The 285,366-nt window shown below is 39.4% G+C and overlaps 1 protein-coding gene and 3 pseudogenes across 3 annotated transcripts; 2 read left to right on the plus strand and 2 right to left on the minus strand.

Moving 5' to 3' along the window:
* Positions 1 to 33,786: 33,786 nt before the first annotated feature.
* LOC112636680 lies at positions 33,787 to 33,958 on the plus strand (annotated as a pseudogene).
* Positions 33,959 to 89,149: 55,191 nt separating this feature from the next.
* Positions 89,150 to 232,952, plus strand: EPC2 (enhancer of polycomb homolog 2). 2 transcript variants are annotated; one of them, XM_025405475.1, is made up of 15 exons: positions 89,360 to 89,445; positions 89,617 to 89,780; positions 131,868 to 132,027; positions 187,994 to 188,139; positions 198,789 to 198,995; positions 206,276 to 206,424; positions 207,163 to 207,295; positions 209,450 to 209,641; positions 213,634 to 213,723; positions 215,272 to 215,417; positions 215,545 to 215,888; positions 225,795 to 225,931; positions 227,749 to 227,908; positions 228,826 to 229,159; positions 230,770 to 232,952. In XM_025405475.1, exons 2-15 carry the CDS (start codon positions 89,628 to 89,630, stop codon positions 230,840 to 230,842), a joined length of 2,424 nt encoding a protein of 807 aa, XP_025261260.1. In that variant the 5' UTR covers positions 89,360 to 89,445; positions 89,617 to 89,627; the 3' UTR covers positions 230,843 to 232,952. The 2 variants fall into 2 exon arrangements, with proteins under 2 accessions (XP_025261258.1, XP_025261260.1); XM_025405473.1 differs by having other exon boundaries at positions 89,150 to 89,780.
* On the minus strand, positions 160,660 to 161,625 carry LOC112636666 (annotated as a pseudogene). The gene has a single exon (XR_003122215.1). The product of XR_003122215.1 is annotated as a peptidyl-prolyl cis-trans isomerase-like 1 pseudogene (transcript).
* Positions 232,953 to 270,421: 37,469 nt separating the features above from the next.
* LOC112636855 lies at positions 270,422 to 270,584 on the minus strand (annotated as a pseudogene).
* Positions 270,585 to 285,366: the final 14,782 nt, after the last annotated feature.

Genomic DNA, 285,366 nt, shown 5'->3' on the forward strand with positions numbered 1-285,366 from the left:
ACTTAGAAACCTCACCGGACCTCTCAGGAGTCAAGAGAAAGCGGACCCTAGGACAGGCTCCTAGCAAAATCAGGGCTGGTCAAGAGGTCTCAGTCGGTGAGAGCTTGTGCTTCAGGCCAACAGCCAAGCTGCAAAGCCTTTTTCCCAGGGCATCTGTGAGAATTCAGGAGACAGATAAGCCTTCATAGGCCTGTGTATTCTTAAGAAAACAAGGTAATTTCTTGACTCAGTTGTAGTTCCCTCACAGCTTGATTGGATGGCTACTATATTAATAGTTCCAGCCTCTCTCTCTGGAATAGCCCGGCTGGAGCCCTCCTCCGGCAGGCCGCCTCCACAGCTGCCTCCAATTCCTTCCTCTCTAACGCTGCCCCAGGCCGGCATCTCTCCAGCAATCCCGTCCAGCAGCCTGCTCCCTCCCAGGCAGGAGGCTACTGTCTGGGAGGTTCTTTTCACAGAGCCTGGCTTGAGTGAAGATGGTCGAAGGCCCTTTTTCCCCCAGCTAGGGCTCCTTGAAGCCCCTTAAACTGTGGAAGGACTTCCAGCTTAGGAGAGCAGCTCCTCCTCCGTTCTCCTCGGAGGGAAAACCTGGGAGCGCCAAGAATGTGCTGGGACAGACCAGACTTCCGGCCTCAGGTGCCCTCTGACCTCCGGTAATTACAGCTTCGGAAGTGGTCGGCTCCCCATCTAGACATTGGAGATAATGAGCCCCGACTTCCTGGGGCTGCTGGAGGTTTAATTGGTTCATGGTGGCTAAGCGGTTGGCGATCCTGGCCTGGAATTCCGGGGGACGCTGCTCTGTCCACAAGGTAAGGGGCAGCCCGAAGTGGGGACCTGGCTGGCTGCCAACCGCCTCTCTCAGCCCCAAGTTTCCTCTCCCCCCACATCCTCAAGCTGTTCCTAAGTGTCCTGCTGCTTACTAGAACCTCTGTCTGGCCTGGGTGGTCTATTCCCAGCCCCCTCCTATTGTCCCTTTCCTTACCTGGAACGTCCACTCCATATGTCCTTGTCTCTTGAATTTGAATCATGTCCTGCAGAAATCCCACTGCGCCAGAAGTCTTCACCATTGATACCAGCCCTACTTGATTTCTCTTCTATGAAGTCCTATCAACCGGCACTTCTCAAACTCTTGTGTGTAGGAAATCTTACTGAAAGGCAGATCTTGATTCAGAAAGTCTGGGCAGGGGCCGGGGATTCTGCATTTTTGCCAAGCCCTCCATGCTGCCTTTGCTGCTGGTTTGCATGAACACTTGGAGGGGCGGGTCATGGATCTTCCCGTTCCAGTGCCCAGGCCTATTTGTTAATAGCACAGGCCTTTTCATTTCCCCCAAATGAAAATCAGTATTTCATTCAAATTTATAAGTTTAACATTTACTTGTAAAATCAATTAGACTCTTCAATAGATACAAAAATATGAAATTGAGTGTTGTAGATGACAGTAGTCTTTCATCAGCTTCAGCTTCCAAATTTATTTCTGCATTTTATCTCTTAAACCTGGTACACACAAATAGTTGGAAATAATGTTTTTTTGTTTTGTTTTGTTTTTTGTTTTTTTTTTTTAAATAACAGCTCATCTGGAAATTTGAGGAGATTCTTCAGAGTAGGTAATCTTGTTAGAAACTCTTCTCCTTTACAGTTGCTGTGCCAGCAAGATTTAGTCCAGGTTCTCCACAAAACCATTTAATCTGACAGCAGCGTTTAATCCTTTGGTGAGTACAATGTGTTAAAATTTAGTATGTAATCTACGCAAATCAATAAACATAATCCATCACAGAAACAGAATCAAAGACAAAAACCACATGATTATCTCAATAGATGCAGAAAAGGCCTTCGAAAAAATTCAACAGCGCTTCATGCTAAAAACTCTCAATAAACTGGGTATTGATAGGACGTATCTCAAAATAATAAGAGCTATTTACGACAAACCCACAGCCAGTATCATACTGAATGGGCAAAAACTGGAAGCATTCCCTTTGAAAACTGGCACACGACAGGGATGCCCTCTCTCTCCACTCCTATTCAACATAGTGTTGGAAGTTCTGGCCAGGGCATTCAGGCAGGAGAAAGAAAGAAAGGGTATTCAATTAGGAAAAGAGGAAGTCAAATTGTCCCAGTTTGCAGATAACATGATTGTATGTTTAGAAAACCCCATCATCTCAGCCCAAAATCTCCTTAAGCTGATAAGCAACTTCAGTAAAGTCTCAGGATACAAAATCAATGTGCAAAAGTCACAAGCATTCCTATACACCAGTAACAGACAGAGAGCCAAATCATGAGTGAACTCCCATTCACAACTGCTTCAAAGAGAATAAAATACCTAGGAATCCAACTTGCAAGGGATGTGAGGGACCTCTTCAAAGAGAACTACAAACCACTGCTCAACAAAATAAAAGAGGACACAAACAGATGGAAGAACGTTCCATGTTCATGGATAGGAAGAATCAACATCGTGAAAATGACCATACTGCCCAAGGTAATTTATAGATTCAATGCCATCCCCATCAAGCTACCAATGACTTTCTTCACAGAATTGGAAAAAAATTACTTTAAAGTTCATATGGAACCAAAAAAGAGCCCGCATTGCCAAGACAATCCTAAGTCAAAAGAACAAAGCTGGAGGCATCACGCTACCTGACTTCAAACTATACTACAAGGCTACAGTAACAAAAACAGCATGCTACTGGTACCAAAACAGAGATATAGACCAATGGAAGAGAACAGAGCCCTCAGAAATATTACCACACATCTACAACCATCTGATCTTTGACAAACCTGACAAAAACAAGAAATGGGGAAAGGATTTCCTATTTAATAAATGGTGCTGAGAAAATTGGCTAGCCGTAAGTAGAAAGCTGAAACTGGATCCCTTCCTTACACTTTATACAAAAAGTAATTCAAGATGGATTAAAGACTTTAATGTTAGACCTAAAACCATAAACACCCTAGAAGAAAACCTAGGCAATACCATTCAGGACATAGGCATGGGCAAGGACTTCATGACTAAAACATCAAAAGCAATGGCAACAAAAGCCAAAATTGACAAATGGAATCTACTTAAACTAAAGAGCTTCTGAACAGCAAAAGAAACTACCATCAGAATGAACAGGGAACCTACAGAATGGGAGAAAAGTTTTACAATCTACCCATCTGACGAAGGCTACAAAGAACTTAAACCAATTTACAAGAAAAGATCAACCCCATCAAAAAGTTGGCAAAGGATATGAACAGACACTTCTCAAAAGAAGACATTTATGCAACCAACAGACACATGAAAAAATGCTCATCATCACTGGCCATCAGAGAAATGCAAATCAAGACCACAATGAGATACCATCTCACACCAGTTAGAATGGTGATCATTAAAAAGTCAAGAAACAGGTGTTGGAGAGGATGTGGAGAAAAAGGAACACTTTTACACTGTTGGTGGGAGTGTAAACTAGTTCAATCATTGTGGAAGAGAGTGTGGCGATTCCTCAAGGATCTAGAACTAGAAATACCATTTGACCCAGCCATCCCATTACTGGGTATATACCCAAAGGATTATAAATCATGCTGCTATAAAGACACATGCACACATATGTTTATTGTGGCACTATTCACAATAGCAAAGACTTAGAACCAACCCAAATGTCCATCAATGATAGACTGGATTAAGAAAATGTGTCACATATACACCATGGACTACTATGCATCCATAAAAAAGGATGAATTCATGTCCTTTGTAGGGACATAGATGCAGCTGGAAACCATCATTCTGAGCAAACTATCGCAAGGACAGAAAACCAAACACTTCATGTTCTCACTCATAGGTGGGAATTTAACAATGAGAACACTTGGACACAGGGTGGGGAACATCACACACTGGGGTCTGTGGTGGGGAGGGGGGAGGGATAGCATTAAGAGATATACCTAATGTAAATGATGAGTTAATGGGCGCAGCACACCAACATGGCACATGTATACATATGTAACAAACCTGCACGTTGTGCACATGTACCCTAGAACTTGAAATATAATAAAAAAAATTTTTTAAAGTAGTATGTAAGCATTTTCAGCATATCTGTTGTTTTATTACTATTTTTAAATAAAGTATAGTTTTAAAAATAAAATCAAGTAATTGTATTACCCTAGAGCAGCTTTCTCAACCTCTCAAAAAGACTGTTGCAATTTTGGGCTGGATAATTCTTTGCTGTGGGTTCTGTCCTATGCATTGCAGGACGCTCAGCAGCATCCCTGCCCTGTGCCTAATAGATGTCAGCAGTGCACACCCTCCAAGGTTGTGAGAATGAAAAATGTCTCCAGACATCACTGTCCCCTAGGGGGCAAAATCATTCCACCCTTTGAGAACCATTACTCTGTAGGAACTAGGATCTGGGGTTTCCAGGGAACGCAGTTTTGAAAATAGTTTACAGCCTTCATTTAGCACTTGGAATATGCACCCCATGTTGCTATGTAGCCCCTATAATGACTCTTTTTTAGACAGTAAAATTCTTGTAAGCAGGACCATAAGGAAAACTTCACATGAACAGTGACTTGCTCAGTGTGATGCCCAATTATTTGTTGATTGACTGATAGAGATACTAGCATCTACCCTGGCTGCCTTATACAGATATTTTGAGAGTAATCTGAGATAAGGAAAGCATAAAAATATAATAAATGTAAGGTGTTAATAAAACTGCCAATGTGCACTTGTTCATCCACATGTATCAACCTGTTTTCTCCCAACCAGAAATAGGAACAGTGTAAAATTCTTTTTTGTTTCCTGAAATTCTCTTTTTCTGATAAAGCGGTATCAGCTCTGCCATTTATTAGTTGTAAGACTTTTAGTACATTACTTAATCCTTTTGAATCTCAGTTTGTGCATCTATAAACCGGACACAATATTCATTTCACTACTGTTTTGAGAGTCAAATGCAGTTATATAGGTAAAGACTTTACCCATCCAAAGAAGTCACAAAGGAAGCACGTAGTAAATGTTGGTTCTTTGTTCTGCTTTGGAGTATCTTTATTCTCACTCTAAAGAAGAGAAGAGGTGGCAAAGATAATATAAAATAGCAGAAAAGTTAAACGTCTTTTCCATTTAGCTTTGCAAGGAGCCTTTCACTAACTTCACTCCTTCCACTCATATGTACACATATTTCCCTACACTCAGTCCCTCATCTTCATCCTGCATCAAGTAAGAAAGTTATCGTTCCACTTGCACACCCCTTGTCTCCTGAATCACCATGATCCACTCCAATTACCCAAACCAGAAACCAGGGAGTCATCCCTCTTCCTATCAATAAGTTCTTCAAGCTCCACTGATTTTGCTTCCATACCTGGATTCCTGGATTCCTCTGCTTTAGCTCAGGCTTTCATCTGTCCTGCTTGAACCACTGCAGGAGATCCGTAACATTTTTCCCACTGTCTAAGCATAGTCCCTTCAAAACCATTCTACACTGTGTTTCTAAGTGGCATTCCCCTGCTCAACACCCTCTGGTGATTTCTTACAGCTCGGAAAAATCAAGTTCAAGTGCCCAGACAGGACACCTGGTGTGCTGATGCAACCCTCACCCTCCAGCCTTATCTCCCTCTCCTTGTACTTTAGGCTCAGGTCATGCTCTAGTGCCTGTGTATTCTGGACTTACCATGCTGTGCCTTGTACTTAGACCGCTAGACACATTCTCCCCACTGAGTGTTATGTCTGTCTCTTCCCTGCTTGTCTGCTTGGAACTTCTTCTTCATCACTCAGTGGCACTCACATCAAGGCATGCCAGATTATCAATAGCAGGAATATAGTCTAATGACATGTGTTCCCGCCCTTTACCCTAACGTTCCTGAGAATATATGAAGTACTGGGTAAATTATCTTCATATTTACATTAAGAAATACAATCAGGCTGGGCACGGTGGCTCAAGCCTGTAATCTCAGCACTTTAGGAGGCCGAGATGGGTGGATTATCTGAGGTCGGGAGTTTGAGACCAGCCTGGCCAACATGGGGAAACCCCGTCTCTACTAAAAATACAAAAAGTTAGCCAGATGTGGTGGTGGGTGCCTGTAATCCCAGCTATTTGGGAGGCTGAGGCACAAAAATCACTTGAACCCAGGAGGCGGAGGTTGCAATGAGCTGAGATCGCACTATTATACTCCATCTTGGGCAACAGAGCAAGACTCTTGTCAAAAAAAAAGAAAAAGAAATACAGGCTGGGCGTGGTGGCTCACACCTGTAATCCCAGCATTTTGGGAGGCTAAGGCGGGCAGATCACGAGGTCAGGAAATCGAGACCATCCTGGCTAACATGGTGAAACCCTGTCTCTACTAAAAATACAAAAAAATTAGCCAGGCGTGGTGGCGGGCACCTGTAGTCCCAGCTACTTGGGAGGCTGAGGCAGGAGAATGGCGTGAACCCGGGAGGTGGAGCTTGCAGTGAGCCAAGATCATGCCACTGCACTCCAGACTGGGTGACAGAGTGAGATTCCATATATATATTTTAAAAAAATTAATATTCTGTATAACATAACAACACAGATAGCACCTATAACACTCAATATTATATACACAACTGACTTCCTTGGGTGCCATCCATGTTTCCCCACTGCTGTTAACACTGCATTCACTTCCTGGGCTGGCATGTGAAACTTTGGAGTGTTTATCCTCCAAAGTTATGGCCTTTCTCAGAAATCAAGATACTGCCATTTTGTTTCCCGTGAGCCCCTGGGCAATGCGTCTTTTTGGACTGTGTAACTCAGTTCTTCTGCAAGGAGATTCCAACTTGGCACATGGAGGCATGGAGGTGCCTGGGAGACTCCCCATCCACCCAGGGATTTGCCGCCTGTTTCTCCCCTTCTCTTCACTCTTCTAGCCCCATCTTTTCTCTTCTCCCCATTCTCTATCTTTTGGATTTTGCTTTTTCTTCCACTTTTATCCCTGTTGGGCAAAATGAAAAGATTCTCATCCCAGGAAGGGTAAAAGCGGATGTTCTGAAGTTGTCTACTAGCTAATTCAGCACTTAATATATACCAGAAACTGTGCTAACAGCTTCACACCTGTTAACTCATTCAATCCTCACAATAAGCTTGCCAGACAGGAACTTGTGTTTCCTCCACTTTTATAGATGAGGAAACCATGACCCAGAGAGGTTAAGTCACTTGCTCAGGGCCCCATAGCTAGCAAGAAGCATAGGCCAAATTTGATCTCGGTGTCTGACTGTGGCACCCACACTGAGTCCTGCACCAGTTTTGCAAGCTGTGTCTCAACATCCCACAAAGGTGTCTACTCCATGGGGCTTCTTGACCACCTCTCCTTCAAAGAAAACAATTTTAAGAATAGAGAAAATAAACCAATAGCATTTCTTCCTATATGCTGTTTCTGTCCATGCTTTTATTATTGCATGTGCCACAACTCTGTGGTAGGACTTTAGAACTATGCCTTTTTGGCCATCTTTCTATCCTAAGAGCTTAGTGCACAGAAATTTGTCTGGGTGAAGATATTTTTCTAGAAACAGCCTAGTCGCAGAGCCATAGTCACCAGCTCATGTCACCACTGCAGTGGTCTTGTTTCATCTCTTCTGTAGGTCAGCTGGTCAAAGCCACAGGACTGAAGCAGATGGCTGAGTCTGCAGATGGTGCAAGGCTTCTGATGGAGGACCTAGCAATTGAGGTAAAAGTGCAGCAAAATGTTCAAGAAAAATATCTGAGCCTGTGGCAAACCACAGTCATCATTGCCCTTCTGTTAAACCAGAAGGCTTCCGAGCCTGAGAGCGGGCATGTTTGCCTAACCACAGGCTGTCCTCATTGATTAAACAGTTTCTAAATGAAAATGAAATAAGAGCTCTCTGCACTGTAGTAGAAAACATTCCCTGTGGGGCCAGTACTGCCCAGACCTGGGAGTGAGTGGGAGACAGCAGCGTGGGTGTGTGCGAGTGTGTCACCTTGGCCGCATGCCACCCTGCACCACTCCACAGTGTGCCGTGGGGTTACTCAGTGTCACCATATCCTGGCTCAGTTGGTGCCCGTCGGTGTAATATGGCGCTTCTGTGGGGCTAGCTTGATCAAAGGAGACTCCTGGGCCTTCTTTTCCAAGACCTTCCTTTTCCAAGACTCCCCACACCAGGTCTTGGAAAAGGAGTCAGAGAATATTGTCAGGGAGAAAAATGAGTGGGGGCTGGTGACCCGCCCCCCCCAGCCCAGAGGGAGCAGAGGGGACAGCGGAACAGGGCAGGGCTGTGCTCTGCATGTGCCTGTTCCTGTAACTGAGTTCCAGTCTTGAGATGTGAAGGCATCTGCTGGAGGAAAGTGGGCTAGATGGCTATGCCCGGGGAATGGTCAGGAAAGAGAAAAGGAAAGCGTGGCCATTAGGACGTCAACCATGCTGCCAACAGGCTGCTGCATCAATGTGTCTTGTGGCAAACTGTCCCTTTAGTGACCTGAAGATCCTCAGGTGACACAGCAGCTTCCATCCTCCAGATCAGTCCTGGCCCTGTGTGCCCCAGAGCCGGGGAATGGCTGAAGTAGCCACTCCTTCAACGCCCACTTGGCTCTCACAATGCCCCCAACCTTCTGCCCAGGAGAAGCCAGGCTGAGGGTAGAGGGAGGGGAGAGGAGAGATCATAACCCAAATCAATGCCAAATCAATGGCAGCCTCCTGTCATCGCATCCTTGGCGTAGGGAGTGGGCACCAGAGAAGGCACTGGGTGCAGGGAGGAGGCAGATGATGCAGCATGCAACCCCACATCTCTGAATCCACTGTGAGATGCGGCCTTTCTCCCCACCTCCCTTTGTAGGATGGTACAAGGGTGGGGAAGAAGCAGCTGCAATCCTTCCTCTACCTCTTCTTGTTCGTTCTTCTTGCCCTTTGGGTCCTCCTCCAATTCTGACATTCAAACATGGAGACTTAAACATTTGAGACTGGAGAATCTGGCTAGAATGTGCACAGTCACATTCTGGCTTTGTGCTGGGACCGAGGACCACAAGGGGACACCATCTGATTCATTCATTGCCTCTTTGACTTTGTTTCTGGTCTGCTCTCAATGTCTTTTTGGTGACCGACTCATGGATTTTGGTTAGGACACATTTTAAAAGGTGAACATTGATGTATTAGTCCATTCTCACACTGCTATAAAGAACTGCCCAGAGGGCCTCTGTGGCTCACACCTGTAATCCTAGCACTTTGGGAGGCCAAGGCGGAAAGATCAGGAGGTCAAGAGATCGAGACCATCCTGGCCAACATGGTGAAACCCCGTCTTTACTAAAAATACAAAAATTACCTGGGCATGATGGCGCACGCGTATAGTCCCAGCTACTCAGGAGGCTGAGGCAAGAGAACCGCTTGAACCCGGGAGGCAGAAGTTGCAGTGAGCCAAGATCACACCACTGCACTCCAGGCTGGTGACAGAATGAGACTCCATCTCAAAAAAAACCAAAAAAACTGCCCAAGACTGGGTCATTTATTGTATAAAGAAAAGGTTTAATCTACTCACAGTTCAGCATGGTTAGGGAGGCCTCAGGAAACTTACAATCATGGCACAAGGCGAAGGGGAAAAGAGGACCTTCTTCACAAGGCAGCAGGAAGAAGTGCTGAATGAAGGTGGGGAAAAGCCCCTTATAAAACCATCAGATCTTGTGAGAACTCACTCACTATCACAAGAACAGCATGGGGGAAACTGCCCCCATGATTCAGTTACCTCCACCTTGTCTCTCCCTTGACATGTGGGGATGATGAGGATTTGGGGGATTACAATTCAAGATGAGATTTTGGGTGGGAACACAAAACCTAACTATATCAATTGAAATGCAAAGAAATGGTTTTGGGGTTGGTAATGCTTCCTTTCAGATAAAACTACCTTTTCCGGTAGGCTGCAAAAAATATATTTAAAAAGCCGTGTCCTGCCTGGAAAATATCCCTTAGCTTCTCTTTGAGGAGACATTGACAAGCAGGCTGGAAGGAGCACTTTTATTTTCATGCCTGGCTGTCCTTAGCTCCGTCACTAGTTAACAGGAGGTATCTCGATGCCACTACAGGTAGAATGGAATCTGCCGCGAAAGAGCAATGAGAAGCAGGGTTCTCTGGAGTCCAGCTCTGGGAGAAGCCTTGAGGGAAAAGGAAAATGGCCGAGTCTGTAGAACTCTTGGCTTCTCTCCTGCTGCTGCAGTTGTTCAAAAGAGCCACCCATCAGCCACACATGCAAGGGATGGGGGGATTCCTGGAATTTCTCTGCCACCTTACTGCACTCTCCACCCTCAGTGTCACTTTTGCCTCTTGGGGATTTAGTGGTTGGTATCCACAAAGAAGCAGGTGCAGTCAGCTTCTCAAATGTCTAATCAGCACTATTGTAGTTTGGGTTTCCTGGGAAACAGACTCTGAGATGGATGTTTGCATGCAGAGGGGGTTGTTGGGGAGTACGCTCAGGAACAATACTGTAAGGGAGTGGCGGAAGCAGGGTGGATGAAAGGAGAACTCGAACCACGATGCAGTTACAACAAGGCCTCAGTTCTGAAGCTGAGGTGGCCCTCAGAGGTGTCTCAAATTGAAGCAATGGGGTACAGGCCTTTGGGCCTCCACTTCAACTAGACCCTGGCTTACCTAGCAAAGGGCATAGCCTTGGCTGAGGTAGCTCCCTTCAGCCAAGGACAATTTGTGGGGAAGGCTCGACCAAGAACAAAGCCATCAGCAAGCCCACTCCTGTACGTATCAACTGGAGGAACGAGTGCCTCAGTCCTGGACCGGGATTCTTGTGTCCACTGCCGTCTACCCCTGGTGTCGCACAGCATACCTCCCTAGCTAGAGAGTAAGTCCCTTGATCTTTGTGATAGTTTTCAGGAGTCTATGTTAGTGGATGGAACATTCTGGAAGCCCTTGGATAATGGTGCTGGCTGAGACCCTGTGGGCAGGAAAGGTGAATCAAAACATGTCACATGTATTCTTTCCAGTCAAGAGGAATCAGTGACCCTCATGGGGTGGGAGGAGTCCAATGTTCTCAGCTTGCCAGCAGTTGGTTCATTGGTCTTCATGAGGGTTGGTGCTTTATAGGGGACTCGGTGTTGGTTTCTGTTGCCAGGACTTTGGTCATTCCACAGTGGCAGCTCTAGTGAGTGGGAGCACCGATTATCTGTTGTATTACTTGTAAATAATCAGCTTTTGGATTTATTTAGAGTAATTGTACTGTTTTCAGTTCATTTTTTCTTTTATTTTTATTTACTTCTTCTTGCTTCCTCTAGTTTTTGTTTTGTTTTGTTTTTTCTTTGTTTATTTTGTTTTTTTGTGACAGAGTCTTTCTTTGTTACCCAGGCTGGAGTGCAGTGGTGCAATTTCAGCTCATTGCAACCTCTGCCTCCTGGATTGAAGCGACTCTTCTGCCTCAGCCTCCCAAGTAGCTGGGATTACAGGCACGCACCACCATGCCCAGCTAAGTTTTGTATTTTTAGTAGAGACAGGGTTTCTATGCTGGCCAGACTGATCTTGAACTTCTGACCTCAGGTGATCCGCCCATCTCGGCCTCCCAAAGTGCTGGGGTTATATGTGTGAGCCACCGCTCCCGGCCTAGTTTTTTTTGTTGTTGTTGTCGTTTTGTTTTTTTCGTTTTTTTGTTTTGTTTTGTTTTTCTTTTTCTTACTTCCCCTGCCTACCCTTATTTTTTCCCCAGCTCATCTCTTGAATGTCACAGAAGGATCTTGGGTCGGGAGTCAGCCAAAGCACTGCAGAGTCCACTGTTCCAAAGGCTCCGAAGTTCATCCGTCCTCCCCACCCCTCTGAGGTTAGTACTCTCCCAGGTGACCTGTCTTCATCTTGCTCTAATTTAGGGAGACCAAACACTTTGTTAGGAAGGCATCCAGGTTCCTTGCTAGGGTAAGAAGCCTGTTGTACTTTTTGTGACTTTTTTTTTTTTCTCAAACCTAAGGAGGAATTTTTCCTTTGTATCTTTGATCCTGCCCTTGGCTTGGAAGGAAAGTAATGGAAACCAAAACGCTGGACCTTCGGCTCCAAGGCACAGCCCTTCCTGTGAACACCACCAAATTGACAGGGGCAGCTCCAGGTTGCCCTCAACACACTTTAAGTTTCTGCAGCTTGGCTGGGGAGGGCTTTCTTTTAACCTGCTTCAGCATCAGTTCCCTGCTCTGTAAAATGCCCTCACTGGTTACCGTGTGGATTAAACAAAATGCCTAGCACAGAGCTTAGCACTCAGTCCTTGCTCAGTAAATGTTCATTGTAATGGGTAGTACGGATAAGGTATTCCTTATTTGAAATGCTTGGGACCAGAAGTGTTTCAGATTTTGAATACTTTTGGATTTTAGAATATTTCATATACATAATGAGATATCTTGGGGATGAGATCCAAGTCTAAACAGAAAATTTATTTATGTTTCTTATACACCGTTATACACATAGCCTGGGGGTAATTTCATTTTGCCATTGGAGATGCTAAATAAAGGGTGTGTTGTGCGCCTGCGTTTTGACTGCGACTCGTCACATGAGATCAGGTATGGAATTATCCACCTGTGGTGTCGTGTCAGCACTCAGAATGTTTTGGGTTTTTGTAATGTTTTGGATTTGGGGATTAGGGATGTGCAACCTGTGATGATCTTTGCACTCCTTTCAAGCCTTCCTGAGGGCAGGCAGCTGTCTTAGTCACCTCGTTATCCCCCTGAACTTTGAATATGCTCAATGAATGCTTTGAAGGCTAACAGAAGAGTTTCCATCTGGAAAATGTGGGATCCCTGTAAAAGTGCCCAGGCCTGATTTGTTTTTCCCAATAAGCCTCTTGCATTCCTACTGATTTTTCTACTGCAGCCCATGTCTTGGTGTAGGCATCAGGTCTCTTAATCAAGCACAGCCCCCACACAGCAGCACTTCATAATGATGCTGTTGGTTTGGATTTCCATCACAGTCTCATTTGGCCTGGCCAGGCCAGGTAGATTTGTTTATGATGCAAAAATTCACCCGATGCAGCTTTATTCAATATTGCTCAGCCTTGGAAGGAACTCAGGTGTCCTTCAGTAGGTGAACAGATGAATAAACTGGGGTTGATCCAGATGAAGGAATATTATTCAGTGCTAAAAGGAAATGAGCTATCAAGCCATGAAAAGACATGGCAGTACCTTAAATGCATATTACTAAGTGAAAGAAGCCAATATGAAAAGTCTGCATACTGTATGATTCCAACTGTTTGACGTTCCACAGAAGCTAAAAGTATGGGGACGGTAAAAAGAGCAATGGTTGCCAGGGGTTAGGGGCCGAGTGAGATACATAGAACACGAGGATTTTTAGGGCAGTGAAAATATTCTGTATGATACTACAATTATGGATACATGTTATTATACATTTATCAAAAAACATGGAAAGTACACCACCAAGAGTGAACCCTGATGTAAACTATAGACTTTGGGTAATAATGATGTGTTCAGGCAGGTTTGTTAATGTAAAAAAAGTACCAGTCTGGTGTAATCTGGTATGGGGTGTTGATAGTGGGGGAGGTTGTGCATGTAGGGAAAGGGGGTAAATGGGAATTTTCTGTACTTTCCTCTTAATTTTACTTTTAACCTAAAACTACTCTGGCAAAAAAAAAAAGGAAAAAAAAGAAAAAGTCTATTGAAAAGAAAAAAGCCTGCCAGATGAATGAGTGTGGAATTCTGTGATGGGGACTCTGTGTGGTCTCTGTGATGGGCCATGCATCGTGGGAGTTTGCAGGGAACATGAAAGCCTTTATGACTGGCTATCTTCCCTCATCTTTTCTTGGAAAGGACCAATTCAGGAAAAATAATGGTTACAGCCACATCTCTTTTTAATCATTCAAAATGAAAATAGCTCTTTTTGACTCTGATAAGAAGCATTTTCTTACACAGAAGATTACCTATTTTATTGAAAAAAAATGTCAAAAAGAAAATTAGTGTTAGCCTGCCACAGTGGCTTATGCCTGTGTTCCCAGCACTTCGGGAGGCTGAGGCAGGAGGATCGCTTGAACCCAGGAGTTTAAGTCTGCAGTGAGCTGTGATTGCACCACTGCATTTCAGCCTGGGTGTCAGAGCAAAACCTTGTCGGAAAGAAAGAGACAGAGAGAGAGAGAGAGAGAGAGAGAGAGAGACAGAAGAAAGGAGAGAAAGATAAAGAAGAAAGAAAAGTGAAGCTGATTTTACTTTTTAATTTTTATTATCTGGTCATGTTTAGAAAGTAGCAACATGGAGGTGGGTATCTAATTTTTTATCCTGAAGTCAGAGAACTGGCTGTTGAAGCTCGGAGGATTACAGTTGGCTTTCTCAGCTCTTGATTGTGCTGGTTGCTGGTGCATGTTCCTGGATCTTACGGAAGCCAGAGCACACACAGGGAGCAATCAAAGGGCTGCAAGGAGCCACTGGGAAGCAATGAGCTTCAAGTGGTATTTTGTGAAGATTATTATGTCAGCTGTGATGAGAGTAGATTCAGCCAGGGGAGAAATGGAGGCAGGGAGACCCATTGCATGATGTTATTGCAAAGGTGTGAAGTGAACAAGATGCAAACTTTGGTGAGAACCAGAGGACTATAAGAAAGGACTGTGAGCTGTGAGGATAAATGAAAAGTCAAGACATTCATGGGGAGGAGGTGTTGGTCACTGGATGTAGATGTAAGGCCTTCTCCATTGGGGGGTGTGGCATAATACCTAAAATGAAGGCTCCACCATTTTAGAAGGCTGCCTTGACAACTGGTAAAATTGGGAGAGCTGCAAGTGGCCTAATTCCAACTTCCCATCCCCACTCAACTCCCATAGGTAAGGTCCTCCAACCAAACTCCCTGCATTATCAAAGACCCCAGATACAGTTCCTGCTGGCCCTGAACACCAGGTCTCGGTTCCCTGCCAGCCCATGGAACATGTCAAACATGACAATCACATCTTTGCATGGGAACCAGGGGTCACCTCACCCTCCTGACACTGCCCAGCCCCTGGTGGTTCACTCTGTTCCCAAGTGCAAATCCTGTGTAGCCCTACATGGCATGCAGTGTCTCCTCCCGCAAGCTGTGAGTACATGTGACTAGTGTATACATATATGTCCACTGCCAGCTGTCCTTTCTTTGGCCATCCCCATAACCATAAGGCAGGAATCCCCCTATCCCCCTCACTGACAGGGTGGATGGCAAGTGATTAAAACAGGATGTAACATAGTTGGGGTGAGGCTGAGGCTAGTTCCACATATAGAGGCAAAGAATTTCAAAGCCAGAGAGCTGGTCTCACACTGTAGATAAGAAAACAGACCTAAAGGGCAGGGTTTCTGATTGTCTATGCCTCGTCCGCGTCTCAAGAAGATGATTTGAAAGCTAAGGGCAGGAGAGATGTATATATAAAGGTAAGTGCCACTGAATAATGGCATGAAAATTATAGATGTTCCAGATGATGTTATCTTCCTCCAGAGTAGACTGACTTTTGCTTCTATAGGGCAATTAGAATAGGGCTGTTTGTCTTAATCCAACCTTGAATTGAGCTGATCTGAGGTTAGGTTTCACTCTTCCTGAGACAGAGGTATTTCTGGTTCTTTTTTATTCCTATGGTGTGGCCCTTCAGGGATCCCAACTGAGAACCTGAGGTACTTACCCACACCCCTTCTACTTGGCTCCAACTTTTATTTCTTCAATCCTGTGAGACTACTGGAAACTCCATTCAGTCTCTCTGTCCCTTAGCCAACTCTTTCTGATTGCATTCTCAGCCTCTCAGCCCCATCTCTCCTATGCATCAAATGCCTGGATGGGATGGGGGGTGAGGGGAGTGGGTCCACTCGGGTCTGCCTCAATGCATTTCCTTTCTTTCCTGGACCTTGCCCCTAATTTATGCCTGCCTTGGTTACTCCATCTGTTTGATGACTTCTAAGAGACGGATCTTTTAAAAAAAATTTAGCCATTCTAGTTGTTTTCAATGGAGAGTTGCTCTAATACAAGTTAAACTTTCGGAGCCAGAGTAGAAATCTAGCTCATGTAGCATTTCTTGAACATTTACTATCTGCTCAGCATTGTGGAGCTTCAGTGCATATGAAAGACATAGAAACTCATTCCTGATCTGCATCCATTTGGGGAGATAAGACAATATCCAGAATAATTATAGCATACTACAAAGAGTACATAATTGGGTGAGAAATGCAACACTAGAGTGAGCCATAGTAAGTAAAGAAAGTTTCTTTGTTCTCAACTCCTAATCCAAAACAATAGTAAAGTCTCCCTGTCAATTTGTGAAGTTGTGTATGCAGGTAGATGTGCTCCTGTGCACAGAAATGCACATTTGGAAGGAGGGACTGGGTCTGGACTGGAGAGCGTGAGGCCAGAGTAGCCTCAAATTAAGACCATGCATGTTGTCCTAGCCTTGCTTTGGCCAGTCTGATGCATCTGAGTAAGATCTGCCTTGCGGTGAAGTTCTAGGTGCAGACAGGTGCTCCCACATTAAGCAGCTAGTTTCCTTTTCTTGCTTTGGTTGTCCCTCTTTGCCTGTTCATTCCTTTCTTGCCTTAGAATCAGGACTATATTGAGATATTTCTGTTGAAATAGGCAAGAGAATTTGCCTCCAAATGACCTGTAGAGTCAAAAACATTGTAATTCAGCCTATATTCAGTGACTTAATAGTCACTTTTGAGGTAGGAATCATTTTCCCTGTTTGACAGATTTGAAAAGCAAACATTGAGGTTGAGAGCAGTTAAGTCACATAATTAGTAAGAGACTTCTTTGTTTGTTTGTTTGTTTGTTTGTTTGAGACTGGGTCTTGCTACGTTACCCAGGCTGGACTTGAACTCCTGGGCTCCAGCGATCCATCTCCCTCAGCTTCTCGAGGCCCTCCCACTCCCAGCTGGGGCGATGGTGTGAACCACCAGCCTGGCTGTAAGAGGTGTTTTTACTCCAAAATGGATGCCCCGTCCACCACACCCATTGGGTTATGCTCCTTGCCAGACACTTCTCAAACAAAATGTGCTTCCTCACTTTGATACCTTCTTGGTGTCCGTGGTTCTCCTGGGAAATAACCCGTTTGGAAATGCTAATACCCAGATGTATTGGGAGATGATTTGGGGTAAGCTTTTCCCAATCTCTGGGAAAACAGCTTACAAAAGTTTCCCAGAGGCAAAATTCCCTTTTATTTTTGTTGATGTCAGAGCATTATGAGGACACAGTGATTGTTACTAGTTTGTTTGCTTTAGTTGCGAGCAAACGAACCAAAAAAACAAAGGAGGCAGCTAAACCACCACTCACCTTTGCAGCTCTATTCCCCGTCTGAGACAGGGTAAAGGGTGTGCTCTCTGTAGCGAGGGAGCCAACAAGAAACATCATGGGCAGGTCAGAAGAGTGAACCTGAGGCTTCAAGCCGAGTTTTCTGGAAGGCTATGTTGACTCTTCCGTTTATTTTCTGCTTCATTTCAACTCATTTCCCCACCCCCAGGTGTGGCATTTTCAGCCCATCCCACTGACCTCTTTACTCACAGATGAGCTTATTGCTCATCTGTGGGTCAGTGATTGTCTCCTCAGTCCGGGCTGCTGAGAGAGACAAAGAGTTCACAGCAGGAAGGCTGGCATCTTGCCTGTTTGAGAAAGAGTCCTAGATAGGTGGCTTCTTTGGCTTTCTGGAAAGCAGCAGGTAGTGACTTAAGCCAGAGTGACTTCTGAGAAGGGTCAGAAGGAAATGTCAAAGGGGGTGACAGCTTGGGAGAAGAGGTGGGGAGTGGGCAGTGGGGAGGGATGAGGAGAAATGGGAACAAAGATATGGAGAGTATGAGTGAGTTTTTGTTCTCCCATAGAGATGATGGGCAGGTTCTTTGAAACCAAGTCACTGCTTTCTCACTCTAGCAATAGCTATTTCTTTTGAAGAATGATGATACCAAGTGAGACCAATGTCAAGTGGTCAAAAGACAGAATGAAACTGGGAGGAATGGCCCATTGTCTAAGCAAGCCAGCTATTGAGGAAGGAAGACATTTCTCAGTCCAGTCATATACATACAGCACAGAAAAAGGCATCCCTGTTACAGATGGAACTATGTCTCCCCAAAGCCAAAGTCCTAACCCCTAGTATCTCAGAATATAATCTTATTTGGTGATAGCGTCTTTACAGAAGTAATCAGGTTAAAATGAGGTCGTTAGGGTAGGCTCTAATACAATATGACTAGTAGCTTTAGGAAATGAGGATATTTGTCCACAGACACACCCACAGGGAGAATGCCAAGTGAAGATAAAGGCAGAGATCAGGGCGATGCTTCTTCAAGCCAAGGAACACAAAAGATGACCACTCATCCTCCAGAAACCAGGGGAGAGGCACAAAACGGATTCTTCCATACAGCCCTTGCAAGGAACCAACCCTGCCGACACCTTGATCTTGGGTTTGCAGCCTCCAGAACTGTGAAACAATACATTTCTGGTTGTTTAAGCCACCCAGTGTGTAGTACATTGTCATGCAGCTCTAGCTAACTATTATATCACCTTTGGTATCCAACACTAATTCTCAAACATACTTCCCTACATAATTGTAACTGTTTCCTTTCAGTAAAGAAACGGAGAAATTGAAGAATGTGAAAGGAAAAAAAATACATCAAATTATGAACAATGCAGTCAATCTTTCATAAACAAAACGCCAGGAAAATTTTGTGTCAGGAAAATGAAGGCAATATGGTTAGCACCTCATCTAATTTTCTGCCTAATAATTATTCCCTGTCAGTTAAATATCAATACAGGGAAAGAGATGGCTTGACAAATCAGTGGTTAAAAGCTTTAGAGATGCTGGAACAATAAGAGAAAGACTATTGCAAAATTACAAGAGGAAGGAGTAAAGAAATAGGATGGAAAATAAGTTGATAAAGAGGCAATTTAGCAGCAGGTGAAATGGGCAAGTTATGATAACAAATGTAACAAAAAGAATGAGATGCTTGAATCTATGTATTTTATATGTTGTATCATATAGATATATGTTTATTTCTTACCTTCTCATTCTAGAAATCAGGTGTATTTTTTTAAAGTGATAGGCAGGGCATGGTGGCTCATGCCTGTAATCCTAGCACGTTGGGAGGCCGAGGCAGGTGGATCACCTGAGGTCAGGAGTTTGAGACCAGCCTGGCCAACGTAGCGAAAACTCTATCTCTACTAAAAATACAAAAATTAGCCAGGCGTGGTGATGACACCTGTATTTCCAGATACTTAGGAGGCTGAGGCAGGAGAATCGCTTGAACCCAGAAGATGGAGGTTGCAGTGAGCTGAGATCGTACCATTGCACTCCAGCCTGGGTGACAGAGTGAGACTCCATCTCAAATAAATAAATAAATAAATAAATAAATAAATAAATAAATAAAATCTGATCAAGATCACAAAGTGAAAGTGTGAGTAAGAGCATTCATGAGAGAGAGACCAAGTGAGGAGGAGGGTAATTTTTTTGTAAAATCTTCTTCCTGCAAAGATGCCATTGTACAGAAGTGAACCCTCTCCCTGCCAATGTCCCAATTTCCAAATGATATTGAGGAATGGATCTGCATGCAGCTCAGTCCCCCAGAATTCCGAGTAACTTGTGCTGCCTCATCAGAGCACACAAGGCTCTTTGCATGTCCCAGTAAGAAATAGTGGGTGCTTCCACTTGAGCCAGCATCTACTCAGGTGACACTCTTGGACACTCTAATTACATTTGCAATGGCTAGTGCTGCAGCAGGTGGCATCCTCCTAGAATAACCTGCATAGAGCCTTACACACCAGCTACATAGATTAATGTCAAATAGTGAAGACTTCTTTGTCATGCAAGTATTGGAGGATGAGACTAGTATCTATCAAACAGGTGGACTATGACAGAACATGGCATAGTATAAAAATAGCTTATAATATTATATTAGTATAAGCTTCACAAAATAAGCTGGTCTTTAATATATCCAAATATGTGTAATAAAAGGTCTATTGTCTTGGGAAGCTACCATGATAAGAACACAATGTAATACATCTTGTATAGCATGTACCAAGGCAGCAGGATATGCTACATGGATTTTGGTCTCCCAAATTGTTCAAAGGAATTCTTTCATAGAAGGTGACATTTAAATACAACTTAGACTTACAAAAACACCTACACATGCGTAGTATGCCTTGATCATAGGAATTTTGTTCAATATCTGACAGCCCAGTCAGTTGTATCAAAGAGGGCAGAATTTTTCAAAGGTCAAATGGTTGACTCTAAGAAAATAAAGGAGAGTTACTCTCACAGAATTCGGTCCCTGGCTACCCAAGCCTATGGAACTCTTTCTTCTCCCATGGTGCTAATGTCATGTCTGATTCTCCCACGGAAGGCACTCCTTACCTAATCACACTTTGACCCTGACAATGACAAGCCCCGGATGAAGCAGGGGAGGGTCCAAGGACTTCTACAGCTGCCACAGAGATAGGTTCGTGGAGCTAGTTCACTAGGCCTTCTTTGACTCAGGAAGGCTAACTTCTTTGCCTTCCTTGACTCAAGGAAGTAATGTGGTACTATGGTACCACATCGTCATTCCTTCATTAATTGAAATCTATTTATTTATTTATTTATTTTTTTATGAGATGGAATTTTGCCCTTGTCAACCAGGCTGGAGTGCAATGGCGCAATCTTGCCTCACTGCAACCTCCACCTCCCGGGTTCAAGTGATTCTGCTGCCTCAGCCTCCCAAGTGGCTGGGATTACAGGTGCACGCCACCACGCCCCGTTAATTTTTGTAGTTTTAGTAGAGACAGGGTTTCACCATGTTGGCCAGGCTGGTCTTGAACTCCTGCCCTCAGGTGATCCGCCTACCCCAGCCTCCCAAAGTGTTGGGATTATAAGCATGAGCCACCGTGCCCAGCTTTTTCCATTTATTTTTTATTTCTATTTTTTGTAGAGATGGGGTCTCGCCATGTTGCCCAGGCTGGTCTCAAACTCCTGGCCTCAAGCAATTCTCCTGCCTCAGACTCCCAAAGTGCTGGAATTATAGACATGAGCTACCATAGCTGGCCCCTTTTTTTCTACTTAATAGACATATATTAACCACATGTGATGGGCTAGGTGGTATCGGTATGATGTTGAGAAGCTTCCCAATCATCATCATTAAGATCTTCAATACACATTGAAGATAGGTACTGGAAATATAAGACCTGGCCCATATTCTCAATAAGCACAAAGAAAAATATTCTTTCTATTACACTGAAATCTCAATAAACTTACTACTCTGACTTATATATGCATGATTTTAATACAATATGATAAAAACATATATTTCAAAGTAGTAGTTTTCAACCTTGGCCCACAGGCTGATCAAATAGAGAACTTCTTAAAAACCCTGATGTCCACTGCCCCACTTCAACCAATTGAATAAAAATCTCTGGGAATGGGGTCCAGGCATTAGTATAAATTTTTAAAGATTCCAAGTGATTCTACTATACTGCCAGGGTTAAGAACGACTACATCAGAATTTCTGTTTTAGATCCTTAGAGCTGGAAAGAGTACCAAGCACATAGTGGGCTCATCTGTGATGTATTTTAATCTACTGCTTTACCCGACTCTTAGCAGGTACCCAGCAGAATGCCTGGCACAGAGTAGGGGCACAGTAACTGGCCACTCCTTTCCATTCTTCCTCCTTGCTAGACAGTACTTGGAGAAAACTGAAGAACGTGAATATTTAGGATTTGAAATGTGCTTGTCAAAATGTACACGTTGAGGAACGCTTCCTCTCAGATAAATGATGTTACTCTTATTTGTATGGACTTATCAAAGTCCTTGATTATATATAATTACATGAGATAATGTTCTTCATGTTTGTTTGTTTTGTTTTTGTTTTTTTTTTTTGAGACGGAGTCTCACTCTGTTACCCAGGTTGGAGAGCAGTGGTGCTATCTTGGCTCACTGCAACCTCTGCCTCCTGGGTTCAAGCAATTCTCCTGCCTCAGCCTCCCAGGTAGCTGGGATTACAGGTGTGTACCACCACACCCGGCTAATAGTTGTATTTTTACTAGAGACGGGGTTTCACCTCGTTGGTCAGGCTGGTCTCAAACTCCTGACCTCAAGTGATCTGCCCACCTTGGCCTCCCAAAGTCCTGGGATTACAGGTGTGAGCCACCAGGCCTAGCTGATAATGTTCTAACAATAACCTTTATCACCCCCAACAGCAAATGTTGAGAAGCTAGTTGGGAAAGTTTTTGAATATGCTGAAGAAATATGACACAGAAATGAAATGGTGGCAACACTGGAGCCTAGAATGTTTCGAGTTCAGACTAGAAACCTGGAAACAGGGAATGAATAAGCTAAAAATGGAAGAATTTCCTCTTATATCTAAATATTAGAGTATGGCTCATGCAAGAGGATAGAATCTCCATGGTTAGGAGCAGTGCCCTGGCTTTTGTTTATTTGTTTGTTTGTTTTCTGATTGGCTCATTTCATTTGGCCATCCTAATAACTAATTTCTGCTTAGTCATTAGAAATTTTAAGAAATGGTTTTGATTTTATTTTGTTGTTAGGATGGCAGAAGACTATATCAAATAGCCTTTGGCAAAATTCCAGAGATTCCACAGGGGCTGAGAGGAAAAGGGGGCTTTCTGGGTTATTGCCCATGAGGGGAAATGATTTCACTCATTCATTTCTTTAACAAATATGTGTTGAATGTTGACTAAATGAATGAATTAAGGAAGGAACAGGAGTTCTGAGATCAATAAGAGAACCCTCTGGGCAATGCTTTCCAGATAAGTGTTTCCTCATAAAAACGCCCATGTCTTCTCCATGTAGAGGTAGACATTTCCTTTTTTATGTGAATAAATTAACCCATACGTCTTTTACTTCATTTGGATGTGTGCACTTCAGGTGTTCATTTGGAAGCTTGCATTTTGACAACATGCAACAGGTGTGTTTCAGGCCAGTGAGTGCTGGGGTGTGAGTTGGTGAGATGTGGTGGGAAGAGGAGGAAAATGAGTGCTATTTTTATGTTAACCTCAGTGCCTCAGAAGGACCACAAGTTATGGTTTGGGGTTTTGATTTTAGTTTAAATTGGTGTTTATTTTTTCCCCTAAATGAAATAAACTTTCACTTCCTAAGTCTTCTGTGTAATGTGGTGTTCCTCAAAGACGGCGGGGAGGAAACACTTGAAAATCTCAAGTTTTTAATCCATCAGGATCTACTGCTTTTCTTGCTTACCTGCCCTGGGATATGTCTATGAAGGACTATTTTTAGATAAGCCACGGTTAAGGTAGGCTTAGATGGCTTAGAGCAGTGCTTCTCAAACTTTATTATGCATACAAATCACTTGGGGCCAGGAAAAATGGCCAATTGGGCCAGATTCCAATTCAGCAGGTCTGCCGTTAGTACCCAAGAGCCTACATTTCTAACAAGCTCCAGGCCATGCTCATGTCTACCAATCATACTTTGAGTAGAAACGGCTTAGAGGACCTCTGGCTGGTTGTCATAAAGGAAACAGCTCGAGTAGTTTCTAAAATCTTTTCTTCTCTAAGAGGCTTTCCCAGATTAATCAGAACAAACCTGTTTTCCTTATTTCCTAACAAAATTCAAAAACAAACTTTTTTGAAGCAAAGATCATATGTGTTTCCAAGCGTCAAGAGATTTGAAGCTTTTTGCCAACATAAAGCTAATTAAACTTCAAGCTCCAGTACTTTCAACACAGTTATCCTTACTTTGCCATGTAAATAGTTAATAGGATTTCTTTTTGTGCTTAAAGAATATGTGTCACTGTCCATGTCAGTCTTGACCCTTAGATTTTGAATTTTGGGGCACAGATGGTGTATATCTGGCTTATAACCACAGAAACACCAAACACAGGAGCTAAGAATATTCCTAGGGGCCAGCTAGTTCCATGTCTTCCCAACATGGCATGGCTTCCACTGTGGGTGAGAGAGATGATCTTCGGTGTAACATGAAAAAAATCTTACAAGTTTTTATCATTATGTATGTATCTTAATACGTAAAATATATGTTATATGTTAGGGAAAGTTACAACTAGATTTTTAGGGAAAGCTAGCGCATCTTGCCCAGGATTTCATGGATATGATTATGAGGAAAATGCCACATTAACTTACCTTTTAAAAGGGGGTTGCTGTAGAGAACAAATATGATATGAATGTCATTATTATAGCACATACAAATAGCAAAGGTGGTGAGAGTTATTTGCAAATCACTGAGGTTTGGGAAATAGTATTTGATCCACCACTAAAACTCACAACTGAGGAAACAAGCTCAGAAGAATCACCATGTTTCAGATAATTTAAGATGCCATGGATCATAGGATGTGCCTTAATTTCTGAGATGCTAAAATGTGAGGAAATTTCAGGAATAAATGAAATATGAAAGTAGGTTACTCAAAGTCAGACATCTAAGACTAAGGGTATTTATTTATTTTTATTTATTATCAGTTTTTGAGCCAGCGTCTCACTCTGTCACCCAGGCTGGAGTGCAGTGGCTCACGGCAGCCTCCACCTCCCAGGTTCAAGCGATCCTCCTGCCTCAGCCCCTCAAGCAGCTGGGACTACAGGTGCATGACACCACGCCTGGCTAATTTTTGCCCAGGCTGGTCTCAAACTCCTGGACTCAAACAATCTACCCACCTTGGTCTCTCAAAGTGCTGTGATTATAGGCATGACCCACCACGCCTGGCTGGATTAAGAGTATTTAAAGGATAATTTCTTCTCTAAGAACCTTTCTACTTTAATGTGTGATAAGTGTTCACCCAAAGGAATAACATTCTCAGGATGGAATTTCAGGCATTGCCTGTGGTGAAATAGTTTCCGGCAACAGCCCTTCCAAGGTCCCCTGAAGTCATCCTTGTAGAAGCTGCCTGTTCTCCTGCCAGTGTCCTCCAGCCAAATATCACCGGGAACACAGCTGTAAATGAACAAGTTGGGTTTACTACTCATTGCAGTGAGGGAGAACTGTGAAGCATCTCAGCTAGAAGTGTTTGAAAGGACATATGGTAGGATTTGGGCTTGAATTATATGATTTTGAAAAGGGTTTGAGGAAGCTGGGCCTTGGTCTGGAATAGATGCTGTCAGGTAGCCAAGGCAATTCTGTGATTTGGCGTCCTAATAAATCTTTGCTAGAGGGTGAGAGAAATGCAGGAAAGCTAAAGCTGGGATTAGTAAGGAAACAACATTCACTCCTATTAGCCAGGGCAAAGGGACATTTGGCTATTTTGGTGGTTTGGACAATGTTCATGTTTTTGTCCATATTCAGACATAAGAGAGTGGTCTCGTCTTTGTGTTGAGCCATCAGGATCACAGAGTGGCCTTAGCTGATGTTAATGTTCTATGAAATTGTTTATGTTCAACAGAATGAGACCTGGCTGTGAGTGCCATGTCAACCCCTGGATGTCAGAGCTGCTCTTCCTTCTCACACCCAGGCAGCTCTCTCCTAAACTGGCTTGCTCTATTTAGCAGAAGGATGGTTACCAGAGGCTTGGAAGGGTAGTGCGGGCTTGGGGTGGGGAGGTGGAGATGGTTAATGGGTACAAAAAAAAAAAAAGAAAGAATAAGACCTAATATTTGATAACTTAATTTTAAAATAACTAAACAAATGTAATTTGTTTGTAACACAAAGCATAAATGCTTGAGGGGGTGGATACCCCATTCTCCATGACATGCTTATTTCACATTGCATGCCTGTATCAGAACGTCTCATGTACCCCATAAATATATACAGCTACTATGTACCCACAAAAATTAAACATTTAAATATTTTAAAAAATTTAAATGAAAACAAAATGTCAGATGCAAACTGTCAGCAAGTTAAGAGTTTTGTATAATGCTAATAAATGGAAAACCCAGACTTGGACTTTGTGATGGCAAATGCCTTTGTTTAACTGAAAGTAACGGCCCTGCTATTTTATCTCTTCTAGGGATTGTGATCTTCAGCCATCCATGACAATCAATACTCTACTTCAGTAAAGGCAATAATCTGTGTGCTCATCAGTTCATCCTTCCCCAGCCATCTCATACACACCCTCTCTTTTTACATGACAAGGAGTAATTGCCCTACTGAGACTTCTCTGGGATTTCTTTGCTTGGTCAATAGCATTTAGTGGTGGTGGCAGAGCAAGAAAAGTATCTTAGAAACAGAACTCTCTCAAGGCCTGTGATGCTAACGGCCACCACCTCCCAAGGCTAGAGGCATTATTAACTAGAGGAAAGTAGGAGGAAATGAAGGTAGATTAGTAGCTGCCAGGAGCTAGGGGTAGGGAGTTTCTTTAGGGGTAATGAAAGCATTCTGGAATTAGATAGTGGTGATAGTTGCACAACCTTTTGAATGTACTGAAAACCACTGAATTGTACACTCAAATGGATACATTCTATTGAATCATATATCAATTAAAAATTTTTTTAAAAGAAATTAATAACAAGAGAGATCAAATAACACTTCAGAAAGACTTATCTTATTGGTCATTGTTGGATTTCTTTTTTTTTTTTTTCTCAACTTCTAAGTTTAGGGGTCACATGCACGATGTGCAGGTTTGTTTATAGTAAAAAGTATGCAATGGTGATTTGCTGCACATATCATCCCCTCACCTAGGTATTAAGCCCAGCAGCCTTAACTGTTCTTCCTGATGCTCTCCCTCCACTGACCTTCAACCCCCAGTCAGCTCTACTGTGTGTTGTTCCCTCTATGTGTCCATGTGTTCTCATCATTCAGCCCCTACTTCTGAGTGAGAGCATGCGGTGTTTGCTTTTCTGTTCCTTCGTTAGTTTGCTGAGGATAGTGGCTTCCAACTCCATCCATGTCCCTGCAAAGGACATAATCTCCTTCTTTTTTATGGCTGTATAGTGTTCCATGGTATATATGTACCAAATTTTTTTTTATCCAGTCTATCATTGATGGACATTTAGGTTGATTCCATGTCTTTGCTAGAATTTCATTTTTATTTTTGTCCCCTAAATTGTAGAGTTTTCTAGTTCATCGCTAATGTGGCATTTGATGTGATGGATTCATTTAGTAACAGGGTTACTAATAGCTTTCTTCTCTGGCTAAAGGTAACCAGTAGAATTGGTCATTGCGATTGTGGTTAATTCAGTCTGCTCAGCACAGCAATATCAGAAGTGTAAACTTCCTCTTTGGAATAGTGTAGACTGAACCAGGGTAGGAGATTATATTCTGTTCTTGTAATAGGAAGCTTCATTTTTAAGAAATCAGTCAGTTGTGTTTTCAGAGAGAATCCATACTTGTCTTTTAAAATATTTTGTCATCAATTCTAGCAAAAGTCTAAACCAGTAATTTCCAGAGAATTTCTTTAAAGGCTAAAACTCAACTGAGAGTAATATATTAAGCCATTCTTGCATTGCTATAAAGAAATACCTGAGACTGGGTGATTTATAAAGAAAAAAGGTTTAATTGGCTCATAGTTCTGCAGGCTGTACAAGCATGGCACCAGCGTTGCTCACCTTCTGGAAGACCTCAGGGAGCTTTTACTCATAGCAGAAGGCAAAACGGGAGCAGGCATATCACACTTATAAATGACCAGATCTCATGTGAATTCAGAGCAAGAGCTCATTTATCACCAAGGAGCTGGCCCATGATCCAAACATCTCTCATTAGGCCTCATGTCCAACACTGGGATTACATTTCAGCATGAGATTTGGACAGGGACAAATATCCAAACCATACAAAGAATTAGAAAAGTAATAGAAAGTATGTCATCCTGCACAGATTTATAAGGATACTCTCAGCTCATTCATTCATCTGTGTGCCATGCATTCATTCATTCATCTGTGTGCCATGCATTCATTCATTCATCTGTGTGCCAGGCAGTGGGGAATACAAGGGTGAATTGGACATATCACCTGCTGCCAGACAACTTCAAGAGCAGTAGCACAACTAAGTGTGCTTCTTATGTCATCTGGGTATATGGCCGGGCTGCATTTTGTTAGTTTGTTTAAGGTATTGTCTTATACTGATTCTATAATAATGGAAATTAAGACCCTGGACTTGGAAATAAAAAAGAGAAAAGATATCTTTATTCATTACTTAGGAAAAAACTCCTCTCAAAGAGGAATCTGGTCTTTCCTTGGGGCCTCTATGAATCCCTGGGATGATATTGTGTCAGTTCTGAGGGAAGGGACAGCTGCCTGGGCCGCTCTGTCTGAGGTCCACTCTGCCATTTCCTCTGGGTAGTATGATGTTAGATAGTATTCTCATGCAGAAAAGAGTTCTCAAGTATTGCAAGCTTCCAAACATTTTTTAATATGAGCACCCCATTTTAAAAATAAAATAACAAACTTCTACATGATAGTGGTTTAAGTAGCTATTGATTGAGAAAATACATAATAAGTAGGTCAAATGAATGTAGTAATACTTTGACAAGATTGTATATTTCGACAATCACAACAGCATCTGTATACACTTGAAACATAGAATAGCATTTACTCAGTTTACACACAATTCTTCTCAACCATCAGATTTCCAAAAATTTAAAAGTTCTCTGATACTCTGTGTTAGTGAGAGTGTGGCAAACTTCTGTGCCCTGGGTGGGATAGATTGCTTTTTGGAAAGCAATTAGACAATAGCTATCAAAAATTTAAATTTAAATGTGCATTCTCTTTGACTCAGCTATTTCACTTTCTCTTAAAAAAAACAAAGGTCTGTGACATATTATTAAGAAAGAATTTAAGTTATAGAACAACATAAATGGGATAGTCCCATTAATATAAAATATATTCCTATGTTTAGTCTAAAAGCCTACACAGACACAAGAGACTTTTTTTTTTTTTTAGCTTATTTGCACTAGGATTTCTCAAATTTGGGTAATGTATTGATCCCACAAAGGGAAACAGTTCTTTGGATACTTACTATTGGCTTAAAATTTTCAATCCTAAATTTTACTTAACTAGGTGTAAGTACTAGAAACCAGTGTTCTCTTTATGTTTTAGCACTCATAGAAATGTAAATCCAAAGATAATTTACAAATTAAATGCCTTAGGAATCTGTGTCATAAAAACCCAAATTCACAGATGATGTGCTAAAAATGAGGTTTCTGATGAAGTTACAATTGTAGAAAGATATACAAGTCTATCATAAATCTTTTTTCATTTGGCTATACCAGTATTCTTTGTATTGTTATTATGCTAGAAAAACTATGAAAAAACTTGAAATCTATGTTTAAAATTCAAGATAATCAAACCACACTGAACCAAAACTGTAGAGCAGTTTTAATGATATGACACTTGATAACTTCACATTGGTTTTGGCCTCTTAAAAGTAAGGTTAATGTTGGCCAGGCGCGATGGCTCACGCCTGTAATCCCAGCACTTTGGGAGACCGAGGTGGGCAGATCACCTGAGGTCGCAAGTTGGAGACCAGCCTGGCCAACATGGTGAACCCCATCTCCACCAAAAATACAAAAACTAGCTGGGCGTGGTGGCAGGTGCCTGTAATCCCATCTACTCTCGAGGCTGAGGCAGGAGAATCACTTGAACCCAAGAGGCAGAGGTTGCAGTGAGCCGAGATCGTACCACAGCACTCCAGCCTAGGCAACAAGAGTGAAACTCTGTCTCGAAAAGTAAATAAAATAAAAAGCAAGGTTAATGTTGTGATTTTTTTTTTCAAGCATTAAATATTCTGGGGGAACAGAAAATAATATCTGAATCTGCTCTATTTTTTGTAAATGTTGAAAAAAATGCATAGTTTCAACACAGAGTTAGCTCATAGTCAAAGTGTAGAAAGAAAATGCTAAAAACTGGAAATGAATCATTTATATCATTTAGAAAATAACCAAAATTCAAATATTATTGTTTCTATCTTTTCTATAATTGAAATGTTCAAGCTAGTATCAGCATGATGTCCTGTGGCTTTCAGATAGGCCAAATGTATCCTCTTCATATTAATTCTGCTTCTGGACTTTTCTCATTACTCCTCATTAATTAAACTAGTGCATTACTCATTTTAATTATGTTAATTTTCAGGATGTTAATTTGAATCCTCAACTTATTAAATAATTCTTAAAACTGAAGTCTTTGCATTTGAAAATGTCACTCAACTGTAAATTATCACAGCCAAAGGGAGGCTTTGTCTTGATAACGAGAGAAGAATTCAACGTAAGGGTGACAGTTATCATTTTGATGCTAAGGCGTGCCAACCTTATGGCAGTCAGGCTTGCTTTCTGACTCACAAATGATTAAAAACCAGAGAAGGATGGTCAAAGCGTTTATGGCATGAGTGGTGGCATTATCCTTTCATGTAGTATCTGAAACTTTCTATATGATAGTGATTGTTTACATAAACTTAAAAGTAAATGATAAATCTAATTTCATTGTGGAAAAAATAAAAAGATAAAATGTTATCATTGTAAGTTTTCATTGACTCCCAAAGATTTTAAACACAAATGAAAATGAGGGCGACAGAATTGGGGTCTAGCCTTAAGTTGAATGTGGTCATCTTCTGGTATCCAGATGGTGAACATTTTCATATTTAATCATTGAGGTGGCTACCCAAATGAATAGATAAAATTAAAAATAATTTTGTGGGCAGGGCACTGTGGCTCGCGTCTGTAATCCCAGCACTTTGGGAGACCAAGACTGGCAGATCAACTGAGTTCAGGAATTCGAGACCAGCCTGGCCAACATGATGAAACCCTGTCTCTACTAAAAATACAAAAAGCAGACTGGTGTGGTAGCTGTAATACCAGCTACTCAGGAGGCTAAGGCAGGAGAATCGCTTGAACCTGGGAGGCGGAGGTTGCAGTGAGCCGAGATCACACCATGCACTCCAGCCTGGGCGACAGAGTGAGACGCCGTCTCAAAATAATAATAATAATAATTATTATTTGTGTAAAGAACTTGTGGGCCTCAGGCAATATGTTCAGAATTCCCAGGGATCCTTAGACCTTGCTGAAAAAAATACTTTATATCCTCACGTGTCATTTAAAGTTTTTATGGTAAGCAAGATATAAATAAAGTGTGCTGTCTTCTAGTTCCCCACCTTCTTACCTGCTCTCCCGTTTCCATTACAGGGTTCCCTCCCCTTGCGTGTCTACCTAGAACCTCTCCTGGCTCCTTTCAGTTGCTCTTGTCTCACCAAAAAGTGCTTTGATACATGGACAGGACTGCTACAGAAACAGCCAGCTATGCAGCATGTCCAAGACAGAAAGGAACAGACCAAAGATTGGGTGCCACACAGGAAGCCCAATATGCACAGTCCCAGCTAGGATCAAGAGGTTAGAGGGAGCCCGGGGTTTTAGAGCATAAAACTGCAGTTATTGGCTCCATATTGGAAAGCAAAGTCTCTGAGTGCTGCTGGTTGGCAACCAGTGTCAAGGCTTGAGGTTGGGGAGCACTGAGTCCCCTGGACGGTCTCCAGTGTACCTCTGGTGTCCACCCACAATGCCAGGTCCAGCACCTCTGCTGTGTGAGTGATGTACCTGAATTCTGGAGCCCAACCAGGTTTGCAGTTAGGTGCCCTGATTGGGATTAGTTAGCATTTAGAAGATGGTTTAAAGCACCCACTTTACAAGGAGACTCGGAAAGATAGGGGAAAGCTTAAACATTAGCTACTCTACCTCCTACGAATGGGAGAATACGACTTTAATGGTGCTTATTACTTGCCCAGTGGATCCATTGGAAATAGAATCCAATTATCTTGACTCATCTCAGAACTCTTTGAAATTACAATGCATTGCAAAATCATCTTAAATGAGATAACCACCTTCTCCCTTTCAGAAAAACAAAAACAATGTGGGAAGTGTCCATATTCCGCAAGACATTGTAGGGAGCACCCATTAAGCCAAAGTTTTGTCAGAAAGAGTTGCCTTTTATGAACCTCCCCACTGCTTCCCCTCTCTCAGGCTGGGCTCCCCCAAAGAGGACTCTCACAGAGTCAGATGCATGTGCAACCCCAGTGTCAAAGCAAGTGCTTCAGGAAACCCAAAAGGAATGGGGCAAGTAGGATGGGGAAGGGAGAGAATTCAAGCAAGGGTGTGATTCAGGCAAAGTCTAGAGAAAGGGAACTAGCCTGATCCCATAGTGGACATCTGGATTGAAAGTTACACTTCAGAGTTCTGTCCTCACGACTTGAGCAAGAGGATTATATTTCATACCCCACTGTCTTGACCAAAGGCCTGCCTGCGGTAGCTTAAACTCCTGGGTACCTCCAGCTGCTGCACAGGCAGGCAAAGCTGCTCTGAGAGCCCGAGGGCAGGCCTCTGCAGAAAGCCACAGGTGCAGGCCACAGAAGGCACAGGGGCCAGGGGAGGGGCACACAAAACAGGACAGGGGATGTGGGGAGGAGTGGCAGTGTCTACAACATGCCTAGAATCCCACAGTGCAATCTTGTGTCAGAACCTTTCCCTGTTTCTTCTATAAACCAAATTAAACAGATATATAGACTTGAAAAAAAACGCATCATAACAATGAGGCCTCTAGATCAGAGGTCGGTAAACTTTGCCCATAAAGATAGAAAATATTTTAGGCTTTGTGGACCATAAAGTGTCTGTTGCAACTACTCAACTTTGCTAAAAGCGCCACAGACAATACATAAACAAATGGGTGTGGCTGTGTTCCAATAGTACTTTATGGACACTGAAATTTGAACTTCACATCATTTTCACACATCATGAAATATCTTGCTTTTTGAATTTTTTCAAACATTCCAAAGTGTTAAAGTCTTTCTTATCTTTCAGGCCATACAGACAATAGGCAGTGAGCTGATTTTGGCTTGAAGACAGTATTTTGCCAGCCTTGACTCTGGCAAAAATCAGTGGTTTGTGGACTCCTTTGACCATAACTGTAAGCAAAGAATTTAATTTTATATTAAACCTGGAGCATACATAAACACACATACACATATGTGATTAAAGCTGAAGTTTCATAAAACAGTTCTTATGTTTTCTCTGAACTGTAAACTCTGGTATTATCATTTTCATCCTCCTTGATTTTGTTGTGAAATGCTGTCGTGATCCATTGACTTGTTTCTCCAACGCACCATGGGTCATACCGCTTCTGGCTGGAAAGCGCTGCTGTGGATCCATTGAAGTCTGTGCTCTTGGTAGTGGCAGGATTGCAGTCACAGTGGCTGTTTTGTATTCATCAGCTCTGACGTTACTTGGAATTTGTCAGTAAATAACATAAAGACCAAAAAAAGATGCTATCACAAACCTGTCAAGGGCAGCATGACAGGATTGCCTGCCTCAACCTGCCTGGCACCAGGTGTTTCAGGAAATTTCAGATGGCTCCCTGTCGTTCTTGATGTGTGATGCACGCATTTCATTTGAACTGAGCAGAATTCAGAGCAAAGAGAGAATTTAAAGTAACTGCAAGTCCCAGCCTGAAACCTCACGTTTGGCAATTTTGAAGGGACGCTGGGCCATTTGCATTATAGCCATGTTTGTCACCAGCTGAGGTATTTGAAAAGTGTGACAATTTCAAATAGCAGCCTCCTGGTATAACTCAGCCAAGTATTAAGGTAGACTAGACCATGGTTGGCTTTAAAAAAAAAAAAAAAAAAAAAAAAAGTTCACTGTGGTTAGAGGACAAAAGCTCCATATCCAGGACAGCTTCACACTCCTCCCCTTGCAGTTCAGGGGTCAGGGCTCAGCTCTGGAAAACAGGGACTGGATGGAACTTGCCTTTGTCATTCCTCGTTGTCCATCTCCCTCTTGTCACTCTTCTCTGACCTCTCAGTCTTGTCTTCCTAGCTAGATTCTACAGGTGTGGTGAGGGAGGCAGGGAGGGAACACTTTGAAATCCTATTAAAAGGCCAGGCACCGTGGCACATGCCTGTAATTCCAGCACTTTGGGAGGCCAAGCTGGGGCGATTAGTTGAGGCCAGGATTTTCAGACAAGCCTGGGGAACATAGCAAGACCCCATCTCTACAAAAAATAAAAAATAGTGAAATTCACCTTTTGCCTCTTTGCACTCCTGACAGCAAGATGGGTCACCAGCAGCTATAACTGGAGCCACCCGTGAAAATTCAGCCAGGGTTCTCGCTCTCATTGCGTCTGTTCAAACGAGCACGGTCTGATCCAGAAATATGGCCTCAATATGTGCCGCCAGTGTTTCTGTCAGTAAGTGAAGGATATCGGTTTCATTAAGTTGGACTAAATGATCTTCCTTCAAAGGATTCTCCAAGGCATCTATTCAATGAAAACCCATGATAGTTATTTGTACATAAAATAAAAATTTGAAAAAATAAATAAATAATGAAATTCTATTAAAAGACTTTATGCTTATTCCTATTTTCACTATTCTCCTCCCATCTCCCATTTCCCCCAACCCCTATGCATGATGATGATGGGGATCTTTCTGTTCCTTTCTCTCCACACCTTCAGTTCAGTTTGGCTTAGAAAATATCTTTTGTGCACATGGCCTGTTCTAGACCCTGGGGATGGTAGTTGATGAGATATTGAGCCACTCTAAGAATTTGGGCCTTTATATGAGTGAAATAAGGAAAATGTGCAGGATTTTGAGGAGGACAGTGGCATGATCTAACTAATGTCTTACAAGGATCATGGATGCTCCTTTAAGAATAGACTGAGGTAGGGCAGGAGTGGAAACAAGGAAACCAGTAAGGAAGCTGTTGTGAAAATTCTCATGAGAGATGATGGGCTAGAGTGTGGCAGTGGAGACAATAAGGGATGATCAGATTCTGGATATACTGAAATGTAAAGCCAACATGATTTTCTGATGAATTAAACATGGAATGTGAGAAAAAGACATTAAAGATAAAGCTATATGTAGTAAGTCTCTATTGCTCCATAAAAATTAGCATAAAACTTAGTATCTTAAAACAATATCATAGTCTCTCACAGTTTCAGTGGGTAAAGACTTTGGAAGTGGCTTAGCTGGTGGTTCAGTCATGATATTGCCGTCCAGATGTTGGGCAGGGCTACAGTCATCTGAAAGCTTGACCGGAGTTGTAGGACCCACTTCCAAGATAGCACACTCATATGTGTGGTTAGTTGGTGTTGGCTGTGGGTAAGCACCTCAGTTTCTTGCCATATGAACTTCCCCTTAGGGCTGTGTGTGTGTCTTCATGACATGACAGCTGGCTTTCCCAGAGCAAGTGTTCCAAAAAAGAGCAAAGTGAGTGCAGCTGTTTTTTTTAAGATCTAGTCTCAGCCAAGCGCGATAGCTCACACCTGTAATCCCAGCACTTGGGGAGGCTGAGGCAGGCAGATCACGAGGTCAGGAGTTCAAGACCAGCTTGGTCAACATGGTGAAACCCCGTGTCTACTAAAGATACAAAAATATTAGCTGGGTGCGGTGGCACATGCCTGTAATCCCATCTACTCGGGAGACTGATGCAGGAAAGTCACTTGAACCTGGGAGGCAGAGGTTGTAGTGAGCTGAGATTGCGCTATTGCACTCCAGCCTGGGTGACAGGGTGAGACTCTGTCTCAATTCACAATTCACAATAGCAAAGACTTGGAACCAACCCAAATGCCCATCAGTGATAGACTGGATAAGGAAAATGTGGCACATATATAACATGGAATACTATGCAGCCATAAAAAAGGATGAGTTCGTGCCCTTTGCAGGGACATGGGTGAAACTGGAAACCATCATTCTCCGCAAACTAACACAGGAACAGAAAACCAAACACCGCATGTTCTCACTCATAAGTGAGAGTTGAACAATGAGAACACATGGACACAGGGAGGGGAATATCATACACTAGGGCCTGTCAGGGAATGAGGGACTAGGGGAGGGATGGCATTAGGAGAAATACCTAATGTAGATAACGGGTTGATGGATGCAGCAAACCACGTGGCACGTGTATACCTATGTAACAAACCTGCATGTTCTACACATGTATCCCAGAACCTAAAGTATAATTAAAAAAAAAAAAAAGAAAAGAAGAAATGGTGAGAGGTCTGCTTCTCATTAGCTGCATTGAATGCAGTTTAAGAGAATGCTACTGTGAGGGGATGATCAAGACAATCACAGAGAACAGATAAACAAAATGCAATATATCTATATATTGGAATATTATTCCACAATTAAAAGATGAAACAAAAATGAGTCATGTACAACATGGATGAACCTTGAAAACATTATGCTAAGTGAAAGAAGCCAGACAATAAACCCCACGTATTATTTCATTTATACGAAGTGTCCAGAATAGGCAAATCTAGAGGTAGAGAGTAGATCATTGGTTTTCAAGGGCTAGGAGAGGAGAAGGGGCTTGGGAATGACTGTTAATTGGTATGGGGTTTCTTTGAGGGTTGATGAAAATGTTCTAAAATTAGACTTTGGTAATGGTTGCACCATTCTTTAAATATACTGTAAACTAACCACATACTTGAAAAAAGATTGGCCGGGCACGGTGGCTCACGCCTGTAATCCCAGCACTTTGGGAGGCTGAGGCAGGAGGATCACAAGGTCAGGAGTTTGAGGCCAGCCTGTCCAATATGGTGAAACCCCATCTCTACTAAAAATACAAAAAAAATTAGCTGGGCATGGTGGTGCATTCTTGTAATCCCAGCTACTCAGGAGGCTGAGGCAGGAGAATTGCTTGAACCCGGGAGGCAGAGGTTGCAGTGAGCCGAGATCATGCCACTACACTCCAGACTGGGCAACAGAGTGAGACTCCATCTCAAAAAGAAAAAAAAAAAAAAGATCTAGTCTCAGAAGTCACATACCATAATTTATGCAAGTCCTATTAGTTACATAGGTAGGCATATTCAGTATGAGATGGGACAAAAAAGAGAGGAACAGGGACTACTGGTGGCCACTTTGAAGGCTGGCTATCACAGCATGTCCCCAGAGCCCCATTTGTTCATGTCCCCAACATACATAATATATTTCTTCCTGTCCACACCCTTCCAGAAGTCTCATACCTTTATATCATTGATTCAAAATCCTGCCACCTAAATCATCTAACCATGAATGAATGGAGTGTCATTTACTGAGATGAGGAAAACTAGAGTAGAAACAAGTTTAGTGAGGAATATTAAGTGATGATTTAGTTATGTTAAGTATGAGATGTCTGTTGAACTGCAAGTAGAAATTTCAAGTGTACAACTTAATGTGCAAAACATGGGTTCAGAGAAAACACTTGGACTAGATGTATAAATTTTGGAGTTTTTGGTGTATGGGTAACAAAATTTCAATTGGGATAAATTCACCAGGGCAGTGAGTATACATAAAAATGAAAAGAGGCTCTCCAACATTTGGATGTCAAGAAGATGAGGAGGCACAAGAAAAGAAATACATGATATGATTAAAAAGGAATAAGAATAGTTCCATGGCCGGACGCCGTGGCTCACGCCTGTAATCCTAACACTTTGAGAGGCTGAGGCGGGCGGATCACAAGGTCATGAGATCAAGACCATCCTGGCTAACATGGTGAAACCCTGTCTCTACTAAAATACAAAAAAATTAGCTGGATGTGGTGGCACATGCCTGCAGTCCCAGCTACTCGGGAGGCTGAGGCAGGAGAATTGCTTGAACCCAGGAGGAGGTGGAGGTTACAGTGAGCCGAGATCGTGCCATTGCACTCCAGCCTGGGTGACAGAGTAAGACTCCATCTCAAAAAAAAAAAAAATAGTTCCATGATGCACTCTTGCAAATCAGTCCCCTTATGTTATACTCCACAATGCTTCCTGTAGTTTCTTTCGTCCTTTTTTTTTTTTTTTTTTTTTTTAAGACAGAGTCTCGCTCTGTCGCCCAGGCTGGAGTGCAGTGGCACGATCTCTGCTCATTGCAAGCTCCACCTCCCTGGTTCACGCCAATCTCCTGCCTCAGCCTCCCGAGTAGCTGGGACTACAGGCGCCCGCCACCATGCCTGGCTAATTTTTTGTATTTTTTTTAGTAGAGACGGGGTTTCACCATGTTAGCTAGGATGGTCTCGATCTCCTGACCTCCTCATCCACCCACCTCAGCCTCCCAAAGTGCTGGGATTGCAGGCATGAGCCACGTGCCAGGCTTGCTTCTTGTAGTTTCTAATGTCACACAACCGTTATGACTGCATTAGCTGCAAATTATATAGCCTCAGCTTAGCTTCTAAAAGGTCCCAGTCTTATCCTAGCTGATTAGGAGTCAGAATCCAGAAGATTGTGCAGTCTTCTCCTTGTGTTACCTTCTGGTCAGTGTCTAGTTCTTGCGCAAACAACAGAGGTCCTCTCTTTTTTAGTCTCCCCTCTACTTCCTTTTTCTGTCCCTTTCTCCCCAGGGTCTCTGGCTCATTTTACCTCCACTCTTTTTATTTGCACCAGTCATCCCTGTTTGCTCTTCACACTTTTCTCAGTGGAGCATACTGGGATATTCTTAACTAGAATGACATGTTTTCATTGATGTCACTGCACCTGCCACCATCATGGCAGGCTGTACCTTCAAGGACTTTCCTCTGCATAGCACTCCCTGACAAAATATATCCACCAAAGTCCCTTTGGAACCAGTCATAGGAACTTTCTAACTTTGGAAAAATTCCAACACCACAGAGGCCAGCATGACAGAGGACAGGAAGAGCAGGGCTGGACTCTACAGCAGCTAGCCTTCATAACCAGAGTCATGTCTATGGTCCAACATCCCAGGGCTTGCCTGCTATGTGCCTATGTCACCTATTTGCCTTTCAACCCTTCAGCCTTTCTGGAAGCAGCCAGATCCAGCAAGGGGATGTGTGTAGGCTTGGTTACTCTGACAGCTGCATTGTGTTCCTCCTTTTCCTGTATCTTATCAAAAACAGGATGATGTGAACAAGGCACATGGACACCTTGGCTTCTGTGAGGCTGTGCAATCAACATTCAATGCTGATGGTTTGGGGCATGTACTCAGAGATCTGTGTCGATCCACAGAGCTGCTCTGTCTAGCCTGATGTTTCTCAGTGCGGGCTCTATTAGCAATTTGGGCAAGACAGTTCTTCATTGTGCAAGACTGTCCCAAACACTACAGGATAACTAATATCCCTATCACACTCCCACCAAAACACTAGTTTCACCCATCAATCATTTTGACAACTGGTAGCTACCCTGTACTTCCCTACACTGTCCTGGTCCAAGTAGAGCAGCTCCAGGATGACCTCTCTTTGGCTACTATGGTGCTCCTCTCCTCAGCGTTATTTTTATCTTTGAGAATAAGAAACTCATGCGGTAGGTAGAATTCTAAAGATTCCTATCTCCTGGTTATTAAATCAAATATTTAATCTAGGTTTTGCTTTGGACTTGTGGATGCAATTAAGGCAACTAGCCAGCTGAATTTAAAGTAGGGAGATTATCCTGGATTTTCTGAGTGGGCCCAGTGTAATCATGTGAGTCCTTAAAAGCAGCCGCAGAAGGCAGAAGAGTCAGTCAGAGCGATGAGGCAGACGGGGAAGTCAGGGACACTTGAAGCATGAGAAGGACTCAACCTGCCGTTGCTGAACAGGAGATGCATATGGAAAGCATGAGAAGGAAGGTGGCAGCCTCTAGGAGAAAAGATCAGTCCATACTGGCAGCCAGCAAGGAACCAAGCACTTCAGTCCTACACCCACAAGGAACTGAATCTGGCCAACAGTGTGAATGAGCTTGGAAGCAGATTCATCCCCAGAGCCTCTAGAATGGAATCCAGACCTGCCAACACCTTGATTTCAGCCTCATGAGGGTCTAAGCAGAGGAACCAGCAGAACCATGCTGTACTTGGACTTCCAACCCACAGAACTGTGATTTAATAAATGGCTGTTACCTCCTTGTAAGGAAATGTCTCCTTATTTATTGCGCTAAGATTTTCACTCTGTTCCTTCCACCATCAGACCTAATTTTATTTCTTGTAGCCATGTAGACTGACACTGCTATAGATTGAAGGCTATATCTGAGCCTTCTCCTCTTTGAACCAAAGATTCCCTGTGCATTCTCCACCCTGGTTACTTTTCTATAGATGTATTTTATCTTGTTTAGGTCTCTGGATATATATTCTAGATAATGGGGAATTTACTCTAATGACAAAATAAGTTTTCAGAAAGCCCTTACTACTCTGAGGTGTCTTACTCTTGCATTACAAAGAAGAAATTTTCTATCTTTATCACCAAAGAGAAACATCGTTTTCTGGATCATCGAGCATTCTATTGTCCATAGTAGAAAAGCATCATTTAGAATGACCTGGAATTGAGGAAAATGAAGTAGAAAATTGTTAGGAAGCTTTCACAAGTATGAATCTGTGTGAACGTTATTATAGGTTGTGATACTTAATGAGGATTAAAATTCAGTGCTTAGGAAGTTAAAGAAATTTTGCCGAGTGAAATGAGCTCAGCAAAAAGCAGCAGCATTTGGGAATTAGGATATTGTATTCCATCTGTCCAGCTGGGCTTCTGATTAGAATCAGTTTCCTTGGTTGGTTCTTGGAACATGGGGCAGGACCAAAGGCTTTGCCAAGATATCAGGGAAGGCAGGTGGGGCCGATTATTGCCATGATCCTCAACTGAGAGCTCCTGAAAGCTTCCAGCAGCATGATTCATGACTGACTAGAACAAAAATGGACAAAAAAAAAAGCAACAGCCTTATAATGGGAGGAAAACTAACAGGGTGAAGAACACTTGAGTCTTCATTAAAATTACTGAGTATGCCATAAAAAGTGACTTTAAAGATATGCAGACATAAGGAAATCATGGCTATTGGGAATACTTTGGAAAGTGACCAAACAAACAAACAAACAAACAAAAAACAAAAAACAAAAAAACTAGATTCAATAACTAGGAAATGAGTAATTATATTGTTTGCTTTGTATTGCAGTTGAACCATTTCCAATTTCATACATACAGGGGTATTATCCTCAATTAAATTTTAGCACTTTTGGAAGAATGGTTACATCTTATGATTTCTTTGAATAAGATAAATAGCATGTTCTCAGAAACTCTCAATTAATTGAACTGAATGAAATTGCCTGTTGACTGGCTGAATAACGAATAAAATCATTGTTGTTCTAATTAGAGTACAAGTCCTTTGGGAGAAAGCTAGTTTGAGTTGGAAGAAACCATATGTTCCCGATTCCTCCATCCTTCTGGCTTAAATGACCTAGAGCCCTGGGGTTTTTTTCAAAGTGTGGCTAAAAGACTTCTACATTACAATTGTCTGGAGATGCTTGCTAAAAATAAAGAATTCTATACCCTACTTCCCTAGACCCACTGAATCTGGAAGAGAGGGGTATTTGCCTTTTTCTAAAATTAAAGCATAATTTACATACAACTAAATGCAGAGATTTTAAGTGCACTTTTCAATGGGATTCAACAAATGTATGTACTCCACCACCTCATCCAAAACTTCTATCACTCTAGAAAGTTTCCATAGGCCGCTTTCCAGCCAGTCACTCACCCTCCCAGAAGTGGCCACTGTTCTGATTTCTATCACATGTGTATACTCTTTTGAGCCAGGCCTCTCACTTAACATAATGGTTTTGAGAGTCATCCATGTTGTTATAGATATTAATTGTTCTTTTTCATTGCTAAGTAATACTCCACTGTGCTACATATGGAATATGCTACAATTTGTTCATACAACCACCTGCTGAGGGGCATTTGGGTGTGTGTTAGTTTTTTAGGCTGTATAACCAGTTATCACAAACATAGCAGCTTAAAACAACATACATTTGCAGGTTGAGTCTCCCTTATCTGAAATGTCTGGGACCAGAAGTGTTTTGAATTTTTGATTTTTTTCAGATTTAGGAATATTTGCATTATACTCACTGGTTAAACATCCCAAATCCAAAATACAAAATGCTCCAGTGAGCATTTCCTTTGAGCATCTTGTCAGTGCTCAAAAAAGTTTTGGATTTTGGACATTTCAGATTGGATTTTTAGACTTAGGACGTCCAATCTATATTAGCTCACAATTTCCATGGCTTGGAGCTGAGGCATGGCTTAGTCTGGTCTTCTGCCAGGGTCTCGCAAAGCTGCAACCACAGTGTCAGCAGGCTCCATTACTGTCTGGAGCTGGAAGTCCTCTTCCAAGTTCACATGGTTGTTGGCAGAATTCAGGTCTTTTCAGTTGTAGGACTATGGATCTTGGCTTTGTACTGGCTGTCAGCTGGAGGCTGCCCTCTGCAGTTCCCTGCCACATGGCCTTTTCCAAGGGCAGCTTACAATATAGCTGTTTACTTCTTCAAGGCCAGCAGGAAAGTCTCTCTCTCCAGCCTGCTAAAATGGAGTCTTATACATGTAACATAATCATAGGCATATGACATTTCATCACCTTTGCTATATTGGTTAGGAGCAAGTTACAAGTTCCACCCACACTCGAGGGGATTATACAAGGCTGTGGATTTTTGGGAGGCCACCTTATGGTGTGTCCACCGGAAGATGTTTTGCATTCTCAGCAATTATGAATATTAGCACACAACTCTTTGTGTTAACATATGCTTTTACTTATTTTGGGTAAACACCTAGGAATGGAATTGCTTGATCACAGGGTAGGCGTATGTGTAACTTTGTGAGAAAATGCCAAACCGTTTTTCAAAAAGGTTGTACAGTTTCATACCCGTATCAGCAATGGAATAAACGTCTCAGCTGCTCCACATCTTCACCAATATTTGCTGTTGTCTGTCTTTGTCATTTTAGCCACTTTCTACTGATGTGAAATCTGCATTTTTAATATGCTCTGTGGGTGCTTCTTTCACATCCTCCACCACTGCTTTGTAGAAGTGAGTCATAGAGAAACTGCCTGAGACTACTCAGCTCTTGCTATGGGTCCCTCAGAAGTCAGTCCCCAAACCTAACTGATCAACCTGACTCACAGGGAGCATTTGTTAAGAACGTGGATTCTGGGGCCTATTCCAGACCTCCTGAATGAGCATCCCCAGGAGTATGAATTGGGAATCTATTTTCCAAAAACCCTCAAGGTGATTATTTGAACTGCTGGAGCTCGGAACCATTGCCTTCACTGCTTCAAGACCCAAAAGTGTCTCTAGTGTGCTCCTTACACAAAGAAAATGTCCATAAATTGGGGCTAGGACCCTGCAATGGCACCACAGCTGTCCCTGCTTGCAACATTGAAAAATTGTAAGTTGAACCATTGTACAGAGACCATCTATAAAATTAAATTGTTTCCAGTTTTTTATTCTTGATAACAATGCTGCAGCCAATAGCTTTAAACATTTTCTTTTATGCTGATGTGCATAGGATAATTTCTTAAAAGTCAGATTTCTTATTCAAAGATGTAGGGCTTCCTTAATAACATCCTTTGCATATTAGTGCTTATTTGCTTATTTGTTTCTTCTTTTTTTTTTCCTGATATTAGCATTTTTTTATTATGGCATGCAGAACAAAAACCTCCAAAATTATTTTCTCTAGAACCTTAATCCCAAATATAAGTTCTCTGTACCAAATTTTCCCTCCCTCCCCTGCCAATCTCCCTTTTAGTTCTACTTTATTTCAGTAGTAGAAATAATGCTTTCTCATTTGATGGGCTTCTATTGTAGAACCTTAACAATTTATGGCCCTTTCTTGTTTAGGAGTCTGTTTCCAACCCTTTCCCAAAAGTATGAATTCTTTGAAGGCAGAGACTATGTTGCATTAGTTACAGAGAATATTTGTTTCTTCTTATGTTAATGACACAACTTCGTGGGAGAAAAGAAGTTGGGGGAATTACAGCTCAGGTGTTTCGCTTTGCTAATAAGACTTATATTTCTTATTTTCATCTCCAAATGTAACTCAATCATTGCAAGTCACATTCCCTTTCAATTTTCAGGAAGACATTAAATTTCTTTAAGAAGTAATTCATAGAAAAATACTTGTTGAGTACATATTATGTGCCTATCAGGCCCTGTGACATGATGTGAGCACTAGGTGGAAGCCCAGAAAGAAGACAGACAATAAACCAAGCAATTGCAACCCAGAGTGCTGGGTGCAGAGCCCTCTGGGGGCACACAGCAGGGACACTTAACCTGATGGGGGAGTGATCAAGATTCCCCCTGGATTTTTTTTTTTTTTCTTTTTTTGAGACAGAGTCTCGCTCTGTTACCCAGGCTGGAGTGCAGTGGCGCAATCTCAGCTCACTGTAAGCTCTGCCTCCCGGGTTCACGCCATTATCCTGCCTCAGTCTCCCGAGTAGCTAGGACTATAGGCGCCTGCCACCACGCCCAGCTAGTTTTTTTTGTTTTTGTTTTTGTTTGTTTTTGTTTTTGTTTTTTGTATTTTCAGTAGAGACAGAGTTTCACCATATTAGCCAGGATGGTCTTGATCTCCTGATCTTGTGATCCGCCCGCCTTGGCCTCCCGAAGTGCTGGGATTACAGGCATGAGCCACCATGCCCAGCCCAGGATTCTTATTCTCTAACTTAACCTTCGTTTTGTTAAAAACACATTCATATGAATAGACATTCGTGCATTCCTCTCTGATTAAGTCTTTTCCCCTCAGGCCAGATCCAAGGAACCTACCTGTCTAGGATGAAACATTCAGGAGGACTGCTCAATCCCTTGCTGCCACTGCGGTGAGAAAGATGGAGGATCGGACGAACAGGAGGACAGGGGCATATGGCCAGCTACACATTTGAATGCCTGTGGTGAACAGTTGATGGGATGTAGAGCAAGAATCAGGAGAGCCCTAGCTGTGCTGCTAGTTGATTTCTCTGGGGTTGCATACCTCTGCCTCTTCCACAGGAAAAAATAAAATATCAGTGTCTCAACAACCTGTAGATGGAGGGTGTCCAAAATGTGTAGGGATGTAAACCTATTTACATAGGTTTACATGCTCAATAGTCTCTCTTCCCAATCCCCAGACAGCTTTTCAAGTAAAATTCTTCTGAATTTCACTATATACTACAGAGGATTCACAAAAGTCTGGACACAGAGAAAACAAGAACTTACTGTATTTTTTCAAATGGACAGTTGGACTCATTACTTTAAGTTGAGAAGTTCTTCACCTGAAAAGGTGTCTGGAGAATGAAGAAAAATAGATTGAGCACAGTATTGGAAAATATAACTGACATACTGTTTAAACATAAGTTTGTCCTATGTGGTCCAACTTTTCAAACACCCTGTACATTGTCCATTTAACCCTCAAAGCAAGTATGGTTGCTGAGGTCAGGGAGGTTATACAAGTTGCCCAAGGTCTCCCAAAGACTCAGTAGCAGAACCACGATTGAAACTTCACATATCTGAGGCCCAAGCTCACCTGCTTTCTCCCTGAGGGCATCACCTCTGAGTTCAGACCACCACACAGTGTTATTGTAAGACCACGGTACCTTCCTGACACCTTGATTGCTGCCTGATTCTGTTCAGTAACAGGCTCATCTCTTAACATTGTGAGCTTCCGGAACCTTTTTGAGACACAAATGAAAGTTATGGACCCCTCTCTAGACAACTGGAATTTTGCGTTCCATATTAAGGCATGCACAAGACCCCAAACTCTAAACCTAGACCCCCTTGGGGATCACAGACCCAGGTAAAGAATCATTTCTTTTGGCTGTAGAGTTCCTAAAGACAAAGTCTAGACCTTATGTTCAGGTGCCTTAGAAACTGTTGGAGGGAATGTAAGGAGCCAGTGAAGCAGAGAGGAAGGAAGAGAAAACCCTTCCAATAATAAGGATGCTATGGAACATCATAAGGCTCAAGAAATGATATTAATAGTTTTCTTCCCTCTCAACAGAGCCATGTAATTATAAAGGACACTCATGAGGCAGTAGCTGTCGGTGCTCCCCTTCTTGTCTGTGTTGCTACCACAGCCTGTGAGCACATGAATGTGTACCTATGCATGCACTCCAACCCGAACCTCTCTTGGAGTTAGAGGAACATGTACATTTGGGTCTGTTCCATGGGGTACCCAGGAGGCTTAAAAGCTATTTTCTACCTCCTATATAAATAGAAACTGACCCCTTCTTTGAGCTGCTGGCCATTTTTGATGTCAGAATTTTTTTATATTGTTGAGAATCAGAATGATCTATCATTATGTATAACTTCCTAGGAAAGGCATGCAATATTAAACCAAGCTTCAAAGCACTTTTGAGTATAGAATGTTCACTCCCTTCAAGCTCAAGAAAGATGTTGGGAATGAATTAGTTTCCCTCAATTTTTCCTCCTGGGCACTCCTTTTTCCTCCCTCCCTCCTACCATCATCTGGCATCCCCTGCCATGCCCTACGCACCCCATTCTGATGGCTTTATTGCCCCTCTGGGAAGCATTTCTTACAAACAAAAATAAGCAAAGCACTCAGTTCACACAACATCTTCCATCCTTGCATGAAGTTCTCATTCACTAATGAATGCCTCCCTGGGGCTTCACGGGTTATGAAGGCAAACATAGGCCTGGGGAACAAAAAGTGAATTATTGATCACTTGGGCACAAGCATCTTAGTGAAGTGAGAACAAGCAATGAGCCCAACCCTTGGAAAGTCGTTTCCAAGCTGTATTGTCTACCTCTTTAGTACATGTGTTCTGTCCTGTGCCAGGTAAAGTAGATAGCTGCCCACAGAAAGAGATTTCGTGAGACACAAGGAGTGCATTCATTCATTCATTCATTCATTCCATAACTATGAGGACTTATTATGTAGTAGATACTAAGCAAAATGTGGTGGATGCCATGAGTTTATCATTTAATAGAAGACATTTATAAGTGTCTATACTAAAGGGAAACATAAGGGTCCCGGATACAGGACTGCTTCCAGGTAAGATGCCAACAGCTGGGCCAGGGGTTGAAGACCTGTGTGAATTACCTGGAAGTGTCTGTGGGGAAGTGGAGGGCCTTAGAGAGGTCCTCCTATGCAGAAAGAACAGAATGGGTAAAGACTCCAGAGAAAGAGGTGTGCTGGAGCCTGTTCGCACTGATGGGGAAAGGGGATCGTGGCCTTTCCTCCCACCTCCACATTCATGGATGTCACATTACTAGCTGGAAATCAGTCATGATGAGAGTATTTACACAAAAGAAATTGGCAAATATTGTCAGGGCATTTTTTTGCCCCTGAAAAGCGAGTTGATAAACACTTACGAACATACCACTGCCCCGAGGTGAGGTGACCAAGAGCATGGTAGCCTGGGGCGAACTGCCAGAAGGCCAGCATGTCTGCTGTTAAATACCGAGACTGGTTAGCAGAGACAGGGTGGCTGGGTGTGTCAGCAGGGAGCAGGTCATAGCCACACAAAGGAATTGGGAGTGATGCTGTCTTGCCAAGTTTGTTGTTGTTGTTGTTTTTGTTGTAACGGAGTTTCACTCTTGTTGCCCTGGCTGGACTGCAATGGTGCTATCTCGGCTCACCGCAACCTCTGCCTCCAGGGTTCAAGCAATTCTCCTGCCTCAGCCTTCTGAGAAGCTGGGATTACAGGCATGTGCCACCATACCCGGCTAATTTTGTATTTTTAGTAGAGATGGGGTTTCTCCATGTTGGTCAGGCTGGTTTCGAACTCCCGACCTCAGGTGATGTACCCTCCTTAGCCTCTCAAAGTGCTGGGATTACAGGCATGAGCCACCGCGCCCGGCTATCTTGCCATGTTTTTGTGGTGGACATTTGTTGTTTATTCTTGCCCAGCATCTATACCTCTTTCTTCCAGTAAATGCAGTTCAGTTTTCCTCTAAGGAAGCATCCCCTTCTACTTTTAGGTCTTATGGTTTCAGGGGTAGGTTTATAGCCCAACTGTGGGTAATCTAGAAACTCTTATCTATAGTCAGAGAGATGCAATGCGAGCCAGCCTTGGGATTTGTGCTGGGGCTGCAAGGAAAGGCACATGATTTTTCCACTGGGATGGCTAAGTCTGGAACTGTTGGTGACCATTTTACCACCTTGAGCTGAGAGCCTACCTGGGACTGAAGCCAATGGTAAAGAAAGAACACCTGAGAGACTGAAAAAGACACATTCCTGATGATATTATTTAAGCACCTTGATTTAGTTGTACTCTAACTGGACTTCATCATATGAGACTAATATATTTTCTTTTCTGCTTCTGCTGGTTTGAATTGTATTGCAGTCTTCTGAAAACGAAAAAGTCCTAAGGTAGTATCTGAAGTCCCAATCCTACTCCTCCCAATTCCTGCACTTTTTTGTTAAACATTATCTCTCTAGGAAGTGCCTCTTAAAATACAATTACCTTATGGGCTTGGTGGTGTGCACCTTAGTCCCAGCCACTCACGAGGCTGAGGAGGGAGGATTGCCTGAGCTCAGGAAGTCAAGACTGCAGTGAGCTAAGGCCATGCCACTGCATTCCAGCCTCATGGAGCAAGAAAAGAAAAGAAAAAAGAAAGAAATCAAAAAATGTTTAAAAATTTAAAATACAATTACATTAAAAGAGTAAAATAATAAGAATATTATTTTAGCATAGATTGGCTAATCAGCAGAAAGCATGTGTGATAAACACACACACACACATACACACACACACACACAAGCACACAAATGCATCCAAATCTGAATTAGCAGACTCTAGCATGAACAACCGAATAAATGAGAATGACAAGGAAATTACTGCATTCTTTATTAATCTTTGTTTAGGGTCTATGCACACCTAAGATAATTACCTAGCTTCAGCATAGCTGAAGCACACACAACCTTATAATGGTCCCTTGGGCCTCAAGAGTGACAAACGGCAAGTTTCTGTGACAGCGACTTTAAGGAAAGAGAAAAGGCTTCCAGGAGATGGCTGGCATGGCCAAGAAGCCATTTCTGCCATTCTCCAAAGAGAAGCTGCCTGTCCTCATTAGAAAAAATCTGCTTAGCTTTGGAATCAGGGCCACACAGGTACGGACATCACAGCACATAATACAGTAAAAAATAATGGGGCTCTCTTGACACCCCAAAAATCGGAGGTCTTGGGACTAAAAACTGCACCAAGACCCAAAGTGACTTAAGTTGCATAATATATTTGTAAGATAAATCAACAATCACAGAGCTCTAGGTAGAGGAAAGCTGTGGCTGGAGGATGCGTTCTAATCTGAGCCCTAATGAGCTGTGGGTCACTGCACGGGTCAGGACCTTAATTCCCTACCTATAAAATTCTATTTGTTTTTTACTCAATTGGTTCTTCAGTTTCCTCACTTGTAACCTAAAGGGGTGGATCTCACTCTAAGATTTCTGAGGTTCTTTTGAGTTCTAATATATATGATGCTATCTTTCTCAGCATGGCAGTCAGGGTCCCACAGGAAACTGAAGGCATGCTCAGCTGGGGATTTGAAGAGATGTGGGTATAGTTAAGGCAACTAGCAAAGGATGTTGAGTGTATCAGTTATCTACAGCTACCTAACCAACTACACCAAAACTTAGTGGTATATTACTTCTCATGGTTCAGGAGGTTGAATGGGCTCAGCAGGGTGGTTCTCACCAGGGTGTCTCATGCATTTGTAGTCAGACGTTGGCTAGAACAAGAATCATCTGAAGGTCACCTATTCACATATCTGCACCTAGACAGGGAGGCTCACACGGGTGGGGCTAGAACAACCAGTGTCCTCAGACAGAGTTCTGTCTCTATGTGGTCTCTCCGTATGGTCTCTCCTCAGGGTAACTAGATTTCTTACATGGTGGCTGAAGGCTCTAAATGTGCATGTTTCGAGAAAGCTAGGAGGAAGGTTTACCTAAAGGAGATGACCTAGCCTTGGAAGCTACATTATGTCCCTGCTATTGATTCTATTTGTCAAGGCCAACACAAAATCCATCCCAGGTTCAAGGGGGGGGCAGAGGGGACAGAGATTCCACCTTTTGATGCAGGAATGTCAAGGTTCTTTAGGAGCAAGTAGGAGAGGAAATTCTGTGATTGTCCTTTTGGAAAAACAATCTGCCACATTGAGGCACCCAGGGCCTAGCAAGCGTGGTATGCTGTTATCACACCCAGCTTGGCCTGAAGGCCAAGGAAAGGAAATAGTGACAGCTGAACCAATGAAAGAGAGCAAACTGATAGGAGCTATAATCCTGAAGGTGAAACCACTGGCTGACCACAGTATCAAGGGCAGGGAGAATGTGGGGTAAGAAATACTCCAACTTCTCTATTCTCTGACTCTGATCTCCTGTAGATGCTTTTCATCAAGAAACTATAGGACAAAATGGGCTTCATGAGGCAGTGTATATGGGTGTACCTCCCCCCTATCCAGAGTGCAGAGAAGGGCAGTGAGGGGTGGAGAACAGATGGAGGAAGGGTGGAGATTAACCACCATATTTTCTGATGCCCTGAAATCACCACAAATATTCACCTGAGAATTTTTAAATACAGCTAACTGATAAAAGCAACAACTCTTACTCTGTGGCTGATAATTCAAGTACAATTTGAAAAGTGCTGAAGATTCCATCTAAGACTTGCTCCAGACAATAAAAATAAATTGTTTCCCTAGAACTTTCTCAAGTAAGAAAGAAACTATACCCCAAAGGAAAATCAGAGCATAAGCCACTAGTTTGATTACTGTGTGGAAGGAACAGTAAAGGGTTGGAACTGAGGAAGAGGTGAAAGGTAAGAGGCACACATTTATTTACCTAACATATTTACATGGTGCCAACAATATACTAGATGTTCTGAATATCTTTATTAAAGATGTCAATATGTCACAGAAATAACAATTCAAAGCAAAAAATGGAATCTGGATCTAAACATGAAAAAAAAAAAGTCTTTGAAGTAAGTATTGGTATTAGTATTCTTTTAACTGCCAAGGGCAGAAAACAACCCTCTGGTTTTAACAAAAAGAGTATCATTGGCCTTTGTATCTGGAAAGTTCTAGTTAGGGCTGGCTTTAAGTATTGCTCAAAGGGCATCACCAACCCCCAGATCTCTGTTTTTCACTTGAAGGGATAACTGTGCAGCCCCTAGGATCTGAATATGTGGGAAAACAGCCAAGCTTTATCACTTAGTATCTGTTATCACAATGGGTAGATCAGTTAACTTTTATGTGCCTCAGTTTCTCCTTCTATTAAGTGGGAATTGTAAGAATACCCTACACATGGAGGGTTGTGAGGATTATCTGCCATAAAGGCTTTCCCCCCACTTTTCAATAAGTTATGTTATTTTATAAAGTAGCTCAAAAGAATTACATGAGGATATTCTAGGTAAAGAAGCATTTCAATTATGATAGAAGAAAAAGTATCTCTTAACATAAAGTCTTAAATTAGGTCTGCTAGTGAATATGGCAGGTTCAGAAACTCTACCAATTGCTCTGAGAGAGCGTTCCAAGCAATGTAGCTTGCTGGGACTGGAAGAGGATTTGTTACTTTTGATTTGATCAGTACTTTCCAATCTAATTGGGGGCAACAGACTGGTTGACAGCACCTAGTTCATGAACAGTCCTTGGTGACAAATAGAATAAGCTCTAATTATCCAAGTGTTGGCTTCCCCTGTGATTCTGTGTTTGTGTTTGTATTGATTGGGTGGGGAATTGCAAATTGAAGATCTTACCAGTTCAACCACAACAGTGTTTATCAAAATGTTGGACCAGGCTGGGCACGGTGGCTCACGCCTGTAATCCCAGCACTTTGGGAGGCCAAGGCAGGTGGATCACCTGAGGCCAGGAGTTCAAGACCAGCCTGACCAACATGGAGAAAACCCGTCTCTACTAAAAATACAAAAATAGTGGGGCGTGGTGGCACATGCCTGTAATCCCAGCTACTTGGGAGGCTGAGGTAGGAGAATCGCTTCAACCCGGGAGGCGGAGGTTGTGGTGAGCCGAGATAGCGCCATTGTATTCCAGCCTGGGCAACAAGAGCGAAACTCCGTTTCAAAAAAAAGTTGGAACAATCACATCAGATCACTCAGTGGTTGTTTGCAATGATGAATCCTGGTTTCTATCCTAGAAATGCTTGATGAGAATATTTGCAAGGGATCTGCATTAACAAGTACCAGGTGATTCTTATGTACTTTGGTTTTCTGTTCTTGCGATAGTTTGCTGAGAATGATGGTTTCCAGCTGCATCCATGTCCCTACAAAGGACATGAACTCATCCTTTTATATGGCTGCATAGTATTCCATGGTGTATATGTGACACATTTTCTTAATCCAGTCTATCATTGATGGACATGTGGGTTGGTTCAAAGTCTTTGCTATTGTGAATAGTGCCGCAATAAACTTATGTGTGCATGTGTCTCTATAGCAGCATGATTTATAATCCTTTGGGTATATACCCAGTAATGGAATGGCTGGGTCAAATGGTATTTCTAGTTATAGAGCCTTGAAGAATCACCACACTGTCTTCCACAATGGTTGAACTAGTTTACAGTCCCACCAACAGTGTAAAAGTATTCCTATTTCTCCACATCCTCTCCAGCACCTGTTGTTTCCTGATTTTTTAATGATTGCCATTCTAACTGGTGTGAGATAGTATCTCATTGTGGTTTTGATTTGCATTTCTCTGACGGCTAGAGATGATGAGCATTTTTTCATGTGTCTGTTGGCTGCTTAAATGTCCTCTTTTGAGAAGTGTCTGTTCATATCCTTTGCCCACTTTTTGATGGGGTTGTTTGCTTTTTTCTTATAAATTTGAGTTTTTTGTAGGTTCTGGATATTAGGCTTTTGTCAGATGAGTAGATTGCAAAGATTTTCTCCTATTCTGTAGGTTGCCTGTTCACTGTGATGGTAGTTTCTTTTGCTGTGCAGAAGCTCTTTAGTTTGATTAGATCCCATTTGTCAATTTCGGCTTTTGTTGCCATTGCTTTTGGTGTTTTAGACATGAAGTCCTTGCCCATGCCTATGTCCTACATGGTATTGCCTAGGTTTTCTTCTAGGGTTTTTATGGTTTTTAGGTCTAGCATTTAAGTCTCTAATTCATCTTGAATTAAGTTTTGTATAAGGCGTAAGGAAGGGATCCAGTTTCAGCTGTCTATTTATGGCTAGCCACTTTTCCCAGCACCATTTATTAAATAGGGAATCCTTTCCCCATTTCTTGTTTTTGTCAGGTTTGTCAAAGATCAGATGGTTGTAGATGTGTGGTATTATTTCTGAGGGCTCTGTTCTGTTCCATTGGTCTATATCTCTGTTTTGGTACCAGTGCCATGCTACTTTGGTTACTGTAGCCTTGTAGCATAGTTTGAAGTCAGGTAGCGTAATGCCTCCAGTTTTGTTCTTTTGACTTAGGATTGTCTTGGCAATATGGGCTCTTTTTTGGTTCCATATGAACTTTAAAGTAGTTTTTTCCAATTCTGTGAAGAAAGTCATTGGTAGCTTAATGGGGATGGCATTGAATCTGTAAATTACCTTGGGCAGTATGGCCATTTTCACAATATTGATTCTTCCTATCCATGGACATGGAATGTTCTTCCATTTGTTTGTGTCCTCTTTTATTTCATTGAGCAGTGGTTTGTAGTTCTCCTTGAAGAGGTCCTTCACGTCCCTTGTAAGTTGGATTCCTAGGTATTTTATTCTCTTTGAAGCAACTGTGAATGGGAAGTCACTCATGATTTGGCTGTTTGTCTGTTATTGGTGTATAAGAATGCTTGTGATTTTTGCACATTGATTTTGTATCCTGAGACTTTGCTGAAGTTGCTTATCAGCTTAAGGAGATTTTGGGCTGAGACAATGGGGTTTTCTAAATATACAATCATGTCATCTGCAAACAGGGACATTTTGACTTCCTATTTTCCTAATTGAATATCCTTTATTGCTTTCTCTTGCCTGATTGCCCTAGCCAGAACTTCCAACACTATGTTGAATAGGAGTGGTGAGAGAGGGCATCCTTGTTTTGTGCCAGTTTTCAAGGGGAATGCTTCCAGTTTTTGCCCATTCAGTATGATATTGACTGTGGGTTTGTCATAAATAGCTCTTATTACTTTGAGATACGTTCCATCAATACCAGATTTATTGAGAGTTTTTAGCATAAAGAGCTGTTGAATTTTGTCAAAGGCCTTTTCTGCATCTATCAAGATAATCATGTGGTTTTTGTCTTTGGTTCTGTTTATATGCTGGTTTATGTTTATTGATTTGCATATGTTGAACCAGCCTTGCACCCCAGGGATGAAGCCCACTTGATCATGGTGGATAAGCTTTGTGATGTGCTGCTGGATTCAGTTTGCCAGTATTTTATTGAAGATTTTTGCATCAATATTCATCAGGGATATTGGTCTAAAATTCTCTTTTTTTGTTGTGTCTCTGCCAAGCTTTGGTATCAGGATGATGCTAGCCTCATAAAATGAGTTAGGGAGGATTCCCCCTTTTTCTATTGATTGAAATAATTTCAGAAGGAATGGTACCAGCTCCTCCTTGTACCTCTGGTAGAATTTGGCTGTGAAACCGTCTGATCCTGGACATTTTTTGGTTGGTAGGCTATTAATTATTGCCTCAATTTCAGAGCCTGTTATTGGTCTCTTCAGGGATTCAACTTCTTCCTGGTTTAGTCTTGGGAGAGTGTATGTGTCCAGGAATTTATCCATTTCTTCTAGGTTTTCTAGTTTATTTGCATAGAAGTGTTTATAGTATTCTCTGATGGTAGTTTGTATTTCTGTGGGGTCGGTGGTGATATCCCCTTTATCATTTTTTATTGCGTCTGTTTGATTCTTCTCTCTTTTCTTCTTCATTAGTCTTGCTAGTAGCCTATCAATTTTGTTGATCTTTTCAAAAAACCAGCTCCTGGATTCATTGATTTTTTGAAGGGTTTTTTGTGTCTCTATCTCCTTCAGTTCTGCTCTGATCTTAGTTATTTCTTGCCTTCTGCTAGCTTTCGAATGTGTTTGCTCTTGCTTCTCTAGTTCTTTTAATTGTGATGTTAGGCTGTCAATTTTAGATCTTTCCAGCTTTCCCTTGTGAGTATTTAGTGCTGGGAATTTCCCTCTACATACTGCTTTAAATGTGTTGCAGAGATTCTGGTATGTTGTATCTTTGTTCTCATTGGTTTAAAGAACATCTTTATCTCTGCCTTCATTTCGTTATGTACCCAGTAATCATTCAAGAGCAGGTTGTTCAGTTTCCATGTAGTTGAGGGGTTTTGATTGAGTTTCTTAGTCCTGAGTTCTAGTTTGATTGCACTGTGGTCTGAGAGACAGTTTGTTATAATTTCTGTTCTTTTACAGTTCTGAGGAGTGCTTTAATTCCAACTCTGCGGTCAATTTTGGAATAAGTGTGATGTGGTGCTGAGAAGAATGTATATTCTGTTGATTTGGGGTGGAGAGTTCTGTAGATGTCTATTAGGTCTGCTTGGTGCAGAGTTCAGTTCAATTCCTGGATACCTTGTTAACTTTCTGTCTCATTGATCTGTCTAATGTTGACAGTGGGGTGTTAAAGTCTCCCATTATTATTGTGTGGGAGTCTAAGTCTCTTTGTAGGTCTCTAAGGACTTGCTTTATGAATCTGGGTGTCCTGTATTGGGTGCATATATATTTAGGGTAGTTAGCTCTTCTTGTTGAATTCATCCCTTTACTATTATGTAATGACCTTCTTTGTCTCTTTTGCTCTTTGTTGGTTTAAAGTCTGTTTTATCAGAGACTAGGATTGCAACCCCTGCCTTTTTTTGTTTTCCATTTGCGTGGTAGATCTTCCTCCATCCCTTTATTTTGAGCCTATGTGTGTCTCTGCCTGTGAGATGGGTCTCCTGAATATAGCAATCTGATGTGTCTTGACTCTTTATCCAATTTGCCACAGTCTGTGTCTTTTAATTGGAGCATTTAGCCCATTTACATTTAAGGTTAATATTGTTATGTGTGAATTTGATCCTGTCATTATGATGTTAGTGGTTTATTTTGCCCATTAGTTGATGCAGTTTCTTCCTAGCATCGATGGTCTTTACATTTTTGCATGTTTTTGCAATGGCTTGTACCAGTTGTTCCTTTCCATGTTTAGTGCTTCCTTCAGGAGCTCTTGTAGGGCAGGCCTGGTGGTGACAAAATCTCTCAGTATTTGCTTGTCTGTAAAGGATTTTATTTCTCCTTCACTTATGAAACTTTGTTTGGCTGGATATGAAATTCTGGGCTGAAAGTTCTTTTGTTTAAGAATGTGGAATATTGGCCCCCACTCTGGCTTGTAGAGTTTCTGCCGAGAGATCCGCTCTTAGTCTGATGGGCTTCCCTTTGTAGGTAATCCGACCTTTCTCTCTGGCTGCCCTTAACATTTTTTCCTTCATTTCAACTTTGGTGAATCTGACAATTATGTGTCTTGGAGTTGCTCTTCTCGAGGAGTATCTTTGTGGCATTCTCTGTATTTCCCGAATTTGAATGTTGTCCTGCCTTGCTAGGTTGGGGAAGTTCTCCTGGGTAATATCCTGAAGAATGTTTTCCAACTTGGTTCCATTCTCCCCATCACTTTCAGGTACACCAATCAGACGTAGATTTGATCTTTTCACATAGTCCCATATTTCTTGGAGGCTTTGTTCATTTCTTTTTACTCTTTTTTCTCTAAACTTCTCTTCTTGCTTCATTTCATTTGTTTGATCTTCAGTCACAGATACCCCTTTCTTCCAGTTGATCAAATCAGTTACTGAAGCTTGTGCATTTGTCACATAGTTCTCATGTAATGGTTTTCATCTCTATCAGGTCGTTTAAGGACTTCTCTACATTGGTTATTCTAGTTAGCCATTTGTCAAATCTTTTTTTAAGGTTTTTAGTTTCTTTGCACTTGGTTCGTAGTTCCTCCTTTAGCTTGGAGAAGTTTGATCGTCTGAAGCCTTCTCTGAACTCATCAAAGTCATTCTTCATCCAGCTTTGTTCCATTGCTGGTGAGGAGCTGTGTTTCTTTGGATGGGGAGAGGTGCTCTGATTTTTAGAATTTTCAGCTTTTCTGCACTGCTTTTTCCCCATCTTTGTGGTTTTATCTACCTTTGGTCTTTGATGATGGTGACATACAGATGGGGTTTTGGTGTGGATGTCCTTTCTGTTTGTTAGTTTTCCTTCTAACAGTCAGGACCCTCAGGTGCAGGTCTGTTGGAGTTTGCTCGAGTCTACTCTAGACCCTACTTGCCTGGGTATCAGCAGCGGAGGCTGCAGAAGAGTGAATATTGCTAAGCAGCAAATGTTGCTGTCTGATTATTCCTCTGGAAGCTTCATCTCAGAGGTGTACCCGGCCATGTGAGGTGTGAGGTGTCAGTCTGCTCCTAGTGGGGGATGTCTCCCAATTAGGCTACTCGGGGGTCAGGGACCCACTTGAGCAGGCAGTCTGACCGTTCTCAGATCTCAAACTCCATGCTGGGAGAACCACTAGTCTCTTCAAAGCTGTCAGACAGGGACATTTACATCTGCAGAGGTTTCTGCTGCCTTTTGTTTGTCTATGCCCTGTCCCCAGAGGTGGAGTCTACAGAGGCAGGCAGGCCTCCTTGAGCTGTGATGAGCTCCACCCAGTTCAAGCTTCCCAGCCACTTCGTTTACCTACTTAACCCTCAGCAATGGCAGGCGCCCCTCCCCCAGCCTTGCTGCCACCTTGCAGTTAGATCTCAGACTGCTGTGCTAGCAATGAGCAAGGCTCCGTGGGGATGGGACCCTCTGAGCCAGGTATGGCATATAATCTCCTGGTGTGCCGTTTGCTAAGACCCTTGGTAAAGTGCAGTATTAGGGTGGCAGTGACCTGATTTTCCAGGTGTTGTGTGTCACGGTTTCCCTTGGCTAGGAAAGGGAATTCCCTTCCCCCTTGCACTTCCTGGGTGAGGCGATGCCTCGCACTGCTTCAGCTCTCGCTCATTGGGCTGCACCCACTGTCCTGCACCCACTGTCCAAGACATCCCAGTGAGATGAACCTGGTACCTCAGTTGGAAATGGAGAAGTCACCTATCTTCTGTGTCGCTAACGTTGGGAGCTGGAGGCTGGAGCTGTTCCTATTCGGCCATCTCAGCGCCACCTCAGGAATTTTATTTTTTTTGAGATGGAGTCTTTCTCTGTTGCCCAGCCTGAAGTGCAGTGGTGTGACCTTGGCTTACTACAACCTCCACCTCCCAGATTCAAGCAATTCTCCTACATCAGCCTCCCAAGTACCTTGGATTACAGGCACCTACCACCATGCTCAGCTAGTTTTTGGATTTTTAGAAGAGGTGGGGTTTCACCAAGTTGGCCAGGCGACCAACTCCTGACCTCAGGTGATCTGCCTGCCCTGGCCTCCCAAGGTGCTGGGACTACAGGCGTGAGCCACTGCACCTGGCCAAGAGGATATTTTAACTACATACTCACACGTGTACATTAGACATGTCAACCATGGTGCCTACCATTATTAATAGGAACTGCCCCCTTCATTGACTCTAAGTAGGAGACTGCCCAAGACTGCCATGGGTTGGGCATGGTGGGTCACACCTGCAATCCCAGCACTTTTGGAGGCCAAGGCAAGAGGATATCTTGAGGCCAGGAGTTCAAGACCAACCTGGGCAACATACTGAGACCCTATCTCTACTGAAAAATGTTTTTAAAAATTAGCCATGTGTGGTGGTGTACACCTGTCATTCCAGCTACTAGGGAGGTTTAAGAGAGACTATCACTCGAGCCCAGGAGTTGGAGCTTACAGTGAGCTATGAGCTTGCTACTGCACTCCAGCCTGAGCTACAGAAAGAGACTGGTTGTTAAAAACAAACAAACAAAAACGACTGTCATGCTTTGAACCACATGACCTTATTCCTAGTTTACAACTGGCTGTATCCAAGGGCAATCAATCCTCAGGATGGCCAGCAGTATAGAAAAAGATAAACAGGACCATCAAATTCTCTCCCAAAAAAAAGGATGAGAAGATACTTGGTGCTATGGTTGGAGATTGTTTGTTTGGTTCTGCCAAGTCCCATGGTGAAATTTGATACCCAAAATTAGAGGTGGGTCCTGATGGGAAGTGTTTGGGTCATGGGGGCTGAACCCTTATGAATGGCTTGGTAATGAGTAAATTCTTGCTCTTGATTCCTGCCGGCACTGATTGTTAAAAGGAGCCTGGTACCTTCCGCACCTCTCTCTTGCTCCCTCTCTCTTGCCACATGACACACCGGCTCCCCTTTGCCTTCCACCATGGAACAGTCTGAAGTCCTCACCAGAAGCAGATGCTGGCCCTGTGCTTCTTGTACAGTCTGCAGATCCATGAGCCAAATAAACTTCTGTTTTTTATAAACGACACAGCCTCAGGTATTCCTTTATAGCAATGCAAATGGATTAAGACACTTGGTGAATGAGGCAAGGAGAAGCAAGTTCTGGGGCTGAAAGGGTATATTGAGAGAAATTGTAATGCACAGTGGATCAACACATGGCTAGAGAAGCTAAAGGGAAACAGAAACTCTGAGTAAGATGAGGAAGCAAAAACTATGAGAAAGCAAAGATAATGAGGTGGAAGCTCAGGCCCGCCAAGCGTAGCTGGTTGTCACATGGATGGCAGCCCACCTGTGCGGAGTTGGACAAATTCCTCTTCTCCCTTTTACCTGACTCTACTCCAGTTCCTGTTCTTCCTGTGGCTAGGATATGTGGTTTTCCTGGGTTCCTAAATGTTTTAAATCACCAACAGCAGGAGTAGGAGAAGCACTGCTCTCAGCACACATTTTTTGAGATAACTTGAATGTGTCTCTGTCACTGAAACTATTTATAGTGTTGTTTTGAATGATGTAATTGTAGTGGGATTATTGCTTAAACACACACACACACAGACAGACACTCGTTTTTTTTTTGTGCCTGCTTCCTGCATGTGAGGGAAGTGAAGTGGTGTTATGCTTATTCATTTACACATAACTTCTGGAATTCCACTCATACCCCCCAAATACAGGCCATGCCTCAAAAGTGCCCCTGGCACATTCTTGTTTACTTTTCTCGCTAGCAAGTGAACAGGTGAACAGACTTATTTTGTGGGTCTGCAACAGCTTCAAGGGATTTGGAGTTCATTGATCCCAAATAACAGAATACTTTGCAGTAACTGTCCTCCTAAGTTGATTTTATTCTGATGAACTCTTATCAGTGAGTGGTTTTTCCCTAATAATAGTTTCTGAAAAGGCTCATACAGTGGCTATCTCCCTAGCAAGAAGCAGAATGTATAAATGGAACATGCATCTAATTGTTAGACCCCATCCTCAGTTCTTTTGTGTAATATGAAAAATAAATGTTTTAAAGCAGTCAAGATATTTAGCTCTAAAAATTAGCCAGTAAGAGGCTACTTGGATAATGTTGAGTATTTTTTTTTTTTTTCCTTTTACAAACCTCCCTTTGAAATAAACCAGACAGAGGTTCCTTTCACTTCCATGGGAGTTTTCAGCAAAAGGAGAAAGGAGGACTTCATAAGCTCTAAACAGCCTTGGAGGTCATTCATAGACTTCCTACCATTCTCTGCCATTTCCCAGTGCTAAGGGCCCTGAATGTAGCTTCTCACTATCGTTATTGTCCCTTTTGGGCACTAGCCTGGCAGCTGAGCTCTCTGAAGCTTATAGGCTTTGGGGTATGGGAAGGAGTTACCAACAGACACGATCACAGGCTACACAGAGAAGAGATGAGCCAGGAACTGGGGCAGTGGGAAGATGAAGAACATAGGGCTATTTTCACACCCTCCTGAATCCCATTTCCTGTTTCCTGTGCCTGTTGCTCCTATAGCAAGTCTGCAAAAGCCCCTGGGGTGAGGGCACTCAGAAACCATCCAGACATGCACAGATTTCTCTACATCTGCCTCCAGAAACAAGACCTACCTAGCCTGCTGCTTCTTCAAAATATCCTCCTCATGCTCTGTTGTTGCTAGCATGGCACTGGCTTGGCTTCAAGAATCCTGTCTTTTAGGGGATCAGAGGCAGATTCTGATACCTGGCCAGTATTCCACATGCTAGTTTACTATTTCCTCTGCTAGAAAATCCTCATCCTCTTCAGGTGCCTATTTTCTCACAGGTATGATGGCGTATTCTTTTCAAATTTCGTTTCTCTCTTTGAAAGGGTAATAGGTGTAGCTTTTGCAGTGTCCCACCACCATCTCCACCAAAACTTCTTTTGTTGTTCTGCCAGCTCTGAGTGAATTCCCCAGATAACATTTTTGGCAAGCTTTCAAAATAACTCAGGACAAAATGATCCTAAGAGTAATCCTAAAAAGATCCTAACGATATTATACCTAGAGAAATATCCTAAAAGTGGGATCTCAAGATGTCAGTGCACAAATCTCTTTCAGAACTTCAGTAATGTCCATCCCTGCTTGACTCAATTATAATAGCTGAACAAATCCACACAAATCCAGAGGGAAGTCCCCATTCTTTGCCTGTCTTCTCTTCCCCACAATATGGCCCCCAATCTCAGATCTCTGTGGTCTTTGAGATTAGAGCTAGGATGGGCTTTATAAATAGGTTTATTTGAAAAAGAACCCTAAAAGACGGGGTTTTTTACTATTCTGCTCAGATGTCCTCAGGGAGTTGGGTTTTTTCCTCCCTGCCTGCCTGTTGCCTAATGGTCACATGGCATCATATCCTCAAACCAAAGTGAATAGACAGAAAAGGGCTCAAGAGCTTTCTTCTAGTAGGAATCTGTTTCTTTTATTTGAGAATGAGCCAGAACTCACTCATATGTCCATTGCTAGACCCATCACTGGTGGAGGATACTCACATTCCTGTGACTGACTAGAGCAATCACTATCCATCCCTGGGGCTGGAAATTAGGGTTGGGTCTTACCTTCCCTGAAATCAAGGGATCTAGTTCTTTCATGAGGGAAAAGGGGTAAAGGTGGGTTGGGGGGAATGAGGAATGGTTGTTGAGTAGGCAGCCAAAAATGTCTCCAATAACCACCAAGCTTGCTGATACCTGGAATCCAATCCCATATTTTTTTTCACTGATGCTTTAACTCAACAGAGGCTCTGCCCCAGTGAAAGAACATTCCTTATATTTTTAAAGACATGTATATCCCCAAAATATTTAGTTCATCATATTTTTAGAACAATACCAAATAGGAAATTGAAAACTAAGAGCAAAACATATATTATCATGAGCAGTGGTAGTGTGCTTGTAAATCTTTAGCCGCTAGCTGGGGACGAACCCTGATTTGTGGCTGTTGATTTTTGTGGTGTAAATCTTCCCACCATGGTCAGTTTCAAGCTGCCAATGGTTTAGCAGTTGGCTAGCAGAATTCCTGGAAATATAATAATCAGCTCTTGTGCGCTCATACTAATCAACTCCAGCACAGCATTGAGTGAGTCTACTCGATACTAACATGCCGTGCACTTATTCTGTATACTTTTGTCTGTGTGATGTCTCCTTTATTCTAGCTCTTATAACACTTATGAAGTAGGTACTATCACATTTTACAGATAGGAAACCTGGGCTCAAAGAAGTTGAATCTTTTGCTAGTCATTGCAGATTACAACCCAGTTCTATTGACTCTAGGTATAGAGGAAGCCAGTGGCAGCTCAAGGCTGAGACAGCCCCAGATGCTAGCAATTTTACCCAAGTACCAAACAAATACTTATTACTAGAGTGGTGTGTACTGTCAACTATTAATGACCTTGGAGTAATAAAGACAAAAGCAAACTGAAAGTCACTAGAAGGCTTTTTTCTTGTTTTGAAGAAAAAAGAAAAGAAAAATGTAAAGATCTCATCAGAAATATCCAAAACAGAATACTTTCTGTTCACATGGTGAATGTTCTACATTTGAAGGAAAGGTTAGATCCTTCTTGTTTTTCGTGACATCAAAAAGAAAATTTCCAAAAAAGCATTCATATTGGCGTTCATTGCTATCTTTAGCTTTACACCAAGGAAAAGTCTTGTGGCTTCAATATATGGGCAGCTTTTACAACTTGTATATTTCCTTATTTTAAAACTATTTCCCGGCTGGTCCGGGTGGCTCACGCCTGTAATCCCAGCACTTTGGAAGGCCAAGGCAGGCGGATCACGAGGTCAAGAGATCAAGATCATCCTGGCCAACACGGTGAAACCCCGTCTCTACTAAAAATACAAAAATTAGCTGGGCATGGTGGTGGGCATCTGTAGTCCCAGCTACACGGGAGGCTGAGGCAGGAGAATTGCTTGAACCTGGGAGGCAGAGGTTGCAGTGAGCTGAGATCATGCCATTGCACTCCAGTCTGGCGACAGAGCAAGAGTCTGTCTCAAAAAGAAAAAATATTTCCCAGCATTCCTTCAAGCTGTGAGACTCACTCTTCCCTTTGCCTTCCTCATTTGGTTGTAGTGAGTTGTAACTATGGTAATATAAAATGTGAAAATGCTCCGTAATGGTAAAGTGCTTTGTAAAATACAAGGCACCATTCTTTTTGTTATAATGAACAGCCTTGGCTTAGGTTGAGCTTTCTTCAATGAGCCTCTCCTCATGAGAAGAAAAACATTCTGATTCTCTTTCCCTTTCTCCTGTTTCATAATCTTTTCTCTCTTGGCCATTGACACAGCAGATTAGTCACATTCTGTTGATTCCAACTCACCAGACAGGGCTTCCAGCAGCGTCCATATCATCCATCATAGTGCAGGAACATGAGGTAGCTGCCGACCCATTTCTGAAATTCCATCACCATGTCACCCCCAATGATCTGCCTTCACAGTCTCAGAGTAAGGCCTGCCAGTCAGTGACATTCGTCAGTGTTTCAGGCTCACTGGCCTGGTGCTACTGTGAGTTTTTGGTGGATACCTAAAATTCTCAGGGTGGAGTAAGTTCTGCCCAGCAGAACTCTGCCTGAACCATTTAGAGTCAGAGAAGATGCCAAAGAAACCCAGAAAATGTTGTTTTCCCTGACAACAGCCAAGGTGCATGGATGTGATAATTAATATAGCCTGTTATCCTGTCTCCCATTTCATCCAGATTCTACCTCCATGGCCCCCTCAGCCAGGCTCCCCAAGCCTAGTGCCAGCTGTGAAAACGCAACATCCTGGTTTGTTCAACATTACACATTGAAAGATGGGCTTACTCCTCTATTCACTGCTCTTGACTGTGAACACAATATGCTTATAGAGAACTGTGCTCCACCCTGAGAACAACTCTATGACTGCAACATTCTTTAAAGGTGCCTTTTATTTTAAACATAAAGTCTTGCCCCCCAAATTAATAAAGCTGTCCTCACTCACAAAGTAGTCCTCTCCCAAATGTCATGAGGCATTTATTAATAGCCATGGAATGCTACCATCAGTACTCCAGAGAGAGAGAGATGTAGTGTAATTAGCCAGAAGTAAGAGCTTAAATCGGACTGGTGAGGAGTAGCCAAATTTCTGCCAAAAGGCAAATTCTGGCCTGTAAGACATCTCCTCCCTGAATTCCTCCCTCCTCCTCCTCCTTTTTCCCCTAAAAACCAAACTCATATTTCTGTATATTCTGAGAAACAGGAATTTGTAGAAGGCAGCAAGACATACTGACCATGAAGATTGTTACAGAAGCATATCATAGGCAAACTAAGGCAGAGTTTATCATTCTCATCTGCTAATAAAGACATCATCTGCTAATAAACCTCATCATTCTCATGCTGCTAATAAAGACATACCTGAGACTGGGTAATTTATAAAGAAAAGAGATTTAATTGACTCACAGTTCAGCATGGCTGGGGAGGCCTCAGGAAACTTACAATCATAGTAGAAGGGGAAGCAAACAAGTCCTTCTTCACAAGGTGGCAGGAGAGAGAAGAGTGACAGCTAAAGGAAGGGGGAAGCCACTTATAAAACCATGAGATCTCGTGAAAACTTACTATCATGAGAATAGCATGGGGGAACCACCCCCATGATTCAATTACCTCCCACCGTGTCCCTCCCAGGACACATGGAGATTATGGGAACTACAATTCAAGATGAGATTTGGGTGGGGACACCCAAACCATATAAGTACATTGTAACAAAAATTGCCAAACCATATCAGATACATTGTAACAAAAATTGCTTATATTGTCTATAACTGAGTCTCTCCTCTCCCACATTATTTTTCCTCTCCTAGTTCTGAAACCATTTTCCAGTCTCAGACTTATACTGTTTTACAGGGGTATTGTCTGGTCACATGATACTAGACGATGTGCCTAACTCAGTCAACAGTATTTTCCAAGTGACCAAATACATGACATTACAAAATTACTCCTAAGTCCATTCAAAGTGCAAGATAGAGGAATGAACTTTAATGTAACAGTACAAAAATTTTCTTGATAGGGTTCCCTATTTTATATTGAACTAGTCTTTAAGAACTACCAATTGTTGAATTTTGGTATAGTATCAGAATATCCACAATTATGTAAAAGGGCTATTAAAAAATACTTCTTCTTTTTCCACCCACACATACCAATACTATATGTATATGCTGTATGTGGGTATATATACATACATGTGTGTATATACATGTAGCAAGTATATACACATATGTATGCTATATGTATATATGTATAATATATATACTTCAACCAAAACAATAAATGTTTTAAGATTCTCATTTCTAACTTTCATTATAGTAAATATCAATAGATATAATTCTTATTACAAACTCTTTGAGGGTCGTCAATAATTTTTTTTTTTGGAGACAGACTCTTGCTCTGTTGCCCAGGCTAGAGTGCAGTGGCACAGTCTTGGCTCACTGCAACCTCCGCCTCCCAGGTTCAAGTGATTCTCCTGCCTCATCCTCCCGAGTAGCTGGGACCACAGGCACCCACCACCATGCCCGGCTAATTTTTGTATTTTTAGTAGAGACGGGATTTCAAATGTTGGCCAGGCTGGTCTTGAACTCCTGACCTCAGCCTCCCAAAGTGCTGGGATTACAGGCATGAGTCACTGTGCCCAGCCCTCAATAATTTTTAAAATTATAAAGAGATCCTAAGTTCAAAAGGTTTGGGGACTCTAGGGTAAACAGGCACATGGAAACCCTAATTAGAAAGCAATAAAGTTATTTTAAACAGATGTGCTAGAACTTATGCAACCAATTGAGTTGCACCCTGTAGACTGTACACTGCTTAGGACTGCTGACATTAGGCAGCCATCAGCACCCCTCTTCTGTAGGCCACACACACACGATCTTATCACTTTATAATCAGAAGGCATTTTGAACTGACATTAGGTTATCTGATTGTGACAAACTTGCTCATTGCAAATTGGACCTCAAAAGACTTATATCTATAAATAAGTAAAACCTACCCTCAGAGGAAAAGAGGATACTTACTTCTCAGCAGTAAGCAAACAGTGAAAAGCATTTGCCACAGACTAAATAATTTAGGTAGTATATGGAACTTTGGAAGGTTCTAAGATGAGAATACCAGAAGGGAGTCTATTCATTTATTCCTCTATTTGAAAGGTGTGATGTCTACTATGGGTCAGTTGCTGAGATAAGTGTTGGAATATGGTGCTGAGCAAAACATACCCAGTCCCATCACTTGCAGAGCAAGACAAGACATTAGATAGTAAACATGCAAAGGAATATTTATTAAGATAAATGCAATGAAGGAGAAGAACAGGATGTATACAAACAGGAGAGACAGTCTAGGCCTCTATGAGTAGGACATATGGAAGCAGACTTGAAGGGCGAGAAGGAGCCCACCATGTACAGCATGAGGGAAGGTGCTCCGGACCAGAAGGCATGGCTTATATGAAGGTCCTGGGTCATCTCCTTTCTGGAGGGTGAGACACATTTTGGGCACATATAGCATAGTGGTTGAATTACAGGCTCGGAAGTCTGAATGCCTGGGTTCCAACCCCAGCTCTGCCAGCAGGCTACCTGACCTTATGAAAGTCACTCAACCCTTGTCGTTCTTGGTATTTTCATCTATAAAACAGGAAAGGTAGTTTTCTCTTACATATAGGTATTTCTTTCTGATTGCATGAGATAATTCATGCAAAGTGCTGCGCTTATAGGAAAAAAATCTAATAAATATCAGTTATACAATATTGATTTGCAGCAATTTGAGATAGTTGGCCTTGGCCAGGCTGATGTTCTCTTAACTTGGTTTAGCATCAGACCCCAGTTGCTTCTGGTAATGATATAGGAATAGTATATACGTAGAGCCAAGATAGTGTCAAGAATTTTGAACAAGATTGGAAGAAATATATTGTTGAGAAAAACAGTTATCACAACTTGCAATTCACACCCATGCTAGGGCTAGAGTTTGCAGAAGGGGCTTATCAAAGGCACAAACACGTGGAGGCTGAGGTTATGAATGGGAAAGAGTGCCAAGCAGTGAGCAGGACAGATGGGAGCATGGGCAACAGGCCCAGATCAGGACTCAAGAGATGATGGGACAGGCAGAAGCCAAGGCTTGATCTCAGACAGCAAGTACAGTCATCCCTAGTAGTCTTTGTTATCTTGAAAGGGAGTCTATTTGTAAGTGTGGCTGCCAACCCATTCCTTAAATATTTGAGTCTATTTGTATGTTGAGCTGAGCTGTACTTCTTCACCCATAAACCCTTCATATTGCACTTGATGAAAGTGTTTTCTCTTCCTGGAAAATGGGAATGAGGGTAAAAGAGTTCACCTAGCCCTACGTTGAGGCTGGCATCTCTGAGTTCCCATGCTTTTTGTACTTTCCTCCTAGAAAAGGCTCTCTGTCCAGATGGCCTTCTGTTCTTTGCTTCTGTAGCCTAAATTAAGGCTGGGATAACTTGGGGTCTCTATCCAGTTTCTTCTTCAAATAAAAAACTGGGATGCAATTTAAATCTTTTCTTAGGTGTTTTAGAAAATTCCAAAGGGAAAAGAATGTAATATTGAATGAACACGGTCAAACAACCTAACATTCCTTTTTACTCATCTGCTGCCCCGAGGTCCCTCTCATCCTAACAGCAACTGCTTCTCTTACTCACTCCCTCCCTGCAAAAAAAAGAAAAAAAAAAGCAAAGCTCAAACTTTCACTCATATCTCAGGCCATGGCTTTTCTTTACTTCTGCCTCTTCTACTTCCTTCATAGCAAAATGAAAGAGAAGATTTATGATGGTATTGTGTGATCCTATCATACCCCTAAAGGAGAGAGGTGGTGGTATAGTTAAGTTTTGTTCCTTCAGTCTCTTTCCTGCAGCTATGCTCAAGAGTGTCACAGGGGGCTTGGAGGTGGGTGCTAGCCTAGTGTTTAGTCTGAGCCAATACAATGGCTAAATTATCAACTCTCTGGGACACACATGTAGGATTTCTTTATGTCGTATCTACTTTTAACATACATACCATCTCCCAGTAACAACTCTATGTCCCAAATTCAATGCTATTTTACAAATTGCTGGTGTCAAGCCTGAAATAAGGTTATGGTCCACCGTCTGGAAGTGGTACACAGTGAGACACTGGGCTGCATATTTTCTGCCACCCTCCCCTCTCTGTTTCCATCCTTCTTCTCCTTGCCTTCGGCCCCCAAGGGACTCATCTTTGTGGACTGAATCAGCAGGCAATTTTGCCTGCTTCAGGATTCAATTGCTACCAATGAGGAGAAACAGCAGATATGGGGGCCGGGGACAGTGAAGAAGTTGGGTGTTGATTTATTTTCTGTGCTGTCTGACTGCCTGTTCACTGCATCCCTCTTCTGAAGGCCACAGCTCATTGCAGGCGGCCCCCTTTATCTATATAGTTCTCTCTCTCTCTCTCCCCTCTCCCTCTGTCTCTCCCTCTCTCTCTTTCTCTCCCTCCCTCTCTCCCTCTCTTTCCCTCTCTCTCTCTCCCTCCCTCTCTCCCTCTCTTTCCCTCTCTCTCTCTCTCCCTCCCTCTCTCCCTCTCTTTCCCTCTCTCTCTCTCCCTCCCTCTCTCCCTCTCTTTCTCTCTCTCTCCTCTCTCTCTCTCTTTCTCTTCCTCCCTCTCTCCCTCTCTTTCTCTCTCTCTCCCTCCCTCTCTCCCTCTCTCTCCCTCTCTCTCTCTCTCCCTCCCTCTCTCCCTCTCTTTCCCTCTCTCTCTCTCTCCCTCCCTCTCTCCCTCTCTTTCCCTCTCTCTCTCTCCCTGTCTCTCTCTCTCTCTCTCCCTCTCACTCTCTCCCTCTCCCACCACACCCTGCCAGGCCTAGTGTTGGCCTCACTGTTACCAGACCCTCGATATGGCACAATCCTTGAGGTTTCTCAACACACTCCCTAAACAAAACCATATCAAGCCTATCTTTCTCCTGCCCAGACCCAGCCCTGAAATAAATAAACAAATCAAAACAAACAAACAAAAATATTAGAGCAAGAAAATGTGAACAATTTAAGACCCTTGATTTAGAAGGTCTTGACAGCAGATAGATAAGCGGAAATACTTTAGTTCCTGTCTTGTTTACATCTTCATAAAGGAAAATCATCTGTTATTCATTCATTAAAGGAAAAATAAATTGTTGATTTTGTTTCACATTTAGCCACGGATACAGAATGTATCAAAAGCCAGGAGTAGATCCCACACATGCTCCCCTAGCTTGTGCTGGGTTCCCTTAAGGGCCACAGCTACTGCTGCTGTCATTTTTTCATGCAGGTAGAGTCCTGCCATCTAAACGTGGTATTGGAAAGTCCTTCCTGTAGTCTAGGCATTACATGAGCCTCAGCTCCTTGTGGGTGGTAGCCTCCATGGCACAATTCTTGCAGATGCAAACATCTATCTCTGTCTGTCTCTTCGTTCCCCTATAGTGTCTCTCAGAGACTTTCCTCCCACATTAGGTTCATAGCTGCTCTCCACTCTCTCCCAATTACATAGAAAGAATATTATCAATAGCACCCATCCCTTTCAAATGGTATTGCTTCTTAGATACTTCTGGCCCGTGGCTCACACCTATGTTTTCTCTGAATGTTTTAAAGTTTTGCTACTGAGGGAAGAGATTATACCACTTGTTGATGGGGTACCTAATATAAGCCAGATACTGTGCTAGGGACAAAGCACACAATAGTGAGCAAAACAGAGCCAGTTTCTACTTTCATGGAGCTTACAGCTTAGGAGAAAAACAGTAAACATGTTAATAACTGCATAATTGCAAACCTTGATACATGCTATGAGGAAATGTTATATGATGTTATAAAAACATTCATGAGATCCCAGCACTTTTCGGGGGCTGAGGTTGGTGGATTGCTTGAGCTCAATAGTTCAGGCGGATTGCTTGAGCTCAAGAGTTCAAGACCAGTCTGTGTAATGCGGTGAGAGTCCATTACTACAAAACAAAAAACAAACAAACAAAATAGCCATGGTTGGTGGCATGTACCTGTCATCCCAGCTACCTGGAAGGCTGAGGTGGAAGGATCACTTGAGCCCAGCAGGAGGAGGTTGCAGTGAGTCAAAATCAAACCACTGTACTCCAGCCTGGGTGAGAGAGATTCTGTCTAAAACAAAACAAAACAAAAACAAATAAAAACAAAACACACACACACACACACACACACACATAATGAGACATTAGATTTATTCTGAGGGGTCAAGGAAGGCTACCAGCAGGTGATGACATATTAGTTAAAATATGAAAGATGAGCAAGAATCAGCTAGGTCAGTGATTCTCAGCCAGTTGTGATTTTTGTCCCTCAGGGTACATTTGACAATGTCTGGGGATGTTTATGGTTGTTACAACTTGGGGATGCTATTGGCATCTAGTGGGTAGAGGCAAGGGATTCTGTTAACATTGTAAGAAACACTGGAGATTCCCCCCAATGACAAAGCATTATGTGGCTGCATATTTCAACTGCACCAAGGTTGAGAAACCTCAACCAGGTAAATGATTCCAGCCAAAGAGAAGAACAGAAGAACATGTGCAAAGATCTAGCCTTACACCTAGCCTGGCACAGAAAGGCCATCAAATATTTGACTAAATTTCTGGTTTAAATTGGTTGGGAATCATCTCTATTTTTCTCTTCTGTCATTACTTACGTTGGATAAAATCCTGTTTTAAAAGGCAAGGGTAGGAATGAATATAGCAAACCCATTTCTCTTCAAAATGTATGTATAATTGAAAGCTTGACTCATGCAAGAGAGTGAAATATAGTTGCTGAATGTGAGGATTTTTCATTTACTCTAGATGAATGTTGCTTGAAAACAGAAAATGACCTCTTCCACTCAATTGGTAAAGTGACTCCCTAAAAGTAGACATTTGTGGATGGGGTCCCCATATGAGTTGAGCTGAAATGGAAATCAGGGTTCTTAGGAAATAAATGGAATAGGGGATAGGAGAAAGGGTGAAAGAGAGTTAAAACTTGTGGAGTACTTGCTAAAGTCAGGACCTATAGCTACTCTATTTCTTCATTTAACAAGTATTTATTGGGCTCGACTGTCCTAGACATCAGGGCTTGGCAAAATAAAAGACTCAGGATCTAGTGAGGAGACAGATAAGCAAACAAACAATGATAACATAATATGAATAATGCTCCCACAGAGTTAATTTTGCATGAAGTGCTGAGAGTAGGCCTGAATCAATGATAATCAAGGTTGGGGGAGGATGAGAGGGCATCACTGTCAGGGAGTCTTAGCAAAGAAGCAGTTAATACAGATGAGATCTGATGGTGGAATAGGAGGATACTGATCAGAAATTCCAGGGAATATCATATGGAAAAAGAAGGAAATTGTGAAACAGCATGATCTGCTTGGAGTGCAGTGGGTGTGTGCTATGATATAAAGGATGTGAATGTTGGGGCTTGGGTTGTGATGGGTGGAACAGAGGCGGGGGGTGAGGTTGTAGAGGGCTATATGCCATGCTAAGAAGCAAAGGAAAGGCACAAACAGATTTACATGTTCAGAATGAGTACTCTGGCATCATTGTGGGAACTGGATTGGAGGAAGGCAAGACTGGGAAAGACTATCTAGTTAGGAGACCACTGGCGCTAGACGAGCAGTAGTCCAGGCAAAACCATGTAGACATGGAGAAATGGTGCCACAACCGACAGCAGGCGGTGGGTGGGCCACAGGAATGAAAAGGCTACCACATCACGAGGACTTCATTTTGTCTCACTTTGAATGGTTTTAATTTTGCAAATAATCCATTGTTAGTGGCAACCCAAAAGTTTAGCATAAAATAAAAACCACCAGAAATTTAGAACTAATGAAAGTTAGACTTCTACTGAAGATTCTTTGAGACATTGTCTGGTATAAATGTACTTATCTTTAATCAATTAACTGTTTTCACCTGTGTGAAGAGGAAATTAATTTCAATCTGAAATGACTAGTGGCTTCTGTTTCCTAGATCAGGACTGAGTTTATTCTTTAGGGATCAGTGGAGCTGGGAGGAGTGGCCTAGAGTGGGTCTAAGAGTGGTAGTTATAAGAATAAGAAACCTGAAATAGTGGCCACCATATACAGGCCAGAGGACATATCTGTCAGAGTGTAGGAATGGAAAACAGGGAAATTTGAAGGCGGCACTTAAAACTGAATCTGTAGCAAATTGATTTAATGTGAGTTATGAGTGTGTAATTTACCAAATGTGTACACAGCTGGTATACTAGATTATATTACATTATGTAAAATAAGTAGCTCGATTTCCCCTAGAAGCAATGGGAAGTCTCAGTGCAGGACCTTGCTTGGTCTGATGCAGGTGACTTATTCAAACTCCTTAGCTTGATGTTCAAGCCTTCCATCATTGGGCTCCAACCTACCAATAAGAACTCTATCCTCTTGTGTCTTCATTGGTTTGTGCTGCTATAACACATTGGTTTCGTTGATTTATGCTGCTAACACCCGAGACTTAGTAATTTATAAAAAGTAGAAATTTATTTCTCACAGTTCTGGAGGTTGGGAAGTCCAAGATCAAAGTGCTGGCAGGTTTCATGTCTGGTGAGGGCTGCTTTCTGCTTCTAAGATGCAACTGTGTTGCTGCATACTCTGGAGGGAACAAATTCTGTGTCCTCACATGGCAGAACAAACAGAAGGGAACGAATCCACTCTCTTAGGCCTTTTTGTAAGGTTCTTAATTCCATCCATGAGGGGCCACCCTCCTGACTTAATCATCCCCTAAATGCCACACCCTTTAATACTATCACACTGGCAATGAAGATGTAACATACGAATTTTAAAGGACATTCAGATCATAGCAATATATATAGCTTTTTGTGGTTTATATAGCATTTTCACACACTTTATTGCATATTCACAATAACACTGTGGGATTGTCAGGTATTCTGTTATTGGCAACAATAAAAACTGAGAATGAGAGAAACTAAGTGTTTTGACTAAATAGCCATTAGTAGGCAGAACCAGAACTGGAAGCTTTGTTGATTACATCTTTGCATTCACCATCCTCCATCCTTTGGGTTCCTGATTCTGGAATGCATCGTATCCTTCCTCCCTTTTTGTGTTTGCTCGCACATTTCTTTCTTTTTTTTTTTTTTTTAATTTATTTCAATAGGTTTTGGGGGAACAGGTGGTGTTTGTTACATGGATAAATTCTTTAGTGGTGATTTCTGAGATTCTGGTGCACCCATTACCTGAGCAGTGTACGCTGTACCCAGTGTGTAGTCTTAAACCCTCGTCCCACTCCCACCCTTCCCCCAGAGTCCCCAGAGTCCTCTGTACCACGTTTATGCCTTTGCATCCTCATAGCTTAGCTTCCACTTCTAAGTGAGAATGGATGATGTTTGGTTTTCCATTCCTGAGTTTTCACTTAGAATAATGGTCTCCAGTCCCATCCAGGTTGCCATTATTCATTCCTTTTCGCAGCTGAATAGTATTCATATATATATATATATATATATATATATATCTCACAATTTCTTGATCCACTCATTGATTGATGGGCGTTTGGGGTGGTTCCGTGTTTCTGAAATTGCAAATTGTGCTACTATAAACATACATGTGCAAGTGTCTTTTTCGTATAATGACTTTTCCTCTGGGCAGATATCCAGTAGCAGGATTCCTGGATCAAATGGTAGATCTACTTTTAGTTCTTTAAGGAATCTTGACACTGTTTTCCATAGTGGTTATACTAGTTTACATTCCAACCAGCAGTGTAGAAGTGTTCCTTTTTCACCATATCCATGCCAATATTTTTTTTTCTTTCATTTTTTAATTATGTCCATTCTCGCAGGAGTAAGGTGGTATAGAATTGTAGTTTTAATTTGCATTTCCCTGATAATTAGTGATGTTGAGCCTTTTTTCATATGTTTGTTGGCCATTTGTATAGCTTGTTTTGAGAATTGTCTATTCATGCCCTTAGCCCATTTTTTGATGGGATTGTTTTTCTTTCTGCCAAGAATGAACTTCTTGCCCCATTTCCACCTGTTCACATCTTTTTCAAGGACCAGGTAGTATTTCCTCCCTACAGCTTTCTCTGACACATTCCAAAGCCCATCAACCAGATGTAATCTCTCCATAGTTTCTCTCCCCATAGCATTTTTTTGGTGTGGGTTTCTCTTAAGATAATAATCACTTTCTATGTTGCACCATAGTTAACTGTGTATGTGTTTTGTCTCCTATGCTAGGTAGTATACACTGAGAGTGGATACTTTCTCATCTTTGAACCCTCATAGCACTTAGCTGAAAGCCTACTTACTTAGTAGAAAGTGTGGTAGGCATTACTGAATGTTTGGACGGATGAAGTGAGAAAGGTGAAAGTCCCAGAGGCATGATCTATGGAAAAGAAATGTTTGTAACACTTTCCTCTCTCCCCAATATCGCCTCTTTATTCCAGGGATGACAGCAGACAAGTACTGTAAAAAGTTCAAAGATGCTTAGCCAGTGTTCTTTCTATTTAATTTTTATGGAGGGTCACCCAATTTCTGACATAAATTCAACCAGGCATAGAGTCTCAAACTTGAGTCAAGATATCTGGTAAACCAGCCAGGCACAATGGCTTATGCCTGTAATACCAGCACTTTGAGAGGCCAAGGTGAGAGGATCGCTTGAGCCCAGGAGTTCAAGACCAGCCCTGGCAACATAGAGAGACCCCATCTCTAAAATATAAAAAAAAATTTAGCCAGGCGAAGTGGCATGAGCCTGCAGTCCCACCTGCTTGGTAGGCAAAAGTGGGAGGATCACTGGAGCTTGGGAGGTTGAGGCTACAATGAACTGTGATCATGCCACTGCACTCCAACCTGGGTGACAGAGTGAGACCTCGTCTAAAAGAAATTTAAAATAAAAACATAATAAAAAGGCTGGTAAACCAGTGTTTTGGTTAGTCATAACTTTTATCTTCTCTGATTAAGAACAATAACCCTAGGGCCATGAAGTCTTTGCATTTGCCAGTGTTCCTTTCCACCATTTCCTAGTTTCACCTTCCTCAGCACACGGGTGGAAGTTTCACAGAGAAGGCCTATCCGATACATTACAAAAGAAAGGTCCCCATTGACAATTGTCTCCTGGCTCTGATAGACAGAAAAAGAAAATATGTACAGGCAGTGGGGCATGGAAACTGGGATCAGCTCCACAAAACACCAGAAAATTTATCTCCAATTTACACCTCGGTTTTCTTCTTTATGATTTTTAATGGGTGGTCCCTAAATTCATTTCCTGCTTTTTTATTGGTTACATTAAATATTTAAACAAAAACAATATGGAATTCAACTTAATAACCACAAAAAAAATTAAAAATGGGCAAATGACTTGAATAGACATTTCTCCAAAGATATACAAATGGACACCAAGCATACAAAAAGATGCTCAGTATTACTAATCATCAGGGAAATGCAAAACAAAACCACAATGAGATATCACCTCACACTGTTAGTGTGGCCACTATAAAATAACCACACAAAATTTCATGTTGGAGAAGAGGTAGAGCGATTGAAACCCTGTACACTGTTGGTGTGAATGTGAAGCGGTACAGCTGCTACGGAAAACAGTCTAGCAGTTCCTCAAAAGATTAAAAATAGTATTGTCATATGATCCAGCAATTTCACTTTGGGGTATATCTAAAAGAAGTGAAATCAAGATCAAAGAGATATTTGCACACCCATGTTCATAGCAGCATTATTTACGATAGTCAAGAGGTACCAACAGATGAATGGATAAACAGAATGTAGATTTTTTTTTTTTTTTTTTGAGAGGGAGTCTCGCTCACTGCCCAGGCTGGACTGCAGTGGTGCGATCTCTGCTCACTGCAAGCTCCGCCTCCCGGGTTCACGCCATTCTCCTGCCTCAGCCTCCCGGGTAGCTGGGACTACAGGCGCCTGCCACCGCGCCCGGCTAATTTTGTTTTTGTATTTTTTTTTTTTTTGAGACGGAGTCTCGCTCTGCCGCCCAGGCTGGAGTGCAGTGGCCCGATCTCAGCTCACTGCAAGCTCCGCCTCCCGGGTTCACGCCATTCTCCTGCCTCAGCCTCCCGAGTAGCTGGGACTACAGGCGCCCGCCACCGCGCCCGGCTATTTTTTTGTATTTTTTTAGTAGAGACGGGGTTTCACCGTGTTAGCCAGGATGGTCTCGATCTCCTGACCTCGTGATCCACCCGTCTCGGCCTCCCAAAGTGCTGGGATTACGGGCGTGAGCCACCGCACCCGAAAAGGAAAGTAGAATATTAATCAGCCTTTAAAAGGAAGGAAATTTTGACACATTCTACAAATTGGATGAGCTTGGAAAACAATATGCTAAGTAAAATAAACCAGATACAAAAAGACAAACACTGTATAATTCCACTTTTTTGAGGTATCAAAGTAGTCAAATTCATAGAAAGTGAATAGGGGAAAATGGGGAGTCGTTACTGAATGACTATAGAGTTTCAGTTTTGCAAGATTAAAAAAATCTGGAGATTGGTTGTACAATAATGTGACCATATTTAATGATAGTGAACTATATGCTTAAAAATGGTTAAGATGGTAAATTTTATGTTACATGTATTTGACCAGGAAAAAAAAAAAAAAAACTAATATTGAACTATGAAATTCAAGGAAATGTCAGGCTGTTGTTAAATTTTCTAATGAAGTTCTCTGTCTGACTAGATGGGAGAAGTGAGAGCCTAATATCGTTAATTTAGTTAATTGAGTACAGGAAGTAATACCTGCTTTGTAGATCCTGAACAGCTCTTTACTCAACAGCACTTAATTCATCACCAATACCAGGTATAGGATAGAAAAGGAAAGTTATGTTTATGTCTTGCAAGGGGTAAGAGGAAACACTGTTTTTTGTTTTTTGTTTTGAGACAGTCTCACTCTGTCGCCCAGGCTGGAGTGCAATGGCGCGATCTCGGCTCACTGCAACCTCCATCTCCTAGGTTCAAGCAATTATCCTGCCTCAGCCTCCCAAGTAGCTGCGACTATAGGTATGTGCCACCACACTTGGCTAATTTTTGTACTTTTAGTAGAGACGGGATTTCACCATGTTGGCCAGGCTGATCTCAAATTCCTGACCTCAAGTGATCCACCAACCTCGGCCTCCCAAAGTGCTGGGATTATAGGAGAGAGTCACTACACTGGACCAGAGGAAACATTGTAAACTTCATTAGTTGCAATAAAATACAAAGTAACCTGTGAAAAGAACATAGGTCAATAATAATGGATTGTTAAAGATTGTTACTGGATTAAATGAGGGCAAAGTCCATGTCTTTCTTGTTCCTCATTCCTTGCTCAGCTCTTAGGTTAGGCATAGCAAGTATTTAATAATTATCTGTTAAATGAATTAGAAGTGTCTAGTATAGTGCCTGGTGATGAGATTGTGCCGAGTGTCAGTTCTTTTCCCCACTGCTCCCTGCGATTTTTCTGTCCCAAGAGCCCTGTATGTCTTAATTCTATATCATAGTCTAATCTTTTTTATAAGCATTAAGAAAATAATTAAAAATATTTTTTTCTCACGTTATTCAAAGGGCATCTAAATATGGGTTGTGGTAATAATAAATTGATGACTTAACCCATTCAAAGTGTTTAATTTCTGGTACTTTCTTTAAAAGATAATCAAGATTTATATATATATATATATTTGAAATAAAGGCTCACTCTGTTGCCCAGTCTGGAGTGCAGTGGTGCGATCTCGGCTCACTGCAACCTCCACCTACCAGGTTCAAGCAATTCTCCTGCTTCAGACTCCCTAATAGCTGGAATTACAGGTGTGCGCTATCACACCTAGCTAATTTTTGTATTTTTAGTAGAGATGGGGTTTCACCATGTCTGCCAGGCTGGTCTTGAATTCCTGACCTCAAGTGATCTGCCTGCCTCAGCCTCCCAAAGTGCTGGTATTACAGGCATGGGCCACTGCACCCAGCCTAGATAAAGATATATTCTTAATAATAAGGAAATTTAAGAAGCCAGTATTTACAAAGCCAATTTAAAACATTAGCCTCTTCTTAAGTTTATATTTTACCATGCAGACTACTTTTGATTACGGTCTAAGAGAAGCAGTAGGAAATTTGGCAGCCTTTATTTTGACTCTAGCTTGTTTTAATTTTTTTTAAGGACAAAAAGTCACCTATTCTGGATGCTGAAAACTTGTTATCATTCACATCTGCCCTGTTTATCTTGAAGCAGTACAGAAGAGTAATATGACTTCTTTTGATTCTGTATAATTTTAGAACTAAAATGAACACTGTAGATAACCCCTCTCTTTAACAGTTGAGGACAATGCTACTGGAGTGGTTGCATAACCTAAGATCACAAGGTTGACTAATGCCAGGGCCAGGTGTGGATCCAGATTTCCTTGCCTCCTGAATTAGGGTTTTTCAAACCATATTGCTGCACCCATGTTCAGTAAATAGTCCATGAAAGAAAACAACAGAAGCAAAGGGCCCATAAATAGATGGAGATTGGGGTCAAGGGCAGAGGGAAGAGATGAGAGCTGGAACTTCAATATTTACAAAGACCATGGGTGGGATTCTAAGACAATAGCTGCTCCAATCCCAGGTTTGCCATAAGAATTTTAAATGCAGCATATTTTAGTTGGTGGAGACAAACTTGGACAATTGCAAGCTCCATCTAAGATCCCTGCCCATCTTCTCTTGACTCTGATGACCTCCATCTATAACCATGACTAGAAAATTAGGTGGCATGATCTGTGTGCTACAATTAAAGAGGCACAGGGAATACATAGAGACCTTGTACTGTTTTGGAACATGGCTTGAGGCTTATGAAATTGGCAGGATTTGCTTTCTCCTCTTTTCTTCACAACTGTCCAACCAACCTTCCCATCCCTGTCACCACCCCTCCCCCAGCATCTTCCTACCCATACCTAGAGAAAAACAGAAAAAAAAAAAAAAAAAAAGGAGAAGGATAGAGCCAAAGACAGAAAGGAGACAAAAAAGTATAGGGAGAAGAAGAGAAAGATGAAAATTAGGGGGAAAAAAAGATGAAGAAGAAAAAAGAACCAATGAGATGAAGCTGTGTAAATATTCTGATGAAGAATCACCTGGTATATTTGTTAAATGTATATTTCTGGGCCACATTCCAGATCAGCCAAATTGGAGTCTATGATAGTATCATTTAAAAATAAATGAAAAGCTTTTTGATAAAATAATTTCTCCCTTTTTGTTAATTTGATTTCAAACTGGCAAATCCATTTGCTTCTTTAAAACTGGCAAAAAAAAGAAATACTTCATTTATTTTCCTAAAAGTCTTTTCTTTCGTATTGTACATAACAGTTGGTGATGTTACTACACACAAAAAAGTTGGTGTATTTTCACACACATCAAAGCAGCTCAGAGACATACCACCTTCCATCAAAAGGATCTGCTCTCATGAGAGTAGCAGGATAATGTCAAATGTGTTCTTTTCTGCCACAGGCGCTGGTGGTGTGGATGCAGGAAAATCCACACTCAACATAAGCAGTGTGCTCTTTGTCTTTTTCTTCAGGTCCGTTTGTTGTGCTGTTTTGTAAATTACAGATCTTTTGTTCATCATTAGGCTTTTTCTTACTGGCACTTGGCTAAACTTAGAATATTGCCTGCCATGTTAGTAGTCCCATTGGGAGGTCCTATCACAGCTTGTCTGCAAGGCCATATCTGTTTCTGCTCTGTCTGTGGTCAAATTTTTCTATGGCAGAGCCTGCTGTGCTAAACGACCTTCTGCAGAGTATCTACACCTGAGTGCACACGTGGAGTTAGTTATAATATAATGTGTCCCCATCAAGCTGTTCTTGCAGGGATGGTGGTTGCATTTCAGTTGCATGCAAGGTGCCTGGTATATTAGTCATGGCCATGTTAGGAATCCATACTGAAAAGGGCCTGCTGTGTAGTGATCATGTTGTCTAACCATATTGAACGGTGCCTACTGGGTAAGTGATCATGTTGTGTATCCATATCTAGCTGGGCCTGCTGTGATAGTGATCATGTTGTGTGTAATTGCATGGCCACCCTGGGAATTTATTGCTATAGATCAGGCTAGAGGGCAGAAGAGAAGCCAATAATTGTGCTTGCTCTGGGCTGTTAGCTGTACTATTTAGAGCAGGCATCACCTTCTAGGGTGGGAAACGTATCTTTGATTTGGGGATGAAAACAAAGTTTACATTCTCAATTCTAAGCATTTTGGGGTTATTTCCTCTTTTCTATTTCACGTAATGGCAAATTATTTGTAATTTGGGTAAGATTACTCTATAAGTAATAAAATCTATACACTTAAAGGTTACATTAAAGTTAACATATAAGCCAGGTGCAGTGGCTCACGCCTATAATCCTAGAGCCTTGGGAGGCTGAGGTGGGAGGATTGCTTGAGGTCAGAAGTTCAAGACCAGCCTAGGCCATGTGGTGAGACTCCTGTCTCTAAATAAATAAATAAATAAATAAGCAAGCTGTGTTTGGTAGTGAGCACCTGTAGTCCTAGCTATTCAGGAGGCTAAGGTGGGAGGATTGCTTGAGCCCAGGAGTTCTATGTTACAGTGAGCCATGATCATGCTACTGCACTCCAGCCTGGGTGACAGAGCAAGACCCTGTCTCTAAAAATAAATAAGTAAAAAAATAAAATTAACATATGAAAAAATCAAGCTTGATTTAAGCTTATTCACATAGAATGCCTTCAGAACTGTTCATAAATTCATAAAACTAACAAAGAATAAAATATCCTGCCAGAGAACACAAAGTCAAGCAGGATATTTATTATTCTATTTTGGCTAATCTCTTGTTTGGAGAATTTTCTCACCTCTCAGGAGTCAGGAAAGATTAGTAAAACTAAGGCTACCAGCCTGATGTTCCAATATTTTTCTCCTTAATTAAATTTTATCAGTGGATAATAAAAAGGAGAGAAGGTCAGTAAGTAATGGGCCCGGTTTAGTAAGCACAGCAATATACATACATCTAGATCAGTATGCTCCTTCAAAGCAAAGACTTGGGTAAACTTACCGCATTTTGGGAACTTTTCTTTTGGAAAGACTTTCAGAGTTAGTTTACAAATCATATAAGCAAACCAGTGTCATTATCTCCTTCTTTTATTACCATAAAAAGAAAGAAAGAAAAGAAAAAAAGAAGAGCATGTACTCAAATGGCTCTGGCTCACTCAGATTTGACTCCAAGAGATGTTGACTCTTTATTAAACCAGTGGATATGTAGATGGGGACACATTAGGATAAATATCTGTTAAAAACAATCAGACAAGCATTTTCAAACATCATTTGTAAATTCTTTTGGAAATCGTCCCACTATGTTATATATGTTGTATAATGACTCCTGCTAATATTCCTTGTGAACACAGTAGCCTTATTTTGCAGGTGAACATAAACTCAGACACAGCCAGTCCATGGATTATGGGGGTATTTTTCATGGGTAAGTAGCCTAGCTCTTTCTGATTTCGAATAGGAGTTAACCATGTTGCTGTTTGGAAAGAAATTTGGACTTTTAAAATTATCTTTAGAATTTCATAAATTAAGAGGAGGATAGAGGGAAGGAAGAAATGGCAAAGGAGACAGGGTAAGAGGGAAGACAGAAGAAAAAGCAGAATCCCTCCCCTCAAATCCAGTCTTAAGGTCATGTGATTCATCTCATTGTAGTTATTGAAGAGAACTTTTGCACAATGAGAAAGATATCTGACTTTTCAGAGTCGATTAAGTATTTAGATATAAATGTGTCTCTCCAACAAAGATATGATCTTCTCATTTTGAAGGCTCTAATGTCATCTTTTTGGCAGGGCCCTATGGCCACGCCGATTTGAATAATAGTTCCACTCTGTTCTTGGGTAGTTGATGAGCTCCAAACAAAGCTAGGGAATAAAGTGTCGACTGGGAGTGGGGAGGGGTGGGAGGGTATATGTTCAGTTTACTCTAGTTTTCAAGAATTTAGAATGAACCATAAGCTGGAGTAGAAATTCAAGATTTCATTTTTCCTATGTGCTACAGTTCTAATTTTATCTAATTTTAATCACCTCAAGCCATGTAAATAAAAACACAGAGGGAAAGGAATAGAAACAGTAACTTTAATGTTGATTGGGCCTGTGTGCCTGGCACTGTGTTAGCCAATTTGTATCATGTTATTTCATCTACTTCTCATAAGAAGCCCGTGAGATAGGCACATTATACCCATTTCACAAAGTAACAGAGGTTCACAGAGCTGCAGTAATTTAACAAGGGTCATAGAACACAGGGAGACCAGCTTTGTCTCTCTCCAAAGCCCATGCCGGCTCTATTACCAGATTGTAATTCGTTTTTTTAAAATTTTTTTAAATTTTTTTGAGAAGGAGTCTTGCTCTGTCGCCCAGGCTGGAGTGCAGTGGCACGATCTTGGCTCACTGCAAGCTCTGCCTCCCGTGTTCACACCATTCTCCCACCTCAGCCTCCCGAGTAGCTGGGACTACAGGCAACCGCCACTACGCCCAGCTAATTTTTTTGTATTTTTAGTAGAGATGGGGTTTCACTGTGTTAGCTAGGATGGTCTCAATCTCCTGACCTCATGATCCTCCCGCCTCGGCCTCCCAAAGTGCTGGGACTACAGGCATGAGCCACCTTGCCTGGCCTACCAGACTGTAATTCTTTAAAATGAGTTTTTAAAACCATCTATCTAGAACAATAACAGAGAGGTTTATAAAGTAAAAAGTAAGTATTTCTTTTTACCATCATCCTTTCCTTGCAATCTCATTTCTCTCACTCAGGGGAATATTTTGGTAAAATATTCCAGACTTATCTCTATACCTAAAATAGGTTTCAAATGTTGTTTTCTTTGTTAGTCACTCAGGCACATTTTAAATGACTGGCGTCACTTCATACATGGGCTGGCACATGCTATTTAAGCCATTTCATTCCCATGAAGTAGAGAAGTTGTAGGAGAAAAGACCATAAAAGTAGGGCCTTCAGGTACCAAGCTCCAGACCAAGCTATAACCGCCCTCAAACCTAGTAGAAGGCATCAATGTGGTGGTGAAAATTGGTTCTCAAACTGACATCCACTTCTGGAGTCCCTTTGCCCATGCAGATCTCCCAAGATATTCCTAAAATGGCAGGTCTGCATCATCGGTAGCTATGGGCCTATGTACCAGCCCTACAGGGGAACGCACAGTGCTAGAAGAACTGCTGCACTGGTAATGTGAAAGGTGGGGACTTTGTACATAAGTGTCCCGGGACTTAGTACACAAGTGTCCCTTGTATGGCAAGTAGGAGGACCTAATGTACTCCTTTAACAGAGGACACTCTGAAACTCAGTTTCCTTCAAAACCAGCTTTGCACAGTCTGCTGGGCTACAAAAGCTGCCCTCGAGAAGCAGCAGTTACAGACGGGGCAGCTCTCTTTCTAAGTAAGCAGAGGCACAATGTAAGCATTGGAAGCAGCATCCACTGCTAGAAAACAAAGCTTGCAAACAATGGCTATACCAACCAGAGGACAACCTTCACACGGATGCAGTGTGCAAGAACAACCTTTCCCTACCTCCCTACCCGCTGATGCCATCTAACCTGAGATAGCAATGCACACCTTGTTTATGCAAAGGTCAAATTACCTCTTGGCTTTGCCAGTGGATACACCCTTAGCTCATTGCAAGAGCGGGACGAGAGCTTTCTATTCAGGCACTGGTTCTTGTTAAGCTTCTTTCTTTCCTGAAATTATCCTCCACAACACGGTCATTTAAGGCATGTGGGCCTGCCCTTAATTGGGCATTTAGAAGAGCTACACTTCAGGCAATCGTAATAGTGCACAATTTTGAGCTCTCAGCAGCACAGTTTATCAGGAGACAGCTGAGAGAAAAACAATCTTCAGGCAGGATTGCCTGGGGCCGTAGTATCCATTCATACCCCCAGATCTGTATGGGGTGGGGCTCATGGCTGCAGATATCCAGCTCCATTCTAACCTCTGCAGAATTGCTTGTGCTGGATTGCATATAATGCCGTCGGTGTATGTGGAGGGTCACTATAAGAAACAGCCCTTGGATGCCCCTTTTGTATCTATTGTAAGAATACTGTTGAAATATCTGTTATATCACCTAGTTGCTCTATTTATAAAGACTCTTGGACATTGCAATGAGGACCAGGAATAACTGTAACTCTCCTGAGCAGTCATTTTATCTAATGGATATTGTGAGCTGTGAAGCTGACAAGGTTCCTAATTTCGTGTTACTAGGAAATTTAGAGCCCAAATGCTATCCTAGCGTATTTTAGCATCTCTCAAAAGCCACCTGAAATCCTTTCTGAAACAAGGTGAGAGGTGTGGGTGAGTCAGTAAACTTCTAGGTAATTAGTGTGTTTTAGTTCAATGGTCTCTGTTTCTTTCCCTGCCAAAGTCCCCTTTAATAGCTGAGGAAAGACAAGTAAATCTGTTTTCTAATTTGGAGAAAACAAAGTTGCTTTCCTTTCTACCTCCTAACAAGTCACTGTGGAATTTAGGGGGCTCTCAATATGCTACTATCAGAACCTTTTTCTTAGGAAACAGGTTATTTTGTTCTAGGGGACAACAAAGATCAGATCAATAAGGCGTGGCTGTTACTAAATCAATTCACTGATTTTCTTCAATTCAGATTTCCAGCTGCATACGCCATTCACAAATCTGTGGTTATAAACATTTAATCCTTTGTTGGTGGTAGAGACTTACAAAATAGGTGAGAAGAACCACGTTTAGACTAGCAACCCAAGTTTCCTGACAATGGACTCCTCTTAGCTAACTCTTGGACCCCAGTGAACTCAGTGCTCTGAGCCTGCTTGTTGTCTGAGACGGGCCAGCAAAGTCAGTGAGACTAAACTGCCTTCACAGGGATAGAAACAACCTTCCAAGTTACCTTTCAGAGATGCCTCAGGAGAACAGGATGCACCAATGGAGACAGAAGCTGAGAAGAATATACATTTTAGGAGCCCTAAACCAACAGTGGGTGTGCACCTGTAGCCCCGAAAGCCCCGGGATCTCCACTCCAACACCCTTATGAAAATAATATGAATCATCCAGCTAGTTCCATGAATGTAATAGTGGCTTCAGCTGAATGACAGCTGTGCTGAATTTAGAGTGGGTTTCTTCCAAGTGTGGAATTTCTCGAGGGCAAGGTAGCTGGATTGGAAAGGATCCTATTTTTTATCTTCCATGGCCTTGCTCCAACAATTGTATTCCTGTTCCAAATTCAGCCATTTTTAAAACCTCACTATCATCCAATTTTATTAAAATAAGGGCTTATTTTTAAAAATAATTATTTTACTTATTTTATTGAAATAAGTAGGCTCATATTCATCAGCTCAATGGAACCTAGTGCCTCTCAAAAATCCAAAGTCCAGGCTGGGTACCGTGGCTTGCTCCTGTAATCCCAGCACTTTGGGAGGCCGAGGCGGACGGATCACGAGGTCAGGAGTTTGAGACCAGCCTGGCCAACATGGCGAAACCCCGTCTCTACTAAAAATACAAAAATTAGCCAGGCATGGTGGCATGTGCCTGTAATCCCAGCTACTCAGGAGGCTGTGGAGGAGAATCGCTTGAACCCAGGAGGCGGAGGTTGCAGTGAGCCAAGATTGCACCACTGCACTCCAGACTCCATTTCAAAAAAAAAAAAATCCAAAGTTCTAAAATTACATCTACATAGCTTGCTTGCTGTTTGGACACACATAACTGTCCAAGTCAGATTCATTAGCTTCGTCACAAGAGCTTTGCTTATTTCTCTTATCCCCATCCAAAAGCCTGAGTGAGCAGCGTCAATCTATTCCAAATGTGGAGCACTGGGTGTGTTTTACGGTCAGGGGTTGGGCAACAAATGAGGCAGCCTGTCAGTGCAATTCAGATAGGGTGTTGTGGACCCTCTGGAGCTGTGTGTTTTCAAATCTGTTTCTTTTTTTCTTAGTTAACAAAATGCAGAGCTTTCAGGCTGATTATTTTGGAGTCTATTTGGATCCTTTGTGGAACTGGGAAGTACATTGTCAGCTTATACACAAGGTGGCACCCTGTGACTCCAACCAGGTCTGAGAGGAGTGATGCTGCTAAGAAACTGAGCGACAGTCACAAATTTTTATTTACCATCTCCTATTCCCACTGTGGCAAATGCAGAGATAGAAGTAGATGTTTGGCAGGTCACCTCTCAGTGTAGTCTCTCTCCCTACGTCTCAAAGACGCAGAGCTGCCTCAGAAAAGGGCACTGGAACCACGGAACTGATTCCAGTCGATTGTAATGCATACCCCACATTCAGATTACATATGGAAAACAACGAAGCTTTATTAGTACTAGGCTCATTCCTGGGAACATAACAGGGAGGGGTGGAGATGCAGTTCACATACTAACTCAATTAACTTTCAATTGGTTTTGCTGAAACCAGGAGCCAATTAGAAAGAACGTGACATTTACAAAAACTCTGAAACAGTTGAATAGCAACTTGTTTACTAGTTTTAAGATTCCTTTCAAAAAGTAATTTGTCCATTATTTGGAAGTTGCCTGCCTTGATTATAGTACTGGGAGATGGACACTGGAATGTAATCCTAATTCTAACAGTTACTTGACATTTATTCTAATTTAGACAGTGATTTTATTTTGATATGGCTTTAAAACTGGTTTTAATTCTTGGGTGCTTATATATTATGCTTGCTGGGCTAAATGCATGTCATTTGGAATTGATGTAGAGCATATCTGAAGTGGACTGATTTTAGAATGACTCTACTCAGCGCATTGTATGTGGAAATTAAAATAGGCTATTATAAGGCTACACACCCATTTGAAGCAGGTCTTGATAAAAATATTTCATAAGAGAACTTTTTATTTTATGAGAAGTTTTTTTGTTTTTAGCACTAACAATTATATGAGTATTCAACAAATCAGTCAGAAATAAACTTTATGAAAAGTAATATTTGCATAGAAATAAAAGTCATTTTCCAAATGTGAACAGAGGCATTCTGGCTTGGGCACTGAATTGGAAGCCAAGAAAACACAGGCTGTGTCTCTGTTGAAGCGCATATTGTGTTATTTGCCTCAAACGGTTTTATTCCCAGCTCTATAATCATTGCCTACAGGGCGAGAAGAAAATGGAGATTTGGGGAAGAAATCGTTTACGTGGTCAAAGTAAAAGAACAATAAAGAAACAACTACTACAGCAAAAAATCCCTTCCTGTAAATTCCAGGTTTCAAAAAGCTGTTTTTGAATTACATTAATTGGTTCTAAAATTTCTATGCCCAAAGGTAGGAAGCTGGACAACAGGGTAGGCCACAGTAAGAACAAATATTGGCAGCAATAGCTAGGTCAGGTGACAGGCCAGTAAGATATGTGAACTATAAGCTAGAGTGGCATGGGGTCAGTATCAGTGAATTTCTTCATGGAATATCAGTCAACAAATATACTTTAGATGCCTGCCATATGTGAGGCATGGAACTGGGGATACAGTGATTGACAGACAGATGTTGTTCCTGCCCTCCTTGGTCTACTGCAACTTTAGACTCTGGCTTATGTGCTCTCTTGGCCGTTGGCTGGAAGGTCCTAGTAATCAACTTTGAATTAGCAGCTCTAGAATGCTGACTGGTCAATAAACTGAGGAGCCTGGATAGCAGGGTAGCACCACTGAGAAAACAAGAGTTTTGGAGTCAGGTCAGACCTGAATGTGAGCCCAGTTCTGCAAATTGTTGGAACTGAAATTTGGCAAATTATCTGATGCTCAGTTTTCTTACTGGTAAAATTATATTTTTTTCATAGAGTTATAATAAGAATTAAGTGGAATTCAACTAGTTGAGATAATATATATAACATGTTGCTACAATGGTTGGTATATTACACACAGTCAATATTTCCTTTTCTGAGAGAAACAGTAAAACTAAACACAGGGACTAGAAGAAAGCTATCCTTTCTGAACCTGAGGAGGGCTGGGCATCCAGATGAAAGCTCTGGATGACTCATTTCTTCAACTATTGCTTTTTTCTTCCCTTTCAGGCTTGAACCCAGTGCTGACCCCCTCCCAAGAACTTCTTGTTCTTGCTTCCAGAGGATTGGAACTGTTCCAGAGGTAGCACTTAGAGAGCAGGACATGCCCATAAGCTTGAGGAAGGTACTGCTTACAAGAAATGAGTCACAGCATCTCCATTGTTTCCAACAACAAAGTGGATGAAAAACACTGAAGCCCCACTAAACAATACTCGGAGTTTTGCTGGGACAGACTGGTTAGACTATTTGGACACTACCATGAATACTATATCCACCATTCTGCCTTCAAAGGAGGAGACTGTAGAGAGAAAAGGGAAAGAGGAAGAGGAGGAAAAAGGGGGAGGGGAGGAAGTTAAGGGGAAGAAGGACGTAATAGAGGAAGAGATATAGTTTTAACGTCACATAGAAATAACAGTGGGAATCAATTTTTTCACTGTTGGTCTTTAGGAAATCATCTGCCTTTCTCTGAGTTAGGCAGAGTATTGATCGATTATTAGAAAATGGTAAAATGTGTTAAAAACTCTCTTTGTACGGTTTTGTGAGAAATGTGTAATGCTTAAAGACTAACCAAGAGCCTCTTGGCTAAACCAGGTGGATGTCAACAATAGCTAGTACTTATTTGAGTCACCTTGATTTTCCCTCCTCTTGAGAACTTTCTCTAACCTGTTTAGGCTGTAGTCATGCCTCCTTTCTCTGAACTCTCACAATTATTGCCTAGATCTCGTTTGGTAATTAATCATGTCCTACTTACTGCCTGTGTCATCTCTTGTATTGTTTTCTTAAAATATTTACACTTTTTTTTCGGTTGTCATTTATCTTTCCAGCTGTCATTTTCTTTAACTATTTGCATCTCTTACTGTTACTCATCTTTCCAGCAGTCCTGGCATTCCATTACGGTGAAAGCTCTCTGAGGCAGGAACCTTTTCTCAGACTTCTTCGAGTCTTCCACAGCACCTCACATTTGACACCCATCTGCTACTTCGCAAATGTGTGCTGCCTTGGTTAAATTTTTAGAAGCTGAACTTTTAGTAAAGCTACTATTTTTGAACTCAGAGAAATACCTACCATCCACGAAATACCTACCATCCACTAAACAGCTGTACCGAAGTTTCGGTGACAGGGAACCTAAGTTCACTTGTTGCATCTGGCAGCCTCAAACCATGAATCCTCACTGCTGCCCTGAGCGTCCTCCTCGCGAAGCCGAGGACTAGCGCGCTGCTGCACCTTGGAGAGCTCTTTCGGACAGGTACAGAGGGAAGGGCGGCGGAGAGGGCTGGCACCAGCAGCGCGGCGCCCCTCGGAGCAGAGTGATGGGAGAGACCTGTCGCACCTCTCCGGGATGAGCGCCTCGGAGGATGCGAATTAGCCTGAGCTCAGGGCGCCTTGGGGGATAAGCGCTGTCCGAGTACAGGCTTGGGTGATGGCTAGTGGGGTCCGGGTCGACATCTTCCCTTCCCGCTCCCGGACTTCTGCACACACGCGCTGCTCGGCGCGGCCGTCTTTGCCCGGCGCCTTCCTGCGGGACACCCAGCGAGAGGGATGACCGGGCGGCGGAGGCAGAGGCGCACGCTCCCGGGCGCGGGCGAACTTGCGCACCTGGCACCTGCCACACAGCGAAAGCACCGGCCGGCGAGCGGAGGGGCGCCGCAGCCGCCCCCTCTCCCTGGAGCGGACCGAGACCAGCACGCTCCCGCGGGCCGGCAGCGCCGCGTAGAGAGTGGGTGGGCAGGCAAGGGAGGGGAAGGGAGAGGAAGGAGGGAGGGAGGGCGAGGGCGAGGCGCGTTCCCGCGGCGGGGGCGCGCTCTCGCGCGGGCTGCCGGGATCGCTCGCCGCCGCTGTGGTAATGTCCGCCATGTTGGCCATGGCGCAGGGAGCGGATCGGGCGGGCGAGCGGCGGATCTAGTGTGTGGAAGCGGCCGCGGGCGGCGGGGGGCTGTTTTCGGGCGGGGTGGGCGCCCATGCTGTGGCCGGGGGCAGTGAGGAGGAGGAGGAGCGGGCCGGCCGCGCTGCACTGAGGAAGGAGGTGGAGGAGGCGGCGGGAGTCCTCCCCCCCTCCCCGCCCGCCCCGCCGCCGCCGCCCGGGCTGTTCCTGTAAGGCGGGGAGACAATGAGTAAACTCTCCTTCCGAGCGCGGGCGCTGGACGCCGCCAAGCCGCTGCCTATCTACCGCGGCAAGGACATGCCTGATCTCAACGACTGCGTCTCCATCAACCGGGCCGTGCCCCAGATGCCCACCGGGATGGAGAAGGAGGAGGAATCGGTAGGGACTCGAGTGTTTATTACCCCCCCTTCCCTCCTCCCCCCTCCCCTTTGTCAGTCGGGCCTCGCCATTCACAGAGCGCTTTACGCTCGCTGGAGGGCGCCGCTGCTGCTCTAACGCACGGGACTCTACGCCGGCGGAGTAGCGTAAACCCTCTCGGCTGGCGTAGCGCCCGCCCGCGGCCGCCATGTTGTTGCGTCCCAGTGTTGTGATTAGCTCGCAGCGCTGCTTACGCTGCCGTAAGGGGGCCTTGCCGTAAGCGGCGGCCGGGAATGGCGCAGGGGATGCGCTGGCCGCACTTGGCGTACGGTCTCTGTTTACCTTCCCACCTCCCTCCCCCAGGCGCGGGGCTAATTAATGGCGGGGTATTATTTGGCTAGGCAAGATGATTATTTTTTCCACTTTTAAATTTTGTATTGGGTTCTCTTTGAAATGACTGTAGAAGGGCGCTTTCAAAACAAACATCTTCCTCCCAGCAGTGTAATCATCCTGGCTTCCCCGCCCGCGACGGTGCAGCGGGATGAGGCGGTACAGCACTGCGGCGGGGGAGGGCGGGGACCACGACTACCGACCGGGTAGTAGCGTCCGAGAGCCGCCCGCCAGTCAGTTCAGCCGACCCGACCCGAGCCGGGCGCGGGGTGGACGGGCTCTGACTGCTTCGCCGAGACGGCCGTGCTCCGTGCGCAGTGTTAGAGAGGAGCCGGGGCTGCCCCGGAGCGAGCTGCCGGCGTAGCGTTGTCCTCGAGAATTGTCATTGCGAGGTGATCCTTAGAAGTTGAGGACCTAGTGCATCTAAATTGGCAGTTGTAATTTTGATAATACAGCACCTTTTGGGAAAACTGCTGCTTTTTCTCCGATGGGTTAAATTTTGCAGACGGTTGAATATCTGGCTTAACAGAGAGTGTTTATGACTCGAGTGGTGTTACTTGCTTGCGAAGTTCATAGTAACTGCACCCTCAAGAATTTCTTCAATGAACCTGCAGTCCCGCCTTATTGTCAACCTCGGGTGTGTGTGGATTGGTTCTCTTGCTTCTGTGGCTGTCAAAAGGAAGCTCGAGGTTTCCGTGATTGGTTTTCTCTTTTGACTATTAATATTGCAGGAAATGCTTTTATGCCTTTGATTGGCTGGTCGAGTTCTGACCTCACTGTGTTACCCTGTTATTACTACTTTGCTCTGATTTAATCACATTTCTCTTTGATTACTTGAAAGTCTTATATTTTCAGTAGAAAATGAATATGGCCGTAGTATCAGGATGAACTTAACTGTGTGTGTATACAAACGTATATGTAATACATATATATACATGCACATATACATATGTGTGTGCATAGATATAAATATATATCATTAAAACAGCATTTATCTCTAAGGTTTAGAGATGTGAGAACTCTTTTATTTGTTTCAAACTTGACTCAGTTTTCCATGGGAAGGAAAATTAAGATAAAATTATATTATGTACAATAGTTAATTGCATTGAACCCTAATAAGCACAACTTTGGATATTTTTGCTATTTTGTGGGTCTTGATCCAAAAGAAAGATGGTCTTAAAAGTACCAGTATTGTGTGTAATTACTTGGATCCTATTATTTTAGAACTTGAGTCAAGAAATCTATTCTAGGCCAGACGCGGTGGCTCACGCCTGTAATCCCAGCACTACAGGAGGCCGAGGCCGGCGGATCATGAGGTCAGGAGTTCGAGACGAGCCTGGCCAGTATGGTGAAACTCCGTCTCTACTAAAAATTAGTCAGGCGCGGTGGTGCGCGCCTGTTGTTCCAGCTACTCGGGAGGCTGAGGCAGAAGAATTGCCTGAACTCGGGAGGCAGAAGTTGCAGTGAGCAGAGATCATGCCACTGCACTTCAGGCCTGGGCGACAGAGCGAGACTCCATCTCAAAAATAAGGAAATCTGTTCTAGAGTGAACAGTTAACTCCTGGAAGATATATTACTTTTTGCAATCACCAACATATATGGTCCTTAGTATGCCGCATATGTTTTGGTATTTTATCTTAATTTAGTAAGATTACTTACAGAGTAACTTTTTCATGCTTCATTAAAAATAAAAGTGCTTAACTCGTGTTGCAATTTGTTTGTTTGTTTGTTTTTTGAGATGGAATTTCCCTGTTGTCGCCGAGGCTGGATTGGCGTGATCTCGGCTCACTACAACCTCTGCCTACTGGGTTCAAGCGACTTTCCTGCCTCAGCCCCGCCGAGTAGCTGAGATTATAGGCGCCCACTGCCTCGCCCAGCTAATTTTTGTATTTTTAGTAGAGTTGGGGTTTCACCATATTGGCCAGGCTGGTCTCAAACTCTTGACCTCAGGTGATCACCCGCCTTGGCCTCCCAAAGTTCTGGGATTATAGGTGTGAGCCACCGCGCCTGGCGGCGCCTTGCATATATATATTTTTGATACTGAATCTAGCTCTGTCGCCAAACTCGAGTGCAGTGACGCGATCTCGACTCACTGCAGCCTTCACCTCCCGGGTTCAAACGATTCTCCTGCCTCAGCCTCTCAAGTAGTTCGGACTACAGGCACGCGCCACCACCCTCAGCTAATTTTTGTATTTTTAGTAGAGACGGGGTTTCATCATGTTGACCAGAATGATCTCGATCTCTTGACCTCGTGATCCACCTGCCTCGGCCTCCCAAAGGGCTGAAATTACAGGTGTGAGCCACCGTGCCCTGCCGCACCTTGCAATTTTTTATTAACTCTTTTAGAAAAAATTATTTTCAAAGTAGAGCATGAGTGCTAAACCTGGATACTTTTCAGTAGCCTACTTCAGTTGCCCAATTTTAAGGAAGAAGAAATCCAAATTCTGATAAAACGAGAGTTGAAACCCAGAACCTCTGATTAACTTTGTCCTGTCCTTTCTGCCCCTTTAATAAATGCTAAAAGTGGAGGTTCTTAAAATCAATTAAGCAAACCTTAACAGTTAAGATTTATAGTCTGAAGTCTTTTGCTTCCCAGAGTGTCCCAATTGGGGTATCAGATTTTCTTTTTCTTTCTTTTTTAAATATGTATATCAGAAGACTTGTGTTTTCATGAGTGACAGCAAATTCATTTCTCTGGTCTTATTTACAGGACTTCTGTTATTAAGGAGAATTATGTATTTATAAAAATGGTTCTGCCTTGATAAATATTTCTAAGCAACAGTAAAATGTCATACGTTTCACAAATGTTTTGTGTTTCGCTTGAATTGTATTTTAAGTAACTTTCGATGTCTGGATGTCCTTAACTCCTTATTTTTATATAGGAGTTTGAATTCTTTTCAATCAGTAGGCTTGTAACGAACAAACCAACCTTGGCTTATGGATTCACAGTTGTTGCCGGGTGTCTCTGAACTGTGCTGTCCTGCTTGGTTGGCAAAATCTTTTGAATCCTTCGTGGATGGCTTTTTCCCATTCCCTCGCTATCCCCACCCACCCTTAAAATTAAGGCCTGTCTCGTCTGTGTAGCTATTGGACTATCATTAGACTTCGTTTATATAAACAAAGTCATTGACTAGATTTTGAGTTACATTCTGACTGATTACATTCTAACAATGCTTGGATGAGGTGATTAGGTGTTCTTGGGCATTGGTAACATTGTATCGTTGATAATCATGTCATCCTGTGTAGCCTCTTCTTTTGGACACGGAAACATCTTTTACTTATTTTCTTCCCTGTCCTTATTATCATTGTCCTCTGCTGAGAGCTGCCAGTTGGCATCCTCCTTTAACTTGGTCTTTGTGGTTCTCCTCACGACACTTGGTCTAGGTCAAGTACTGTACACTTAGGTTTACTTAGAATTTAGACCAGAAAAATCAGGCAGCCAGCGGTTCTGCCACCTCCCTATGAGTGTTGTATAGTTGGCAGTTGATGTTTTTACTAATACCTGCCATTTACTGAATACTTCGTATATTCCAGATACTGTGTTAAGGGCTTTACATATATTGTTTCATTTAATCTTTTTTAAAATAAACTTTCTTTGAGGTATAATTTACGTACAAAAAACGTACCTGTTTACATTGTGGAGTTTGATGAATTTTGACAAATTCATACATGCACGAAAACAAGATATAGAACATTTCCAACATTGGAAAAGTTCCCTTGTGCTCCTTTGCAACTAGTCTCTCTCCACTCATAGTTCCAAGCAACTGTTTATTTGTTTTCTTTTACTGTAGATTAGTTTGCCTTTTCTAGAATTTCATATAAATGGAATCATACATTTTTTTGTGTCTAGCTTACTTTGTTCAGCATGATACATTTAAGATTCATCCTTGTTGTATGAGTCTGTTCCTTTATATTGCTGAGTAGTAGTCCAGTGAATTTGATATGCTATCTTTATGCATTTCTCTGATTTTTGAGTTGTTTCCAGTTTTTGATTATCATTTAATTCTGGTAACAGCCCTATGAGTTATTACTGTTTCTGTTTTATAGAGGAAAAACTGAAAGATCTTGCTGCTAGTGTAGGGCTGAAATTCAGACCCTTGATATTGGTGTCACAAAAGCATATACTCATAGTCACCATGCTTGCATATTCAGGGTTCTTACAGAACCCAGAGTTACCATCTGAACTGTGATTAAGTTTATTATAGTTTTTGTAAATAATATTTTACTTTTTATAATTTCGGAAGGCTTGAAAGTGGCCAATTTGGTTAGACTGTTAAATTATTAGGAAATGTAATTTTTTCATTACTTAATTTGGTCTGACTTTTGCTCTTGGCTTTTCAGATTTTCTTTCTTTTTTTCTTAGCAGTTTGTTAACTTTGCTTTCCTCTGTATTGGCACCATTATATTTATTCCCGTGTTTATGTTATCTTAAGCATATAAGAAATTTGTGGGAAACTGTCCCATTTTATTGTTTAGATTTTTTTCCTGCTAGAATATAATGTCTCTAAGGGCAAAGATCTTTGCTTATTTTGTTCATTAATATATTCCAAGTGCCTGGAACTGTGCCTGGCACATAATGCATGCTTGAAAAATGTTTGTTGAGTGTTGAATGGGCTTCTATTTCTTTTTTTGTTCGAAGAGCTATATTTGTGTCTTTCCTCCCCCTCCCCCAATATCTATCTATATATAAAATTTATTAGCAGAATTTGATAAATTCTTCCTTCAGGAATTCTTTTTGGTTGCTTACTTTGGTACTATGTATACCTAAATATCATATCCTTGTTTCCTCTTGAGTCAGAGGCCTCTTTAAATATAGAATCTTTTCACACGCAGATATGGTTGCAGTATAAATCTTTATTTTGTTTTAAGTAACTCTTATAGGTGTGTGTAGATTTGTGTGAGATACTTTTTCATACCAGAATGTACCAGTCTACATGAATCATGTGGTTCACCTTATTTTTAAAGAAGATCCATGACTAATTTGAATTGCCATATCTCCTCTCATATGTTGTCTAATTTTTGCCATTATGTTCATATTTTAAGTGATATTTTGAATTCGTAGGGTAGGAATATTATCAGTTTTGATACCTTTTCAGAATTACTGTTGGCAGTAATATATTTCAGGTTTCATAATGGAGAGGGTATAAAATGCAGTTTTGTAAATTGATACTGTAAAAACATGAAGCATTTCTTCTTTTAACAAAAGCAAATGACATGCCAGTTATTATCTAAATGCCAGTTGTTATCTAAATAAGATATTGGGAAACTAAAGTGTTCTGTATAGCAAAAGTATGTGTAAGGCTGTTTACTGAAATGTTGTTAGGAATAAAAGAAGATGCAGACTTTGATTTCATGGAACTTAAATGAACCATTAAGTCCAAAAACATGTATCTGGAAAGTTAGCAAAAACTACAGGGTTAAGACAACCTGACAGACATCAGAAGAGCATTAGAGAAAGTTAAATGTTAGTGTAGTTGAGAGGCATGAGGTGATTCATTGCGTGTTATAGGGAAGGCTTCTTGGAGAGAGTCGTAACAATTTGGGCTTTCAGGTTTGGTTGTATGGTGTATGTTGAAGCAAATATTTGAGCATAGGAATATCTAAAGCAAGTTCTGAGGATGCTGAGTAGACCAAAGGAAGGTTCTTCCATGGTAGATGTTTTCTGTCAATCATTGCCGATTCTTCTTCCTGTTTAGAAACTTCAGGAGGATAGCACTCTGATGTTGCTGACCGTATCATTCTCCTGTTTTTGTTTGGACATGCAGACATCTTTTACTTCTGTCTTCCCATTCCTTTTATCCCTGTTATATCTTCAGCACTAGAAACTGTTTAAAACATAGAAGCACTCAGTAAATATTTGGTGAATGAAGGAGTAAAAATAGGGGTGGAGATTAGGTTGGAAAAAAGGTAGAATTATACTAAATTATAGATAGTTTTGAATGTTAGGCCTAGAAGTTTCTAGGGTGGTATAGATGAAAGACCACTGAAATGTGGTTCTGGAGTTTTTGTTTCTAGTTCTGGTTGTCATGGGTTAACCCATTTATGCCTAAATGGGTTAAATGGCCATGTAATTTGGGAAGTTGCTTAGCTTTTCTGAGCCTCAGGTTGTTCATCACAGCTAACATTTGAGTGTGTGTTTTTGAGTGTGTTGAGCATGTGCCAGGCACTTTGTTAAACTCAGTAGATGGTTTAGAGCTGATTATAACAGTAGGACATATAGGTGTTACTACTTCTTTTTCAGGGGAAGAAACTGAAACTTTAGAAATTAAGTAACTCACTTAAGATCATCCATCTAAAAAAGAACATGCTAGAGACAGAATTTGAGCTCAGGCTGATTGACTCTGGGGCTCTTGCTTTACCGTTGTACTGCTTCATCTGTAAAATGGGCTGAGAACTAGAAAATATCTAAGGTCCATTATAGCTTTACTGTTCTATCATTTATTATCCCATTAAAAGTTCAAAATTCCAGATTCTTGAGATAGAGAGCATTATTGGTCTGGCTTGCATCAGGTATCTGCCATTCAAAGAGCAGGGGAAGTTAGGATACCTGTGTTGAGAAGCATTACCCTCCCAACTGGGGAGCTGCCCTGAGAGATCTGCTACTGATGGTAGTATGGCATGATCAAAAGTTAGGAAGTTAAAGGGTTAAATTATTTTAATCCATGGTTTGTCCCAAGGTGAGTTTGTATACTTAGTGTGTTTTTACAAACCCTAAATTTGTAAGATATTTTAATGAGCTTAGAATAATTTGTATGTATTATGTTTTAAATGAAATTTGAATCAAAGACTGTAAAAGAAGTCTCCGGTGTCCTTTTAAAGAAAGCAAACTCTTCACACTTAATACTTTTCAAAGTCGTAAGGGATGAGTTTTGTGTGACCTCGTAGAAATTATTTAACCTTCCTGGCCCTTAGTTTTCTCATTTGTGAAATAGAATTGGACTGAGTGACCTTTAAAGTACCTTTGACTCTTAAAGTTACTTGAACCTCTGAAACCACATATCTACCTACTGGCATATTGTCCAGGATTATAATTAGATGAAAAGAACTAACAAATGTGACATTAAATATTGGGAAGAAATTAATGCTTAAGGTTTAACTCTGCTGCTGAGATGCTGTCAGTTTGGCTTGTTCTTTTATGAGGATCAATTACATTCATTTGCTATATACTATTAATTTTTCCTAGAGCTCAGTAGAGCAGTCCATTCTGTGTGTAAGTTTTGGTTATGATTTCCTTGCTTTCATGAAATTTTCTTCACCATCTTTACTAGGCTTACTTATTGCTGTAAGTATTCTGAAGTTCAGTAGTACTTTTAGTCCTTACCACTTGAGTTTATTTTAATTTTCTAGTATCATTTTTCTCACTTGAGTGTGTGTGTAAGGGTGTGTGTGTGAATTTTATATATGTATGAGAAAGAGCGTGTGCACGAGAGAGAGTAGACACTTATTTCCCCAACAAGACTAAATGTCTTGAGGAAGGTATCATGTCTGTTTTATTCAGTACCTAAGACAGGCAGGAGAGCAATTCAGGCACTTCTGTCACTTTCTATCTTAAGTGATAAAAAGTTTGTAATACAGGCACATAGCATGATGCTGGTCACTTGGATTGAGTTTGGTTGTATTGGTAAACAATGCAGCTCTGCATCTTCATTTAGTTTTAGGTAGAGTTGACGTAGAAAAACAGTAATGGGTGCATAGAAACAGCATGAGGAGGAGAGGCTGATAGGAATAAGCCATGAAGGAGACCAGTGTAGATGGCAGAAGATCCAGCATGATTATTTGATTTTAACTTAAAGTGAATTGTTGATTACTTGCCTTGTCTATACTATTTAAATAGGATAGAACTTTAAATTTACATATTCTATCATGCAGAACTGCTTCTTACAGGGTTAACACTGTGGAGGAAGATGCCAGTCACTTCCAGTTTCTCCTCAGCACTGTTTCATTGTATCTGTCTGCTTTTAGGTTTTTGGTTTTACTGTCAGCTGCTGTTGCTATAAAGTCAGAGGAATGCAGAGTGGAGAGTCAGCCCTATCTGCTACCTCTCTAACTCCTATCTTTGCTTCCCTGATTGCTTGCTTTATTTTTATTTTTATTTTTTTTTATTTTTATTTTTTTAAATGGGCTAAGGACAAAGGACTCTTGGTTGGGGAGTCAACAAGCAGCATTCAGTTTTGCTGCTAATTCGGTGCAGTTGTTGGAACTTTGAAATTGTGATTTAGGTTCCAATTCTGGCCTCTGCCACTTTCCTTATCGGTGAGGTAAATTACTTAACCTCATTTAGTCCCATTTCCTCATCTGTTTAATAAGTATCTGAAAAGTTAGTTTTAAAGGTTACTTTTTTTTTTTTTTAAGACGAGTCTCGCTCTGTCGCCCAGGCTGGAGTGCAGTGGCGCGGTCTTGGCTCACTGCAACCTCTGCCTCTCTGGTTCAAGTGATTCTCCTGACTTAGCCTCCCGAGTAGCTGGGACTATTGGCGTGCACTGCCGGGCCCAGCTGATCTTCGTATTTTTAGTAGAGATGGGGTTTCACCATGTTGGCCAGAAAGGTCTCGATCTCTTGACCTCGTCATCTGCCCGCCTCAGCCTCCCAAAGTGCTGGGATTACAGGTGTGAGCTACCATGCCCGGNCTGCCCGCCTCAGCCTCCCAAAGTGCTGGGATTACAGGTGTGAGCTACCATGCCCGGCCAAGATTACATTTTTTTATAAAAACTTAAGTCTGTGTCTTATAGGCAACACCCATTTTTTTGGTAACAATTTTTCACTTACACAGGATAACAAATGTGAAAGTTGATGGAAGAGTAGAATGTAGAGTATTCCCATACATTATTCTGTGATAGAGTTTCACATTTTTTTCTGATGCCAATTAAACATTTTTACAGCTTGAGGCCAGGAGTTTGAGACTAGCTTGGGCAATGTAGTATGACTCCATGTCTACAAAAAATAAAAAAATTAGCTGGGTGGAGTGGCATGTACCTGTAGTCTGAGCTACTTAGGAGGCTGAAACTGGAGGATTCCTTGAGCCCAGGAATTCAAGGCTGAGTGAACTGTGATAGTGCCACTGCACTCCAGCCTGGATGACAGAGTGAGATTGAGACCCTGTCTCTTAAAAACAAGCAAACAAAAGAGAACGCTTTCAAACATTACAAGTTAATATGTGTGTTTTCCTCCTCCTTTCTCTGTTTTCTGGCACAGCAGTTAACAACCAAATTGATTTTAAAAACTAAAGACCTTGAAAATTTTTTGCTAAGAGATCTGACTCTTCAGTTAATCTATAGAGTAATAATTGGGCCCTGAATAATTAATAAATTTTGTTTTCGTTCTTCAGAATGATTTTTTGTTTTGGGTAGATAGTTATGGGGAAGATAAGTTTTAGTGATGAAAATCTATGCAGTGGGTGTTGTACACTAGAGAAGTGAATGAAGAGTGACATTCCAGTATACCATTGAATTCTTGGATGAACACTTTTGTTTGGAAACTTTCAAAAGTATGGTATTGATGAGGGTAGCCATGCCATTTATTTGATTCTTGAGATGTTTCTCAACTGGGGCATTATTGGCATTCGATTTGTAGTTGGTTGTATGGGATGGTCAAGGCAAAACAAGAAGTTTATTACTAATTTCTGAAACATTCTAGTTGGAATAACCCCAAAATGCTTCCTCCTTTCCAAGTGAAGGGTATTGGCATCTGATTTGAGAATTATGATCCAGGGCTTCTTAACCTTTTTTTGGTGACATAGACTCTTTTGGCAGTCTGGTGAAACTCCTTAGAATGATGCCATAAATGCATAAAATAAAATCAGATAAATCAATTATATTGAAATATAGTTATCAAAGTAAACAATTTTTAATATATGTGCTTTATTAACACATTAAGTACAGAATCTACAGTGTATCTAGTTATTGTAAATTCAAAATAGTGATAAATATAAACAGTATTTTGACATAATTTGACTTGAAAAGATCTAGAATTTCTGTTGATATTGCTAGTACTACTGTGGTCTGTTGTCTACATTAGGAATTGAAGGAAATGTTAAATTTGTTAGAAGTTTGTGTTTTCTCATCCAAGTTCATGGACCCCTTAGTTCTTTCTGTGGATGTTTTGGGAACCTATGACCTGAGATTCAGAAATCTTCAGGAGAATTTGCATGGCCCAAATGGCAATCTCATTCCTGTGTCGTCTCAAAAGCATACAGGCTGCAGATTTTATTCCCATTACTATACAGGAGATGGTACTGTAGACAGAATTGTCTTATTTTCACATTTAACACATTTACTACTAGCTTTTTAAAATTGAAAAATAATAGATCACATGATTTAAATATAAAAATTTAACAGCACAAAAGCATATACATAAAAAGTAAGTGTCTTTCCTTCCTCAGGTTTACAGATACGCTACAGAGGCAGCCGCTCTTAGCTGTGTGTGTGTGTGTGTGTGTGTGTGTGTGTGCGCGCGCGCGCGCATTCTAGAAAATTTCTAGACAAAGACTTTTTACTTGGTAAAGTAACCAAGTAATTCTCTTGTACTCATTTTGTAAGTGAGTAATATATGATCTTAAAGTTAGCTTTTTAATCTACAGTTACAAGGTCAGGCAATTTTGATTTTAAATTCCTTCCCTTTAATATCTCTGAGGAATTGAGAATTAGCAGAATGTAGCTTTCTGTTCATTGTAGTTTGGATAGCAAACCTTAACTCGTCATTCCTAAGTGGTTGTTTGGTTGTCAGCAAAGCCTTGCATTGTGCATAGGACTTTTGCTTGTATTCCTATTTTTATACAAAAAAAAATGAAGTTAGATTAATAAGTGACTTGTCAGTGTTTTTACTGTAATATTTATTTATGGCCTCAAGTAGTAACTTGAGTCAGAAGAGCAACAATAAGATACCCTTTTGAAGAAAGCCATCCTATTCAGGTATCATGTTGGCAAGCCTGATATTTCATATGGACTGCACTGTCTCATACTTTCACTGTAGTTGTTTGTGATGTTTATTCATTCAGTAACTTAGCCCTATAAGCAAAGGGACCTTGTCTTTGTTACCTTTGTATACTCGATCATTTGGTATAGATGGCGTATTGGTATTTGCTCACTAAATATTTGATGATGGAATGTACAGCACCTGCTATGTGCTTTAGACACAGAAAGGAGTAAGATGTGGTACCCATTCACAAGCAGCTTATAGCTTAGTAGGAGAGAAAAGAGTTTTACACAGATGAACACATTTTAATGTGTTAATGTGGAAAATGAAAATGATACTGTGGAAATTTATTTCATGAGGGACATGATTTGAGCCAGAGTTTAAATATCAATTCATGTAATAGCTAATTGACTTTAATATACTATTGAATTCATTTTTACAGATTAGTCTTGAAATGATTCCTGTATGCCAGAATGCCATGAGTTTTTTTTTTTAGATGCCTATTGTTACACTCATAGAGGGAAGTGTGTGACACCCAGTAGAGTTATTAAGAGGGTTGAGACAGTTTTGGGATCTAGTGTAGATTCACCGTTTAGGACAGGCAAAATTGTATTATGAACAGTGCCTGTTGAACGAGTTTGGAAGAACAGAAACTGTTACGGAGGATGGTAAAGGAACAGTACTGCTTCAAGTAATGCATAGGTTTTACTTAATTTTGGCTTCAAGTGTTGGGTCACTTTCTGTGAAACCAAGTACTTGGAAGAAGATTGTTTATATATTATAGGTGCTTGGTCAGTAGGAGTTTATTTGAAGTAGCCTAACCACCTTGCAGAGTTCATCAAGGCTTTCAAAATACCAGCCCCCAAAATTTCCAAAGATTTAGGTCAGTGATTCTGAAGCTTTAGCATGCTTCAGAATGACCTAGAGGGCCTGTTAAAACACAGATCACTGGGTCTTATTCCCGTTAGTGTCTGATTAAGTCTAGAATAGGGCCTGGGAATTTGCATTTTTAAGAAGTTCCCAGATGATCCTGGTGCTGCTTGTCCCAACTTTGAGAACCACCAGTTTAAGAGGTAGTATTGTGGTTCTTATCTTGGCCACACACCAGAATATCTGGGATGCTTTTATAAAGTACACTTAAAAGCTTTGTCCTAGATCTGCCAACCAAATCACAAGTTAGACGTGATTCTAGATTCAGTAGAATTGATTTGTCTAGGTAGAAAAAAGGGATTGGCGTGTGTGCCCATGATCCATGCCTTTCTGCCTTACCATTTTACCACACCTTTCAGGGTTTCTTTCCTTGTGATGTAATTCATTGGCTTTCAAATTTTTTTTGACTATGACTAATTGTGTGTGTGCGTGCGCGTGTGTGTGTGCGTGCGCGTGTGTGTGTAACTGAAATAAAGTGCACTTTGACAGACATATCTGTATTATACATATACTAATACAATTGATTTTTATTATTCGAGATAGTTATGTTCTGTTATGTTGCCATGAGCACAGAATTATTTAATACCTAAGCCGTTGCTCCTAGGGGAAATAACATGGTTAAGTTCTTGCTAGACCCTGGTCACAACAGTTTCATTTGCTGATCAGTTTGTAACTTTGTTTTATGTATGTTTCTGTTTTTAAATTATCTATTTAAAATACATTGTTGATTCATTGACATTGAACTCACAGCCAGCAGCACTGTAACTCATGTCTGAGGGAAGCTTAACACATGTATTTTCTCCATAAGGCGCATCACAGTCCTCTTGTGCTGAGGGACACTGGACTACACTTCAGCACCATACTTGGGGGCACCTTTAGACAGTGAAATTACCCACGAAAGGCATAAAAATGTGAAAAACATGGCACTAAGTAGAACATAAAAAGGATGCTTGTTTACAGTATGAGAGTTGAAACAAGATGTTAGAGTGTCACCTTGTTTGACCTCAGCTGGGAATATATGTCAGGTGGGCAACGCAAATATTTCACTGTTCTGCACGTGTCTGCAAGTGACTGAGAAAGTGTCACAAATAAAATTTAGCAAGTAGGCGAATTTGCAAATAAGGAATTTGCAAGTAATGAAGATTAGTGGGGGGTGTGTGTGCGTGTGTATATATATATGCATTTTCCCCTTTTCAGTTCTATTTTGTTAAAAATAATTTTGGTCATGAGCTACTAGATTGATTTCATGATTCACTAGTGGTTCAGCTCACAGTTTGAAAAACGCTGCTTTACTTAATTCAGCAGCATGGATTATATATTATTTCCTACTTATGCAATGATAAGTGATAAATGATATTAAACTATATATGTGTTATATAGTTTGTTTTGTATGATTATTATAGTTTTATTATTAAAAGATATATCTTTTAATAATATATAAAAGATACTACTTTGTGTAGTAAACATAGAGTTTAGTCTTAATGAGGAACTTGGGTTTTGCAGGGTACAGCCTCAAGTTTGTATTTGTAATAGATCATTATTAGATGGACTGTGGAGGCAGTGCATGGGTGGTGGCGGTGGCAGAAGACTAGAGACAAAACTAGTTATGAGTGTACTGAACTGTGATTTCTGACTGCATTTTCAGCAAATTTACGGCGGAATAAAAACAATTTGGATACTTTGTAAGGATTAAGGAGTTTCATTTAAATCTTCATCTTATGTCAGGGTTTCTTAACTGAGGTCTTTGATACCTAGATAGACTTAATGGGGTCTGTGAACTTTCTGGGTTTGTCTTTGTTTTGTTACCACAGTTTCATATGGATGTTTACCACTTCCCTTCCAGAGAATCATCAGACCTAGAGTAAATGACCCTGATGACTCATTAAGGAGGTTAAGAATCGCATTTTAGGTGATAATGCAGATTGCTTTTTTTAAAAAAAAATAGTTAATCTTCATTACATATGAATCACAAAGGTTTAAATTTTCTGAGAAATCTGAGGAGGTATTTTAAAGTTTTAGACTGAATTTATACTGATGTGAAATGCAGAATTTTACTTATTGATTCTTCGTTGTTTGTGGAAACATATTACTGATGAATATAAATATATTGAATATAAAGAATATTATTACTTTTAAGCACTAAAGTGAATCCAGATATTGTGACTAGGCACACTGGCTCATGCTTTTAATCCCAGCCCTTTGGTATGCTGAGACAGGAAGATCACTTGAGGCCAGGAGTTTGAGACCAGCACAGGCAACATAGCAGGTCTCTACACAAAAAAAAAATTTTTTAAATCTGGATACCATTTGCTTGTATTGCAGTGGAATTGTGTTTAGAAACAGTGGCGTAAATAAAAGTTGCCCTTTATTTACTGTTAGGACATTAACACAGCATGGGAAGGTGCTGATTCTGTAGCGTGATAAAACAGTACAGATGGTCGTTGCAAATGTACTCAACCACCTGAGCATATCTTGAGGTAGTTAATTTCTCTGTAAACTAGAAAAATGAAACCCCAGATTGTTCACATTATATTATTCTGTTTTTGGAAATACTCTTCTGTTATTAGAATATCATGTATGTTCATTTGTAAAAAATTCAGAATATGCAGAAAAAGTGTGAAGAAGAAAACACAAATCCCTTAAACTTCCACCTCTCTTGAGATATCCCTGTGGTTGACCTTTGGGTGAATGTACATCCTTCCATACTTTTTATCTATGTAATATATTTATATGTAAATAGGTATATGTGTGTAAGAGAGAAAAAGAGAAAGAGAGGTTTGTTTTTTAAAATCTACTTGAGATTGAAAAATTTGGGGAAAGAATTTCTTTAGCTCATTTTGAGCCATCCCATCAATTATTGGATTAGCTTTATTCACTGTAGCCTGAGACATGGGTGGTATAAGAGAATGGCAGCTTGTATTGGGTCACTGGTCTAAAGGGAGCTTGAGAGGAAGGGATAGTCGTTTTCCAAAACAAGGGAATTTTAAATATAGATATAGTCATTAAGGAAATTCCTGTGTGCTGAGCATCAATTCTTATTTTTTATTACTGTAACTAACTAGAGGTCTGGTGTATATGTTGACTGTAATCTGTTCGGTTCCATATTGAGGGAAATTGATATATCAATCAAGAGTTTTTTTATTCAGTCCTTAATAAAAAATGTTTCTGGTTTTTGATTTAAAGTTAAGTAGATTTCCCCCTTCAAGTTAATTACCTCATTTTTTCCATAGAACTTGTGTAGTTCTAGTATACACTGCTTTGTAGATCAGTGTATTCGTTCAAGTGGATATCCAGTTGTCTAAACATCATTTTAAAAAAATATATTTTCTCCCTGGTATGAGATGCCACCTTCATCATATTTGAATTTTTTAAGGTCATTTGGTGTATATTTTAACTTTTAATTTTGTTCTGTTTAAATTTTCCTTCAAAAATTTTTTCGTGTGCAAAAAACCTTTAAATCATTGTTTTATCTTTTTAAAGATAAGATTATGAATTGTTTATTATCTCATCTTTCATCATTTATTTTTATATCTGGTAGAGCTAGTCACTTCCCTTTACTCATTATTCTGCTTTTTCAGAGTTTACTGGCAGTTGTTTCTTATTTTTTCATATGAACTTTACCATTGTTTTGTCTAACTCCCAAAAATAATGTTGGCAATTTTACTGGGATTCACCATACTTTTATCAATTAGCTTCTAGAGAATTGATATCTTTATGATGTTGACTTCCTGTTTTGGAATGTGGCTTGTCTCTTCATTTGTCAAAGTCTACTGTGTATCCTGTTAGAGGGTTGGTTTTGTGCATTTTTTGTTGAGCTTATTCCTAGGAATTTCATCTATTTGGTATTGTAAATGGAATCTTCTCTCTCATTGTAACTTATAACTTCTTAAAGCTGTTGATTTCTATATGTTAATTTTATATCCTGCAACTTTATTAAATTGTTTGTACTAGTTTTTGAACTGATTCTCTTATGTAATTGAGTTAGATACCATATCACCCCCTAGTAGAGATAGTTCACCTCTGCTTTTCCAAATAGTATACTTCTAATTACATTTCCCTGTTCTGTTCGCAAATACTTCCAATTCTGTGTTAAATAGTAGTGGAGATAATGGGCATTTTTGTTTTGTTTCTGAACTTAATGTGAATGTCTCTAGTGTTTCTTTGTTAAATACGTTGTAGATAATTTTGTTTTGATTTATAGATGTAGAAAGCAATATATTTATAATAGCATATAATACATATGTATGTGATACATAAAAGTATATAACATGTAAAAAATCTTCAGTGTATCTATCATAAATGAGTGTTGAATATTCTCAAATGCTTTTTTGGCATCTGTGGAGATTACCATATGATTTTCCCCTTAGGTATATTCATAATTAGTGATGAATATTATAATATTGAACCATACTAGCTTTCCTAGAATGAACCCCATTTGGTAATGAGGTGTTACTCTTTAAAAAAAAGTCTTTAGTTTTATTATTTGCTTTCCTGCAAAAGGACTTTATAGAACTTTCACATATTCTTGGCCAAACGTGGCTACCTCAAAGCTTCTAATTTTATTTTTAATTTAGGCAGCCAGCTTTGGCTGAGAATAGTGATTCAGTCTCATTTTTAAATTTCCAGGAGATGGAATATGATTGGCCTAGTTCCAGTCAAACATCTAGCTCAATAAAGTTAACTGTGGCTGCAATTAGGGTGAGATGATTTACCAGCTTGGCTGATGGCAGCATACTCTTGTGGGAAAGAATGGGAGAGAATGGTAGAGAGTTGATAGATGGGACAGACTACTCAAAAGGTGTATCTATTGTGCTTTTGTATTATTACTATTATTTATTTATTTATTTATTTATTGAGACGGAGTCTCTCGCCCAGGCTGGAAAGCAGTGATGCAATCTCGGCTCACTGCAAACTCCACCTCCTGGGTTCACGCCATTCTCCTGCCTCAGCCTCTCGAGTAGCTGGGACTACAGGTGCCCGCCACCACGCCTGGCTAATTTTTTTTGTATTTTTAGTAGAGACGGGGTTTCACCATGTTAGCCAGGATGGTCTCAATCTCCTGACCTTGTGATCTGCCCGCCTCAGCCTCCCAAAGTGCTGGGATTACAGGCGTGAGCCATCACGCGTGGCCAAGTTTATTATTATTATTATTTAATGCAAAATTTATGGCTGTAGCTAGCAAAATTCCAGTTTTACCGTGCAGATTAAGTTTTTTTTTTTTTTTTTTTTTTGGTAAGAATCTATCTTACCACTGAAGCCTGAATCATCACTGGTTTCTTATTCACTCTATAGCAGTGGTCCCCAACCTTTTTGGCACCAGAGACCAATTTTGTGGAAGATAATTTTTCCATGGATGAGGGTGGGAGATGATGGTTTTGGTATGAAACTGTTTCATCTTACATCATCAGGCATTAGATTTTCATAAGGAATGCACAACCTAGATCCCTTGCATGTGCAGTTCACAATAGGGTTCATACTCCTATGAGAATCTAATGCCGCCACTGATCTGACAGGAGATGGAGTTCAGGGGGTAATGCTTGCTTGCCCTCTGCTCACCTCCTGCTGTGTGGTCCATGGTCCAGGAGTTGGAGACCCCTGCTCTATAGTACATGTTTTCAGTGGTTACTTGGAACTAAGAAAGATCCTAAAGGACTCTGAGTCATCTACTACCCAATTCCCCAAAAGAGGAGGCTCTTACTCTTAGTATAGGCATACTGTTGTGTATTACATGGAATTTTCAAAGAATTAGAGCTTAGTGTTTTATGTATAGTGACATTATCTTAGCCAGACTTTTGTGTTTGGAAGATATTGTTAAAAATAATTTTTTAGGCTGGGCACAGTGGCTCATACCTGTAATCCCAGCTGTTTGGGAGGCCGCGGTGGGTGGATTGCTTGAGTCCAGGAGTTTGAGACCGGCCAGGGCAACATGGCTAAACCCTATCTTCACAAAAAATACAAAAATTAGCCAGGCATGGTGCTGTATGCTACTCGGGAGGCTGAGGTGCAAGGATCACTTGAGCCTGAGAGGTCAAGGTTGCAGTGAGTTGTGATCGCACCACTGTACTCCAGCCAGGGCAACAGAGTGAGTCAATATCTCAAATAAATAAACACAAACATTTATTGAGGTATAATTGACATACAGACTGCACACATTTCAAGTGTGCAATTTGTTGTGTTGACATTTGTGTTACACCTGTTTTCACAGTCAAGATAATCAACATATCTCATCTCCCAATCCCTCTACCTCCTGGTCTTCAGGCAAACACTCATCTGCTTTCTGTTACTGTAGATTAGTGGTTTGCATTTTCTAGAATTTTATATAAATGGACTCACAGTATATACTCTTCTTTGCTCTAGCTTCTTTCACTCAGCATAAATTTTTTTTTTTTAGATTAATACATATTGCAGCTTGTATAAGTAGTTCAGTCCTTTTTGTTGCTGAATAGTATTTCAATTTATGGCTGTATCACAGTTTGTTTATCTTTAGAGTAATGTCTGGCTTTGATCTGTTTTCCTTTGTTTGGGGTAAATAAATACCTGAAGGTGAAATGCCTTCATTGTATAGTAGTTACATTTAAAAGGTTTAACTTTAAAAAGAAAGGATCAAACTGTTCTCCAGAGTGGTTCTACCATAAAGATACTTTGAGACATTTATGTGGTTTAGAACCTTGCTACTTGAGTTTGGTCTGCAGATATGCATTACCTGAGAGCTTGTTAAAATGCTGAACCTCAGGTCCCATTCTAGGCCTGTGAAATCATTCTGTCTTATTCACAACTTCAGATCTAATTCTTGGTTATTTTCATATATAGGTATCTTGGAATAATCTGTATGGGTTATCTGTCTACCCTTGGTATTCAAGGAATGCAAAATAATTTTAGAAATGACTTTGTAAATCAATAAGTAAATTAACTGAACATAACTAATGTTTTTAAAAGTCAAATACCAGTAATTTATTCACCTACTGTTTTGAATTATTTTTACTACTGTCATTTCCATTCTCGAGTGAGTATTTAAGCTACATTCATGGTAGTGTCACCTTTCTAAGTTGGTGTTGAAGATCGTGGTCTTACTTATTAGCATTAGGAAATTGTGGGTTGAAAACAAGGTTTTCGAAAACCCAACAATTAGATATGGGAACAAAAGAGTAAACATTTGGTGCATTATCGAGTGGTACAAGTTAGCATTATACGACTTATAATTAAGTTTTCCAAAAGTTGATTTATAATTCAAATATTCTAGAATTATGATGTTTAGGATAACAGTTTTCTGCACAAGATTGTTTTCACTTTTATATTTCGGTTTAAGGTATCAGTTACTCAGTGCGTTAAAGCCCTCCACTCACACCTCTTCTTCATACCCCTCACAGGCAATTAAGATAGAGCAGCTATGAATGATTCAGTTTTTACTCATTTAAAATTTAACACATCTGTTTTTCAGGAGAAAAAAAATCTTTACCCTGTTATTACATTCTAAAAGGAATTTATAGTAAATGGGCACTTACCTGTTTAGGTGATAAATGTCTTTAAATATAGATTTACAGAAAAAACAAACATCAATAATGCTACTGCTTATTTTATTGATTTTTAGCTAAAGCTGATGTGTTTCTTTGGGAGGCAAAGTTAATGAAACTTACGTAATGTTACCTACAAGCCAGTATTTAGAATATTAGTGAATTGGATGGATAGCATGTTCTTTAGGCCATGTTTTTCAAATTGTCTGTGGTGAAAGACCAGTTTTTATGGTGTTATTTTTATTTTTATTTTTTTGAAACAGGGTCTTGCTCTGGGTCAGCCCAGGCTTGAGTGCAATGGCATGATCATGGCTCACTGTGGGCTTCTTCCCCTGAGCTCAAGCCATCCTCCTGCCTCAGCCTCCTGAGTAGCTGGGATTACAGCCATGCTTCACCATACCTGGCTAATTTTTTGACTTTTTTTGTAGAGACGAGGGTCTTGCTGTGTGGCCCAGGTTGGTTTTGAACTCAAGTTCAAGTTATCCTCCTGCCTTGGCCTCCCAAAGTGCTGGGATTATAGGCATGGGCCACCGCACCAGGCCAGAGGGCGAATTTCAAAAAAACATTTAATTTATTGCATACCAATACTTTTGTCAGGTACAGTAAAAATACAGAAAAAATAAAGATGTAGAAAATACAGTTCACAATTTTTAAATTGTTAGTTTCAGCACATAAAATTACTCTGATTGCTTTAAACTCTCCTAAATGCTTACGCTGAATTTTGTACTTCTGGAGAGTTGCAGTCTGAGTAGCACTGCCTTAAACTGGTGGTTCTCAGAATGTAGTCCCAAATGCACAGTGTCATCAAACATCACCTGGGAACTTAGAAATGCCAGTTGCCTGGTTCCATCCCAGGCCTACTGAATCAGAAAATCTGGTGATTTGGCTCAGCAGTGTGTTGAAACAAGACCTGTAGGTGATTCTGAAGCTGAAACACATGAAACTTTAATAAGCCATTGTTAGACCTTTTTTTTTCATGCTCAGGTGTTTCCTTCTAAAATGCTGATTATCTGTGCTTTTTTGAGTAGGAGCCGGATAGCGCTCTTATAAGTCTAAACTCTCTTGGAGTGCCAACTATGTAAATGAAAGACTGAAAGACATGATTGGTTGTAAGTTAAATCTGTCACAGCTTCTTAGTAAGGAAATAATATGTGTAATTGAAGACTAATATGGTTGAAAGTATATGTGCTTAATGAAAAGGAAAATTCTGGTGTTTTCAGATACCAGTGGGATGGGCCACGTTATTAAAATTCTGTTGATAGAATTGAGAAGCCTGTCTTTGCTGTTTCATAGATGAATGAAGACTTTGCCAATCAAAAGTCTTCATCGTTGTAAGACCTCAGGGTCTCATAGCAACTGAATCAGACAGCCCCAAGTTGGATGCGTGGCAGGTTGTTTCAGTACAAAATAAAAGGAACTAGCACACTGTTATGTTTCAAACCACTGGAGATTGAAATGGGATCTTTACAGAGATTGTCTGGATTCTGTTTTTCACTTCAGTGTCCTGTTGTTTGTAACTAGTATATAGAATTACGGTAGTTTTTTTGTGTGTATATTGATTTTGTATCCTTCAATATTGCTAAACTCACTTTTTCTAGTAGGTTTTTTTTGGAGATTCTGTCAGATTTTCTGCATAGAGGATCATGTGGTCTGTGAATAAAGGCAGTGTTACTACTTCCTGTCTCAGTCTGGATGTTTATTCGCTTTGGTTTTTTGACTCTTCCCCACTGCCTTTCTTTTGTCAGATGATTACACTGACTAGAAACTCTGGTACAATATTGAATAGAACTGTTGAGAATGGCTATCCTGAGAAAAATAGTTAGTATTTCACTTCTGTGTGATGTTAGTTGTAGTTTTTTTTTGTAATGCCCTTTATCAGATTGAAGACATTCTCTTGTAGTTCTGGTTTTCTGTGAATTTTTGGAATGGATGTTGGCTTTTGTCAGATGCTTTTCCTGTATCTGTAGAGATGATCATACAGTTTTTGTTGTTGTTGTTGTTGTTGTTTTTGAGATGGAGTCTCGCTCTGTTGCCCAAGCTGGAGTGCAGTGGCATGATCTCAGCTCACCACAACCTCTGCCTCCCGGGTTCAAGCGATTCTCCTGCCTAAGTCTCCCGAGTAGCTGGGACTACAGGCACACGCCACCATGCCTGGCTAATTTTTTTAGTTTTAGTAGAGACGGTGTTTCACTATGTTGGCCAGGCTGATCTCAAACTCCTGACCTCGTGATCCACCTGCCTCGGCCTCCCAAAGTGCTGGGATTAAAGGTGTGAGCCACCACGCCTGGTTTCAGTTTTTGTTTGTTTGTTTGTTTGTTTGTTTTTTTAAACTTATTAATATGGCGAGTTACATTTATTTTGAATGTAAGTCAATCCTGCCTTCCTAGAATAAGCCCCATCTGGTCATGTATTATCCTTTTAATGTATTATTGGATTCTGTTTGCCACATTTTTGTTTAGAGTGATTGCATTTCAGCTCATAAATAGGTATTTGTCTGTAGTTTTCTTTCCTTCCAGTATCTTTTTCTAGTTTTGGGATCAGTCATACTGGCTTTGTGGAACGAGTTGGGAACTATTCCTTCCTCTTCAGTATTTTGGAAAAAATTGTGTAGAGTTGGTATTGTTTTTCTCCTTAAATGTTTGGTGAAAAATTCACCAGTGAAGCCGTCTGTTTCTGGAGTTTTCTTTGTGTGAACTTTTAAAGTACAGTTCGGTTTCTTTAATAGGTATAAGGCTATCAGTTTCTTCCCAAGTGAGCTTTGATTGTTTCATTTCAAGGAATTTGTGCTTTTCAGCTAGTTGTTGAATGTATTGTCATGAAGTTGAGATATTACCTCTTGTTTGTGATATTGGTAATTTGTGTCTTCTCACTTTTTTTTCCCCCCAATCTGGCTAGAGGTTTATCAATTTTATGAATTTTCTTAAAGAATTAGCTTTTGGTTTTATTGATCTTTCTCCATTGATTTTCTGTTGTATATTTTATTGATTTCTACTTTGATCTTATTTCCTTTCTTTCTTAGAGTTTATTTCGTTCTTCCAGTTTTTTAGGGTAAATGTTAAGACCTTTTTCTGTTCTAATACAGGTGTTTAGTGCTGCAAATTTTTTTCCTGTGTGCTGCTTTATTGCATATTACATCCTGTTATATTTTCATTTAGTTCAAAATAGTTTCTAATTTATTTCTCTTTTGACTTCTTTGAGCCATAGGTTATTTAGAAGTGTGTTACTTGATTTTCATCTCTTGTGTTTCAACCATTTACATTTAATATGATTTTTAATAAGGTTAGGTTTGACTCTGTCTCTTACTAGTAGTTTATTCTGGTTTTGTTCCCCTCTCTTTTTCTGCCACCTTTTGGATTGAAGATTTTTAATGAGTCTCTTCTAATCTCCATTGAATATTACACTGTTGGGTGCTGGATATTTTTGTATTCATATAAGTGTTCATGAGCTTTGTTCTGGGATGTGGTTAAGTTACTTGTAAAGGCTGGGCATGGTGGTTCACACTTGCAATCCCAGCACTTCGAAAGGGCAAGGTGGGAGGATTGCTTGAGGTCAGGAGTTTGAGACCAGCCTGGGCACCCTGGCAAGACGCCGTCTCTACAAAAGAGAAATTTTGAAAATTAGCCAGGTGTGATGGTGCAAACCTGTGGTCCCAGTTACTCATGAGGCTGAGGCAGGAGAATTACTTGAGTCCAGGAGATTGAGGCTGCAGTGTGCTGTGTTGGCACCAAAACAGTCATCCGAAAGAGTTTAAGGGACTAGTGTCTGTTCCTAGCAAGACTGGAAAAACCTCGAAATTTGTAAAGTTACTTGTAAATAGTTTGATACCTTTGGGTTTTGCTCTTTTAATTTGTTAGGGAGTCTGAAGCACTGGTCATTCTTGGGTTAATTATTCTCTGCTACTGAATCAGTATTTTTTGCTGAGTACTGTATCCAGTGCCCTTTAAATTTTGAGGTTTTTCAGTCTTGTTAGGAACAGGCATTGTATTCCCTCAAACTCTTTTGGATAGTTGTTTCTCCAGCCTCAGGTAGTTTCTTCACACAGCTGTGCTGATCAGTATACTACTAAATACTCAGGGAACCCTCTTTAGCGCTCTTGGGTTCTTTCTCCATGCAGTTCTTTTCCTCTTTGGTACTCTGTCCTGTGAACCTTAGCTGCCTTGGTCTTCTGAACTCTGTCTCAACTCATGAAGTCTACTGAGCTTCATAAAGCCTTCTGCCTCAGTTTATTCTCTTGCTCCATACTCTGGGAACTAACTACTGAGGCAGCCATAAAGATCACTGGCCTTCATTGCCTGATGTCCATTGTCTTAAAACCCATTGTTTTATTACTTTGTCAGGGTATTTTGTTGGTTGCATCAGGTGGAAGGGTGAATTTGGTCCCTGTTACTCTTTTTTTTTTTTTTTTTTGGTAGTTTTAAAATTGAAAAACAATTCATATAATGTAAAATTCTGTATTTTAAAGTATACAAGTAAGTGTTTTTTAGTATATTCACAATGTTGTACAACCATTACCACTCTTTTGTCTCAGAACATTTCTATCAGCCCCAAAAGAAACCTCTTACTCATTAATATGGGTTCATTTATAAGATAGGGTATATTTTCTGTTTATTTTTGTATTCCCTGTTGAGTTCTTTCTTCCACATCCCTGTTGATTTTAATTTTTATTTTCTGAGCATGTCAAACGTGGTTCTGAAATTTGGGACTTTACAAAGGATATGCTTAGAAAAATTTCCCCTCCTCTCCTCTCCCTTGTCTCTTCTCTCTTCTCTCTGTCCCCTCCCCTCCCCTCAGCCTCACTGTGCTGCCCAGGCTGGAGTACAGTGGCAAGATTTCTACAGCCTCAACTTCCAGGCTCAAGCAATCCTCCCACATCAGCCTCCCAAATAGCTGGGACTACAGGCACGTGCCACCTATTTTTGTTTATTTTTTGTAGAGACTGGACATCAGTATGTTTCCCAGGCTTGTCTTGAACTCCTAGGCTAAGCAGTCTTCCTTCCTCAGCTTCTGAAAGTGCTGGGATTATGGTGTGAGCCATTGCACCCAGCCCCTATTCTTTCTTATTCTTAACTAATACATGAACAATTTTTATGATGGTTTCTTGGGTACTTGGGAAGGAGGGGCCATTTGGGCATAAAGTCTGATATATAGGTGTAAGATCAACCTTATTAAGTTGCTTAGCTGTTCACTTTGATTTGTTTTATGCTGATCATGGTATATTAAAGTTTGCTATTATTAGTGTGTTTTTATCTATTGGTACTTGCATATCTGGTAGCTTTTGCTTCATAAAATGTTTGCTACTTTACCTGCTATAAAAATAATCATAAATGCTAAATCTCTGTTGTGAATTGTGATTTTTTTTTTTTGGTAGCATTAAAAATTCATCTTTTTGGCTGGGCATGATGGCTCATGCCTGTAATCCCAGCACTTTGGGAAGCCGAGGCAGGCGGATCACTTGAGATGAGGAGTTCGAGACTGGTATGGCCAGCATGGTGAAACCCTGTCTCTACTAAAAATATAAAAATTAGTCAGGCGTGGTGGTGTGCACCTGTAATCCCAGCTGCTCGGGAGGCTGAAGCAGGAGAATTGCCTGAACCTGGGAGGTGGGGTTTCAGCGAGCTGCGATTGTGCCACTGCATTCCAGCCTGGGCAACAGAGCAAGACCCCGTACCATCCCCCCAAAAAAGTCATCTTTTCTATGGTCATATTTAATTTTGTTTAGCTTGAATTCTACTTGTCTTGTATTAGGATCTGCTTGCATTTCTTATTGTCTCCATTTACCTGGTAAACTTTGTCCATCCCTTTGTTTTTACCCTTTCTTAACCATCTTTGATTAAGCTCACAAAAATTCAGCTTATTCTATTTTTTCCTCTTCCTCCTCACATTTTTAGTTGCATTATTTTCATTTTGAGGAGGATTTTTTTTTTATACAGTTTATAGTTGAGCCTTAGGTTACAAGCCAAATTGAAAACCTTTTTGTTTTAGTAGGTGGGTTAAATCCATTCACATTTGTTGATGTGCCTGAATATGTATGGGATGTTGGCTTACAGTTTTCTTAAAGTATTTTTGAGTTTGAGAAGGATTTGTGTCCATCCTTCTTGAAATGTTTGATAAAATTCTCCAGTGAAGCCATCTGGTCCTAGGCTTTTCTTTGTTGAGAGGTTTTTTGATTACTGACTCAGTCTTCTTAATTATAAGAAGTAGTTAAAAGTAAGTCTTATAATTGTTATATGCTACTGGTGAATTAACTCATTTGTCTTTATGTATCTTTACGTCTTTTGATGGTTTTTGACTAAAGTCTTTTTTGTCTGATAGAAGTATGGACATCTCTGCTTTCTTTTGGTTACCATTTATGTGGAATATCTTTTTCCATCTTTTCACTTTCAGGCTATGTTTGTCCTTATGTCTAAAGTGAATCTCTTATAGATACCATGTGCTCGGAGTCTTTTTGTTTTTCACTCCATTCATCTACTCTGTGTCTCACATGCTGACTTCCTTTGTGCTTCATTGATTTTTTAAATAGTGACATATTTTTCTTTCTTAATTTTCTTGAAGGTAGTTGTGGTGTGATTATCATGGGGATTACATGAAACATCTTACAGTGGTAACAGTCTAAAAACTTAAAAGCAATTTATTTTCGTACACAAAAACTATGCCTTTAGCTCACCACCACTTAATATTATAGTGTCAAAATTACATTTTTTGTGTTTTGTATACATTAATATAATTTTATTTTTTAATGCTTTTGTCTTTTAAGTTGTATACCAGAAATTAAAATAATTTGCATACCACCATTACAGTAGTATAGGTTCTCTATTTGCCTATATATTTACTTTTACCTAGGTTTTATATCTTTGCATGGTTTCTTGTTGTCTAGCATCCTTTTGTTTCAACTTGAAGGACTCCCTTTAGCAATTTTTATAGGAAGGGTCAATAGCGATGAACTCCCTCAGTTTTCACTTATTTGGGAGGTTTTTATTTGTCTTTCATTTTTGAAGGACATTTTGTTAGATGTATCATTCTTTTCTGGCAGCTTTTTCTCTCAGCCCTTTGGATATATTACCCTGTTTCCTGAACTGTAGCGTTTTTGCTGAGAAATGCACTGATTAATCTATGAGCTCTCCCTTGTACGTGACAAGTTGTTTTTCTCTTACTTTCAAGATAGTCTCTGTCTTTGACTTGTGACAACTTGATTGTAACTATTATAATGTGTCTCAGTGTGTGTGTGTTGTTGGGCTGTTCTAGTTGGAGTCCTTTGGGCTTCCTGAATTTGGATATCCATTTTCTTAATTGGATTTGGGAAGTTTTTGGCCATTATTTCTTCAAACAAGCTCTCTGTCCGTTCTCTCTCTAACCTCCTTCTTAAGCTCCTGTAATGTGTGTATTGGTCCACTTGATTGTATCCCATAAGTTCCTTAGGCTTTCTTCATGTTTCTTCATTCTTTATATTCCTCTGACTCAAAACTTTCAAAAGACTTGTCTCTGAATGCACTGACAGTTTGCTCTGTTTGATCAAGCCTGCTGTTGAACCTCTAGTAATTTTTCCAGTTAAGTTATATTCTTCAACTTTAGAAGTTCTGTTGGATATTTTAAAAACTAATCTATGTCTTTGTTTATTCTCATTTTGTACATTAATCATTTTTCTGATTTATTTATTTATTGAGACGGAGTCTCACTCTGTTACCCGGGGTGGAGTGCAGTGGTGTGATCTCAGCTCACTGCAGCCTCTGCCTTTCGGGTTTAAGTGATTCTCATGCCTCAGCCTCCCAAATATCTGGGATTACAAGTGCGCATCACCATGCCCGTCTAATATTTTTGTATTTTCAGTAGAGATGGGGTTTTGCTGTGTTGGTCAGGCTGGTCTCGAACTCCTGACCTCAAGTGATCTGCTGGCCTCGGCCTCCCACACCCACAGGTGTGAGCCACCACGCCTGACTTTCTGATTTTATTTACTTGTCTATCATTGTTCTCTTATAGTACATTGATCCTCTTTGAGACAGTTATTTTGAATTTTTTGTTAGATAATTCATAGATCTTCTTTTAGGTTGTTTTCTTGATTTAGTTTCTTGCTTTATTGGGCTGTTTGCCTGCTTCTTTGTGTGCCTTATTTTTTGCCTTGATTTTTGAAAAAACAGGCATCTCTTCCAGTCTTTACAAACTGGTTTTGTCTAAGAGAAGACCTTTGCAAATCAGTCCAGCTAGAGATTCTGGAGATGCATCTTTGTTGTACTTGTACATGTAATTTCCCAATTAGAGAGGTTTGCTAGTTGCTTTTTCAGGTGTTTGTACTCTCTTGCTCCCTCTTGTCTGTGTGTGTGGTACTGCAGATTCTCTGGTGCTGCAGCAAGCCACTGAGTTCTTTTGTTCTCTACAGCCTCCAGGTTTCCAAAGTATGTTGGTTAAGTCAGTGCTTCAAGTCAAGAAGACAGAATTAGTCCCTTCTACATTCCAAATCAGATGGTCAGAATATTGGATGCATTTTCCACTCTTCCATTTCCTTCCAGAGGGAAAAGCCATGAACTGGACACTTTCTCCTCATCACACCAAGTTGTGCTGTCTTCTACCTGCTGTGGTGCAGGTTCTCTGGTGCTGCACAATGTTGCTGAGCCCAATTCTGTTTGGACCCCAGCTATCCAAAGTATACCAGTCCATCAGGCAGACTCCTGAAAAGCCAGAATGTTGGATATAGGTTTCACTCATCTCTTTCTTTCCTGAGGAAGAAGCCATAAGTTGTGCTTTTTCTCCCAATAGTGTTGATGTGTGCTGGCTTGGGGGAAGGGCTTATGGCCTTTTAAACCCATTTCAATGCACATGTTCTTGGCTTTGAGCTTGCCTGGGGTACTACCATTTCTGAACTGCTTTCTGGATTTCTCAAGCCTTTTTGGACTGTATATTGTGCAGTCAGTATGTTTGTGTGGGAATGAGGTATGGGGCTTACTCATCCTCCATCTTGCTCCTTTCATTGGTATGTAACTTCGTAGTCTTTTGTTTCTAGAAGGTTTTCTGGAATATAGTTTTAAATATTAGTTCTGTTGCATTGTTTTGTTCTTTAGGAACTCTAATTATATGACTGTCATTCCTTCTTTGCCTGTTGTACATTCTGCTTACCACCTTCTGTCTTACTCATTTTATTTCTCTTTATCTGATTTTCATTCAGCTGGGTGTTTGACCAGCTTTGTACAGCACACTTAAAGGTTTTTTGGGATATAATTTTCATGGGGCTTCTAATAATTGTGGTCTTTATTTTTGAGGTTTTTTTCTTTTTCTTCCATTCATGAGTTTAATCAACTCTTCAAATTTCTTTCTAGGTCTTCCTACCCCTGCCTTTTATGTTCTTATTTTTGGAGATTTTCATATTTCAGGTGATTTTTAAATTTTCATATCCCTAAATGCTACTTTTGAGTATGTTAGGTTTGGAGCATTTTTCTTGAACATTTCTTTTTTCTCCCCTCCCCAGAATAAGAGTTGTTCATCAGTAGAGATATAGCTGAATCTTGTCTTCTTGTTTTAAGATAATTGAATAGATTTATTAAATTTTCTTCTGTTCATTTTTTTGGATTTGAGGTATTCACAACATTCTTAGTTCAGTGGCACCCTTTTCTATCTGTGTAGAATGATGGGCTTTCAGCAAGTAGGCAAGGAAGTGCTTTTCTCATTCTAGCTCTTTCTAGCTGGTGTTCGTAAATCCCTATCATCCCTGGTTTTCTGTGGGACAAATGGGCCCAGTATTATACAGCACACTTATAGGGTTTTTTTGGGATATAATTTTCATTGGGCTTCTAATAATTATAGTCTTTATTTCTGAGATTTTTTTTCTTTTTCTTCCATTTCTCCTGCTCTTTTCAATTTTAGTTTCCCAGAGTTTTACTGCACTCTTGTGCTGATGGCTTATCTCATTCTCTTTGTCATTGTGGCTTTATACGTTTTTTAGTCCATTACTAATAAGTTTACATTATAAGGCAGTAGAGTATATAAGTATAGGCATTCAGTCAGCTATCTTTAGTTGGGAGTTTTAAAATAGCAATGAATAATCTTTGGTTCTGTATGTATCCTAATTCAGTGGATAAATCCTGAAAGCCAGTAAGTTTGGGCATGAACTTGGTAAGATGGAAAAGCGCCAGACAAGTAAGGATTCAAATTTCATTCTTGTTGATTTCTACCAGTGTGGCCATAGAACCTTAGTTCATTCGTCCCCAAAAGAAAAACAACAGCAACAGCAACAACATACTTCTTCTCTGCATCCTGGTGCTCATTGTGTATGACTAAAAATCATGAATTACTTAGTTTCTGTTGTTTTTTTTTTTTAAAGTCTGCTTTATTTACCATGTAATTTCATGTTTTCAGGGGACAATAAAAAGTGGAAAGTGTATAATGCCTTTACAGAAACTCAGAAAAATGCTTAAGCATAATTATAGCAGTTTTCAAAAAGATTTTTCAGAATGTCAAAGTAGCTATAAGAAATGATTTTGTGTATCTTGGTGGAGAGATGTTTCAATTAAAATGCAGTATTTTTACAACATAAAAAACTTACAAAAGTAATACAGATTTACTACAGAAGATTTAGAAAATACAAAGGGCACGCAGAAAAAAATAACAATCACTGATTAGTTAGCATTTTGTGGTATATTCTATTCACTAGGCTCCTTTCTCTGCATATATATTTATTTATATTTGCTCATGTTATTTTATAACCTGCTTGTTTACTTCATATCCTAGTTATTTTTTTAAGTAGAGATCTAAGTTATGTTGTTTTTTTACTGCTGCCTAAGCAAGAGTTCAATCTTATGTGTATAGTGTGATTTACATAAGTAATTCCCTCTTCATTGACATTTAGGTGCTCTCTGTCTCTGTCTTTTTGTCTTATAAACAGTGCCATGATGACCATTTTTATACAGCCATTATTACCCACTTTTTTGGGGAGGGTGAATTCCATAAATAGAGTTGGTGGGTCAAAGGGGTATCTTTTTAAAGGAAAGAAAATCAAGTAGTGCCTGTGCTTGAGTTTTAGTTATTTTTAAAAGCCTAGTAACCTACCAAAGTATAATGCAGCATGTAACGATGTAACAAGGAATTGCTATTACCTCTGTCTACTCTTTCCCCAAAAAAGACAAACCAAAACTCTGGTACCTACTTCCAGGATTCTATGTGTTTACAACTAGTTACATTTATTTTACGAAGCAGGGTCCTATAGAAATGATATTACTGTATTTTCTTGTTTTTTTTTTTTTTTGTTTTTTTTTTTTTTGGTTTGAGAGACTGTCTCATAATTTGGTGAAAGAAATGAAGATGGGATTTATTTTTAGGGCAAAATTTGGTTTACAAGTTAAATTGAGGGAGGATGTCTTGATCTGGCTCCTTAATTTCTGGTTTCAGCCCCGTCATCTGCCAACTTTGTTAACAAGAAGAGAGTCATCTGTGATCTGTTTAAAAATGTTCTCATTTATAAAATTAAAATAAAATAAGGCCAGCATCCAGCATGCTGGCTCATGCTTGTAATCCCAACACTTTGGGAAGCTGAGGTAGGCTAATTGCTTAAGGCCAGGAGTTCAAGACCAACTTGGGCAAGATAGTGAGACTCCATCTTTAAAAAATGTTTAAAATTATCTAGGTGTGGTGGTATGCACCTGGCTAAGGCGAGAAGACCACTCGAGCCTAGGAATTTGAGGTTACAATGCACTATGATCATGCCACTGCACCCCAGCCTGGGTGACAGAGTGAGACCCTGTCACTAAAACAAAATAATATTGAATCCTCATATATTAAATATATATTTTGATAATTGGATAGTATCTAAAAATGTTTTGTACTTTGGGGAAAGTGAAGTATGTATCCAAAGAATCTCTTTAAATAAATATGCTGCCATTTAGCTCAGTTTCTTCTTATTACCCATATCTGTAGATCATCAGCATTACCAGGACAGGTTTTTCATCTTTAACACTCTTCTCTAGTAAGGATGGAATAGTTAAAGAACCCTGGAATCAGAGTCTTTAAATTTGATTATCTTGTAAAATGATGCCATAACTAAGAGCAAATCACTTGTTTCTTGAGTCTCATTTATAAAACAATATAAATATCTACCAATACATCCCAAGATTGTGAGGACCTAATAAGCATATGATCAGAGGCTCTCTGAGAACTGTAAAACATTACATAACTGCAAGGTGACATTGTATATTTCATCACTTTCTGTGACCAGCAAGGTGAGATGTGAGAAAAGTATAGGAAAACATGGGCTTAAATCGTTAGGAATTACTGATTCCAGGCTTGGCTTCCTAGTTCCTTGATGTCTTTTGTTGTTGTAGGTGTGTGAATCTCGCTGTAGTGCAAAAGTTTGTTTTTTGAGAGAGAAAGGGTCTTGCTATATCTCCCAGGCTGGAGTACAGTGGTGCAGTCACAGCTCACTGCACCCTCCCGTTCCTGTGCTGAAATGATCGTCTTGTCTCAACCTCCCAAGTAACTAGGACCTCAGATGTGAGCCACCACATCCAGCTAATTTTTAAATTTTTTATGGAGACGAGGTCTCACCATGTTGCCCAGGATGGTCTTGATCTCCTAAGCTCAAGCGATCCTCCTGCCTTGCCTCCCAAAGTGTTGGTATTATAGACATAAGCCACTGCTCCTGGCAAACGTTTTTACTACTAATAGATTCTAACTAAATTTGTAGTAATACTTGAATGGGAAAATGTATTTGGTGCTCCAACTTGGGATTCTGCCCTATTAAGAAAAACGTATTTCTGCCTGGCACTGGAAGCCCTTTTCTCAAGTACTTGCCTTTTTATTTTTTATTTTATTTTTTACTATTTCTGGACCTTTGTTCATTTTGGACATAATATTTTCTCTGCCTCGCTTATTTGTTTATTTCCTCTTTTGCCCTGCTAAATCCCTGTTGTTCCTAAAAGTCACAGTTTAGATTTTACTTTCTTTGGGCATCTTTCCCTAACCTTCCAAGATGAGTGGTTTGACTAGTTGAGATTGGACGTGCTTGTCAAGTTCAAACATGATTGCATACTTCAATCTCTCTCTCTTGACTAGATAAGTTTCTTAATGGCAGAGACTGTTTCTCATTTAACGTTCTCAATAACAGGATAATATCCGGTGTTTAATAGGTGTTCCCAAGCGTATAGAAATGATGCCTACTGATAAATAATTTTTAATGCATGCATTGTAGCATATTCAACCATCTAGTTTCTTTTACTCTAGTGCACTTCTGTATCTTGAGGCCAGATATTCATTTCGTTTGGAGGTTGAAAAATGTTCACTTAGAAAGCCTCTGTGGTGCTTAAGGACCCTGAAATATTTGTTGAGCCAACTTGGTCACTATAAACGTAGAATGAAATTGACAGAGAAATTGATGGCATTGAGGTAAAATGAGTCATATGAACCATATATTCTAGACGTGAGTGGAGAAATGAGAGCTGTAAGGGAATTTGATGAAGAAAATGGAAAGGTCGAGAAGCTGGAGATTTTCATGAATTTGAAGACTAGGCATAGTGAGTGAGAAGATGTGTGTGAACTCAGGGAATAGGAAGTAGAAGTTGTATTCAGAGAGGACCAGTATATAAAGAAACAAAAGCATAAAACAGTATGCTGTTACTGGGGAATAGCAAGAAGTTTGCTGTAATTCTAGAGAAGGATGTTTGGGAGGGATATGGTGCTGGAATGTTAGGTTGCACTGGTTCAGATGAGACATGTTTGTCAAGCTCAAAAAATGAGACTTTATCCTATAGATGGTGGGCAACCTACCTTTTTCTTTAGTACGATGTAGAAGCTCCATGAGCTTAGGGTGTGCCAGGCATTGGGGACAAAGTGGTGTATGCAAAACAGGCACACTGTCTTGCCCCACAGTCCAGTGGAAGAAGAAGGCAGAAATCACATGTTTACAAAAACAGATATGAAGGTCCATGTCTTAGCCTACGCTGGAAAGGTGTTTGTTTCTGAGAACTGATAAAAGGGATTTTTTTTTTTCCACTTAGGGGGTGGTCAGATTTCACTGAAGAAGTGACATTTTAAATGTGGACCAGAAGGGTTTATTTAGGAGAAGTAGGGGATTGTTATTGAGGGAGGAGGCTGTGTAGAGAGTGGCAGGTAGGAGAAATAGTAATTCATGTTGCTGTTTCAGAGTTTACAAACCTCTCAAAGGCTACATTTGTTTAATTTTGTTACAGGCAGTAAGACCTTATCAAAACACAAATGAGTAGTTTGAATATATTAGGGTTTTCTTAAAAAAAGTTTGACTGATTGACAATAAAAAACATTTTACAAACATATATGACTGAAATAACTTTCTACATTCAGTACTCTGATTTTTTTTCTTTTCTTTTAAAAAAATTGCCGACTGACCTGTTAGTGGGTGCAGTTTGAAAAACATGGGGTGAAATGACGGGTTAGGTTTCTTTTCCCTCCCCTCCCCTTCCCTCCCCTCCCCTCCCTCCGCTCCCCTCCCCTCTTTCTTTCTTTCCTCTTTCTTTCATTATACTTTAAGTTCTACGGTACATGTGCACAACGTGCAGGTTTGTTACATAGGTATACATGTGCCATGTTGGTGTGCTGCACCCATTAAACTTGTCATTTACATTGGATATTTCTCCTAATGCTGTCCCTCCCCCTACCCCACGACAGGCTCCAGGGTGTGATGTTCCCCGTCTTGTGTCCAAGTGTTCTCATTATTCAGTTCCCACCTATGAGTGAGAACATGTGATATTTGGTTTTTTGTCCTTGTGAGTTTGCTCAGAATGATGGTTTCCAGCTTCATCTATGTCCCTGCAAAGGACATGAATTCATCCTTTTTTATGGCTGCATAGTATTCTATGGTGTATATGTGCCACATTTTCTTAATCCAGTCTATCATTGATGGACATTTGGGTTGGTTCCAGGTCTTTGCTACTGTGAATAGTGCCGCAATAAACATACGTGTGCATGTGTCTTTATAGTAGCATGATTTATAATCCTTTGGGTATATACACAGTAATGGGATGGCTGGGTTCAAATGGTATTTCTAGTTCTAGATCCTTGAAGAATCACCACACTGTCTTCCACAATGGTTGAACTAGTTTACAGTACCACCAACAGTGTAAAAGTGTTCCTATTTCTCCACATCCTCTCTATCTTGTCATTTTATGTTTATAAAATTATTGCCAGTATTCATAAGCCTTTATCTCCACTAATTAATGAGTTGTGTTTTTGATCTGTGGTTACTGGAGTACGTTGAGTGCACACGGAAACCCTTGTTCAGTTTTAAAACTAAATATGTTTTGAAAACTGTCTAATACATAATATTATTATATAAAGTTGTGTTTTTTTGGGAAGAAAGTTGCAGAGAGTCGAGTTATTCATATACCTTAGTTTTATGGTACATTGTTACCATTGGTTTCTGAAAGAACCTTCTCTTTTCCTCTCCTCCCCTCCTCTCACTCTATTTTCATTTTTATTATGGAATTAAACATACACAAAAGTAGAGAAAATAGTATAATGAATCTGTGTGTTCGTCTTCTGCAGTTAATCACATGTGGCCAATCTTGTTTTGTCTCTGACACTGCAGTCCAATACGGCCTGAATTTGAAAGAATATTGCCAGATGCCTCTCTGGTTTCCTTTATTTATTCTGTTCTCTCTCTCTTTGCTACTCCCATTCTCCTCTCTGCCCTCTCAGGCAACCAACTAATATGTTTAATGTGTCTCTTCTGGCAAAATCTATACTGTTTTATGTACGTTTCCTTTTAATTTATAGAAATCACATGTTATATCTGATTCTGTTTCTTACAAGTTTTCTGAATTAACACTGCTTTTTTTTTTCCTTATTCACAAAATATATCACAAGGATCTTAAAAAAAATTTTTTTATTTCAATAGCTTTGGGGAAACAGGTAGTGTTTGGTTGCTTGGAAAAGTTTTTTAGTGGTGATTTCTGAGATTTTGATGCGCCCATCACCTGAGCAATGTACATTGTACCCAGTGTCTAGTCTTTTATACCCCAATCCCCTCTCATCCTTCCTGCTGAGTCTCCAAAGTCCATTGTATCATTCTTTTTTTTTTTTTTTTTGAGATGGAGTCTCGCTGTGTTGCGCAAGCTGGAGTGCAGTGGCGTGATCTCGGCTCACTGCAGCCTCTGCCTCCTGGGTTCAAGTGATTCTCCTGCCTCAGCCTCCCAAGTAGCTGGTACTACAGGCATGCACCAACACTGCCGGCTAATTTTTGTAATTTTAGTAGAGATGGAGTTTCACCGTGTTAGCCAGGATTGTCTCGATCTCCTGACCTGGTGATCTGCCCGCCTCAGCCTCCCAAAGTGCTGGGATTACAGCTGTGAGCCACCACACCTGGCCCATTATATCATTCTTATGCCTTTGTGTCCTCATAGCTTAGCTCCCACTTATAAATAATAACATGTGATGTTTGGTTTTCCATTCCTGAGTTACTTCATTTAGAATAATGGTCTTCAGCTCCATCCAGGTTTCTGCGAATGTGATTATTTCATTCCTTTTTATGCCTGAGTAGTATTCCATGGTATATATACATCACATTCACTCCTTAGTTGATGAGCATTTAGGCTGGTTTCATATTTTTGCAATTGGGAATTGTACTGCTATAAACGTGTGCAAGTTTCATATAATGACTTCTTTTCCTTTGGGTAGATACCTAGTAGTGGGATTACTGGATCAGATCTAATTTTAGTTCTTTAACGAATCTCCATACTGTTTTTCCATAGAGGTTGTACTAGTTTACATTCCCACCAGCAGTGTAAAAGTGTTCGTTTTTACCACATCTACACCAACATCATTACTTTTTAATTTTTAAATTAACGGCCATTCTTGCAGAGTAAGGTGGTATCTCATTGCAGTTTTGATTTGCATTTCCCTGACGATTAGTGATGTTGAGCATTTTTTCATTGTTTGTTGGCCATTTGTATATCTTCTTTGGACAATTGTCCATTCTTGTCCTTTGCCCACTTTTTGATGGGATTGTTTGTTTTTTTTCTTGCTGACTTGTTTGAGTTCCTTGTAGATTCTGAATATTAGTTCTTTGTTGGATGCATAGTTTGCAGATATTTTCTCCTACTCTGTGGGTTGTCTCTACCCTGCTGATTATTTCTTTTGCTGTGCAGAATCTTTTTAGTTTAATTAGGTCCCATTGATTTATCTTTGTTGCATTTGCGTTTGGGTTCTTGGTCATGAACTCTTTGCCTAAGCCAGTGTCTAGAAGAGTTTTTCTGATGTTATGTTCTAGAATTTTTATGGTTTCAGATCAGTTGGTTTTTGTATAAGGTGAAAGCTGAGGATCCAGCTTCATTCTTCTACATGTAACAGTGCTGCTAAGCTGCATCACATTTTATATGCATCTGGACTGTTGATACCAACTGTTTTGTAATATTCATGGTGAGCATCTACCACATTTTACTTCCCTACTCTCCCACTCATAGATACCCACATTGCCCCAGATTTTCCTCCACAGCAGGTATCATTTCAGTGAATATACCTACTTACATACCTGTGTGAGGTTTTCTTGGGGTTATATATTTCAAGACAGGAGTTGCAGGTTCATAGATTATGCAGATTCAGTTTGAGTAATTAATCACGTTGCTCTCTGGAGTGGTAGAAAGTCTGTGCTTCCATAGTCATGCATGCAGGAATTTGTATCCTCATATCCTTGCCAACACTTGGCATTATTTTAGTTTTTTATTTTTGCCAGCTTAATCAGTATAAATCATTTCATAAAAGTTTTTAAACTTGTGTTTTTCTGATTATTAATGAATTTGCACATCTCTTCACATACTTGTTAGCCTTTTGGGTTTTCTCTTCTGTAAATTGCCTATTTGTATCTTTTACCCATTCCGTTAGGGTTACTTTTCCTGTTAATTTGCAGGAGTTTCTTATATGTTCTAGATAGTAATCATTTATAGATTTCAGACATTTAAAATAACATACCATTTTGTCATAAATTTATTAACTTTGTCCATGGTGTCCTTTATTGAACAAAAATTTTTAATTTTAATGTAATAGATTTATTTATTTATTTATTTTTGCTTTATTGTTCGTACTTCTGAAGAAGTTCTCTGCTCTTATAGCAGAAAGATATTTCTCTTTGTTTTCTTCTGTCTGTGGTTTTACTTAACATGTTTAGATATATACAGATATTGTAGGTTTGGTTCCAGGCCACCACAATAAAGCAAGTGTCACAACAAAGCAAGTTACATGAATATTTTGGTTTCACAGTGCATATAAAAGTTATGCTTATACTATACTGTGGTCTATTTACGTATGCACTAGCACTGTCTAAAATATATACATTCCTTAATTTTAAAATGCCTCATTGCTAAAAAATGCTTGCTAACAGTCATCTGAGCTTTCAGTTATTCACAATCTTTTTACTGTTGGAGGGTCTTGCCTTGATGTTAATGGCTAGACTGATCAGGGTAATGTTTGCTAAAGGTTAGGTGGCTGTGGAAGTTTCTTATAGTAAGACAATAGTGAAGTTTGCTGCATCAGTTGACTCTTTCATGAAAGAATTTATTGTAGCATGTGATGCTGTTTGATAACATTTTACCCACAGTGGAACTTTTTTCAAAATTGCATTCTCAAACCCTGCTGCTGCTTATCAACTTTGCATAATGTTCGAATCCTTTGTTGTCAGTTCAACAATGTTCACAGCATCTTCACCTGCAGTAAATTCCATCTCAAGAAACCACTTCTTTGCTCATCAGTAAGAAACAACTCTTCATCTGTTCAAGTTTTATGAATTTGCTACAATTCAGTCACATATTCTAAGCAGGCTCCACTTCTAATTCTAGTTTTCTTGCCATTTCCACTACATCTTCAGTTACTTCCTTTACTGAAGTCTTGAACTCCTCAAAGTCATCCATGAGGATTAGAATTCCCTCCTTTCAAACTCCTATTAATGTGGGCATTTTGACCTCTTTCTATGAATTATGAATCTTCTTAATGACATCTAGAGTAGTGAATCCTTTTCAGAAGGTTTTCAGTTTACTTTGCTCAGATCCATCAGAGGAATCACTATCTATGGCAGCTATTGCCTTACAAAATGTATTTCTTAAATAAAAACTTGGAAGTCAAAATTACTTTTTATCCATGGACTGCAGAATGAATGTTGTCTTAGCAGGCATGAAAATAGCATTAATCTCCTTGTTCATCGCCATCAGACTTCTTGGGTGACCGTATACATTGTTGAGTAGTTGTATTTTTAAAAATATATGTATTTTTTTTCCCCCGAGCTACTGCTATGGAAGCTACTGCTCGGGGGAAAAAATAACTGAAATGTTCTAAGTTAGCTTAGAATATTTAGTAATTAAGTAATAAAATAACTTAAATAATCTAAGTTAGCTTAGAATATTTAGTAATTAAGTAATAAAATAACTTAAATAATCTAAGTTAGCTTAGAATATTTAGTAAACCTGTAGAGCACAGGCAGAGTAGATTTACCATATTCATGAGGGCCTTAGGATTTTTGGAATGGTAAGTGAGCATTGGCTGCAGTTAACATCACCAGCTGATTAGCCCCTAACAAGAGAGTCAGTCTGTTCTTTGAAGCTTTGAAACCAGGCATTGACTTTTCCTCTCTAGCTATAAAAGTCCTAGATGGCAGCTTCTTCCAGTAGAAAGCTGTTTCACCTACACTGAAAATCTATTGTTCACTGTAGCCACCTTCATCACTGATCATGACTAGATCTTCTGGATCACTTGCTGATGCTTCTCCATCAGCACTTGCTGTCTCACCTTGCGCTTTTATGTTATGGAGATGGATTTTTGCCTTCAATCTCATGAGCCAGTCTCTACCATCTTCTAACTTTTTTCCTGTAGCTTTTTCACCTCTCTTAGCCTTCATAGAATTGAAGAGAGTTAGTGCCTTGCCCTGGATTAGGCTTTGGCTTATGGGAATGTTGTGGCTGGTTTGATTTTCTATCCAGACCACTGAAACTTTCTCCGCCTCAGCAATAAGGCTGTTTCGCTTCATTATTATTTGTGTGTTCACTAGAGTGGCACTTAGTGAGCTTAAAAAGGAGTAGAAAATGTGGCTTTATAATATTTTGTGATTTCTAGTAGGCAGGTCTCTGTTCTCATGCTATATTTTCTCCTTCTTTTTAAGTTTACTTAGTTATTCCTAGACTTCTGTTCCTTAGCTAAATTTCACGACATTTTTCTTAAATATGCTTGTGCTTTCTTGATTTAACTTAGTCTGACAAAATGCCAAAGAGATACTGACTGTGATGTAGTATAGATGATTATTTGGGGAAAAGCAGGTATGACTTGATTGGATCTGACAAAACTTGATGCTTATTGTAGGAGTCCCAGTAGCTGCCCTGGCTTACTGTTCACTTGTCTGTGGCATAGAAACTTGTTGGCCCACTTCCTCATATTGTATTTCTTTTCTTTCCCATTTGTTTTTATATCTCTGTCTCTCTGCTTTCTTTAACAGTAATTACTGGCAGAAGATCATGAAATTAATGTAATTCTTTTCTCATTGTTTGATATCTATCCCCCTCTATCATCTTACCTTCCTTTAAAAGTACTGGTTATAATCAAACTAATCTGTGTATTTTACATAGAATGGACCTTCAGTTTAATTTTATTTATGTCTTACTGAATGAAACTTTTCTTTTTGGATCACTGCACTAATTCCTTTTGTATAATAACATTTCACATACCCTAAAGGCTTGAATGGAATTAATAACTTCTAATTTCTTGGACTTTATAGAACTTCCAAAAAAATGGTGTAATATCTTAGGATTAAGAATTTGGCTTTGCATATATATGTATATCCTGGATTGTATTTCTGTTTTGTTACTTAGAGCTGTTTGACCTTCAAAAACTTGTGAAATATCCTTATGCCTCAGTTTCTTTAGGTGTATTTTGCATAGCCTGACATGTAGTAGGAATCCAGTAAAGATTTCATTTATTCATTCAGTTAATGTATATTAAGCAGCTTCTATATTTTGGCCATTGTACTAGGCAGTAGGGATAAGAAATTAACAAAGCAAGCAAAAATGATTGTCTTCTTGGAACTTACTTTATGCTAGGGGGAGATGGGCAGTAAACAAATGAGATCTTTACTCTGTTAGATGTTGCATAGTGGTATGGAGGAAAGTAAAACAGAAAAGGTATGGAGGAAAGTAAAACAGGGAAGGAGTGCTAGAGGAGGAGTACTCTTTTAGATTTAAAAAAAAAAAGTCACGGAAGGCCTCTCTGCTGAGATAAGACTGGAAGCAATTTTGAAAGCAGACCATTTGGATATATAGAAACAGCAACATCAGTGTGGCTAGAATTAAAGATTGTAGAGGAGAGAGGTCGGAAATGAGATAAGAGAGATGCAGAGTCTCGTAGGTCATTGAGTGAATTTTTTTTTTTTTTTTTTTTTTTTTTGAGTCGGAGTCTCGCTCAGTTACCCATACTGGAGTCCAGTGGCGCGATCTCGGCTCTCTGCAAGTTCCGCCTTCTGGATTCACGCCGTTCTCCTGCCTCAGCCTCCCGAGTAGCTGGGACTACAGGCGCCCGCCACTACACCCAGCTAATTTTTTTGTATTTTTACTAGAGGCGGGGTGTCACCGTGTTAGCTGGAATGATCTCAATCTCCTGACCTCGTGATCCACCCGTCTTGGCCTCCCAAAGTGCTGGGATTACAGGCGTGAGCCACCGCGCCCAGCCATTGAGTGATTTTTAACCTTTACTCTGAATAGGATGGAGATCAGAAATCCTTTATGGGGTGGGTGACATGACACGATTTACCTTCCAAAAAGTAAAACTGCTTTATTGGGAATGGGCCACTGTGGGGGAAAATTCGATTTAGGAGGCAATTTCAGTAAGTTGCGGAAGTAATGAAGTGATTAGAAACTGGATATATGTTATAGGAACTGTTCATTTAACCTTTATTTAAAAATATTTTCTGCCCTGGTAGTAATAAAATTTGTTGAACGTAATTTTATCTTTCTTTGAATTATTCAGAATTTTGCACTGTTAAAGTTTGAAGTACATAAATGCAGAAGATACTTAAAATCTGTGATATAAATTTATTTCCTGTAACTTGGAATTTTTCTTTCATCTGGTAGTGGTGACAAACACCTCAATTAATTTAGCAAACATTAATTTTTTGTAATTGAAATTTTATATTCTAGTTTCTGAATGTATATTTAATTTTTTAAAAAGATTTCTACTTACGAAAATTGTAATAATCTGAGGTGTTATCAGTATGAGCCACAAGTATTAAGAGAGAATTATGGCAATGTATGTATAGGTCTTTGGCAAAGGAACTATTTATAATTGATTCTTAAAGCACTTTGTGATTATTAAACAAAGTAACTTTTATATAAAATTATGCATTGATTAGTATTACCAAAACAACTTATGTTGCCTACTTTACATTTTCCAGGAACATCATTTACAGCGAGCAATTTCAGCACAGCAAGTGTTTAGAGAAAAAAAAGAGAGCATGGTCATTCCTGTTCCTGAGGCAGAGAGCAACGTCAACTATTACAATCGCTTGTACAAAGGAGAGTTTAAACAGCCAAAACAGTTCATTCATATTCAGCGTAAGTTTGTTAATTCATTGTTTTCTGTTTGTACTTTAAATTTATCAACCAGTGGAAATCTTTTCTTTTGCCTAAAGAAATTCTGATTTTTAAATTCATACACACTGATTAATAGAAGTGTTAAACATTAAAGAATAAAATCCCTCTGTGCTTACATCTGAATTTGGAAATCATTTTGAGTTTTAAGTAACATTTGGAACATTTGATATTTATGTAGTATAGGGTTTTGTATAGCACTTACACTTTATTACACAGCTAAAAGGTGGTGGATTACTATACCCAGATGAGATTTTCCTTTTTTTTTTTTTTTTTGAGACAGAGTCTCTCTGTCACCCAGGCTGGAGTCCAGTGGCGTGATCTTGGCTCACTGCAGTATCTGCCTTCCGGGTTTAAGCAATTCTCCTGCTTCAGCATCCTGAGTAGTTGGGATCACAGGCACGTGCCACCACACCCAGCTAATTTTTGTATTTTTAGTAGAGATGGGGTTTTGCCATGTTGGCCAGGCTGGTCTCAAACTCCTGACCTCAGTTGATCCGCCTACCTCGGCCTCCCAAAGTGCTGGGATTACAGGTGTGAGCCACCGCGCCCACCCAAGATTTACTTTTAAAGGCCCAGTGGCTCTAATGCCCAGGAGTAGGGTTAGTCTTCTGGAATTTTTCAGAATTAGATCTAATGCCTTTACTTTCATATAGTTTTTATTAAAGAATTCTGTGTAGTTTTGCCTCCTTAATACTCTTACTTTTCTCCCACTGTTAGTATTTAAATGATCACCACCTCTAGCGTGAAGACTTTTAACAGTCTCCTGTTACAGTTACTGTCCTGTATCTCCTGTCCCTGTACTCTTCTAATCTAGTTTCTCTCCACAAAGAACTTCTAGAGTAGGATTTTTCAGCTGATTCCGCAGACATTTGAGTGTCTTGTTATCTTGTCAGGTGTGTAAAAAGGAAATGTTGGATAGCTTATTAAAATAGAGATTCCAAGGCTCAACATCCCGCCTACCTGAAGTACCCACCTGTCTGACAACCTACCTGTATGAGAATCTCTGGGTGTGAAGTCTGGTGATTTGTATTTTTAAAGAGTTCCCCATGTAATTCTGAAACATGACCAGCTTTAAGACTGACTATAAGATAGAGTGTTTTTCATTGATTCTAAGATGCACTGTTTTCATCTTTGCAGTGAAATTGCATCTTAAATTGCTGCTGTTCAGGATTGAAGTCTTGTTCTTATGAAGAGAATTTTCATTTGTTTCTGCCAGGCATTTGGGGATACTACCAACCGGAGACCACATTAAAGTTTTTGCTCGTTTGTTTTGTTTGTTTGTTTTTGGACCACAGTGTTAGCTTTAATTTAGGCCGCAGATCTGCTCAAGGTTCAGTTCTCGGGGAAGAATTTTTGCTTCCCCTTTCTACCTAAGGGCAAGTTGAGAAATACAAAATTCCTTGCTTTCTCTTTCTGCATAGCTAATTTATTTCTTTAATCTTACACTGAGGGCATAGCCCTTTGGTAATGTAGCTTTATTCTGTAGTATTCTATTCTAATATTAAGACTCAAACATAAAGCTTTTTTCTTTCTTATGGTGCATATAGTAATGTTGTGTCTTGGCAGTTTAGATTTGCTAGAATTCAATAATAGTCATATTCTCTAGTATGAATATTAGGTCCCTTGTAATTTGTTCCCTGCTTTCTCCTTTAATCTCATTTATTTTTGCTTTTCCCTTCACTCTGTATACCATAGGGACTACAAAAATTACCCACATTGACCTTCTTTCATATTTAACATTTCCTTGCATATGCTATTGAAGTCTTCTTTTCCTTCTTATAGCTCATTAAAGACTTAACTCCCTTATGAAAGCCACCTTGACTTTTCTCACTCTACCTGTCTTCTTTGCTTATCATAGTATCTTTTACATACTTCTGGTAGAGGACTCACCATACTTTATTGCAATTATTTGTAACCATTCTTTCTCTCCCTTTAGACTGTGAGCTCCTTGAGGGCAGGAACTACATATTTTATTCTCTCTTGTGTCTTCAGAGTAAAGTGCTTGGCTTATAGATGATCAATAAATGATGTGTTTGTTGACTGAATTGTTTTAAAATGGCTTTAAAAAGTCTTTTGGTGGTACAGCCATTTTCCACAGATTTCTCTTCTCTGAAATAGTCTAGAGAAACACACATGCAAAAATTATTTATTTTTTTTCTCCTGTGTAATCTTTGACTTTGAGTCCCATTAGCTTTTTGAATTTGCCTTTACCTCTATCAGTCAGGAAGGAGCTAACTATTCATAGTAGGATTTTAAGGATCTCTCTTAAGCCAAAGTATCAATTATTTTGTATTTTGATAATATTGGAGTTAGACAGGAAGACCGTTTGTAAAAACCATTTTAGGAAACCAAGAACTAAAAATCTAGTGTAACTCATGTGGGTCAGGCCCACTGACTACAATAAACATTATTCTTGTGTTGGTTTTTTTCATTTCATTTTATTCTGTTATTGTAAAAAACAGAATAAAAATAATAGAAAGTTACCTTTCATTTTTTCTTTTAGCTTGTCAGTATATACTGCATACTATACAGTATCTTACTGCACACACAGTATTCTGCGTTTCTAGTCATATTTTAAGTTTCTCAGATTTTTATATATGGTATCTCATTAAAAATGCATGTACAATTTTCCATCAATTTGATATTTCACAATTTGCTTATTGGACTTAAGATTATCTGTACTAAATTTTAAACTCATAGTGTTACTGATTTTTTTCAAGGAAAGTTAAAAAAATTTTTTTAATGTAACTTTTTGCTATGCCTTTAAGGAGTTTCAGAAAATTTCACTCTAAATTTTTACTTTTCTTCTTTTAATGATAGATTAGAGAGAATCCCCGTTCACTTGGCTAGAAAAAAACATTGTAAAATTGCCACAGTAAGGTAGCCTTGTTCAGGTTCATCACATACTTGCCTGGGCTTTGGCAGAAGCCTCCTTATTGCCCTAGTCTTTATACCTTCCAAACCATCATCCACTGCCACTACTGTAGTTACTATCCATTTCAAAATTTTCAGTGACTGTTGACTGTAGGATAAAATTTAACTTCTTTGTGTGATATGTAAGGCACTCCTTTGTGCCTGTCCAGCCATGTTTCCCTATGTGTTCTTCCATTGTGACACCAACCTTATTGAAATGAACTGTTTGAGGGTCTTTTTCCTCCTCCACACTGTAAGCTCGTCGGGAGCAGGGGCTCCATCTCATGGTACTTTAGTATTTTTATTATCTAGTACAGTCCCAGAGTGTAGTCTCAATACACTTTTCCTTCCTAATTTCTTTAACCCATCATGCTTTAAGCTACATTAGTAATGAGGTGTCTGTAGCTCTTTGAGTTATGCCTTATTTTGTTATGTCTTCACATAGCCTTTTACTTCTTCACTTATTAAAAATACAGCTTGCCTCCAGGATTACCTTTAGGAGCCTTTTCCTGACTTCTCTCAGCATTGTTCTTGGCACTGTTTGCCCCATCTCTCCTGTGTCTAGTGCATACTTTCATTGTGGCACTGACTCACCTTCAGTTGTGATTGTTTGCCCTCTGTTGGGCAAAGTTTACTGAGAGAAGGGACTTTTTTTTCTTTGAATTTCACTGCCTAGTACGGTACTTACAGCATGTGGTTAGATGTGCAGTTAAATATTTGCTGAATAAATTAATGAGTGAAAGAATTAATGAAATTAGAAGCATATAGTCGATGGCATTTTCGAGCCATCAGTATTTGTTGAACTAAAAATTGTACACAGAATCACATATAAGGCTAAAATTATTAGTGCGTACAGTGAAATTGAGCAACCTGCTGTGTTAGAAATTAAAAGGTGAGTTCTGTTATTCACCGACTGTTAATTTAGGCCAAAAAGTGCCAAGAAGGAGTTGGGAGTGGACTCCAATCTGTTATGAAAGTGAGATAAACATTCTTGTTCCTTCCAATCCCTTTCAGTAGCAGTTCTCCATAGTCACCCTTATCAGCTTTATGCAGAACTTACTGAATCATAACACATCGAGCTGCCCTTACCAGGTGGGAAACATCTTGAAGGCGCATAGTCTTTGATGACCTAAGATGGTAAAACTCTTCAATTGTGTACCACATGCAGAAAAAAATGCTACCTCCGTTTTACTTTTATTAAATCACATTTACTTTGAGTGCTTCAACCCAAATGTTATAATTTTCATTCCTCTTGGAGTTCAATAATTTTATTAAATTCAGTACCCAAACTTTTTAAGGAAACAACTTTGTTTACATTTCAATAGTATCTTTATTTGATCGATTACTGGTTTTATTTAATATGTTAACATTTTACAGTTGATACTAAATATCTCAGAATTGTAGAACATGAAGGAACTCAACATTCTTCCCACCCCCAAACCGCCCCCCTCCGTGAGGGCATCTTCCTCTGTTGCCCAGGCTGGAGTGCAGTGGCACCATCTCTGCTCACCACAACCTCCACCATTCCCCGCCCCCCACCCTGGGTTTAAGCAGTTCCCCTGCCTCAGCCTCTAGAGTAGCTGGGATCACAGGTGCGTGCCACCACACCCGGGGCTTGTCTTGGACTCCTGACCTCGTGATTCGCCCACCTTGGCCTCCCAAAGTGTTGCGATTACAGGCGTGAGCCACCACACGGGCCTGACATTGTTTCTTAAATATTCTGAAGTTAATTTGTATCCAGTTTTGAACTCAGTTAAATAGTTCTTGATAGCAGGACTCTCATTTCTTATTTTGAAATGAAAGTTTACTTCCCTCATCTCATTCCCTTAGTCTTACAAACACAAAACAGTAGACTGTCTTGACTGAAAGAAGAGTTCAGGAGAAAGGATAGGTGGAGTAATAACTTCTTATCATCTGTCAGGCAGGGAGAGGAATGCACTCAAAGGAAATTGAAATGTACTATTTGTGTCTGCTTCCAAGATTTTAAGCCCTGGCAAATGCCTGTTTGTGGACACTGCTGTACACTTCTGTACACTTGAAGCTGACTCCTTCTCAGACTGATAAAGCTGACTGTTGTCAAGTCTACATTGGAAAAGAGAAAAATTACACTTACCAACATAAAGTGGACCTGTGTATACCACTAGGTTTTTCAGCATGGTTAAAATAGATGCTGGCCTAACATCCAACTTCAGTCTCATTATCCTTGGCAATGTAATGTCTTTTGATATTCTCTGCATTATGCAAAAAATGGTAATTGACCTGTTCTTTCAGGGCAAACATACTTTGATTGGAAAGAGTTAGGAAAGATTCAGAACAAATGAAGAGCATTGTTTTGTTTATACAGTAAGACTTCTTGGTAAAAAGGATGTATTCCAGGAACATCGTTTTCTTGTAAAAAAAAAAAAAAATACTATTGGGTGTGTATTAAGAAATTAGGCATAAATTCTGTGAGATGACATCACACATTCAACTAAATAAGGACTGGTAAAACAATGCCATGGGTACAGAAGCAGATTGTGTCAGATTTGTGGAGAACACATTACAGGTGAAGCTGGATCTAAATTTCAGGTGATTAGACAGGGACAGGGAGCAAGGCCAGCCCCTGAGGGCAACCCACATTCAGGTCAGCTAGCTCTAAGGATATTCCTTTCTCCTCAGATTGTGCACTAGCTGCAACCATGTCCTATTCTTGGGCAAAGCTGTGAGTGTGGACACTGGGGCTGAAATGGTAGGGTTGTGTCTGGGTAGGTACTAATCCAGGAAGGAGGAGAAGCCTCCAAACCCAGAAGATAATAGATATGAAAGGAGGCCGGGCACAGTGGCTCACACCTGTAATCCCAGCACTTTGGGAGGCCAGCGTGGGAGAATCACTTAAGCCCAGAAGTTGGAGACTGGCTTGGACAACATAGTGAGACCTTGTCTCTACAGGGGAAAAAAGAAGGTAATGCCAGACATTGTGTGAAAAGCAAACTAATAACTGGATAGTCTGAGATAAATGAAAGAGAAGCCTGAGTTTAAAGGAGAACGCCCCTTCAGGCTATGTGCATTTATTTATGTCCACTTTTCAAAAAAAAAAAGAAAAGAAAACGGGATTTGCAGTGACTTAGAGTAAAACGGGATTTGCAGTGACTTAGAGTAAAATACAATGCAATACATTAAAGACCACGGTTAAAGAAATCAGGGAGAGAATAAAGGCACTATAATAAGGTAAATTTAATGTACAGTGGTACATATTTTAGGCATGGTGTAATTACAAAATATAAAAGCAGGATTGGTCATAAAGGGTACATGGTCCTTGGCCTTCAAGCATTTTGAACCCTCCTATGGGGCTTCCCAAAGAAGATACTCTGAGGTAACTCAGCAGGACTGATTGTGTTAGGAGGAGTTACCAAAGATAGGCCTTCAGCATATTCACCTAGCAACTAACATCTCCATAAATGATTCTCCAAGGATGCCACACTCCCCTGAGAGTACCTTACAGCATCTTGTTTCCCCTACCTTAAAGGACTAAAGGAAATTTGCCTTCCCATCTTACCCAGTAACATAATTCCATGGACTGTCTACCTATAAAAATATTTTCTCATATGTTTATTTCTTGAACATTTTAAAGAAGTCTAAACCTTTCCTTCCACAGTTATGGGTAAGAGATAGTAAAATAACATTTACTGACTTCTGTATTTACATCCTGTTACGGTTTGCATACATTTTTTGTATACTAAGCCAATTACTGCTCAAAGGAGCCTTCTTAGACAGCTAATATATTTCTCCCGTTTTAAACCTAACATTAAAGAGCCCAGGGTGATGCAGCTAGCAAGTAGAAGAGTCAGAATTCCAATCCACGCCATCTGGCTCCAGAGTGTGCCTGTTTAACTATTTTATACTGCTTCTCAGTCATGGTTCAGCATTACAAGTTGCAAATATTTCTACACTTTAGACATAGAAATTAATTACCATTCAGAGGGGGTTGGTAATAGAGTCAATAATGGATTCTTTTTTTTTTTTTTTCAATGGATAAATTGCAGGGTAGAGGCAGGTTGCCTGCTGATAGAAAAGGTAGATGTATGTAACTGTGATGATGCGCTCTTCTCATTTGGCCTGGCAGAGGATTAATGAATGGAAGAGCACTATGAATGGGTCGGAGAAGAGGTGCTAGACAAAGGGAGAAACTTGAAGAAAAGGGAACCATGAGAGTAATACAAGCACGCACTTCATATTTTACTGTATTGCCTAGAGTAGTGAAAAGCTCTATTGAAAGGGAGTGAATTTTAGCTTTTGGGAAAGCCTAAGATTCAACTTTGAAAAGAGCCTTTTGAGCTTTATAAATCAAAGACATTGGAGGGAGAACCACTAAGGCAACAATACAAGCTGTTCATAAAGTGCTTCCCTTCAAACACATGCATGCATGTGTGCACGCATACACTAGAAGAACACAGAATAGGAGGATCAGCCAGGACCTTTCGGTTTTAGGGATTAACTGAGTAGAGCTAGAGAACCCATTCTAGTGCCTGTTGGTATACTGGTTTGCTGCGAGTCCAACCTATCTTTGAAAATAATTCCACAGTTTGAATAAAGAGAGGCCCAAATTGGGAAAGGGTGTGTGGCAGTTATTGATTTCTAAGCTTCCAACTAAGCACTGTGCCTGACAAAAAATAAGATTTGCTTTCAATGAAATTGGACTACGTAGGACCTCAGTCAAGTGGGCTTTATTTTTTCTGTATGTTAACAAAAAAAAGGTTACTGTACCTTTCACGGTTTTAGAGGAGGCCAAAGTAGGTAATAAGTAATGTAAAGGATGAGAGAATGAAAAGGCAGCCTGTATGATGATGATGTTGCTTTATAAATAAGATCATTTAGTATTAAAAGAATTGTTTTCTCACTAACATTGTTCTTATTAAGAAAATAAAGTTGTAGTAAATACACAATCCTCCCTCCATGGAGTTGAGTAAAGCCACCTCCCTGCCCCTCCACCACCCACAAAATTGGACTTTGTTTGAAAAAGTTTTCTTATTACTGGCTTAAGAATCTCCTGTTTTGGCCGAGCGTGGTGGCTCACGCCTGTAATCCCAGCACTTTGGGAGGCCGAGGCAGGTGGATCACAAGGTCAGGAGATCGAGACCATCCTGGCTAACATGGTGAAACCCCATCTCTACTAAAAATACAAAAAATTAGCTGGGCGTGGTTGTGGGCGCCTGTAGTCCCAGCTACCCGGGAGGCTGAGGCAGGAGAATGGCGTGAACCGGGGAGGCGGAGCTTGCAGTGAGCCGAGATTGCACCACTGCTCTCCAGTCTGGGAGACACAGCGAGACACTGTCTCAAAAAAAAAAAAAAATCTCCTGTTGCAGTGGGGCATGGTGGCTCACGCCTGAAATCCCAGCACTTTGGGAGGCCGAGGTGGGTGGGTCACAAGGTCAGGGGTTCAAGACCAGCCTGGCCAAGATGGTGAAACTCTGTCTCTACAAAAAATACAAAAATTAGCTGACTGTGGTGGTGCACGCCTGTAATTCCAGCTACTTGGGAGGCTGAGGCGGAAGCATTGCTTGAACCTGGGAGGTGGAGGTTTCAGTGAGCCAAGATCGTGCCATTGTACTCCAGCCTGGGTGACAGCGAGACTCATCTCAAAAAAAAAAAAAACAGAGTCTCCTGTTTCTCTGATAGAAACTAAGAAAATAAGCTATTTTTTTTTTTTTGGGAAGCTGATTTTCATGCTCTGATTATAATGAAAAGTAAAATGTTAATTGCAGAAAAAAATTAATAATTCTGTCTCCCAAAGATAATTAACCCAGATAAATGTTGTATTTTCTTCCCTTTTTTTAAAAAAAGCATTATACTCTGTGTATGCATGTATGTGTTTGTGGCTTTCGCTTTTTTCACTGACTGTCATAGAGTAAGCGTTTTTCCGTTGTAATCAAATAATTTTAATAGTCTTTGGAAGCTGTAAATTATTACAAGGAATTAGTTTTATATCCTTCCATAGTTAATAGGGATCTGTAAGAGGGCCAGTACTGAAGGTTTTTATTTGTTTCTACCTTAATTATTGAGAAGTTTTAGACCCAGATAATTAGTAAACTAGTAATTTGAGTTGGTGAAATATGAATTTGCATCTCAAGGAAAAATAAGATTTTAGGCTTTTTAAAAAACAAACCATATTTTAAGGAACGATTTTAGATTTACAAAAAAGCCAATAGCAAAATTTTCATATGCTATCCCTACACACTTTCTGCTACTATTAATATCTTGTATTAGTACATTTGTTACAGCTGATGATGTTATTATTAATTAAAGTTCATAGTTACAGTTTGCTCTTTGTATTGCACGGTTTTACGGATTTTGAAAAATGCATAACATTATGGATCCATGATTACAGTATCCTACAGAATAGTTTCATCACTCTAAAAACTCCCCGAACTTCACTGGTACATTCTTCCAAATCCCAGGCAACCACTGATCTTTTTGTTGTCTCTTTAGTTTTGCCTTTCCCAGAATGTCATATAGTTGGAATTATATAACACATAACCTTTTCAGATTCTCTCATGTCTTCTTGTTGCTTGATAGCTCATTTCTTTTTATCATTGAACAATGTTTTATTATATGGCTATATCACAGTTTATCCATTCACCTATTAAAAGGCATCTTGATTGCCTCTAGTTTCACAGCTATAAATAAAACTGCTCTAAACATTTGTGTGTAGGTTTTTGTGTGGCTGTGAGTTTTCAGCTCAATTGGGTATATACTTAGGAGCACAATTGCTCTAAATATGTTTAGTTTTATAAGAAATTGCCAAACTGCCTTCCAAAGTGGCCATACTGTTTTGCATTCCCACTGACAGTAAATGAGTTTCTGTTGCCCTGCATCCTTACTATCATTTGGTTTTGTCAGTTTTTGGATTTTAGCCATTTTACTAGGTGCGAGGTGTTATGTCACTGTTGTCATTTGCCGTTCCCTGATGATACAGGATGTTGATCACCTTTTCATTTGATTGACATTATTTATATATCATCTTTAGTGTAGTATCTATTCAGACCTTTTGCCCATTTCTTTATTGGATTGTTTTATTGTTGAGTTTTAAGTGTTCTTTGTATATTTTAGATATATGTCCTATAGAGATATGTGTTTTGCATATTTTCTTCCTCTCTGTGCCTTGTCTTTTCATTCCCTAACAGTGTCTTTCATAGAGTAAAAGTTCTTAATTTTAATGAAGTCCAGCTTAACAATTTTTTTGCTTTCATGAATTACGTGTTTGGTATTATTTCTAAAAGCCCATCATCAAACCCAAGGTCCCTGAGATTTTCTCCAGTGTTATTTTCTACAAGTTTTGTAGACTGCATTTTATATGTAGATCTGTGATCTGTTTTGAATTAATTTTTGTGAAGGGTGTAAGGTCTATATCTAGATTCATTTTTTTCATATGGGATGTCACCGTTTTAGCACTCATTGTTGAAAAGACTCCCCACTCCCCCCACCCCGTTGAATTGCCTTTGCTCCTTTGTCAAAGATCTTTTGTCAAAAACTATATTTGTGTGGATCTATATCTGGGCTGTCTATTCTGTTCCATTGATCTACTTGTCCACTCTTTTCTTAAATTCATGCTGTTTATAATAGCTTCAGAGTAAGTCTTAAAGTAAAGTAGCGTCAGTCCTCTGCCTTTTTTCTTTTTTTTTTTTTTAGCACCAGTTGCTTTGAACCTAAGTCCTCTGCCTTCTTTCTTCTTTGTTCTCGTATTGGCTCTTTGGGGCTCTTGTCTTTCTATATGAACAATTCATCATTGTAACAAAATAACTTACTGGGATTTTCATTGAGACATTGTTGAATCTATATCACATTTGAGAAGAATTGACATAATTATGTCTTCCTATCCATGAACATGGAATATCTCTGCATTTTTAAATTTCCTTCATCAGACTTTTGTGATTTTCCTCATACAGATCCTCTGCATGTTTTGTTAGATTGATACTTAAGTGTCATTTTTTGTTGTTGTTCTAATGTAAATGGTATTGTTCCTTAATTTCAAATACTGAGTGTTCATTTTTGGTCTGTAGGAAAGCAATTGACTTTTGTATATTAACTTTGTATGCTGCAGCCTTAGTGTACTCTCTAATTAGTTCCAGGAATTTTTTTAGTCAATTCTTTGGAATTTTCTACATAGACAGTCTTGTCATCTATAGGCAAAGACAGGTTCATTTCTTCCTAATCTGTAAACTTTTTATTTCCTTTTCTTGTCTTATTGCATTAGCCAGGACTTCCAGGATGATGTTGAATAGAAGTGGTGAGAAGGAACATCCTTGCCTTGTTCCTGATCTTAGTAGGAAAGCATCTAGTTTTTACAATTGTGATATTAACTGTAGGTTTTCTGTAAAAGTTCTTTATCAAGTTGAAGAAATTTTCTATTCTTAGTTTGCTGAGAGTTTTATCGTGAAAGAGGGTTAGATTTTGTCAAATGTTTTTTCTGCATCTATTGATATGCTCATGTGATTTTTCTTCTTTAGTTGATGTATTGGATTAAATTAATTAAAAATGCTGAACAAATCCCACTTGGTCTTGGCGTATAATTTTTATATGTTGGATTCAGCTTGCTATAATAATATTTTGTTGAGAATTTTTACATGTATGTTCATGAGAGCTATTCGTCTGTCATTTTCCTTTCTTGTAATATCTTTTTCTGCTTTAGGATTAGGGTGATGCTGACCTCATAGAATGAGTTAGGAAGTATTATCTCTGCTTCTGTTTTCTGGGAGTGATGAGAGAGATTGATATAATTTCTTTCCTAAATGTTCGGTAGAATTTATCAGTGAACTGATCTGGACCTGGTGTTTTTGGGGGAGGTTTTTTAATTTGACTTTTTACTTATTATAGATCTATATAGATTTTCTGTTTCTTCTTTAGTCAGTTTTGGTAGTTTGTGGTTTTGCCCATTTTATGTAAGTTGTCAATTTATGGCCATATAGTTATTCTGTGCTTATCATAATATACTTTTATTATCATTTTAATGTCTGTTGGATGAGTAGTGATGACCCCTATTTCATTTTTTATATTAGTCATTTGTCTTCTTTTTTTTTTTCTTAGAGATTATTCAGTGTTACTGATCTTTTCAGAAGTCAGGTGGCTTGTTTTTGTAAACTGTTTTCTTATCATTTTAGAAACTTGAAAGCTGTAGAAGGATTTTATGTTTTGGTAAGCTTTATTTGTCATTTCAGCAACAAAGTAGAAAATAAAAATCTTGTGTTGTTAAATTTACCTAATGTAAAAATAGCTTTTTCTGGGGATTAGGAGATGATGAAAATTGCCTTTTTCTCTCTCTGTTTCATTTTCTCTCACAAATATTCATAGATTAGAGGAATTTCAAAGCCAGTATAAACCTTAGAAATTGTTCAGTGTAACCCCTGCTGTGATTCTCAAACCCAGAATTAAGAGGTCCTGCAGGCCTTCCCCAGCTCTGAGGGCTAATGAAAGAGCATCTCTGGAATTGGGCCCCAGGAATCTGAACTTCTAACAAATTATTCAGTTTTCTTTATTTTGGGCATATATACACAAGTGGATTTTTAACCAGCCTAGTCTCCTGCAGTGAGAACTGTTACATAGAAGATGACTCAATACTGTGATTTCACACATCAGTAACAAGAGGTAGGAACATTAAATGACTTGTATAAGGGACCACACCTGTTGAATGAAAGCAGCGAGGTGAAGCCCTAAGTCAAGCTGGTCTAACTTGCGGCCCAGGACAGCTTTGAATGCGGTCCAACACAAATTCATAAACTTTCTTAAAACATGATGAGTTTTTTTTTTTTTTTTTTTTTTTTTGGCAGTTTTTTCTTTAAGCTCATCAGGCTATCATTAGTGTATTTTATGGGTGGCCCAAGATAATTCTTCTTCTTCCAGTGTGGCCCAGGGAAGCCAAAAGATTGGACACCTCTGCCCTAAGTCCTTTGATAGCTTGAAGTCTTCCCACTGTATCATACTTTCTGATATTAAGCATTTAATGGTGCAGAGCACTATGGGTGATACATGTGTTAAACACAGTCTGTTTTTAAGGAACTTAAAATACAGGATTTTATTTGTTTATCTTAAGGCAGTCATGCATTATCTCAAAATGAATAAAATGTGTTTGGTATTTTTTTTTTCCTTGTCCATTTAGAGTATTTTTGGTAGTCTGTTAATTGTGAACCTTCAATGCATCCTTAAGTTTTAATTATTAGTCATTAATCCTTATTTAGAGGAAATCTGTCCTATGTTTTCCTCAACTGTATGTTTTCTTCCATTTCTGTCCGTTTAGATTATAGTACAGTGTTTTTTAGAAAAGTATGTTCTGGGGAGCTTTAGTCACCTTGATACTCCTTGGGATGGTGAAGTCACTTTTTAAAGCCTGTTTTTAGTTATATTGTATCAGAAACACCTGTTTGGGTTTTTTGTTTTAAAGAAAGGAAACAAAAAATGTTTCAGGATCCTTTGCTTTGGGAGTGGGGCCTGAAAAATCAAGGTTTTTGTTCTTTTGTTAGTAGTAGTAGTAGTAGTAGTAGTAGTAGTAGTAGTAGTAGTGGTAGTAGTAGTAGTAGTAGTGGTGGTGGTAGTAGTAGTAGTAGTAGTAGTAGTAGTAGTAGTAGTAGTAGTAGTATTTGAGACGGGGGCTCACTTTGTTGCTCAGGCTGGAGTACAGTGGTGTGATCATGGTTCACTGCAGCTTTGACCTCCCAGGCTCTAGCACTTCTCCCACCTCAACCTCCTGAGTAGCTGGGACTTCAGCTGTGTACCACCATGCCTGGCTAATTTTATTTTAATGTTTTTAGACATAGGATCTCACTTTGTTGCCCATGCTGGTCTCAAACACCTTGGCTCAAGTAGTCCTCCTGCCTTGGACCCCCAAAGTGTTGGGATTACAGGTATGAGCCACTGAATCCATTCAAAAATCAGTTAACATACCACCTCATACCCTTTAGAATGGCTACTATCAAAAACAGAAAATAACAAGTGTTGGCAAGGATGTGGTGAAATTGGAACTCTTTTGGACTGTTGGGAATGTAAATGGTATAGCCACTATGGAAAACAGTTTGATGATCCCTCAAAAAATTGAAGATAGACTTACCATGTGGTCCAGCAATTCCATTTCTGTGTATATACCCAGACAAATGAAAAGAAGGTCTCAGAGATATTTGTGTAACCATGTTCATAGCAGCATTGCTCACAAAAGCTAAAACATGTAAGTAACACAGTTATTCATTACTGGATGAATGGGTAAGCAAAATGTGGCATGTACTTAGAATGAATATTATTGAGCCTTAAAAAGGAAGGCAGTGACACATGGTTACAATATGGATGAACCTTTAGACATTTGCCAAGTGAAATAAGTCATTATCTGAGGTACTTAGAATAGTCAGAATCATAGAGACAGACAGTAGAAAGGTGGTTGCTAGGGACTGGGGAGGGAGAAATGGGGAGTTATTGTTTAATAGGTACAGAGTTTCAGTTTTACAAGATGAAAAGCGTTATGGAGACAGATAGTGGTGATTATGCAACATTATGAATATATTTAATACCACTGAACTGCACACTTATAAACAGTTGTGGGTACTTTTATGTTATATGTATTTCAACACAATAAAAAATGAAAAAGGAAAAACCATGCATTGTAGGTATATACTCAAATTTGAGAATCCCTGTTCTTGATGAGTCACAGTGAGTATCAAGTGGCATGTCCCCAAACTAATTGATAAATATCTCAACATTTTTTACTTATTTAGCCTCTGAATCCTTCCTCCATATTCCCAACTTTATTTGTAAGTTGTGTTCTTTTGTCCCTTTCAGGAACTGGAACAACAACAGGGATATAACTTAGCCCAGAGTTGGAGGCAAATTAGCTTTGCATATTGTGGCCTCAGAAAGCCTTACGCTTCTAACCTGGACCATAGGCTCCCAGCTATGTCCTGGTGACATTAAGGATTTTTAATGTGTATTATCTTTTTTCTTTTTCTTTTTCTTTTTTTTTTTTTTTTTTACTAATTTCGCTTGAGTGTTTTTATTTTTAAGGTAAAGGAATGAATAGTACAGGGAACCCCGTGTATCCGTCAGCAAACCATCAGCTTCATATTTTATTTATTCCTCACACTTTTTTTGGTGATATATTGTAAAACAAATCCCAGACACTATTTCACCCATAAATATTTCATTGTTTATCTTTCAAAGAAAAGGACTTGTGTCTTTTTCCCAGCATAACCACAGTACCATTGTAACCAAATTAATAATAATTCCTTGATAGCACCTAATTTATGTGAACTGGCCAAAGAGTACATCTGACCTTAGGGCTGTCTATAGGTTCTAACCCTTAAGTAAGATGTTACGTTTTATATATTTACTACTGCACAGTTATTTAAAAAAAAACAAAACAAAACAAAAAAAAGAAACCCTCCTAAAAGTACTTTCCCTACTAACAGTAATTGAGTGATGATAAGTTTTAGAATATCAGATTCACGGTTCCAAGATGGCCAAATAGGAACAGCTCTGGTCTACAGCTCCCAGCATGATCAATGCAGAAGATGGGTGATTTCTGCATTTCCAACCGAGCTCTGAAGAGAGCAGTGGTTCTCCCAGCACTGTGTTTGAACTCTGAGAACGGACAGACCACCTCCTCAAGTGAATCCCTGATCCCCGTGTAGCCTAACTTGGAGACACCTCGCAGTACGGGCTGACTGACACCTCATAAAACCGGGTGCCCCTCTGAGACGAAGCTTCCAGAGGAAGGATCAGACAGCAATATTTGCTGTTCTGCAATAGTTGTTGTTCTGCAGCTTCCGCTGGTGATACCCAGGCAAACAGGGTCTGGAGTGGACCTTCAGCAAACTCCAACAGACCTGCAGCTGAGGGACCTGACTGTTAGAAGGAAAACTAACAAACAGAAAGGAATAGTATCAACATCAACAAAAAGGACATTCACACCAAAACCCTGTCTGTAGGTCACTATCATCAAAGACCGAAGGTAGATAAAACCACAAAGATAGGGAGAAACCAGAGCAGAAAAGCTGAAAAATTCTAAAAACCAGAGCGCCCTTTCTCCTCCAAAGGATCGCAGCTCCTTGCCAGCGACAGAACAAAGCAGGACAGGGAATGACTCTGACAAGTTGACAGGAGTAGGCTTCACAAAGTCGGTAATAACAAAGTTCTCTGAGCTAATGGAGGATGTTTGAACCCATCTCAAGGAAGCTACAAACCTTGAAAAAAGGTTAGACGAATGGCTAACTAGAATAAACAGTGTAGAGAAGACCTTAAATGACCTGATGGAGCTGAAAACCATGGCACGAGAACTACGTGATGGATGCACAAGTTTCAGTAGCCTATTTGATCAAGTGGAAGAAAGGGTATCAGTGATTGAAGATCAAATGAATGAAATGAAGTGAGAAATTTAGAGAAAAAAGTAAAAAGAAACTAACGAAGCCTCCAAGAAATACGGGACTGTGTGAAAAGACCAAATCTATGTTAGATTGGTGTACCTGAAAGTGACAGGGAGAATGGAACCAAGCTGGAAAACACTCTTCAGGAAATTATCCAGGAGAACATCCCCACCCTAGCAAGACAGCCAACATTCAAATTCAGGAAATACAAAGAACACCACAGAGATACTCCTCAAAAAGAGCAATTCCAAGACATGTAATTGTCAGATTCACCAAGGTTGAAATGAAGAAAAAAATGCTAAGGGCAGCCAAAGAGAAAGGTCAGGTTACCCACAAAGGGAAGCCTATCAGACTAACAGCAGATCTCGTGGCAGAAACCCTACAAGCCAGAAGAGAGTGGGGGCCAATATTCAACATTCTTAAAGAACGAATTTCCAACCCAGAATTTCATATCCAGCCAAACTAAGCTTCATAAGTGAAGGAGAAATAAAATCCTTTACAGACAAGTAAATGCTGAGAGATTTTGTCACCACCAGGCCTGCCTTACAGCCTTACAGGAACTCGTGAAGGAAGCACTAAACATGGAAAGGAGTAACTGGTACAAGCCACTGCAAAAACATGCCAAATTGTAAAGATGCTAGGAAGAAACTGCATCAACTAATGGGCAAAATAACCTGCTAACATCATAATGACAGGATCAAATTCACGCATAACAATATTAATCTTAAATGTAAATGAGTTAAATGACCTAATTAAAGACACAGACTGGAAATTGGATAAAGAGTCAAGACCCATCAGTGTCCTGTATTCAGGAGACCCATCTCACATGCAGAGACACACATAGGCTCAAAATAAAGGGATGGAGGAAGATCTACCAAGCAAATGGAAAGTGATAAAAAGCAGGGGTTGCAATCCTAGTCTCTGATAAAACAGACTTTAAACCAACAAAGATCAAAAGAGACAAGGCCATTACATAATGGTAAAGGGATCAATTCAACAAGAAGAGCTAACTATCCTAAATATATATGCACCCAATACAGGAGCACCCAGGTTCATAAAGCAAGTCCTAAGAGACCTAAAAAGAGACTTAGACTCCCACACAATAATAATGGGAGACTTTAACAACCCACTGTCAATATTAGACAAATCAACGAGACAGAAAGTTAACAAGGATATCCAGAACTTGAACTCAGCTCTGCACTAAGCAGACCTACAGAACTCTCCACCCCAAATCAACAGAATATACATTCTTCTCAGCACCACATCACACTTATTCAAAAATTGACCACATAGTTGGAAGTAAAGCAGTCCTCAGCAAAGGTAAAAGAACAGAAATCACAACAAACTGTCTCTTGGACCACAGTGCAATCAAATTAGAACTCAGAATTAAGAAACTCACTCATAACCGCATAACAACATGGAAACTGAACAACCTGCTTCTGAATGACTACTGGGTACATAATGAAATGAAGGCAGAAATAAAGATGTTCTTTGAAACCAGTGAGAACAAAGACACAACGTACCAGAATCTCTGGGACACATTTAAAGCAGTGTGTAGAGGGAAATTCATAGCACTAAATGCCCGCAACAGAAAGCAGGAAAGATCTAAAATCGACACCCTAACATCACAATTAATTAGAGAAGCAAGAGCAAAGAAATTCAAAAGCTAGCAGAAGGCAAGAAATAACTAAGATCAGAGCAGAACTGAAGGAGATAGAGACACAAAAAACCCTTCAAAAAAAATCAATGAATCCAGGAACTGGTTTTTTGAAAAGATTAACAAAATTGATAGACTGCTAACAAGACTAATAAAGAAGAAAAGAGAGAAGAATCAAATAGATGCAGTAAAAAATGATAAAGGGGATATCACCACCGACCCCACAGAAATACAAACTACCATCAGAGAATATTATAAACACCTCTATGCAAGTAAACTAGATAATCTAGAAGAAATGGATATATACACTCACCGAAGACTAAACCAGGAAGAAGTTGAATCGTTAAATAGACCAATAACAGACTCTGAAATTGAGGCAATAGTTAATAGCCAACCAACCAAAAAAAGTCCAGGACCAGATAGATTCACAGCTGAATTCTGCCAGAGGTACAAGGAGGAGCTGGTACTATCCCTTCTGAAACTGTTCCAATCAACAGAAAAAGAGGGAATCCTCTATAACTCATTTTATGAGGCCAGCATCATCCTGATACCAAAGCCTGGTAGAGACACACACACAAAAAGAGAATTTTAGACCAATATCCCTGATGAACATTGATGTGAAAATCCTCAATAAAATACTGGCAAACCGAATCCAGCAGCACATCAAAAAGCTTATCCACCAAAATCAAATTGCCTTCATCCCTGGGATGCAAGGCTGGTTCAACATATGCAAATCAATAAACGTAATCCAGCATATAGACAGAACCAAAGACAAAAAACACATGATTATCTCAGTAGATGCAGAAAAGACCTTTGACAAAATTCAACAGCCCTTCATGCTAAAAACTCTCTATAAACTAGATATTGATGGAATGTATCTCAAAATAGTAAGAGCTATTTATGACAAACCCACAGTCAGTATCATACTGAATGGACAAAAACTGGAAGCATTCCCTTTGAAAACTGGCACAAGACAGGGATGCCCTCTCTCACAACTCCTATTCAACATAGTGTTGGAAGTTCTGGCCAGGACAATCAGGCAACAGAAAGAAATAAAGGGTATTCAGTTAGGAAAAGAGAAAGTCAAATTGTCCCTGTTTGCAGATGACATGATTGTATATTTAGAAAACCCCATCATCTCAGCCCAAAATCTCCTTAAGCTGATAAGCAACTTCAGCAAAATCAATGTGCAAAAATCACAAGCATTCTTATACACCAATAAAAGACAAACAGCCAAATCATGAGTGACCTCCCATTCACAGTTGCTTCAAAGAGAAGAAAATACCTAGGAATCCAACTTCCAAGGGATGTGAAGGACCTCTTCAACGAGAACTACAAACCACTGCTCAGTGAAATGAAAGAGGACACAAACAAATGAAAAAACATTCCATGCTCATGGGTAGGAAGAATCAGTATCGTGAAAATGGCCATACTGCCCAGGGTAATTTATAGATTCAATGCCATTCCCATCAAGCTACCAATGACTTTCTTCACAGAATTGGAAAAAAACTAAAGTTCATGAGGAACCAAAAAAGAGCCCGCATTGCCAAGACAATCCTAAGCCAAAAGAACAAAGCTGGCGGCATCACGCTACCTGACTTCAAACTATGCTACAAGGCTACAGTAACCAAAACTGCATGGTCCTGGTACCAAAACAGAGATATATACCAACAGAAGAGAACAGAGCCCTCAGAAATAACACCACACATCTACAACCATCTGATCTTTGACAAACCTGACAAAAACAAGAAGAAATGGGGAAAGGATTCCCTATTTAATAAATGGTGCTGGGTGAACTGGCCAGCCATATATAGAAAGCTGAAACTGGATTCCTTCCTTACATCTTATACAAAAATTAATTCAAGATGGATTAGTGACTTAAATGTTAGACCTAAAACCATAAAAACCGTAGAAGAAAACCTACGCAATACCATGTAGGACATAGGCATGGGCAAGGACTTCATGTCTAAAACACCAAAAGCAATGGCAACAAAAGCCAGAATTGGCAAATGGGATCTAATTAAACTAACGAGCTTCTGCACAGCAAAAGAAACTACCATCAGAGTGAACAGGCAACCTACAGAATAGGAGAAGATTTTTGCAATCTACCCATCTTACAAAGGGCTAATATCCAGAATCAACAAAGAATATAATCAAATTTACAAGAAAAAAATCAACCCCATCAAAAAGTGGGCAAAGGATATGAACAGACACTTTTCAAAAGAAGACACTTATGCAGCCAACAGGCACATGAAAAAATGTTCATCATTGGTCATCAGAGAAATGTCAGTCAAAACCACAGTGAGATATCATCTCACACCTGTTAGAATGGCCATCATTAAAAAGTCAGGAAACAACAGGTACTGGAGAGGATGTGGAAAAATAGGAAAGCTTTTACACTGTTGGTGGGAGTTTAAACTAGTTCAACTATTATGGAAGACAGTGTGGCGATTCCTCAAGGATCTATAACTAGAAATACTATTTGACCCAGCGATCCCATTACTGAGTATATACCCAAAGGATTATAAATCATGCTACTATAAAGACACATGCATATGTATGTTTATTGCGGCACTATTCACAATAGCAAAGACTTGGAACCAACCCAAATGTCCATCAATGATAGACTGGATAAAGAAAGTGTGTCACATATACACCATGGAATAGTATGCATCCATAAAAAAGGACAGGTTCATGTCCTTTGTGGGGACATGGATGAAGCTGGAAACCATCATTCTGAACAAACTATTGCAAGGACAGAAAACCAAACACTGCATGTTCTCACTTATAGGTGGAAATTGAGCAATGAGAACACTTGGACACAGAGCGGGGAACATCACACCCCAGTTGTGTTGTGGGGTGGGGGACTGGGGGAGGGATAGCATTAGGAGAAAAACCTAATGTAAATGACAAGTTAATGGGTGCAGCAAACCAACATGGCACATGTGTACATATGTAACAAACCTACATGTGCACATGTACCCTAGAACTTAAAGTATAATAATAATAAAAAATATATATATAATTCACTTTTCTCTTTGAAGGGAGACGTGTAGCAAAGGCAGTTAGTTGATCATTAATATGAGTTCAACTTGATACTTACAAAAGCAAACGCCTGAGAGGCCTGTGAAAGTAGCTTTAGCTCGAAATCATAGCAAAAAACAAAACAAAACAAAACACTATTTAAACTTAATTATGTAAATTATGTTGAACTGTGTTAAGATATGAAGTTATGAAGGTTAGCAATGAGATTTCGTAACTGAAATTTTAGAAGATATTTCCCAGATGTTTGTTCAGATGAGTGTTATTTCTTTCAGAGTAATATCACTGGGCTTATGAGCTGAATGACATTGTAGCTGTAGTGTCTTTGGAGAGATACATGATTAACCAAATGATGGAAATTTTTTTCTTTCTAGTTTTCATGCATTATGAAAGTATAATTTTTTAAATTTAAAAGAGGCTTGAAACAAAAGGATTTCTATTTTCTAAATTTTAAAATTAATACATTTTATTTAATAAATGACATTTTAAATAATTTATTTTAATATATTTCTGTTTAATGAGTATACTTTTTTGGCCCAAATATATATTTGTTTATAGTTAAAATCAGTGTGTATATATAATTTTAAAAAACTAATGTGCTTTATATTTTAGAGCAACTTTAGGTTTAGCCAAATTAAGCAAAAATTAGAGTTCTGCCGGGTGAGATGGTTCACGCATGTAATCTCAGCACAAGTTAGCTGGCCGTGGTGGTGCATGCTCGTGGTCCCAGCTACTTGTGAGGCTGCGGCAGGAAGATCACTTGAGCCCAGGAGTTTGAGGCTGCAATGAGTTATGGTCGTATCACTGCACTGTAGCCTGGACAACAGAGTGAGACCCCATCTCAAAAAATAGAGAGTTCCCATGATACCTCCTGTATCCGTGCATGCGTGCATGCGCACGCGCACACACACACACGTTCCTCCACTGACATCCAGGTGTCTTAGACTGGAGACACACACACACACACACACACACTCCTCCACTGACATCCAGGTGTCTTAGACTGGGTAGAGACTTATTGATTTTATTGATCTTTTTAAATAATCAGCTTTGGGTTTTATTGTTTTTTTTCTATTGATTTCCTGCTTTCAGTTTGATTAATTTCTCCTTTTTTTTTCTTATTTTGCTTACTTTGGATTTCATTTGCTCTTCTAGTTTTCTAAAATGGAAACTTAGATGATTGATTTTAGATCTTCTTTCCTAATATAGGCAGTCAGTCCTATAAATTTTTCTCTAAGCACTACTTTTCTCTGTCCCACAAATTTTGGTGTTCCATTTTTGTTTTCAATCAGTTCAGAATATTTTAAAATTTCTTTTGAGATTTTTTCTTCGATCCGTGTATTATTTTAAATAACATATTTAAAATACTTGGGATTCTAAGTATTTTGGGATTTTCCAGCTATATTTTTGTTTATTCATTTCTATTTTAGTTCCTTTGTGATCTTAGGACACATTTTATATCATTTCTACTCTCATAAAATTTATTATTTTTTTGGTGGTTTAGAATGTGGTCTTTCTGGTGAATGTTTCCATGTGAGTTTTAGAAAATGTGTGTTCTGCTCTTTTTGTGTGCAGTATTTTATAAATGCCAATTAGATCAGTTGACTGATGCTGTTGAGTTTGAGTATGTCCTTACTGATTTTTTGCTTGCTGTATCCGTCCATTTCTGATAGAAGGCTATTAAAATTCCCAACTACAAAAGCGGATTCATCTGTTTTTCCTAGCAGTTCTATCAATTTTTGCCTCACATAGTTTGTTGCTCTGTTGTTAGGCATATACACATTAAGGATTGTTATATCTTCTTGGAGTATTAACTCTTATCGTTATGTAATGTGCCTCTTCATCCCTAATAACTTTCCTTGCTGTGAGGTCTGCTCTGTCTGAAGTGATTATAGCTACTCTGGCTTTGTTTTGATTGGTGTAAGCATGGTGTATCTTTCTCTGTTCCTTTACTTTAATCTGTGTGTGTCTGTATTTTAAGTGGGTTTCTTATAGATAACAATTTGGGTCTTGTTTTTGTTCCACTCTGATCATCTCTTTCAGTTGGTGTATTTAGACCATTGATATTTAAAGTGATTATTGATTTCCTTGGGTTAATTAATATCTACCATATTTGTTAATGTTTTCTATATGTTGCCCTTGGTCTTTGTTTCTGGTTTTGTCTTCCACACTTTTTGTGCTTTTAATTAAGAATTTTATGCTTCTATTTTCTCTATTTTCTCTCCTTTCTTAGCGTATCTATCATACTGTTTCTTTGTGTGTGTGTGTGTGTGTATGTGTGTGCCCTAGAATTTACACTGTACATTTACAGTTAATCCAAGGCCACTTGCAAGTAGCACTATAATGCTTCACAGGTTGTACAAGTACTTTATAATAAAAAGTTTCAAATTCCTCCTTTCTGTCCCTCATAATCATTGCTCTCATTCATTTGACACACAGACACACACACAATGTGCCACATAACAATGTTTTGATCAGCGATGAACTACATATACAATTATAATGGAACTGAAAAATTCTTATTGCTTAGTGATGTCATAGCCATTGGAATGTTGTAGAACAGTGCATTACTTAGACGTTTGTGGTGATGCTGGTGTAAACAAATCTGCATTGCCAGTCATATAAAAGTATAGCACATATAGGCCAGGTGTGGTGGGTCACACCTGTAATCCCAACACTTTGGGAGGTTGAGGCTGGAAGATTGCTTGGGGCCAGGAGTTGGAGACCAGCCTGGGCAGAGACTCCGTCTCTACAAAAAATGAAAACAATAGCCAGGTGTGGTGATATATTCCTATAGTCCTAGCTACCCGGTAGGCTGAAGCAGGAGGATTACTTGAGACTAGGAGTTTGTGGTTACAGTGAAGCATGATCACGCCACTGTACTCCACTCTGGGCAACATTGTGAGATCCTGTCTAAAAATGGAAAAGGAAAAGTATAGCATGCTGGCCTGGTGCCATGGTGGCTCATACCCGTAATCCTAGCACTTTGGGAGGCGTGAGGCAGGAAGGTCCCTTGAGCCAAGGAGTTTGAGACCAGCCTGGGCAACATAGGGAGACCCTGTCTCAATAAATGAATAAATAACGATTATTCACAGTACTAATACTTGATAATGATAATAAATATGTTACTAGCTTATGTATTTACTATTCTATACTTTTTAATCATTATTTTAGAAAGTACTTCTAGCCTTAGGTCCTTCAGGAGGTATTTCAGAAGACATTATTATAGGAGATAATAGCTTCATGCAGGTTATTGCCCCTGAAGAGCTTGCAGTGGGACAAGATGTAGACATGGAAGACAGTGATAATGATGATCCTGACCCAGTGTAGGCCTAGGCTAATGGGTGTGTTTATGTCTTAGTTTTTGACACAAAAAATTTACAAATAAGAAAAAGCTTATAGAATAAGAATTTAGAGAAAATATTTTGTACAGCTGTATACTGTTTTAAGCTGTGTTATTAAAGAGACAAAAAGTTGAAAAAGGTAAAAGTTTATAAAGGGAAAAAGTACAGTAAGCTGTTTAATTTATTATTAAAGAAAAAATTTTTTTTTAAGTTTAGTGTAGCCTGAGTATAGTCTACAACAGTGTAATGTCCTAAGCCTTTACATTCAGTCACCCCTCAACTTACCCAGGCAACTTGTCATCCTGTAAGCTATATTTATGGTGTGCTCTGTACAGTGTATACCATTTTTTATCTTTTATACTATAGTTCTACTGTACCTTATCCATGTTTAATGTTTAGATACAAAGATACTTCCCATTAGTTCACAGTTGCCTACACTAGCATGCTCTACATATTTGTAGCCTGGGAACAATAGGCTACAGCATATAGCATAGGTGTGTAGTAGGTTGTACCATTAGGTTTGTGTAAGTACACTCTGTGATGTTCCCACAATGAATGAAATCATCTGACAGATGCGTTTGTCAGAATGTTTCTTTTTTATTTCTTGATTTTAAGTTCAGGGGTACATGTGCAGGATGTGCAGGTTTCTTACATAGTTAAACACGTGCCATGGTGATTAGCTGCACAGATCATCCCATCACCTGGGTATTAAGCCCAGCATCCATTAGCTATTCTTCCAGATGCTCTCCCTCCTCCCACCCCCATGTGTTCTTATCATTCAGCTCCCACTTCTAAGTGAGAACATGCAGTATTTGATTTTCTGTTCCTGTGTTAGTTTGCTAAGGATAATGGCTTCCAGCTCCATTCATGTCCCTGCAGAAGACATGATCTCATTCCTTTTTTTGGCCGCATAATATTCTGTGGTGTACATGTACCACATTTGCGTTAGTCTGTCATCGATGGGCATTTAGGTTGATTCCATGTCTTTGGTATTGTGAATAGTGCTGCAGTGAACATGGATTCATGTATCTTTATAATAGAATGATTTATATTCCTTTGAGTATATACCAAGTAATGGGATTGCTGAGTCAAATGGTAATTCTGTCTCTAGGTCTTTGAGGAATTGCCACACTGTTTTCCACAATGGTTGAACTAATTTACACTCCCACCAACAGTGTAAAAGTGTTCCTTTTTCTCCACAACCTCGCCAGCATCTGTTGTTTTTTGACATTTTAATAATCGCCATTCTGACTGGTGTGAGATAGTATCTCATTGTGGTTTTGATTTGCATTTCTTTAATGATCAGTGATGTTGAGCTTCTTTTCATGTTTGTTGCCCGCATGAATGTCTTCTTTGGAGAAGTGTCTGTTCATGTCCTTTGATCACTTTTAATGGGGTTTTTTCTGGTAAATTTGTTTAAGTTCCTTGTAGATGCTGGATATTATATCTTTGTCAGATGGGTAAATTGCAAAAAGTTTCTCTCATTCTGTAGGTTGTCTGTTTACTCTGGTGATAGTTTCTTTTGCTGTGCAGAAGCTCTTTAGTTTAATGAGATTCCAATTGTCAAGTTTTGCTTTTGTGGCAGTTGCTTTTGGTATCTTTATCATGAAATCTTCGCTCATGCCTATATCCTGAATGGTATTGCATAGATTTTCTTCTAGAGTTTTTATAGTTTTGGATTTTCCATTTAAATCTTTAATCATCTTGAATTGATTTTTGTTTTTGGTATAAGGAAGGGGTCCAGTTTCAGTTTTCTGCATATGGCTAGCCAGTTCTCCCAGCACCATTTATTAAATAGGGAATTCTTTCCCCATTGTTTTTGTCAGGCTTGTTGGAGGTCAGATGGTTGTATGTATGTGATCGTATTTCTGGGTTCTCGTCTGTGTGTCTGTTCTTGTACCAATATCATACTGTTTTGGTTACTGTAGCCTTGTAGCATAGTTTGAAGTTAGGTAGTATGATGCCTCCAGGTTTGTTCTTTTTGCTTAGGATTGTCTTGGCTACTCAGGCTCTTTTTTGGTTCCATATGAATTTTAAAATAGTTTCTTCTAATTCTGTGAAGAATGCCAATGGTAGTTTAATGGGAATAGCATTGAATCTATAAATTGTTTTGGGCATTGTGACCATTTTCACAATATTGATTCTTCCCACCCATGAACATGGAATGTTTTTCCATTTATTTGTGTCCTCTCTGATTTCTTTGAGCAGTGGTTTATAGTTCTCCTTGAGGAGGTCCCTCACTTCCCTTATTAGCTGTATTTCCAGGTATTTTTTTTGTGTGTGTGGCGATTGTGAATGTGAGTTCATTCGTGATTTGGCTCTCTGCTTATTATTGGTGTATAGGAAGGTCAACAATTTTTGCACATTCATTTTATATCGTGAAACTTGCTGAAGTTGCTTATAGGCTTAAGAAGCTTTTGGGCTGAGACAATGGGGTTTTCTAGAAATAGAATCATTTTATCTGCAAACAAAGATAATTTTACTTCCTCTCTTTCTATTTGAATACACTTTATTTCTTTCCCTTGCCTGATTGCCCTGGCCAGAACTTCCAATTCTGTGTTGAATAGGAGTGGTGAGAGAGGGCATGCAATCTTTGTCTTTGCTGATTTTCAAGGGGAATGCTTCCAGCTTTTGCCCAATCAGTATGTTATTGGCTGTGGGTTTGTCATATATGACTCTTACTATTTTGAAGTTTGTTCCTTGAATACCTAGTTTATTGAGAGTTTTTATACATGAAGGGATGTTAAATTTTATTGAAGACCTTTTCTCTATCTATTGAGATAATCATGTATTTTTTTGTCTTGAGTTCTGTTTAGGTGATGAATCACATTTATTAATTTGCATATATTGAACCATCCTTGCATCCCGGGCATGAAGTCTGCTTGATTGTGGTAGATAAGGTTTTTGATGTGCTGCTGGATTCAGTCTGCCAGTATTTTGTTGAAGAGTTTTGCATCAAGGTTCACCAAAGATGTTAGCCTGAAGTTTTCTTTTTTGTTTTATCTCTGCCAGGTTTTGGTATCAGGATGATGCAGGCCTTATAGAATGAACTAGGGAGGAGTCCCTCCTTTTCAGTTTTTTGAAACAGTTTCAGTAGGAATGGTACCAGCTCTTCTTTTTACCTCTGGTATAATTTAGCTGTGAATCCATCTGGTCCTGGGCTTTTTTTGGTTGATAGACTATTACTGCTTCAACTTTAGAACTCATTATTGGTCTATTTACGGATTCAGTTTCTTCCTAGTTCAGTCTTTGGAGGATGTATGTGTCCAGGAATTTATCCATTTCTTCTAGATTTTCTAGTTTATGTACATAAAGGTGTTTATAGTGTTCTCTGATGGTTGGTTGTATTTCTGTGGGGTCAGTGGTGATACCCCGCTTATCATTTTTGATTATATTTGTTTGTTCTCTCTTTTTTTTTTTTTTCAACCATCAATGGCATTTTATTTTGGAAGTTTCTATGTATTACATAGGTATTAACTTCCTTCCTCTCCTACTCCTCCCCACAAAATCCAGAAAGTTATTTTTATACATAAACAACTGAACATATAAAAATCTCGGACCTAATTTCTCTAAAGTCTAGGGTTAAAAGAACTTGAGTGGCGCTTCTCCTTTCTGAGAGGACTACTTCTTAAGGAGGATTCATGGTCTGTCCTTTGCTCACTACAGATTTCTCCTCTTGGCCGGGCGCGGTGGCTCAAGCTTGTAATCCCAGCACTTTGGGAGGCCGAGACGGGCGGATCACGAGGTCAGGAGATCGAGACCATCCTGGCTAACACGGTGAAACCCCGTCTCTACTAAAAAATACAAAAAACTAGCCGGGCGAGGTGGCGGGCTCCTGTAGTCCCAGCTACTCCGGAGGCTGAGGCAGGAGAATGGCGTAAACCCGGGAGGCGGAGCTTGCAGTGAGCTGAGATCCGGCCACAGCACTCCAGCCTGGGCGACAGAGCCAGACTCCGTCTCAAAAAAAAAAAAAAAAAAAAAGATTTCTCCTCTTCTCTGGGAAAAAGATGGTCAATGCTTCTGCTTCCTTTTAATAAATTAATGTCTTGATTATTATACATTATTATTCCCCACTTGACACCTTCTTAGAAACTTGATTGTTGGATGCATTTTTTATTTGGCAAAAATTCAATGTGGCTTTGCGTGGGATGTCTGAAGTGTCAGAAACAGCAGTGTTGATGTTCTGGTTTTGAGAGGGAAAATATATAGAGAGATGCATACATTTCCTAGAATAACAAATGTAAGACTGAAATAGGGTGTGCACAGAGTTAAAAGGGCTGATAGACACTACTTGGTTTGGAATTCTGTGGCTGTCAACAATCAAGGACTGCAGTATAGGCCAGAATACAAATCTGCTTAGGAAGAAGTTTGGTTAGGCAAAACCACTGAGAAATGACAGTGTCTGCTACATTGTTCGAAGTATATCAGAGCAGACATGCACAAGAAGCAGCATTATGAGTCATGTGTAGTAAGTAGTCACCTAAACAGGGGCATTTGTGCAAATGCTCTGGCAACCTAGGTACTGGGGGAAGAGAAAAGAAGCATCCTATTAAAATGTACTTCCATCTCTAACTCACCCAAGACCCCAGGCCTCCTAAGCTTCATGATTTGCAAAGCCAAAATGAAATTTAGCATTACATGTCATTCTATGTCATTTGGAAGCTGGTCCACTGGGGCTATCTCAGAAGAGCTGCTCAAGAGGGTAGCAAGTCTACCCAGAAGGGTATGCCTTAGTGATCTTCACATCATCCACAGGGCGGTCCTGGGAGTTTGTTTCTACCATTCCCACGTGATTCACCATTCCTATGCTCTGGCACACTCGGCCAATAATGGTGTGTTTGCCATCGAGCCACTGGGTGGGGGCAAGGGTCACAAAGAACTGGCTGCCATTAGTGTCTGGCCCCGCATTGGCCATTGTGAGAATTCCAGCCCCCGTGAATTTCAAGTCTGGATGAAGTTGATCTTCAAACTGTTTGCCATAGATAGATGCACCACCTCGACCTGTCTCTGTTGGGTCACCTCCTTGGATCATGAAGTCTTTGATAATTCTGCGGAATTTTGTGCCATTGTAGTAACCTCGACGAGCCACCTCAGCAAAGTTCTTACAGGTCTTTGGAGCATGCTTCCAGTACAGCTCCAGCACAATGATTCCCATGCTGGTCTCCAAGTAAACGTTGGGTGGCTGCCAGGAATCTGGGGGAATAACTGCCATAGCAAAGCCGGCGGCGGAATGCTTCTGTTCTCTCTTCTTTATTAGCCTAGCTAGTGGTCTATCTTATTAATTTCAAAAAAAAAAAAAACCAACTCCTGGATTCATTGGTTTTTTTTTTTTTTTTTTTTTTTTTTTGGAAGAGTTTTTCTTCTTTCTACTTCAGTTCAGCTCTGATACTATTTCTTGTCTACTACTAGCTTTGGGATCTGTTTGTCCTTGGTCCTCTAATTCTTTTAGTTGTATTGTTAGATTGTTAACTTGAGATCTTTCTAGCTTCTAGATGTGGGCATTTAGTGCTATAAATTCCCCGCTTAACACTGCTTTAGCTACATCCCAGAGATTCTGGTACATTGTATCTTTGTTCTCATTAGTTTCAAAGAAATTCTCGATTTCTGCCTTAATTTCATTATTTACCCAAGAGTGATTCGGGAGCAGGTTGTTCAGTTTCCATGTAGTTAGTTGTGCGGTTTTGAGTGAATTTCTTAATCTTGAGTTCTAATTTGGTTGCGCTGTGGTCTGAGAGACTGTTTGTTATTTTTTCAGTTCTTTTGCATTTGCTGAGGAGTGTTTTACTTCCGATTACATGATCAATTTTACTCAATTAAGTGCCGTGCAGCGATGAGAATAATGTATATTCTGTTGTTTTTGGGTGGAGAGTTCTATAGGTATTTGTCAGGTCTACTTTATCCAGAGCTGAGTTCAGGTCCTGAATATCTTTTAATTGTCTTTCTCTGTGATCTAATATTTTCAGTAGGGGTGTTGAAGTCTCCCACTATTATTGCGTGGGAGTCTAAGTCTCGTTGAAGATCTCTAAGAACTTGCTTTATGAATCTGGGTGCTCCAGTATTGGGCACATATATATTTAGATTAGTTAGCTGTTCTTGTGGAATTGAACGTTTTACCATTACGTCATGCCCTTCTTTGTCTTTCTTGATCTTTGTTGATTTAAAGTCTGTTTTATCGAAAACTAGGATTGCAACCCCTGCTTCGTTCTGTTTTCCATTTGCTTAGTAAATTGTCTCCAGTCTCTTTATTTTGAGCCTATGTGTGTCTTTGCATGTGAGATGGGTCCCTTGAAGATAGCATACCAATGGGTCTTGATTCTTTATCCAGCTTGCCATTCTGTGTCTTTTAATTGGGGCAGTTAGTCTATTTACATTTAAAGATAGAATTGTTATGTGTGGATTTGATTCTGTCATCATGCTAGCTGGTTATTTTGCAGACTTGTTTATATGCTTGCTTCATTGGGGCTGGTCTGTGTACTTCAGTGTGTTTTTGTAGCGACTGGTGACTGTTTTTCCTTTCCATATTTAGTGCTTCCTTCAGGAGCTCTTGCAAGGCAGGCCTGATGATGATGAATTCCCTCAGCATTTGCTTGTCTGAAAAGGATCTTATTTCTCCTTTACTTATGAAGCTTAGTTTGGCCCAATATGACATTCTGGGATGGAAATTCTTTTCTTTAAGAATGTTGAATATTGATCCCCAGTCTCTTCTGGTTTGTAGGATTTCCATTGAGGGGTCCGTTAGTCTGATGGGCTTCCCCTTGTAGGTGACCTGGCCCTTCTCTCTGGCTGCTCTTAATATTTTTTCTTTCATTTTGACTTTGGAGAATCTGATGATTATGTGTTTTGGGGATGATCTTCTCATGGAGTATCTTACTGGGGTTCTCTGCATTTCCTGAATTTGAATGTTGGCCTCTCTTGGTAAGTTGGGGAAGTTCTCCTGAATGGTATCCTGAAGTACGTTTTTAAACTTGGTTCCAACTCTCCTCATCACTTTTAGGTAACCCAATCAGTTGTAGATTCAGTCTGTTTACATAATCCCATATTTCTCAGAGGTTTTGTTCATTCCATTTCCTTCTTTTTTCTCTAGTCTCGTCTGCTTGTCTTAATTCAGAAAGCCAGTCTTCCAGCTCTGAGATTCTTTCCTCTCCTTGGTCTGTTCTGCTATTAATTCTTGTGATTGCATTGTGAAGTTCTCATGTCGTGTTTTTTAACTCCGTCAGGTCATTTGTCTTCCTCTCTAAACTGGCTATTCTGGTTATCACCTCCTGCATAGTTTTACCATGATTCTCAGCTACTTTGCATTGGGTTAAAACATGTTCTTTTAGCTCAGTGAACTTCATTATTACCGACCTTCTGAAGCCTACTTCTGTCATTTCAGCCATCTCAGTGTCAGCCCAGTTCTGAGCCCTTGCTTGAGAGATGTTGTGGTCATTTGGAGGAAAAGGACACTCTGACCTTTTGAGTTTTCAGTGTTTTTGCATTGATTCTTTCTCATCTTTGTGGGCTTATCTACGTTTGATCTTTGAGGTTGCTGACCTTTGGGTAGGTATTTTGTGGTTTTTCTTTGTTGTTGTTTTCTGTTTGTTTTTCTTTTAATAATCTGGTCACGCTTCTGTAGGGCTGCTGCAGTTTGCTGGAGGTCCACTCCAAACCCCATTTGCTCTGGTTCTTCCTGTACCTGGAGGTATCACCAGTGAAGGCTACAAAACAGCAAAGATGTCTGGAAGCGCCATCCCAGGAGGATACTGACCTATTGCCACCTGAACGTGCCTGTAGGAGGTGGTTGGAGACCCCAGTTGGGAGGTTTCACTCGGTTAGGAGGAATGGGATCAGGGACCCACTTAAAGCAACAGTTTGGCTGCTTTTTGTTATAGCAGCTCTGCTGTGTTGGTGATCCCTTTAGCCACCATTTGATCTGGGCTCTGCAAACCTGCAAACCCCACTGGCTGAACTGACTGAGGAGCCCGAACGGCTAAGGTGGCAGCCTGCCCCACTCCTCAGGCACTCCATCCCAGGGAGAAATTGGAGCTCTTTCGGCCCATAGAACATGGGTGGTGACTACAGGCTCTGGCTGGGAGGACCCGCCCCACAAGGAGGAGTGGATTGGGGGTTCTGCTTACAGAATCAGTCTGGCCATGCCTTAAAAAAACGGCTGTGTCATGTTAGGGAACTGCCTCTGCCCAGGTAGCAGCCCTCCCCTCTCCTGGACACTTTGTCCCAGGGACAGGTAAGAAAGGTAAGAGCTCTGTCAGGTCATGGCTGGAGGGCCTGGCTGGGAGGTCCCACCCAGTGAGGAGGAATGGATCTGAGCTCCACTTAAAAAAGCAATCTGGTCACTATCTTGCAAAGCCGCTGTGTTGTGCTACTGGGGGGACCCTTTCTAGTCCAGATCATTTGGACTCTCCAGGGTCCGCAGGCTGTAACAGCTGTGTTGACCAAACAGCAGAGATGGTGCTGGCCTCTCCGCACAGCCTATTGCTGGTGGCTGCTTCGAATTCCAAGCCAGTGGGTCTTATCTTGTGAGGTATCGTGGAAGTGGGCCCACAGAACAAGGCTGCTCAACTTTCTGGATTCTACCCCCTCCCTTGGGGTGTATGTGAACCGCCTGCCTTGTCTGAGTTGCAGACACGTTGGTTGGAGATCCCAGGACTGGAGTATATAAAGCTCCTGGGTCTCTATGCATGCCTAAACAGCTGCTCTGCTGAGACTCCACGCAGCTCAGTGTGTTGGACCCAAGGCCCTGGTGGCGTGGACTCACAAGGGGATCTCCTGATCTCCGGGTTGCAAAGATCCGTGGGAGAAGCGTTGTTTCCCTGGGTCGCATAATCACTCATCACTTCCCTTGGCTGGGGATGGGGGTTCCCTTGGCTCGTGTTGCTCCCAGATGGGCCGTCGCGCCACCCTGCTTTTCCTCGCTCCCTGTGGGTCGAGCTGTTTCCCTGATTAGTCCCCATGTGACTACCTGGATTATTTCAGTTGAAGGTGCAGTATTCACTTGCCCCTTTCATTCCTCTCCATGAGCACCACAGACTGCAGCTGCTTCTAATCGCCTGTCTTGGCCCTGTCCCCAGAATGTTTCAACTTCATTAAGCAATGCATGTCTATATCTGTCTGTATGCTATGTGTAAGTAAAATGCTTATATATGTAAGCATACATAATTGAATATATTGTTCCTATTGTTTTGAACAAACTGTTGTCAGTTAGATAATTAACGGTAATAAAAATAAAAGTTTTTGTTTTATCCTTTCTCCCCAGTACTCTTGCTATGTTTATGTAGATCTGAGTTTCTAACCAATATCATTTTTCTCCTCTCTAAAGAACTACTTTTAAGATTTCTTATAAGGCGGGTCTACTGGCAACAAAGTCCTCAATTTTTGTTTGTCTGAGAAAGTTTTTATTTTTCCTTCACTTTTGAAGGGTAATTTCACAGAATACAGAATTTTAGGTTTGTAGGTTTTTGTTTGTTTTTTAACTCAACACATGAATTATTTCACTCCATGCTATTCTTTCTTCCATGATTTCTGAGGAGTATCTGATGTGATACTTTATCTTTGCTCCTTTGTAGCTAAGGTGTTTTTCCCCCTTTGGCTTCTTTCAAGGTTTTTTCTTTACCTTTGATTTTCTGATGTTTGAATATCATATGCCTAGGTATAGGGTGGTTTTGTTTGTTTTCGTTTTGACTTTTATCCTCCTTGGTGTTGTTTGAGCTTTCTGAATCTGTGGTTTGGTGCCTGACATTAATTTGGAGAAATTCTCAGTCATTGGTACTTCATATATTGCTTCTGTTCCTTTCTCAGAATTTGCATTATGCATATTTAGTAGTAGTCTATTCTGTTTTATTCTTTTTTTTTTTTTTGCTTTGCTTTTCAGTCTTGGAAGTTTCTGTTGTCATATCATATTCCCAGGCTCCAAGATTCTTCTGTCAGCTGTGTCCAGTCTACTATTGAGCCCTGCAGATACATTTCTATTATATTAAATAGTAATTTTTATCTTTGTTTCTTTTTCTGTTTTTTGTTTTAGAATTCTCATCTCTCTTCTTATATTATTCATCTGTTTTTGCATGTTGTGTTTTTTCCATTAAAGCCTTAAGTATATTATAGTTTTCTGAAATTCCTGGTTGGAAAAGCATTTTTATCATATCTGACTCTGATTCTGATGTTTGCTTAGCTGCTTAGTATGTCTTATAATTTTTCTTGAAAGGTGGACATGGTGTAACTGGGTAAAGGGAACTGCACAAATACAGGACTTTAATGGTGCGGTTTTTTGGTGTGTTTTGTGGGGTGAGATTTTACAGTTTCGTGATGAGGTCTGTCTTTTGATGAGCCTCTGTCTCTGGACTGTGAACTTCACCAGTGCTTCTCAGTTTTTCCCCCTTAGGGTGAGACAGGCTGGCTAGAGGAGGCTGGAGTTGGGTATTTCTCTTCTCCTGCATGGAAGACTAGAGGCAGCTGGACTCGTCTTTTTCCTTCCCCCAGGTCTGATAGGCTTTGATAAAACCCAAGCAGAAGACATACACACAGCTAACAAGCATATGAAAAAATGCATCACTAATCATTAGAGAAATGGACATCAAAACCACAATGAGGTACCATCTCACACCAGTCAGAAAGGCTATTATTAAAAAGTCAAAAAATAACAGATACTGGTGAGATGCAGAGAAAAGGGAATGCTCATGCACTGCAGGTGGGAATGTAAATTAGTTCAGCCATTGTGGAAAGCAGCGTAGCGATTTCTCAAAGAACTCAAAGCAGAATTACCATTCAACCCGGCAGTCCCATTATTGGGTATATACCCAAAGAATTATAATCGTTCTACCATAAATACACATCCACATGTATGTTCATTGCAGCACTATTCACAGCAGCAAAGACATGGAGTCAACCTAAATGTCTATCAACAGTGAACTGGATAAAGAAAATGTGGTACATATACATGATACATATACACATATAGCCATAAAAGAACGAGATCATGTCCTTTGCAGCAACATGGATGGAGCTAGAGGCCATTATCCTAAGTAAACTAAGACAGGAACAGAAAACCGAATACTGCGTGTTCTCACTTATAAGTGGGACCTAAACATTGAGAACACATGGATACAAAGAAGGGAACAAGAGACACTGGGACCTCCTTGAGGGTAGAGGATGGAAGGAGGGAAAGGATCGAAAAACTTATCTATTGGGTACTGTGCATATTACCTGGGGGATAAAATAGTCTGTATATCAAACCCCCATGAGATGCAATTTACCTAATAACCTACACATTGTAGCCCTGAACCTAAAATAAAAGTTTAAGAAAAAAAGCAGATTATACTCTGATAAAATTGTTTCTCTTGATTGCAGGCATTGTTAAAAACAGAATGCTCTGGCACATTTCAAAATGCTTACCTTTCTGGAAACACAAAGATATTTTTTCCTTAAGTATTTACTGTGAGAACATGGTTGAGTTCTTGAAAGGTGATACTCACAAAAGTGTAAGGGCTTCCCAGTGACTGGGATGCCTGGAGTTTTTAATCTCTCAGAATTAGCCATACTGAGTCAATTACAGTTTAGGTTTTCCAGCCCTCCTTCCTCTCCCCCATTGGTTTTCAGGAAGGTTTCTGCTAGTGGGTTTCTGTTCCCTTAAGTTGTGATTCTGTGTATTCACCTCTGTCTCCAGTTTTGAGTGTGATTTTTTTTGAGTGTGCCCTGTGACCTCACAGATTTAAGTGTTGTTTATTTTCAGTTTGTTCAGCCTTTTACATGTTAAGATGGGGTGGCAACTTCTAAGTTTCTTACGTGCCTACCTGGAAACCAGAAGTCTTACTTAACAATTTTGTTTTCAGCTTTTTTTCACCCAGTGTTTAGACTTTTTTCCATATCGTTGTCTCTGTAATTTTTTATTGGTTGCATAATTTTTGAGGTTGATCTATAGTAACTTAAATTTCTTCTGATTGAAACAATTGGATTTATAACTTTCTAGAGGGTTTATCATTGATAACCTTGTTTGCATTTGTAGCTTTGTCTTTTTAATTCTTAGAGATTTATTTTAAAAAGAAACTTCAAAAATCTCTTGTGGAATTTTTAGTGTTTTAAAAATGTCTTCAGTAGTAATATTTGTCTTTTGACAGAATGGACTTTAATTTCAGAAAATCCATTCAGAGCCAAGTATGGTCAATAACTTAGATATTATTTTGGTTTTAAAGAAGTTTTTGACTGTAAAATGTAGGACTCTTTTATGCAATTTATAATCTTATTCTGAAGACAGTTTCAGAGAAGAGTTCCTCAAATGTTTTCTTTATTTTTATTGGAATATGTATGATCCATAAGGATTAAGATAATAACTTATTCATTTATTTTTTAAAAAATAAATTTTTCTCAATTTTTTGTTTTATAATTTTTAACTTTTACAAGTTTTAATAGATATAATGTACATATTTATGAGCTACATTGTGATGTAGTACATATAAATGTTAGTGACCAGATCAGGATAATAACATGTCCACCATCTCAAGCATTTATCATTTCTTTGTGGGGAGCATTCAGTTATCCATCAGTGCTATAGAACACTAAGACTTATGCCACCTGTCTAGCTGTAACTTTGTATTCGTTAACAAATTAATTTTTCTTTTTTTAAAAAAAAAATCTCGTTTTATCTTCACCTCAGTGAAAGCAAAATGATCTGAGTAGGTTTTGTATTCTGTTCTGAAATATAAACAATTTAAGGCAATAGTTTAAAAAATTGGAGAATATTGCAGCTCATTCATTCACCAGTGTTAGTTGACCCACTATGTATAAGCTCAGTTTTCATGATATAAAGTCATTTTTTATCTCCAGCCTCAGTCAAGAATTTTATTTTTTGTATAGTAACTGACAGTATCTGGCCACTCTTTGGGGAGATGTTTCTAGTGAATTTTTAGTCATTGATGATATTGAAGCAGGAACGTTGGTCAAGATGTCATATGGGGAGTTGGGGAATTTTAGTCCACTGACTGTTGGAACCATTTCTGAAGGATCTAGAATTATAATGTCAGATAGGTTGTTTTGAAGCGAACATGGATAGCACTGGAAGAATAAGGTTATAGTTAAGGAGTGAGACCCTAGCTACAAATTCACCTCTTCTTTATTGGGTGGTTGGGGGCAGGAAATATTTTTCAGCTCTTTGATTACATTGGCCTTGTTCTAGTAATATTTGGTATATAGTGTTAAGAGAAATTGAAATACTGATGAATTTTTCTAATTTTTTGGAAGACAGAATTCAATCTTTAAGAATCTTTATGTCTTAGAGTTGGCATAGATTTATATTAGAATACAAGAGATAGGTTCTGAGAAAGTTGTGTTTAAACATTTTGTTTTACTTTTTATTTTGAGAGTATTTTAATTAAATTTTAAAAATTTGACCTTCTTTCCAGTTTATAGAGAAGTTTCAAGAATAATATAATGAATTCTGTCTACTGTTCTCCATGATTCATTAAATATTAACACTTAACAATATTTGCTTTCTGTTTTTTTAACTCTTTCTCTATATCACTCCTCTCTGTGTCAGCTCTTTCTCCTCACCATTATCTTCATTCTGAACCCTTTTAGAGTAAGTTGCAAATGTTATGCTTCTTTACTTCTGAGTACTTCAGTGTCTGGTTTTTAAAAACGCAGAATTCTTTTATATAACCACAGCATTGTTATCAAAATCAGTTAGTTGTCATTGATACAGTACAGTAATCTGTTGACCTCATGTGTAATTTAATAATTGTCCGAATAATGTCCTTTGCAGTGAAGGAAAATCCCAAATAATGCATTGCCTTTACTTACCATGTCTCTTCAGTCTACTGCTGAGTCTTTTTGTTCTTCATGCCACTGACATTTTTAGAGTACAGGCCAGTTATTTTGTCAAAAGTTCCTCAATTTGGGTATACTTGTTTCCTCGTGACATGATTCAGTTTCGCATGTGGTTTTTTTAAATGTCTTATTGTGGTAAAATATACATAACATAAATTTACCTTCTTAACAGTTTTTAAATGTACATTACAGGTATATAGTTTAACTATGTCACATTGTTGTACAACAGGTCTCTAAAATTTTTACATATTGTAAAACTTAAACTATGTATACCCATTGAACAACCTCCTGATGCTCTCCAGCCCCTGGCAACCACCTTTCTACTTTTTGTTTTTAAGAATTTGACTACTTTGGATACATCATGTATGTGGAATCATGCAGTATTTTTGTCTCTTTGTGGCTGGCTTATTTCATTTAGCATAATGTCCTCAAGATTTATCCATGTTGTAAACAAGATTTCCTTTAAGACTGATAATAGTCTGTTGTGTGTATGTACCATCTTTTTTTTTTACCAGGTAATTGGCCCATGGACATTTGGGTTGCTTCCACTTCTTAGCCATTGTGAATAATGCTGTAATGAACATGGATGTGCACACGTCTCTTCAAGGTCTTGTTTTCAGTTCTTTTGGATATATACCCAGAAGTGAGATTGCTGGATCATATGGTAGTTCTATTTTAAATTTTTTCAGAAACTACTGTTTTTCATAAGGGCTGTACCATAGACAGTAGTACACTAGTTACATTCTTACCAACAGTGCACAGTTCCACTTTCTCCAGATCCTTGCCAACATGTGTAATTTTCTGTTAGTTTTATAGTGACCATCCTAACAGGTGGGAGTTGATGTCTCATTCTGGTTTTGATTTGCATTTTCCTGATGATTACTGATGTTGAGCATCTTTTTATATGCCGGCCATTTGTATATCGTTGTTGTTTTTGGGTTTATTTATTTATTTTTGCATTTTTTGTTTTTGAGTTTTAGGAGTTCTTTATGTATTTGGATATTAATTGTTTATCCACTACATGGTTTGCAAATATTTTTCCCGTTCCATAAAGTTGCCTTTTCGGTCTGTTGATTGTTTCCTTTGCCCTGAAGAAGTTTTTTAGTTTGATGTAATGTCATTTATCTGTTTTTTCTTTGTTACCGGTGCTTTAGTGTCATATTCAAGAAACCACTGTCAAATTCAATGTCATGAAGTCTTTCTTCCTATATTTTCTTCTAGGAGTTTTATAATTTTGTGTCTTACATTTAGGTGTTTAATCCATTTGAGGTTGATTTTTAAATACAAGGTAAGGATCCAGCTTCATTCTTTTGCATGTGGATATTCAGTTTCCCCAGCTCATCTGTTGAAGAGACTGTCCTTTTCCCATTGTGTAGTCATGGTATCCTTGTCAGTCATTTGACCATATATGTCAGGGTTTATTTCTGGGGTTTCTGTTCTGTTCCGTTGGTTTATATGTCTGTCTGTATGCCAATTCAGTTTAAATCACTGTAGTTTCAAAATCCAAAGACTACTGTTTCAAATATTTCTGATGTCTTCTGTATACTGAGTTTATATCTTTGTCCATTCACCACTTCCTTGCTAACATTAAAACAACAACTCAGTTAAAAAATGAATACTGTTATTTAACTTTTCAAGATCCTTACTATGTAGTGGCCTATGAAGATATGTTCACTTTCTGTGACATATTTATTATTTTATACCGTTAGATGTACTTAGTGGAATTTCTTTTTTTGTATATATAATGTTATTTTAACATTAGTTTTTACTGGTTAAGCTAGGGTATTGCCTGAACACAGATGTGAGTAAAACTTCTTGCTTTCATTCTATGCTTGTTGAGAGTGAATGAGAAAGATTAGTAGATTCGAACAGAAAATGGGGGAGAATCTCTCATGATACAGAGGGATCGCTGATCCAGAATATTTTTTAAAACCCAAAATTGTCTCTAGATTCACAAAATAACACGATCTTGTTTTATTTAAAAAGATAATGCATTCAAATGATTTCTAAAGAAAAGTGTATAAAAATAAACTCACTCCTATACACTTTCCACTCCAACCACCCCTCCTTTATAAGTGAGCACTTTTATTAGTTCATGTGTTATTTTAGGGTTTCAAGCACATAGGAATTTGTATTCGTTTCTTTTCTCTTTTGAGACAGAGTCTCACTCATTTCATCACCTGGTGATCACTCATGGCTCACTGCAGCCTCAACGTTCTGCACTCAAGTGATCCTCCTGCCTGAGCCTCCCCAACAGCTGGCATCACAGGAGCTTACCATGTTGCTCAGGCTGGTTTTGAACTCCTAGGTTCAAGCAGTCTCCCACCTCAGCCTCCCCAAATACTAGGATTACAGGCAGGAGCCACCACACGCTGCCAAGAAAGTGTATTTTTAAACCTTCTCTTATATCTGTGTGCTTTTTAAAAAGCACCTTGCTGTTGTTTTGGGTTTTTCATTTTTGTTTTTTTTTTTGTTTTTTTTTTTTTTTTGCTTAAGAATATAGTCTCAAAATTATCCTATATTAATATGTACATATGTTCTCATTTTTTTTTTAATCACTGCATAATAGTCCATTGTTTAGGTGTGCTCGTTTATTATCCAATTTCCTAGAAAAAGCAAACTTAGTGCTGGGCACATAGCTCATACTTGTAATCCCAGCACTTTGGGAGGCCTAGATGTAAGGCCAGAAGTTCAAGACCAGACTGGACAATATAGTGAGACCCCATCTACATAAACTAAAAAGTTAGCCAGGTGTGATGGTATATGTCTGTAGTCCCAGCTATTTGGGTGGCTGAAATGGAAGGATCACTTGAGCCTAAGATGTCGAGGTTACAGTGAGCCATGATCGTGCTACTGCACTGCAGCCTGGGTGGCAAAGTGAGGCCTTTTCTCTTTTTTCTTTTTTAACAAAAGGCCAGACGCGGTGGCTCATGCCTGTAATCCCAACACTTTGGGAGGCCAAGGCAGGCAGATCATGAGGTCAAGAGATAGAGACCATCCTGGCTAACGCAGTGAAACCCCATCTCTACTAAAAATACAAAAAATTAGCCGGATGTGGTGGCAGGCGCCTGTAGTCCTAGCTACTCGGGAGGCTGAGGCAGGAGAATGGCATGAACCCGGAAGGCGGAGCTTGCAGTGAGCCGAGATCATGCCACTGCACTCCAGCCTGGGCCACAGAGCGAGATTCTGTCTCAAAAAAAAAAAAAAAAAAGCAAACTTGGATTGTTTTCTTTTTGTTATGTGTTGCAAATAGTTCATGGTGAATAATGGATAACCAAGAACAAATAGAATTTTATAGAGATGTGATGATATCTGTTACAGAAGTTGCCAAATCACTCTATAGGAGTTATACCATTTTGTACTAGCTTGTACAAGAGTACTTGTTTTCCTACACCCTATCAAAAGACTGCTTTTAGTTTTGAAATTTTGCTAATCTGACAGGTGAAAAATTATATACCTCAGAGTAGTATTTTTTTAATAAGCCTTTTATTTTGGAAAATTTTTAGATTTACTGAAGAGTGGCAAAGGTAGTGTAGATAGTTCCTGTATCTATACCTCTCATCCAGTTTTAGTTTCCTTTAACGTGACACATCTTGCATTACCTTTGTCAGAACTAGGAAATAATGTTGGTACATTATTATTAACTAAACCCAGACTTTATTTGAATTTCTCTCAGGATCATTTTAGTTTAGATTTCATGTTAAGAATGAGGTTGGGTATCTTTTCAGCTATTTAGGAGCCATTTGCATTTTTACCTTCTGAACTGTTACTGTCCTTCACCCAGTTTTCTATTTGGTTGTTATAAAGCAACAAGGGATGGAAAATCTGAAGAAAGAAAAAACTAAGAAAATGCAGAGTTAGAGGGAGAATAAAAGGGTCATTATCTTTACACAACTGCCTTTTAAAATAAATAAATATATATATATATATATATACATATATATTCTTGTATCCCCTAGGTTCTGTCTAATATCATTAGGTTCTGTCCTCTCTGTAATTATGAAAATCCTTCCCTGAAAGATGTACAGTATCCAGTTGCCCATTCCTACGGCCTGTGATTCTCATAGTTGTCATCATTACCACTAATTTTGGCCAGTAATATTTGTTGTTTATATAAAATGTGAATTTTGCAAAGGAGGAAAGGACTGTAGTTAGCTAGTCAGCAAAAAGACTAGGAATAATCTTGATTATGGCATGCACCTGGAGCTTTAAAAATATTAAATTAGTCAATAGTCTTGGATTCCATTACCTTGTAGAATATGGCTTTGAACTTTTCTGCACTTCATTTTCTTGAGTTGTCAATTGGTAGAGGTGGGAGTTGTGCATATGATCTGCAGCCAAGTTTTATAATTCTTGGAAGTCTGGAGGATTCAACGTGAAGAGTCCTAGGTGTCAGCATTCAGGATCTTTTAGTACATGTTCAAGCTGAGGTTGGAACCTAGGTCAGAACTTTGGAGAGCTCCAAACAAAGGAGGTTATGGTGCTTGGGTTGCTTCTGAACTTTTAGATACATTTGCTTTTCATTAGCTATCTTTAAGATTACTGAAGCCTGAGAACCTTAAAGGTTTACAGATTTTTTAAAGTTCAGTGTATTTCACAGTTACCACAAGTAAAGTTTATAATGTTTTAGAGCAAAGACTGTGGGTTTAAAGCAGTATTTCTCTAAACATGATCCAACATCACTTGGGAACATGTTAGAAATGCACATTAACAAGCCCCACCCTAAATCTACTGGATCAGAAACTGATGATCAGGCCCAGTACCCTATGTTTTAACAAACCCTTCACATGATTCTGGTGAGTGCTAGAGTTTGAGAAACACTGGCTTACAGGTTTTCATGATACTCACATCAAGGAGGGGCATCTGAGTCTTTGTCAGATTCCATGATCTCCTTAGGGTTGAGATATATATAGGCTCTAAGGAAAATATAGTTTTATTTTAAATACTTCTTTGTTCATATGTCTACCTACTGAGAGCCCATTTTAGTATACTAGGATCCATTTAACTGAAAGATATACAACAGCACTATTGCTAGACTTGTAAACTATTCAATTCTGCTTTCTTTAAATCTAGATTTTATATATGTGCATACAACTTCATTGAACATATGGTCCTGCTTGAAAATTGATTTGTATCATATAGCTTTTATCCAGTCTCGTTTTTGATAATTTTTATCTCTTGCAATTAAGGATATCCTCTCTGCTTTCCTGTCTTTGTTCCTGCTGCTCTCTTTAGAATGCCCTTGCTTCTACTTTCTCTTTGCCATTTGGTATTAGTACCTAACCTAATTTGGAAGAGACACAGTTATACATGTTGTACTTGAGGTACAGTCAGTGTTGGCTGTTACTGGATTCATTGGAGTAGTAAAAATAGTTTTGAAAAGTTATATAAGAAAGGAAATACAGAGTTGGAAGAGGAGGTAGACCAATGAGATTTTAAGTGAATGACACTTGCTGAGTGCTGTTGTTAATGCTCAAAATAATCACCTTTAGAAACAAGGTGCGCTTGTGTTTCTGTCTTATTTAGTTGCCTGCTATCAAGAGGTTTAGATATTAACAAATAATTTCCAGAAGTAAACATTTAGGATTTTTTTTTTTTTTTTTTTTTTTTTTGAGGCAGAATTTCACTCTTGTCACCCAGGCTGGAGTGCAATGGCACAATCTTTGCTCACGACAACCTCTGCCTCCCGGGTTCCAGCCATTCTCCTGTCTCAGCCTCCTGAGTAGCTGGGATTACAGGTGGCCGCCACCACAGCCAGCTAATTTTTGTATTTTTAGTAGAGACGGTTTACCATGTTGACGAGGCTGATCTCAAACTCCTTACTTCAGGTGATCCACCTGCCTTGGCCTCCCAAAGTGCTGGGATTACAAGCGTGAGCCACTGCGCCGGGCCAGAAATTTAAAGATGTATGAAAGTAGGGGCTTTGTATAAAGATGGATATTGCTTCTCTTTACATTAAAAAACCCCACCATTGATAATTCATAGATAAATGTTGGAAAGCTTAAATGTTTAAGTCTAACAAAAATAATCTTTTGATTTATCTATATCTTTGCTCCCTTTGACAGCCCAAAGAATTTTTCCTTACTGCTATTATGATTAGAAAGGTTCAATTTAGCTTCTGTGTGGTATAGTGGGGAAAGTACTGAGCTCATTGTTCATTTACTGATTGGTAAGATTTATAAACAGTATCTCATTTATTTACAAAAAGCTACCACAGAGACTTTGCAGTCTTTTGTAACAATTGATAAAAAAGAGTGAATGTCAGTACTACATGGAAGTTGTTCTGGCTCTTTTATGGTTTTTCCTCACCAAGGGGAGCTAGTATCAGGAAATAAAGTAAAATCTTCATTGGGAAGGGTCAAAGAGTTCTTTCAATTCTATTATTCTAACAAAATTCAAAATGACTGCCTGTACCTAAGAGGTCCCTTTCCCAGAGAGGTATACCCGCAGTCTTGCACAACTCTTATCTAGTGACTGGTTGCATTTTCTCTTGACGCCCTCAAACAGTGCTCTATTGCAGTCTGTTTGTCTTAGCACCCACAATTCAGTGATTCCATTCTGTTATTTTTGTCTTTTTTTTTTTTTTTTTTTTGAGATGTGGTCTCACTGTGTTGCCTAGGCTGGAGTGCAGTGGCACGATCTCGGCTCACTGTAGCCTCTGCCTCCCGGGTTCAAGCGATTTTCCTGCCTCAGCCTCCCAAGTAACTGAGACTATAGGTGCGCGCTACCGTGCCCAGCTAATTTTTCTATGTTTTGTAAAGACGGGATTTCACCATGTTTGCCAGGCTGGTCTTGAACTCCTGACCTCAGGTGATCCACCCACCTTGGCCTCCCAAAGTGCTGGGATTACAGGCATGAGCCACTGTGCCTGGCCATTATTGTCTATTTTTAATATCCCTTGAAGTAGTAGCCAGCCACTCTGAGTGGCTTATGTGGTCATCTAAAATAGTATTTATAGTTTGTTTGGACTTGGACAATACAATGATAAGTTTTTTTATAAACCTGTATTTTTGTATACAATTTTGCATATAAAGGATTTTTTTTAGGAATGTCTGTCATGTTATAGCAGACATATTTGTATTTTTCATAATAATGTAAATCAAATTATAGTGGTCAATTCTAAATGTAAGTGAATAGCTCTTGGCTTTTTTCAGTTAATAAAAAACAAGAAGCTAACTTCAGAGGCCCAGAAATAAATTACTGGCCAAATTCAGACTTGAACTTTTTAGAGCTCGTCAGTCCTTAAGGATGATTTTAATTTTTTAAAGAATAATAGATTTCTTGCTGTTATTCCCTAAGAGTATTCCAATACCCTAAGAGTATTCCAAACAGTGTCTCTTGAAAATATCACGTAAGATTGTTTTCTCTGCATATGGATGGTGAAGCTGGAGAGAGGGCCTAGAGAAGAAACCATACCACAAAGAGTGAAATTTTGAAAATTGTACTTCCTTAACAGCCTTTTCTTATCTTTCACATTCCCAGTTTCTCAGAAATACTTTATTTTTCCTAACTAACTTAAACTAGGGATTAGCAAATCTTTTTTGTGTAAAGGGCTAGTTAGTAAATACATTGAGTTCTGGGAGACCACAGTTGATCTCTATAACATATTCTTCTCCTTTTCTCCTCTTCCTTTTTGTTATTACCTTTCTCTTTTTCTCTCTGGCTTTGTTTTTTTGTTTTGTTTTGTTTTGTTTTGTTTTTTGATACAGGGTCTTACTCTGTCACTCAGGTGGGAGTGCAGTGGCACCCTCATAGTTCACCGCATCCTTGAGCTCCTGGGCTCCAGCAATCCTCCCACCTCAGCCTCCCAGGTAGCTGGTACTACAGGCTTACACCATTGCCCCCAGCTGGTTTTTTGTGATTTTTGTAGTGATGGAGTTTCACCATGTTGCCCAGGCTGGTCTTGAACTCCTGGACTCAAGCAGTCTTCCACCATAACCTCCCAAAGTCCTGGGATTACAGCCGTGAGCCACCACGCCCAACCCTTTTTATTATTACTTTTAAAATTATCCATTAAAAATATAAAACAGGTTTGTTTGTTTGTTTTGTTTTGTTTTACATTTTCACAGCCTTACCAAAAACAAGCTGCAGGCCAGACTTGTCTCACAGGCCATAGTTTGCTGTTCCTTGGGCTAGACTATTTTAACCAAAGAAATAATTGGAATCCACTGGAAAGTAGCTTAGAACCACTTTTCCAAGAAAATGGAAAACATACAGGAAAAGAAATCATTTGTGATATCACTTGTCTTTTACTTAACAAGTGTCCACGCCTGGTTGTTTATTACTTCTTTTTTGCTTTAAATTAGAATTTTATATATATGGACTCACAGAATAATAGAAAAATTATTCCTACATGTAACCATGATTGGATACATATCCCGCCTCCTTTTTTTTTTTTTTTTTTTTTACACTATGAATTAATTTGAAATGTTTCCCCATTGAAGCCCTAGTAACTTTAAGTTTTATAAATCAAAAGCACATTGGGTATACGTTAATCTTTAAAAAAATAAGCCAGAGAAATAGATGTAGTAGCTCATACATGGAAAGTGTTAACCTTCAGAGAGGCAGAAAGAAGTACTTTTTTTGCAATACAATATTATAGGTTCCAGTTATTCATAGTTGAGACTTTAAATTATTTAAACTAAAAACCATGATTTCTGTATACACCAATTATTAAGAACATTAATATTAAAAAGACCTATAAAATTGTGTAGTACTTGACTTTCACTTCTGGCATATTAGAGGATAGTTTGATCTACTAATAAGGTATAGTAATGAAGTTCAGTAGTAATAATTGCTTGACTTTATTGAACACATACTCTGTAGAGGGCAGTATAATATGCACAAATTATTTCATTTAATTTCTACAAGAATCCTACGAGATAGATGCATTTATTGCCCTTGTTTTACAGCAACTAATCTGTTACCCATTTCTATTATTTTGTCATTTCAAGGAATGTTATGTAAGTGAAATCTACAGTATGTATATAACCTTTTGGAATTGATTTCTTTTTTATTATTTTTTTTTACTCAGCCTAATTCCATTGAGATGATCCAAGTTGTTGCATGTGTCAGTAGTTTGATCTTATTTATTGCTGAGTATAATTTCATGTACTACAGTTTGTTTGATTTTTTTATCATTGAGGGACATTTGAATTGTTTCTAATTTTTGGCTATTGTGGATAAAGTTGCTATGAACATTTGTGTGCATATTTTTATGTAAACATAGTTTTCATTTCATAAATATTTTTTATAAATATATCTCAGTTTTCCTATTCTTATTGATGGACTTTTTTTGCTTATATGAATATAATGTTATGAATGGCCTTTATGCGTGTCATTCTTGTCCACATTTATGAGAGCTTTTCTAGGTAGGATGTGGGCCTAAAAGTAGAATTGCTGAGTTGTATAAAATGTACACGTTTAACTTTAGATACTGCAGAATTGTTCTTCAAACTGATACCAGTTTATATTTTCACCAGTAGTGTATGAGAGTTCTTGTTGTCTCATATTTTTATCAACACTTGTTACTGTGAAACTTTACAATTTTTGTCAGTTTGATGGGTGTGAATTGGTATTTGTGGATTTAAATTTGTCTCATCAATCACAAGTGAAGTTAAAACATGTTTATGTAGATTACTTTTTCATATGTTTGGGTCCATTTTTCTCTGGGTCATTTTCTTACTGAATTTTTAAAGAGATTCTTTATATATTCTACATATTTAGCTTTTTAAAAATTTTATAGAAAAATTTTAACATTCAGAAGTAAAAATAATAATGAACTGCCATATACTACTGGTCAATATTGTTTCTCTATACTTATACCTTTTCTTCCACCTCCATGATTTTATAGCCATCCCGGCATTATTTGATCTAGGGATGTTAAAGCATAGTTATAATATTATCTAAAAGTATTATAGTAATACTATTAATATTTAATAATACTATTAAAATAATATCACATCACTCCTTAGAAGAAAAACATCATTTTCTTCATTTGTCAAATATTTAATCAGTGTACATATTTCTTGACTGTCTTATAAGATAAATGATCTCATTTTTCTTACTTTTTTTAACAGTTGATACTTTTGAATTGGGATCCAGAAAATTTCCATATATTGTAGCTGGTTAGTCAGTCTCTTAAGATTCTTTTAATCAGGAATCAAGCATTTATCTTTCTTTTCTATTAACTGTATTTCAGGATCTCTGAATAATTGAGAAAGAGGAAGGTTCTCTTTATAGAAGTATTCCAGCTAATGTAAATCAAGCAGGAATGATGAAAAATTACTATTTTGCAACCCCTAATGAGTTAATGAATCAAGGTAATTGTCATTAATGGTTGCTGACATCACAAAAGAAAAGAAACAATGAAAAATTATATACTTCTCGATGAAGATTGATTTTGTTTTTTTTAGTACTCTCCAGAAATGATTATGAGAATGTTTGTTTTGTTTTAAAATCTTTATGGATCATGGATTTATTATACATTTGTATTATATTTCAATCCATTGAATTCATTATCCTTATTGCTGCTTTTGGCCAGTAGGAACCTATTCAGGTTTGCTCTTAAGGTTTTTTTGAAATGATAATATTATACCAGAAAGCAAGAAAACTAAACTGTGTTAGGGTTACCTTACATGTTTTCCTGGCCCAGATCCGAAGTCAGTCATTTCCACAGGGTGCTCTTGTTTCTTTTAGTGGGAAATTTTATTTGGAGACTGTAAGTTGGGTCCTTGGGGTATTCTTTACTACTGGGTTGACCATGTCTCTAAGATTGATTAGTGGACCTGACCTATGAAATATGCACTTAAAAAAACTTTGAGATAAAGTACATCATGAATTTATATTACTACTTCTCTAATTCAAAACTAAAAGTTTTAACCTTCCACACTTTTTTCTACAGTTACTTTTTTTCCACACTTTTTTTAAATATCACTTCTCAAGGATATCTGCATAATCCCCATGTTTTGTCACAGTAGTCTCAGAATAATAATACCAACTCTTTCACCAACAATATAATTTTACCAAAAAAGTTTCAGGGCCGCACACAGTGGCTCATGCCTGTAGTTTCAGCACTTCGGGAGGCTGAGGCAGGCAGATCGCTTCAGCCCAGGAGTTCAAAAACAACCTGGGGAACATGGTGAAACCCCATCTCTACAAAAAAAAAAAAAAAATTAGCCACACCTAGTGGCATGCATGTGTAGTCCTAGCTACTTGGGAAGCTGAAGTGGGGGAAAGACTTGAGCCAAGGAGATCAAAGCTGCAGCCGAGATTGTGCCATTACACTCCAGCCTGGACAACAGAGCAAGACCCTGTCTCAGGAAAGAAAGAAAACTAATTTCAGGGTTTTTCATGTGTTGATCGGTTAGGGTATTCCCACTAGAAATGTACAGTCACTTTACTGTATCTTAAAGACACTTTCAGTAGAACCCAAATGACAGTTGGCTTTACTTGTTCCATTTACTTTTTAATTTTAGAGATATTTTTTTTCAACACGTTATTTCATTTTGTAATTATATAAAATATTTGCATGATACTAAAAGTTCTGTCTATAAAATTAAGAATATTCAAAGAGGTCTAGTTGTTACCTCTATCCCTGCCTCCCCACACAGTCTTATTCCCGGGTGGCTGACAGTATTTTTGTATTTATGGCTGAAGTGGGTGCTGGAGATGGAGGAGTGGGATGGCAGTGGTGGGAGATTCTATGGTTCCATGTGTAGACTTCCACTACTCTCTTTCTCCTTTGGTATGGAGCTTTATACTTGCCCTCAGTGTGCCTGGTGCTTCAGAGTCCACAGGCTCTCTCAAGCAACCTTTGTAGGTCAAACCTTCAGTCTGATACTGTTTGGAAGGAAAAATAGTTGCATAGGTACACTGAATGAGGGAAAGAGTAACTGTTGATTTCAGCCCTCTCAGGGGTGTCCGATCATTTGGCTTCCCTGAGCCACATTGGAAGAAGAAGAATTGCCTTGGGTTACACATAATATACACTAACAGTAATGATAGCTGATGAGCTTAAAAAAAAAAAGTGCAAAAAAATCTCATAATGTTTTAAGAAAGTTTACAAATCTGTGTTGGGCCACATTCAAAGCTGTCCTGGGCTGCGTGTGGCCCATGGTCCATGGGCTGGAGAAGCCTGCTCTAAGTCTTTAGATGGGGCAGGGCGGGGGTGGGAGTGGGTCCTGCTTCCTGTTGTCTGTCCCCTGCAGCCATTTTATATTTTAGCATTCTCTTGTCTGCTAATACATGGCATTTATAACTCTGAAAATTTAATTGATGGTTCTCCCTTTGTTTCTGTTATCCCTAAAGATTTATGCCATTTGAAAAAAAAAAAAAAAACTCCTTTGCTTTTGTTTTAATGGGGTTTTGAGATAAGTATGTGTTCATTTTGCTTTATTTAACCAGAAGCTGTCTCTGGGCTCACATTTCTGTTGGAGGAAATTTGGCCCAGGTATGCTTTAAACCCTGGCTGTTTGAGAGCCAACTGCTCATCTGTGATCCCACAGATATCCTGTGGATTGGAGTGTCACGTATCAAACATGGCTGAGGAGGGTTTAGGGACAGGCACACACAGTGATTAACATCTATAAATACAGAGATGGGTTTACATAAAGAGTTCTAAATTCACAGAATTAAGTTAGAAAAATTATTAATGTGGTTTTTGTTGTTATTATAAAAGTCTTAAATTTAAAGTACTTTTGATTGGTTTACATTCAGTGTGTTAGAGGGTACTTATGCTATATGTGCAGTTGCATCCTAGTTGTGTAAATAACCAGAGAAAACAGGGTAAGTGACCTAAATTCTGGGTGTTGAATGTGTATTGTCAAAAGGCCATATGTGGAGACTGAGTATAGAAAATAGAATGTTTTGGAGTTAGAATAAGTGTAGCCATTTATAAAAATAAATAAGTGAGTTTATAATTTGGAGGCTTTAGGAAGGCAAAAAATAACATTCCTTTCTGTTTTCTGCTTTGAAACTAATTGATAAATAGACATGGACATAAAATTTCAGCTTTATTACTAATAAAAGTGGTGTGGAAGGTGAGATATTTGGCCTTAATGGACATTCTATTAACCCCTGAATTAGACAAACATACTCTAACGCTGGTTGGTCACTGATAGAGCAGGTCTCCCCCTAATAGGAGCAGAGTGAGCCCCTGTACTTAACCATGTAGTGGAGGACTGACTAGAATGCCGCCTCTATGAAGGAAGGAAGAACCACTGGAGAACATGTACCCAGAAGCTGTTGAGCTGATAGGTCCTTCTCCCAGGTTCACAGATCAGTTTCACTCCTTCCTTGGCTGAGGGGAAAATGAACCACTGAAAAGAAGCTGAAAGTGTGCTTTCTAAACTTTTCCCTCCTGGAGATTTGAATGGAAATATGGAGAATAAATGTTTCCCCTAAATGTGTTATATGTAACAGGTATAATATAGCAGTCATATTCATACTCATAATAGTATTATAAAGTAATGGGCAGTAACTGGCCCATCATTGTGTGCGCCATTGAATTGCATGCTACTCATTTTATACCATGCTTGGTAAGCCCCCTTTAATCTGAAAATATCTTGCCACTTTTTGGCCCTGGAAAATTTTCTCATATCATTTCTTCTCCCGGGTTTTCTGTATTTTCATTCCATTAAATAGCTGTGCTTATTAGATACTTAAATATGAATATGGCCAAGTACGAAGGAACTTTGAAAGGTACTTTTAATTAGAAGTAATATTTGCTTTACCAACTAATTTTAGACTAACTATATATATTTTGTAAGCTATAACCAGTCAGTGTGTGAATGCTTTATATATTCAAACAGCAGGTTATACCCACTTTCTTACCTACGCAGAAGCTGTTGCTCTTTTTGCCAGAGAGCAACCAAATTTTCCTGAGCAGTGGTAGCTACCTGATGGCTACTGCAAGGAAATTCTCATCTACTTTCCTTCCTACTTCCTTTCTTCTTCTAATAGTGGTCATGCACCCTCTTAAATTCTCTTATTTTTTTTCTTTTCTCTTTTCCTTTCCTTTTCCTTTTCTTTCCTTTCCTTCTCGGTTAACTTCACTACAGGAAGTCTTCCATGTACACATAGACACATGCCCTTATTAGCTTTGTCAATATCTTAATTCTGTTACTCTAGTACATCAAGAAGATGTCAAGTGTCCTGTCTGCCCCCACTCTTCTTTATGTTAAGGTGGGAGGTATTATTGTTTTATCTGTTTTGTTTGGTGGACTGACCTATGGAACTAACCCACTATTTGTAAAAGTGGTATTTGTAGCAGGAGAAAGCTATCTGGGTTTCAAAAAGTGAGGTATCAATCAACTTAAAAAATATTCTGCTTGTAGTTTAAAATAATTTCTTTTTATATTTATACATTTTAGAAATGCTATTTTTATTCGGTAGCTTTTAGTATGTCCTTTTTTTCTTTTTTTTGTTTCTCTAAGTGCCATGTAGGGAGTATACAGGTATGACTAAAGTAATCACTGCTTTTAAAGAATTTATACCCCTCTCTGGTAGAGGAGATAATATAACCTGAGGTAAGGAGAGGTACAGGCAAGCACCTGTACCTGGTGGTTTAAAAGTAACAAAAATCTCCAAAATCTATAATGATTCTTACATGGGTTTTGAGTGAAAGAGAAATGGTAGTATAGAATACTTAGAGTGCTAGTGCAAGTCTTTGCCCTGGTTCTGATTTACACATTGTCAGATCTCCTATCAATTCTCACTATTAATTTTTCTAAACTATTTCCCAGCTTTTCTTGTTCCTTCCCCTGCCTCACAAGCTGGGGTGCTGGCTTTTGTAAGAATAGAATAAGAAGATAGAGCAGATAGGAGGTGGAGGAACAAGAGGTGAATAAGATTAGGTAGGTGTATAAAAGATGGTCATGCAAAATTTGTATATATAGCCTTGCCCTTGAACTTTTGAAAACTTCTGTTTAACTTATAGATTCAGTATATTGTGTTAACTCTGCTCCACACTTTCCTAAATCTTTCTCTAAAATGTCTCCTAGCTGTATTGACTACCTGATTTTATTGACTGTTTGTTGTTAGTATGTGGATTAAGGCAGATCATTGGACTGTCATTATGTGCATTTGCAAATACAACATCCTTTGTGAAAGGAAGAGTAATTTTTAGTAATCTATGTAGTTTATGAGCTCGGTGTCATTCTGTCTTTGACTTTGATGCAGATCAAATTGACTTTTTAAAAGCATGCTTTTGAATTATTGATTATCATGTAATAAAGACAAGGTTTTACATAAAAGATAAGAGAAAAATGCATTTTATTCTCAATAATATTTTAAATGAATCATACTTACAAAATAGTATTTGTCGTTAGTTCACCAATAGCTTTAACTCCTCTGATTTAACTTTAGATTATATCACATACTTAAATACAATAACACTTAAAATTTTAGAATGTGAGATTCATTGGGAGATAAAATACTGCCTACCACATAGGATGGTTGTGACAGTTAATTTAGTATGTTTAAAGCACTTTGAGTACTACCTTGCCCATAGTAAGTGCTATATAAGTTTATAAGTGTTAGCTAACATTTATTTTTGTTTTTATTATTGTTATCTAGTGGTAAAAATTTCTTGAGTGATGAACTGAAGTCTAGATTTTTGAGATGTAGTCATTGACCGATTATAAAGCAAATGCCTTTAGATATTTTAACTCCATCAGTACGGTCTGCAGTAGGAGGCTGATTTTACTAAAATTATATAATTATATACATCTGTTCCTATTCCTTCGTTAGTACCTTTAAGAATGTAATGCTGAATCTAAGAATGCCAGGACATTTCACGTGGTATGAATGTAGGATACTCATTTACACATCGCTGCACAGACAGCATTTGTATACTCAATCTGTTGGTTATTGATATCTCTTTTACTGCCTTACTTTAAATCTTGTCATGTAATTTCAACACGTAATTTGTGGCACTTTAGTTTTTTTACCCTTTATGGTTTAATAACTTATACATGTACATGCTTAAAATGTCAAACAATACAAATGGGAACAAAGAGAATTCTTTCACCATCCTTGAACCCCTCCTTTTGTAGTCCCCTTGTGCAGAAATAGAGATTACTAGTTTTAAGTATTCTTTCAAAAATATCCCGTGCATTTACAAACACGTGTATATATATCCATCCTTGTCCTTTTTAAAACACATATATTAGTGCACTATATATACTATTCCACCCCTTAGCTTTTTTCATTTAATATTCATGAAGATCAGTTTCATTCTATGTCAGTATACATGGGTCAGTGTCTTTCTCAGAGCTTCAGTCTGTATAGTCCATGTATGTGTAAACTATCATTTATCTAATCCTACACACATTGTTTGTATTTTTTACTTCTTGCAATGTCATAACTAATACCCTGTGTATATATCTTTTGTTTCTGTGTTCGTTTATATGTAAGATGAATCCTAGAAATAGAATTACCAAGTTCAATAGGATATATTTTTAATGAAACTAATACCAGTTTATAATTGCCTACACACATGGTTTGAGAGGACTTTTTTCCGCTGTTCTTTCTACAGTAGCATATTATCAAGTTTTAGATCTTTGTCTGCTGAGTGAAACCTATTGTCTTATTATTGTATATTTATCTATCACTGAAGTTAAACTTTTTTTATGTTTAAAAGTCATTGACATTTATTCTTAGCTGGATGTGGTGGCTTATGCCTATAATCCCAGCACTTTGGAAGGCTGAGGCAGACAGATCACTTGAGCCCAGGAGTTCCAGACAAGCCTGGGCAACATGGGGAAACCCCATCCCTACCAAAAATGCAAAATTAGCTGGGTGTGGTTGTGTACACCTGTAGTCCCAACTTTGCTCGGGAGACTGAGGTGGGATAATTGCTTGAGCCCAGGAGACAGAGATTGCAGTGAGCAAGATCGTGCCATTGCACTATAGCCTGGGCAATAGACAGGATGAGACCTTGCCTCAAAAAAAAAAAAAAAAAGTCATTGATATTTATTCTCCACTAAAATACCAATTCACATCATTTGCCAGTATTTGCTGAGTTACTAGTTTTTTTCTAATTTGCAGGAAATCTTTAAGAAAATCAGCCTTTTGTTTATATAGTACATTTTTTTCTTTTTGTTCTTTGTCTTCTGATTTAAGTTTTCTAAGTAGAAATTTTAAAATTTTATATATCAAATCAGTCTATTTTTAATCAGTGTTACGGCTTCTGAGTTGCTACCCATACTACATTCCTACCCTGTATTTTCTTCTAGTATTTTTATGTGTTTTACTTTTTACCATAAAATTTTGTTGAATATGTCACTTACTGGTGTTAGAAGTAGGGTAGGAATTCAGCTTAATTTTTTAAAGATAACTAGTCTGTTATGCCAACACCTTTTTTTCCCCGTTAGATATCTGTTTTATCCTCAGTAATTTGAAACGTCGTTTCTATTATACTCTTTGTTCTTGAGCTTGTTTCTCAATTCTTAATTTTGGCAAAGTTGCTCATTATGCTACCAGACTACCATGTCAACATGTACATGTCATCTTTTTTATAGTTGCTATTTTATATTGTTATATATTTTCAAAATAAGATATTTCCTAGCATTTTTACTGTTTAAATTTTAAATCATATATAAAGCAAAATTTTGTTTTTTCTTCCACTATGCAGTAAGTCTCTGAAATTAATTTTAGATACCTGCTCCTCAGCTCCCCTTTAGTCAGTGTACTATAATTTAGAAGCAGTCTGTAGTCAAATATGATGAACACTGTATAATTTCATAATTTCTCCTGAGTTTAAAGAATTTTTCTTTCTTTTCTAGCTTTTAATCTAGACAACGAGCAACCAGATTATGATATGGATTCAGAAGATGAGACTTTATTAAATAGACTTAACAGAAAGATGGAAATTAAGCCTTTGCAATTTGAAATTATGATTGACAGACTTGAAAAAGCCAGTTCTAATCAGGTACTGTACCATGTAAAGATGTCTCTTATCTTCTAGTTAACCGAATTTGCACCTTTATTTTGCCTTTTTTTTTTAAGACCTGAATGTGTTACATTTTACTGTTTCTTGGATTTCTTTTCCTGACATCCTGGAATTTCTGTTTACAATGTTCCTTGAATAGAGTATTTAAGCACAATTTCCTTGAATAAGAGTATGAAGAGTACTGTTCTAACTGTTTTCCTGTTTGGATAAAAATAATACTAGTTACAATGTTACAATATTTTCTTGATCCTTTCCATATGACTAGTATTGCTGCTTCCATAACTAAATTTGCTTGCTTGGATCTCTAAGGTAGTCATCTTATGTCAAATCTTGCTCAGATATTTAGGTACTTGTCATTTTAAATGGATTTTAATTTTAATTACTTATACATTATTTCAGTTTTTCAGTGAGGGAAAAATTATTTACAAAAGAATATTCTTTAGTGAGATATTTTATATATGGCACAGGTAACTTAAAATGGTACTGTCTTTCTGGAAAGCAGTTAAGCAGTGTAAATCAGGAGCCTAAAAATGTTTATACACTTTGATTTAATAATCTCATCTCTCGGAATTGTTCACAAGAAAAATAATTAGAAAAAATGTCAGTGATTTTTGAGCAAGAATGTTCAGAATAAATAAGATGTCTCTGGGGTAGACTGTAACACAGCCATTAAAAATCATGATTTTGAAGGATGTCTAGTGCCGTAGGAAATTGCACATTATATAATATCAGATTTAGAAAACAGGATACAGAACTCTTTATGTGGAAAACTTTGAGGTTTGTTTAAATCATTTATATTTATACATGTGCATAGAAAGCAAAAGAATAAGGAAGTTTACAACAAAATGCTAACAATGGTTATATTTTGGGTGCTGGAATTGTTGGTGATTTTTATGCTCTTTATCCTATTTTTCTATGTTTTCCAAATTTATCATGAGCATGTGTTGATACTGTAATTAGATTTTTAAAATAAACTATTTTTAAACATAATTTTTGGTGTACCTGTGTAGTATATTAATGTGCTAATTGTTACTAATCTACTAAGAAGTTAGAATTGCAAATAAACTTTTTACAGTGGATTGTTAAAACTTTTTATTAGTTTACCCATACAAATTCATTATTTTACCCTACAACTTAAATCTTTTAAATCTCTAAGGCATTACAAGCTCTTCAGAGCATTTTCCTTTGGAAAATGACTTTGCTGCATATTTAGCCTGTCAGTTTTTTCCCCATTTTGATGAAAAGTAATATCTACTGTACTATTCAAAGAAGTACATTTTGAAAATTGAATTTTGCAAAATTGACGTTACTGGATTTTGAGAGATTGTCTTACTTGGTTTTTTGTTGGGATTTCAAAAAAGTACCAAACTGATGTTCCTTATAATTAGTGACTTACAGTTTTCCTGGGATTTTAGTCACAGGCATCAGATAGAGTTTCAGTTTTTCTTTAGATGTAAATTTTCTTAGCAATCCTAGACTGGAACAGCCTTTTGGTATTTTTGTGATTTTCTGTGATTGCTCAGAAACTACTCATAGTGGCTGAGATGATATCATCAGAAGCCTTCAGCTCTCTGTTCTGTAATTTGCTTTCTTTCAGTCAGTAAGTAATATTTAGTGTCCAGGTGGACAAGGCAGGTGATAGCAGTAAGACAGATGACAAAAATTCTGCCCTTGTTCAGTGTATTATCCAAGTGGAGACAGGATAAACAAAAAAAGCATGTAAGCAATACAGTTAAGTGTGCACATGTAATCAGCCCCATCCTATTTTAGTTCTCTTTGCTCAGGGACAAGTTTCTAGGCTGTGAAACAACTCGCTAGGCACAGAGCATGATAGCATCTACTTTCAGCAGTGGAAGTAAAAGTGGAGATTTTGTCATTGGAACAAAATAATGCTCCTGTATTAGAATCAAGGATTAAAGGCCGGGCGCGGTGGCTCAAGCCTGTAATCCCAGCACTTTGGGAGGCCGAGGCGGGTGGATCACGAGGTCAGGAGATCGAGACCATCCTGGCTAACACCGTGAAACCCCGTCTCTACTAAAAATACAAAAAACTAGCCGGGCGCGGTGGCGGGCGCCTGTAGTCCCAGCTACTCGGAGGCTGAGGCAGGAGAATGGCGTAAACCCGGGAGGCGGAGCTTGCAGTGAGCCGAGATCGCACCACTGCACTCCAGCCTGGGTGACACAGCGAGACTCCGTCTCAAAAAAAAAAAAAAAAAGAATCAAGGATTAAAGATAACAAAGGGTCATCTTCATTCCATTCCCTAATCTGTTAATTTATGGATCTCTTTACTTTTCCTTTATGGGGACTGGCATAGTACTAGGTCCCAGGACAAGGACAAGGAATCAAGTTTGTGGTTAAACTGCCATTTATTAGGTTAATAGAAAACAACAAAAGATAGACTTAGGCAAACCTGCCTCTGTTATTCTGGGAGATGATTTCAATGAAGCCATGATTGAAAACTCCTGTTGCCAAATGCTATAATTATTTTCAGTTCCAATCTGTGTATTTGATTTGTGCTCTCATATCTTGGAGCTGTCTTTACCTTTTTTAAAAAAATAAAAATACAGTTTATTCCCTCTGGTTCTATTGTTTCTCATGACCATTCCTTCTTTCTTTTGCTTGATCCCTTTCATTCAACTCCTGTAAACATCAGGGTTACTTGAAATTCTGTTCTTGGTGTTCTTATCCTACATATTTTTGTGTAATATCAGCTCCATGAATATTTTTGTAGATATAATAATGTATTACCTTTGGCCTTGACCTCTTTCTCAAACTCCAGGATTTTTCCCCCCTTTTGGTTTTGCCTTTTGACATCTTTGGTTTTGCCTATGGACTATGGTCCATAGTCCTCTCAAGTTTATCCTTTTGAAAACTGAACTCACTGTCTTACCCTACATAATCTGGTAATCTTTATCTCTTCAGTAACTCCCAAACTCAGATCCATCCATTTTTTGTCCCTTTCCTTCATTGATAACTAATTCAATTCAGGGTTTGTCAGGTTTTATCAAAGCACTGCATGAAGGAAAGAGATTTGACAAACCCCTGAATTGAATGTTATCAAGTTATTTGATTTAATATCTTCTTTCCAATGTGGCAACTAATTGCAGTACCTAGCCTGAGAGTGAATCTTGTACTGGATGGGAGTGGGGGGATGTTATGAAGACTATTTTTGAGTCAATTGATGATATTGGAATATAGAGAGTAGATTACTTAATATTTTCAATGTTAAATTTACTAAAGTTGACGGCTGTGATTATGAAAGAAAATATCCCTATTCTTAAGAAATATACACTTAAGTATCTAGAAGTAAAGAGCCATGTAACTTCCTACCCTCAAAAGGATCAGGAAAAAAAATTGTGTACACGCACACACACGATTAGAGCTTGAATGCACACAGATGTTAAAGCAAATATAAAAGCTAACAATATATGAGTCTTGGTCTAAAGGGATATACAGTGTTCTTTGAAATGTTTTATTCTTACAAGTTTTTTAAATATTTGAGATTAAAGTTAATTTTTAAAAATCACAAGCCATCTTAAATGGCATTCTCTTTTATAGGATTTTCTCTAAAATAAATAATAAAACAGTTTCCAAGAAACTGTTTTAATTTTTCTTTCAATAACCCTCAATGTTTTAATGTATAAACCCTTATCTCATTCCTAAACTATTGAACAGCCTATTTTTAGTTACTGATTAACCTTCTATACCCTATTGACCTTTTACTGCTCTCCACTTATCACACATTCCTATAGAAAGACCACTCCTGCCCAAAACAGAACTCTCCTTCTAACACCCTGGGTAATCATTTTCCATCATTTTCCTTCTTTTCTACCTCCATACTACATTTTATTCTCTTGTAGAAGCATAATTCCACCCTTTCTCACTCTTCCTTGTGTACCTGTATAGTCCTTGAATATTTTAGTTTCACTTATCTTTTCTCTCATTTCTTCAATCTTTCTCTCTCTGCCCCAAAAGGTGCCCAAGTCCCCATTTCCAGGAGAACCCTTTCGTTTGACCCCATCTTTCTCTGCAAACTACCACCCAATGTCTCTTCTTTTTTTGTCATAATTAAATTTTCAGAAAATTAGCTATACTTGGTGCTTCCTATGTTTACCTTTTACCCACATCACAATTCATTTCAGTTTACTGAAAGGGCAGTGTTTAAGGTTACCAGTGGGCTCCTAATTGTCATCAGGAGCCTCTTTTCAACTTGTATACTACTTAATATCCCTGTAGTATTGAATGATGTTGACCAGGACATTTTCCTGATTATTTTATTCTTTCTTCATCTCCTCTTTATCTTCAATGTTGATATTTCATTTGTTATCTGTCCCCTGCATTTTTTCATTTATCTTAAGCTGCTAACAGTTTTTTGCTGGTTCCCAAATCCATACCTGTACCTACCAAGCTCCAGAACTGGATTTCTAGTGGAACCTTTCCACCTGAGCAAGTATTTCAAATTTAACATTTCCAGACCTCCTTTGCCTCCCCCAGTTTTGCTCTCTGATATGGTTTAGATTTGTGTCCCTGCTCAAATACCATGTCAAATTATGATCTCCAGTGTTTGTGGAGGGCCTACTGGAGGTGATTGGATCATGAGAGTGGATTTTCTCCTTGCTGTTGTCATGATAGTGAGTTCTCACAAGATTGTTTCACAAGACCGATTCACAAGGTTGTTTCACAAACTTGTTCTCACAAGCATGTTTAAAAGTGTGTAGCACCTCCCCCTTCTCTCTCTTTCTTCTGCTCCCACCACATAAGACGTGCCTGCTTGCCCTTCGCCTTCCACCATGACTGTAAGTTTCTTGAGGCCTCCACAGCCTGTACAGCCTGCAGCACTATAAGCCATAAACCTCTCTTCTTTATAAATTACCCAGTCTTAGGTAGTTCTTTATAGCAGTGCAAGAACAGACTAATATACTCTCTTTCTTAATGATACCATTTTCGTCTTCCATCTAGTTGGCCAGTTTGCACTTTAGTGCTGACTTCTTTAAAATCATCCCAAACATCACTAAATCAAACCAGTTTTTTGTTCCACAATGTTACGCAGGTTGAGTATACCTTATCCAAAATGTTTAGGACCAGAAGTGTTTTGGGTTTTAGATTATTTCACATTTTGGAATATTTACAGGTATATAATGAGATTTGGGGATGGAACCCAACTCTAAACATGAAATTTATGTATGTTTCATATATACTTTATACACACAATCTAAAGGTAATTCTTTTTACAATATTTTAAATAATTTTGTGCATGAAAGAAAGTTTTGATTGCATTTTGATTGTGACCTGTCAAATAATGTCAGGTGTGGAATTTTACACTTGTAGCATCATGTTGGGACTCAAAAAAAATTGATTTTGGAACGTTTCAGATTTATAGATTAGAGCTGCCCAACCTGTATTTGTTGCCTGTACCCTGTTCCCTTATTTTTATTATTTTTCACCTGGACCACTGCTATTCTGCCACCAGCTATTTTATTAAAAATTCATCTTCTTAAAAAAGAAAAACTTCAGTAGCTTCCACTGTCTATAAAGTGAAATCCGTACCTCCTGATTCCAGCCATGCTGAACTACTTTCTGGTCCTCTAATGTACCATGCCTTTTATGGCTCTACGTTGTTCCTTCTGTCTGTAATGCCAGGTCCTATATTTCTAATAGTTTTTAGTAAAATTATCACCTTGGGATATAGACTACATGTTTACTAAGACCATAGTCTTATTTGCTGTTCCAGCTATAGTCATCGTGCTGGTGGTGTTCATAGTACCAGCGGCAGAGGTTTCCCTACTAGATCAGTTCTGTGGCCTGGTTTTAGGCATTATGGCTTCCAAGCCTGATTCACCAATACTTCTGAAGATGTAGAACTATCCAGTATCTTGTAAATAAATTCCATCTGTTGCTTGCAAATAGAAACTTTGACTGATACATGTTCTCAACCTTCATTGTACTTACAAAATTCAAATTAAAAGCGCCTAAAACTCAATATAATAATCACATCATCAGTTTTTTTTCATCATGCAGAATTTTAGTTGTTTACTTGATACTGCATTATTGATTATGCTGTGGCTGGGGCAGACCACAAGCAGATGCACCAAATCAGTGTGGCATTTAGGAAAATGTGGTTCTCATGTGCACTAGGAACAAGTACATTTTTACATGGGAGAGGGTGCCTCCTGTATTTTTTAATTAGTATGTAGCATGTTGAAATGGATATGTTCTTTCTATGATGTTGAAGTATTTGTATATTAAAAATGAAATTTGGTCTAGATCTTTTGAAGCAGTTCCAGTGAACCCCATCACACAAATTTTAAAACTACCACACCATGCTCCAATGTGTGTGTACATGTATTTTATAATTACGTTATATAAAGTTAATGAGCAGTCAGATTATAAAAGTAATTTGAATTTATGTCTTCCATTTCATCTCATTTAAAGTGTTGTCTTATTCAGATTTGTTTTAACTTTGTATTATGAAAAGATCAGGGGGGTCATTCCTATGACTGCAGAGAAGGTTAGTTTCAGCATTAGCGATCTATCAGTATGTAGTTAGAATTGTCTCCTAAATGGCAGATTAATAGAATTCTTGACAGTTTTTAAGACCTTAGAAGGTTATTCATGGAATTGAAGAGACCTTTTTTTTGTGATCATTTTATCATTCTAATTTCCTTACTCTATTTGTGGTTCAATGTGGGTTAGCACTATTGAGAATCAGAAAACTATAGTGGAAAATTTAGAGGAAGAAATGAATTGATAAATCCTTCTAAAATAGTCATCTCAAGCATGAAGATCGTAAGTGTTTTAATGGATTAGTATCACCCTTCTGTGGGAGAGAAAAGTATTTTATTTAGCTGTATAGCATTAGCAGTCTTAGAATTTACACAGCTATTTTCTTTTTTTTTTTTTTTTTTTTTTTGTTTGTGAGACGGAGTCTCGCTCTGTCACCCAGGCTGGAGTGCAGTGGCCGGATCTCAGCTCACTGCAAGCTCCACCTCCCGGGTTCCCGCCATTCTCCTGCCTCAGCCTCCCGAGTAGCTGGGACTACAGGCGCCCACAAACGCGCCCGGCTAATTTTTTTGTATTTTTTTAGTAGAGACGAGGTTTCACCGTGGTCTCGATCTCCTGACCTTGTGATCCGCCCGCCTCGGCCTCCCAAAGTGCTGGGATTACAGGCGTGAGCCACCGCGCCCGGCCTATTTTCTTTTTTGATGTAGACATATGTCCCTTTAAAAAAAAGTAGGACATGATTTATGTTTGAGCACTTACCTGAAGGCAGGAGAACTTTATAACTCTACCAGTCTTTGTTGTTGTAGTCTGAAGACCTTTTCCATTTTCTGGGTCTTTGAAGAAGATAATGTTTTTGCCTTAATTTAATTTATGCAGAATACTTAAAATGTGTAACTATGTATATTTTGATTTCATTGAATGCTGATGTTTTCATTTCAGATTGGCTTGCCGTAATTTTGTGGCATTGTGTAAATTAGGGGTCATTTGATAAATAAGATGTTTCCAGTATTATCTATTTAGAATCATATTATAATTTCACTGTGTTGGTTTTGAGCTGTGGTCATTCATTCTTGAAGAGTGTAAAGTAAAACTTGTGTAGCAAAGAGGTGTTTACTTATCAACCCTGAACACAATATAGGCAGTCCCCGATGGAAATTTGTCCTGCTCTGCCCTGTATCTTATTATAGTAATGCTCAGTTCCAAAGTTCTCATGTTGTTCTCTTATTAATTTTGTGTTTGTCTTACCTTTATTGCCATGTCATGAGTTTCTTTAGGTAACAAATTCATCTTAAAGTTTTTTCCCTTATCTTCCCCACATTCTTTAACCCATTAATGGGCTGATGATAATTTTTAATAACTTCCTAGTTGACTGTTTTGTAAATTAAATTACTGCTTAACTCAATGTTTCATAAATTAAAATACATTAATTTTTACGTATACTTCATTTATGTATTCAAAATATATTTATTGAAATTGCTAGACTACAGATTTTGTTGATTACACAAACTAAGTGGTCCTTGTCCTCACAGAGCTAGTAGCCGTCTAGAAGAAAAGCCTATATGGTAGGATACTTTTTTTTAATCTCCCCATCCCTATAATAAGTAAATAATGTAAATCAACTCAGAGCTATCTTGGAAATAATAAATTTACCAGACCCTTTTGCCAGTTAAGTAGCTGGTTTCTACTGCTTTTTAGTGAGTGAAGTACATGCTAAATGATGGAACATTTTTGTTTTTAATTTTTTTAGAAGTAGGGGTTCTCAGTATGCTGCCCAGACCAGACTTGAACTCCTGAGCTTAAGTGACTCTCCCGAGTAGCTAGGACTACAGTTGCATGCCACTGCATCTGGTGCTAAATGACAGAACTTTTTTTGTACTGTATAAAAATAGTGAGGTTGTGATTTCGCAGATTTTTAATCATGTGACATAATAATATGTGACAAGTAGCTCTTCCCCACTCACATTGATGCTGTACCCACAATAGAGATACAGTGATACTAGTTGCCTCAGGGTAGCTAAAGATAATTTTTGCAGAATTATTAAAACCAAGATTACTCATAAAATAGAGTGTTGCTGTATAACAACATACAGCAGTGAACTGAAAAAATAGTTAACACTGGAAAGAAATATCAGAATGTTTAACTGTAAAGTGTGTGTTGAATTCTTATTACTTGTGATATAAAGAGGGCTTTTAACAACACGGCGATACACATTGTAAGCTGGAGCAAGAAGCACCAGAGAAAGAAATCTGAGCAGGTGTTTTAATTTCAACATACCATGCAGGAGCATAGGAAGCAGTGTTAACCTGAGTACTGTTATATAAGAAACTCATTACTGTTCTGCTGATTGGTGGAAAGAGCTCTTATCCTTCTCCCCATTCTGAGGTTACTTTAAGCTCTTGATTTAATAGTGAGGATAACAAAATTTTATCAAAGATGAAATGATCAAGAAGCCGAAGCACATGTAACACATCACAGAATTGTTTCCCTTGGCCTCCAGAACACATGAGAACTGCCTGTGATGCTGTCAGCACAAGGTAGAATTTTATTAGATCTAGAAAGCTCTGTTCTTATTCTACCACTGTTGTTGTAGACTGGGGTTGACATCACCATTCTGGAGAACTCCAGCTAACTGTAGAAAGTTATCCACTTAAAGGTGGATGTTTGGAAATACTGGTTCTTATGAGTGTGGTCTTATTTTCCAGACTCTGGCTATCCACTTTAAGGACCAAATGCAGCCTCTCAAATGTAGTTAAGCTACCTCTACTAAGACATTGGGTAACCATAGAATGGCCACTTACTATTTTAATGCACTCAATGTATTGTGACATGGACTAGAATACTTAAGTTGACATTGTCATTGTATTCTCTTCCTGTGGTCAAACTAGGCAGACAAATTACAGTAAGAAACTGACTAATTAATTCTAGAAATCATCATCATAGCACTTGAAGTCCAGTGATCAGTGCCTTTATTCCATGAAGTTATACCAACACAAGAAATTATGAGAAATTTATTTGGTGATTTTTGACTTCTTCAATAGACTTCATACAACTTACAGGTCAATTTTTGTATTGATCTTATAATTTCAATGAGATAAATTTTCTCTTCATTTCCAAGTACTAGGGAAACATTTCTTGGGAAGTATCTCAGCTTCTGAAAATGAGCCTTCATCTCTAAAATAATACAAGTAAAAAGATTGGGATAGCATCACTTCAGCGAGACTTCCCAGCACTGAAATGGCATGATCTTTTTCTAATATTTGCTGTAAATGGATATGTGTAACCCCCATTCCATCCTACTAAAGCCGATTGTCTTATCTGATCTCAAGGTGCAAGGCAACAAATGTGACCAAGCAAATGTTTACAGCCTTAATTTGAGATGTGTCAGCATTATGCTGGCTGCATTGAAAAAGAGGTAGGTCCCTGAAATACCAGCATTAGAGCTCCTAAGGGAACCGTCCTAGGGCCACTGTCCCAGGAGATGACATTGTCATTAGCAGAATGTGTTAAGAATAAGGATTTTCTAGTACTTAACACTTGGATAGAGGAATTATTTTATATGTCACTGGTACAAAGAATTCAAAATTGCATAATGTTGAAACTTCTGGAAACATGCTAAGTTTGTTTTTATAATCAATTCCAAAAGAGATATATTATAGTAAGTTGCAATATATTCGAGAATATTCATCTTTTATTTTGGAGGCACATAAAAAGAAACCCCCATACCTTCTACTTTCTATAGGAAAACAAACAAGCTAGTAGACTTGAAAACTGATAGATCCTCAAATGTGTATAATATCAGAATTTTGAAGGATCTTGGATGTCTTCTAGTCCAAGACTTACCTGAGGGATAAATTTATTATAGTCTTCCAAAATATCATTAATCCGGCCTTCTTAAGTATTTTCAGTGATACAACTCACTACCTCTCAGGGAAAAATACTAATTTTTAGATAAATCTCCAAATTAATGATTCCTTCATTAAGTTGAATTGAATTGTGTCTTCACCTACCATAATATTATCTGTTTGTAGTTATTCGAACTGGTCACATTTTTTTCTACAGCCATAATCTAACTTTTATTTCTTTTTGCAAACATTGTAACCAATGACATTTTGTATTTTTCATTTAGCTTGTAACACTTCAAGAAGCAAAACTGCTGCTAAACGAAGATGATTACCTTATTAAAGCTGTATACGACTACTGGGTGAGAAAACGTAAAAACTGCAGGGGGCCATCCCTCATTCCTCAGATAAAACAAGAGAAAAGAGATGGCTCTACCAACAATGACCCTTATGTTGCCTTTCGGAGAAGAACAGAGAAAATGCAAACTCGAAAGGTAATGTGCAAATTAGGTTTCATTGAAGGTAGCTTAATAGTATTTAAGATCAATAGTTTTTTTTTTTTTTTCTAGTAACTTGAATAATTTGAACATAATGGGAGCTAATGGCATTGATGACCTTCTATAAGAAATACTACTTTTCGTCTGACCGTGGTCAGACGCATTATCCTTTGCGCCACTGGCCCACCACAAGAAATCCTACTTTTCAGTAGCTTCTATTGGTCAGTTGTTTATGCTGTTTATCTGCTACCTATGCCTTTTATAAAGGTACTGATCATACCATTTTATGCTTGCAGTTAAAGTGATATGAGGAATTTTGTGTCCTTATGCACCTTGGAAGTTTTGAGCTCTTCAGTAAACTAAATACTCTATCACAGATCTGCTGTGTTTGGGAAGCTGATAACTTGAAATAATACTGCTATTCCTTGTTGCTCACTTGAGACCTTACAGTTCCTTGGAAACCATATTGTAGTTCTTCCAAGTGAAAATGGACCTTGCTGCCTCTGGCTACTATAGGGTCGTGGGAAGTAGAGAAGGGTTCATTTTCAACCCTGTTCTGCAAACAGTCAAAGGTAGCAGTGGAATCTTTCTCCTTTTCTGAGTTGTCAGTTGTGTTAGATTTCAAATTGATGAGCTTGTTCCCATCTGGCTTTCAGAAGCAGTATAAAGCAGAATTTTAAGTAAGAGAAACAGGATCTCATACTGTTAAATGATATGGTATAGAGGAAAGCACTATTCTAAAGGCGTATTCACTGTCTTTCATTTCTCATGATTAATAATAACCCCACACATAAGTATCAGGAACATATAAATGTAAAATAACGAATTATAATGGAAGCCAAAGCATTTTCTGTGGATTCTCCTAACATTGAAAGCTTGTCCTTGTCAGCTGTTAATAATGTAACAGCTGTGAAGCATGACAGCTGCCAAGGATAGTATATTTTAGGAGAAACTCTCTTCCTGGTTAATAACCAGAATTTCTATAATTCTTGAGGATGTGATTTTTTTACACATTAGAGGATGGATTTCCCAAGTGTAGATGACATTCCCTGACCCAGACTTGAGTTTTTAATTTGGCATTCTGGTTCTTAGCTAAGGGAATCTGTAATATTTTACTTTTCTAAGACTGAAATGAGATAAGTTCATAAATACAGTAAGACTTTATAAATGTGGACTATTGGACATGAGGAAAGAGAGGTTTATCTAAATCATAAGAAAAACCTGAACTATGAATTGCTTTTTGAAAGCAGTATACAGTCATGTGTTGCATAACATTTCGGTCACTGATGGACTGCATATATGATGGTGATCCCCTAAGATTATAATACTGTATTTTTACTGTACCTTTTCTATGTTTAGATATGTTAGATACACAAGTACCTACCTTATGTCAGAGTTGTCTACAGTATTCAGTACAGTAACACGCTGTACAGGTTTGTAGCCTAGCAGCAGTAGGCTACACCTAGGTTTATGTAAGTACACTGACATTTGTGTAACAAAGAAATTGCCTAACAACACATTTCTCAGATCTTTGTTCATTTATTTGTTTAAGAGACTGGATCTCACTGTATTGCCCAGACTGGTCTTGAACTCTTGGGCTCAAGCTGTCCTCCCACCTTGGCCTCCCAAAGTGCTGGGATTACAGGCATGAGCCACCACATCCAACCCCTCAAATCTTATCTGTGTCAGTAAGCAATGCATGACTGTAATTAATTTCAGATATATTGCAAAACAGACCGTTAGCAATGCCTTTTGAAGGAAAACTATTATTGGACTTCCTTTAGTGAATAGGTATGGAATACTTAAGATTAGCAGTATTTATTGGCATATTGACAATATTTTTTGAATGTTAAAATATGTTTTATTCTTCTTTTGTTCTTACCATTAGAGAATTGCTAGTAACTGGTTCTTGTGTTTAGGCATTTCTTTATTTTGTGGTCACTAATACAGGTTTTCCTGACACTCTGATTCCTACCCTTTCTCTTGTTTGTTTTTCCATTTTCCTCTGCAAAGAGGTACATTTTCTTTTCTGATGCTCTTTACTTTTTACTCCTTTTGTTTTCAGTGGTAAGACCAAAGACGATTCCCTATCATGCTCACCGTTGCTAGTTAGAAATGTTTATGTGTTTTGAAACGAGAAACATGGGAAAGCACTCAAATAATGAATACTCCCTAGGTGTTCAGGAGGTGGCAAGCATTGGGGTATGCAAAAATGAATACAACTAACAAAGGCTCTCTGTTTTCTATTTCTACAAACTCAGAAACACTTGTGTAGTTGATGCAAAGGGTAAAAGGTCTTCTGAAATATTTGGCTGTCTAGAATTTAATTTTAAGTCGCTGAACCGATATTTAATTAAGGAGCATGTGAATACTTGGGGGTATTCTTAAATGAGATAGTCTTAAGGCACCAGCATGTCTGAATGCACCGATTGGGAAATCCTGGATCAGCATATACATTTAATATATTTAACCACATAGATTCAACTCTTAGTGTCTGTGCCTTCTGTCCTCCCTTTGTAAGGCCCAGAAGAAGTAAGATAGTTAAGAGAGGAAATTCCCAGGGTAGTGGTTGTCAGTTCTAGCTGCACTACATAACAGTCACCTGTGAATCATCCTTGGTCATGAAAAGATGTACAGTTTATTCTGTAGTGTAACAATTTGAGAATCACTTCCCTAGAGATTTGGCAGCAAGTACAGAACTGTAATATGTAACTGTATTAGGGAGAAAGGAGATGGCCCTGAGCAGAGATGGTTGTGAGAAGGAGTAAAGGGGGCAAGCGGATTTGGATACAGGGAAGAGGGCCATCTTAGAAGGATAGAAAAAATGTCGATATGAACTTGTGATTTTTAATACTGATATAGTTCGAAATAGATATAGATCTGTGCGTATATGTACATACACATATTACATACATGTTTCCTAGTTCTGTTCACCGAGAGTCCCTGGAAGCAGTGACACCCAGTAGAAATGGGCATGCCTAGCATGTAGATGTTGATTTTAAATACTGTTTTTTGGCTGGGCATGGTGGTTCACGCCTGTAATCCCAGCACTTTCAGAGGCTGAGGCGGGCGGATCACCTGAGGTCGAGAGTTCAAGACCAGCCTGACCAACATGGAGAAACCTCATCTCTACTAAAAATACAAAATTAGCCCGGTGTGGTGGCGCACACCTGTAATCCCAGCTACTCAGGAGGCTGAGGCAGGAGAATCGCTTGAACCCAGGAGACAAGTTGCAGTGAGCCAAAATTACACCATTGCACTCCAGCCTGGGCAACAAGAGCGAAACTCTGTCTCAAAAATAATAAAATATATAAAATAAAGTAAAATAATATAATAAAATACTGTATAAAATAAAATAAATCTGTTTTTCATTAAAGGGAACTAGGGCTCCTTAGGAAAATTATCCCAGGTCTAGGGCTGGGAAAATACAAAGATAAGCCTGGAACACACATTTTGTTATACGAGAAAATAAGAATATGATTGAAGAACATTGGAGCCATGCCAGAAGGATGCAGGAGCCAGCTTGAAAGGGGACTCCACTGATAAGAGCTGGGAAAGTTTGAGCATCAAAATAGATTATGAAAGTAATGGATTCCACCCCTTACAGTAACCCATGAGTCCATACTGATGTGGGTGAGTGGGTGGGTATGGATGAATGAATAGACAGCATTTCCTTACAGTAGATTTCCAAACCTGTAAATGTTGGCAGAATGATGGAATTACAATATCAATATTTGGCAACCACCATAATAATATAGATAATTGTTTCAGGCAAAAGTTAAATTAATGGTTATTAAACTTAAGGGGGGAAGTTTGATGATTAAATAGTGTTTCTGTAGTCCTACAACATACTTGTTAATTAATTAATTAATTTTTTGACATGAAGTCTTGTTCTGTTGCCCAGGCTGGAATGCAGTGGCACAATCTCGTCCCACTGCAACCTCTGCCTCCTGGGTTCAAGTGATTCCCCTACCTCAGCCTCCCAAGTAGCTGGGACTACAGGCACTTGCCACCACACCCGGGTAATTTTTGTATTTTTCGTAGAGACGGGGTTTCTCTATGTTGGCCAGGCTGGTGTTGAACTCCTGACCTCAAGTGATCTGCCTGCCTCAGCCTCCCAAAATGCTGGGATTGCAGGCATGAGCCACTGTGCCCGGCCTAACATACTTGTTAATTTAAAGGGGAAAAATAGTATTTGACTAGGGCAACCTGGGAGATGCCATCTTAATCAGGGAATCGAAGTTAGTATCAGCAGTAATGGAACAAATAGTATCTTTGACCTCCTGATATGAGAGGGATACAATACCACTTTTGTGGTAGTTGTACCAAAAATACATAACCTGAGTTTAATCATGGAAAAACATTAATGGAGGAATATTCTACAACATAGTCTCTAGTCTTTGAAAATATTAAGATCGTAATCACTGAAAGATACAAAAGACAAAGATAAGGAGATTAAATTACAGAAGATTAAAGAAACATGACAACCAAATGTGGTTTTTAATATGGAGTCAGATCCTAGACCAGGAAAAAATTTATTATTGTTATTGTTGTTGTTGTTGTTGTTATCATTATTATTATGTTTAAGACGGAGTCTTGCTCTTGTCGTCCAGGCTGGAGTGCAGTGGCCCAGTGTCTGCTCACTGCAACCTCTGCCTCCTGGGATCAAGCAATTATCCTGCCTCAGCCTCCCGGGTAGCTGGGATTATAGGCGCCCGTCACCACACCCAGCTAATTTTTGTATTTTTAGTAGAGACTGGGTTTTACCATGTTGGCCAGGCTGGTCTCGAATTCCTGACCTCAGGTGATCCAACCGTCTTGGCCTTCCAAAGTGCTGGGATTACAGGCGTGAGCCACTGCGCCCGGCCAAAAAATGTATTCTTATAATAAAAGTTGTTATCTTACTGATGTCCTTATAACAGTAACTGTATTTTTTGCTGTAAAGCACATTAGTGGGACAATTGTTGAAATATGAATAAAGTTTATATGTATAAAGAAATTAAGTAATAAGATTATATTAATGTTAATTTCCAGAGTTTAATAATTGTACTGTGGTTATATGTGAATATCATTTTTTTTTGAAAATATATATTAAAGTATATAGGGATAAAGGGGCATTTTATATCTTCAGATTCTCTTGAAATTTTTCAAAAATAGTGCTGCTGATACTTTCTAGATGTGTGTGTTTCTATTCATACATTTATATGTATACACATATAGAGAGATAAAGCAAATGTAAAACATTAACCTTTGGAGAATCTGGATGAAGATATATGAGAATTCTTTATACTGTTTTTGTAACTTTTTTTAAAGTCTGAAACTATTTCAAAACAAAAAGGGTTTTTTGGTTTTTGTTTGTGTGTTTGTTTGTTTGTTTCTTTTAAAGGTCAAGACTGGGGAAAGGAAAGTTAGGAACGGTGATTATTTGGGCATAAAGAGAACAGAGGCTGGGAGCAGAGGCTCATGCCCGTAATCCCAGCACTTTGGGAGGCCAAGGTGGGCGGATCATTTGAGGTCAGGAGTTTGAGACCAGACTGCTCAACATGATGAAACCCTGTCTCTTCTAAAAATATAAGAAGTGGCTGAGCATGGTGGTGGATTCATGTAATCCCAGCTACTGAGGCTGAGGGAGGAGGGAGGCTGAGGCAAGAGAATCACTTGAACCTGGGAGGCAGAGGTTGCAGTTAGCTGAGATCACGCCACTGCACTCCAGCCTGGGCAATAGAGTGAGACTGTCTTACACACACATACACATACACACACACACAAATGCAAAACAAGATACGAGTAAGACAGGATAGAAGAGAAGTCAATGAGGTACACTTACTGAAGAGGGGAGCTGTATAAAAAGTTCCGGTGCACTTTTGAGTATTACTCAGCTGCCAGCTGGTGTGTAACCTCATATTATTATCTGCCTTACGATTCTGTATATCTGTTTTCTGTCTGTCATCCTTACTAGATTCTAAGCCTTTTGAGGGTAAGGGACATGTGCAATACCCTGCACAGTGTAGGCACTTTAATAGTTACTGTTGATAATACTGATTTATTTAATTGAAAGGTATTATTGCTGCCTGTTTAAAAAAAATGCTTAAACATATGCTTTAGATTTTACCTTTTGTCATAGTAATGAAGGAGAAAAAGATGAATTTTTTTTAATTACACAAAAGGATGACTTATTTTTAATATTCGATGTGGAGTACCATAATGGGACCTAGTATAGGTTATTTTTAACATATGACTATTATTTTTCAAATGCAGGAAATTATACACAAAAGAAAAACAGTATAACTTTGACTTTTTCTCAATTGTTATTTTCTCTTTTATAATCCTCCAATATGAAACCTCTGATATTCTTTAGGTTTTTTCTAATGTCATTTCGAATTATTAAGTCAAAGAATGAATGATTGCTTAAGTACAGGTCACTCTGGCATAGATTGGAGGGGTGGTAGTGGTCTACTTTTAAACAAATAGTTCCATGCCTAATAGTAAAGTGAGAAATCTGTGGATGTTTGATTTAACAAAATAGTTTACATTAGTAATAATTTTATATACAAATAGATGCTACTAATTACAAGTGAGCCTTTTCTAGTTATGTAGCAGGGCTTTCACTTTGTATAATAATTAGTTGAAAAGCTAATAGTGTTCTGAAATTCAGTATTTTTGCTAAATCTCTTTTCTACTCAGCAGTGGGGTGTTACATTACATTGAAAAATGACAATCCGATTTCTTCAAATGGTTGTTATCCTACTTCCAGTTTTCTGAGTTTCTGAAGTGAAGCTTTACTGGTCATTGTTCATGTTCACATAGTAGTACAGAGTATCATACCATGCAACCCCCAGGTACAGAGCTGGTGATGGATGGATGAATGTATGGGGGGACTCATTTTGACTGTTACCTTAATCTGGATAGAACTGTTCCTCTCTGTCATTGGAAAATACTTTCCTACACACTGAATGCACTACATTTTCCAATAACAGATTTTGTTTCAGGTGAATATTTTTTGTTTGTTTACATTGAAATTATCTCCTTATGCCATTCTACCTTTTCAACAGCTGGCAACATTTTTTTTCTGAGTATTTATCAAGAGATACTTGCTTGTACTTATATTTTCAGAGTTAAATAGATAGAGGTTATCTTACATAGGTTGCTGTTCAGATGATTTTTTTTAACATTTTACTTTTATAGGATAAATTCAGGTCTGATAATAATTTATTGAATAAAGCCGGAAATGTAGATAACTGGGTTGTTTATTCTTCTAAAATTATTATTTTTAATAGAATCGTAAGAATGATGAAGCCTCGTATGAAAAGATGTTGAAACTGAGACGAGAATTTAGTAGAGCCATAACAATTTTGGAAATGATTAAGAGAAGAGAGAAAACAAAACGAGAATTATTGCACTTAACCTTAGAAGTTGTGGAGAAAAGGTAACATTGCGCCTGTTAAAACAGTAAAATGACAACTTTACCAAATGATGGGCAAAATGAACCAAAAGATTTTTAGGGGGGATCAGGTTAAACTTTATGACAGTTGATATTGATTCTGTAAGAATTTATAGTTTTTAAAGATTTGTGGTTACTAGTTTTTCTTTTTATAGATTAAGTTATCAATTTGGATTACAGATTTTGGTAGAGTTTTGTGTATACTGTAGATCCTATACTTAATTTTGTTTTGGCAGAATCATTGGATTTTATTTAGAAAAGAACTCTAGTGATCATCTTGTTTACTTCTCCGTATTAAAGTTTCTATTAAGTAAAATCTGAGGGAAATGAGTATTGATTTTATTTTCTGAGTAGGTAGACATTTTTTGTTTCAACTCCTTTTAGAAAATGTGTTCTCTAATATAGTATATTTTCCTACAAAATGAAATAGACTGAAAACAGAATTTTGTGTGATTCCTGAAGTAAGCATTCTAAACATTTCCTAGTGCTTGATTATATAATATATGTAAGAAATTTGTTTGCTGTGTACCTTAGGCATTTTTTCAGTTTTTTGGTTTGTTTTGTTTTTACAAAATCCCTGTTTCTTTATTCCTGTAAATTTTATCTTTTAAAAGTAATTTGATTGTTAGCTCTTTTTGACTAGGTGACTTCCAATTAATTGAGGTATCACTTCTTTATTGTTAAACTAGGCAATGTTTTCTTATATGTTGTTACTTTTTCAAGATACCATTTGGGAGACTATGGTGGTGAAATCCTTAATGAAGTGAAAATCAATAGATCAGAAAAAGAGTTGTATGCCACTCCAGCAACTCTTCATAATGGAAATCATCACAAAGTTCAAGAATGTAAAACTAAGGTGAATATTGTCTGGGAAGAAGCATGTATGGTAATGTTGATCAGATAATTATTGATTTCTGCTGTTGTCTTATATGGTTTGAGTAAGGAAAAAGTAATTAACATGACTTTAGTTCTTACCATGAGCCAAGCACTTTGCTAGGAGTATTTATATACGTACTGACCAATTAATCCTCATAACAACCCTTAGAGGTAGTTGTTGCGTCTGTGTGATTTCTAGATAATAGCTAGTAGGTGGCAGATTCAAGGTTTCAATTCAGGTCTAATAGTCCGTCACTTTCAATATGCTATCTGCCTCCCTAGAGAATAAAGGTAATTAGAGTCTAGTTATTATCACTAGCCTTAGCAAACCTTGCATTGTAATGAAAGGAATCAAAACCTCAAATTAAAGCTTTCTTCATTGAGACTATTGAAAATTCTTCTTATTGTCATCATCATTTCCAGAGCCAGCATTTATCAATTGTTATCTACCTTGAGTGACTTTGAGAAAGTCCTGTAATTTCTGGGTCACAGTTTCTTCCTAATAAAAGAGCCAGACTCAGTAGTTATTTTAGTCACTTGGACTAGATAACTATATTTATTCGGTCCTCACTTGGTACATTAATTAAAGTATTTAATTGGGAAATATGAAAACTAATAAAGCTTTTAATTTTAAGGAGCATAGATTTAAGTAAGAAACAGGTATTGACTGAAGCTTCTAGACAATAGAGCCTTACTCTGTAGCAAAATTTTTTAAATGACCTAGGGTGTTTGTGGAAAATTCATCTTTTAAAAATGTACACAGTTCTCATTTTTCATGGATTCATTCTTAAAGGTCAAGAAAGAGTGTGGAGCAGGAAGACTCCTTCATTCAGCTCATGTCAATTCAAACACTAAAGTTCTTTCTTATTAATCACAGGCATCTAGCCCACCATCCTGATTCTCTCTAAATCTCACTTGCCTCTATAGCCAAAAAAGTTATCAATGCAAATGTCATTTTGTAAGTTACTTTTAAAAATCCATTTTGTGTTAATCAGTGCTTTTCCTAGGTATGTGATTGTTAAGCATTGCAGTATGAAAATCTTAACCCATAATTACTGACAGAATCAGCCTTTATTAGATATTGATTCTCATTTTAGACCTCCTCTATGAATAAATACTCAGCCTTCCTAAATACTAACTTTAGGAATTTGGTTGCATCCATTGTTGTCCTACTCCATTACACATGGTTAACTATATTTACTTTGTCACGTATCCCACTTTAAAATGTGGGAAGTTTCTGAAAGTTGGGGCTTTGTTTTTGATGTAATAGTTATGCCCATTATATGAAAAATTTTATATCTCACTAAATATAATTTGCCTTTCAAACAATATTTTTATTGTGTGTACTGTTTTTGACCCTAAAGTAGTTAACATCTGGACTAGATGTGGAAAAGTATAAGTTTTGTAGTTTGTACCTTGGTGCTTGGAACAGTCTTTTCCAACTTTTAAAGTGGCAGATCCCTTTTTATTAAAAGGAATGCCAGTATGTTAAAACAGTAACAGAGCTGCTCTGTTGAGGGGAGGTAGGGGCACTACCCCTTCAGTGAGTGTCTTTGCCAGATGGCCTCTCAGGAACCTCCACAGAAGCCTGCGGGACTTCAGAACAGTTACTGTTCGGTTGCTGCAGTAATTATACATTCTAAAAAGTGAGGGTTTTTTTTTTTCCTAGTTAAGCTTATTTTTCTCAAAAGATTTACATCCATAGAACAGACATTTTAAAAAATTGGATCTAAGTGTAGAAATGACAATAAACTCATGATCCAGTTGAAGATACTTAAAAATAAAAATAGTGATTAATTTTTATCAGTACAGCAGATTTAAATAAAAATTGAATTTAAATACCTTTTAAATACTGGATTACATAATAGAGCAATCCAAAAAATTCCTCACATAGTTTAAAGTAGTAATAATAATGTAAAAAGCAAATTTAAATACCATAATTATTTTTCATCATAAGTTGCAGAAAGTAAAACATGTTTCAATTTATGAACACAGAATAATTTTTGCATATTAAAAATAATAAAATCACCTCCTGGGTAAAAATGTATGTTTTTCAAAGAGCAGTATAGTTTTTCATGATTTCTAAAATGATTTTTATTTCTTCCTTTTGGGGGAAAAATCGTCATGTAAACAGCACCCTCATCATTTGTCTTTGAAAGAAGAGGCTTCTGATGTGGTTCGTCAAAAGAAGAAGTACCCAAAGAAGCCTAAAGCAGAGGCTTTGATAACATCTCAGCAACCCACTCCAGAGACATTGCCTGTGATCAATAAGAGTGACATTAAGCAATATGACTTTCACAGCTCAGATGAAGATGAATTTCCACAGGTGCTTGTTTTAAAACTATTTTAAAGATATTTCCTGCTAGTATTTTATATTGTTATATTTTTAAAGCAATTGCTATCTTAGAGTTTTTATTCTTGCTTTGTTCCCCTAATGTATGTAGCATAAACATTTCCACATTATTTATGTAGCCACTGAAATGGTATTTACTCTGTATTATCTTTCATCAGTTGTGTAGAATTTACTCTCTTGTGGAGCACATGGTTTTCAGTTTTTCCATTTATAAAAATGGACTTAGATCTTTTCCCTCTGTATTTAAAATAGATTCTTAGTAATTGAATTACTAGTTACTAACCAAAAGTTATCAATATTTTAAGACAGTTAATATATAATTGTAAATATTGAAAATATCAACAATACTTTCCTTTTTACCACACTCCACCAGCATTGTGTTTTATAACTTTTAATGTAAATTTTGCTAATTTGTTAGGTAATGGCTGTTTGATTCTAAAAAAGACTTAAAGGGACTGATTCAAATTTTCACTCTTTGATAAATATTGCAACAGCTTTATAGAAAAATGTGCGCAATTTAAAAATATTTATTTTTATAAGTGCTGTTTTTAAAATAAGACTTTTACTTTATATATTAAAAGATCCGGCCGGGCGCGGTGGCTCACGCCTGTAATCCTAGCACTTTGGTAGGCCAAGGCGGGCAGATCACAAGGTCAGGAGATCGAGACCATCCTGGCTAACACAGTGAAACCCCGTCTCTACTAAAAATACAAAAAATTAGCCAGGCATGGTGGCGGGTGCCTGTAGTCCCAGCTACTCAGGAGGCTGAGGTAGGAGAATGGCGTGCACCCGGGAGGCAGAGCTTGCAGTGAGCTGAGATCGTGCTACTGCACTCCAGTCTGGGCGACAGAGCAAGACTCTGTCTCAAAAAAACAAACAAACAAAAAGAAAGATCCATTTTTTCAAAAAAATATTGTGTATCACCTGCTCTAGCAATACCCTCGTTTTAAAAATAGCATAGGAAACTTAACAGAAAATACTGTAACAAAGACCTTGAACCTACTGCCAGCTTTATCATATTTTAACTTTTGACTTGTCTGCTTTAAGGAAACTTTTTTTAAAAAACCAACATTATAGATATGTTTGAAAGCAGGACTGTTTATAAAACTCTTCATTGCTATAACCATTTAAAATCTGGAGTTTGCATAAAATGTGTCCCTTTTGGCTGGATTATACTAGTTTTACTCTTTTTTTTCACTGATTAGTTTTTCTACCCAGATAATATTCTGATAGTCATGAATAGTATCAAATGTGCAAAGATATGCTTAATTTTATTCCTTGAGGAGTGCTTAATGAACCCATATATTACTTTTGTCAGAGGATCATCTAGTTTGACTCAGGCAGAGCTTTGAACAGCCATGGGACATTCATCAGATGACCAGTTTGAAGGAATGAGGGATATAGTGCCTTACAAAAGAGTAATTTTCAAGATAGAAAGTATAGGGAAGGGTTCTAGGCACAACATATTAGAGGGAACTCCTAGCAGTTTAGCATTGCTGGAGCACATAACATAGAAGAGGAAGAGGGGATGAAAGGCTTGATGCCTGCAGTAATACCCAGATGTCAGATAGCCTCTATCTACATTATACATAATGGGAAATTATTTAAAATGTTAAGTAAGAAAATGACATAGTTAGATAACTATATGTAAAATAGGCTTTTATTGGTGGTACTAATGAGAGCCTAGAAAGTTTTGCTATATATTCCCAGCCCTTTAAGAATGATGCTGCAGACTGGGCATTGTCGCTCATGCCTGTAATCCCAGCACTTTGGGAAGCCGAAGCAGGTGGATTGCTTGAGCCCAGGACTTGGAGACCAGCCTGGGCAACATGGTGAAACCCCATCTTTACCAAAAAAACAGAAACAAAAGTACAAAAATTAGCCAGGCGTGGTGACACATGACCGTAGTCCCAGCTACTCTCGGAGGCTGAGACGGGAGATGGATCGCTTGAGCCAGGGAGATGAAGGTTGCAGTGAGCCAAGGTTGCACCATTGTACTCCAGCCTTGGCAACAGAGCAAGACCCTGTTTCAAAAAAAAAAAAAGAATGATACTGTAGGGTGCTATGACCTATAGAAACTTTTATTGGTGGAATTAGTACATGCAGCCTGAAAGTAGAGCTCAGTCAGCATAACTAGTCATGTTTCTCGTGCATTAAGGGATCTTCATTTCTGCTGCAAATTCTTGCATTGATTTATATAGTAAGTTCCCATACTCAAATGAAAATTGCAATTTGAAACTTTTAGGTTGTTCTGATTGTTTATATTAGGTCTTAGACAATCCTCATTTTATGGTATCCCCATATTACTAAAGAGTAAGTATTTACGTTTACTATATTTGGGCATCATTCAGTGAGGCAGCTATTCAGACTGTACCTCTTATAAAATGAGGATTTTGTTGCTGACAAGATCATTAAAGTAATCATACTTTTTCTTTGTCTGATAAACCAAGAACAAGGAATAGGGAGCCTTAAGAGAACAAACATTTTAACCAGACTTATGTCACTGAATTGCAGCTGAACAGAACTAAAACCCTGCCTCTTCTTGATCGTGCTTCCGATTTTCCTAACATTAGCTTTGTCTTCCTATGCCTCAGACTTCTTTTGTCCCCTGGAATCTACCCCTAAGGAATGGTAGTTAGGAGGAAGGGGTGATAGATTTTATGTACAGAATTTCTGAGACTTTGTGACACTTCCTGTGTATATCTTAGCATAGGTACATTATTTGCAAAGGAACCAAAGTGTAAAATTCACATTTGGGATTTCCTTTCAAATTTCAGGTTTGGGGCTTGGTTCCCTATGAAGAAGAATCAGCCCCAGCTCACTGTTTCTGTGTCTCCCCCATAGGGTTGGTGGAGGTATATTGGAACCTCAAACAAATACCTTTCTCCCCTGGATGACCCTGCTCAGTGGTAGTTACCACAGTTTGGAAATAGTATGGAGAAAACATTTTTCCTCTCAAAATAGGAAGAGAGGGATTTGTGAGGTTCAGAAATTTGCAAGTAAATATGGTTGAGCCAGCGTTTGTCAGAAAAAGAGATGTACTACAAAGTGAGAGTGCGAGACAACTGAAACTTAAGTACCAAAACTTTTTTAAAAATTTTAATCATTATGGGTGGAAATTTATCTAAAACATATTATTTCCCTGTTGTCGGTATATTTGTGTATTATTTAATCTGTTTTTATGACATTTATAAAGTGTGCTCTGATAGGTCAGTGCTACTGCCCTAGAAGCCCACTCAGTTACCTAGGGATATTTGGCCTGATATGACATGGCCTGGGCAGAGTGCTTTCTAATATGTAACAGCTTTCTGGAAGTCTTTATTCTTTTCCTATAGCGTTGTGGGCTTATCTCTTCTCTATAACCAATCTGCTTACTTTAGCAAGTCTTCTTTTCTCTTCTTATTTTCTACTTCTGATCTGCTAAGTTTAAAAAGTGATTTTTAAAAAGTGAGTGGGGAGATACAAGATTTTCCTTTGAATAAAACCTGACCTTTATGGCCTTTGAGGTTTTTTTGTTGTGGTGATTTTTTGGCTATTTATAAGCTGTTTTTATGTCCTAGTTTTTGGCTTTATTACAGAGAGATAAAGTTATTGGGTAAAAACACTTACCTATAGGTGAAGTATAACTGTCATTAAATATTTATAGCCACATACATTATTTATAAAATATAATGGGATGTATAAAAACTATATTAATTCTAAGTCTTAGCACTTCATGTTTAGAAGCAATTAAGCATTGCCAATGCCATGTATACTTAACCTGAAAGAACTAATCCATTAAAAAGAAGGATTTTTAACCATAGAAAATTTTTGCTAGTCATTTAATGTTTTGGGGGAATTCAGTACCTACGATATGTAATATAGAAGCGATTTACTGTTTGTGATCAGATTTAAATTTTAGAGCATTACAAACATTGATCTATTGACTTTTGATAACTCCTAAATGGAATTCCTCTTTTGTCTAGGTATTGTCTCCAGTATCAGAACCGGAAGAAGAAAATGATCCTGATGGTCCCTGTGCTTTCAGAAGGCGGGCAGGATGCCAGTATTATGCTGTAAGAACTTTTGTGTGTGTGTGTGGTGTTTTTGTGAACTGGAATTAACAGGTAACCCGTGTCAAGATGACTTAGTCTTGATCTAAAAATGGGAAATGCATCATTTTTTTTTGTGTAATATCCTTTATGTGAATACTGATAAAAGATGCTAAAAGGTACTGAGTCCTTTCAAAGGGCATCGGAATCTTCTTCTTGGAAATTGATAATTCCTCACATTTTAGAAATTTAGTTTCATTTTGGGCACTAATTATAGCTTCAGCAGTTGTAAAAATTATTCAGTGTGTCATTACTAGAATTAGGTAAACCCAGAATTTGTAAGTTGGTTCTAGAACCTTTGATGGCTACTAGGTGTTTATTGAAATTTATTGTTATGCAAGCCCATCTTGTGCATACATACCAGTAGGTATCAAACAAAATAATAATTTTTAAACTTCCATAATGGCAGTGTTTTGTCTGATAATTGTATTCATAACTTTTTGACACACCTAGAAGTTGCTTTATGCTGTGAAGTCGCATTATATCACTCTCCAAGGTTCTTGGATGAGGTATAATGTAGCATTGTGAGGATGGCTTTGACTTTCTTATATGGCTTGTGGAGATCATTTATCTTGCTATGTAATGGTAAACATACACTGACAACTATTTTAGGGTGTGTAAATTTAGGAGAGGTGGAGATTTGTTTACTAATTATGCTGATGAGAGAAGGGAAAATTCTTAATGAAAGGGGACAGACATAGCATGATAAAATGATGAAGGGAATGGGAAGGCAGGGAACAGGCTGTTTCTTTCTTTCTTTTTATTTATTTATTTATTTTAGAGACAGGGTATTGCTCTGTCACCAAGGCTGAAGTGCAGTGATGCAATCATACAGTTCACCGTAACTTCAAACTCCTGGGCTTGAGTAGTCCTCCCACCTCAGCTTCCTGGGATTACAGGCACATACCACCACATGCTGCTAATTTTTGTAATTTTTGTAGAGATAGGGTCTTGCTACATTGCCCAGGCTGGTCTTGAACTCCTGGTCTCTAGTGATCCTCCTGTCTTGGCCTCGGAAAGTGCTAGAATTACAGGCATGAGCCACTGCATCCCGCTTGGATATGTGTTTCTTAAAAGTAAAGAGGAAGCTTCAGTTTGACCCTTTAAGAGTTTGAAATGCAATTTTTAGTCCAAAAAATTTTGTTTCTGGTTTCTCAGTAGGAAGCCTACAAATTACAATGTAATTTCACCATCTCTACTTTGTACACATATGTTAAAAGCTGCATTTTTTAAAAAAAGATACATTCCTTTTTAAGTATAATGGACCCTAAGTGAATTTATCTTTAGAAACTAAATTCAGTTTGGATAATCTTGGTGAGTGAACTTTTGATTCAGTTTTGTAAAATTTAACCTGATTAATAGTCAGTGAAGCCCCATTTTTACAGTTTTATGTCTAGATTTTAATTGTTCTGCTAATGTTGCAGTTACTTCATGTTTATCATGATCTAACCTGTCTTCATTTCAAATTTACTCCATGAGTTTTTTGAGTTTTTTTTTTTTCTTTCTTTGCAGCCTCGTTTGGACCAAGCTAACCATTCATGTGAAAATTCAGAACTGGCAGATTTGGATAAGTTGAGGTATAGGCATTGCCTTACAACACTTACAGTCCCAAGAAGATGTATAGGATTTGCAAGGAGGCGAATTGGCAGAGGTGGAAGGTGAAGTATTTGTTTTCACTTTTGGTATTTGTTTTTTGGTTTTTGGTTTTTGTTTGCTATCTGGAACAGAAGACAAAAAAAATGTTCAGCTGTCTTAGTTAATGTTTGGTTTTATTTTGCTTTTCAGGGTCATAATGGACCGAATATCCACAGAACATGACCCAGTCCTAAAACAGATAGACCCTGAAATGCTGAATAGTTTTTCAAGCTCTTCCCAAACTATAGACTTTTCTTCTAATTTCTCTCGGACCAATGCTTCCAGTAAACATTGTGAAAATAGACTGTCCCTTTCTGAAATATTAAGCAATATCAGATCATGTCGACTACAGTGTTTCCAGCCAAGGCTACTAAATTTACAGGACAGTGATAGTGAAGAATGTACCTCAAGAAAACCAGGGCAGACTGTGAACAATAAAAGAGTTTCTGCAGCATCTGTAGCTTTATTGAACACCAGCAAGAATGGCATATCAGGTAAGCTGTTGCTGTGTTAAAAGTATATCCTGCTATTCTTTTTTACTTAATTTTATTGGGAAAGGAATTTTATCTTAACCTACTGCATTTTTTTCCCCAACCTAAGAAACAAAATTGTACTGTTCTGCCTCACATTTTAACCAAATTGTCCTAACTAGTACTGTAAAACCACTGACATCTATTTCGGGTGTATTCCTGGTGTGGTAAATGTAGGCAGAATGCATACAGACTTCCCTACAAAGCACACTGCTTATAAGCTGCCACCAGATAATCACAGCGCAGTACTATCTACTGCTTATGTTAAAGGTAATTTTCATTTTGGTGCGTAATCTTTGATTAAATGTAACCATTACTCCTTGAGAGTACCTTTGAAAACTCTTTCTGGAAAATGATTTTTAGAGACTCCCTGTGAATAATTTTTTTTTTTTTAGATGGAGTCTCGCTGTATCGCCCAGTCTGGAGTGCAGTGGCGTGATCTCAGCTCACTGCAACCTCTGCCTCCTGGGTTCAAGCGATTCTCCTGTCTCAGCCTCCCAAATAGCTGGGACTACAGGAGCACACCACCATGCCCAGCTAATTTTTGTATTTTTAGTAGAGACAGGGTTTCGCCGTGTTGGCCGGGCTGGTCTCGAAATCCTGACCTCAGGTGATCCACCTGCCTCAGCCTCCCAAAGTGCTAGGATTATAGGCATGAGCCATTGTGCCAAGCCCCTATGAATAATAATTTTTGTCCGATAGCTTACCTCTAGTTAGATCATCATTTTCATTTTTAAGAGATGTATTCAAATTAATGTAATATTTTTATGACATGTACATTGTAAATAATGTATAATATCTGGAGAATCTAAGGTACAATTTTGATTTGTTTTCTTCTGTGGTCTGTTTATCACATGTATGCAAGTATGTATAATTTATAAATATCTTTATAATGTATACATTGTATATATGCATTGTATCCCAAGACTAACATAGAGACTTACACTGTTGATACCTTTTTTTTTTTTGTATTTCTAAATTACTTCCTGGATGATACATTCTAGGATGTGAAATTATCATATTTAAACTTCCTTACAGTGATCATAAATCACTTTAGCTTGATTGGTCTCAATAATGTTCAGTCTCTTTTAGCTACTGAACTGCCTCTTTTCCAACTTGACTTGTACAGTGATTTGTTTAAAGGTTATAATGAAATATTGGATTTGTTTGAATGATTAGAAATTGGCATATCATTTATCCAAATTAGTTGGTTAATTTTTTCCTAAACGAACTTAAGTAAGGAAAATGGCCTCCCATTATATAAAGTTCATGAGTCTGTGAAGTTGAAAGAGTGCTTGAAGCTGAAATGGATAAATGTGTAATACAATTTGAGGCTGCAGGATTATTAGAAATCTAAAGATAGTAGAAAGTTGACAAGTATTAAATCAGATCTTTTTTCAGCCAGCTCTAAGACAAAGTTCCAGTTTATTTAGCTAAATGGAATTCCTGTACTAAACATTCTCAAAATAATTTTTCTTAAAAAGAGAGTTTAAAACATACCATATAGAGGCATTTATAATTACATTTGACCGTAGGCTGATTGTTTTCTCTGCTGATGTATACCACATTAAAAAGTGATTTTAATGTCTTCCTTCTCAGCGTGAACATTGTCAGATATTTTCAGCTTCGTACTATACATTCCAGATTAACTCTAGATTTAACTTGACTTTTTTCCAGAAAGTATATATGTGTTGTATATATTGTTTTTTTTTGGTTGTTTTTTTTTTTTTTTTTGAGACACAGTCTCGCTCTGCCACCCAGGCTGGAGTGCAGTGGCCAGATCTCAGCTCACTGCAAACTCCGCCTCCCAGGTTCAGGCCATTCTCCTGACTCAGCCTCCCGAGTAGCTGGGACTACAGGCGCCCGCCACCTCGCCCGGCTAGTTTTTTTTTGTATTTTTTAGTAGAGATGGGGTTTCACTGTTTTAGCCAGGATGGTCTCGATCTCCTGACCTCGTGATCCGCCCATCTCGGCCTCCCAAAGTGCTGAGATTACAGGCTTGAGCCACCGCACCCAGCCTGTATATATTGTTATATCATCAATACGACATATGTATTGGTCCAAAATATAAGTTAATACGACTTAAATAGTTCCATTATAATCACCTCTATAATCCTATGACACTACCATACAACATAAAATAAGCATTTAAACTGTTACGTTAGGCGTGCATGTACTTCTCAGGGAATTTAAGTCACAAGTAGGCTATGTTAACATCATAGACAACAAGATTTTTTTGTATTTTTATCTTTACCTTACCATTAGAAAAAAAATAATCTTTTTGGTCTGTGTGATTTTTCCTCTCTGAAATTTTTTAATACCCTCAACACAGTACCATTTCTTTCCTTAAAAAATTTTAAGACTTAAGCAACAACTAAGGTACATTAGAATTCAGTGTTTTGAAATCATATCTGTCTTATTTAGTAATTTATTCCTAGAGTAAAAGATTTTGTTTGAACTCATTCTTCTTGACTGTGACTCCTCTAGTCACTGGGACCACAAGGTTTTTTGTTTTCAACAGATGTATTTTGTTTTAAAATAATAGGCATGGCAATACAAATACATAATGAAAAAAGTTTTTTAACAGCATTTAAAAAAATAATTGAAAACTTATAATTTAATGATTTGTATCAGTTATATTCATTATATAGATTTCTTAGTTCTGGTTAGATAATAATTTTAAGTGAATTCAGTTACAATTCCATGAATACGGATAGGAATTTCCTCATCTACCTAAATAGAAGGATGAGGGAGTTTTAGAAAACTATATTTTTACTTTTGATGGATGTATCCTCATGTATTTAAGGATACAGCAAAAGAATGGGATCCTCATGTGTTTGGTTTTTTTAATCTATGTGTCTTGAACACTTTTTCTTTCTGCTTGTTCTTAGTGGGCTTGGTCGTGAGAGCACAGTTGTTTTTAAGAGTAACAAGACAAAAAATAAGGGAACAAGACTAACACTGGATTGTACTTTTCCCTGGCAGAGAGTAACACTGAACTAAACAGATTATTAGTACTAAATTGTCCATTTCACAGCTGGGAAATCCCAGCAAATGAGTTTAATCAGAAATAGAAACATAATGCACTTTATTTATATCACAAGTTCCTTAGTTCTTAAACAAAAATTAAAAAGAGGGCTGCATCTTATGTGGAATTAAGGGCTAGTGGCAAATAATTTTCTCTTAAATGTTGTTAATAGCCCTGATTAATGTTTTCCAAGTCATAGCCCATGTGTCCAAAATATATTCTAGGCCAGGCACAGTGAATCATGCCTGTAATCCCAGCACTTTGGGAGGCTGAGGCAGGTGGATCACTTGAGGCCAGGAGTTCAAGACCAGGCTGGGCAACGTGGCAAAACCCAGTTTCTACTAAAAATACAAAAGTTAGGTGAGTGTGGTGGCACGTGCCTCTAGTCCCAGCTGAGGGGGGAGGATCTCTTGAACCCAGGAAGTAGAGGCTGCAGTGAGCCAAGATCCTGCCATTGCACTCCAGCCTGGGTGACAAAGTAAGACCCTGACTCAAAAAAATAAATAAATAAATAAATATATTTGCATATATATATATGCAAAAATTGCATATATATTTGCATATATATATGCAAAAATTGCATATATATGTGTGTGTGTTATCTTTTATATACTTAAAGGAAAATTGAAAACTGTATCCTAGGTATTAGAACCAAAACTAAAGACTTCATTTGAAAGCAGAGATGTGTTTCGTTAACCTTTAAGTAAAATAAAGGTATATCCTCTTAATTGAAAAACACTTCTCAAAGAAAAAAAGCAGGATAAAGAATAGATTGATTGTGGTGAACATGACAATTGAATAACCAAGAGAAATTAATTTCGTACATCGTTTAGTGTCTCTTATATGGGAAACACTGGGTTAAATGTTTAAAAGTTGCAGTTTTACAAGACAATCCTTACCTTCAAGGAACTTAATTAATAGCACATGCAAATTGTAATATGTACATGAAGAATGTAATTTCTTCACATAAACAGGGGATAATCCTTTGAAACTACAGTATTATTCTTTGAGATGATGTTCTTAAATCCAGAACTCAAGAAAATACATTTTGTATCTAAAAGTGCTTTGTTTTTTCAGATTTCAAAGGACAGATTAATTTACATTTAGTTTTAGTTTTCACTAATGCATGGTTGCAAATTAACATGATACTTTTTTCTTATCTTACCTGTCATAATATACAGAATAGATACCAGCAGCCTTTTTGACAACTTTAAATATCTTAATATTACCAATTTCTAAAATCATTGTTTGTAAAGTTTTCCAAGAGAAATTCCTGATTTTTAATTTCTTCAGTTTCTCTTCCCATTCATTCTTAAATCGTCATAAATGTGTGCAAGTATGATAGTTTTAGGATTGGTATAATGTGATTTAGCATCTAGCTAAGGATTAGGGTTGCTTCCAGAGGTGAGAAATGGATTCAGACCTAAGGGATTAAAATATTTTAGTTAAACTATAAAAGGAAATAACGAAGTTTCAATTGTAAATATTTGGCTTGGGTTTCAGAAGTTTAAATGGATTTTTAGTCTTTTTTCATTATCCTCACATCTATTTGTTCTCCATTCCCCAACGCCCCTCACCTTTCCACTCCCCACCCACAAAGACTCAGTTTATTGGTTAGTTTGCCTTTCACTGTAAGAGTTACATTTGTAAGATGTATACAGTCCTGGAAAGGTAATGTCAACCCTCCTGGATATGTTTGTCAGCAGAGTAGCTCCAGTGGTTTATATGAACTTTCATTTGACTTCCCACTCTCACCCAGAAGATTTGATGTAAGATCCCTCTCTCTACCCTTTAATCCTGCCCCAGATCTGTCCTTTAAAACAAAAATTGCATATAGTCAGCATATCTTTGATAAAGCATATACCAAAACTCTTGTAATACTGGATATAGTGACTCACCTCTGTAATCTCAGCACTTTGTGAGGACAAAGTGGGAGGATGGCTTGAGGCCAGGAGTTTGAGACCAGCCTGGGCAACATAGCAAGACCCTGACTCTCTTTTTTTTTTTTTTTTTTTTTTTTTTTTTGAGACGAGTGTTGTTCTCTCGCCCACACTGGAGTGCAATGGCATGATTCTGGCTCACTGCAATCTTCGCCTCCCAGGCAAAGCAGTTTTCGTGCATCAGCCTCCCAAGTAGCTGGAATTATAGGCACGAGCCACCACGCCGAGCTAATTTTTTTATTTTTAGCAGAGATGGGGTTTCACCATGTTGCCCAGGCTAGTCTTGAACTCCTGACCTCAGGTGATCCACCCGCCTCGTCCTCCCAAAGTGCTGGGATTACAGACGTGAGCCACTGCACCCAGACAAAGACCCTGTCTCTTAAAAAAGAAAAAAAGAAAACTTGTAACAAAGACTGACCTGGTAGATGAAGAAACACTAGATAATGTATTCTTTTTGACTTTTAAATAATCTTTACTACCAAATTAGGTATTCTTCATTAAGCTGTGAAAATTTGGTCGAGGCTAGTATTTGAAAAATTCATGGCTTCCCAAGAATCCATCTTAGGCCAGTTTAAGAAACACTGCATTAAAAGTTAAGAGATGATGAAAAAACAAAGGCACAAGCACAAAAATCCTGTGTTCCCACTCTGTTGTGGGATGATCATCCAGAAGATCCAGAGTGTATTTCTGTTTAGATTGTTCTTTTCGTTTGTCAACAAAAATAATACAGAGTTAACAAAGATTTCCCATATACTCAAGAATACCTCTGGGCACAAGCTTAAGAAGCAGGGACCTAAAGCTTTATAATCATTGTGTTAGTGTAAAATCTGTGGAGGTACACAGAGTATGTTTTTAGTTGATCACTAAGAAGTCACCTTAGGCAGAGCACCATACAGGAACTCATTTCATGAGGGATGGCTGGGACCTTTGAAAGCAAAGTCTGCTTTCCAAGGATGGTGACAGATACCTAAGAAAAGGCATATGGATTTATCTGAGGAATAAAAGTAGACTGGTAATTACAAGATAGGTAATGAATCAGATTTGTAGAAGATAGCCAGAAAGGTGAGGGGCTTTCGTGAAAAACAGACTGTTCTGTATACAACATATCTAGAAATACAAGTATGTTACTAATGTCCTGAATTACGTATTTGGGTATATAAAAGGGAAAATCATATAACAAGTATGCCGAATGTGTTATATAGAATGTGTTACCCAGGAAGTTTTGCAAAACATTTTACTTAGGGAAAGGAATACTTCTCATCTATCTGGAGTATTGAAATACTCCTGCCTTCACAAAACAATCAGATTTATGGTTACTTTTAAATTGATAAGATGTGTGGGCATGTGATGGGATAGATTTATGACCAGCATGAATTTCACTTTTAAGCTAGCAACTTAAGATCAGCTAGTGAAAAAACTGGGCTTGGCCCTAAGCAAGAGAAGCAGAGAATCTCAATTTCCCTTTTGTACATTCCCACTTGCCCTTGGTGCCACCATCACCTCACCCAAAGCTGGGTCCCTGGTCCCTGTCTTGTATCTTATTCTGAAACAGATTTGTTCACTCTATAACTATTACTTATTTCTGATGTACTTTAATGTGTGCCTCTTGGTAATCCAGAGCAATGTAAGAAATATCTTCTGGATGTATTTCAGTAACTTATGAAAGAAAAAATAATTAGTAGAGAAAGTGCTTTCAGTCAAATTTCTCCTGCCCCCCCCCCCACCTACCAGTAAGTAAACCCTGAGAACCCTGAGAATTGCAATTCAATATTGTGTCCATGCTATTAAAACTATGCATTTCATACCACTTTTCCTCCACCCCAAAATAATAAAGGAGTTAGAAAGGATATTTTGTATATGTTCCAATTTTGTGTCATTGATTACTCTTGGCGATTTTTGTCTAAAGTTTTGAAGTAATAATAAATAGTGCTCTAGAAAATTCTGAATGAGGAAAATCAGCTTGTTGCAAGCACAGAATACCTTGCTTAATAATAAAGAGCTAGATGCCAAGAATGGATATAACATACTGAGATTCGGGTGAGGGGGAAAAGAAAAAAATGAATGTAATTTTTTAAAGCATATACATATAGAATTAAATTAAATTTGTGTCAGTGATTCTCAACCAGAAATGGGATCAGAAATGAGAATTTTAGTATCAAAGTCCACCTAGGTTTAAAAAGGTTAAGAAACACTGACCATTAGTCTGAATAATTTGGATTGCGACTAGGTTGGGATTTTCTGAGTTTCCTATGAGGAGAAAAGAATAAGGTTCCTGAGCAAATTAATGGTCTCAAGAAGACAGGACAGTAAATGCAGACACCCAAAAAAAAACAGCTAGTTTTATCTGTTTCCCTTTTTAATATGTACACAAATGATCATGTGTTCATAAAAGCAGGTAGAACACAGCTAGTTGGCAATATTTTATCTGTGATTTACAACCCAAAAAATATTTTTGTTGTTGTTAAAAAGTAGCAATTTGGGCTGGTCACAGTGGCTCATGCCTGTAATTCCAGCACTTTGGGAGACTGAGGCAGGCAGATCACTTGCGGCCATGAATTGGAGGCCAGCCTGGGCAATATAATGAGACCCTGGGTATACAAAAAATTTAAAAAATTAGCCAGGTGTGATGCCATGCACCTGTAGTTCCAACTACTCACTACTCAGGAGGCTGAGGCGGGAGGATCACTTGAACCCAGGAGTTCAAGGCTGCAGTGAGCTATGATTGTACCACTGCACTCCAGCCTGGGCAATAGAGCAAGACTCTGCCTCCAAAAAACAGGAATTTGTTCTTTCTACTAATTTAGATATATACTTTATTCTGAATTAGTAAGATTTTATCAGCTGACTTAAAAGATTATAGAAAGAAGAAAAAATTCTCATTCTTGCTTCTCTCTCAATTTTGAAATAGCCACTGAAAGTATATATTCTTATTTGGCTTATTCCTCACTTAATATTAATCATTGTGCCTCTCACCTTTTCACCAGAGCGTAAAGCTCAACTCTGGACACACTTGACACTGGACTTAAGGACTGTTGTAATAATACCAGATTCCAAGTCCATTTCTTTTGAATTGGTGAACTGTACACATAGGACTTAAACAGATTTATTTGGGTTTAATTTAAGATTTTTCTTTCTGTCTTTGTATCTAATAAACTATTTTTCATCTCTTTCCCCAAGGTTTTCAAACAGCTGGAAATTCATGAATACTTCACATTTTCATTTGAGTTTGAAGATTATAAATTTAGAATTTAAAAAAATTTTTTTCATTTAAAAATAGAACACTTGCAGTGAATTTAACATGTGCAAAGAAAGACATTTGATTTTGTTGGTAATTCAGTAAGATAACTAATGTGTACTTCAAAAATACAGGTAATTTTAAAATTTTAGAGTGAGCACTGTAATAGCCCCAAGGTTTTGAATCTTTTAAAAATAACATTGCTATCTAAGAACTGTTTTCCCCTTCTAGTCCAATACAAATTTTAATGATAATATTGTGGAATAGAAATGAGAGTATATCCAAAGCTTTGTTCATTTCTGGGGCATAACTCCTTTTTCATAGAAAATAGACTGTACTAGGCATAACTTGTTATATGTCTAATTTACCATAAATATTTTTTTAAATTATTTATGTGTGATCCTACTCAACAGAAAACTTGGGAGAGTTAAGTAAGCTAGATTGAGGCTATAGTTGCCAGTCTAAACTCCTTTAGGTCATATTGATTAGATCAATTACATGTAAAGGTTGATTCATTAATTGGTATTTCTTATGTCTGTCTTTTCTTTCCAACTACATTCCAGGACTTTGTAACAGAGATCCTCTTCTTATTTTCCCCTGTATTCACTATAACTCTTAGTGCAGCATTCGGCATTATAGTAGATAGTAAATATTTGTTGATTGAAATAATTGGGAGAAAGGAAAGTGAGCAGTTAAAAAATAGAGCAAAATTACTCTAAAGTACATTTCTTCTCATGTCATTTAATTTTTCTTGACTCTAATATTGTACTGACTTCCATAGAAATGTCTTTGTGTTCTCTAAATCAATTTATCAATCATCTGCTGAAATATCAACGAATGAAATTTTGTTTACATTTCTTTGAGAAAAATGGTTTCTGTAACTTAGCTGATTTTTTCAAAAACCGCAGCTGGTTGGCAATATTTTATCTATGATCTACCAACCCAAAAATATTTTTGTTGTTGTTAAAAACAACAAAATATTTTGTTTTCATTTGAAACACACTTTTAACACAGTTGGTCACAATAGAATTTATTACATCTGAGGATACATATTATCTTCAGTTTTCTGAATACTTGTCTGATTTCTAGCCCATATTTTTATGGATGGATTTACTTTAGACATTGAATCTATTTTCTTAAATTATAGTTTATGGTTATGTTAGATGAATGTTGCTCTCTACTTTGATTTGTAATCAGAGAATAAAATATTTTCACTTCAATATTATATGAAACCAGCAGTAAAAATCATTGACAGTCTTGCAGATGGTCCTACTTTCTTATTAAGGCTATAACTTAGTGATTATTTTATTACTATTAACATGAATAAATCAAAGTTTTTCTCATTACTTGCTCGTCATAATGTAGAGAATTAAGAGTGGTCTCAAAGATATTAAGTCTGAATAAATGGTAAAATATTCATGTTAGAACTATATTATTCAACAAAAACTACATTTAGGCACTTTTCTTAGCATGTGATGGAGATCACAGATACAAGCATACACCACACTTGATGAAAGATTTGCCATTTTCATTAGATTATTTTCTGATAATCCATATTGTAGTTTGTTATTGCTTTCATCTTAATTGTGGAGTAAATTTATATTCTGCTTATGTTATTAAAAATCTTTTAAAACGTACTCATTTCCAAAATTCATGTTGTTTACCAGTAACGGGGGGTATCACGGAAGAGCAGTTTCAGACACATCAGCAGCAGTTAGTTCAGATGCAAAGGCAGCAACTTGCCCAGCTTCAGCAGAAACAGCAATCTCAGCATTCCTCGCAACAGACACATCCAAAAGCACAGGTAAACTGCTCTTTTTGTCATAGTTATGTCTGTTTCTTTCATCAGTATGTAGTTTTATTCCATTTTAGTCAAGTCAAATACCAAGAAGATAATCTTGGTTTTGCCACTCTTGATTTGGGGGCTCTAACCTGAATTTCTTTTCAGTTAATGTACGTAATTTTAAGTGACTAGCTTATAAACTAGTCTCTTAATAGTTTGAGAAGAGTTCTGGAGCCAGATACGGTATTTTAAATTTTTTGAAGGGTTGTTGAGAATTTATAGAAGTAATTATATATGCAGTTGTAAGAATCATTCTCCACCTCTACTCCCCCAAAGAAGATTTTTTTGAAAGATATAACTTTCCTAACCACTTCCTAAACTATGTGTTTAAGTGCCATGTGGATGTGCTTCATAAGCTGGGCAGTAATTCAGTTGAATTGTGCAATATATTAACAGCATAATGCCTTGCCATTGTGAATCACATTTTCCTGTTGAAGAAAATTGCAGCCAGGCACGGTGGCTCACGCCTGTAATCCCAGCACTTTGGGCAGCTGAGGCAAGCAGATCACTTGAGGTCAGAAGTTCGAGATCAGCCTGGCCAACATGGCAAAACCCTGTCTCTACTAAAAATACAAAAATTAACTGGGCATGGTGGTACATACCTGTAAGCCCAGCTACTTGGGAGACTGGAGCATGAGAATCACTTGAACTCTGAAGGGGAAGTTTCAGTGAGCTAAATCGCGCCACTGCACTCCAGCCTGGGTGATGGAGTCAGACTGTGTCTCAAAAAAATTAATAAATAAATAAACAAAAGTTTTTAAAAATGAAGAAGAAAATTGCCACTAAGGGAAGTTGTTTGTAGACACCACTAAATAAAGATGCTAGAGATAAGAATAAAAATACTTCATAAAACCATAATTGCCAGAAGGAACCAGCCTTGCCAACACCTTGATTTTAACCCCATAAGCTTCATTGTGGACTTCTGGCCTACAGAACTATATGATGATAAATTTCTATTTTAAGCCACTAAAAACAAAACTAAGAAATCTTATTTCAAATTTGAACCACCTGAAAAACATAAACCTTGCATTTTAGGTCTTAAATTTTATTGCTCTATAATTCTAAAACCACTTCTAAAGTAGTAACTGAGATTTACTCAATCTTGGTTATATTTTGTGAGCTCTCAGGCTAGAATCTGCCCGTTGTGGTTCAGCCCATTCTCAAAGGGTCAGTACACTGACTTTAAAGATCCTGACTTCAGTAACATGAGTATCTCAGTGACTTTGGAACCCAACACTCCTGTGACATCCAGGTGTATCTGGGACTTGCTCAAGGACTAGGGCTGTAGGACTTAGTAACCAGTTTTATACAGAATGAAGGAGGAATGGCTATTTAATTTTACTTTGTTTGCTTTTTCTGAGTCTCTTGGTTAACCAGCCTAAAGTAGTTTCAGCCTGTTTCAGGGTTAGGCCAAGATAGGTTTTCACGTTGTGACAAAAATATCTATTAATTATATCTATGATTTCATTTTATCCAGGTATCTAGTTTGTCAAGCATTTTTAAAAGCATTCATTAATATTTACTGGAAAAATTAATAGAACATTAAAGCCTTGGGTTATTTAATCTCTAGTTCTTTCTCAGAAATAAATTCCCAGTTTTTGTTCACTTCCCTGCTTCATTTACCAAAAATCGTCTATGGAATCCTAGATCTCTTGATCTAAACACTTATAATTGTTCAAGGTTAGAAAGGCAACAGCCTCTTGGGTTTGCCCCATCCCTTAATATGTTCATAAAATTACATCTAAAAATTAGAGAATTTAACTTTGTTCATTCTATAGGGCTCAAGCACCTCTGACTGTATGTCTAAAACACTTGACTCAGCAAGCGCCCACTTTGCTGCATCTGCAGTGGTCAGTGCACCTGTTCCAAGTCGCAGTGAGGTAGCCAAGGAACAGAACACTGGCCACAACAACATAAACGGTGTTGTCCAGCCTTCAGGTACAGCTGGGGTTTCACATGGTACCTACTTTCTTGAAGTTGTAACTCAGTAATTGGGAGTATGGTTTTTGTTTTTTTATCCAAGGAGAAAATGTGTATAAGAAGTCAATCAGGACTCTTTAGGATTTCTTTGGAAAGATAGGGAGAAATAGCTAGATGTTTCTAGAATTCACATAGAATCTACTCCTTGTTTTCTCCCTCATCCATTGAATACATAACCTGTGTAACACTCTACCCTTCCTGGTTTCATTCACATACTGTCAGTTGCCTCACATCTTAGGAAATCTGTTGAGCTAACCATCCCCATTGAATCATCCATGCATTGATAAAAAGGTGAAATATAACCCAGGACAGTAATAAACTGGAAATCAGGTTTGCCGTCCCACTCTTACATACCACTCATAGGCATACTTCCTCTGGCTCCCCCTCTTTAGATAGAGTATTGCCATGAAACCCTGTCTGCTTCTTAGTACCTTGAGTCCGCAAAAACTTGCTATTCCTATCATCCTTCAGCTACCTCTCAGACCCTAGGATTTTCCATTTGCTTTTATATATATACTCATGAGCCTGATTGTCCATTTTTACTAATATTCATGCATGTGTGCATTCTTAGGGAAACCCAACTGTCATTTCCATCTGTCCTGTTATACTTAACTCCACAGTTGCCAGATACAGGCGGCAGGATACTTTGCAAAGCTCTTTTTTGTAGACCAGTAGAAAGAGGTTGTTTTGGGGGTTGTAGCAGATTAGTACATTCTACTTAGTGATCAGAAGCTCCCTTTGGAGAGATCAGTGTGTGAAAAGTTAACTTGGCATTCAATTCAAATACAAGTATTTGTATTTATTTTTATTAAACTTCTAAAAATAGTTTTATTGATGTCTCATGATACTAATTGAATGACTTTTTTCTTTTTCAGGAACCTCTAAAACATTATACTCCACCAATATGGCTTTATCATCTAGCCCAGGGATTTCAGCTGTACAACTTGTAAGGACAGTTGGCCACACCACTACAAACCACTTAATCCCAGCATTGTGCACAAGCAGTCCTCAGACACTTCCCATGAACAATTCCTGCCTGACAAATGCAGTGCACCTCAATAATGTCAGTGTTGTTTCTCCAGTCAATGTGCATATCAATACACGGACTTCAGCACCATCGCCAACAGCCTTAAAACTTGCCACAGTTGCTGCCAGTATGGACAGAGTGCCAAAGGTTACTCCCAGCAGTGCCATCAGCAGCATAGCAAGGTGTGTGTGTGTGTTTCAGTGATGAGAACCCTTTGTGCTGGCTGTCCTGTGGGAAGAAGAAGACTTTTTTTTACACTGCTCAAGCAATAGGTGTTTATTGACAGACTTGATTTTCAATAGATACTGAAGATCTGTATAAAATTCTGTGACTTAGTTATTTGTTTAAGGTGCCTAGTAGGATGCTTAAATGCCAACCTAGTAGGATTATTAGAGAAAGGGAGAGTAGTAGTAGAGAGAGAGAAAGGAAAAGAAAGAAAAGGACATCAAATTGTCAAACACATCACAGTCTATGTTAGAAGCTTCAGTTACTTTTCCCCCCTCCCCCCCACCCCACCCCCAAGATGGAGTCTCGCTCTCTTGCCCAGGCTGGAGTGCAGTGGCGCAATCTCGGTTCACAGCAAGCTCCGCCTACCGGGTTCAAGCGATTCTCCTGCCTCAGTCTCCCAAGTAGCTGGGACTACAGGCACTTGCCACCACACCTGGCTAATTTTTGTATTTTTAGTAGAGACGGGGTTTCACTATGTTGGCCAGGATGGTCTCGATCTCCTGACGTGTTGATCCACCCGCCTCAGCCTTCCAAAGTGCTGGGATTACAGGCGTGAAGTTACTCTTGTCTGGTGTTTTATAGTTTAGGCAGTCTGGAAGATGAGAGTTGTTATGATTAACTCCGTGCCAGAGTTTAGGTTTCACATCCAAATTTGTGTTTTCTTTAGCATCATACACAAAGGGAAAGTAAATTACTTTATGTATATTAAAAATGAGAATATTCTAGGATTAATGTACATCTATAATATATTTTAGAATGTTTTTATATTTCTGTCTATGACACTAATACAAGGAGAACAGTGAATCAGAAAAAAATTGATTTACATAGGTTAATACATGATCTTAAGCCTATAGAATTAAACTCTAGTGGAAAATAATTTCAGTAATACTGTGCTCCTAATGATTATTCTTTTTGAGTGTCATATGCTTCATCTCTCAGGGAAAAAAAGGAAAACCTGGTTTGTCCTGTGATACATATTTCATAAGTAATTTCTCATTGGCTTCTACTGAAATGTTATGTTAAATTATTATCTTTCCGAAGTAAATAGCTATAATAAGGCCGGGCGCGGTGGCTCAAGCCTGTAATCCCAGCACTTTGGGAGGCCAAGACGGGCGGATCACGAGGTCAGGAGATCGAGACCATCCTGGCTAACACGGTGAAACCCCGTCTCTACTAAAAAAATACAAAAAACTAGCCGGGTGAGGTGGCGGGCGCCTGTAGTCCCAGCTACCCGGGAGGCTGAAGCAGGGGAATGGTGTAAACCCGGGAGGCGGAGCTTGCAGTGAGCTGAGATCCGGCCACTGCACTCAAGCGGGCGACAGGGTGACACTCCGTCTCAAAAAAAAAAAAAAAATAGCTATAATAAAAAAAATTAGGAATTACTGGAATTTCTGAGCTGAAGAAAAATTTTTCTCATTCCTTTCTAGAAATCGTAAAAATGGGAATTGTTCTTGTGAAGTCATGTTTAGTTGTAGTTACATAACAATGTTTTTGTAAATACTAAGTGGTAGCATCAGTGTTCTAGAGAGTATTAATGTTTATTTTCTTCTTTGCTTTATCATAGAGAGAACCACGAACCAGAAAGATTGGGCTTAAATGGAATAGCAGAGACAACAGTAGCTATGGAAGTGACATAACCTAAACCATGTGGCTCTGACCTGTGCTGACGGTGTGCAGTCATTCATATTCCAGCTGAATGCAAAAGGCACCACTCTGTGGATCACAGAGTGTAACAATGGACCTAAATGGACTATAGTATATTGGATGTTAAATCCATATATGATGTATATTTTGTAAAATTGGGAAAATCACTACCTTGTAAAATAGTTTATTTGTATCATCAATATTATTTCTGTTACTTGAATAGTAGATATTCATCATCATGCTTTTGCACTTGAATTTGCAACTGAATGGATTTTAAAAAATAATTCTTTAATGGGATCATGAGCATGAAATGGGATCCTGCATCACTTGTTTTAACTATTTATTTTGCCATGTTTACATTTTGTATCTTGTAAAAATAAATCCAACTTTGTGTCTAAAAAGTTAAAGATTCATAGCTAGGAAATGAAATTCTTGTAATTTTTTTCTAAAGGAACTGTAAAGTTTTCACTTGGTTCATTTTGTTTCACAATTTGACTAGATGGACTTTTTGGTAAATACTTTAGTGGCATTTCACTGTCAAATATGAAGTTCAAGGCAAAATAGTATTTTCTATTACTGTGCAGGGGAAAGGGATGGATCGATACATGCAAATTTAATGTAGTAACTCACTTTTCCATGTATTTTGAATGTATATTTCTATTTATAATACCAATTTATAAAAAATAATTACACAAAAAATGGAATAGGAAAAATTATGCATCTAGCACATTTAAACTGTGCAGATATGAAAATTTTTCGAGGATTACATTTTATCTGAAGGCTGCATATTTTAACTGGCTTTAAAACTGTAACACACCACATAAAAGATACTTTACCAGGTATGTATTGCATTATATCATTGCAATAATTATTGGAAGTCTAGATATCGAGCCATCCCAGGTGTTGGGAGGGGGGAGGGTTGTGGCAAGATTGTCTTTTCAATTTTGGAGAGTTTTCCTGTGGCTACAAGGCAAGTAACGGGTTGGAAAAAGTCTGACTGTAAGCGTTGGACACCTTCATAGTGTAGTGTTTTAGTGACTTTTTTTATACGGTTCTTGTAAATTAGATACGTGTAGTGGTGTTTCAGAATGTTTGTTTATGCACTAGTTCAGACAACTTTCCCTGTTACTTGTTCTTGATAAGTGAAAACTGCAGGGAAATAAAAAATACATATCAAAACATGGACATGCTGCATATGTGTTTATTTCACAATGTGCACACAGTATAAGTGAAAATTTAAGGGAGATGATAGCACTTAACAGCACTTTTCATGTTCACATGCTTTCCAAGCATTAATGAAAAGAACTATAGGAAGCTCATCTGTGGGCTCTATTGGGTTTCCGATAATCCAATATAAACTACCTTTGATATGAAAGTTCGTAAGATATTTTACAGAATGTAAGTAATTGCAGTATCGCAGTCATTGAAATGTCATAAGTGAGCCTCATTTTATAAATAAAAGTTTAGAGTAGAATTATATTGCAAGGGGGTTTTGTCAAGTAAGTACTGGGAAATGTAAATATTTTTAATGAATACAATTAAAACCATTTCAAACTTACATAATTTTATACTTTACATTTTTTATATCTGCAGTCCTGAAAGTTGTAAATTGATATGTCAGTTGAATTAATGGGCCAAGATTTCTGGTGAAAGTGGTTTTTATTCAGGTCCTAAATGTGTAAAGCAATTTATGGTCAAAACCATAGAAAAAATATTAATTTTGTCTTGGTTGTGGCCTGATAGGATCCATGCTCGTTTCTGCCATACTACCTCTGGAGTTACTCATTGCTGATTATATAAAGGAAATAATTTTGGTTTGATATGTATTATGACTGTGTTCATTCTGCTTATAGTTGGATGTATCTCCTTGCTATTAAGAACTTAAAACAACTTTAGTGCCAATTGCAGAGAAAGCTTTTTTCCCCATTTTACTGAAGTAAAGCATGAAGTGAATTTGCCTTATGTGATATATATGTTATAAATAAGTAAAACAAAAGAACTATCCATTTGTACGGTTTCTGGAGGTGGTGGCAAATCCAGAACTTATAAGACTGATGACCAATTGATTTGTTCCTTTTGAAGTAAAATAGAAACATAAGCCTTCCTTATTTTGTTGGTTGTAAACTGTTTCATGGATGGCATTTCAGTTACGCACATACACATTTTCCATTGTTTTTCAAAAACTTAAGTGACAAATATTTGTTTTCACTTTATTAAACTGAAGAATAGTCTATTTCTGCACTGGGCAGCACTGCTTTCTTAGTTTCCTCAGGAAATTAGTGTCCTCGGAGTCCAGTAAGCTTTCAGAATCCTTGGAGAATGTGTTTCTTTGGAATGGGTGGAGGTGGGTAAGTTTTTAAAAAATAACAAAATGGGTAACTCTTACATGGTAGGATATTCTTAATTCAGCATAGATAAGAACATTTTTAATTGTATTTTTCTTATTTCTCTACCTTCATAAAGAGAGTACACCCCCTTCCTTTCCCAATAATTTAGGGTCATTTTTATGATGTAGCTCTAAGTATATTTGAGGATTTGTTTTCTTTTGCAAAAGACCAAGGGAAAAACTAAAAAATTTATAGGGCACATTTTAAAACTATATACATAACACATATACACACGTATATTCTGGCTTTTTAAAAAATAGGAATGTATTTGCAACTGTGCTAGGTGTTTTATTACTAAGGTGGTTTTAAGGGTGAAGTGGGAGAACAAGGAGGACCAACATTTCAGAAACTTCCCTAGTATGTACTGCTGTATTTGAGTATGATGCTACACTTTTCAACAAATTTTGTTGATCAATAATATACTTGTGACAGAAGTGTTTTGTTGTTTCTTAACTGACTTGGCAAACTTCCAAATTTTAAAAGGTAAGGATATCTCAAGGGATTCTGAATATTATATCCTGTAAGATAAGTGATGTTTTTCATTGCTGACAGCAGCAGCATAATAGCTAACATCATGGGGCATGTAGTGTTCTCTCTTAATGACTTATTCATTTACTCCTGACAATCCTGTTTAGTAATATTATTTTTGCCATTTTAAAGATCAGGAAGATGAAGTTTAGAGAAGTTAGGTAACTTACTCTATGTCACATAGCTGTTAAGTTACTGAGGAGTTACACTTAGGGGTCCACACTTCTAACCACTGCCTTCTACCTTTAACATGAAAGAAGCCCTCCACAAAGAAGTATTTATTCTATTTCTCAGTCCACTTGTTAGCAGCATCCGTAGTAGTTCAGAATTTCATTTAGAAGACAGCCTCCCAACTATTACACCACAAGACTGAGTGAATTATATCCAACTGTGGCTTCTAGCCATCCCCTGAGGAAACCCAAATATTCTCTTCTGCCTGCTGGACCTAGCCAGTAAGTGCTAAAGCTCTCAACACAAAGCAATGGGAGCAAGCAAGGTCTGGTCCAAGTCTTGGCTGATTTAGCTCTTTCCAGATCTGTTTCCCCACCTATAAGATGAGCAAGTTCTTGAAACTCCATGAAAGAGGCCACACTGAGAAACTTCATGGAAATGCGCATGTGGCCCCGTGTGTCATTGGTTGCTTATTAAGGAAGCAAATTATATGAACTCTAATGCTGAGCATACAGTTTACAGCATATATGTATAAAAATATATACATATATATACACACTTTTAAGTTCTGGGATACAGACGCAGAACATGCAGGTTTGTTACATAGGTATACAGATGCCGTGGTGGTTTGCTGCACCTATCGACTCGTCATCTACATTAGGTATTTCTCCTAATGCTACCCCTCCCCTGACCCCCCACCCCCCAAACAGGCCCCAGTGGGTGATGTTCCCCTCCCTGTGTCCATGTGTTCTCATTGATCAACTCTCACTTATGAGTGAAAACATGTGGTGGTTGGTTTTCTGTTCCTGTGTTCGTTTCCTGAGAATGATGGTTTCCAGCTTCATCCATGTCCCTGCAAAGACATTAACTCATCCTTTTTTAAGGCTGCATAGTATTCCGTGGTGTATATGTGCCACATTTTCTTTATCCAGTCTGTCATTGATGGGCATTGGGTTGGTTCCAAGTCTTTGCTATTGTGAATAGTGCTGCAGTAAACATATGTGTGCATGTGTCTTTACAGTAGCATGATTTATAATCCTTTGGATATATACCCAGTAATGGGATTGCTGGGTCAAATGGTATTTCTGGTTCTAGATCCTTGAGGAATCGCCACACTCTTCCACTGAACTAATTTACACTCCCACCAACAGTGTAAAAGTGTTCCTATTTCTCCACATCCTCTCCAGCGTCTGTTGTTTCCTAACTTTTTAATGATAGCCATTCTAACTGGTGCGAGATGGTATCTCATTGTGATTTTGATTTGCATTTCTCTAATGACTAGTGATGATGAGCTTTTTTTCACGTTTATTGGCGGCATAAATGTCTGTTTTTGAGAGGCATCAGTTTATATCCTTTGCCCACTTTTTGATGGAGTTGTTTTCTTCTATTAAATTTGTTTAGGTTCCTTGTAGATTCTGGATATTAGCCCTTTGTCAGATAGATAGATTGCAGAAATTTTCTCTCATTCTGTAGGTTGCCTGTTCACTCTGATGATCATTTCTTTTGCTGTGCAGAAGCTCTTTAGTTTAATTAGATCCCATTTGTCAATTTTGGCTTTTGCCATGGCTTTTGGTATTTTAGTCATGAAGTCTTTGCCCATGCCTATGTCCTGAAAGGTATTGCCTAGGTTTTCTTCTAGGGTTTTTATGGTTTTAGGTTTCAGTCTTTAATCCACATTGAGTTAATTTTTGTATAAAGTGTAAGGAAGGGGTCCAGTTTCAGTTTTCTGCATATGGCTAGCCAGTTTCCCCAACACCATTTATTAAATAGGGAATCCTTTCCCCATTGCTTGTTTTTCTCAGGTTTGTCAAAGATCAGATGGTTGTAGATGTGTGGTGGTATTTCTGAGGCCTCTGTTCTGTTCTATTGGTTTATATATCTGTTTTGGTACCAGTACCATGCTATTTTGGTTACTGTAGCCTTGTAGTATAGTTTGAAGTCAGGTAACATGATGCCTCCAGCTTTCTTCTTTTTGCTTAGGATTGTCTTGGCTATATGGGCTCTTTTTGGTTCCATATGAAATTTAAAGTAGTTTTTTCTAATTATGTGAAGAAAGTCAATGGTAGATTGATGGGGATAGCATAGAATCTATAAATTACTTTAGGCAGTATGGCCATTTTTATGATACTGATTCTTCCTATCCATGAGCATGGAATATTTTTCCATTTGTTTATGTCCTGTTTTATTTCCTTGAGCAACACCCCTTCATGCTAAAAACTATCAACAAACTAGATATTGATGGAACCTATCTCAAAATAATAAGAGCTATTTATGACAAACCCACAGCCAATGTCATACTGAATGAGCAAAACCTGGAAGCATTCCCTTTGAAAACCAGCACAAGACGAAGATGCCCTCTCTCACCACTCCTGTTCAACATAGTATTGGAAGTTCTGGCGAGGGCAATCAGGCAAGAAAAAGAAAGAGTATTCAAATAGGAAAAGAGGAAGTCAAATTGTCTCTGTTTGCAGATGACATGATTGTATATTTAGAAAACCCCATCGTCTCAGCCCAAAATCTCCTTAAGCTGATAAACAACTTCAGCCAAGTCTCAGGATACAAAATCAATGTGCAAAAATCACAAGCATTCTTATACACCAATAACAGACAAACAGAGAGCCAAATCATGAGTGAACTCCCATTCACAATCGCTACAAAGAGAATAAAATACCTAGGAATCCAACTTACAAGGGATGTGAAGGACCCCTTCAAGGAGAACAACAGAGCTCTTTTTTTAAGTCATTAATATCATCAAGGCTGACTATGAACAATTGTATTGGATCAAATAATGTAGCTGATCTTGTGCAGAACTAACCAACTTCAATATTAGACTACAAGTCTCAAAGAATTGTATTTTTTTAGAGGGAGGACAGTGGAGAGAACAATTAAGATAGAATGTGGATATTCTATCACAGAAATTTGTTAAGCTGGGTTTTAATCCCTGCTCTGCCATTTAATTGGCTGGTGATTTTCTCGTCTTCCTATCTCTGAGCTTGTATCATGCAATGAATGAATGGAATTGGATAACCTCAAACATCTGTGCCAGATCCAATGCTATAGGAATCTAATCTCCTCACCCCCCACCTCCCTAGGTGGCTATCTTGCTTTCAGAAAAATCTGCTTTTGTCAGTATCCATGGACTTAACAGCACCATTCAAAAGCATCAGTAACAAATCAGACCCTACGCACCCTCCTACTACTCCTTTTCCTCTTCCTGTTGTCCAACGGGGAAACTGCTGATTTCAAACATAACGGCTTTGTTGCTGTTAGTTACTGAGTGCATTATATCCAATTGTGGTTGAAATTTTAGCATAGGGAAGACAAACACTAAGCCACATATTTCTCTAGAAGTAATTTTAGGCTTGAAGTTTATGTCATACCAAAATTAAAGTGTCCTGTGTGTACTTAAAGATATTGTGTTTTTCACTGCATGCGGTGGCTCACACCTGTAATCCCAGCACTTTGGGAGGCCGAGGCAGGTGGATCATGAGGTCAGGAGATCAAGACCATCCTGGCTAACACGGTGAAGCCCCGTCTCTACTAAATGTACAAAAAACTAGCCAGATGTGGTGGCGGGCACCTGTAGTCCCAGCTACTCGGGAGGCTGAGGCAGGAGAACGGTGTGAACCCAGGAGGGGGAGCTTGCAGTAAGCCGAGATCACACCACTGCACTCCAGTGCTCCAGCCTGGATGACAGAGCGAGACTCCATCTCAAAAATAATAATAATAATAATAATAATGTTTTTCTCATGAAACCTCCCTTACAGTATTATTGCATATTTGAACAAAACCCTTGTTACACTAGCTGACTCAGTAACATTGCAGAACAAGATGATAACATATTTCTCAACACTGATTCTCCCTCAGTGAACACCTGTTATCCTCAGGAGAGCCTAGGATTCTGCAGTTACTTTTCAGTGCTAAAACAAGAGATCGACTACAGTCACAAAAGGAAAATTATTTCACCTTCAGTATACAAATTTGATTTGGTGAACAGCATATGACATTTTCCTTTTACCAATGTTGAACATGTTCAACAATTATTGTTTAGAAGAACACGGACATCTATGTTAGTTATCTGCTGAGTAAAAACTATTACAAATTTAAAACAATAGCACATTATTATGTGAGTCTGGAATCTAGCACAAGGCTAAAATCAAAGTGGTGCCAGGGCTAATTCTCATCCCGTGGGCCAAGTAGAGAAGGATCCGCGTCCAAGCTCCTCAGATTGTGACAGAATTCTTTCTCTGTGGCTGTAGAATTCGTAACAATTTGAGGCCAGCAATGGAGAGTTTTCACTGCTTGGAGTCTCTTACTTCAGGGAAGATCTTGGCTCTTGGAAAAGGTTCGCCTGATTAGTTCAGGCCCACGCAATGGGAGCACAGTGTTAGATTAGTTCAGTCAACTTATTAGCGACTTCAATTATATCTGGAAAAGGCTTGTCTGATTAGATCAGGCTCACGAAACACAGTCTTTGATTAGTTCAGTCAATTTATTAGGGACTTCGGTTATCTCTGCAAAATCTCTTCACTTTTACCGTATTTTATTGGTTAGAAGCAGGTCATTGGCCTTCCCCACACTCAAGGGGAGGGAATTACACCAAGGGCATAGACACTAAGAGACAGGAATCATAAGGCCACCCAAAGGTGTGTCTGCCACAACAGCTACATGATTGGATTAACCATCCCACCACCACACACTCCAGTCTTCTCCTATCTCAGGACCTGCCTCAATAGATTAACTCATACGTTTTTAAAGAAACAATTTAAGGTCCTCTTTAAATTGTTATTTTGTAAATCATAAATGCCACAGTTCTGCATACTGGGCAGGAGGTCAGGTCAAGACCAGAGATAAGACTGGCCTCAGTAACACCAAAGGCTTTGCAGAAACTGGAATGGATGAGATCTGCTAGAAAAGAACAGACTGGGGAAAAGGAAGTGTGACCAGCAGAACCTCAGTATCTATGTGGCCAGGGTGGAGGTGGGAGCAGAGGAAGAGACTGAGTAGCAATGGGGAGGAGGATCTGGTCATCCAGGGCATTCTAATTTCCTTTAGAAGAGCCACACCGAGGTGGAGGACAAGTGGTGGAGACCAGTGGTTGCTAAGGAAATAGAAGTGATGAGAGTTTAGCAGTGACAAAGTAAAAAGTAAAGTATCGAGGACAGATACTCAGGTTTGAAAGCCTGAGTACAAGTCCTATCTGGTGCTTCTGGCTGTCAGAACCACCTGGGTAAGCTTTTATTTTTTTATTTGATTTGTTCTTTACTGACAATCTCTGAAAGAAATAGGCAAACTTTGAAAAATACCGATGTGTGGATCTCACTCGTCCCAGGCTGAATGAATCAGGATCTCCAAAAGTGAGTCGGGATGCTGCTTTTTTGTGTTTGTTTTAGTTTGTTTGTTTGTGTGGTTGGTTGTTGAGTTTTGGTTCATAAACTTACCAGATGATTGCAGCTGAGGTTGGGAATGACAAGTTGTGACTAGACAAGTGACTACACTGTAAACCTCAGAATTTATTTCCTCAACTGTCAAATAAGGGTGATTAAGTTATTTCCCAGTTTCATTCACTCCAAAAAAAAAAAAAAACAAAAAAACAAAGAATGCCTCTCACTGAGCAAGCTCCATGGCCACTAGAAATTGTGCTATGAACAATTCCTGTAACAAATGCTTTCCTTTCCTGCCCTTTTAAGATTTTGAGATCATGTGCTTTAAACAAGTCATTCTAGCTTGGGCAACATGGTGTGACCTTGTCTCTACAAAAAAATTTAAAAATTAGACCGGTATGGTGGAGCACACATCAGTTGTCCCAGCTACTTGGGAGGCTGAGGTGGGAGAATTGCCTGAACCTGGAAAGTCAAGGCTGCAGTGAGCTATGATCACGTCACTGTACTCCAGCCTGCATGATGGAGCAAGATCCTGTCTCAAAAATAATCATTCTTTCTTGGCAGTTCATTACAGATTAAAGGTGGAGTTACTTAAATTTTCTATAGCAATTCTTAAATATCTCCCATACTTTCCCATCTCAAGCTATCTAAGTTCCCAAATCACCTCCAGAACATCATGCTCAGAGAATTGTTCCTCTGTGGTGGTCTAATCACTTTTCAAGTGCTCATTCGTTCCCAGTGCTAGAGGTTTCCAGGCTCTCCAGACCATGGTTGTTAGTTACCCTTTCCAATCATATGACTGTAGTATTTGACTGCAGGGGCAAAGTAGCCGTCCTGAAGCTATGTTTGAAGAATTTTGCTTGCCTAACATTTACATGGCATGTTGGAGCTTCTCAGGGGTTTTTCCTAGGACTTCTGTGCCTCTCTGTGCCATCTTTATCCTGGTGACATCAAAGTGTTATCTTTAGCCCAGAATTCTGTTCCGAATTCCATTCTCCTATATCCAATGCTTTGTTGACACCCCCACTTGGAAGTTTCACAGACATATCCAAACTTACCATGTGCAAAATGGAACAGTTTTTTTCCTGCTTTCTCCCTAACCTGTTTCTACCACCTCTTCATCCTACCCCTGCTCGCTCCAGTCCTTCCCATCTCAGGATATGGCACCACCACCCTAACCTGATTACAACCCATCAACACATCTTTTGATATGCACTGCAAAATATATATTGAATCCATCCATTCTTCTCCTTGTTCAGACTACCACCATCTTCCGTCTCCAGACCACTGCCCATCTCTTGCACTGCAGCAAGCTCATGACACTTCTCCCTATCTCCATTCTTATCTATTTCTAATCAAGTCACATAGTAGCCAATATGAATCCTCTAACAATCAGAGTTGATCAATTTCCTCCTAAAACCTCTCCCTTCCATTGCTTCCCATTGCACTTAACATCCAAATTCCTACCCTGGCTGTAAGACCTTCCACGGTCTTGTCCTGCCTTTCCCTCCAAACTCATCCATATTACTTCATCTCACCCACCACACTCGAGTCCCACTGGTGTATCTGATCCTCGACTTTAACAAACTGTTTCCTGACTCATTGCCTTTGTATGTGGACATTACTTTTGCTGAGAACACTTCTCTGTGTCATCTTATCTTTTAGGGCTTAATCCTGTTCAGAGTTGCTCTCCGGTCCTCCTATCTAAAGTTGCTCTCTGGTCATCCTCTGAATGAATGAGACAGTGACTTTCTGTCTTAGCCCCTTACCTGTGGGTGCCATGAGGGAAGTCATCGTACTGATATGATTTCTCCGTTTACTTGTCCTTTCATCTGTCTCATGAGCCTCATCATGGCAAGGACATGTTCTTTGTTGTATCTCCTTGCCCTTGACACAGAGTCTAGCACATGGTAGGTGTTCAAACACTGGTCGAATAAATAAGTGAAGAAATAACAATTAGTGCAATTAAGCAGAGTCGAGAGATTTCCTTTTTATTTGTTATTCTTTTTGTTGTTATTTTAAACCAAAACATATTGATTGTTAAACATAGTTTAAATTCTCTTGAACATATTAGCCAAACAGGTTTGAAATCTAAAATAGGTTATGTTTCCAATGCTGACCTCTCCCTTCAGAAGCTGCTTTTCCTGTGAAGCTTCCTTGTGAGGTTGCTGTCATCTTCTGCAGCTTCCATCGCGAGTCTAACAGATGGTTGTGGGTGGAGAGTGGCAGAAAATAGGCTTTGTTTTAAGAGTCCCAAGAGCTATTTTTCTGCTTATATTTATATGGAATTAGCAGTTGTACACAAGTGTAGGAAAATCTGGGAGCAGGTTGGGTAGCCGCTGGTTTTGTCATTGTGTTTGTAAGCTAGAAAAATGTTCTCATTAATGGTTTCTGTGAGATTCATGTCTGGGGCCTGTGGATAACCAGTGTTTCTTTTCCTTCCCAAAGCATTGTCCTTTCAGGGTGTATTTTTGTCAAGGATCAGATTTCAACACACTTAGCAGGAATTTAGGGAATTATCAAAGCTTTCCATTTAAACAATTTTGGAGAGAGGATGCTTGCTCACACCAAAAGCCACATCAGATGTTTGTCAAAAAAACTGCAAACGCTGTGTGTACTCAGCTGTTGATGTTTGACACCAGTTCTCTTCTAGATGTGGCTTGACTTGGGGTTAACTTTTTCATCTGCAAACTCTTCTATCTTGGCTGATTTGAAGGGTGCTCTTTGCTCTTCTTCCCCACCCCCGTCACTGGAGGTGACATTTGTTTCAGTGTTTGTGAATGAGGAACAACCCTTTTCTCAAAGGCTTTTGCCTTTCCCCATTCTCTCTTGGTGAATAGATTGCACAGCATTTTTATAACTAAAAAACAGCCCTACCGATGATCTAGTCCATCTCTCACCTAGGACCCAGAGAGAGGAAGGAGCTTGTCCAAATCACAGAGCAAGATGGTGCTGGATCTGGGACTGCTCCTAGAAGGATGCCAGTTCCCATGTGCTTCCTTCCACAAAACCTTCGTCCAACAAATGGTCCTTTCAGTGGTTTCAGCTCTTAGTCATGGTGCTCATTTGGAAAGTGTCAGCCATGTTACACACATTTAGATGGTTGATTTTTATACATTGTATAGGTTAGGAACCCTTCTTGAGTACTACATGCCTTGAAATTAGTATTTTAAATGTTAATTTGCATTTAAGGTAATATTTAAGATAATTACATCTAAGAAGTACATAAAACTACACAATGTTTTAAAAACTGAAAGCCATCTGTTTAGAAATTTTTCATGTATTCACTAATTCAGCCTAATTTCTTTGGATTAAAGACACATATTTGCATGTATTTAAATAAGATCTGTCTTTCAAACTAGTAATTTCACTGGAAAGTGGTAAATTACTGGAATAGTGAGCTCCTGCTAAAGACCCTCAAGAAATCCATAAAGAAGATTGGATTAAAATCTGGACCAGTTGCCTTCTTTTGTTCATTGTATTTATTCCTTTTTCAGAATAATTTGTTTATCATTTTATTCAGTAACTATTGAGTATCCATTGTGTTGAAGACACCCTTGAGCACTAGCAAGGATGTAGAAATGTAAGAGGCATGGCCCCCTGGGGAAAAAATACACAAGTACTCTTGGGGAGGATGGGAACAGAAATCAGCTGACCAAGGTGTGGGTCTCAACTCCTGCTTCTGCCAGGTGTGATGTTTGCATCCTTCTAACGTGGCTCCCAAACTTCAGGCCTTCACACTACTCATCAAATAAAAGCTCAACTCCCCACCTTGGCCGACACCACCCTTCCTGACCTCTTCCCTGCCCACCTCTTAGAACTGACTGATTTCTGCTCCTCCCCTGTGGCCACAGTGGCCTCCTGGTCTATCTGGTACCATCAAGCTTGTTCCTACCACAGACCCTTTGCATGCTGCCCCTCTGTCTGGAATGTTCTTTGTTCACTTCTTCACATGACTGCAGCTCCTTCTTATACAGTTCCCAGCTAAAATGACCCTTTAGGAGGCCTTCCCCAGCCAGTTAAAACTCCCTATCACTTCACCCTGCCTTATCGTCTTTACTGGGTGTGTGAAATGATCTTCTGTATTGGTCCTTTTACTTCCCTGTTGCCTGTTTCTTCTCCCTCTAGACTGCCAGTCTCATCAGAGCTCAGATCTTGCCTGTCTTAGTCCTGGCTCTGTCCTCATCACCTCACGCAGCAGCGTGGCATGTAGTAGGTGCTCCACAGGGAGTTCCTGGATAAATAAGTGAATGAATGGTGCTAGGCTGATTACATACGGATTTCTTGAGAAGCAAAAAAAAAAAAACAAAAAAAAAACCCCAAAACCCAGGCATCTGGGATATACCCTCAGAGATTCTGATTCATTATACAATAAGTCCTAGAAATCTGGTTTTAAATACCCCTACATGTATTCAGGTTTGGGAACCAATATATTAACACCAAGTGGCCCATCTTCCGTCTCCTAAAGTAGCCCATTCCTGTTCCGACTGCTTGAGTAAACAGATCGTCCTGATGCCGAGCTAAAACCTTCACTGAATTCTCACCATTGATCCAAGTGCTACCTTTTAGTTCCACATGGAATATATCTTATTAATTCATTCATTCATTTAATAAATAAATATCAATTGAACACCTATTTCATATACCAGGCAATGTTGTTTAGGCACAAGGATTCAGCAACTAAAACACTGCATTACAGCTGGGGGTGGTGGCTCATGCCTGTAATCCCAGCACTTTGGGAGGTCGAGGTGGGCAGATCGCTTGACGTCAGGAGTTTGAGACTGGCCTGGCCAATGCAGCAAAACCCCATCTCTACTAAAAATACAAAAATTAGCCAGGCATGGTGGCACACACCTGTAATCCCAGCTACACGGGAGGCTGAGGCACAAGAATAGCTTGAACTCAGGAGGCGAAGTTTGCAGTGAGCCGAGATCACGCCACTGCACTCTAGCCTGGGCAACAGAGTGAGACTCTTGTCTTTTTTTTTTTTTTTTCTGAGATGGAGTCTCACTCTGTTGCCCAGGCTGGAGTGCAATGGCACAATCTTGGCTCACTGCAACCTCTGCCTCTCAGTTTCAAGCAATTCTCCTGCCTCAGCCTCCGGAGTAGCTGGGACTACAGGTGCCCGCCACCACGCTCGGCTAATTCTTGTATTTTTAGTAGAGACGGGATTTCACCATGTTGGCCAAGTTGGTCTTGAGCTCCTGACCTAGTGATCCACCTGCCTCGGCCTCCCAAAGTGCTGGGATTACAGGCTTGAGCCACCGCGCCCAGCCAAGACTCTGTCTTTAAAAACTAAAACAAACCAAACCAAACCAAAACCAAACAAACACTGCACTAAGTCTCCCACCACTGTCCTCATTCACCTTTATAGGTATCCATATTTCCATATTTATTAGTTTCTGGTTTGTCCTTCCAGTGGTTCTCAATGCAAATACAACCTAAAAAATGCATACATTACACATATAGTCTAATTTTCCTACTTTCTTACACAAAGTGGAGCAATGACATACATTATTTTGTACCTTTTTTCACTTAAAAATATCCTGGAAATCTTCATCAGTGAAATGAGAATTTTTTCATTTTTTAAAAATAGCCTCGTGGAGTTTTATTGTGGGGATATACTATTGATTATTTCCACATTGCTGGACATTTTGGGTGGTTTCCAATACTTTGTGCCTATAAGTAGTGCTATAATGCAGGCGATGGCAAATGTTTGCCATAGCCAGATAGATAGTAAATATTTTAGACTTCTTGAGCCAACAGGTACAATTAGGGATATTATGCTGATGCTTATGTAACAAAAAAGAGAAATAAATCACCAAATTTTTATTGGTGAAATTCTAAATTTATATATAAATGCTGAGATTTAAATTTAATATATTTGTCATGTGAGAAAATGTTTCTTATTTGGATTTTATCCAACTATTTATTTATGTATTTATTGTTGAGACAGAGTTTCGCTCTTGTTGCCCAAGCTAGAGTGCAATGGCATGATCTCGGCTCACTGCAACCTCTGCCTTCTGGGTTCAAGCAATTCTCCTGCCTTAGCCTCCCAAGTAACTGGGTTACAGGCGTGTGCCACCATGCCCAGCTAATTTTTTGTATGTAAATCCAACCATTTAAAATGTTAATATCATTCTTAGCTTACAGCCTGTATGAAAACAAACTGCAGGCTAGATGTAGCCAGTAGGCCATTGTTTGCCTACGCCAGCTTAATGAAGCAGATATATCTGGGAAACAGATTCTCCAAATGGGATTAATGAGTTAGAGGATAAATGCACTTGCAATTCTGCAAAACAGAATGGAGGTGTATTTGTACACTTCACAAATATTTGAGTAACATTTGAGTGTGCGTTCCTGCCCACCCTCCCAACAGAGTGTGGTTTTAAACTTTGGGATTTTTGTCAGTCTGAAAGGTAAAAAATTGTATCAGTGGAGGTTTAATTTCTCTTAAAATGAAAGAGGTTGAGCATCTTTCACATATTTAATGGCCACTTTTATGTTCTTCTATCAATTTTTCTGTTAAATTATCGGTTCTTTTCTTCTCAATTTCTGGAAATGCTCTATGAAATAGAAAAATCAGCACTTTTTCTGGGACAGGGCTTACAAGTATATGTCTTTGGACTTTGCTTATTGAGTTTTTAATCATGCAAATTTTGTTTATTTAAAATATTTATGTAGTCAAATACATCAAGTTTTCAATGGTTTTGGTTATCGAGTCATGGTTTAAAGGGCTTTTCCCACTCAAAAATTATAAAGAATTTGCCCCTTGCTGTCTTCTAGGGCTTGTATCATTTCACTTTTCTATGTTTAAATATCAATCCATTTGCAGTTTATCCTGGCACTGAGTAAAGGGTGTAGATTCAATTTTTTCTTTACCCAAAGTTGTAGCAAACCTTTGTTAATCAGTCCATTTTTTTCTTCATTGACTTGAGATGCTGCCTTTATCATATTTTAAATTCTTTTATATATTTTGGTCTATTTCCGGATTATTTTCTGTTCCATTGGTATTATCTATTAATGTGCCAATATCACATTGTTTTAATACTTGGGCTTTATAGTGGAGATGGAGATAGTCTTACATCATTGTTACATTATTCTACTGTCTTCCATTTTATTTTTGTCTTTGTTCGGGCTGCTATAACAAACTATCATAGGCTGAGTAGCTTACAGACAACACAAATTTATTTTTCACATGTGTAAAGGCTGGAATTTACTTTTCATAGGTCTAGTGGCTGAAAACCCCAAGATCAAGCTGCCCACAGATATGGTGTCTGGTGAGGACCCACCTCCTAGTTCATAGACAGCCATGTCCTCTCTGTGTCCTCATATGGTGGAAAGGGCCATGAAGTTCCTGGGGGTTCTCTCATCAGGGCACTAATCCCATTCATGAGGGCTCCACCCTCATGACCCAACCATCTCCTAAAGGCCCCCCCACCTCCTAACACCATCACATTGGGGATTAGGTTGCAACATATAGATTTTGAGAGAACACAAACATTCTGTCGATAGCAATGTTTCAATATTAACTTTAGGTCATCTTGTTTAGATCATCCTTCTTTGTCTTGTGTAATGACTTTTGTCTAAATTCTACCCTATGTGATATTAAGGCTGGGTCTCCTCTATGTTTGAATTTTCTTGATATACTTTTATTTTATGGAGGTAACATTAACATCACATAAAATTAACTATTTTAAACTGAACAATTCGGTAGTATTTACTACACAATTCACAAGGTTGTGCAACCACCTACTCACTCTAGCTTTAAAACACTTTCAACACCCTAGAAGGAAATACCACAGTTACTCACCATTTTCCTTTCCCATCAGCCCTGGCAACAATCAGTCTGGTTTCTGTCTCTGAGGATTTTCCTATTCTGGACATTTTGTGCACGTGAAATCATATGTGACCTTTCCTGTCTGCCTTCTTTCACTTAGCGTAATGTCTTTAAGGTTTATCCGTGTTGCAGTGTGTCAGTACTTCATTCCTTTCTATGACTGTGTTATTAATATTACATCATATGGATATATTACAATTTGTTTATCCATTCATTTGTTGGTGGATGTTTTGGGTTGTTTCTGTCTTTAAACTATTGTGAACAATGCTGCTATGAACATGTTTGGACATATATTTATTTAATGCTTTGGGACATATAATGAGGACTGGAATTTCTAGGTCAATGTTTAACTTTTTGAGGAAGGACCAAACTGTTTAACCACAGTGGCCACATTAGCATTAACCACAGTGGCCAGAGTGTTTGACATTCTGCCATCAACGTATTTGAGTTCCAGTTTCTCCACATCCTCATCAATACTTATTTTCCTTTTTAAAAAAATTACAGCCACGTAGTTTGAATTTGCATTTTCCTAATGACTAAAGAAATTCATTATCTTTTAATGTGCTCATTTGGCTGTTTGTCCATCTTCTCTGGAAAAATGTCTATTCAAGTCCTTTGCCCATTTTTCATTTGGGTTCTTAGCCTTTTTATGTTGAAGTTCCTTATATATTCTGGGTACTAGATCCTTACAAGGTTTATGATTCGCAAAGATTTTCTCCCATTCTGTAGCTTCCCTTTTCACTTTCCTGATCATGTTTTTTGATGGATAAAAGTTTTTAATTTTGATAAACTTAAATTTAATTTTTTTGCTAATGCTTTTGGTGTCATATCTAAGAATCCATGAGTATTTAATTCTATATTTTTTACAACAGTTTTTGATTTTTTTTTTTTTTTTTTTGAGACAGAGTTTCACTCTGTTGCCCAGGCTAGAGTGCAGTGACACGATCTCGGCTCACTGCAACCTCCACCTCCTGGGTTCAAGCTATTTTCCCCCCTCAGACTCCTGAGTAGCTGGGATTGTAGGCGCCCACCACCATACCTGGCTAATTTTTGTATTTTTTTAGTAGAGATGGGGTTTCACCATGTTGGTCAGGATGGTCTCGAACTCCTGACCTCAGGTTATCCACCCACCTTGGTCTCCCAAAGTGCTGGGATTGCAGGTGTGAGCTACCACACCAGACCAAGAGTTTTATGATTTTTAGCTCTTATACTTAGCTATTCATCCATTTTGAATTCGTTTTTGTGTAAGGTGTGAGTTAGGGGAACAACTTCATTCTTTTGCATGTGCTATCCAATTGTCCCAGTCCTATTTGTTGAAGAGATTATTCTTCCCATTTTGTGTGATCTCAGCATTCTTGTACAAAATCAATTGGCTATAGATGTCGGGATTTATTTCTGGACTCTGAATTCTATTCTGTTGACCTATATGTCTATTCCTATGCCAGTAACACACAGTCTTAATTACCATTGCTTTGTAGTAAGTTTCAAAATTAGGAAGTATGGGTCCTCCAACTTTCATTTTTTTCAAGATTGTTTTGGTAATTTGGGGCCTTTACATTTCATATGAATTTGGGATCAGCTTTTCCAAATCTGCAAAAAGGCAAATAGAATTTTGTAAGTGTTGCATTAAAACTGTAGATTTATTTGGGTTGTATTGCAATCTTAGCAATATTAAGTTTTCCAACTCATGAACACAGGTTGTCTTTCCACTGATTTCGGTCTTCTTCAATTTCTTTCAGCAATGTTTTGTAGATTTCAGTAGACAAGTCTTTTGCTTCTTTGGCTAAATTTATTCATAGATGTTTATTCTTTTCAATGCTGTTGTAAATGGAATTGTTGTCTTAAAGTTTTTAACTTTACTGAATTTTTATTCATTAGCTCTAGTAGTTATGTTTGTGGATTCTTTGGGACTTTATAGAGGATTATGTTTATAGAGATAGTTTTACTCTTTCCTTTCCAATTGAGAGAACTTTTCTTTTATTGTCTAATTGCTCTGGCTAGAACTTCCAGTATAATGTTGAATAGCAGTGGTGAAAGCTGGCATTTCATTGCCAATCCCAGGGTTTTGTAACTGATCTTAGGGGGAAAGCTTTCAGTCTTTCACCATTAAGTATGATGTTAGTTGTGAGTTTTTCATAAATGTCCTTATGTTGAGGAAGTCCTTTCTACTCCTCTTTTCTGAGTGCTTTCATCATGAAAGGGTGTTGGATTTTGTCAAATGTGTTTTTAGTATCAACTGAGATAATCATGTGTGGTTTTTCTTCTGTAGTTCTATTAATGTGGTATATAACATTGATGGATTTTCTTACATTGGACCATGCTTGCATTCTTGGAATAAATCCACTTGGTCATAGTGTATAATCCTTTTGATGTGCTGATGAACTTAGTTTGCTAGCATTATGTTGATTATTTTTATATTTATATTCATAGGTTTTCTTATGGTATCTTTGTCTACCTTTGGTATCAGGGTAATACTGGCCTCATGGAATGAATTGGGAAGTTTTTTCTTCTCTTCTACTTCTTGAAATACTTTGAGAAAAATTTGTGTTAATTTTTCAAGTGTTTGGTGTAGTCCACAATGATACTATGGGAATATTTATTTTATTTTTATTTTTTATTTTAGTATTATCATTATTTTTTGAGATGGAGTCTTGCTCTGGAGGAGTGCGGTGGTGCTATCTTGGCTCACTGCAGCCTCTGCCTCCTGGGTTCAAGAGATTCTCCTACCTCAGCCTCCTGAGTGACTGGGACTGCATGTGTGTGCTACCATGCTCAGCTAATTTTTCTGCATTTTTAGTAGAGATGGGGTTTCACTGCATTGGCCAGGTTGGTCTCAAACTCCTGACCTCAAGTGATCCACCCGCATCAGCCTCCCAAAGTGCTGGGATTACAGGTGTGAGCCACCATGCTCAGCCTATGGTAAGGTTTAAGCCATTATTTCTTCAAATGTTTCTTCTTCTTTTCTTCTTCTCCTTCTCCTTCTTTTCCTTCTTCTTCTTTCTTCCACTTCCATTTCTTCTGCTTCTTCTTCTGCTTCCTCCTCTCCTCTCCTTCTAGAATTCTCATTATGCATATGTTGGTACACTTGATGTCCCACAGTCCCTTAGGCTCTGTATTAGGCTGTTCTTGCGTTGCTTTAAAGAAATATCTAAGACTGAGTAATTTACCAAGAAAAAGAAGTTTAATTGGCTCATGGTTTTGCAGGCTATATAGGAAGCACAGTTCCAGCATCAGCTTCTGGGGAGGACTGAGGAAGCTTACAATCATGAGGAAAGGCAAAGTGGAAGCAGACACCTCACATGGCGAAAGCAGGAGCAAGAGAGAGGGAGGTGCCACATACTTTTAAACACTCAGATCTCATGAGAATTCACTCACTGTCATGAGGACAGCATCAACAGGATGATGATAAACCATTCATAAGAAAAAACACATGATCCAATCACCTCTCACCAGACCCCAACTCCAATGCTTGGGATTATAATTCAATATGAGATTTGGGTAGGGAAAAACATACAAACTATTATCAAGCTCTGTTTATTTTTCTTCATTCTTTTCTCTTTCTGCTCCTTAGACTCAGTTATTTCAATTGATCCATCTTTTGTTTGCTTATTCTTTCTTCTCCTTACTCAGATCTGTTATTAAAGCCCTCTTGTGAGGGGCCAAACAAGGTGGCTCATCCCAGCACTTTGGGTGGCCGAGATGGGCAGATCTCTTGAGCCCAAGAGTTTGAGACCAGCCTAGGCAATATGGCAAAACCCTGTCTCTACAAAAAATTTTTTTACAATTAGCTTGGCATGGTGGCATGTACCTGTAATCCCAGCTACTTGGGAGGCTGAGGCAGAAGGGTCACCTGAGCCCAGGAGGTGGAGGTTAACAGTGAGCAATGATCATGTCACTGCACTCCAGCCTGGGTGACAGAGACCCTGTCTCAGGAAAAAAAAAAAAAGCCCTCTAGTGAGTTTTATATTTCAGTTATTGTATTCCCCCATCTTCAGAACTTCTATTTGGTTCCTTTTATAATTTCTATCTCTTGATATTCTCTGTTTGTTCATACTTTGTTCTAGTTTCCTTTGCTCTTTGTCCATGCTTTTATTTATTTATTTATTTATTTTGAGATACAGTCTCACTCTGTTGCCCAGGCTGAAGTGCAGTGGTGTGATCTTGGTTCACTGCAACCTCAGCCTCCCAGGTTCAAGCAATTCTGCTTCCTCAGCCTCCTAAGTAGTTAGGGCTACAGGTGCACATCATCATGATCATGCCAGGCTAATTTTTGTATTTTTGTAGAGATGTTGGCCAGATTGGTCTGAAACTCCTGACCTCAGACGATCCGCCTGCCTTGGCCTCCCAAAGTGCTGGGATTATAGGTGTGAACCACCATGCCCAACCTCCTTTACTTCTTTGAGTATATTTAAGACAATTAATTTAAAGTATTTGTCCAACAAATTCAATATCTATGCTTCTTCAGGGAGACTTTCTGTTAATTTATTCAATGAATGGGCCATATTTTTTCCCCTTGCATGCTTCATCCTTTTTTGTTAAATTGTATTTTTCCCTGTCTTCAGGGTTTCTTTCTTGCTATAGGTTGTAGCTATTTGTTTATTTAGTAACTTTTCTAAACTATTTTTTATTCTTTGTGATGTCTCTGAAGTTTCTATTTCTTTATCTGGCACTCAGCTAGTGTTTTGAAAGAGATTTCCTTGGTGCCAGGATTCCTCCCACTCTCCACCCACAAATAAAACAAAACAAGGAGAAAGACAGATAGAGGGGGACAAAAAAGATGAGAAGCAAGAAATTCAACTTTTCCTCATTCTTTGCAGATTGGCTCTGTGCTGGAGCATTTCTTCAAAGTTTGGCCAGGCCATTTACAACTCTACCTTAGCCTTCACTTCCTCCTTGCACTGAGCCTAGAGATCATCCAGAAGTGAAAATGTAGCATCTTCTCAGGTCATATTATATGTCCTGCCCTGGGGATGCATCTGGCCTTCTAAATTCCTAAGTATGTAAGGGCCCTTTTGAGTGCCCCAATTTCCCAAAGAAACTCTCTTCCAGCTTTTTCACTCAGGCTTGTGACACTTCCTCAACCATAACCTTTTGCCCAAAGTGGCTGCAAGTAGTTTGGCTTATAATACTTTTAGAGAATGTCAGCCACTTTTCTGCAATGAGTTGGCTCCAAGTTAGGTAAAACAAAAACAAGTACTGTATGTCAGTCCTTTGGTTAACTCCCAGACCGGTTAGAATAGAAATCTCAGTAGTGCACATCTGTAATCCCAGCACTTTGGGAGGCTGAGACAGATAGATTGCTTGAGCTCAGGAGTTCAAGACCAGCCTGGGCAACATGGTGAAACCCCATCTCTACAAATACAAAAAAAATTAGCCACACTTGGTAGCACATGCCTCCAGCTACTCAGAAGGCAGAGGTGGGAGGATCTCCTGAGCCTGTGGGGGTCAAGGCTGCAGTAAGCCATGATCAGGCCACTGCACGCCAGCCTGGGTGACAGAGTAAGACCTTGTCTAAAAAAAAAAAGAAAAAGAAAGAAAGAGAAGAAAGAAAAAAAAGAAAGAAAGAGAGAGAGAAAGAAGGAAAGAAAGAAGAAAGAAAGAAAGAAAGAAAAAGAAAGAAAGAAAGAAAAAAAAGGAAGGAAGGAAGGAAGGAAGGAAGGAAGGAAGGAAGGAAGGAAAAAAAGAAAAACAAATCTTTACAAATAGGGTTTGCTCTATTCCCTCCAGAATGAAAGACTAGAGTCCCACACTCAGAACATGAACCACCACCTTCAAGACCATTGAGGAGCCCTGGAGGTGGATGGGACAAGAGCAAATAAAAACACCACAAAGCTTTCCTATCATTTCTGGGTAGTTTTTTCTTGATACAGGATATGTTTGTTATTGTAAGCCTTTGGCTTTTCTAGAGTTCTGACAAAGTTGATTCTGAAAGTTTTTGCTTGATTTTTAAATGTTTCTATGGAGGGATGGACCCTTGGAGCTGCCAACTCCTTTTTTTTTTTTTTTTTTTGACATCCAGCAGAGATATTCTTGCCCATACTTTTGTTTTATTTGTAATCTTTCCAAGTCACATTGTTTTGGGTGTATCTCTGAATACGGCATAGATGGTGTACTGCTTTTGACAGGTCATTTAAACCCATTTTCATTTTTTGATATGAGAGAGATGTTTTGTCTCAGTCCTTTCATATTATTTTGTTTAATGTTTATATGAGTGTTTGCGTGTGTGTATACACATATATGCGTGTGTTTATTTTGCTATGTGGTCTGTTTTCTTTGTTCATTTTTGTTGCTGTTATAGTCATCTTTGTGTTTAGGAAGGTTTGTATTTGCTTTAGTGGTTTCTTTCACATTTCTGTCTATATATGATACACTTACTTTCTCCTTCCTTTGAACAACATTTATTGGTTCCCTACTATGAGTAGCAATTTAATCTTTTGTCTTCTTTGCTCGAGTGCCCCTCTCTTATCATCCAGTTTTAGTCAGTAATAACTTGTTTTCACATTTGTATGCTAAAAATCCTCAAGCTTATATTACTATAAGTGGCATCTTTTGATTCCTAGCAATTTTACATGAGACTATCACTAAGGTCATTTTACTTCCCATTTTCTCTCCTGTTATTGTTAGTTTTACTATTTCTACGTTGTTAGAATACATAACATTAACGCTTTATTCCTGCCTTTGTTTTAATTACCATAAATTTAATAGTTCTGAATATCTAGTAGATTAAAGATAACATTTTCTAAATAATCTTGCTTATTCTTGAAACTTCTCTTTCCATACACATTTTAGAGATAATTTCTTAGGTGCTAAGGAAAGCTCTGTAGACAACTTGTTTGGAATTGTATTAAATCTTGGATAAATTGGATGGGATTTACCCATAAATACCTTTGTATATTTGTTGTTAGTCTTACTGCGAGGCATGGCTTTTGTCGTTATCATAAATTACTTGGAAACTATGGTTTCTTCATGAACCTATTGCTTGACTTTTCCATAACATGAACACTTTCCTCCCCTTGCTCCTCTCTGCACTGACTGCCAAGTGGTTGCCTGTCTCCTGTTCCTTCAGTACACCTCAATACAGCCGAAGGGGCACAGACATCATTGTCTCATTACACTGACCATCCAGACAGTCAGTACTGGCCAGAGATCACACTAGCCAATCCCTCATCAGGGCCCAGCTTCTACTTTTCAGTCTATTTTGATTCTTGTGTTTTAATAAGCACCACTGTGGTTTTTTGTTCATTTGTTTGTTTGAGATGGAGTCTCTCACTGTCGCCCAGGCCGGAGGGCAATGGTGCGACCTCGGCTCACTGCAACTTCTGCCTCTGGTTCAAGCAATTCTCCTACCTCAGCCTCCTAAGTAGCTGGGATTACTGGTGCACGCCACCACGCCCTGCTAATTTTTTAATGAGGGGGCTGTTGTTTTAGTCTAGGCAGTAACTGATGGGACCCTGAGCAGGCAGTGGGAGTGGAGAGAGGGTCAAGACACAAGACAATATGAGATAGAGCTTCCAGTATGTGGCAAGTGGCAAAATGTGGGAAGCCCAGAAGAAAGAGGTGCCATAATATTTCTCTTCCTTCAGGCTCCTAGGATAGTGTGCCGTGGACCTCCATGCTCTCAGAGAAAGCATGCCACAAACTTGCAATGAATGCTGCCTCCCTCAATGTCTTGTCTTTTTTGCACCTGTTTTGTGGTGGGCAGGCCTAGGCAAACTTACCCCAAAGTCTGAGGAAGTTGATAGGCTGAAGAAAGAGGCTGGCGAATCCAGTTTTTTAAGAAACATTTAATAGAAGAAACCATAGTTTCCAAGTAATTTATGAACAGAAGCCATGTCAGTGTCTTGGGCAGCAAGAAGACTAGACGGTGGATCCATGCATTATCTCTCAGACCTAGGGCTTCTATGCCATAGGGGAGGGGTGCTTCAAAAGGGATGTGTAGGATAATTGAAGTACTATGACATCAAGGTTGTTTGACCTAAGGGCAGGATTTACAGTAAGTACCTGCCTTTACCAAAGGAACAATAGATACACTGGAAATCTTACAGGCTTCCTGGAACTGGGGTTAATCAGAATGCAACATGGCAGATTAGCATCCAAGATGGAGCTGCTTTGGCCCCCCAGTACCTCTCCCTCCTCTCCCCAAATTCTGCAACTCCAAGCCTGCCATCCTCCGGGCTCCCTGGCTGTTTGCAGGCCTCTGACAATGAACTCTTGTGCCTGACACACTTTTGATGCCCCAGGAATGCTAAGTGAATACATGAGGGACCGCTATTGTATTTGTTATTGTATTTATTTCTAGAGCAGGTCAGGGTGGTAAAATCATCCCAAAACACATTTGGCACCTGTGTGGCTAATAAATCCACACATTATTGCTGAATGCATTAACTCATGGTGGAACAGCCCTCTCTCGCCTCTGAGCCTTTGTGTGGGCAAATCCCGCAACTGGGAACACTGTCCTCTGCCCTCAGCCTCCCCAGGATTGCCAAAATATACATGCATGTTCTTGTATGTAGAGGCCTTCAAGAGGCCTTCTCTGACCTTCAGATGAGGGTACCTTCTCCTTCCCTTTCTCAACACTTATAATATATATATATGATGGAGTTTCATTCTTGTTGCCCAGGCTGGAGTGCAATGGCATGGTCTCAGCTCACTGCAACCTCTGCCTCCTGGGTTCAGGCGATTCTCCTGCCTCAGGCACCCACCACCACGCCCAGCTAATTTTTCTGTGCATATTTTTAGTAGAGATGGGGGTTTTACCATGTTGGCCAGGCTGGTATCAAACTCCTGACCTCAGGTTATCCACCTGCCTCGGTCTCCCGAAGTGCTGGGATTACAGGCGTGAGCCACTGCACCCTGCCTGTGCTTTAGTTTATTACACAGTGACCTCCTCCTCCTCAAAGCTCCTTGAGGGCAGGGAGGGACCACGAGTGCCTTGGACTCCAGTGTCTGGCACATAGTAGGCCTAAAAGAAAGCCTGTCAGACTGAATGAACTAGATTGCCCCTACTGGTGGGAAGAAGAACATTCTTTCCTTCTTCAAGGTAGTCACTCTTCTAGGCTACATAGATGGCTGTTGCCCAACTTAAGAGAGCCCCTCCACCAACGGATCTCACCCCAAGTTCACTACAGGATGTGACCTAGGATTTCAGATCCTGTTTGCACAGAGATCAGTGCTCCTCACACCCATGACTAAAGTATGCAAGTGCAGGTGGCTGCCCACTGCAGCACCCCATCCTCTGGTGCTCTGTGAGGTCACTCTTCCAGCCTTGAGCCCCGACCCCTGCCCTGACCAGCCCCAGGGTTTTCATGAGCGAGCCTGGTGACAGCTTTGTCTCTGTCCTTGAAACGGAGCCTTGGCCCCTTCTGCCCCCATCCCCCAACCCACCAGCACCCCAATTAGCTGAGAAGCTTTCCTGCAGCTGACATAGGGCCAGGGCTCCTGGATCCTGTGCCAAGAAACCTCTTGTACTAATTTATAACCACAGTGCCTCCAAAAGTCTAACCTTGAGGATCTCTGTGAATCACATGCACTTCACAGGACTGGCAGTCACACAAGAACACGCAGGGGAGGGGGCACGAGGCCGCTGGAGAGGCTTGCTCCGGGCCTGCCCCTTGGCCCTCTTTGCTGTTCTTTGTCTCTGCCAGGGAGTAGTCAGTCTGGGGCAGGAGTGTGGAGCAGAGGTCTGCAGAGCCAGAAATGGGACACGTTGCTTCTGGGCTTCATGGCTGTGGCTGGGTTGCAGGAACCGAGGTAGATTTCTCTCTCAAGAAATTGCTTGAGCATGAAGTTTTTGCTTTCAGCCTCATCAACATCTCCTGCCTACCCCAGAGTCTCCCAGATCCTGATGGGCAGCTGTCAATCCCCAGCAAGAAGGATGTCATCCTCCAACAGGAGGAAGGCATGGACTGTGCTCTGCTTTGTAAGCACACAAATCTCAGAACAGATTTTAAAGAGCGCCTTAATTTTATTTTATTTTATTTTGAGACAGAGTTTTGCTCTTGTTGCCCAGGCTGGAGTGCAATGGTGCGATCTTGGCTCACCGCAACCTCCGCCTCCCGGGTTCAAGCGATTTTCCTGCCTCAGCCTCCCAAGTAGCTGGGATTACAGGCATGCGCCACCATGCCTAGATAATTTTGTATTTTTAGTAGAAAAATACTTTTTTCCATGTTGGTCAGGCTGGTCTCGAACTCCTGATCTCAGGTGATCCACCCACCTCAGCCTACCAAAGTGCTGGGATTACAGGCGTGAGCCACTGCGCCCGGCTAGAACTCCTTAATTTTAAAAAGCCACCATTTTGTTGTTGTTGTTTTAGGATTTTACTTCCAATCACTATTAAGTATAGGCCAGTACTGTTCAGTGAAAAATAATACAAGCACATACGTCATTTTAGGTTTTCTAGAGGCCACATTTTACAAAGAGACACAGATGAAATTAAATTTAATAGTATATTCAATTTATGCACAATATAGTCAAAACATTATAATTTCAACATGTCTTCAATATAAAAATGAGATATTTTAGACTCTTATGAAGCCTATTTAACAGAAGACTGGAATAAAAATGTAAAATTCAGTTCCTCAGTCACACTGGCCCTATTTCAAGCCTCCAAGAGCCCCAGGTAGCACAGGTGTATACAGATGGTAACAAAGTGGTCAGGTCAATTGAGTAGGCGAGCTTGCAGAATCTTACTTCATTATCCCTTGTAGATTAACCATGCCTTTTGTTTTCTGTAGAGAAGCAAAACCCTGGAGGGGGTGCCCCTGCCAGGATTAGCCAATTTCTAGATACAGTAAACAACTCACGAGGCAGCCTGCCTTTCAAATGCAAACCGAGCAATTCAGAGCCCCAAACCCCAGCCACCTCTGCTATTGGGCTGTCATACTCCCGGTACCAGAGCACTAGGGGCAGCCCCCATGGCTGTGGAAATGATTCAGACGAGCCAAGCTTGAGCCCGCCTACCTTGCCTCGTCTGCTCATCCCGTGGAAACCGCAGCAAAGATCGTTGTTCTCATTTTCTCCTGGCCCCTCTGCCTCCTGCCCAGCCTGGGGGTTCCTCCTGTGTCCCCTGGTGCGGTGGGCCATGTCTCCTGCTTCTAGAGAATCTGTGAGTATAATAAACTTCTTCCTTCAGCCGGGTGCAGTGGCTCACGTCTGTAATCCCAGCACTTTGGGAAGACAAGGCGGAAGGATCACTTGAGCTCAGGAGTTCAAGACCAGCCTGGTGGTCTCGAACCTAGTTTCAACATGGTGAACCCCGTCTCTACTAAAAATACAAAAAAGTTAGCCAGGCGTGGTGGCACAGGCCTGTAGTCCCAGCTACTTGGGGGGCGGAGGTGGGAGGATCACCTGAGCCCGGAAGTTGGAGGTTGCAGTGAGCCGAGATTGTGTCAGTGCACTCCAGCCTGGGTGACAAAGTGAGACCCTGTCTCAAAACAAACAACAAACAAAAACAACCAAAACACCTTTCTTCATAATCAAATCACCTTTGTAAAACTTGTGACAATGAGAGAAATCTGACAGAGAGAAATGATGACAATGAGAAAAATCTGACCCAAATGACTCTGTCTTGCTTCTAACCTCACAAGCTAACTGCCTTTCCTCCTGGGTGTAGACCAGGCTAACTAGGAGAGGAATTTAGTTTATAGTTTAACTCTAAAACAAAGATCATAACTGCCCCTTCCTGAAACTAACCCCCACCTTGCTCAGGGACCAAAATTGCCTGTGTAAAGCTAATAAAAACTTAGCCACGAGGATAGGATGGGGTTTAGTTGTGTGGCCAGAGGTCACAAGATTTGTAACCTCCTCCAAACGCTTCTGTAGAGAACACCACTGTTGTAAAAACTAAAACTGGTGTCTGAGGTACCTTTCAGAACTTGCATTCTGATAGACCAGCTGGCACCACCCGGACCAGTAACCCATACCATGAAACTGGCTCGACTAGTCTTATGACCCCTACCCCGGAATGGACTCAGCACAAGAAGATAGCTTTGACCCCCGTGATTTCAACCTCCAACTTGCCAATCAGCATTCCCTGTTCCTTGGCCGCCTGCCCACCAAATGATCCCTGAAAAACTCTGGCCTCCAAATTCTTGGGGAGATAGATTTAAGAGCTAACTCTCATTCTTCCACTTGGCTGGCCCTGTGATTATTAAACTCTTTCTTTGCTGCAAAAAAAACAACAAACAAACACAAAACCCTGCTATTCTCAGTGCATTGGCTTTGGCAATTACAATGAGTCATTTCGGTGTCTGTGTGTCTTACCAGACCCAATCAAAACAAATCCCTTAAAACACCTTGTTCTGGAGCTCATCTTCTCTTTCATCTACTGTCCCCCTCAACCCTGGCATTTGCCTTCATGTCTCTTCTTCGCTCTGAGGATGAAGCTTCTGTTTGTTTAAGCTCCTGCTTCCTGAGCAGGGCTACCACGCACTGTTGTGCAGGTTGTACACAGCAGCCAGTTAGCGTTGATTTCCAGACTGATCCTAGGTCCTCCCTGTGGCCATCTCACCTCCCTAACTCTATCCCTCCACGGAACCCTTCCAGACACATTTGCAGACCGCATGCCTCTGAAACAGAAGGCAGGATCCTACTCAGGCAGCTGCTTTTGTCATTGCACTGGGTGGATCCTCCTTCCACAGGGAAGGCAGAAAGATGTGCTCCTCTACCTCCTCAGCCTCTCTGCCTCTGGTGTTCTCACCTTCACCCCCTCCACCCCCACTCCCATCCCCATTTACACTAGGGAGGAAATGACTGCAGACAGCTTAAAGCAGGGTCCTTCCCTGCCTCCCTCCTGCCTGTAATCCAGCAGGGCTCAAAATTTCCAAGATGATTTCCTAGAGTCCAGACTACATCAATGATTCTCAAATTTTAAATTGAATTAGAATCACCTGGAGGACTTGTTAAAATGCAGATTACTAGGCCGGGCGCGGTGGCTCAAGCCTGTAATCCCAGCACTTTGGGAGGCCGAGACGGGCGGATCACGAGGTCAGGAGTTCGAGACCATCCTGGCTAACACGGTGAAACCCCGTCTCTACTAAAAAATACGAAAAACTAGCCGGGCGAGGTGGCGGGCGCCTGTAGTCCCAGCTACTCGGGAGGCTGAGGCAGGAGAATGGCGTAAAAACCCGGGAGGCGGAGCTTGCAGTGAGCTGAGATCCGGCCACTGCACTCCAGCCTGGGCGACACAGCGAGACTCCGTCTCAAAAAAAAAAAAAAAAAAAAAAAAAATGCAGATTACTGCCCGCTCCCCCTCCCCCCGCCCCACCAAGTTTCTGACTCAGAAAGGCTGAGACAAGGCCTGAAAATCTGCATTTTTACCACATCCCAGGTGATGCTGTTGGCTCAGAGACCACACTTTGAAAACCACTGCTCTAGATGCAGTGCTTCAGGCCTCAGCTGCTACTCGAGGTGCCCCGACCCCTGTCTTCATTCCTGAAACAAGCCTCTCTGTTCTGCAAAGCATGGTGCCTGAGCTTTCTGAGGAGAGATTCTGTTCTGAGGTGGATCATTTTGTTCCCCCTCAGCAATTCTTACATGTTGCTCAATGAAAGCTTGTTGGCCAGGAGCAAATATCCAATATTGTTCTACATACTCTGGTTTTACAAAATTTTTAATTTTTTTTTAGAGACAGGTTCTCGCTTTGTCGCCCACGCTGGAGCAGTGGCACAGTCATAGCTCACTGCAGCTTCCAAATCCTGGGCTCAAACGATCCTCCTGCCTCAGCCTCCCAAGTAGCTGAGACTACAGGTGTGTGCCATCTCACCAGGTTGATTTTTAAAAATTCTTTGTAGAGACAGGATCTTGCTTTGTTGACCAGGCTGGTCTTGAGCTACTACTGACTTTGAACATCCTCCTGCCTTAGCTTCCCAAAGTGCTGGGATTGTAGGCATGAGCCACCATACCTAGCTGTCTGTGTTGTTTTTCATTTGTTTGTTTTTGAGACAAAGTCTCACTCTTGTCCCCCAGGCTGGAGTGCAATGGCACGATCTTGGCTCACTGCAACCTCTGCCTTCCAGGTTCAAGCAATTCTCCTGCCTCAGCCACCCTGGTAGCTGGGATTACAGGCACCTACCACCACTCCAGGTTAATTTTTGTGGTTTTAGTAGAGACAGGGTTTCACCATGTTGGCCAGGCTGGTCTCGAACACTTGACCTCAGATGATCCACCCTCCTCGGCCTCCCAAAATGCTGGGATTACAGGCATGAGCCACCAAGCCCGGCCACTGTCTGTGTTTTTGACCAAGTGATGAGGGTAATTTTCAAAGACAGAAATACTCATTAAATTCCCCCTACCCTCAACTGAGTGAGACCAGGATTCTGATTCTAGGACAAATTAGGATCTCTGGGGCTGATTGCTATGAGCTATAAATGTCCCAGGGAGAAAAATCAAGAAGGGTCTTATTTTAGAGAAACCTGTCTCTGCCTGGCTCTCTCTCCTTTCCCTCTTGATAAAGATATTGGCTTTTCAGAGCTCCCAGCTCAGTTTCTGAAAGCCACAGTGGTATGGCTGGAACACTGAAAGGAAAAGCAGGGGCCCCTCCCCCACTTGGTGCCAGGTTTCCTTGGAGAGCGGGGAAGCATCATGAAATGACAGCAAGTTGAAAACTGTCAGTGAGATAGGCTGTTTGCATGCGACATTGAAACCTCTATGCAATCGTCATTTCCGAGTTGTGACTGCCTGTCTGCAAGGACACATTGGATGGTTCCCAGATCACTGCAGCCTCCAAAATTGGACCCGGTTTTATGAGCTGACGTCTGGATATGATGTCTCCTGGGAAAGTGGGGGTGGAGGAGAGAGCAGATTTTAAAGAGCTCCTTAAATTAAAACCCAAAGCATCTCCAGTCTGCACAGTGAGAACTGCGTCAGCCAGGCACGCTTTCTCTTTGCACAGCCTGTAAATGATGCTGAGAGATGGTCTCCGGGACTGCCTGTCATTTAACTCTTTCTGCACTGGGGGACAGGGCAATCTTCTGGAGCCAAACCTGAGCGATGCAGCAGGGAGCTCAGCACATTTTGAATCAGAGTTTCTGATCCCTTAGAATCACTCGATGACCTTTTAATTGTTTATGTATGTATCTATCATCTATCTATCTATTTAATTTATACCCCAATTTTGTGATTCCAATGAGCTTTAAAAAGTTACCCATGTCTGGGCTGCCTCCTCAGACCAATTAAATCGAAATTTCTGAGATTGGAGCCTGGACATTAGTAATTTTTACCTTGCCTGCATTTTAGGTAACTCGAATGTGCAGCCATTATTGAACACCATTGCTTAAAGTCTTTCTCTTTCTTACTGGCTGGGTGATATTGGGAGGTTGTTTAGCTTAACTTTCCCTGTTGATTCAATGTGGTGACTGTTATTTGCCTCCCAGAATTGTCGTGAGTAGCAGAGGAGGTCAATAGGTATAAAGAGTTTAGCACAGTAGAGGGCTCACAGTAAGTGCTCAATAAATGGTGTATTCTATTTGAGCTTAGGTTAGCAATTGAGGGAAGACCTGGAGTCTAGAAATATAGTGAAAAATAAAATTGAAAACAAAGTCTAAGGAAATGTAATGGCAAGCTGTAGTTTAGAAGAAAATATTTACAATACATATATATGATTTAAAAAAAACCTGGTACCCAGAATATAGAAAGAATCACTATAAATCAGTGATAAAAGGATAAACAACATAGAGTCAAAAGACTTAGACACCTCACAAAAGACGTGAGATTACCCAATTAAGTGCGTGCAAAGATGTTCAACATCACCAGTTGTGAGGGAAATGCAAATTAAAATCACAATGAGAGATCACTCCACACCCATTGTAACAGCTGAAATTCAAAAGACTGACAATATCAAGTATTGGTTACAACAGGAGTGTAATTCAAGTCAGTCATTCCAATGAATGATTGGAATGCTTATTCATCGTGGGTAGAAGCGTAAAATGGTACAATCATTTTGTAAATCTGTTCAGTAGCTTCTCATAAAGCATATACAATGTATTTGAGAAGTTCCTGAAAAATGCATATTATGAAAAAACTATGCACAGATTTCAAAAAAAAATTTGCCCCCAAATAAACTCATACTAATTTGTTGTAACTTGTCTGAACAGGATCTAGTTTGAGGCGTTTAGAAGGATAAGACATCAGTTCAGAAAGAGCCCCTATTAGAGCAACATCAATTCTGTCAAAATTGAAGTAAGAACAAACATCAAATTGATGGTGAGTCTTAGGTGGAAGAATGGTGAAATCATTGATGTTTCATGAAAAATGTATGGGGATAGTATCCTCAAATAAATCAGTTTACAAATATATAACTAAGAAGGGACAAGATGATATTGAAGATAAAGCCTGGAATAGCAGACCATCTACATCAATCTGTGAGGGAACAATTCATCTTGTTTGTGCCCTGATTGCAGAGGATTGATGATTATTAGTACAAACAGTAGCCAAGACCATTGACATCTCAATTGGCCCAATGTGCAAAATTCTGACTGAAATTAAAGTTGAGCAAACTTTCTACTAGATGAATGCCAAAACTGTTGTTCCCAGATCGACTGCAGACAAGAGCAAAGTGTTCAATGGGAATTTAAAACTAGTGGGATCAAGGTCCTGAAGCTTTTTTTTTTTTTTTTTTTTTTTCAGAGAATTGTAGCGAGAGATGAAATGTGACTCTACCAGTGCAATCCTGAAAACAAAGCACAATCAAAGCAATGGATACTAAGGGTGGAAGTGGTCCAGTCAAAGCAAAAGCAGACAGGTCAAGAGCAAAGGATGTGGCCAGAGTTTTTTGGGCAGCTCAAAGACTTTTCTTGTTGACCTCCTGGAGAGACAAAGAGTGACAATATCTGCTTATTATGATAGTATTGTGAGGAAGTTAGCCACAGCTTTAGAAGAAAAACACCTGGAAAATCTTCACTGGAGAGTCCTTCTCCACTACACCAATGCTCCTGCTCATTCCTCTTACAAAACAAGGGCAATTTTGTGAGAGTTTCAGTGGCCTATCATTAGGCATCCACCTTACAGTCCTGATTTGGTTCTTCTGACTTTTCTTTCCTAATGAAAAATCTTTAAAGGGCATCCATTTTTTCCTCAGTTAATAATGTCAAAAAGACTGCATTGACATGGTTAAATTCCCAGGACCTTTAGTTCTTCAGGGATGGACTAAATTGCTGATATCATCACTTACAAAAGTTTCTTGAATTTGATGGAGTTTATGTTGAGAAATAAAGTTTGTTATTTTAATCTTTTGATTACCATTTTTCTGTGGACTTTTTGAAGTCCTTTCGTATTTAAAATATAACTCAATCCCAACCCAAGAAAAATGAAAACATATGTTTCTAAAACAACTTGTACTTGAATGTTTATAGCCGTTTTATTTATTACAGGCAAAAACTGGAAACAACTCAAATGTTTATCAGTGGGTGAAAGAATTAACAACTTGTGGTGTGCTGCTACTCAGCATTAAAAATGAATGAACTACTGATAGAACAACATGAATAAATCTCAAACACATTATGCTATGAAAAAAAGCCAGATACTGAAGAGTTTGTTCTGTATAGTTTTTATTTATGTCACATCCAAAGTGAACAAATCTTATCTATGTGATAGAAACAAATCAATGGTTGTCTGAGGGGATGGGTGGGATTAACCAGAAAGAGGCATATGAAATGTTCCTATGGATTGAGATGTTCTGTTTCTTGTTGTTGGTGATAGATACATGGGTTGTGAATTTGTCAAAATCCATTAGCCTATATGGTTAAACCTGTGCATTTATAAATTATACATCAATAAGAAAGAGTGTTTAGGGAAAATAAATATAATCTCATACCAGAGATTTTCAGTGATTGAGTACAAAGAATGGATATAGGAAGGTACTTGGCTGTCAAGTTCATTGCCAGCTGCTTCTGCCTGAATAATTGGAAGTGTCTGTGCCTGAAAGAAGGCGTGAAGTATATTTATATACTTCATATAAATATAAAATATAATTATATAACTTTATATATAGTGTAATGTTAATCAAGGATGCCCTCCTCAGAGGAGTATGATCTACTTTTTACTCATGTAGTCTTCTTGCCAGGTTAAAAAGCTTTCCATTCTCCAAGATTTGTGCAAATAAAGTCTTTTGACAGTGTAAAACCATTCCATGTGGATTTTCAAATTGTATTTTTATCAGTCTAACCTCAGAACATGACATTGTGTTGTCTTGTCTTAACCTAGACAGTACTAAGGAGCAAACCAAAAGGTTCCAGCTGGCTAAAGACTGGACAATTTGAGCATTGCTAAGGATGATGACTATAGTAGATTGAAGCTGTCAATAATGTTTAAATGCATGAGTGTATAATATTAAAATAGCAAGGACAACAAAAACAATTAAATTAGACCAGGCGCGGTGGCTTACGCCTGTAATCCCAGCACTTTGGGAGGCCGAAGCGGGTGGATCACGAGGTCAGGAGATCGAGACCATCCTGGCTAACACGGTGAAATCCCATCTCTACTAAAAAATACAAAAAATTAGCCGGGTGTGGTGGTGCGCGCCTGTAGTCCCAGCTACTTGGAGGCTGAGGCAGGAGAATGGCGTGAACCCGGGAGGTGGAGCTTGCAGTGAGCCGAGATCGCGCCACTGCACTCCAGCCTGGGGGACAAAGCGAGACTCCGTCTCAAAAAAATAAAATAAAATAAAATAAAATAATAATAATAATTAAATTAGTCACCACTGGAGGATGCTGGGGGAACTAAGCCATTCTTTTGAAAACTGGTGAATAACAGGAAAGAATTAAGTATTTATTCTGTCTTGTCTCTTTTTCTTTTCTTTTTTTTTTTTTTTTTGAGACAGAGTCACTCTGTCTCCAGGGGCTGGAAGAACAATGATATGATCTTGGCTCACTGCAACCTCCACCTCCCAAGTTCAAGCGATTCTTCTGCCTCAGGCTCCCAAGTAGCTGGGATTACAGGTGCCCACCACTATGCCCCATTAATTTTTTTTTCTTTTGTATTTTTAGTAGAGACGATTTTTCACCATGTTGGCCAGGCTGGCTTCGAACTCCTGACCTCAGATGATCTACCCACCTCGGGCTCCCAAAGTGCTGGGATTACAGGCATGAGCCACCATGCCTGGCCTAAAACTATTTTCTTTTCTTTTGTTCTCTTTTTTTTTGAAATGGAATTTCGCTCTTGTTGCCCGAGCTGGAGTGCAATGATGCAATCTCGGCTCACTGCAACCTCTGCCTCCTGGGTTCAAGGGATTCTCCTGCCTCAGCCTCCTGAGTATCTGGGATTACAGGCACCCGCCACCATGCCCAGCTAACTTTTGTATTTTTAATGGAGACACGGTTTCACCATGTTGGCCAGGCTGGTCTTGAACGCCTCACCTCAGTTGATCCGCCTGCCTCAGCCTCCCAAAGTGCGGGGATTACAGGCGTGAGCCACTGTGCCAGCACCCCCCCCCTTTTTTTTTATCTGAGACGGCGTCTCGCACTGTCACCCAGACTGGAGTGCAGTGGCATGATCTCGGCTCACTGCAACCTCCACCTACCGGGTTCAAGTGATTCTCCCACCTCAGCCTCCACGGTAGCTGGGACTACAAGCACGCACCACCACACCTGGCTAATTTTTGTATTTTTAGTAGATATGAGGTTTCGCCATGTTGGCCAGGCTGGTTTTGAACCCCTGACCTCAGATAGTTGCCCACCTCGGCCTCCCAAAGTGTTAGGATCACAGGCATGAGCCACCGTGCCCGGCCCTGTCTTGTCTTTAACTGTATCACTACTGTAAAACAGTAGAAGATGAGGAGCTTACATTTACTGAAGGATTCCAGCTATTACATGAACAGTGGATTTTGAATATCACAATTTTAGATCTAGGCATTGAGCATGATAAGCCATTAGTATCACAAAAGGAAAGACAGCCAAACATTATGTGTACCTTGATGGAGGCACATGCTATCATCTGTCAAGTATTCTTGTCAAAAATATCTAGCCTGAATCTGATCAAGCGTATAGATCTAACTACCAATACAGATGACAGAGGCACTTATAAAATGGCACCCATGGGATGCAATCAGCAAAATCTAGGTTTTATAAATATAAGCAAGTATGTGAAGTTTATGATGACTATCCATTAAGCTAAGCTGTGCAAGCTCTAATCTTTAGCATATGGACATCATCTAGTACAATAGGACCATACAATCACTGATTGTACATAGCACATGTAAGTCAAATAATTTCTCATCAACATTCTCTATTTTTTTTTTTTATTTTTTGAGATGGAGTTTCACTCTTGTTGCCCAGGCTGGAGTGCAATGGCACGATCTTGGCTCACTGCAACCTCCACCTCCTGGGTTCAAGCAATTCTCCTGTCTCAGCCTCCCAAGTAGCTGGGATTACAGGCATGTGCAACCACACCCAGCTAGTTTTGTATTTTTAGTAGAGATGGGGTTTCATCATGATGGTCAGGCTGGTCTCGAACTCCTGACCTCAGGTGATCCACCTGCCTTGGCCTCCGAAACTGCTGGGATTACAGGCATGAGCCACCATGCTTGGCCTCTCATCAACGTTCTTACCACCTCCAAATAAATTCCTTGACTACCAAGCTTTGAGAAACCAACAACCCACCTGGGAAGTATCCCCCTCCTCGCTCAGGGCCCGTAAAACTTTGGGGTTTCTAGACTGAAACTATACCTAGTGTCTAGCTCTTACTTCAAGGCTATATTAATGGCACAATGATCGCCAACTTGTTGCCCTTGAATAAGACATCTTGATGGACCAGTGACTATCTGCTTCATGATCACTCACGGAAGTCCTATATAACTATAGAACAAACAATTTGTTTTTTAACAAATGAATTGTAAGAAAAGAAAGACATGACAAGAAATCTATGCTTTAAGAGATGTTAAAGACTTATTAACCAATTGCAATATGTAGACTTTATTTGAATCCCAATTCAAACAAGCTATAGGACAAAAATTATAATAACATGTATGACATAATTGGAATTCTGGGTATTTACTAGTTATTATTAATTGATTCTTAGGTGTGATACTGTATCTATATATGTGAAAGGAGCCCTTATATCTTCTTGAGATAGATATTGAAAGATTTACAGATGAAATGATATGATATCTGGGCTATGCTTCAAAATAGTGTGGGAGGAGCAAGTGGATGGGGATGTAAACTTGCCATGAGTTGACACATTCCTCATGTTTAAGCTGGTGAGGAGTACAGAAGGATTGATTATAGTCATTGATCTACTCTTGTCTATATTGGAAGCTTTCGTAATTAAAAATTTTTTTAAAAGGAATGGGACAAATTTTAATAACAATATTACCCTGTTGGAGTATGAATGTTATGAATACTGATTAATTCTCAATATTGATAGAAAAAATGCATCAATATCATTGTCAAAATGTAAATGTAACATCAAATAAATAAAAATAAAATATATAATTTTCAAATAATTAGGAGAGGAAAAGTTCTAAGATCTTTGAAATTCATTTTAAGGAAGAAGGGAAATACAGAAACAACACGATGGGAAAGTTTTCTTGTGCTTAGTTAATTCCAAGTGATTCCATTTGTGTAAAGGAGACCCTATGTGTTTATAAATGCATAGAAGAAAAAATTAGAAGCTCAGACCCTTAACTCCAAGGAGGTTATTGGGATTTTAGTGGGAATAAAGGCAGACTCTCATCTTATTTTACCTACTTGTATGATGGATAACTTTAGGTGTCAACTTGATTGAATTAAGGAATATCTAGATAGCTGGTAAAGCATGATTTTTGGGTGTGTATGTGACAGTGTTTCCAGATGAGATTGGTGCATTAGTCTGTGGACTGTATGGGGAAGATCCCTTTTAATGTGGGTTGCACAATCCAGTTGACTAGGGTCATGGATACACCAAAAAGTCAAAAGAAAGGCAAATTTACTCTCTTCCTCCTAGAGCTGGGACACCCTCTTCTCTTGGTCTCAGACATCAGAATTCCAGGTACTCCAGCTTTTGGATTGTGGAACTTGAACCAGCAGTCCTCCTCCTTCAGGTCATTAAGCCTTTGGCCTCAGACTAAGAGTTACACCCCCAGCTTCCCCGGTTCTGAGTCCTTTGGACTTGGACTGAGCCATGCTACTGGCATCCCTGGGTTTCCAGCTTGTAGACAGCCTGTTGAAGGATTTCTCAGCCACCATAATCATATAAGCCAATTACCCTAATAAATGCCTCTTCAGCTATGTATGTATGTATTTATCTATCTATTTGTCAATTAATCGATCAATTCTCTATTCATCCATCCATCCATTCTATTGTTTCTGTCTCTCTGGAGAACCCTGACTAATACAACATGATATCTCTTAAATTTTTAATATAAAACTTTGAAAACTTTATTAAAATACCACAAAAAGAGATTATAAATTTCAGTCATACATAGGGACTGGTTGACCTTGAATTTCAAACTCAGTTTTCTGGAGTAGAGGCCCATGTACCACTTTTTAGCTCTACTCTGGTGATTCTATGGAAGTAAACCAACAATCACACTGGAAGAAATCAAGTCGAGGGGTCACAGAACTTGGCAAGGCTGAGAAGAAGGGTTAGTGGAAATGAGGGAGCAGCAAAAGTGACTGGGTGGCTATTGTGATAGGCAGAGAGAAGAATCCTTTTTTTTTTTAGATAGAGTTTCACTCTTGTTGCCCACGCTGGAGTACAATGGCATAATCTTGGCTCACTGCAACCTCTGCCTCCCAGGTTCAAACGATTCTCCTGCCTCAGCCTCCCAAGTAGCTGAGATCACAGGCGCCTGCCACCATGCTCAGCTAATATTTGTATTTTAGTAGAGACAGGGTTTCACCATGTTGGCCAGGCTGGTCTCGAACTCCTGACCTCAGGTGATCCACCTGCCTTGGCCTCCCAAAGTGCTGGGATTACCAGACGTGAGCCATCACACCTGGCCCAAGATTAACATTTAAGTGGGTACACTGAGTAAAACAGATTGCCCTCCTTAATGTGGATTGGCCTAATCCAATCAGTTAGTGGCCTGAATAGAACAAAAAGACTGACCCTTCCCTTTGTGAGAGGGAATTTTTCCTGTCTTCAGATTCAAACTGAAACATTGGCTCTTCTTGAATTTTGAGCCTTGCTGGCCATCAGCTCTCCTGGTTCTCAGGTCCTTGAACTCAGGCTGGACCTACATCATCAGCCCTTCTGGGTCTCTAGCTTCTTGACTCACCCTGCAGATCTTGGAACTTTCTAGCTTCTACAGTTCTGTGGGCTAATTCTTTTTTTTAATCCTGTGGGGCGGGAGGAAGTTGCACCATTCCTGGAGGTACTGCAATACCAGGTTAATGCATGGAGTGGATGGAACAAGCTCCCATTCTATCTCCCTTCTCCAAAAGTTTATTTAATTTATTGTGCTCAAATAGAGGACACACCAGATACTAAACTGATAAGAATAATGATATGGTTTGGCTGTGTCTGCACCCAAATCTCATCTTGAATTGAAGCTTCTATAATTCCCACGTGTTGTGAGAGGGAGCCAGTGGGAGGTAATTGAATCATGGGGGCAGGTCTTTCCCATGCTGTTCTTGTGATAGCGAGTAAGTTTCATGGGATTTTATGGTTTTATAAAGGGGAGTTCCTACACAATCTCGCTTGCCTGCCACCATGTAAAACGTGACTTTTCTTCTCCTTTGCCTTCCACCACGATTGTGAGGCCTCCACAGCCATGTGGAACTGTGAGTCAATTAAACCTCTTTCCTTTAAAAATTACCCACTCTCAGGTACGTCTTTATTAGCAGCGTGAGAACAGATCAATGCAATAGATTCTACACTTACTCCTAGGCAAAAGGCCAAGAAGTGATGCTAAGACTTTTTAATAAATCACCCCCTACCCTGATTGTGATGGGTTCTATTTTTCTGGAGAACCCTGACTAATACAGATTTTAGTACCAAGGAATGAGATGCTTCTGTAACAAGTACCTAAACATGTGGATTGGCTTTGGAACTGGGTGATGGGTGATGAGCAGAAGTTGGAAGAGATTTGAGGTGCCTGCTAGAAAAAGCCTAGATTGCCTTGAAGGAACTGAAGGAACTATTGGTAGAAATATGAATGTTAATGGTGATTCTAGTGAGTTCTCAGAGGCAAAGAAGGAACACACTATTGGAAACTGGATGAAAGGCCATCTTTGTTATAAAGTGGCAAAAAAATCTTAGCTGAATTGTATTGTAGTTTTTGTGGAAGGTACCGCTTATGAGTGACAACACTGAATATTTAGCTAACGAGGTTTATAAACAAAGTGTTGAAGGTGCATTCTGGATTCTCCTTATTATTTATAATAACGTATAAGAGGAGAGAAATTAATTAAAGAAATTATTAAGTAAAAAGCAACTAGAACTTGAAGATTTGGAAAATTCTCAGCCTATCCATATTGCAAAAAAATGAGAAAGCATGTTCCAGAGTGAACACCAAGGGTGTGGCTTGACAATCAGTCCATCAGGAGATTACCCATGGAGTCAATCAGCCATCTCAGCAGCAACCAGGAATAGAGATAGGCATACACAAGAGGAGACACTGCCAGTTTGGACCAAGGAGAATGGAGATGGGACAAAACAAAGGAAGACTTTCAGACTTCTGGGATTCTACAGTATGGCACAATAGAGCTATTTGTCTTTATCCTTCAAGAAAAGAGCAGAATGACCCTGAAGTTGATTCAGAGATCATCAGGTCTGCCACTCCCACCACAGGCTGAGGAGGCAAGGCTGTTTTCTCCTTAATTTTACAGAGTGGGGCCCCTTCTTGGTTTCTATAGGCCAGGCTGCATGCACCCAGGGCCTCAAGGGCAGGACCTCTATAAAGAGTTGAGGGGGCAACATGGCAGTGATGCTGCTGCCTCAGTGGGTCAGAAGGCAGAGTTTCCAATCAAAGGGATTTATTCTTTTTTTTTTTTTTTTTTTTTTGAGATGGGGTCTCACTGTGTCTCCCAGGCTGGAGTGCAGTGGCGCGATCTCGGCTCACTGCAAGCTCCGCCCCCCGGGTTCACGCCATTCTCCCGCCTCAGCCTCCCAAGTAGCTGGGACTACAGGCGCCTGCTACCGCGCCCAGCTAGTTTTTTGTATTTTTAGTAGAGACGGGGTTTCACCATGTTAGCCAGGATAGTCTCGATCTCCTGACCTTTGTGATCCACCCGCCTCGGCCTCCCAAAGTGCTGGGATTACAGGCTTGAGCCACCGCGCCCGGCCAAAGGGATTTATTCTTGAGCTTTATGATCTCGAGGAATTTGACTTGCTAGGCTTTGGATTTCCTTGGGAACCTGTCACTCCTTTCTCCTTCCCATATTCTCCCTTTTGGAAGGGGGTGTCTATTCTGTGCTTGTCCTGCCACTGTATTTTGGAAACACATAACTTGCCTAGTTTCTCAGGTTCAAAACTAGAGAGGAATTTTGCCTCAAGATGAATCATACCTCAAGTCTCACCCATACCTGATTTAGGTAATATTTAGATGAGATATTGGAATTCAGAGCTGAGGCTGGAATGGGTTAAGACTGCTGGGGCTGTTGACATGGGGTGAACGTATTTTGCATGTGAGGAGGACATGGATTGGGGGCTCCAGAGAGTGGATGTTATGGACTGAATTGGGTCTTCCTCAAAGTCCTATGTTGAAGCCCTAATCGCCAATGTGGCTATTTTTGGAGCTAGGACATTTAAGGAGGCAATTAAGGCTAAATGAGGTCACAAACATGGAGCCCTACTCCAATAGGTCTGGTCTCCTTATTGGAAGAAGAGAAGTCAGGGATCTCTCTTTCCTCCATGTGTAGACAGATGAAAGGGCACATGAGGACACAGAGAGAAGGTGGCTGACTACAAGACAGGAAGGGCAGGCTCACCAGGAAACGAATTTGCGGGCACCTTGATAATAGACTTCCAGCCTCCAGAACTATGAGAAAATTAATTTCTGTTGTTCAATTCACTCATTCTGTGGTATTTTGTTAAAGCAGCCCTAGCTGACTGATACAGTTTTTAAGGTTTTTGTTTTGTTTTCCTTTACATAAAAAGTCTGAGGTCAAAGTCTTTTAATAAGTAATTGAGTTTGGGCCCTCCTGTGTACTTGTTCTGGCATCAAAATTTGGAGTGTTTCTTTTTTTAGCTTTACTGAGATGTAATAAACAAACAATAAACTATGTAAGTTTAAGGTGTATAATTTGATACATTTTGATATATGTATATACCCATAAAACCATCACTATAGCTTGGCTGACTTAAAAACAAATCAAAGTACAGTACCTGGCCCTTTAAACACACATACGCACGCACACATTCACCTGTAGTGCACACACACTCCAATGCTATATGGCTATACACATAGTAGGAAGGACTAAGCTGGTCAGAATTTACCTTCAGGGAAATAGCACATAGGACACACACTACTCAAAGGTTTGCTAGCTTGTCTATTTTATTATAATAAACTTTTTTTCTTTTTGAGCCTGGGTCTCACTCTGTCACCCACGCTGGAATGCAGTGGTGTGATCTTGGCTCGCTATAACCTCTGCCTTCTGGGCTCAAGTGATCCTCCTGCCTCAGCCTCCCAGGTAGCTGGGACTACAGGCATGCACCACCACACCTGGTTAATTTTTGTATTTTTTTGTAGAGACAGGGTTTCATCATGTTGCCCAGACTGTTCTCAAACTCCTGGCCTCAAGTGATCCGCCTGCTTCGGCCTCCCAAAGTGCTTGGATTACAGGTGTGAGCCAAATAAACTTTTAATTCTATTATAGTTTTAGATTTACAGGAAAGTTGCAAAGATAGGATAGAGAGTTCCTGTTTTCTATATACACACCACCAAGTTTCCTCTATTGTTAGCATTTTTACATTACTTTCGTAGATTCATCATAATTAATGATCCAATACGATACATTATTATTAACTAAGCTCTCATTTAATTCCAGTTTCATTACTTTTAACTTAATGTGCTTTTTCTGTCCCAGGATCCCATTTGGGATACTGCATAACATTTAGTCATCATGTCTCCTTAGACTCTTCTTGGCTGTGGCATTTCCCCGACTTCCCTTCTTTTTCATGACCTTGACATTTTTTAGGAGTATTGACAACGTATTTTCTAAAATGTGCCTCAATCTGGGCTTGTTTATAGTTTGTGCTTCCTTTATGGTTTGACTTGCGTTATGGGTTTTTGAGAGGAAGACCACAGAAGTGAAATGCCATTCTTGACACATTGCATCAAGGTATAAACTATCGACATGACATCACTGATGATGTTAAACTTGATGATCAGAGGTGTTTTATACCACATAAATTACCCAGAATATATTTCCAGAAGAGATTCTTACACATATTTATTAGCAGTATGTAGGGCCTTTTTTTTTTAACAAGACAAAAGTAAATTTAAATATTTCATTAAGTTTGATAGAGGTGCAAACACTCTGTGGCTTCGCAGGGCCTAGTGAAAAGATAGAAGAGCAGCAGCCAACAGCTCAGGCCAGGAGCTCAAACTGACCTGAGCTGTTTCCCGTAAGTGTATGTTTTCTTCCCTGATTAGATCATAAAACCCTCCAAGTGGGCATCGTGCCTTTGGATTGGTTTGTCTGCACCTCAGCATTAACCCTAAGCTGCTCAGCATCCTACACACAGTAGGTGGCTGATGTATGCTTGGTAAAGAGCTGAGCAGGTGCTTAACTACTGGTCTGGGATGAGAGAGCCCTGTCTCCCAGCCTGACTTCCTCCTGGAGACTCCTCTCTGTGCTGTCCAGCACATCTCCACCAGCAGGGGCTCTCAGGGGGAGGGTGAGAAAGAACCCACAACAGGATGGAGGTTTTGATTGGGTAATTCAAGGGAGGGTCAAGGATTTGGGACTTTGCTGTGACTTGAATGTTACCAGGAAATGGAGGAATTCTATGATGGGGAATCTCGATACATCTTATCTATAGAAAGGACAGACTGAAGCGAAGCTAAAGATGTAATTGGTAAAAAAAACAGAAGTCACTCATAGCTGAGAGAAAGAGAGGATGTGTGGGTTGCACAGTGATATTGTTTGGGTGTTTGTCCCCTCCAATCTCCAAATCTCATGTTGAAATGTTGGAGGTTGGGCTGGTGGGAGGTGTTTGGGTCATGGGGGTGGATCCCTCATGAATGTCTTGGTGCTGGTCTCCCAATAATGAGTGATTCTCACTCTCAGTACATGTGATATCTGGTTGTTTAAAAATGTGTGGCATCTCCTTTTGCTCGCACTCTCCTAGTGATGCACTGGCACCCTCTTCACCTTTTACCATGATTGTAAGTTCCCTGAGGCCCTCGCCAGAAGCAGATGCCAACAGGACACTTCCTGTACAGCCTGTGGAACTGTGAGCCAAAATAAAGCCTCTTTTCTTGATAAATTACCCAGTCTCAGATATTCCTTTATAGCAATGTAAGAACGGCCTAACACACAGTGCCCTTGCTTTTGTCCCACTGTATCACGGCATCAGAGTGACCTTGTCTGATGTTGGTGTTCTGTGAGGTCCTTTATGTCCAACAGGAGAACAATGCAGCCCAGTTGTGAGTGTCAGAGGAGCTTCTAACAACCCAGGGGCCAGCGGTGAGCATCACACCAGTGGATGGGTGCAAGGCTACTTTTGTTTCTTGGTCACTTGGGTACTGATTTTCTTTTCCAAGAGCTTTACATGATTTATCTCCATGAGTTCTTACAACTGCCCTATAACGTAGGCATTTGTCTTAGTGTGGGCTTTCTAGAATGCAGAACCTGAGACAAGGATGTGACTGGAGCTTGTCTATGGGAAAGTGACCCCAGGAAGCAGGAGGGAGGAAGCAGAGAGAGAGGGGAGTCACTCCAGAGACTGCTACGAAGGTTGCTGCTGTAGGCAAGAGACACTGGACTCCTGGGACTCTAAGGAGCACTCAAAGAGCCCACAGAGTCTGTGGCAAAGAAGAACTCACAACTTCCTTCACCCATGTCGGGTTCCCCAGGAAACCCCCATGGCCTCTTTAGCTGACAGCTTAGAGACTGGTTCCCATTGTTTTTCACCCCACACACCTGCTGATCACCAGTGGTGTCAAACCACACTGGCTACTTGGCTTTGGGCTAATGGTTTTTATCCCTCTGGACTTTATTTACCTTTCTATTTTAGGCCCCAAATGCCCAGATGTCAGAGGCCATGTCTGCATCTGTCGTAAGTGTTACAGGGAAAGAATCTCACTGAATGACCCTGCAACTGAGTCAACTTTCCTGGGTTGGGTCAAAAGATGAGTGGACGGAGATCGACACTAGGAGAGCTATTTCCCATGCCGTGGAGCTGACTATGTATCAATTTGTACACTTGGCTGTATCTTGCTATGTTTTTCAAGGTGTGCCTATTTCATTAGCAGTTTAAGGTGAATGACCACATATTTGTTCTTTCCTCTCTATCCCCCACAATATGACTGATAGTGAGACATGGGTACGTGTGGGTGAGGAGAGAGGTGGCAGCCCTCTGTATCATGGTCATTGGCCAATAAGTTGAACAGGGATGGATTACGTCATGCACTGGGCTTGGACTTGGGCAGCTAGCTGATAAGGGGGAAGACTGATGGGCTGAGCAAGGAGGGTTGCTGAAGGAAAGCCCACAAACTTAGAGGAGGATGTGTAAAGCTCTGCAAGTCCAAGGGGCTGAGCTCAGAATCTGAGATCAAGGAGGAGGTAATAGAAAAACATGGAGGGGTCCAGCTGGCAGCTGGACTCAGAATCCAGGAGCACCCCAAAGACAGTCAACCATGAGCAGCATAAAGGAATAGGGGCCTGTGCATAGGCCCAGGGCAGAGGCCCCCTCATTCACACTCCCTTCTTTGCAGAGGTAGGGACAGGCTGTCAGGCATGTGCCTGTAACCAGAAGCAGAATTCTGGGCACATTCTTGACTGTGACAGAGGAGGCAGGGCTGTGCATGAGGCTCTACAGGACTTTGATCTTCTTGGCTTCTCCATCTCTTGGTCACCTTAGCCTGGCTGTCACTTCACAGAGACCTCACCAGGGTAAAAGTTCGTCTTGGGTAGTTCACTTGCTTGATGGTGAATGGAATTCACAAGAAGGCAGCTGGTAGGGACACGCAGCTGTTAGAAGCAGAGTGTAGGGGTCGGGGCATGGAGAGATCTAGATGCTGGTGCCCAGTTGTGCTCCAGAAACCGTTTTTGCTGATCTTCCAAGGCTCAGCTGCCCAATGTCCATTAGAGCTCAGAGCCAAAGAGCCTTGGCAGTTTCAGCAGTAATAATGGTATTGAGGACATGGAGTCAATGCAAGAAAGTAAATTACTGGCACACTTACTAACGTTCCTGTTAAAGAATTTGGAAAAGCATGAGAGCTGCTGAAGCAGTTGAACACTTTGTAATAGATTTTAAAGAAAAGAGAATCAGAGATTGAAGGCTTGTGGGGCTGCCCCAGGCAAAAGTGCAGGTTTTGTCTTCAGTTTCGCCCTTCTTGCTGAGGCCCCATTTCTTGTGCAGCTCTCTTCCGTCCACTATCATCAGTGATGTTAGCAAAGGTGGATTGAGCACCTACTGTGTATGAGGCACGCATGCAGGCTGTGAAGATGCAAACAAAGAGGTGAGAACATCCCAGCCTGGGTAGGTGGGCGTCACAGGCGAGGTGTCAATATCCCTCTTACAATGGAGCCTGGACTAGGGATGGGTGAGGGACCGGGACACCGAAGCTGTCTCTCTACTATCCTTGTTGTGACAGATGGAACAGTGTTAGTTCTCTAATTTCAGTGCTGCCTTTGATTGACAGCTCCCATCATGTGACTACCTTTTCTGGTCACAGCAGCACATTGGACATGATTCTTCATGACGGTCCAAGATGTTGTTAGGAGCGTCGATTCAGGAACACCGAGCAACTTGCTAGTCCTCTCCAGCCCTCAGTTTCCTTATCTGTGAAATGATGCAGTTGAACTTTTGCATGGACATTTATCAAAGGCCTTCTAAAAACTAAGTAGAACAGTGCTTTCCATATGCTACCGTGCACATGATCATCTGTGCATCCTGTCAAAATGCAGATTCTGGTTCAGTAGGTCTGGGTGGGGCCTGAGAGTCTGCATTTTGAACAAGTTCCCGGGTGCTGCTGGTGCTGCTGGCCCATGGACCACACTCTGGGTAGCAAGAAAGAAGATCACATCACATGGTGTAAAGGGAAGATCCAAGATTTTCTGTCACATAGACCTGGGTTTGAAGTCCAGTGCTGTCATTGTGCAGCCTTGGGCAGGTTTCTTAGCTTTTTGGGGCCTCAATTTCCTCATTTGTAAAATGGGGGCAGTACGACCCTACTTGCATGGTGGGGATGAGGGATAAATTAGAGAACGCTTATGAAACGGGTTGCATAATGTTCACATGTAGCAAATACTCAATAATTGACAAACTCTGCCTATTCCTATTTTCCAGAAAGCCCTTGGTGCCTAATCCTCACCACCAACCAAAAAAAGGCCACCTACTTTCTCAGGCCTCTCAGGGGAAAATTGCTGGGGCTGGGTGCATGGGGGGTTGGCATTACATCACTGGGGCTTCTGCAGAGAGGCAGGATCTGCCTGATGCTCCTTTAGATTAGATGTCCCCTTTGCGTCCAGGATCTACCTTCTCGTGTGTAAAATGAGGCACAGTTGCCATGGTGCTCATTCACTGTCTGTAAACCCTGAACCCTCAGGAGGCCGTCACACACAGGCATGGGGACGGCAACCACTTCTGTGCTCACACTCTGACCACTGCTTTCCAGTGTGATTCCTGAATGTCGCCATTACTTGTCGGTAAGCCTCATGCAGTGATGTTGTGGCTGTGCCTGTGGCTACTTTGTCAATTTGTTTTAAATATATTCGAGCAAGACCAATTTCTTTTCCTTCCTTCCTTCCTTCCTTCCTTCCTTCCTTCCTTCCTTCCTTCCTTCCTTCCTTCCTTCCTTCCTTCCTTCCTTTCGACAGAGTNCTTCCTTCCTTCCTTCCTTCCTTCCTTCCTTCCTTCCTTCCTTCCTTTCGACAGAGTTTTGCTCTTGTCGTCCAGGCTGGGGTGCAGTGGTGCCGTCTTGGCTCACTGCAACCTCTGCCTCCTGGGTTCAAGCAATTCTCATACCTCAGCCTCCCGAGTACCTGGCATTACAGGTGCCTGCCACCATGCCCGGCTAATTTTTGTATTTTTAGTAGAGATGGGGTTTCACCACGTTGGCCAGGCTGGTCTCAAACTCCTGACTTCAGGTGATCCACTCGCCTCATCCTCCCAAAGTGGTGTGATTACAGGTGTGAGCCACTGTGCCTGGCCAGGACCAATTTCTTAATGCTGTCCTACAGAAACAGAGGCAAGTACTTGTGGCCTCTGTTACTCTTGTCTTGTTTATTCTTGGGTACATCTCCCAATTCCCCATAACCTCAAGAGATCCCACTGGTTGATCTCTTTCCTTTGACATTCAGAATTCAAAGACTTCTTATTGGTTTTGCAGTTTCTTGCGAAGTGTTCCTCAAGCACGTTCCTGGCAATGAATTCCTATTTTGTTCCTGCCCCTCAAACCCAAGATATCCGCAGTTCCTGTCGTCTCTACTTTCAAAATTCAGCAGGCATCTGACAGTGTACTGATGCCTCCCTGAGACCTGATTCTCTGGTGCAGGCACCTGCACTGGTCTCCCTGAGCCTTGCTTTCCTAGGGCTGCCCTAACAGAGCATCACAAACTGGGTGGGCTCCAGCAATGTAAATTCACTCTCTACCAGTTTTGGAGTCCAGAAGTCCAAAATCAGGGTGCCAACAGGATCCTGCTGCAGGACAGGATCCTTTCTTGCCTCTTCCAGCTTCAGGCAGCCCCAGGCTTTCCTTGGATTGCAGGAGCGTAACTCCAGCCTCTGCCTCATCTTCATGTGGCCATCTTCCCTCTGTGTCCGTGTCTCTGTGCCTTCACATGACATGCTCCCTGTGTGTCTGTCTGTGTACACATTTCCCTCTGTTTACAAGGACGGTAGTCACATTGAATTAAGGTCCACCCTAATGACCTCATTTTAACTTCATTAAATCTGCAAAGACCCTATTTCCAACTAAGGTCACATCCATAGTTACTGGGAGCTAAGACTTTAGCACGTCTTTACTGGGGGACACAGTTCAACCTATAACACTCTGCTCCCCCACTTCTTAACATCCCCTCCTTTTCCACTCATCTTTCAAAAATCGATACATACTAATTGTTCACATTTATGGGATACATGTGATATTTTGATACATGCAACAATGTGTATTGATCAAATCAGGGTATGAGGATATCCATTATCTCAAACATTTATTATTTCTTTGTGTTGGGAACATTTCAAATATTCTCTTCTGGCTATTTTTAAAAAGCAATAAATTATTACTAACTATTGTCACTCTACTGTGCTATGGAACACTAGAACTTATTCCTTCTATCAAAAGGATTTTTTGTCCCATTAACCAACCTTTCTTTGTCCTCCCCATCCAGCTTCCACTCATCTTTTTATAATGCAAATCAGATCATGTCACTCCTTGTTTAAAACCTTCCCATGGCTTCCCATCACATTTAAAATACACTTGACACTCTTACTGCTCCCTTTTACCATGGCCTAAGACCCTCACGGGCGCTCAGGTCCTGCTGACTTCCTCGTCTTTCACTCTCTGCCTGGCTTCCTGTGCTCCACTGGCCTTCTCACTGGTCTTCTTGCTCTTCCTCATGCTCTCGACTCCACTCATTGCTCCAGCAGCCCCTCTGCCTGAGAGGCTCCCCCACACATAGTCACCAGGCTCACATCTTCTTGTTTAAGTCTCAACTCTTACTGTGCCATGCCTTCACAGCAGTCTGCTTCACATGTCCGATCACTAATTTATTTCTTAACCAGCTTCATTTTCTCCCCAGCACTCACCACTGGACCATGCTATATATACAGCCTTGCACATCCATTCATAATCTGCCTTCCCCTACTGAACTAGAAGCTCCATGAGGGCAGTTCTTAAGCACTGCTGTATCTAGGATGTGGATCATGGTAGATGCTCAATCAATATTTGGTGAATGAATTAATAGATTAATGGAGACGCTGCCTCATTTGATGACCTTTCCTGTTTTTCTCACCAGGGCCATCTTTTCCTTTCTTCATAATGGACCCTGCCCTCCTTTCCTAGTACCCTCCCAGTGTTGACAGCCATTTAGTGAATTATTTTAAATACATGGGTTTTTTTTTGTGTGTGTGTGTGTGTGTGTGTGTGTGTGTATGTGGATACTTAAGAGGCATTTTCTCGTACTTCAAGACTTTATTTTTGAAACAGTCTCTAGGCTACTTGTAGTTAATTGACCTTTAAAATTCTGCAAGAGTTGGATTCCTTGTTCTGCAATCACTATTATTTAGCAGTTCATCTTCTATTACCCTCCCTGGCAAAGCCACCATCTTTTTCCTCATCTTGATTTCCATCCTTATTCGTCTCTCCGGTTCAAGTCTTCAGTCTCTTATAGGGACCATTGCAACAGCCCCCACACCTTCAGATTCTATCCATCCAAGTCATTTTTGAAAAAGCAGCTTTATTGAGTTACTCACATGCCTTACATTTACACTATTTAAAATATATAATTTAGTGGCTTTTAGAATATTCACATTGTACAGCCATTATGACAATCAATTTTAGAATATTTTAATTAACCCCAAAAGAAACCTCATGCCTATTAACCTTCCCTCCACAAGTCTCCCCTATCCTCACTCCCAGTCCTGGGCAATCAATAATCTACTTTGTATTTCTCTTTTCTTTTCTTTTCTTTTTCCTTTTCTGCCTTTCCCTTTTTTTCTTTCTCTCTTTCTCTCCCTTCCTTCCTTCTCTCTCTCTCTCCCTTTCTTTCTTTCTTTCTTTCTCTTTCTTTTTCCTTCTCTTTCTTTCTTTCTCTCTCTCTTTCTCTCTTTCTTCCTCTCTTTCTCTCTCTCTTTCTTTCTCTCTCTCCCTTCCTTCCTCCCTCCCTCTCTTTCTTTCTCTCTTTCTTTCTTTCTCTCTCTCCCTTCCTTCCTTTCTCTTTCTCTCTCTCCCTCCCTTCCTTCCTTCCTTCCTTCCTTCCTTCCTTCCTTCCTTCCTTCCTTCCTTCCTTCCTTCCTCTCTTTGTCTCTTTCTCTCTTTCTTCTTTCGTCAGTTTTGCTCTTCTTGCCCAGGCTAGAGTGCAATGGCGCAATCTCAGCTCACTGTAACCTCCGCCTCCCAGGTTCAAGTGATTCTCCTGCTTCAGTCTCCTGAGTAGCTGGGATTACAGGTACCCACCACCACGCCCAGCTATTATTTGTATTATTAGTAGAGACGGGGTTTCACCATGTTGGCCAGGCTGGTCTTGAACTCCTGACCTCAGGTGATCAACCCGCCTGGGCCTCCCAAAGTGCTGGGATTACAGGTGTGAGCCACCAGACTTGGCCTCTACTTTGCATTTCTATAGATTTGTGTATTCTGCACATTTTCTATATATGAAAGCACACTAGATGTGGTCCTTATGACTGGCTTCTTTTATGTGGCATAACGTTTTCAAGGTTAATCCAAGTGGTAGCATTTAACAGTACTTCATTTCTTTTTATTGCTGCTAGTATTCCATTGTGTGGCTCTACTGAAGATTTAAGAAAATTTCTTCTTAGGTCACTTTAAGTAGTTTATGTTTTTATAGGTTGTTCATTTCATATAAATTAGTTGGCTTACAATTGTCTGTAGTATTACCTTATCTTCTTTTTATTTCTGTAAGATCAGTAGTAATGTCCCTTCTTTCATTTCTGATGTTAGTAATTTTTCTCTCTTTTTTTCCTCGTCAATGTAGTTAAAGGTTGGTCAATTTTGCTTATCTTTTTGAAGAACTAACTTTTGGTTTCATTGATTTTCTCTATTGCTATCCTATTTTCTCATTTATTTCAGCTGTAATCCCTAGGCATTACCATATACATGTTATCAGAATTTACTTGAGTGTTATTCCAACTTAATTCCAGTGAGACGTAGAAATGTTCATTCTAGATAGCTCTATTCCTTCTTCCCTGTTTTAGTGCTATTATTGTTATACATATTATATCTATATATGTTACAAACCCAGCAATACATTGTTAAAACTATTACTTTATATAATTTTATGTTAATTAAAAGGGCGGACAAAAGAGAGGGAAAGAAAGCATAGTTTTATAGAGGTCGCTTTATTTACCTTCTTATTTATTATTCCCAGTTCTCTTTGTTCTTATGGGTTTGAGTTATCATCTGGTATAATTTCTTCTCTCTTTTTCTTACTTTAGAGACAGGGTCTTGCACTGTCATTCAGGCTGGAGTACAGTGGTGCTATAACAGCTCAATATAACCTTGAACTTCTCAGCTCAAGTGATCCTCCCACCTCAGCCTTCTGAGAAACTAGAACTACAGGTGTGCGTCATCATGCCTGGCTAATTTTTTAATTTTCTGTAGAGATGGGGTCTCACAGTACGTTGCTCAGGCTGGTCTCCAACTCCTGGCCTCAAGTGGTCATCCCGCCTTAACCTCTCAAAGCACGGGGATTACAGGCATAATGGTATAATTTCTTACTCCAGTACAACTCTGTTCCCACCCACCTCCTTTGTGTGGTTACTGTCATTCCTATATGTTGTAGGTATGATAATACAGTTATATACATATTATCTTATACAATGACTTTTAAAATCAGAGACAAAAGATGCATTTATACTATCTTTTATAATTACATCATTACCTTTACTGCTGCATTTTGCTCTTTCATGTGAATTTAAAATTTCATCTCAGTTCACTTGCTTTCAGCCCTAGGAACTTCATTTATTTCTTGTAAGGGAGGTCTGCTGGCAATAAAGTCTCTCATTATTTGTTTATTGGGAATTTCTTTATTTCACCTCAATTCTTGAAAGATAGTTTTGCTGATGTAATATTTGTGGCTGGCATTTTTTTCTTTATATTAAATATAACCAAAGTTATTGTACTTTTCAACTCCAGAATTTTCATTTTAAAAATTGGCTGGGCATGGTGGCTCACGCCTGTAATCCCAACACTTTGAGAGGCCAAGGTGGGCAGATAACTTGAGGTCAGGATTTCAAGACCATCCTGCCCTACATGGTGAAACTCTATCTCAACTAAAAATACAAATAAAAGTTAGCTGGCATGGTGGCACATGCCTGTAATCCCAGCTACTCAGGAGGCTGAGGCAGGAGAATCTGAATCACTTGAACCCAGGAGGCAGAAGTTGCAGTGAGCTGAGATTGCGCCACTACACTCTAGCCTGGGCGACAGAGCAAGAGTCCGTCTCAAAATAAATAAATAAAAATAAAAATAATTTCTATCTGTTTATTGATATTATTTATTTGATGAGACATTGTTTCCTATCTTTCTTCTTTAAGCATGGTTTCCTTTAGTTCTTTGAACGATAATGGCTACTTTAAAGTCTTGTTAAATCTGATATCCAGTCTATCTCACAGACAATTTCTTTTGCCTGTTTTTTCCCCCTGTGCATGGATCACACTTTACTGTTTCTTTGCATGTCTCATATTTTTTGGTTGTTATTGAAAAGTAGAATTTCTGGTAATATACTGCAGCAACTCTGGATATTAATTACCCTCTCCCTTCTTCTGAACTTGATTTATTTGTAGTTTGCTTGTTTCATTATTTTGTGACTTGGCTAAACTGTTTTAGTAAAGTCTATTAACCCTGCAGTGTGAAGCCTTTGGCGTTGTTCCTCAGAGGGCATGGCCTCCGGCGTGCACATAGCCAACCTGAAATGAGAGTGGTTTGTTTTTGTTTTTGAGATGGAGTTTCATTCTTGTTGCCCAGGGTGGAGTACAATGGCGCCATTTTGACTCACTGCAACCTCTGCCTCCCGGGTTCAAGAGATTCTTCTGCCTCAGCCTCCCAAATAGCTGGGATTGCAGGCACCCACCACCACAACTGGCTAATTTTTTTGTATTTTTAGTAGAGAAGTATGTACTTTCACCATGTCGGCCAGGCTGATCTCTAACTCCTGACCTCAGGTGATCTGCCTACCTCGGCCTCCCAAAGTGCTGGGATTACAGGCGTGAACAACTGCGCCCAGCCGATAGTAGTTTTATCAGGGCTCTGTCTACTGTCTCTTTTCTCGATCACTCTTTTGAACTGTGTCATTTGGTATTACACCACTCCGTTAGACTCCATTAATTACTGGCTAACTGCTTTATTGTTTTTGCCATAAATTGCTTAACAGTGTGACCCAATTGAATTCTGGCAGGATGAGCTTTAATTTTCTTTTTTTTTTTTTTTTTTTTTTTTTTTTTTT

Source organism: Theropithecus gelada, chromosome 12 (assembly GCF_003255815.1).
Source record: "Theropithecus gelada isolate Dixy chromosome 12, Tgel_1.0, whole genome shotgun sequence".
Taxonomy (NCBI): domain Eukaryota; kingdom Metazoa; phylum Chordata; class Mammalia; order Primates; family Cercopithecidae; genus Theropithecus; species Theropithecus gelada.

Bases quoted from the DNA above. Each gene is read 5' to 3' on its own strand.
- EPC2 (XM_025405473.1), top strand. From the start codon at position 89,628: ATGAGTAAACTCTCCTTCCGAGCGCGGGCGCTGGACGCCGCCAAGCCG. The intron at 209,642-213,633 runs GTGCTTGTTTTA...TCTTTTGTCTAG, and splicing joins ATGAAGATGAATTTCCACAG to GTATTGTCTCCAGTATCAGA. The intron at 215,889-225,794 runs GTAAGCTGTTGC...GTTGTTTACCAG, and splicing joins CAGCAAGAATGGCATATCAG to TAACGGGGGGTATCACGGAA.